We start from the raw sequence: 288,358 nt of genomic DNA, 5'->3' as shown, positions 1-288,358 counted from the left end.
TGCAATTTATTATTATTATTTATCAGGGCATTAAGCACATAAGTAGGCAATGCAGTATTTAAATACTTATCTGTATATCCCAGTTCTTCATTGATGAGTTTATTAGAGCATCGTTTCATAAGTTTGTGGTGTGATGGAGAATTAATTTTATATTTAGAGTTTAAATGTGATTCTTTCTTAGGTTTTGTTGTAATTCATATTTTAACTCAGACATTTTGTTTATAAACTGTTGTCACACATGCCTGTGTCTGTGGATTATCCTCCGGGATCTTCTAAGGTGTGTACGTCCACCCCATGTTAAGAGCACTATCCTTATCCTCTGTTTCTTCCTTCACACTTCCGAGAAGACGCCCAATGAGGGCAACTTAATGCTGCCCCTTCTGGTTTCCCGGCAACATATCTCACAGTTCCCAGAAGGAGGCGTCACACATTACAAGAATACACCAAAGGGCGGAGCTCCATCCCACCATGACTTTACAAGGCTTGACAGCCAAGAGAAACGTCCTTCAACAAGACGCTGCTTTTATTAGTTTATTTAGCGGCATTGAGCTCAAGTTTTGTTGGACTCACACTTATTAATCGGGGTTGGTGCCCCGGGATTTTCTCTTGTGTGAACCTGAAATTCTTCCAACAACCAAACTGTGTTGGAGTTCAGAGGATTTGCCATGTAAATTATCTTGAAGTATCGGGCAGCATTTGCTGTTTGAATTACAGTGGGTATTACTAGGCATGCAATTATGTGGTCAACTCCCTTAGTGCAAAAAATACACTGCTGCTCCATGGGTAGAAATGTATTTGCAACAATTAAAAAGCTTTTGGAGTAATTTATTGTGGTGTGAGCTCATCTGGACTGATTATAAAAAAAGATCAGGGAAATGAGAATGCAATTTATTCAGACTAGCATTGGGAGTTCATTCATTTATTGAAGAAGGGTTCTATTGCTTTTGTAAACCATATGCAATTGCTCTTCACACAGATTGCACACATTGTTATCCACATTTAACTGAAGTTATTAGATTTACTATTAGTGCATAAAAGAATATTAGGATAAGTAAGTCAGAGAAGCACAAAGAGCTCATAATAAAACTATGTCAGTGGAAACTTACAGTCACTTTTTATTCAAGTGTGAAACAAGATTTACTTCTTTGACCAGGTTATTAGTGGCTGCTTTGTTTAGTCTATTTCTATTTTGACATTTCAGCTCAGGTTTATAGAAATGGAGCATGTTTTTCAGATGGTGATTTAGATTTGGGTAGGTTTGCAAATCACAGGGCCGTTTATAACTAGTTTCTCATTCCACAGCATTCCATCCACAATTAAGGGGTGATGCTAAAACAGTGGCATCAGTAATGACTCCCCTCTATATCTATCTGAGTCTTCTATTTATTTGTAACATTATGTTTGGAATTTGTTCCCTAAAAGAGCACCAGTATTCATTTGTTAGTTGTTTTGTTGGCTGAAAACTGAAAAAAAAAACTGAAACTGAAAAAATGTGAGAAATGGAAAATATTGAACAATAAAAACAAAATGGATGAGCAAATTAAACTGTTTAAAATGAGCACGGAGAGCTGCTTAATGATATAAACCAGCCAATTTTGATTCATCAACCGTGTTGCACGAAAGGAAAAAAAAAAACAAACTGACAGTCATGAATTCAATGAAACTAGAGACCAGATTGGAAGAATGCCAGTGTAATGTTCCTCAGACATTTTCTTTTGACACTCCCTTTCACATACCAGGATTGGAGAGTGGGAATTTTACCAGGTGGTATGAGGAAAGCTGTCCATATCACTTGTCATAGTTTCCTATTTGTGCCCATCTATAGCAAAGCTACTTAAGTTGGCATTCTTTATGTCTAAATGAAATTTCTTCTGTTTGAAAAACACTGTGTAATAGACAAAGTTATGCATATTCAGCCTCTAATAGTCACATTATAAAAGCAGCAATCTATTTCAATAAATATGTAAAATGAAGAGAGTTACTCTATATGAAGGTATTACAGTAAAATATGTACCCAAGTTTTGTTAAGCGGTCTGACATAATAATAAAACATTGTCCTCATTTTCACTGAGTTTCTAGACCATGTGATTTTAAACTTAGCAACAATTAAACAATTTCAATCAAAAACACCACTTAAGATTATGTTTTAATTCAACATTTCCAAAAAATTAAACATTCACATATTTTGATGGTATATAAAGTACGCACTATATGTCTTTTTATGATTACAAAATAAACTCGCATGGTAGCATGAGCCCTGGGTACAATTCTGGACTTAAGAACTGTACAACTAAGCTTGTGCATTCTCCCAGTCTGTGTGGATTTTCCTCCCACGTAATAAAAACATGCTGGTTGCATTAACTGATAACTCTCAAAGAAATGCTCCACAGTGTGTGTGTTAATGCCTGACACCCTATCTGGGGATGATTCCTGCCTTGAGCCCAATGCTGCTATGATTGTCTTGGGTCAGTGCAAACCTAAACAGGATTAAGTCAGTGTGTAAATGCATGACTGTGAACACGAGGGGATACTCTGGTAGAAGTACAATTTCCAGAATAATGCCAAAGAGGACAACAAGTTACAAAAAAAGAGTTCTAATAACAAATAAAGAATAGGAAATATTAAACAACTGTAAAAATAAAGACCGTATAATGCCTTCTTGAGTCTTGAGATGTTCTGCCATAACTATTAATGGGTGCGTATCTGGAAGCCCACATTCTATATATTGTACTTTAACGCTAACATGTCCCTTAACTTTCCTTTTATTATTTTTCTCTGGCTTTTCTTCCTCCTGCCAGTTGAATTCTTGCCACCAGCTTTCTTACTGACTTTACTTTCTATTGAGCCTTGGCCAGTGGACGCCCTTTTTTTTTTTTTTACTTTTTCCTGGGGTCACTTCTTGTCATGTCATTAAAGCAAAATCATAAAGCTTTCCAACATCCATCTATTACTCACTTTTATCCCTCTGTAGTTACTACAGCTCTACACATCTTCTTTATTCTTAAAAATCAGTACCAGCATACATCTCCTCTCCTCAGACATCCTCTCACTTTCCAAGATTGCATTAAACAATTTGGTTAAAAACTCCACTGCCATCTCTCCTAAACACATCCATGCTTCGACAGGTATGTCATCTGGACCAACAGCTTTTCCATTGTTCATCTTTTTCAAAGCTGTCCTTACTTCCTCCTTGCAAATAAGTTGCTTTCTGATTCACTATCACCAAACTTCTCTCTCTCTCATTCTCTTCATTCATCAGCCTCTCAAAGTACTCTTTCCATTTGCTCTATACACTCTTCTCGCTTGTGAGTACATTTCCAACTTTAACCTTTATCATCCTAACCTGCTGCACATCTTACCCAGCTCGGTCTTCTGTCTAGCCAATCGTTACAGGTCTTTTTCTCCCTCCTTAGTGTCCAACCTCTCATACAACTCATCATACACCTTTTCTTTAACCTTTGCCACCTCTCTCTTCACTTTGTGCATTATCTCCTTGTTCTTTCTAACTATCACACTTCTTCTTTGCCACCCTGTTCCTCTGTATACTCTCCTGTACTTCCCCATTCCACCACCACGTTTCCTTTTCCTCCTTCCTCTGTCCAGATGTCACACCAAGCACACTTTTTGCTGTCACCATTACTACTTCAATTGTTGTTGCTAAACTGTCTGGTAACTCTTCATTGCCACCCAGTGCCTGTCTTACCACCTCCCTGAACTCAACCTTGCATTCTTCCTTTTTCAACTTCCACCATTTGATCCTTGGCTCTGCTGTCACTCTCCTCCTCTTCTTGACCTCCAGCATCATCCTACAGACCAACATCCTATGCTGCCTAACTACACTTTCCCCTGCCACCACTTTGCAGTCTTCAATCTCCTTCAGATTGACTCTTCTGCATAGGATGTAATCTACTTGTGTGCATCTTCCTCCACTCTTGTACGTCACCTTATGTTCCTCCCTGTTCTTAAAATATATATTCACCACAGCCATGCCCATCCTTTTTGCAAAATCCACTACTATCTGACCTTCTGCATTCCTCTCCTTGACACCATACCTACCCATCACCTCCTAATCCCCTCTGTTCCCTCCACCAACATGTCCATTTAAATCTGCTCCAATCACCACTCTCTCTTCCTTGGGTACACTGTCCATCACTTCATCCAACTCACTCCAGAAATCTTCTTTCTCAACCATCACACACTCAAATTGCAGGACATATGTACTAACAACATTCATCATCACACATTCAGTTTGCAGCTTCATGGTCGTCACTCTGTCTGACACTCCTTTCACCTTCAAAATACTCTTGACATACTGTTCCTTCAGGATAACCCCTACCCCATTTCTCCTCCCATCTACACCATGATAGAACAATTTGAACCCACCTCTGATCCACTTGGCCTTACTCCTATTCCATCTGGTCTCTTGCACGCACAATATATCAGCCTCTCTTCTCTCCATCAAATTAGCTAACCTACCAGTCATACTGTCAACATTTAAAGTTCCTACCCTCACTTCTACTCTCTTTACATTCCTCCTCTCCTCCTGCATCTGAACATGCCTTCCCCCTCATCTTCTGTTGCTTCGGCCAACAGTAGCCCAATTTTCACCCAGGCCTCGATCAATCTGGCATGGAAATCTGTGTTGTTGTACGCATATTGGTCTGGAAAAATTTTACACCAGATCCCCTTCCTGACATTACCCACCCCATTTATCCGGGCTTGGCACTGGCACGAAGAAATGCACTGGTTTGTGCATCCCCTGTGGCTCCACTCTATAAATTGGAGGGTCTTCCTTAATTCCTGGCTGTTCATTTCAAACACGCTAGGAAGTCAAGTGTTACTGCTGCTTTACAGTGCCTTTTGCTTTTTGTAATTTCCTGGATTTTCTTAACCTGTTCTCTGATTTCATCTTTGCTTTAGGATTCTGTATTGGGACTATGTTTACTGTGGATTGCCTTACCTTCTCAGGCAATTCCTTTTGCACTTTTAGGAGCTTCTTAGATTACAGAGTTTTTTGTTAAAATAAACCTTTAATTCAAGAAAGATTTTCCTGTGTCTATTAGTTTCTAGCCAGGGTTTGGACAGTAATTCCTCACTAGATGGCAATTTTTGAAAGTATCTTGGGACTTCTGTGCTTTTGGGACTCCTGAGTCACAACACCTGGTATGGATTTGAATCCTGGTATCTAAATTTTAGTATATTTCTTTCCATATCATATGAATATATTTTTTTCCCGTTATTTATAGTGTCACACGTGCACATCAGTAGATCACCCTCCAAGTTTTTCCCAGGTATGTGATACCACCCCGGGCCAAGAGGGGGTGCTGCCACTAACTGTCTTCTCCTTTTCTTCCAAATCATCCAGTGAGGGCAACTGACCCCACCCCTTCTGGTTCCTAGGCTATAAGAACTCGACCTCCTGGAAAGAGGCGTCAATTCTACCCAGAACAACCAGGTCTAAAAACCTCAGCAAACAAGAAAGCCTGAATGATTCCAGCCATTTTATTCTCACTGCAGTAGTTTTGTTGCTTTTTATGCCACTGTGCATTTGTTTTTGCTTGGACTTAGAAGAAAATGGGGACAGCTGGGCTGGCACTCCGAAAATTCTCTTTCTATCAAGCCATACTATTCCCTCGGACGATGACAACAGATGCTTGTATTATAGACATGAAATAGTTAAAACTAAAATCTATGGAAAATATTTGGTCTGCATTATCTTGTGGTGAGAATGGATTTAAAGTTTGGAGCCATCAAATCTGAACAACTGCTTAGACAATATCACAAGAGGAGACAGCAGGGGAGTTCTGCCAGTATGTTTTATATTTTCATCTTGGCCGTTTATTTTCTTAACCTTAAACTTATGTGACTTAGCTCGTACTTCAAAATTAATGTACTGTAGGAGGGCAGGTTTTTATAAGGTCATTTTAGCTTAAAAAGTACATGTTAACACATTCAAATAAATTAGAAATTTTTTTAATCAAGTGCCAAAGGCAACAAACTGTTAAGTTTAATTATTCAGCAAGCTACACAGCAAAAAGTGAAATCTAAGCAAGTGAAAAGTACGTATATCATGACATTAAATCTTGTTTTGCTTATTGTAAGAATTATTGACTTATGTAAACATTTTTATTTGCAATTACTACTTTAAGAAATGTAGTCAAGTAGTTTTTGCTTACCCCATTGGCCAATTCTTTTGCTAAATAAAAGAAAAATAACTCCCATTTAAATTTTTTTTTTTTTGTCCAGTTTTTGCATATGCATTTGCAGTGAATGTGTAGCAGCATTAGGTTTAGCCCTTAACAATTTGACATACTGAACTAAAACTGTGGCATGGAGATAAATAATTTATTTTAACTGAATATAATAAATACTTATATTTTAGAACTGCAATACCCGTTTTTAAACAACACCAAATTGTTTCTGCAACTCATGAACTGTTTAAAAGGGAAGAATATGTTTATGTTATTACACATCATGTTAAGGCATTTCATGCATTAGTTGTATTTGGTGGCCCAGCTATACAGATGTTGGACACCTACATCTTAATTTTATTTGTCAAACATTTATAGAGCCCCCTGGAATTCTGATTGTAGCTACATATGTACCAAATATATTTGTTACGAGCAAAACCCAAAATCGGCCAAAGCGGGAAGTAGCCGGACAAATCGGGAAATGGCCAATGTCACTGTAAATTGACCGGCCAATGTCCGATCTTTTCCTCGATTTTGGGATTTGGCCAGCCAGGTTGCAAAATGGCACAGGGTGATCAGCCAAAGTCGAAAGAAAAAAGGTATGAGCAGCAATGTGTTGCGCACTTAGTAGTGCAATTGCATTAAATGTAGCCTTGGCGGCTCTTGTTCAGAAAGCGGACGCCACTTAGTTGTTTCACAATAATTAAGATTAGGTATATAAGTAGGTTTCACATTTCTGTTATCATTTTAGCCCTAAAATAGTGACTTAACATCAGGGACCTATTTTATTGACCTTAAGGTTACTGTTTGGGTGAGGGGAAGGCCATCTCAAGTGGTGTCCGCTTTCTGAACAAGACCCGCCTTGAGCATTTTCTCGTGCAGAATGGAAAACTCACTTCTGAATCTGCATCTGAAAGTTTTTAAGCATCTTCGCACCTTGAGCGGACATTCTTTCATCAGTGCATCAGATTTTGGCCAGGGAGTTCTCGCCACTTCGCGAAATGGCCGGCCAAAGTAGAATAAACGCTGGTCATTCGGACTTTGGCCACACCTCATGGCCAAAATGCGAAACGGCCGGCCAATTCAGGAACTGGCTGAACTTAATGAATATTCTGCCTGATCACAACACTTTAGTAAATGTTTGTATTAAACTAGAAATTGTACAAAAATGTGGAGATTTGAAATCGTTAAACCTTTGGGATGGTTATTGATATTTGTAGTGCAGATCCTAATCAGCAGGTCAACTAGTATAGTTACCATTTTGCAAAGTTTATAATCATTTTTCCTAATATTTATAATTTGCTACTGAATGTTTTATATTTTTTTTAAGATTGGTGTTTAAAAAAAAAAATATGTCTATCACATCCCACCATATAACACATAATTTTTGATTTGGGCTGTAGCAGAGGAATGATGGCCAGTGACTCCTAGTGTCCTGTATTCTTAACATGCCATACAATTAAATCTGTTTAAAAATAAGATGAAGATTTTGCCCATGTTTTGAATGTTCCTACAGGTCATTCAGAAGCTTAATAATGTAAATGTTTTGTCAGCTCTTTTTTTCTTTTTTACATGAAATCTTTATCAGTTTCCAAGATGCCCACACTCATTATTAATTGAACATTAGATACACAGTGTACTGTGAACACAAAAACAAGAGAAGTAAAGGTGCGTTTAGCTTTGCTAGAGTATCATAGAAATTAAAATGTAAATGTGGCAATTTCTGGGAAAGGCAAATCAAAGAGGAAGAGTCAAAACACAGTAATAAAGCTTCAATTAAAAACTCATCAAAAATAAGAAATGCTCAATGACTGAGAGAAGTGAAAATCACATTATGACTTGTATTTGACTTAAACAATTAGAATTAGTTATGTTAGTGCCATTACAACTATCACGAATCAAAAAGGACCCTCTCAGCTGAGGACACAGCACAGCATAAGTTAGCACAGCTATACATAAACAGTACTCAGATTTCCACTAGCCCAGGAAATCCAATGTAAATATAAATGTAAGCTAATTATATTGGTCCATGACCTTAACAATAAAGTTACTGGAAATCCATTCTGTATATTATATGCTGGTCCTCCCTGCGTGGAGTCTGCATGTTCTCCCCGTGTCTGCGTGGGTTTCCTCCGGGTACTACAGTTTCCTCCCATAGTCCAAAGACATGCAGGTTAGGTGCATTGGCAATCCTAAATTGTCCCTAGTTTGTGCTTGGTGTGGGTGTGTGTGCTTGCGCCCTGCGGTAGGCTGGCGCCCTGCCCGGGTTTTGTTTCCTGCCTTGCGCCCTGTGTTGGCTGGGATTGGCACCAGCAGACCCCTGTGGCCCTGTAGTTAGGATATAGTGGGTTAGATAATGGATGGATGGATATTATATGCTGACTTTTGTTTTCTAAAACTGCCACCATATGCATGATATTGTACAACAGCTTTCTGTTGATTTACAGTATATGGAGCTTGGAGCAGAGTCTAACATTTTTGGTTCAGGTTTTTGCTCAAATTTAAGATGTATGCTCTGTTTGACCTCCTGTAACACTGATATTTTGGTGAATTTGAAAATAGAAGAGCCTTAATTATAACTCTTCTGCCTTACTGGCTTTCATTTTAGTAAAGTTTAAAAAGTGGTTTTTTTAACAATTTTCTCAGCATTAAAAACAAACACCAACATTTTTGGAAAGCTCCAATGCAATGAAGAAGTTGTAATATAAGCATCTTCTCTCTGAGAATCTGAGTTGTTACTGTAATAAGAATTAAATCCTTGATGATCAGAATCACTGAAATATATATACTGTATATATATAAAGCTAACTCTGACCAGTGCCCCATAGACTATATTTTAAATTCCAAGAACATGCATGTGTCTTTTATATCCTGTATGAAAAATGCTTTGCTTAAGGACACAATTTTCTTGACAAATTAATGTAAAGTATACCATGACTGTGAAAAAGGTTTGACATGAAAAATACCGAATTTATCCTTTAATGTATCCTGTGATGCATGAAAGGGTGTACCCTAGTTCACCTTCATTTGTGGCTCCTACTTAATGCCTCTTGCTGCTAGGATGAGTGCTGATTTTGTGTCAGTACTCGCTGAATGAAACAGTTCAGAACGTTAAATGGACAGTCTGTTTTACAAAGGAAAAATAGAGCAAGTACTTGTAAAATGTTTGATCCAAAAATGACAGATGCCAATAAGCCGTTACTGTCTAACTAGTGTTGTATTTTTTTTATTTGCTAAGTAGGTGTTTTGGTAAAACTTTTGAAAACCAGACTATTTAAGATGTACCTTATATTTAAATCCATGGCAGCTGAAGTTCAGCTAGCTTAGCAATTACAGTAAAATGGTGGAGTGTGTAACTATAAAGAATGCTCTTTAGAACCGGCACTCCCAAAAGAATATAAAAGACACATTTTGTAAGAGTGATTTTTATATCCTGAAAGGATATAAAAGTAATATTTTGTAAGAGTTATTTGTGCCACCACACAATTTAGACCAACCAGCTTTGGCAGCATAATAACTCATCTTATATGCAGAGCTGGCTGCTATAAGCTACAAAGCACTCCCATCCCAAGTGATATGGCTATAGAGAGCAAAGAGAAGGCCAAATGCATCTGCACTGAGACTTCAGCCATTGTGGTCAAAAAGAATACTGTTGAATGCAATGTTCACACAGATGTTAAACTGAATGATTTATTAAATGCAATGATATTTTTCAGAAAGCTCAACCCTCTCCCCTCACCCACATTCCAGTGAAAGACAGATTCACAGTTCACAGGAGGCATGTAACAAATTCTTCTTGCAATTTCACACATCTGTGGGTCACGTGCAGGCTAACACATATAGAGAGAAAGATGAGCAAGAACAAAGAGAAAGACAAAGTGGTAAGATTTTCTGTGCTGATGAACCTACCTGCCTAACATGTATTGAAACATCTTACTCTGATGAGATTTGTTAGACTCGTCTACTAGTCCTATAATCTTACTACTCACTATTACTAATAACTGTTTAATGTCTCATTTGGATCATTATCCATCTACTATGATAGACAGATAAAATGATCTTCTTTTGCTTCCTTTCTGCTGTGGCCCAATCCTGAAGTGTCAATAAGGAACTTCATCTCTGACTGAGCTACATTTAAGATCTGGGGAGCGCATATTGTGGACAATTGGGCTACTATTTCATTTTCTAGAGCTGATTCAATTACAGAGAAAACAAACTTCCAGGCAGAAAATAAGTTTGAAGAAGCAGGATCAGCTGCAGGCTACTGAAGGTATGCACGATGTTATATATTGTGTATCTCACAGTAGCAGAGACCTTTAAAGCTCGGAGACTTATTTGTACATTCAGTGCACTACCTGACTGAGTTTTTCATCTTGCAGATCATTCACAGAGCACGTCAGTGCTGATGGAGACACCTGTGGATTTTTTTTTTATTTTCGATAAAAGACAGCTGGAGTCAAACAAGTGAAGACGTTTATCACGTTTGCAGTCTGCCTTTAGAAGACTCCAATAATGTTCTTTCACGTATTCTTTGTGCAAATCTGGACCTGAAATGTGACAACATATATAACTAAATTAATCTAATTTTAGGGGCATGAGAAAATACATACAGTACATACTGGGTGGCACACAAAATAGTAGTCCTCATATCATTGAGTACACAGTGATAGGATCTTCAAGACACACTCGACTTTTGAAATCTTCTTTCCATACAAACCAGCAGCAACCCTTGGGGGTACAGGTGGGCATGTTTCTTTGTTTTGGTGCATTGCACACAGAGCCAAAAGTGCGCCATGTTTTCACGAATTACTGAACTGCACATTTCACGAGACCACTCACAATGGGATTGTGCTCCACAGGCCCTCATTTGACAATCTGATGGAGTCTTAATGAACACACAGCACCACAATGAAGTTCCAATAAATATAACCTGTCACCTGCAAACAAAAGAAAACCAAAGGTGCATGAGAACTTCCAGCTAGTGTCACTTGACTATAGTTGCAGCTGCTAAAACTAGGTTAGGGCTTCCTACTAATAAATTTTTCTCCAATTACTAAATATTTCCATAACCAAAAGAAGTGTGTTTTATGTTCATTTCCTATTTTAAATTTGTGTATGTGTGCATGGGCCTCATAATAGTCTAGTGTCCTGTTCAGGGTTGGTTCCTGCTTTACACCCACTGCATCCAGGGTTGGCTTCAGTCCCAATGCCCCTAAATTGGACTAAATGAAGGGTGGCATTAGTGTGCAGTTACTAAGAAATAAATAAGTACAAATGATTTGCATGCTAAAAATAATAAAGATAGATAAACAAATAAAGCTGATGAACGTTATACAGCTGAAATGTTGTGCCACAAATATGTTTCTTCTTATTTTGTCAGTGTGGTAGTAAACTTAAAGTTTATACATAAAAATATATTGATATATATTCATTCATACTGTCATATTTTGGTCTGCTAGAGAGTTCAGCCTTGTACTCATTGTTGAGGAGTCCAGGTGTCTCAGAGCTCATCAACAGAAAGCAATGAAAATGCTGCCACCAGCACACATTCTGGGAAGTCACGCCACACCAGGGGGAGGACACAGAGCTGTAAAGTTGAGTTTCATGGTTTACTGTGTCTCCTAGCTGTCACTATATGTAAGTATATTCTGTGTGGGTGTATGTATTTATAATTGTTATTTACTGTATTCACTGTATATACACACCAATACAATACATGGCAGAGTGGTACAGTGGATAGGGCTGCTGTTTTACAGCTCCGGGTTCCTGGATTTTCTTCTTGGCTCAGTCACTGACTTACAGAGTTTGCACAATCAACTTTAGCTTTGAGGAATTTTCTTTGGGTACTCAGGATTTCCTCCCACATCCCAAACACTTATTCATTTTTCTAAAACTGGCCCAATGTAAATAAATGTGGGTGAGCGCATAAGTGTGTAGTGGGATGGACTGACATCAGTTCAGAGTTGATAACTGCACCATGTTCAATGTTACTGTGATATGCTCCAGATTTTAGCAACCTTGTATTGGGCCATGTGAGTTAAATGTATAAATTGATTTGCTTTTGATGTTATTTAAATTAAGCAAATTCTAGGAAGATAAATCAAAGCTCCCTCTTTTTCTTTACCATAATTTTGGCATGTTGGGATGTCTTACAAGCTCCAGATATCCCTCGGGCTATATTGTCTGAAACCTTGTGCTCATGGTATGTTTTTAAGTATGGAAAATTCATTCAAAGGGAGGGACTGGAAAATGAGTAATCCAAAATTAACTCTCATGAAGTCAAGAGAATGTGCCTTTGAATAGAAACCTTAGGATTCAACACAAAGAGTCACTAAGATGGAAATTAAACCCTATTCCCTTGAACATATTACTTTACCAGGTTAAATTGAAAAAATGTAATTTTCTTATGTACAGATATAATCTGTTACAGTGATCCCTCGCTATATCGCGCTTCGCCTTTCGCGGCTTCACTCCATCGTGGATTTTATATGTAAGCATATTTAAATATATATCGCGGATTTTTCGCTGCTTCGCGGGTTTCTGCGGACAATGGATCTTTTAATTTCTGGTACATGCTTCCTCAGTTGGTTTGCCCAGTTGATTTCATACAAGGGACGCTATTGGCAGATGGCTGAGAAGCTACCCAGCTTACTTTTCTCTCTCTCTCTCTTGCACTGACTTTTTCTGATCCTGACGTAGGGGGATTGAGCAGGGGGGCTGTTCGCACACCTAGACGATACGAACGCTCGTCTAAAAATGCTGAAAGATTATCTTCACGTTGCTACCTTCTGTGCAGCTGCTTCCTGAAACGACATGCTGCACGGTGCTTCGCATACTTAAAAGCTCGAAGGGCACGTATTGATTTGTGCTTCTTTGTTTTTCTCTGTCTCTCTAACTCTCTCTCTGCTCCTGACAGAGGGGGTGTGAGCTGCCGCCTTCAACAGCTTTGTACCAGCGGTGCTTCGCATACTTAAAAGCCCTATTGATTTTTTTTTTTGACTGCTTGCTTTGCACTCCTTTGAAAAGGAAGATATGTTTGCATTCTTTTAATTGTGAGACAGAACTGTCATCTCTGTCTTGTCATGGAGCACAGTTTAAACTTTTGAAAAAGAGACAAATGTTTGTTTGCAGTGTTTGAATAACGTTCCTGTCTCTCTACAACCTCCTGTGTTTCTGCGCAAATCTGTGACCCAAGCATGACATTCTAAAAATAACCATATAAACATATGGTTTCTACTTCGCGGATTTTCCTATTTCGCGGGTGGCTCTGGAACGCAACCCCCGCGATGGAGGAGGGATTACTGTAAACAGAAAATTGAATAATATATTCCTTTAGATAACAATTTAAAATAGGGGCTTTAAAGGAGAGGTGGTAAACTCAGATCATGGAGAGCTGTGGTAGCTGCAGGATTTTATTCCAGCTACTTTCTCCATGAGTATTCAGTTACTGCTGCTAACTGAACAGACTTCATTTGGTTAATTTTTTTATTGACTTGCATGTTAAGACTCAGACCTCTTAATTATTTGTTTAATATAAAGTGAGCCAACATATGAACAGCTAATATGGAGTCCTCAAAATCCAACAAATTTCTTAATCAGAAGCCAATTCTCACTGTAAGTGAAACCATGTATTTAATTTCATGGCTTGTTGGTGGTCATATTCTGCCATAGAAGACATTTTCAAAACTGTTCATTTTCTTTTTTACTGATGACACCATTGAAATGTGTGACCAAAACAGATTGATATTTCTCAAATTTTCACCTAATGGACTCGAAATTGCAAATCAAATTAGGTTAGTTTGTTCTGTTAACTCGCTTTCATATCATTATTGTTTGATTGCTGGTCAAGGAAAAAAAAATAGTTAAGAGATCTTCGTCCTAAAAAGCAAGTCAATTAAAATGAAGGAAAAAGAAGTGTATTTCATTATAATTAGTAATTAGTAATAAAACAGCCTATATTTTCTCCAACACTTCTTAATATTTGACTTTAAAGCATATTAATAACTGCAGAAATGTTAGTATTGCAATTTACAACTTTAGAGAATTAATGCCTGTATGATTTGCATGCTTTATTTCAATGAAGGAAAAAATACTTAGTTTCTATGATGCCTAATGTTAAATTGACAAATATGGACATAGAGTTTTATTTAAGGATTCCATACACCAATGGAAGGTATGATCGCAGAGTGCCTACTGTTGAGATGGATTAAAAAACACTTTGTCGAGTCAATATGACTGATGACAGGAGGATGAGAGCTGCTGCTGAAGTGAAGGCAGTTATTAATTTGCTTCAGGGCGGTCACGCAATGAGTGCCAATGTTTCGGCTAAGCACACCCCACAACACATGTGTTCAAACTATTTACGCCGCATTGATGCTCATCTCTGTTGGGTGCACTTATTTGACACGCTCCATTTCTGTCATATGCGTGGTTTTGGTGCCTGGCTATTTTCTTTTTTGTTGGTGGGTAACAGCAGATAAATCTAACTGACGCTTTTAAATGGCGGCTTTGGGGTGTTGCCAGAAGCAGTGAATATTGTATTTATACAACTAGGCACTCCAGTGAACAACTGAGCTTGTTGCTTTGAATTACTGTACTTTGTTTTGCCATTTTTGTCTAACTCTCTTCTTTAAAGAAAGTGAATGATAAATTTACTTATCCAAAAATTAAAAAAATGAACACTCTCCATTTTCTTCTTTAGCGGTATCCTGTCATCCATTAAATAATTATTCTTGACAGGTATACCTGGTCTCATTTTCTGGGGGAGAAATGTCTAAAAAACATACATGTCTACATAATATCAAAACCATAATTTTTCCAACCTTGACTCCAGAAAAATCTGGAACGCCATCTTCAGCGTGCTCCACTCAATCCACACGCCACTGGTTTTACACAGTGCTTAGTTAAATTGGCCACAACTGAAAGAAAGTCATCCAAAAACTAACTCTTCCTAATCCAGTTCTACTGTGGTGAGAATCTGGAGTCTATTCTGGCAAGCCCTGAATGAACCTTGATGGGGCAAAAGTCCACAATGGTACACACTTACCAACACTCTCAAATTGGCCCAGTTAGAGGTGTCTGTCAACCTATTCTACTTGTCTTTGTGGTGTGGGAGGAAACCAGGATGGAAGCTTACTAAAAATGAATCAAGGTTGCAACAGAAAAGCTAAGGTCGCATCATTCATAAGAAAAGTCACAGTATGTTCTTCATAATGTCTAGCAAGCTTTACTACTTTTGCCTTATGAATAGCTGGAATGTCATACATTTTAGATATTGAGCTCCAATGCAGTTGTGTACTACAAGTAAAACTGATGAGTGAAGCTGATTAGTTTTATAATAGCCGGGCCATGTAATTTGAAATATTACCATTTTTGCCTTTGCATCTGCCTTTGTTATATAATGTTTATTAATGCTTTTGGGTTTTAATTTCACAAGTGGTTGTTTTACTCCTCAACAACCACATAAACACTAACAAATCTTCCACAAAGTATTTTAAAGTAATTTTCCATATTCAAATGATTTTTTCTGTATTTATTATGGACTAGCCATTGTACCTGTTGATAGGTAATAGAATAACAAAGTAATATTTATGTTTGCCTTACGTGTAAATTCAGCACCCTTCCTCTGCATTTCCATGTGTGCACATGTTTTAACCAGTGCTCCCTCTCTCGAGCGTGTTCCTATAAAACCCGCTTCTCAGACTCTGTCATTATTTTTAAGGCATCTTTCTCATCTCCTGTCCGGTTTTATACTTGCAGTCTTTGAAGGTGATGCTCTCAGGATGATTCATACACTTTTACTCCTCCTTGTGTGTCTCACATTTGCACATTGTCTTTCGTTTAGTCACGAAAGCCAAACTGACCAATCAGATTGCTCAGAGGGACTAGACACACAGAACTTAGTATTTTATTATATAGTAGATTATTTCACCTTGTAACTTAACCAAGTTAGCGTGATTACTGTGCTATATGATCACTCATAGAGACTGGATTTCACATTGGTGGGCTTGAATGATATTTTTTAAGTACTTAGAAGTTGTAAAAGTAGCTATAGACAGCCTGTCTGTTGGTAATAGCCTTTAAAGAATATGTTTGGTATTTTTCAAGTCGAAGTTATTTCTTCACAATCATGGTATATATGCATTTAACACACATAATTGTGTTCTAAAGTTAAGCATTTTCTCTACATTTAAAAAAATATCTTGCCCTCACTAGCATTTTACAACAGAGATTAATGGGGCCTGGAGGACCACTGGAAAATAAAAGCCTAATAACTTACTATTGAAGTGGGAAACATTTCAATATAAGAAAAATGCCTTCTCTGTTTCCTATGTATGTTTGTGAAAACAAAAGGGATCTCGAAATAATTATTTTGTCATATATTCCTGGTAATATTTTTCCCATGGTAAGGATATACAGTATTTCCTATTCACTTGCGTGAGTTCTCATACATATACAGAAGTAAATCAAAACAAAACCAACCACATGGCCTTAAAAATTTACTGTGATTTGATCTTTCAAAAGGAAGTTACTCCCCGGGCAATGAAAGATTTTTGTGGAGGTAGACAAATACTGAGATGGTGTGCACAGCTGGTCTTCTTTTAAAATGGCTGACTCTCATAATACCACTGTTTTTATGTGCAAATATGAAATGTATAAACTAATTCACAAATGTGTGTGTAATAACAAGATGCAAATCAATAATTGACAACGATCTTGGGCGTATTAGGGAAGTTTCTATCTTTCAGTGATGTCCCCATGCCCCACTAACCTCCATTGTAAAGCGCCGGTGAGGGGAAAATATTTTAAAATTTACACAAAAGGCTTTACTTTAAAACACAACTTCACTTGGCAAATGTATATATACCATGTTTGTGAACAAAAAACTTCGACTTGGAAAAAAAAGAACTTATCCTTTAAGCTGGTTCAACTGCCATAAATGTAACAAAGAAGAACTGTGTTAATCTAGAGCCTGAATTGGTGCTTTACGCTAGATGGGAAGACTTTACAAGGAAGCTAACTTCATTTTTTATGCATATAAATGTAAATGAGTTGTCCTTTTTTTCTACTGTAGACATTTTGTAGCTTATAATATATAGTATTAGGCAGTCAGATCTAAAATATGTAAAGACAGATCTATCGTGAACAGATATACTTTCACCCTTTACTCCTGTCTTGTTTCAGGGATTGCCAACATCTGAGCACAGTATCACACTATTTTTGCTTAACTCGTATATTTTTGACAGTTTGTTTGCATTTTTTCACTGTAATTGTAACAAGTTAGCTGGCACTAAAACAGATGCAGTGCCACACGAACACCTTGGCATGTAATGTTTAATCCGCATTTTAGAAATAGAAATGTTTAATATATTTCTAAATTGTTATACTTTTGTTTGTTTTACACTTGTGAATGACTAATGATAGATGTAACACAACATTCTTACACTTGTTTTATACAGGGTGTATCCAGCTGCAACAGAACCCACCTTGTAAGGAACAGCAGTTCATCACAGGGTGCAGCCGTACTTGGGTTAATTTGTATTCACCAGTTAAACTAACACACACATCACTGGAATGTAGAAGAAAAGGTATGCAGACATGAGGAAAATGTGCAAACTCAGCAGAAACAGCATTCAAGTATGGAACCCAGGATTCAGCACAAACCACTGTGCCACTCTGAATCAATGTGTCTCTAAGTATTAAATGCAGCTTAATGAGTTTGCTTTAAATCCATTTTAACCACTACTTTGGCTTATTTAAGGCATCTCTCCCCATCATTACTATGATTAATTTGAGCAACTCTGCCAAAAACAGACTGGCAAGAAAAGCAGATATTTAGGGCTAATTAAAAGCAATGTACATTCAAGTGGCTGACTTACCCTTTTGGGAAGTCCAAAGTAGTATGCATGTTGAAGGAACGTCTAGAGCACCAGTCTAGTCTGGTCATAGTTCAAAGATGATTTCTACCTTCTTTTTTGTTTGAATCAGTAATTAAACAAATTAAGCGTTTTATTAAAAAATGGTTTGTTGTTTTACAAGATACAGTATATTAAATAGGGAAAATGCCAGGCTTAATATTTTAAATGTCAAACTGGTTTAGCAGCTAGAGTAAATAATTCTGTTTCTGTCGGTATGCTTTGAAAATTGTGGAATAGGCTTAATTACTATGTTGATTTGGCAAAAACTGAAGTCTAAATGACATTTTAAGTATATGCAGTAGGTGTTGTGAAAAGTGGTAATATTTTCCCCGACTGCCTTCTTTGCTCCTTTTGATTGTATCAGATGAACCCATCCAGCATTAAAGTAGAGTCTGAAATAAGTTTAATCTGGTTCTCCGCAGTCCCTAAAAGCCATGGTACTCGTCGTGAGATGTGACAGTTCCTTCCACTTATTTAAAAGTGTTCAAATGTCATTATAGGTGGGGGGGCAGATCTGAAACCTTTCCAACCTTACTTATATCCTCAGTCCAGATTTTGGCCCTTCCATCTTGCAAGCTGCTCCTCTGAGGCGGTAGTGATCAGCGTTACCAGCTAAGTATAAGAATATGTATTATTTCTGACATTATGTTCCTCAAAGTCTTTCGTATTGTCAGATGTTATAGATGTAAGGTAGCCTTCCGATCCTCTACTCTCTACCTGTGTCAAGTTTGCAGCTTGTCCAAAAGGTATTTTAAATGAGTCAGGCTTCTGAGCTTCTGATGACAGCAGCATATCTATGGAAGCTTTTTTTTAACTAAGATTTGGTCTCTGACTTGTTGCTATAAGTTACTATTTTTAATGGATTTTTAAATTGAGGATATGTTGCTTTTATTGCTGACCAGAGCTTCAGCTCATCTTATTTGCCTTGTGGATGAGCTGGGAACTTAGGAAACGTCATAGGTTGAGTACAGAGTATCTGAAGGCTACCTTACATTTACAATATCTCTGAATGTAAGAGAATTTTGAGCAATATAAAATGGGATATATTAAATATTCATGTACTCAGCTGGTAGCATTGAGATCACTACTGACAGAGGAGCTATCGCACACCAAATCGAAGGAACAGTTTGTCCAAGGATAGCAATGGCAAAGATCCGGAGCGAGGATAAACATAAGTTTGAAATGAGTCAAAACTAGCCAGCCTTGATTGCTTTTTAAGTTGAAAGAACATTCATATCTCATGGAGTGTTAGGTATTGTGGCATTTTGGGTATTGCAGAGAACCAGCTTAAACCTACTTCAGATGCTATTTAATGCTGGATGGGTTACATCTAATGTGATCAGACAGAATAGAAAAGGCAGAAGCTGGTCTGGAGTCGGGAGATTTGAATCAGATATACTTGAAAAACCAAAGACATTACTATTAAAGCTAGACTGTGTGATCCAGTCTTTAAAATGCAGTCTGAATTTGTTCACAATATCAACTAGGAGAGGGCCATATAACCTTTTTGATGCTTATTTTTAAACTCAGCAAATGATTCATTGCATTGTGAACATTCTAAAATTCATTCCATCAGGCAGCTTTGGATGGAACACACTCCTATACGGCATGTTTCTTTTGTGGACACTCTACTGTATTCACATATTAATGCATTTAAATCTATACCTGTGGTACATCTGGGCAAGTCTCGCCATCTCACCCCTGATGCAGTTGGACAGGTCTCACAAATGGAAAGAAATGTCAAAATATAAGGCTAGTATGAGTGAGTGGAACATTGTCCATCTTTCTGCCCTTCTGCATAAAATCACCTACAGCAGTCCACTGGTTCAGTCTCAGTTACCTGGTTGGCGGTTGGCACCTGGGCACAACTAGTTGAGGTGAAAAATGACGGTTATGCTGCAGTTGCCAAATGATTTTATTGTTGGTAAAGCAAGCAAAATAGAGACCAACTGAAAACTATTTTCAATTTCTCTTTGTAAGGTAAATCTGACTAACTTTTCATATTCAGCCTGGTATACTTTGGTAAAATAGTCACACAAACATTTTTGATTTGTCCTTAAGTCTTATTGCTTACATGGATAAATTAAAAGATCATTTCATTGTTAAAAATCTGTCAATATTTGCCATTTCTGAAAAGTGACTTCCAAGTAGAAGGGAGACAAGTGAAAGCAACTGGACCCTGGATGGACCTTCCGGTTTTTCCTACCTGCCTTCACATGGGAGGAATATGCTGGGTTCTGTAAAAAGAAAAGAAAACAAACTTGTTTTATGGATGTTTTATGAACTCTGTACAATCCACTTGTTATTGTCAGAAAACATAATGAAATGTGAACTTGCATATATATATTGAGCCAGTAATTAATTTAATTTACAAATGATGAAATTTTCCAATAATGTTTATTGACGTGTATTTCATCCCCGAATGGCATATTAGCGAGGCTTCTCTCCCAAGACCCAGTTCGTACACATTGTGCGTTGCGCCGTTGGTTGTAGTGAACGTGGACAGATAGCTTTACTCACCAAGAAAGTCAAAGCTGAGAATCAGTATACTTTAATGTAGGTTTCTGGCAAGAAGTCATATGAAGTATTAGGACTTGAAGGTAATTTCCTTAACCTAAAATACAATATGGCGTAAGGTAAAGCAATGACTAAAGCAGCGCGAGTAGCAAAAAGGGAGATAGGGACATACCAATATGTATTAAATTAAAAGGTGGGGGGGAGGGGTTAGGAATGTACCAAACAGTCTAATAAGAATATTAACACAGGCTGCTGTAGCAGCACAATGTGAGTTAAGTAATGATGGGTTCAGTTCGTGATTTCATTATCAGCATCATATTGTGCATTTATTTCATTGCTATGAAGCCACTGCGTTATGATTTCATTATGATTTAAATTTTTTCTATACTTTATACATTTTTTATGTGTGCTTCCCTTAATGTCAACTTATGTTTTAGAGGTCAAAGAATAAAGATGTCACATTTACGAGGTGTGATCAAAAAGTACGGTGAATGTTGATGCAGAGTACCATCCAAGAGCAACGCAAAACAATTCAATGCAGGTTCTGACATGTCCATCCTAGAGCCTAGTTTGTGACAAGTTTCAATTTGTATAATACTGTCAGTCGTTTGTGAGCCACTGTTGAATTCCAATGTGTTTTTCAAGTTTGTTGTTAATAATGGATATCAAGCAACGCATTAACATGAAATTTTGTTTCAAATCGCAAAATACTCAGAAAACTCATCAGATGTTAAAATCGGTTTATGGTGACACTGTAATATTCCAATAACCAGTTGGAATAGTTTCTCAGTTGTGGATTTATTATTTCAAACTTATTGGAAATGACTGGTGTTACATCAAGTCACTCCTACAACTCCTGAGTTGACTTAACAGCGCCGAACCTTTCTGCAACAAAACCACAAGGTCCCTTGCTACCTGGTCTGCCTGTTTAACTGCCTGATTAATAATCCAACACCTCCTCCCTTAAATTGATTCTAACCTCTCAATAATACTGAATTGAAGAAAATAATAATAATAATAATAATGAACAAGAACAATATCAATGATAATAATAATATGAATAATCATCATTTATCCACTTATGGTGCTCTATTTAGTGTACTGGTTTGCTAACCTCCTGTAGAAATAAAATAATCCTGTTCATGTTCAAAAGTAATCTTTCAAATAAGATGGTGTTTTCCTCAGTCGAACAGGATATCTTTGGAATGGTGGAACTGTCTCTGCCCTGTCTGTGTCCTCCAACTGTGGGCCATTGGACACATCTTCAGGTTCTGGCATAGTAAGGGGTTTAATTACTAAGCTGTCTTCTGCCTGTTCTGTTCTCTGACAATCATCTGCCAACGGAACCAAGAAGTCATCTTGTTGCACTGCCTGTAGTTCCCAGGGTTGGTTATAACTGGAATGGATGTGGTGTTGGTGTTGTTTGACCACCTGCCCATTCTCTGTCTCCACTCTCCAAGAAATAGGACCAGTCTGATTGACCACTGCCCCATGCATCCAATGTTTCCCTGATGTCTGGAAATTACGAATATAAACAGGCTGTCCCACTGAGAATGTCCTCTCCTTTGCATGACTGTCATGGCGACTCTTCATTTTTATTTGCTTCTCTGCCACTCTTTCCCCGAGTCTCGGACTAACTAAGTCCAAATGTGTCTGTAGTTGCCGCCTCATTAATAACTCACCAGGGGATATGCCTGGTCGTCTGTGGTGTTGTCCTATAGCGTAACAGGAACCGTGCTAGTCTAGTTTCAAGTGTCCCACTTGTTAACTTCCACAGGCCTTCTTTAACTGTCCGGACTGCTCTTTCTGCCAGACCATTTGATGCCGGGTGATAAAGGGCTGATGTTACATGTCTAATGCCATTCATTTAAAAAAAAGTTCATTTCAGCACTAACAAAACTGCTTCCATTGTCTGTTACTACAACTCTTGGTAAGCCATGCATGGCAAAAATGCTTCGTAACTTTTCCATAGTGGCCAACGATGTGATGGATTGCATTGGGTGGGCCTCTATCCATTTCGAATGTGCATCTACACAAATCAACAGCATCTTACCCATCACTGGTCCACAAAAATCCATATGAAGACGATCCCATGATTGTTCAGGCCACTCCCAAAGATAACTGCGAGCCAGTGCTTTCATATGATTGATGCCTGGGTGTGCTTCATGTAATTCTTTTATTAATGTCTTTCTACCCTGTGTAGGTATTACAACCCGGCTCCCCCACAGTATGCAGCCATCCACCACAGTCAGCTCTGCTTTCCTGTGAATATACGGTTGCCAAGTTAGCTCAACAGGTTTATTAGGCCAGTTCCCTTTGAGCACCCACTGATAAACCACTGACAATACATTGTCTCGTTGTGTCCAAGTCTTAATCTGGTACGCACCAACTGGAGTACTGTCCATATGCTCCAACAGCCTGATGACTTCCTCAGTTTGTGGGGTTTCTTCACTCTCTCCACCTTGTGGAGGGTGACTCAAAGCATCAGCATTAGCATGTCGTATTCCTTCTTTATACATTAAAGTATATTCATAAGAAGCTAGAGTCAATGCCCAGCACTGAATGTGTGCTGCTGCTAACTGTGGGACCCCCTTCTGTTCCCCAAACAGTCCTAACAAGGGCTTGTGATCTTTCACAATTATAAATGATTTGCCAAAAAGGTACTGATGGAACTTATTCAGGCCAAAGATTATGGCTAATGCTTCTTTTTCAAGTTGTGAATAACCCCTCTCAGCTTTAATCAGCGTATGGGACATTAAACCAATAGGTCTTTCTGTTCCATCTTCCTACCTGTGAGAGAGGACTGCTCCCACCCCATAAGGTGAAGCGTCACAAGGCAGGTACAGTTCCCTCCCCTCCTCAAAATAAACTAATAAATGGTCAGACTGTAATGCTTCTTTGGCTTTCTGAAAAGCCCTCTCTTCCATAGCTGTCCAACACTATTTAGTTTCCTTGTGCAACAGTCGATGTAAGGGTTCCAAGGTGGTAGCCATATTTGGTAGAAATCTATGATAATAATTAAGTAACCCCAAAAATGCTTTAAGCTGTGTCTGATTACTAGGTTGTGGTGCTCCCTTAATGGCTGCTACTTTATCTGATACGGAGTGTATGCCGTGGTGATCAACTTTATATCCCAGGTAAACAACTTCAGGTGCCATGAAAAAACATTTGTCTTTACGTACTCTTAGTCCTGCTGAAGCTAACTTTGCCAGTACTTCATCAAGGTGCTTAAGATGACATTTATTGTCCTTTCCCATAATCAAAATATCATCAATTTGTACTACCACCTGAGGGATGCCTTGCAGAATATTTTCTATAGTACGCTGAAATATCCCAGGACTGGATGACACTCCATATGGGAGTCGCATATACTGAAACAGTCCTTTGTGTGTATTAATTGTTGTGAACTTGCGGGACCCTGGTTCTAACACTGATTGTTGATAGACCTGGTCAGAGGTCTAATTTCGTAAACTTCTGACCATCTCCTAACTCTGCCAATAAGTCCTCTGTTTTGGGAATTGGATAATTATCCAGTCTGGAAACTCGGTTCACAGTGAGCTTGTAATCTCCACAGATGCAAATTGTTCTATCAGCCTTTACTACAGGTACTATCAGCGCAGCCCACTCTGAAAAACATACAGGTTCTATAACACCCTCACTCTGAAGTCTCTATAATTCTTTTTCCACTTTGTCTTTCAAACTGTACGGCAATGGACGGGCTTTGAAGAATCTAGGCTGAACCTCCCCATCCACATAAATCTTTGCCTCTGTTCCCACCAGTGTTCCTAGTCCCTCATTGAATACAATTCTGTGTCTTTCCAACACTGACTCCAAAGTCTCAGGGGCAGTATATACTCTGCATATTTCACCCCAGTTTAGCTTAATCTCTCTCAACCAGTCTCGGCCCATGAGATTTGCCCCATTGCCTCTCACAATCAACAGAGGCAATTCCTTCTGCTGTTCTTTGAATTTAACTTGAGCCCGTAGTCTGCGTAACACAGGAACCAAATCTCCAGTATATGTCCGTAATGACATATCAGCTTCCTGCAGTTCGACAGCTCCCAGCCATCTACCTGCCTCTTCACTCATTATGGTGACCGATGCACCTGAGTCAATTTCCATTTCAATGTTTTGCCCATTTATTTCTAGTGTGACTTTATATGGTGAAACTTTGTTGCTTGTTAGTTGGTACAGTGTGAATGCCTTTTCATCCACACTTTCCTTCTTTTCATCTTCCAGAAAATTAGCTGTATTATCCTTTCTGGTCAACTTATTTTCTAGTTTGTCATCGTGTTGCGCTCTAATTAAACATTTCCTCGATAAGTGCCCCCTCTTGTGACACCAATTGCATACTGCAGTTATGAAACGGCACTGAACACTAGTAACCGACGTTGCATTCGATCATCGTTTACCAGTCTCTCTTGTATCATGTCCTCCAGATTGCCACCAAACTCACAGAACTCAGATGCCTTTCGCAGTTCGGCTACAAAATCCGACACCGACTGGTCTGCGCTCCTCATTTTGGAATGAAAATTGGTATCTTCGAACAATCATGCTGGGTTTGGGGGCAAAATGATTCGTAAGTAAAGTGACAATTTGAGTAAAAATGAGCTTAGACGGTTTGGAGAGCTAACATAAGTTTCTCAAAAGTCCATACACTTTACCGCCACATGCACTTAGAAGTATTACTCTCCTTTTGCTGTTGGTGATGTCATTGGCCTCACTGTAATTTTCCAGTTATTCTGTATATTGTTGGCAGACATCCCTCTCTCAATCAAACTCTCAAACAAATTTTCCCATATGTCGCCATTACCCGCTGTAATACTATCTCCTAAGATTCAACCACTTCGTCACCAGTGTAATATTCCAATAACCAGGAATAGTTTCTCAGTTGTGAATTTATTTCAAACTTATAGGAAATAACAGGTGTTACATCAAGTCACTCCTACAACTCCTGAGTTGACTTAACAGCGCCGAACCTTTCTGCAACAAAACCACAAGGTCCCTTGCTGCCTGGTCTGCCTGTTTAACTGCCTGATTAATAATCCAACAGACACTACACCGACAATTAAGACTGTTTACAAGTGGTTTGATCAATTTCGTAATGGATCTGACTTGGTTGAAGACGAGAAAAGGTCGTCCTTCAACATCAATAACTGAAGAAAATGTTGAAACGGTTTCATTCTTCATCATGACAATGCTCCTTGTCACACATCCCTTCTAGTATGACAATTTCTGTCGAATAAAAACATTATGCTGTGTCCGCATCCACCTTATTTGTTGGATCTGTCACTGTGCAACTTCTGGCTGTTCCCTAAATTGAAAATGACCATGAAAGGCAAACGATTTCAATCCACTGAGGACATCCAAGCAGCCACGACAGCCCAACTAAAGACACTCTCGAAAGAAAATTTCCAGGACTGCTTCACAAAGTGGCAGGAGCGTTGGGATAAGTGCATTCGAAGTGGAGGAGAGCATTTTGAGGGTGACTCATAGTTGTAAATCTTTTACTGCAGTAAACTTTTCTTTTTTAAAACATTCACCGTATTTTTTGATCACACCTCATATTTTTGGACGTGAATATTTTTTCACAATACAGTAATCCCTCCTCCATCGCGGGGGTTGCGTTCCAGAGCCACCCGCGAAATAAGAAAATCCGCGAAGTAGAAACCATATGTTTATATGGTTATTTTTATATTGTCATGCTTGGGTCACAGATTTGCGCAGAAACACAGGAGGTTGTAGAGAGACAGGAACGTTATTCAAACACTGCAAACAAACATTTGTCTCTTTTTCAAAAGTTTAAACTGTGCTCCATGGCAAGATAGAGATGACAGTTCCGTCTCACAATTAAAAGAATGCAAACATATCTTCCTTTTCAAAGGAGTGCGTGTCAGGAGCACAGAATGTCACATAGATAGAGAAAACAATCTCTGGCAAACAAATCAATAGGGCTGTTTGGCTTAAGTATGCGAAGCACCGCGGCACAAAGCTGTTGAAGGCGGCAGCTCACACCCCCTCCGTCAGGAGCAGAGAGAGAGAGAGAGATAGAGAGAGACAGAGTTTGTTTTTCAAGCAAAAATCAATACGTGCCCTTTGAGCTTTTAAGTATGCGAAGCACCATGCAGCTGCACAAAAGATAGCAACGTGAAGATAATCTTTCAGCATTTTTAGACGAGCATCCGTATCGTCTAGGTGTGCGAACAGCCCCCCTGCTCAATCCCCCTACGTCAGGATCACAGAAAGTCAGCGCAAGAGAAAGAGAAAAGTAAGCTGGGTAGCTTCTCAGCCATCTGCCAATAGCGTCCCTTGTATGAAATCAACTGGGCAAACCAACTGAGGAAGCATGTACCAGAAATTAAAAGACCCATTGTCCGCAGAAACCCGCGAAGCAGCGAAAAATCCGCGATATATATTTAAATAGGCTTACGTATAAAATCCGCGATGGAGTGAAGCTGCGAAAGGCGAAGCGCGATATAGCGAGGGATTACTGTATTAACCTTTTTTTTTGTTATGGGGGATGCCACTTCGTGCTCTTTGTTGCAGGAATGTTACTAAATATGGTCAACAGGTATTGTGAGGTGCATAACATCGTGAGGCCATATGTATTGTTATGTATTACTTTTAAATAAATGTTCTGAAGTCACTTTACAAAGGGTTCAGTGTGCATATATTTATTTATTTATTCAATAGATCTATTGGAGAGTAGCAAGTAAACCTCCATTCTACTTTTGCCACCCTTACTATGCAAACACATTCCTAAGCGTATATAGACTTAGATAAGAAGAACAGCTAACAAATCGTCTTATTGACTGTGGAACGTTACTTGAAAATTTAGAAACTTAAAGTATACAGCTTATCACATGATTCAAGCTACACCATATTTTGGGTGAGGCTAGCAAAAAATCTTTGTTCTATAATAGCAATATGTAAAGTATATACATATATAAAACCAGTTATCGATGTGTGTGTGTGTAAAGATATTAAAAAATCAATAGAACAATTCATAAAAAATAAATTCCTTTAAAGTATAAATGTCAGCATTGGACACTTCCTGATTTGTCCAAGTTTGTGAATATTGTAAGAACTCTTTGTGATTGAATTTCTTACATTTTTTGGCTTATAAGTTTCAGTTCTGTTATTTGACTTGGCTTTTTTTTTTCCCAGAATCTTGTCTTCCATTCCGGTAGTAAACAAAACAGATATTGATGAGAATAGTCAATATCTGTCCAATTTGGCTTTTTCACTTCAAATTTTGAATTCAGCTTTATCTTCTTGGCGAGTAGACAGTTCATTATAAATGTTGTTCCTTTCCTAAATTGTTTGTAATCCTAATTCACCGTAACTAAGTGAATTTATTCAAAGTCGAAATTACAATTTCACATTTTCTATGTGAGATCTTATTTTTGATTCTTCTTTCAGTAGCTTGGTTAAACAAGAAATTTCATACATCCAGGTACAATCCGTCGTATTCAAGTGTGAGTAAGTACTGCTTTATAATATTTTAATGGAAAATATTGTTATTACTGCCCATTGTTGTTCCAAAATGGATTTACAATTGTAACTGAATGAGTCAACTATTAAAGTTTCAGTTATTTAAAAGAAAATCACACATTCTGCCATTTAAATGTAATATCTTTTTAGTTATCAGTTGATCAAGTGATGAGTCACTTCTTCAAGTAATTTAATAATCTTTTCATAATTCTTTCATTTACATAAATTCAGGAATACCCATTATGCTGAAAAGAAAGTGCAAGTTCACTGACAACATGAACAACAAATATCCTTGTTTTTAAAAGGGCAGAACAGATTCAATTAAGGAGCTAATGCTCACAAGATTCAATTTCAGTAGCATGCTATTTAAAAATTTATATTTATATTTATCCAAGAACCCAGATTTACTGAGAAACATAGCTTCAGTGGAAAAATATAAAAGAATGTAGATAGATGCAAGTAAACTAAATTGAAAAGAGTAATATTATTTCTATTTTACTAGAAGTGAATTTTCCATGTGTATCATTTTTTACAGGTTTACGACAGTTAAGCTATCCAAATAAGAATGGAAGGAATGAAGTCTGTAAATTTAAGAGGCTTGACATATTCAAAATATTTAATGGGTTATTAGTTTGCCAGTGACTGTGATTGTGGCCAACATATCCTAATTATAGTGATAAACTACTACTAAAGGTTTATATCATTTTAAAAAACCATAAGACAATATAAAGGTGTATTATGGCATCGTAGGCGTCCTCAAAAGTTCTCATTTTTCAATCAAAATGTCCTCATTTCCAGAGAAAGACAGTTGGCATCTGTGACGATGCGGGTTCAGCTCCATGCTCCCATCTTCTGTCCAGGAGCCCTTGAACCCTACACCGTCGGTAATGTTACCGATGAGCTAGATAGTGAGGCAACAACATAGCAAGGGGATGGTACAAAACAATAATAAGTGCAAAAGTGCTTTTATTTATAAACAGTCAAAACAAAAGAATGTTTAAATAAAGTACAGTGCATTCAATTTCTTCAAATAAATAATCCATAAAAGAAATATGGAGGTTTAAAAACCATACAAAAACAATCCTTTAAAACCAAGGTTAAAACAATGCTGGAAGCAGTCCTTTAAAATACAATTAAGAGCCCGATGTCTTCTATCCTATCGTCTCTCCTGCTTCACCCGTCTGGGCCCCGCAGCAGGCGAGACGCTCTCTCTGCAGCTGTCCTTCACCCCTTTTCAAACAGGTCTTGAGGCCTCCCGATCCTGGCTTCGGTCGCGCACTCATCCCAAACTCAAGACTTGGTATCCTTGATGACCAGGACGCTCACATCAAGGACTTCTCCACCAAGCCTCCTGACTCCCGCTGGCCAGTCACCCTTCACTGGTCACTCCCACTACTCGATCACTCAGCGGGAGCGACCACTACTACAACTCCCGGGTGTCGGCCTAACACCCAGGCTTCTGTACAGCTGCCTGAGAGCATTCACTCGCTTGCTCGCTCACTCGCACCGGCTCTCTCTCTCCTGCTCCGTGCTCTCCAGCAACCTTCGTCTTTCTTTCCTCTCTTGTTCTACCCTTTTTCCATCCCCGACTCCTGCTTCTATATACTGTGTGTCGAGAGTGCATAGCAGCTGTGACAAATTAGCAGCCCCAGGGACAATCACGGATGTGGGCAGCTACAGCCACAACCACCACACCCCCTCGCTAAGCCACGAGCGCGGTGATTATTTATTTAAAAACTGGCCTTTGCTGAGAGCTGTGGACCCGCTATACCACAGCATCCCTAAGTGAGAATGAAGTTGCTTTTGTTAACCGTAAGCTGTTACATTCTACTAATGTATAAGTTGTCTGTGATGCCAAGATGAAATTGCAAACGTCATGTCTTAGTGGCCTGGGTCAACCTGTCTTTCATTTATTTTTAAGCAACATAGTTTTGGCAGAGGATTTTCTGATAGTTCTGTAACAGCAGTCATGTCACTGCATGTGCCAGGATAGATGTTACTACCCTCTCAGACCCTGGCACCTTACCCCTTTCCCTAACCCCCAGAGCACAGAAGAGAAGTGTTACAATGCCATGCAGAGGGCACCACAAGACCCCTCAGATGCAGGTGCCGGTGTCTGGACATGTCAGGTGGGAGGCTGCTCTACCATCCAATGAAGGTCAGCAGCTTCGTGAGTGCATATGTATGAGGATAATTAGCATATTCCACATATGGTTGTTTCAGGGTGGCAACCAGACAGTGTTCAAAGTGCGTTTATGTAAGCACATTTACAAGATGATTGTGATTTATAAAGAGTAAACTGAGTACAAAGGCGCATACAACAGGTTTTATAAGTCAGGTATATTCTTTAAAGCATATACATTTTCCTATTTTTTGGCGTACGCATACTTTTATGCTTGAATCCATGCAAAGTTTTATAAAAGAGAACCCAGGGCCCTTTTCCATGTTTCTTTTGATATTTCTCCTTTACATCTGTCCCTTTTTTTATTTTTGCTCAGCACAATCACCCTTTGGATAGTCACAGCAGTACAATTATTTTGCTGGTAGTGTCATGCTGTAAGTAGTCACCAATTTGCAAAAATTACATGGGCGATAATTTCATTTCATAACATTGTGTTTTCCACACAAATAAACCTTCACCTATTTTCTTCTTTCCTGTTAAAAGTGTGTGTGAGACTAAATGAAAAATGGAGATCATTGAACACGCAAAGCTGTGAAAAAGTGGGGTGAGCAAAAAACGCAATATTTGTTTACAATGTACCACAAGATTCTTTTCTCATAAATCAAACAGCTCTTGGCAGCATATGAGGTAAAGACCAATTAAAAATACATTGACCACAATAAGCAAGTGTTACTTTTAGAATCTGTTGTTTGTTTATTTAAGACGTGCGTCATGAACACATTCAGTTTGATTATTGCTTAATCAAGGGAGTCAACCCACTTTTGTAGAAAAATCCAAGGAAACTAAACACCGTGGTGGATTAATCCATGGGCTTTAAAAGTTCATGTTACACCCCAGTGTGGAATGACAATGTCAAATAGCTTTAGAAGTAACATACAAGATGCTGAAAAATGAAAAACCTCACCTGGGTCACATAGTGACCTTCTTGGGATCTGCCTGCAGAAGAATATTTTGGGTTCTGTTTCCTTATCAAATTAATATAGAATTTATATAGTAGTAAAAACTTTAAATAAATACCTATGGCATTATTATATTGACATTTGGCAATGCAAGAGAAAAAGGCAACAATGGACCTTGAAGTAAATATTTATTAATCCTCCCTGTACAGGTAGGCTCGCTGTCTTCAGATTGCATAAGCCTCATGTTGCTGAACTGAACCAACTGCTCTGTAAAGCCATTAACAGCACTTCTCAAATAGATCATTTTGTGAGATATAACCCTGTGACAATTATCTTATAAAATCTATTATTAATGCCCTTAATAATTGTATTGGTAAAATAAAGAATAAATGTTCTTAATTCAGATTAGGAGGACAATGCAGTATTATATGGAATGAGGACTGGAACTTTGTAATAATATAACATTAACGTTCTAATGTTGTGTCTTGTGTGCATAGTACAAGAAAATTCTTACTTGCATGTTTCCCACAGTGGTACAATATCAACAGGAAAAAAATAAAAATTATCAGTGAATACAGCATCAAACATTGAAACAGACATATGAACAAGAAACATGAATGCCACTGTCATACGAGTGACTATTGAGTAGCTTCATGACCTGTGGATTAAAAACTGCCTAAAGATGTAAATGCTAAAGGTTCTGTATTATTTACTAGAATTTAGGAGGGACAAATGGGACTGCACAGAATGCCTAAAGTCTTTCATTGTTACTGTTATCCTTTGTAGGTGCAGTGATTTAAACAGTACTGTATGTCTTCAAAAGAAAGGAGCTGTGCAGCACTAATATTCTGTACCAAATTCACTACCATTCACCTATGACCTTAAACCTATCCATCCATTTATTTAACCCACTTAATCGAATTACAGAGTCTCAGGGAGCTTGAGTGACCTCAAAGCAACAACCAAAACTGGATTGGGAGGTAGCAGGATATAACGCACTAATGTAAACCAAAATAGTGTGTATTACAGTAAGATTAATATATCACAGAAAAAATGGCAACAGTTTGTTTATTTATGTCTTCTATTTTATTGATGTGAATAAAATAGCTATGTCAACTGCTCTCATCACATTATAATGATTAATGTTACAAAAACAAAGAAATGCTTAATCATGTCTGTAAACCATAAAACAAATGTGATTTGTCAGAAACACTAATCTTGCCAGAAAAAAGTAATTTCTGTCCACGATAATGCTGCCGCATTAAACATTCCTACACAAAATGCCTTGCAGTGTTTGCAGTAATTCAACACCCATCTTGACAATAGTATTCTTACCCCACTTTGAATATAAACATCTATGAACATGCCCTGAACAAAAAGAAAATTTGGAAACATGAGGCAGTGAGGGTGGGAGAAAGAAAACAACAGCTCTTTGCTTTAAGCTTTGAAATGCATCCGATTTAAAATGAAACGTCTTTCAAACTTTTTCATTTAAGTTGTTCAGAAAGCCTTCAGAAAAATGAACATGGACCACATTTAGAACTTTATTAGTCTCCAGGGGGAAATTTGGCTTTTTACAGAAGCTTGATAGATAGATAGATAGATAGATAGATAGATAGATAGATAGATAGATAGATAGATAGATAGATAGATAGATAGATAGATAGATAGATAGATAGATAGATAGATAGATAGATAGATAGATAGATAGATAGATAGATTTTATATGTATATGGTGACCACCAGGGGGTGTACAGCTCCCCATTTTATATGTATATGGTGACCACCAGGGGGTGTACAGCTCCCCAAACACCTGCCACAGACAGACACTAGCTCAAGTCTCTGCAACACACACATCTTTATTTACAGGAGAAATGTATTTATCTCATTCCCCACAGCAGCACATTACAATAAGCACAAGGCACCAATACACAATCTTTCCTCCTTCGTCCTCTTCTCTCTCTTTCTCTCTCTCTCTCTCTCATATATATATACACACACATTATGGTCGGAACAGACACCAGAATGACTAAAAAGAAAGTTGACTTCTGACTTGGCTGTCACAGTCACGGTGATGCATTAAACAGGTTTATTGCTATTGGTATAATGGAGCTTGACACATTTCTTGACACACTTCTGCTAAATAATTAATTAGCTGAAAGTCCTCAGTGTTAGTTTGTCAGAGAGAGGATGCATAGTATTGTTCATAATAGGAATCAGTTTTGTTTTAATTCTCTCCTTCACTACAACCTCCAGAAGGTCCAGAGTGTGTCCCACACTGAGTCTGTTCTTGTAATTAAATTGTTGATTTGGTGGGCTTCTCTTGAAGTAATGCTACAAGCCCAGAATGCTACAATACAGAAATTTGCACTGGCCCTTACAGAGTTGTAGAAGATCTGAAGGATTTCACTTCCTTAAGTAAAGGGGCTCAGACACCTAAGAAAAAAAGAGTCTACTTTGTACTTTCTTATATAGTTTCTGTGTGTTCTGGGACCAGTCTAACCTACCTGATGTGGACCCCCAAGTACTTATTGGAGCGGACCACCTCAACATTCACTCCCTGATTCGTGACCGGATATAAAGGCTGTTTCGCATACTGAAAGTCAATAACCAGTTCCTTGGTTTTGCTGATGTTGAGTTGCAGACAATTTTCTTTGCACCATGAAACAAAGTTCCCCACCTGACTCTTATTCTCTGTCTCATCCCCTTTATCAATACACCCCATAAGTGAAGACTCGCATGTGAATTTCTGTAAGTGACAAGACATGATGTTATATTTATATTCTGAGCTGTACAGAGTGAGGAGAAAAGGAAACAGAACTGTTCCTTGTGGTGTTACAGTGCAGCATTTAGCTTTTGCATTTTGTTGAATTTACTGCATTTAACAGTATGGCACAATGTTGAAATCACAGAAATATTAATGAAATGTGAAATTGTGTTTATTGTTAAAGAATCTGACATAGTTAGAAAAACATAAAAAGTTGAGGAACCATCCAGGTCCCCATTTATATTGTGGCAAAATGTATTGTTGTACTATTGACAGAGACTTAGCACATCCCTCCTTACAAAATACCATTCTTTCCTCAGGAGTGCATTGCCTACACTACAGTATTTCCCTGGGGATCAATGGGGGTTATTGAAGTGGTGTTCACAACTTGTCATATTAAAGAAAATGGAAAATATCAAGTTAAATCATACTGTATGAAAATGAGAGGGTTATGCCCCCTACTGGAGTGTCATTATGACCAGGCCAATAGCTGAAGTGGGAAATCACTCCAAGCCAACCTTCATCAAGAAGCTAAAAGAAGCACTATGCACAGTATGAAAACTAGACAAGAAACAGTACACTCTTTATATGACAATAACAAAACACAAGCCTCTTTTTGCATGTTGATCCTGGAGGGAACATTGGTGTATGAGAAGAAACTGGCCATAGAAAACTGGAAACATAAAATAAGAAAAGGTCTGCTTTTTTCTCTCTCCCAAAATAATAAATCTTTGTTCAGCAAATCACTCAAGAAAAGTATGATTTAGTCTTGTTAAACAAGCCATGTAGCATGTCAGCTATTAACATTTCAGATAAGTTACCTACCTGCCATGATTTTCAGCCTGTACCATAGTTAAAATGATTTCTGTTTAATCGGGCATATCAAAATCTTCAAATACAGCATTGTTATTGAGAAACATCCAGTTTCTCAAATGCATCTCGCTGCTTTAAAATCCAAAAAGTCTAACATCAAATATCTTAGAAAAATTGCATCATTTCTTTTTAAAAAATGGAAAAGACTGTCTTCTGATGTTTTACCAAAAATGTATTTCTTTAAAATTTCTACCCAAAAAAAAATTTGAAAAAAGTTTTCTAGAATTGTTTATTGTGAACTGATTACTTCCAAAAATAAGAAACGGTGAATTAATTTGAATGAATCCACCAGAATATATTATTGATTTTTTTCAGCAATTCACATGTAGTGCTTATGTCACTGCAGTTTTTTTTCCAGTGTGTCCTGACTCACCAGTACAAGAAAACCACCACTAATGATGTACCATTTGTCTTCTTTGTGTCCAGTTATTCAAGTGGGGTTCCCCCCGTTTTTGGCCATTTAGTCAAGAAAACTCTAATTTCTAGGCTTTTTTCACCATATTCCACCCTTATGATAAAGAGTAAACAAGTAGGTGTCATCAGGAAAAATAATCAGAAGGACTTGAAGTTCAGCATACCACATTAAGCAACCCCAGGGGTTTACCTTGTAATAGGATACGAGAGGTCAAAGTTACTTCCTTTTATATAACTTCAAAAAAATGGGTATTGATAATATACAGTCATATGAAAAACTTTGAGAACCCCTCTCAGCCTGCATAATAATTGACTCTATTTTCAACAAAAAAGGTAACAGTGCCAGTCTTTCATTTCTTAGGAACATCTGAGATTTTTAGTGAAGCAGTATTTAGTTGTATGAAATTAAATCAAATGTGAAAAACTGGCTGTGCAAAACTTTGGATACCTTTGTAATTTTGCCGATTTGAATGCATGTAACTGCGCAATACTGATTACTTGCAACACCAAATTGGTTGGATTAGCTCGTTAAGCCTTGAATGTCATAGACAGGTGTGTCCAATCATGAGAAAAGGTATTTAAGGTGGTCAATTGCAAGTTGTGCTTCCCTTTGACTCTCCTCTCAAGAGTGACAGCATGGGATCCTCAAAGCAACTCTCAAAAGATCTGAAAACAAAGATTGTTAAGTCTCAAGGTTTAGGGGAAGGCTACAAAAAGCTATCTCAGAGGTTTAAAATGTCAGTTTCAACTGTAAGGAATGTAATCAGGAAATGGAAGGCCACAGGCACAACTGCTGTTAAACCCAGCAGGTCTGGCAGGCCAAGAAAAATACAGGAGCGGCATATGTGCAGGATTGTGAGAATGGTTACAGACAACTCACAGATCACCTCCAAAGACCTGCAAGAACATCTTGCTGTAGATGGTGTATCTGTACATCGTTCTACAATTCAGTGAAATTTGCACAAAGAACATCTGTATGGCAGGGTGATGAGAAAGAAGCCCTTTCTGCACTCACGAAACAAACAGAGTCGCTTGTTGTATGCAAATGCATTTTGGAACAAAGTGCTTTGGACTGATGAGACAAAAATTGAGTTATTTGGTCATAACAAAAAGCGCTTTGCATGGTGGAAGAAGAACACCGCATTCCACGAAAAACACCTGCTACCTAATGTCAAATTTAGTGGAGGTTCCATCATGCTGTGGGGCTGTGTGGCTAGTTCAGGGACTGGGGCCCTTGTTAAAGTCGAGGGTTGGATGAATTCAACCCAATATCAACAAATTCTTCAAGATAATGTTCAAGTATCAGTCACAAAGTTGAAGTTACGCAGGGGTTGGATATTCCAACAAGACAATGACCCAAAACACAGTTCGAAATCTGCAAAGGTATTCATGCAGAGGGAGAAGTACAATGTTCTGGAATGGCTGTCACAGTCCTCTGAGTTGAATATCATCGAATAATTTTGTTATGATGCATATTGCATATTTTCTGTTAAGACTTAATGTCACTGCTGAAATACTACTGTTTCCATAAGGCATGTCATATATTAAAAGGAAGTTGCTACTCTAGAAGCTCGGCCAATGATAAACAAAAATCCAAAGGATTAAGAGGGGTTCCCAAACTTTTTCATATGACTGTAAGTATGTGGAGTGTTGTTTTATGCTGTTTCAATGTTGCTGATCTCAAATATGATGTTTTAGATATTTAATTCTTTACTGGTGGTCCTGATGGTTTCAAATATATGCATGTGAGGTATGAGACAATTTCAAGATCAGTGATTACAAATATATTATTTTTGATCCTTTACTAGGAGGGAGAAAAATAACAATGTTTATTACAGTTGAGAATAATTTGACTTTAAATATTTAAAATGAAGCAAACATTTTAATATATCAAATATCTGACCAACTATTCTTGTTTATTTTGAACGTCTACCTCATGAAGTAAATCATTACATTTTAATTATGAATTACGCCAACTTAGGCTAATTCAGAATTTTTGTTATTTAAAGCATGTGCTGAATATGCATTAAAGTCACAAAGGTTTCCATTGTCACAAGGAGTTGGATTGAGATAGATGTGTTTTCAGGTTTTTACAAAAAAGAATGCATATATATTGTCAAATTTATAAAAATGCTATAATCAATCAAAGTAGCAAAGAAAATTTGTGAAACATTCCATAACTTACTCCAGTTGATGAATCGTTTTGGTTCATTTGTTCAAGAAGCTAAAACACTTTACCAAATATACTTCTATCCTTTAGTCTCTTTCATGCATATATAGTGACATGGTTCATATCTCCAGTTCACCTGTGACATAACATACAGTACTTTAAAATATTTACAATTATTTGCTTGGCAGACACTTTTATCCAAAGTGACTTAGAACAGAGGTAAACATAATCGAGTAACGTTAGGCTAGGGCCTGTTTGTTCAGCAAGTGTAATAGGACAGATTACAAAGTTGATTGAAGTGAAGAGATGTAATAACTAATAGCGCAGAGAACGATTTGTAAAACACAAGTACAATCGCTTAAAGAAACCCAAACCTGAAAACACTTAAGTTTCCCAAAACAGACATCTAGGAACCCAGAAGTTACTCACCAGTAGAAGATTGCTGAAATTGTGATTTTATTTTTCTTCTGTGGATTTTTAAATTGTTATTACACTTATCATTTCAAACTGAATTCAACTAATTTTAGAACCTGCCTGGATAAATGCAAGGTATCTGAAAACCTGAAGCATGCCTGACATTTTTTAAATGTACAGTACTGTAAATATTATTTACGTTACTATTGTAACACCACCGTTGCCAGTTTGTGTACATTCTGAAGTTAATTAAAACGACATCTCCTGTGTACAGCAAGCCAAAATTATAAAAAACATTCTTCTCTAAGAATAAAGCTGTCCACTTTACTCAAGTTGGCTTTAAGAGTATTTTGATCACAGCTCCAAGGTGAATGGCCCAGATAGACCCATCAGTAGTTTGTCACTAGTATGACTGATGACTGGGCCATATATTGTGATAAACCTCATAATGTTTATCTCACCAGACCACCACTCTACTTACAGTTACTAAGGAGTTTGTTTCTATTTGACCCCAAGGGATGTGAACTAGATGCTTACTTAGAACCAAAAAATGTACCTCTCCTAAAACTTAATGGGCAGAATATGGACATTGTTCACAGATAAGTTACCACAGCCTTTTCTTTCTGATATTTTGCACTCTTGTCAACTGCTACACCACACCCTAAAATGTAACAAGCGCCTGCAAAGGTGGTAAAGAGAAAAGCAAAAAATAAAACAAAATAAAGTCACACTTGTAGCTTTTACTGTAGGGAAGGATTAATTATAGCATAGTTGTTGCTAGATATATTGGGCCTTTAATTCTAATTTCAGTACTGGCACTGCGTAGAATAGCACTGCTGCAGACTTGTAAAACAATGTCAGTTTTTATATGAAGAGACACAGTGGCGACAGAAAATGCTTAGCTCTTGTGTGTAAATAGTAAAAATAACAAAACTGAAATACCCCATTGACACAAGTATTCAGAACTTGGTTTAAGCACCTTTGGTAGTGATTACAGCCCTGAGTCTTCTTGGGTCTGAAATGACAAGCTTCACACACCTGCATTTGGATATTTTTCTGCCATTCTTCTCTGCAGATCCTCTCAAGCTCTATCAGTTTGGATGGAGACTGTAGGTAAACAACAATTTTCAGATCTTTCCAAGGATGTTTAATTGGGATCTGGCTAGGCCACACAAGAACAGCCATAGAGCTGGCAGTAAGACACTCCTGTGTTGTCTTTGTTTTGTGCTTAGAGTCCTGTTGGAAGGTGAACCTTTGGCTCAGTCTGAGGTCCAACATTAACAACATTTATTTCTTTAGCACATTTTCATGCACAATATGTAGCTGAAAGTGCTTTACAAAATGTCAAAGAAAGAGTTACAAGGAAAAAAAAATCTAATTAAATTATGTAACATAATAATGAATAAGTAACAAAAATAAATGAATGAGACTTATGACATAGATATATAATGTGCAGAGAAGTAGAGTCCTTATTTATAATATTGTATTGTAAGCCTATGAATATGAGTCTGATATACTCAGCTGGCCGGGAGGATAGAAAAACAAATTCCAGATACACTGAAAAAAAAAACTAAATCTGTAGGGGTTCCAAGGCCAAAAGACAACCCAGCCCATGAATTCTACATAAAATATATGTACTTTAGTTGCTCCTTATTGTTCCAATGCTTTGTTCCAGAGGATCCGATGCAGTGGGGCTCATGTACAGCTAGATCACCCACCTTCATTCAAGCATCCCAGATGGCTGTGCAGTGCCTTGACCAGGGGGGGTGGAGCATAAGATCCAGTGCACTCAGGAGCAGCCCCTGCTGCTTAAAAACATCCCCACCACCATGCTTCACTGTTGGAATGATATTGTGCATGTGATGAGCAGTGCCTGGTTTCCTCCAGACATGGCACTAATCTTGGTTTCATCAGACCAATATATCTTGTTTCACACAGTCTAAGAGGCCTTCAGGTGCCAAGGGAGCTTCCATGTGTTTTTTACTTCCATCTAGCCACTTTGTGAAAAAGCCAAGATCAGTGGAGTGTTACAGTGATGGTTATCATTCTGGAAGTTTCCCTATCTCGACAAAGGTTCTCTGGAGCTCAGTCAGAATAACTATGAGGTTCTTGATCACCCCCTACCATGGCCCTTATCCATCAACAACAAGCCAGCTCTTGGATGAGTTGTGGTTGTTCCAAACTTCTATTATTCATGAATTATCAATGAAGATATACTCATGGGGATCTTCAATGATACAGGAATTTTGTGTACCCTTCCCCAGATCTGTGCCTGAGTACAATCCTTTCTTATATCTTGGTTTTTATTCTGATACACACTGTCAGCTGTGTGACCTTACTGTATATGGAGAGATGTGTGCCTTTCTAAACTATGTCCAATCAATTGAATTAACCACAAGGGGATTTCAAGAAAGTTCTAGACACATCTCAAGGGTAAATAAAGAAAGCAGGTTGCAACTTGCTCACAATTTGGTGTGCCTCAATAAAGGCTCTGAACACTTATCTGAATGAGATTTCAGTTTTCAATTTTTAATAAATATGCAAACTTGTCTGAAAATATGTTTTCACATTGTTGTAATGGATTGTTTAGTGTAGATTAAATGGCAAAATTATCATATTAAACTTTTTTTCACTGAAGAAATAAAAGGGAGGTGTCAGAACAAAGAGTTGGGGTTTTTCCTATGCTAACCCTGTTTAATTGAAAACAAAAACATCACACGAGAGTGCAAAACAACAGCATCTTCTGTGAGCAAAAGATCATCTCAGTCATGGGTCCATATTGACCACCTTTATAGCACTCTTTCCTGAAGGGATGGGACTTTGATGAAGGATGCAGATGCAAGGTCATCATCCAGCTGGCATCACTTGGAACTGCAGGTGTACAAGGAGATGGTGTTGACAAGAGCACCTCCTGTTGACTCATGGTGGTATTGCTTACCTTGCCTGTAGATGTTTTTGAAGCATGCATGCTTGAGACTACAACATCGATAAAGTGTGTAGAAAGTGAAGGGATCTAAGTACTTTCTGAATCAACTTTGTAAGGTAGAATTACAGTAATAAAACCAAGGAATTAAACTGGAAGTGGTGATCTAAATGATATAAAAATGTTTATTTACATACAGGCCCTTCCCCAACTAAAATGAAACCATCCCAAAAATTGTCAACGAAATGAAGAAATTCATTTTTTTTATGCTCAGTAACAAAACACATAAAAGGGTACAGAAATTAAATAAATCATTTGTTTTATACTCATAGGCTGGCTTTATTAAAACAGAAGAGCACTCAGCTTTTTCACCCTTCCATTTCCCTTAAAATTCTTTCTTTATTAAAGGACCTGCTAGTATAATATGCAGTATATAGTAACCCACAAGAAAGAGTAATCAAAACATGCATCTTTATCAATAATAATTTTATTAAAACTAAATCAAGACCAAAATGTGTAAACAGATGGACAAAACAAAACTCAACAGAGAGGTGTTGAGTCCCAGTCGGCTTAGTGTGGTGGCTGACAAATTTACCTAGTAACCAAAATATAGTGCCACATTCACCTTAGCAACTGTCCGTTTCACTACCCAAACTCTATTTCTCCTTTTCTTCCTCATCATTCTGGACACACTACTTCCTTCCAAATCAGGACTTTGCCAGTAAGAGGGGTAATATTCTTCAGATCCTCTACTGGTGCTACAAACAACCCCAAAAAGTCATGTGGTCCTCCCCCAGAGCTCCATCTTGTAGCCCCAGGTTCCAGGTTAGTGTCCTATTTATTGTAAGTCTGTTTCCAACACTTTTTTAACCCTAATCCGCCAGGTTGATGCTCTGTGACTATAGATATACATATATAGAGAGAAATGTAGATAGATACCAGATTGAGACGGATACATTATGGATTATTATATATACAATTTAAATGAAAAAAGTATTCAGAGCCCTTCACTTTTTTCACATTTTGCTCTGTTGCAGCCATGTGTTAAAATCATTAAAATTCATTTTTACCCACATCAAAAACCATATATATATATATATATATATATATATTGTGGAACATGACCCAGACACAGACTCGTTGAAATCACCCCACACACGTTTATTTACAAAGTGCATATTTACAGCTAAGTGCTCACAAGTTCCCAAGTCCCCAAAGTCCTGGCCACAACACAATGCCTTCACTCTTCAGGCCACCTCCTCGTCTCTTCCCAGACCTTGTCTCTCGACCTCCCGACTCAAGCCAACAAACGGAGGGAGGCGGCCCCTTTTATAATCACCCAAATGTGCTCCAGGTGCTTCCCGGCAATCTTCCACCGGCACTCCCCAGTGTGGCAGAAGTGCTGGCTGCGTACCCGGAAGCACTCCGGATGTCCCCAATCCTCTTCCCCCCTGCACTTCCTGGTGTGGCAGAAGTGCTGAGGTCCAGGGTTCCCAAGGCATTCGGGCGCCCCCTGGCGGTGACCGCCACTGCAGTTGCCCCCACATGGTCTGGGGAAGGTGTAAGCCCTCTTCCCATCCTCCGGGGCGTCCTAGTCAGGTCGCCCCCCCAGTCACCAGCGACATATATATATATATATATATATATATATCTAGCCCGGCCACAGACAGACACGACAACGCAGTGTCCACAACACACACGTTTATTCATACAAATATCTACAATTATTATTTAAAGTGAACAGTCTTTGGCTCCTTTGGCCGGCTCCACTCCTGTCCCGCAAGTTCTGTCCTTCTTCCACCCAAATCTGGCTCCTTGATTGGAGTAAGGCGGCCCCTTTAATCCCGTCCCGGATGTGCCCCAGGTGCCTGGCGATGAACTTCTGCCAGCACTCCCCAGTGTGGCGGAAGTGCTGCCCTTGCACCCGGAAGTACTCCGGGCATAAACCATCCCAGAAGTGTCCCAGAAGTGCTGTCCCCCAGGGATCAAGGACCGGCCGGGTACCCAGGGAAAAGAAGTGCCACTCTCCCGGTTCCTCCTTCCTCCAGACATCCCGGTGGGGCAGGGTTCCTGGCCGTCTATCACAATATATACCACCATGGGGAGCAGAGCTTTCAGCCGTTCTGCTCCCAAGCTCTGGAATTCATTACCTGCGGATCTCCGAAATATCAAATCATATTCATCCTTCAAATGTAAACTTAAAACACATCTGTTTAAAATGTTTTTTTCTTTTTCCTTCTAAGTATAGTGGATTTGTTTGGTTTTAATTTTTAGATTTTTATCTAAGCTGTTTATAATTGTGTCTTTTATTTATTGTTTGTTCGGTGTCCTTGAGTTCTCTGAAAGGTGCCTTGTATAAATAAAATGTATTATTATTATTATTATTATATATATTTACAGTGCATCCGGAAAGTATTCACAGCGCATCACTTTTTCCACATTTTGTTATGTTACAGCCTTATTCCAGAATGGATTAAATTCATTTTTTTCCTCAGAATTCTACACACAACACCCCATAATGACAACGTGAAAAAAGTTTACTTGAGGTTTTTGCAAATTTATTAAAAGTTAAAAAACTGAGAAATCACATGTACGTAAGTATTCACAGCCTTTGCTCAATACTTTGTCGATGCACCTTTGGCAGCAATTACAGCCTCAGGTCTTTTTGAATATGATGCCACAAGCTTGGCACACCTATCCTTGGCCAGTTTCGCCCATTCCTCTTTGCAGCACCTCTCAAGCTCCATCAGGTTGGATGGGAAGCGTCGGTGCACAGCCATTTTAAGATCTCTCCAGAGATGTTCAATCGGATTCAAGTCTGGGCTCTTGCTGGGCCACTCAAGGACATTCACAGAGTTGTCCTGAAGCCACTCCTTTGATATCTTGGCTGTGTGCTTAGGGTCGTTGTCCTGCTGAAAGATGAACCGTCGCCCCATTCTGAGGTCAAGTGCGCTCTGAAGCAGGTTTTCATCCAGGATGTCTCTGTACATTGCTGCAGTCATCTTTCCCTTTATCCTGACCAGTCCCTGCCGCTGAAAAACATCCCCACAGTATGATGCTGCCACCACCATGCTTCACTGTAGGGATGGTATTGGCCTGGTGATGAACGGTGCCTGGTTTCCTCCAAACGTGACGCCTGGCATTCACACCAAAGAGTTCAATCTTTGTCACATCAGACCAGAGAATTTTCTTTCTCATGGTCTGAGAGTCCTTCAGGTGCCTTTTGGCAAACTCCAGGCGGGCTGCCATGTGCCTTTTACTAAGAAGTGGCTTCCGTCTGGCCACTCTACCATATAGGCCTGATTGGTGGATTGCTGCAGAGATGGTTGTCCTTCTGGAAGGTTCTCCTCTCTCCACATAGGACCTCTGGAGCTCTGACAGAGTGGCCATCGGGTTCTTGGTCACCTCCCTGACTAAGGCCCTTCTCCCCCGATCGCTCAGTTTAGATGGCCAGCCAGCTCTAGAAAGAGTCCTGGTGGTTTCGAACTTCTTCCACTTACGGATGATGGAGGCCACTGTGCTCATTGGGACCTTCAAAGCAGCAGACATTTTTCTGTAACTTTCCCCAGATTTGTGCTTCGAGACAATCCTGTCTCGGAGGTCTACAGACAGTTCCTTTGACTTCATGCTTGGTTTGTGCTCTGACATGAACTGTCAACTGTGGGACCTTATATAGACAAGTGTGTGCCTTTCCAAATCATGTCCAATCAACTGAATTTACCACAGGTGGACTCCAATTAAGCTACAGAAACATCTCAAGGATGATCAGGGGAAACAGGATGCACCTGAGCTCAATTTTGAGCTTCATGGCAAAGGCTGTGAATACTTATGTACATGTGCTTTCTCAATTTTTTTATTTTTAATAAATTTGCAAAAACCTCAAGTAAACTTTTTTCACGTTGTCATTATGGGGTGTTGTGTGTAGAATTCTGAGGAAAAAATGAATTTAATCCATTTTGGAATAAGGCTGTAACATAACAAAATGTGGAAAAAGTGATGCACTATGAATACTTTCCGGATGCACTGTATATATATATATATATATATATATATATATATATATATATATATACAATCCAACGTCTGTATGTCTGTCCGCTTTTCACAAGAGAACTACATAATGGATTTAGATCAGGCTTTTTCTATAATTTGCTTGAACATTCCGGTTGATTTTGCACCTTCTCTCATTGCGCTATCATAGTTTACTTGCAGGAGCGATTTATTCACGCTAATCTGAGAGAGAAGCTGCAGGCTGAGGGGAGGGGGAAGCATGCAATTGAGAGACAGCTAAAGGGCATGAATAATAGTAGTTCCACGTCAGACCAGGGTGTGGCAAGGTTCACTAACTGTCTCTCTCAATGCTCTGCAGACCATCCACGGGAAATCCTGCACGGTTCCGGCCCCACTGATAAGGTCACTTCTGGTCCCTGTGCCACTGATGGTGTCACTTCTGGTTCTGGCCCCACTGATGACATCACTTCCTGTCACAGCTTTTAAAGCCACCATTTTGCAACCTTCTGTTTTGGACTCAGACCTGTGAACATCCATCCATCCATCCATCCATCCATTTTCCAACCCGCTGAATCCGAACACAGAGTCACGGGGGTCTGCTGGAGCCAATCCCAGCCAACACAGGGCACAAGGCAGGAACCAATCCTGGGCAGGGTGCCAACCCACCGCAGGACACACACAAACACACCCACACACCAAGCACACACTAGGGCCAATTTAGAATTGCCAATTCACCTAACCTGCATGTCTTTGGACTGTGGGAGGAAACTGGAGCGCCCGGAGGAAACCCACGCAGACACGGGGAGAACATGCAAACTCCACGCAGGGAGGACCCGGGAAGTGAACCCAGGTCCCCAGATCTCCCAACTGCGAGGCAGCAGCGCTACCCACTGCGCCAACGTGCTGCCCCTCTGTGAACATCTCACAATCTATTTACCCATTTTGCAGTCAGGGCACAATATATGGGTGGCTGCCCCAAACCTTTTTGATGTCTTTCGTCTATTCTAGTGACTATATATCAATACAGTTTATTTTACAGTTTATTTTTGTATAGCCGAAAATCACACAGGAAGTGCCGCAATGGGCTTTAACAGGCCCTGCCTCTTGACAGCCCCCCAGCCTTGACTCTCTAAGAAGACAAGGAAAAACTCCCAAAAAAACCTTGTAGGGAAAAAAATGGAAGAAACCTTGGGAAAGGCAGTTCAAAGAGAGACCCCTTTCCAGGTAGGTTGGGCGTGCAGTGGGTGTCAAAAGAAGGGGGTCAGTACAATACAATGCAGTACACAGAACAGAACAATTTCTCAATATAGTAAGAAATAAAAAATATAAATTTTAGAAATACAGAGCAGAATTTAACAGTAGATGATATACTGTATCCTATAATAAGATTTGGATTTGTGTAGAGTCCTGGAGACCTCATCCTTCAAGCTGCCTCCCCCATTTGGCCATTCCACGGCTGAAACAGTGCTGGGCCAGCCAATCCGATGAAAGGACCCCTCTTTCCCACGATTCCTGCGATCCTCCATCTGGGATGACTTTTTCTTAGGCAGGGAAAACAACTTGGCAGGTGGGCCGTGGCACCAAGTGCCACATTTGAGTACCGAGAAGAAAAACAGAATAAGTGAGGGTTATTATACAATTATAACTGTCATGTTACTTGTGTTTAAGTGCTAATGACTAACAACAGAGATGCAGTCTGTACAGTTAATCAGCAGCTCTAGTCAGGATATGCTAAACTGAAGTAGTGAGTCTTCAGCCGGGATTTAAAAGCTGAGACCGAAGGGGCATCTCTTATAGTAGCAGGCAGACCATTCCACAGTTTAGTGGCCCTGTAACTAAAAGCTCGACCTCCCACTGTTATTTTATTAATCCTTGGAATCATAAGCAGACCGGCATCTTGAGATCTTAATGTGCGCTCTGGTTTGTAAGTCATGATAAGTTCAGACAAGTAAGCCGGACCTCGACCATTTAATGCTTTATATGTTAAAAGAAGGATTTTGAAATCTGCCCTAAACTTAACCGGGAGCCAGTGTAAGGATTTAAGAACTGGAGTTATGTGTTCGTATTTTCTTGTTCTTGTAATAATTCTTGCAGCCGCATTTTGGATTAACTGGAGGCTGTATAAAGAACAGTTTGAACATCCAGTGAACACCGCATTGCAGAATCCTGTTTATTTAAAAAGCGCCTTAATTTCCTAACATTTTTAAGATGGAAGAAACATGTTTTGGACAACTTTGTAATATGCGCTTTAAATGACATGCTAGAGTCAAAGATAACTCCTAGATTGCGGGCTGATTCAGTAAAATTGACTGGGATTCCAACTGAGTTAAATGATGACAAAATATTGTTGTGATCAGTATCATTCCCTCCAACAATTAACATCTCTGTTTTATCTGTATTTAAAGACAAGTAGTTCTCATTCATCCACTCCTTTAATTTGCTAACACAACTAATTAAAGACAACATTGGAGAAACTTCATTTGATTTAAATGAAAGGTATAACTGGGTGTTATCTGCATACGAGTGAAAATTAACATTATGTTTCCTAATGAGAGATCCCAGTGGAAGCATGTACAGTGAAAACAGTAAAGGTCCCAGTACTGAGCCCTGCGGGACACCATATTGAACTTCTGTGTATAATGATGGAGTACTGTCAGCACATTTCTGTACATATTGGAATCGATTTGATAAGTAAGAACTAAACCAAGTGAGCACAGTGCCTGTAACCCCAACATCATTTTCTAGCCTGTGCAGTAAAATAGAATGGTCGATGGTGTCAAATGCTGCACTTAAGTCCAACAACATAATTACAGTGGAGTTTCCTTCATCAGAGGATTTCAGAATGTCATTTACAACCCGTGTTAGTGCCGTTTCTGTACTATGACCAGTGCGAAAACCAGACTGGAATTTCTCAAATAAATTGTAATGCGTAAGGTGTGTCTGAAGCTGACTGGCGACTACTTTTTCTAGTATTTTAGAGAGAAACGGTAAATTTGAAATAGGCCTATAATTATTTAGTATATGTGGGTCAAGGTCTGACTTTTTAAGTAATGGTTTAATGACTGACACTTTTAGTGTATCAGGTACTGTGCCATGCAATAATGAACTGTTGATAATGTTTAGGATAGGCGCTGCAAGAACATCCATTGCACTTTTTACTAGTTTTGTTGGCACTGGATCTAGGGAACAAGTAGTGGGCTTCATTTTAGAAATTAAACTTAAGACTTCCTGCTCAGTTACAGGATTAAAATTACTAAAGTGCTGAGTGCAATGTGAGACAGGGTCTGCTAAGCTAGTATTTGGTTTGTACTGTGATGCAGAGATCTGGGATCTTATATTTTTAATTTTCTCATTGAAGAAGTTCATAAAGTCTGTACTGCTAATGTCTGTTGGTATTTTGCACTCTTGATCTGAATTTCCATTTGTTAATTTAGCCACTGTTCTAAACAGTACCTGAGGATTTTTATTATTGCTATCTATTAATGTAGAATAATATTCTGACCGAGCTTTAAAGAGGGCTTTTTTATATTTATTAACACCCTCTGTCCATGCAATTTGAAAGACATGTAGCTTTGTTGTTCTCCATCTGCGCTCCAGTTTTTGACACTCTAATTTAAGAGCTCGAGTGTTTTCATTAAACCAGGGAGAGTTTCTATGTGCTTTGATCACTTTTGTTTTAAGGGGAGCCACTGTGTCCAGAGCATCTCTCAAGGTCACATTATAATGTGATGTTAGCTGATCTAAATTGTTTTCCGTGTTTACATTTGATGTTAACTGATCTAAATGGTTTTCCACAATTACACTCGACTTACTCAAAGTATCTATAAATTTTGAAGCAGAATTACAATCTAGATGTCGCACTGTCTTTGTTTTAATCTGGGAGTGTGTTGGCAAGGGCAGGACTAAATCAAATGTAATTAAGTAGTGATTGGAAATAACTTCATTTAATGGAGTAATAATTAAATTTTGAATTTCACCTTTGTAAGTTATAATTAAATCTAATGTGTGGGTATGATTATGAGTTGGACCTTTGACAATCTGACAAAATCCTACTGAATTTAACAAATAAGTAAAACATTTGCTAAAAGTGTCAGTTTCCACATCAATGTGTACATTAAAATCCCCCATCAGTACTACCTGATCATAATTTATAGCCAAGTCAGATAAAAGGTTGCTAAATTCAGACATGAACAATGAATATGGCCCTGGTGGTCTATAGACTAGCACTATAATTGTGTTGGAATCTGTTTTAATATTTAAAATGAATGCTTCAAAGGATGTAAAGTTGCCTAAATTTTTAGAAGTGATTTGCATTTTGTTACAATGAATTATTCCAAGGCCCCCTCCTCGACCTGAATCTCTAGACTTATGAAGGAACGAGTAGCCATCTGGTGACGCCTCAGCTAGGGGGACAGTGTCACATTTACTAAGCCAGGTTTTGGTGAGAAGACACAGATCAGATTTTGTACTTAATATAATATCATTTACCAAAACAGCTTTAGTGCCAAGAGAGCGAATGTTCAATAAGCAGCATTTAAAACTGTATGCTTCTTTCTGAATTGGTGATATACTTTTTGTTTTAATTTGTAGTAATTTTCTATTACAGATGCCCCTGGTGGAGGGTCTGGTTTTATCCCTTGGTCTAATTATACACCTTATTTTTTGGTTATCAATTAATTTAAGGTTTGTATCAAGACTAAATTTACTGGATGCCCCAAGACAAGGATTATGGGTAACAGTTTCAGGAAAGTAACTTACTGAGACAAAGTTAAAGGCAATACAAGTCAAGAGTATGGAAGGACCATCAGTACTCATGTGTCATTCCCAAGAGTCACTAACCTTCTCCACTTCCACACCTCCTCTGGTACATGGAATATATTAAAAAAAACAGAATTCATGGTTTCAGTTTAATCCAGAGAACTGAAAGAATCAATTCCTGATCACTGCACCAGCGCTGTTATGGATGGGTGAACTCCAAATAGAAAAAGGGCTTTGCAAAATATCCATAAAGCAGACTAGCGATTTACCTAGGGTGCCTAGAAATAGGCCTTACCCCAGCCAGTCTAAGCCCAAACTCTACTCCATGGTCTTAAAATGGGCAACAAGCTTTTAAAGTTCAAATTACTTTAAAACTCCCAATATACTGTATATTGAAATGCCTCTCAAGGTAAAGGAAAAATGTAAAAACATTTGGGTTTTGAATGCAGTCTTTACTTAAAAAGGATTTAATTTGAAAGTAATCAAAACAGCAAAAATAGCTAAAAAGCAGGAAAAGGAAAAAGGTTTTCCTGTTGAGAAGAAGTTGTAAACCTGAGGCAGGACAAGGGCAAATAGAAAAACGATACTTACAAAAATGAAATCTTCAAATAACAATCAATGAACTAATTAAGGATATGCTCCCCAGCGTCATTTACATAGGCTGAGGGTTCTCCTTCAGCAGTGATGTCAATGTAGTCTACCTATTGGGTTTCCATCTACAAGGCACGAGGAACATGAGAGCACAATAAAAAATACATAGAAGCTAAGTAATAAAGAAAGAGGACAATATTAACTAAAAATAACTAATGAAAATGCATAAAAATAATACATAAGAAATAAAAAAGGATAAAATAAATGAAAAAAGATCTTAACTAAGGGAGCACACCATGGCTGAAGCATGATGAGTACTAGCCAGTCTGGACACAACTTCAATTAATGGAACCCTATCCCTCTCTGTGTTTACCAAAATCAGATGGCAACACTGTTTTGACTTTGAAGACATTACATCCAAAATATGAAGACATATTGACTGTGACTGATGAGACAGAAGTCTAACATTGCTCTGCTGCCAGTTGTTCATCACAAAGGTGCCATCAGCATACCACTCCTGTTCATATTGGAAACATCAGCATGCCAGGATTCTGTGCCATTAGGATGATGCTTTGACAGAAAGTTGTTTTGCCAGTATTCATACATAGTTCAGCGAGGGAAATCAGTTTTAATTACAGAGAAGGGAGAAGGAGAAAGATTATTGCGTGCAGAGGCAGAGAAGGAGAAGGGCCGAGAGAGAATGACATGTGCAGCTGTGTCATTACGCTGCCTCTGCGGCACAGTCTCAGCCCAACAACAGAGAGCTACTTTAGTCTCTCTTCAGAGGAGTGACTCTGGCTGGCTAGTGGCCAGGATTCCAGCCCCTGCTGTCTGATTGGCTGAAATGTATTCTTCGTTGCTCTGCCCTCCTTCCTCTGCTGTCCCCTCCTCGCCCACACACTATCCCTCTCTCTCTCCCTTGCTCCTTCCCTCTTTTTCAAACTCCAAGTCATTGAGCTGTTCACACACCAGGCAAACGGCAGCCTACGCTGGGAAAGGAGAGAGAGAGAGAGAGAGAGAGAGAGAGAGAGAGAGAGAGAGAGAGAGAGAGAGAGAGAGAGAGAGAGAGGGAGGGAGGGATACAGCAGCCCTAAACATTTTTGCTACTTATGTAGGATCCCTCTCAGTGTGTTTCTGTAGTCTGAGGTTGTGTCAAACAAGTTTAATTGACAGTGTAAAAGTTTGCCAAAGTTTGTTTCCAGCTTTTTGCATTCCTCTCATATTTATAATTTCACCCCCCTCTCTCTAAAATAAACAGCTCAAGCTGCTATGTCGTCAACAGCTGGAGGGATTATATTTTTTTGTTTGTTTTAAAGCAAAGTATCTTTTCATTTTTTCAAAGTGTTTTTTTCCAGAATTCTGTAACTTTTTACTTGGAGTAGTTCCCAAAAAAGAAGAGTATTTTCAGTTTGGATTTTTTCAATTTTTCAGTCTTCATGTACTATACGTTGATGTGCTTATTATTTTTAAAGTTGTGGCTTTCTTGATCATTGCTGTTGTATTTTTTTTTTATTATTATTTTTTTTTTTTTTGCTCAGCTCTGGATTCAGTTTTACAGTTTTGCTTTCCATTTTTCAAGAATTCTAAACATCCTGTCAAGGTCCATACTCGCTTGCTATCAGGTAGGATGCTATCATGGTCTATATGACTGTTCATCTTGTTCTTCTCTGGATTTTCATCCAGAAACTTACCTTGGCAGCAGAACGTTCAGTCACCAGGGAAAGGTTTAAGGTGGTATTTGGTCCACTGATTTGTAAGAGGACATGCCTGAAAGGCCAGTGCCGGGACACTTGTGAGCAAGGCAATAACACCACCCTGATTGGGGAGAATGGACATTCTGGAGATACACTAACTGGACCGGGATTCAGAGTGGGTGAGTTTGGAATTATTTTTCTTTTTTCTTTGGGATCGAATTACAATTTCATTTTTGCCTTTTGTGACTGTTTGTTCTTTTTAAAGTAACTGTAAGTAACTGTCATCATACTGTAATTTTGTTTGGAAATGGCAGTTCATGCCAAAAGCATGACAAAAAAGATTCTGGTTTTGTAACTCCTACATTATTATGGGCAACAACTTAAGAAAACATGCTCGGTAAAGTTCAGGGACTGTAAGGACAGCCTCCTTTACTGTAATTAAAGTAAAAGCCTGGCAATTAGGCTTACCCCTGCATAACAGCCCCCCTTTAATTTGTCTTGTCTTTTAGACTTAATTTAGCTTTAATGTATCAGGTTAAATTTGCAAGTTTGGCGTCTCATTCTAGACCTCTAGCACTACCCCAACTTGGGTGTATTTTCCTTGTATAAAGTGCTACTGGAAATGCAGGTGCAGGCATTTATTGAAGAGCGTTTAATGTAAAAAAGTTACACTTCACAGACATTTCACACATTCCAAATCTAAACCAAGATATTGCAAAAATGTAATTGTTAGTGAAATAAAGAATGCACATGAAAAAAATGTGGCTGTTTATTAAAGCATTAGCAAAGCAGAATCTGAAGAAATTCTTATAAGTGAAATTAAAGAAGACCTTTATTAACAGTGAGAATAACGTAATTTACATAAATAAATACATTTAAACTCTTACATTTTCGAGATACAACACTATAACATGTTATATAATATAAAGGCTTATCAAGAGCCCAAGTCTATTTGGGCAACAGCAGCTGCAAACCAAGAACTAATCCAATACTGTCAGCCAGGTTATTATAGGATTTTGTCAATTAAAAGTAGCCAAGTAAACCACTCTGTATGAATTTTAGATTTGGGAGAAAAACCAGAACACCTGGAGAACAATCCTTGCAGACTGATGGAAACATGTAACCTGCACACAACAACCGGGGTGGGAGAATTCAAACTCAGACGAGGCTGAACTGTGAGGATGTAGTCTTTATTACTGTCATAAGACGGCATGACAGGAAGTGTCAACTGACAGTACAGTTGATACACATGTGTATTGGTGGTATGGGCTCCATCACACCTGATTACTCTGTTTGTTCTTGACTTTGAAGACATGTTGCCAGAATATAACTAGGCTAAAATATTACAATTGTGTGCAAAATCTATCAACTATGTTGTCAGCTTGTAATAATGTCATATAGGAATTTTGTTTGTATGTTTTGTTTCTCCTGAAGGCAGTGTGGGCTAATGTAATGCTTATACCATTGCAAAATGCAATGTGTATTCAGTATATTTACATTTAGGCAGTGTATCAGGCTGTCTGCATAGTTACTGTTGTCTGTTATAACCTGTTGAAGCACAAGTATTAACATCAGAGTCAATTACTCTGGATGAGGATGTCAAGGCTCTTATTCAGGCCTGAGGTTGTGCTGGCGTATTGACTTTGGTGCTTGTTTCTTTTTGCCCACATTTCCCTTTCAGCTGCAAAATATCATATCCAAGTCTTATTTGACACTATGAGTGAGTCTCTTCTGTGGTGTCAGTTCCTTATTCATCAGAAAATCCATCATCTAGTAACATACTTGTTGAAAGTTCAATTGCCAACATTGAATCGGATGTTACTCATTAGTTTTTACTAGCTTCTGATGAAATATTGGATTTGTATGAACATGCACTTAGTTCCTAGAAAGCTTTCACTGCTATGAATACCTGTAATTAGTTAATCAATTTTTAAAAGAAATAAAAATGAAGGATAAAGCATAATTTCCATTTAACCCCGTACTGCACAGAAGCTTTGGAAGAGTATAGAGGCTCAAAAAACTTTACTAAATAAAATTAGGGTCTTAAATGCAGTGATGCCACAAAGCTGAATATTATATTATATTATATTATCCATCCATCCAGTATCCAACCCGCTTTATCCCAACTACAGGGTCACGGGGGTCTGCTGGAGCCAATCCCAGCCAACACAGGGCACAAAGCAGGAAACAAACCCCGGGCAGGGCGCCAGCCCACCGCAGTATATTATATTATATTATATTATATTATATTATATTATATTATATTATATTATATAATATTATATTGACATTGTGCTTTGCAGTGTTGCCATACAGATCCAGGGTTTAAAGTATGGGTCCAGCTGCTTTATGTGTGGAGTGTTCTCTCTATGTATGCCTGGGTGCTTTAGTCTTCCTCTTACATCCCAACAGATGTGCATGTTGGGTGAATTGGCAACCCTAAGTTGTCAGAATGTGCATTTGAATGTGTGTGTGTAAATAGGATCTATTATGAACTGGTGTTGGTTCCTGTCTTGTGCAGTGCAGCCAGATCCTCCTTGACCTTGAATTGGCTTAATTTGAAAATTCATCCCAAGACTATGTAAACAAATCTGACACAAACACTGAAACAATACCAACAGTAGCCATGTCACCCTATTTTGTATTGAATTATCCATCCTGGGCGGCACAGTGGCGCAGTGGTAGCACTGCTGCCTCGCAGTTAGGAGACCCAGGTTCGCTTCTCGGGTCCTCCCTGCATGGAGTTTGCATGTTCTCCCCGTGTCTGCGTGGGTTTCCTCCGGGTGCTCCGGTTTCCTCCCACAGTCCAAAGACATGCAGGTTAGGTGGATTGGTGATTCTAAATTGGCCCTAGTGTGTGCTTGGTGAGTGGGTGTGTTTGTGTGTGTCCTGCGGTGGGTTGACACCCTGCCCAGGATTGGTTCCTGCCTTGTGCCCTGTGTTGGCTGGGATTGGCTCCAGCAGACCCCCGTGACCCTGTGTTCGGATTCAGCGGGTTGGAAAATGGATGGATGAATGGATGGATGGATTATCCATCCTTCTATCTTCTAAACACACTGTGTCCTGAGTAGTGTTCCGGGGAAGCCTGGAGTGTATCCCAACAAAAATAAGTCGTAATGCAGGAAAAATCCTTGGACAGGAAACCATTACAGGGCAATTTAGCATCAAGAAGAGCAACTGGAAGAAAACCCATACAGACACAGCTCCATGCAGAGAGAACCCGGGAGGTGCACCTCAGACTCCTTGTTGTGTGGCAGCAACTCTACCACCACATCACCACACATCTTATCTTATCTTGTCCTGCAAAAAAGTCTTCATCTTTTTTGGCCTGTACTAAGTTAGCTTCAATTGTTCTAAAAAACAAATAGAATTATTACCTTTTAGCTGGGTAGCCATGTTATACATTAGTTGTCAATGTGCAAATTTTGCTTTAGGCATGACTTTGAATTAATCTACAAAAATACTTTATGTGTTCCTATAAAGGACAGCCCAAAATAGGATATACTATTACGATTACAATAGAAATAACAAGTGAAAGACAGTAAAGTCTTATTATTTCTTTGTATACCAGTCAAATGGAATACATTGTAAAATGCTGGGCATTTTACTGACACAGACAAAGGAAACACGTTGTAACATCATAAAAGAAAGAATTTCAGAGAAACAGGAAAACCCACAAGAAAAAGATTTATCCAAACAAAACTACACCCTTGTAGACAGGCAATTCAGGAGCAAACTATGCCAGAACATTACGTAGGATATTTATCTTGGAATAAAATAGAGAAGAAATTTTAGATAATGTCTCACACCAGTTTCAGTGAGTGTTCACTTTGTGTATAAGTACATTATGTGCCCTACTAAGCCATTAAAAAGACCAACATAAAAATGGACTGAATATACATGTAAAGTTTTAAAGATTTTAAATGTGGTTAAGGGGAAATTGAGGTGAGATTATTGAATAATTGTTATAAATATACTAAAAACAAAAGGTTTTTTCCTAACACAGAATAGTTTAGTAACCAACAAATTGTTATCCTCATTTATTAAAAGCATGGAGGACATTTCCAGTTTTTATTTTTATTGAATACTTTATTAAGAAGGTTTGGGCTTGTGTAGAAAATCCATGGATAGGTGAATTGACTTTGCTAATTTGTCCTTTGTGTGTGTGTGTGACTGATAGCCTATCCAGGACTTGTTCCTGCCTTACACCCGATGACAGACTATAGATACCTGGATGTCATGGATGGGGTTGCATCCTGGCTGAGATGACAGATCTTCCCATACCCAGCCATGAGAATAAGGAATTGAAGTATGTCCAATGGAAGGGTTTCAATATTCTTTCTCACAGCTGGGAGATTTTTATGGAAGGACAAAATAATTGATGGATGGGCATTCCATCCAGGTTGCATAATGCCCCTTTCCTGGTCAGGTAGCCATATCAAAGGAGGCTCAACACCAGGGATGGATGGGTGTTCTCACCTAGATTAGCAACTGGGAGGCAGAAACAGCAGATGGTCAGGCTTTCTCCCAAAGACAGCTTTTTATCCCCTATACACTAGGTGACAGCTCTCTCTGGCTAGCTGTGTTTTGGATGCCAACAGGGCTGTTTGGCACCTCTGGTCCAGGAGGGCAGTCCTGTTAAGTTCCTTGGGTGCCACCAGAAGTCACTACCAGGAGAGGACTCCATTACTTTGTAGCAGTTCTACCTGATCTGGAACTGCTACCCGCATGCAATATTCTGGCACTGGATGCACTTCCAAGTCAGGGCCAAGAGGGGAGAACAATAATGCTTGCATGGAAAGGAGTGGATATTTGAAGGAAGGAGAAGATGAAGAAGCTATATATACAGTATATATAGCAAGAAGTATATACAGAGTAAGAACAGAGATCTGAGATTGTTAAAAGGTTGGGGTTCCAGAGTAGATGTCCCACTTGATTAAAGGTTGGTTCCTGCAAAAATAATAGCACAAAATCAAGAGTTGATTTTCAATTGATGGTCCAACATGTAAAGAGTACTTTGTAGACAAAAAATGCTTCCCTGCAGGAGGATCTGTTCCCTTCAGTAGCAGCATTTTCAAAAAGAATTCCAACTTCCAGTTGGTGGGCTTCTTAAGCAGCAGGAGGACTGGAAGGGATAAGACTTCTTGGCGCTTGATGAAAGTGATGTCAGTTTTCCTCCTCCATTCCACGGGAATTGAGGGAAAGACTCGAGTGTGTCATACTCACATCATTTTCTGTAATTCACACCTGATTAAAGCTGGGAAAACTCTCCCTGAGGCTTGCGTGTCTGACTGTAGTATCGTGGCTATCTGTTCCTTAGATAGATAGATAGATAGATAGATAGATAGATAGATAGATAGATAGATAGATAGATAGATAGATAGATAGATAGATAGATAGATAGATAGATAGATAGATAGATAGATAGATAGATAGATAGATACTTTATTAATCCCCAAGGGGAAATTCACATACTCCAGCAGCAGTATACTGATAAAAACAATATTAATTAAAGAGCAATGAAAACACTGTGCAAAAAAGGATTTATTGGAGTAGGTAAATGTCTTCAATTGATCCAATATCCAGTTTTGATACTCACGTGGCCTTTGAAACTGCTTATGACGGAGGACGAGGGTTGTCATAAGCACTCTGACTGGTCTGTGGCTACGCAGCCCCATAACACAGAATTGTTTGATGCACTGAGTTTCATGACACATTACTTCTATTACCATCATTATAATTATCTGCGAGTTGTGTAGATTATTTTGGCTCTCACATTGTTGAGTCTTGGCTGCCCTACAAATTGTTCATGGTTTTTGGCTTTACTCCACCTCAGACCACTGTTAGTAAGTACTTAGCACAATTGACTATGAGCACCTTGCTATTAAAGAAATGTCTTTATACCTGCCTGTATCTTCTACATTCAAAAGCTTGACCACAACTACCTAATGTAAGCTTACTAAGTAATACATCCATGACCTTGACTTGTGCAGTTGTTGCATGATAGCCAACACCATTTCCTTCATATGAGAGTGGTTAAAATATTTTGGCTCATCGGTATATATTTAGTATACCTAGTCACATTTTCCTTATTGTGTTTCTTTCATCCTTTCAAAGAACAATTCTCTGTATACAATTTTGAAACATAGAGCTGTACAATATAAAATGCTGCTCAAGTAGTTGTTTTCTGGATGGCACAGTGGTTGGTTTGCACTACTGCCTCACCATTCCAGAGCCCTGGAGACTTCCTGTGTGGAGTTTGCATGTTCTCCACATATGTGACTGGGTTTTTCTGCAACATCCCAATGATGTGCAAGTTAAGTTAATTGGCGACTCCAAGTTAACATGGTATGAGGGAGGGTATGTGTACCTATGTGTAAATGAAAACTGAGAAGGGTTGGCACCCCGTCTAAGGTCAGTTTCCTACCTTGTAGCCAGGACTGTCAGCCTAGGTTATGGTTCCTTACAACACTGAAGATTAGAAAATTGATCAATTGACAGTAATGTTATTCCAATTTTTTTTTGATTGGACTCATTATCTTTTTTCTATAGATTATCTAGTTTACTTCACATATTCCAAAGATGTTAGTATTAGGTCAGTTGTCCTCATGTGAATAGACAGGGGTTCTGTCCAGAGCTGGTTCAAACCTTGTTCCCAAGGCATGTCTAATGAGTTAAGAATCAGACAGAATTTCCATCATTTACAGTACATTCCTTTCATTTTCTATGTCCTGCTGTAAAAGTCAGAATGTGAATACCATATTCAGTTACCTGAGATAACAAGGATATAAAATTTCTCTTGAGGATGCCCAAGGGGTTCTGAAAGAACATCAAGTCATTTTGATGATTAGTTCAAAAATGATTTACTTCACTTTGCCAATAAACATGCCAACTGCTTTTACTACACATACTTTATGTTTTGGGACATTTCATTCAGTATTAATTGTAAAGCCTTGTATTATTAGAGACCAATGTCTAATCTGAAAACATTTTTTTATTTTTAATGTGAAGAATGAGAACATTCAAATCATTTCTTTTTAGAAATAAATGTGTGAAATACCCTAACATTCTGCTCCACCTGTTCTTAGAAAGAAAAGACTTAGGCTTTCATCCAAAAAACCTTCTTTGTGAAGTTCATAGTCAAATAACCAGAGCATAGTTTAGTGATCTATTTGTTGATACCTATTATATATTATGGATCAAATAAGAGTGGTCTGTCTGTAAATTTCTATCATCGTTTCACATTATTAGGACACATAGAGATTCTAGTCAAGAGTGGATATGTTTTACAGCTGTTGTCTTCACAAGAGTGGAATGAAGGTTCACTAGACAGTGGCTTTGCAGTACTAGATTTGTGACCCTAAATCTAACTGTGTGGAAATTATACATCCTCTCCAGATTGACCTGGGCACTTGTCAATGCTTTCCAAACATCTTACACAATTTCGTTTATTGGGTCATTCATTCATTATGCTAAACTACTTATTACAATACATGCTTATTGTGCCAAAGCATGTTTCAGAAGCATTAGATGCTGAGATGCTGGGTACACTTACCCACAATTTTACTCTCACTCATCCCAGGCCACTAATTTAGAGCACTAATCAATCTAACACATATTTATTATACTAAGCTGCTTATGCTAAAACAAAGTCATGTTAAGCCAGAGTCTATCCCAGCAATTCCATGTGCATGTCAAGAATTGATCCAGGGCAGTACTTTGGTCCATTGCAGGCTCTCACCCACATTTTCACACAAACCCATCCTTGAGCAGTTTATAATTGCCATTCAGTGTAACACACACATCATTGATATGTGGGAGAAAAACTAAATACCCACAATAAAACCCACACAAACATTTGTAGAATATGTAAACCTCACAGTGAAGAAGGTGGCACTGAACCCCAGACCTCTGTGAGATAGCAGCTATGTCAACTGTGCTGATACAAGTTGAACATCTTCACATGTTGCCACTAAATTGTCTAAGTATGAGTGACTGTCCAATTGTCAGTCAAAGGTTTGTTTAGTGCCTTCCAGTGAATGCTGGAATGGTGGGTGCTGGAACTTATCCCAGCTAGCACAGGTAAACCAGGCAGAAACAAATGCTGGACAGGATGTAAGTCTATCACAGGGTGAACATACATGCACACATCAGGGCCAATTTGGCATTGCCAATCCACCTAACTTGCATATCTTTGGACTGTGGGAGAAAACCGGAGTACCCGCAGGAAACCCACGCAGACACGGAGAACTATGCTAAACTCCAAGTAGGGAGTACCTGGAATGTGAAATTCCTTTTTCTCCTTACTGCAAGGCAACAGCATTACCACCGTGCAACCATGCCGCCCACATGGAATATCTAATAGTATTAATTTTAGCTTTTAATGTTTGTGAATTATTTTTCACTCTCATTGCTTTAAAGTAGCAAGATGCCAAGAGGAATCTAACTAATTTATAGAGGCAACAATGACTTCTGATGAAAATACACACAGAAATACACATTTCTAAAGTGAGGTCTTGAATTTTTAATCTTACTAGACTTAAGTTCTGGTTTCAAAGTGAAATAACCGTAAATTAGGTTTACTTTTAAATCTTAATATGGTGCTGTTTAACATATTTATTATTTTTTATTATTTTATGACTATTTTTATGTCTAAAATATATATTTTTTGTAGTTTTTAGAAGGTCACAGCAATCAAATTATGGGTTTTATTTTTGAATACTTGCACATCAGGAATTTGAAATGTGGACAATATCACTGATAAAGGCTCTCTCAGTTTACAAATTCTTGCACACCCGAACGCACACATTATTCCTCTGTACAAAACACATTCTTTGCCTGACATACTTGTAGGGGTATGTTGAACACTCCACTGTTCTCTGGCAAGTCCTAGAACTTTGTACCCTGTTGGCTCGCTCCACCCCAGATGTTTTAATGAATGAAAGAGAAGTTTTAGAGATGTTTTGAAATAAAGAATTGTGATAAAGGCATATAAATGCAATCTTATGCCGTCATCCCTCTATCATTTCTTTCAACCCAGACAACTGTAATGCTGCCTGATTCCCATGGGAGGCTCAAGTACTTTTGATTCTGAATAGTTTTTCTTCTGTCTTTTTTATTTTTTAGCGATGCCATTCTTGTTTGCCATTTATAGTATATCATGTCATATGTGTGGCATAATGTAAAATGTATATGTTGAAAGTAAATATCCCTGTTGATGGGTACCTGGTCTGCACCAAGACTGCAGAATGAAGTGGGAGCTTCTGATCAAATGGCAATAGAGGGATGACAAATAATTCAATAGAAGTCCTCAGAGTGTTAACAGACAGCAAGTGGGTCCTTTACAGGGTGTGTTCTACTGTATATATTTGGGAGCACAGGCTAACAGGGAGATGCCTAAGACACCTAGGGCTATTATTGAGGGTTGTAAGAGGATAACCTAAAGGATATTTCTTACCTCAGAAGTATTTAAGGAGTTACCCTGAAAGTGATCCTTTACTGAGGTTTGACAGTTTATTTAAGTCATTGCTCCTATGAGTTTATAGTTGTGAGGCAAGTGTTATGAAAAGGAACATATTTTTAATTCTGACCTTCTCCTGCATGTTTTTTGGGTTTAAGTAACTCCTTTAGGGGGTTTAGATGCATGTAGAATTTAATTTTGTTAGGTTAAAATATATTGGAATTTAAAAATATTTTACATTTTACTGTGAAACTATTCTTTTTTTTTATGGGTGCCGCCATTTCGTGGACCATTTAGTTTATTGTTACTATGGTTTTGTTACCTAAAATCATTGTGTGTGGTAGGTCGGCATAATGCACTTCCTCATCTGAAACTGGATTAAAGCCTTAGAGTGTGCTTCATTAGTTTAACTTTAGGGTACTTATCATTGGTAGCAACTTTTCAACTATGATTTTTGCTTGTCATTTTCACTTCAATAAAAGATAGGATAGAAATTCTGGTAACAAACCTTGGCTTGGTTAAACATAAAGTCTTTTAGGTGAGAGTTGAACTTTGGTTTGTTAAGCTTTATTTGATTGCATGGGTTGTTATTTACTTTTAATTAAAATAAATAAAAAAATGAAGTCTCACCTTCTGGTCCCCTCCATTAAAAATTCTAAAGCCTTCTACTGATACATAATTGTGAGTCTAGCCAAAAACATATCTGGCAAGAATGAGATTGTCCAGTTTAGGACAGTGTAAGTTGCAGGTGTTACAAGGAGTGCTTCGGAGATACTGAGTTGGATAGGCACTTCGATAGAGTGGGCTTTAACTGCCTAGTTTAACCTAGAAAAGCTCTAAGTATTTATTATTTTGCCTTCTTTTACCTTTACTCCTAGCTGTTTTTTCTCCCTCTTATTATTTTCCTTAAATCCACTTCTCCTTAATTTTCACTATTGTCCTCAAGTACTTGATTCTCTATTTAATTCAAAAATTAAGTATTTTAATAGTAGATTGTTGCAAGCAAAGCAATTTTTGAATTGCATCAGCTGGTTACTCCAATGTACTGGATTGTTTAGGGAAACAGAATGTAGGAATATCCGGACTTCATTCTATATAGACTTGTGGATACTGGCATGCATTGTCAAGTTTTAATCCATACCTTTACCTGAGCTCTTTATTTCTAGTTCCTTTTTTTTAATTCTGTTGAAACAGATACACCATGGCATAGGATACACTTGTTCTTTTGGTAGAATGTTTTTATGCATTCTAATTCTTTATTAGGAGAATAACATAACTTATTTAACATACATCACATATCATTTAATAAACTAGAGTGAATGATATGAAAGCACAAGGATAACAGGCAACAAAGAAGTAATTCTAAATTAGAAGTTTAGTATTACACTTAGTTCTAAGTCTTGACGATAAAGCAGAGACAGTAAGGAACAAAACAAGACCTACCTACGGTTCTTAGAGTTAGAACAGTCCCTAGAAGTCCAGAAGATAACAGAATGTTAGAAATAGTAAGTAGTCTTTTTTTTGACATAAAGCAATCCATCCATTTTCTAACCCACATATCTGGTTGAGGGGTGTGGAGGCTTAGTGCCTATGTTGGCAGTAGTAGATGATAAGCAAGAACCTATCCAGGTTCATTTCAGGCTTGGGGTAGAGCTAGTCTTCAAATGTTCTTGAATTATAGTGTTCAGAAGGTATTGTCCTTGTGCTATATGTTGTAAGCTTACTTTGATTTTTTGGTTTATGCATCTTTAACTTTGCTGGGATTTCTCTTAGAAGCTCAACTTTTTTTCCTCCTGCAAATCAAGCTGTCCATTTGTTTATTAATACTGTGTTGTTATGTTGTCTATAAATGTCACTGGTATTTGCTGTATTTTCTGATAATTTACTTGTACTGGTTGCTGTTTGGTTAGAGCAGATTATGGAATTGGGTGTATTGACTTCTTTTCTTATAGACACTGTACCTGTTTGTAAATATTTATCAGTTTTTTTCTACACTTGCATTTTGCATAAATCTAAAACTATTGTCAATTAGGGAGTTATGGTTGCAAAAAAAGAAGTAACTTTTGATCATGCTTTAGCGTATCACAGGACACACTCTTGTGCACAACCATTATAATACTATGAGGTGACAGTGGTTCAGGCACTAATAACATTCTGCCTTAATTTGCTGTCATATTCACATGTGAATTAAGATCATCAGGAAGTTTCTTTAAAATATATATGTAAAAGAATAATGACAAACATGGGCGGCACAGTGGCTCAGTGGCAATGCTGCTTCCTCGCAGTTAGGATACCGGGGTTTATGTTGTCCCTGTGTCTGTGTGGGTTTCCTCTGGGAGCTCCAGTTTCCTCCTGCAGTTCAAAGACATACTGGTTGGGTGAATTGCTGTCCCTAAGTGGCATGAGTGTGTGTGTGTGTGTTTGCTCTGAAATGGACTGGTGCCCTGTTCTGGGACTGGTCCTGCCTTGCTGCCAATGCTTGTTGGGATAGACCCTGCCCTGCAGCTCTGCTCTAGATAAATAGATTCAGAAGAAAGATGCATGGGTAAAAGATAAAAATACCCATCAAGGAAATGTTTCTGGATTGACAATGTAAGTGTAGAAAAAAGCAACAGTGACATGTTTAATTTAAGTTATGAGCTGGCTGGAATTAAAGAACTGTGCAGCTTCAGTGGTCCACAGTGACTGGAAAGAACTGATAAACAGGAAGAAATCAATGGGAACCATGTCAAAACTCCAAAATAAAACATTTCCATTTAGGAAGTGGAGTGTGGAAATTATATTTTTTGTTACTTTGGGTTTCCTGGTGTCAATGTTTTTTAAGTGACAACATGGCTTACAGTACTACAACAGTGAATGTTATCACCTGCTGTAGTGAACTTTTGATGTTGCGTTAAAAAAGTGATATTATTCAGATCAGAGTGTAAACAGTCTCAAGAAACTGTGCCATAGATGTGGACAACAGACCAAAATGAATATTTTATTACATTTTACTTTGATTCCAGCTTTTCACAAAAGCTCTTTAGTTTCAGAATAGATGACAGAGCCAAATATGTTTGACCGAAAGTCTAGCTGCCAAGTGCTTTTGCATACTATGTGGTGTAACTGGCCATTTACAGTTTACCAGAGACAGAACTTGGCCTCACTGACCCTGCAGGAAGCTGTTTTCTCATCCAAGAAAATCAACCATCGAATATAAAACAGATTGTGATTGGCATAGCTTGATGGGCCGAGCAATTGACAGGGAACGTTTAACGATTCTATGTGGCTTTTTAATACTCTGTAGAAAAAAAAAATCCAGGCTGTCATCATTACAAAATTATCTGTGAAGGTAAGTTGGAGGTCAGTATCTTCTTATATGATTTACAATAGCTCTGATGTTAGAGTTAACCAGATAAAGCATCAAAATACCTTACTGATGTTTGCTTTTTGGATACTTGCACTGTTTTCCATTTTGAAAATATGTAACAATCTAAAATGGAATTCCTTTAACCATTAGTTGACATATTACAAAGCTTGTATCTCTCTAGGTTCCCTAGTCTTCTTATACTATTAACAATTGCTTATGTACTTTTTTCTTTTTATAATCTGAGCTCAAGTATATTATATAACTTGCTTAATGTGACATAGTGAGTCAGAGGAAGAACTTAAGTCAGCAGCCATATGAGTTACTTACATGAACTTTAAAATAAAGTGTTGAGGGCATCAGCACTTAGTATAGACTGACAACTCTTTTCTGACACAAACACAGCAGCTCATGTAACTGCAGATTCACTTCTGTTTTTTGCAGTTGTAATCCATCATCTTGCTATGCTTGACTATAGCCTCCTGTCACTAACTGGCAATACACTAAACAATCAAGTCAAAACATATCAAAAATAGATATGATGTTGTTATAAAAAATAGCTTAAGTATAGCATAGTCGTTGTTTTATTCTCTTATATTTAATGTTGTCAAAATATTTTGCTCTGTCTACAGTTTGTCACTTTTTATTGACAGTGGGCTAAATTTGAATGCATATTATTATTATTTGAACCTTCAACACCAGAATTCAATGGATAGTGCAGCATTCTTCCTAATTTTCATCATGTGTAAATGTGGTGGCCACCAATGCCACTTAAAATACCAAAGAATTTGGCAGCTGCACTATACTGTTGGTCAAGCATATTGGAACATGTCAACATTGATTCCTAAAATAGGAATCACAGTAATATACAATAAAATATAATTACTGGTCTGCTGTACCGACCGCACTTAAATAAGGATAAGGAAAAGTCCTAGAGTTGCTATAGTCTTGTAAAGTGTATACACAGTGGTTCTTAATCTCAAACCTGGGCAGCAACCAAAGCTTTTAAAATAATTTCAAAAAAGTCTGAATTAGTGTAAGCCTCCCTTATTCAGAGTGTTCATTAGAAATGGAGTGATTTACTTCATAAGGTAAAAGTACATAATAAACAAGAGTAGTTGTGTCAAATATTTAAAATATTGAAATGTGTGATTCAATTTAAATATTAAATCTCTAAATATTCTCAATTGTAACAGAAATTTGTCATTTTCACCCTCTGTTAGAGATCTATAAAGGGCTAAATCCCAACTAAAGGGTAAAAAATCAAAATTAATTTCATTTTCAAAATCACTGACTTTGACAAATCGTCTAAAATGATAGCCCATGTGTTTATTTTTGAAAATTTTTTAGCCTTCTGTAGTGCCATTTAGAACATTAGAACCACCAATAAAGAATCAAAAATTTAAAATATTATCATATTTATGATCATTAACCTCGAAACAGTATAAAATGTCACTCCACGTCTATATTACCGATGTCCATTTTTCTGAAATTTTGTGAAAAGGAATAATTTTGACCCCCTTGCATCCTATTACGTTGTGAACTCTTGAGGTCTGTTGATGTAGCATGCACAACTTCAAGCCCTTCTGGTAATTTTTGCTCAAGACACCTATTGGTTTATGCTTTATTTCAGAGGGTTTTTCAGATCGAGAGGGAGAAAAATAGAAGGGACCCCCAAAATGCTTGATGTTTTGCATAACAAGACATCAAGATGAGTCAAATGATATATCATATGTGGGGGATCTCTCATACTGTTGAGTCATTAGGAGCCACACACACACATATATATATTGTGGCGGATGGCTGGGGCTCATGCCCATCAGGAATGCCCAGTGAGCAGAAGGACCAGGATAGGAACAGTATCTCCCCTGGAACACGAGAGGGCAGCCACCCTGGCGGGTGTTGGGGCCACAGGAACCCTGTGGGGGCCTGTGGCCACTGCCAGGGGGCGCCTGGACATTTGCTAAGCCCAGAACTGCAGCACTTCCGCCACGCCAGGAAGTGCTGCAGGAAGACCATCAACAAGCACCTGGAGCACATCTGGGTAAAATATAAAAGGGGCTGACTAACTCCATTCAAGGATCCAGAGTCGGGAGACAGAGGACGGAGTTTGTGAGGAGAGGAGTGGAGGCGGCAGAAGAGTAAGAAAAGGAGAAAGGAAAGGACTGAGCTGTATTTGTGGTGATTTGTGCACTGTGTGCTGTGCAGAGAACAAATAAAAAGATTTAACTTTTGTAAGTGTGCCTCTTGTGTCTGTCTGTGTATGGTAGGGTGGCTGGCACACCCCCATAGAGTTGTAACAATATAATATTGGGTGATTCCAATGGGCAGAGCCCTGAGTAATGATGTATTACTGTCTTAATAATAAAGCAATCCACCTATGGATTTCTTCCTTTGTGGAGCACTGAATGGAATAGTATACAAGAACAAGCATCGTACACTGGAACAATTACAGTGAAACATTGAACTGTAAATTTTTGCCATCACCCCTACAATGATTGTGGATACCATTGCCAATATGGAGCGCCGTGTCGATCTGTGTTTGCAAGCGGATGGCGACCATTTACAACACCGAATGTGATTGGATTGTTTACATACAGTATCTATCAAGGTATGCACTGCATTTATTTTGTTTCTATTGCTTCATTATTACAAGTAACACATCATAACTCAGTTCTCTGCCCATTAGAATCTCCATATATATATATACTACATATATATACTATATACTACACTGCATATATATATATTAAAATGAATAGGTGATCCCTGTATATTTGAAATTAATTACAAAAAAGAAAACATGCAGTAAATTCAAATTTTTGGCTCATACCTTTATCCAATGCATCTTACATCATTTATGATACAATTGGTTACATTTCTTGTTTTGGTTCTCCAATTGAAGCACAGACAGGTCAAGTGACCTGCTCAGGGTCACACAGTGTCAGTAGCAGGATTTGAACCCGCAATGTCAGGATTTGAAGTCCAAAGTCTTAATGGTGAATAATTGTTTTTATTTTTTTACTCATTTCAAAACTAGTGATAACAAAAATGAGCAGTCACATTATAATTAAATTTTATTTTTAAACATGTGTATCCATTTGTTACTATTACAACCTTCACCTTATGTCTCCTTGTCTTGTACAAAAATAAACAGCTCTGAATAAATGATGTACTTTTCCAGTTTGCTTCCTTACCTGTGGTTTCTTTTTGTTCAGACCTCATCACTCCTTTTCTCCACTCTGAGCCTGTTCCTTTCCTATAGCTTTAGACAGACTGTACAAAAGCTTGCCAAGCTGTTTAATTGATTCTTCTTTAAGATATGCTACATTGTCCATCACTGCTCTCTGAGTAATTCCACTACAGGTGTCTTTATTGTCACATCTACAGATTATACTGAAATTCTTACTTGAATACTTGAATATGCTGAATATCTGAAAAATCTTATTAGAACTACATGCAAACTGCAAACCTACTCTGTTATTACATGAATAACTTCTAAATACCCCAATGCATCTGTAAGTGGTGCAGGTTTATAAAGACAAAACACAGCTGAAATGAAAATAAAAATGCTTCATCCACCTTGGGCTTTACCAAGCTTTGCCTTTGTTTTTGTTCAGTCCTGACATTACATACCACATTTTGCACAAAATTGTAATGCTTTGTCTATTTTCTAAATCCTCATGGAGTACATTTACTGAGTGCATTATGTGCACACTTAATTCCTGACTATATTAGTATAATTTATACTGAAACACACCTAAAATAAAGCTAACTACCAAATTAAATGATTTTTATTTGAATTGTACGTCCGAATAACATAAATGATCTCAAAATGTCTTATTGTAAGAGCACTAAACAAAAGCAGTAAGATGAAATAGACTTACTTTTTTAAAAATACTTTTCAATTGTCTACATCCTGTGAATACAAAAGGGTTGTATCTGTGTTGATTTTGGTCCCCATATGCCAGCAATGGTTTTTACTTGTATACTGAGTTTCAGTAACTTTCTGTTATTGAGTCATTAATGCTAAACGGCAAGCATTTTTAAAACATATAACTATTGTGTGGTAACAGAACTGAATAATAAACCAGACACCAGTAAGCCTTACTACACTGTATGATCTGTCAATAGCAGTCGCTATGGTGTTTTTTTAAGTAATACAGTACTTGTTGACTTATAAAAGCTGACATATAAAAAGTCACTCTGGATAAATAATCCAAGAAACAAATATTTTCATTTATGTTATGGTCTGTGAGCAAGCTCAGTGTAGCATGTGCAATGAGGATGTGCAGTGCTGTGCTTTTTTATTTATGTTTTAAAAGCTTAAATAAATGACTTTTTTATTTCATGTGACTCTTTAGATGTGGTCACTCATGGAATAATTGCTTGGAAATCTTTGCAGGTGGCTGCTTAGTCTCAAGGAGAACATGTGCTTGCTTTCTTTCACAGTTCTGCTAATAATTTGGAAGGAAGATCACAGTTTATAGTTGCTGTAATTGCACGGGGCATAACGTAACTTCACTTTTGCTAATTAAATATTTTAAATTACAGTCTACATTTTACAACTCTGCAATAAGAGACTCAAAGTGCCTTCTTGTGATTTTCTATTGGTTTTCATCATAATCCCAAATATTAAGTTAACTGGTAACTTTAAACTGTCCCAGTATGTAAGTGTAAGCATGTCTCATGATAGACTGGTGCCAAGTCCAGAGCTATTCTTGTCTTGTGCAGTTCCCTTGGGATAGGGACGAGCCCTCTGATGCCCTGAGTCTGAGCAAGCACGTGTAGAAAATGAACAAACAGATAGATTAATACTGTACTGTTTATTAGATTTTGATTGAATGTAATTCTTCTATTCAATTGCTCTTAACAACTTAAACTAAAAGAGGTGCTCACAGGTACAGAAAACAAAAACTTCAGTACAGCAACTATAGCCTTCGGGAGCTGTCAAATGGCTCTCTTAAGTTGGTCGGTTCGTGTCAGAGTTCCATTCTGCGGTGCGTTCAGTTTATAAGTAGGCCCCACCTTCCAGGGACACCCGGGCTTTATAGTGGCTGAGTCAATTGCCCTCAAAGTAAAGGGGAGGGATCGGGCTTTTGTTTTAGCTGCTCCTCATCAATTTAATGGCTCGCCTTTCTATTTTAGGTCTGTCCCATCATTTTTAAATCATCATTAAAGACTCTTCTCACTGGCATTTGACCCTGCAAAAGGTTTGCACATGTTGGATCATGTACATTCAGGATTATAAATATGCATGCATGGGTATGGGTATTTTCTCTTTTATTATATTATACTGTATATTAGATAGATAGATAGATAGATAGATAGATAGATAGATAGATAGATAGATAGATAGATAGATAGATAGATAGATAGATAGATAGATAGATAGATAGATAGATAGATAGATAGATAGATAGATAGATACTTTATTAATCCCAAGGGGAAATTCACATACTCCAGCAGCAAAAAAATATTAAATTAAAGAGTAATAAAAAATGCAGGTAAAAAACAGACAATAACTTGAATAATGTTCAACGTTTACCCCCTCTGGTGGAATTGAAGAGTCGCATAGTTTGGGGGAGGAATGATCTTCTCAGTCTGTCAGTGGAGCAGGACAGTGACAGCAGTCTGTCGCTGAAACTGCTCCTCTGTCTGGAGATGACACTGTTTAATGGATGTAGTAATGTATATATATATATATATATATATATACTGTATATAAAGCAGACTGTAACAATCTTGCAGTCTTGTATGTATGTTATCATCCAATTCATGCTTAGTAAGCACAAGGGGGCACCTGAGAGCCCCAGACACAGTAATACAGTCCATAATATAAGAATATAAATACAATAAACAGTTTTTATTTCACAAAGCACCTTTCAATGAACACATCTCCAACAATTAGTCACAATCTTACATATAAAGCAGACTGTAACAATAATCTTTCGGTCTCGTATGTATGTTATCATCCAGTTGACGCTCCGAACGTTTCTAGTGTGCTTCGTAAAAGCAACTGACCGTTTTATCACGAAAAATCCGTAGTATTATTTGTTTGTCGTTTAATATTTGTTTTTGTTAACTATATTTTCATCTTGTATTATTCTTATTGTAACAATGTTGTAGTGGTAATAGAATTAAATCAACCTAATAATAATATTAATTTAATTGACGTTTTTTTTGTCGTCAAAAATGATGCATGTAAAATCTTATTACTACACTACAAAACAAAAATTAATCTATCAAGTTGTGTTTTTTTTAATTATATATTTCTCAAACAATTTAAAAAAGGTATTTCAGCTAGTGTATATATATATACTAGCAAAATACCCGCGCTTCGCAGCAGAGAAGTAGTGTGTTAAAGAGGTTATGTAAACATATATATACATATACAAATATACATATATATACATATCTACATATACACATATCAACATATATATACACATACATATACACACATACATAGACACACATATATACATATACACATACATACATACACATACATATATATATATATATATATATATATATATACACACACATACATACATACATACACACATATATATATATACACATACAGACACATATATATACATATACATATTTACATATCTACATATATATAAACATATCTACATATATACACACACATATATACATATCTACATATATATATATACACATATATATATACATATCTACATATATATATATATATATATATACTAGCAAAATACCCGCGCTTCGCAGCGGAGAAGTAGTGTGTTAAAGAGGTTATGTAAACATATATATACATATACATATATACACATATCTACATATACACATATCTACATATACATATATACACATTTATATATATATATATATATATATATATATATATATATATATATATATACATATACACTTCCACATATATATACATATATATACACATACATATACACACATACATAAACACACACATATACATATATACATACATACATAGTGTGTTGTAACACGGGCTGTGATTGTTACATGGGAGGGAGACGACAAATCACAGCTTCCCGCTTTCTAATCGGGCCTGTGATTGGTGCTTTGACTGATGCCTAGATCCCACAGTATGTCCCCTTAGGAGAGGCGTTAGGCGAGTGTAATTGAATAGCGGTGCTGCAAGTTTAGCTTTACACCTGTTTTTAAGGCTTATTGACTGAAAGGGGCTTTCATGAAAAAACTTAGGGCTTTGCTACAGGATACACCCTCCACAAGTTAAGGAAGTAAAAATAAAGGTATATATTTCTGTTTTATTTAAACCTTTTAAGTTTGTATGCGGGCGGCATGGTGGCGTAGTGAAAGGTGCCAGTTAGGAGACCCGGGTTCGCTTCCCTGCGTGGAGTTTGAATGATCTCCCCGTGTCTGTCTGGGTTTCCTCCGGGTACTCCGGTTTCCTTCCACAGTCCAAAGACATGCAGGTTAGGTGAATTGGTGATTCTAAATTGTCCCCGGTGTGTGGGTGTGTTTTATAAGTATACATGTGTTTAAAGCGTGTGGGATGGGTATTTTAAGGCTTAAACTATAAAAATGTTTATTGTTTGCAGTTGAGATGTTCTTTCCTGATTTATACTTGTTTTCTCGTTAATATTTGTTTCGCTGGTATTAGTGTTCTGATTAGAGGTTACTGGTCCTTTGATGTCTCAACGGTTTCTTCTTAGAACAGCTCCTATTACGCAATTCCGTCACATACTGGTCTATTGTTTCGCCGCTTTTCTGGAAACATGTAAAAAACTTGTGACGCTCAAACTTCACATTGCGCTTTGGGTTGCAATACGCTTCGAATTTTTCAACTATTTTGTTCAATTTCATATTGTCTTCATCTTCTTCAAACTGAAAATTGTTATACACCTCTAGCGCCTCTTCGCCAATTACATGTAGAAGCATAGACGCTTTCATTTTTTCACTTTTCCTATCTGCTTCAATCGCAGCAAGATACAACTCGAATCTCTGTTTAAATCTTTTCCAATTTTCAGCTACATTTCCCTTTAACTGGAGATTTGGTGGGGGCTGTAATCCTTCCATATTTTTTTTTTCTCTTTTGCTAGAACGTCTTAGCGCTTTCTGACCACGTTTTCGGGTTACTCACAGACACGAGACTCGTTCAAAAGCTGAACCTCTTCTTCACATTCCTCTTCCAATCCGCCACTTCTGACACCATGTATTGATCTTGTTAGGTTCGTAGTTTAATCAATACACAGGATTGAAAGATATAATAACTTTTTAATAGACAGACTTTAGAGACATTTACTGTACATGTTACTACTCGTTCTTTAGTTCACGCCCATTCTCCTTCTTGCATCGGCATTCACAGGCATTACTAATCATTCTGTAAGTTTCCCTTAATAGACCTTACTAATCAACTATCATTACAAAATCCAACGTGGTTTGTGCCCTTCAGAATGAAAACAGTTTGCATTTACTTTTTTAATAAAAGGCGAGCTTTTAAGCCTGAGAAATCACCCCATAAATGCACACGTTTAATTGCACATGTGTTAATATGTATGCTTACACAGTATTAAACCCACCAAGACATGGAATCGTTTAAATCAAGGCGCTGTGCTACCTTCTTCCAGATCGGCCCCAAGGCGTTTCACGTGATTACGTAGGAGGCGTGATGACGCGATACGCGACTCTGCCCCCGTCCATTACAGTATATGGACAAAAAATAGGTTCCAGTTATGACCGTTACGCTTTGAATTTCGAAATGAAACCTGCCTAACTTTTGAAAGTAAGCTGTAAGGAATGAGCCTGCCAAATTTCAGCCTTCCACCTACACGGGAAGTTGGAGAATTAGTGATGAGTGAGTCAGTCAGTCAGTCAGTGAGTCAGTAAGGGCTTTGCCTTTTATTAGTATAGATATATATTTTATATATATATATATATATATATATATATATATATATATATATATATATATAATTGCTTCTTTTACCCTTTCTTGTACAGCACTTTGGTTCAGTTTTGTGCTTTAAAAATAAATAAAGTTTGACTAGATTTGACTTGACCTGACTCACTAAGGGTTTTCTCAGCACCGTGGAGGGAAGGGAAGATGACACGGTTTGTGACAGCACCCTCTTTCATCCCAGAGTGGTGTTACCATACCTCTGACAATGATCCTCTGACATGCATGAACGACAACTGTCATTTGTCATTTGTAAAATTTCTATCTCCTACATATTGGGTGTTCTATTGTTGTTGTTTTCTATTTATTTATGTATTTATTTTTTATTTTTGTCTTAATGCTGAATGTGCTTCCCCTCCTAGGTCTCTATATTTGGCTAGTACATTTTGGTTCTTTCCTTGCATCTAGTGGTATTGGGACAGACTCTGGCCTGTCTGTGACCCTGAATTGGAATAAGTGGGTCTGAAAAATGAATGAAAGAATGCTGGTGAATGAGTTTTATATTCATTTTAACAAATACACAGATTCTTTTTGAAGTTCAGTAAAATGTATAATCTGGTGACAACAGATAGCTTGAATTATTTGTTGTATTTGATTACTGATAAGCTTCACTTGGCGCCTTGCTTCTGTGGATTCTGAACAATACATGTGAATTATAGAGAGAGAGAGTTACAATTTTGTGCCAAATGTTGTGTGCTGGATTATGATATTTAAAGATGTTATTTCCTCTAAAGACAATATTTCTACACTGCTTGGAAATAATGATAATCATATAAAATGCCAACACTATTATAAATGGTTTTATAAAGGACATATATATATATTTCCAACCTTTTTTGCCTCTGAAAGCTATTGTCACTTTGCAAAACTGCCCCTACAAAAATAAATATATAATCCTAAATCATAATCCAGAAAAAGCACACTCCCACAGAGAAATTACTGTCAAAACACATGGAAACTTATGAATAACGTCTATTTTTTTATTATCATACTGATTATTGATAAACTGGCTGTGCTACCCATCTAAGACGGATTGAAATGTGAGTAATCAAGGTAGGCCTCAGTATTAACATTTTTAGTGTACAATGCAATGATGGGATGTGATTCGTAAAAGCAGAGTTAATGTTTGTGATGTGCCATCTATTGGAATGACATAGCAACTGGACGGACACATAGACAATTATACTTTTATTAAGGTAAAAAATACAAACTGGAGATGAATTCCATCTGTCAGTTTTATATTAACTGCAATACTAACTTGTTTGGTGTACAAAGGTTGCCCCCGTATTGGTGGTAGCATATACAGTACATCACTCTCATGCATATTGTCATTAACTTACCCAAAGATTTTCACTCTTGTTAGCTTGCCAAACAGAATGAAAACCTCTGGGATTTTAAGGTTTGAATGTCACAGCTGCAGTTGGAAACAGGTTAACCTAAAGCAGGGCAATTTCACAGAAATGGAATGTGACACTGATTTACAGATTCACCCTGAGTGGTCACCTTATTAGGTTCCCCTGTCTGCCATTGTTCCTGGAGAGAATAGGCTACCATATTCTCAGAAACGGTTTCAATTTCCTACTGGGGAAACAAGAGATATAATCTCTCTAAGATGCCCTGGATTTGCTCAAAGGTCTTTTTCCATCCAGTTGTGCCTGATAACATTCTCTGGGAAAGGTATGCATATACTGTAGACATAGAAAATACCTGTTGTTGATTCTGTTATCTCCCTTCCCCATTCAACCATCTTTAACTATGATTCAGTTCTTTACTTGCATCAGCATCTTTTGTTGCTTACTGCAGATTTGCTTCAGTATTTGAAAGTCTCTAATCAATGTTATCTCAATTTAGACACTGACGTATACCGTAAGAGTTGACTTACTCAAATGCATATATTAATTCTAAGGTCAGTACTGCTGCCTCACTGTAAGGAGACCAGAGTTCTAGTCCTGGGTCCTCCCTACATCTTCTCACTGTGTCTGTGTGGATTTCATCCGGATGCTATGGTTTCCTCCTTCTGTCCAAAGACATGCAGATTAAGTAAATTAGTGATGAAATGTTGGCCCTAGTGTGTGTGTGTATTGGTCCTGTGATGGACTGGCACCTGGGCCAGAGTTTGTTCCTGCCCTCGCCATATAAGATAAACTCCAGCACTTCCCACAACCCTATTGTAGATTAAGTGGGTTTGAAAATGACATGACATATTACTTCTGGGGCTGCACGGTGGCGCAGTGGTAGTGCTGCTGCCTCGCAGTTAGGAGACCCAGATTCGCTTCCCGGGTCCTCCCTGCGTGGAGTTTGCATGTTCTCTCCGTGTCTACGTGGGTTTCCTCCGGCCACTCTGGTTTCATCCCACAGTCCAAAGACATGCCGTTTAAGTGGATTGGCGATTCTAAATTGACCCTGGTGTGTGTTTGTGTGTGTCCTGCGGTGGGTTGGCACCCTGCCCAGGATTGGTTCCTGCCTTGTGCCCTGGGATTGGCTCCAGCAGACCCCCGTGACCCTGTGTTCGGATTCAGTGCATTGGAAAATAGATGGATGGATGGATATTACTTCAGGGAACAGACTTTTTTTCTTGGGTTAATTTTAATCTTATCCATGAAAAATGGCCTCCTGTCCAATCTGTCAAATTCGGATTCCCTTTTCAGTTGGCTCCAGCCTTTCAATTGGAGGAGACAGCCAGCACATGACTTCATAAAGTCTAATTGCCTTCTGACAGGAGTGTTTAAAAATGGATTTACTGTTTAAATGAAGGAAAAGTTTAAAATGATCTTATGTAATCACAAGCTAAAAACAGGGTTCAACTCTTAGCTTGTATTCAGTGTACCTTATATTGTTTATTGACTCTCTTCCAAGTTTGATTCAATTACTTATAACCATTGAGATTACTGTTGATTTTCACAGACCCACACAAAATGACTCTCTGTAACTTTTCTTTTAGTGTAATGGCTGTTGTAGTATAGTAGTTAAAACTTTCGACTTCAGACCCTGAGGTTGTAGGTTCAAATCCCACTACTGACAATGTGTGGCTATGAGCAAGTCACTTGACCTGCCTGTGCTCCAGTTGGAAAACCAAAAGAAAAAAATTTAACCAATTGCATTATAAATTGGATAAAGGCGTCAGTCAAACAAGTAAATGTACAATACTAAAGCTATGCAATTTGAAATTCTGTAACCTTTGGTCAATAATGAAAACAGCTTTGACTTTTCTCCACCTTATAGACTGCTAACTTGCAGTTCTTGGAAATGGCTAAAAGTTAACTAGAAGGTGAGAAGACACAGGGAAAGGCTCATGTGAAGACATGTACTGTGCAACTTTGTTTCTGTCAGCTCTAATTATAGCTGTTACCTAAAGGGGTGGAGCAGGCATTAAGTATAACTATAGCTTGTTAGTTTTACACCTTTAAGGTAATATTAAGTGGACATATCATTCTTTTAAAGTGCTGAATCCTTGTCTGGGGCAGCATAGAGGTTCCTGGTGTTAAATCCTGCTGTAGCTGCTTTATTAATCAGAATGCATTTTATTTTATGAAAGCCCCAATCATGTCCTTGATACCATGCATTTACTAGACTCTTCATCACCGAGTTACTTTTTCTTTGCACACAATCATATTATCATGGTTAGCTTTTAAGAACAATACTCCATATTTTTAATTTGCTTTCTCTGCTTTTTGTCAATTGTTTTCCATGAAACTATGGTTCATGTGACTAGAAAACATTTGGAGTTTATAAAGTTAAGGCAATCTAAGAAAAGATGAGTGTGTGGATGCTGTGATGAAGCCTGCATTCCTAGGATCTCATATGATTCTTCTTGAATACTGAGTTTAAGTATGAAAGATGTTCCAGTGAGAATGCTGGTCACCTTCTTTGCTGCATAAACATTTAATGGACAGTCTGTTCTAAAAATGGTTCCAGTGTTTGGAATATTTTAGCCTAGTGTGCCATTTATTTGTTTAAGGATTAATCCTTTGGAATGAGAAATAAGTGTTATGCCTGAGCAATGCAGTCTGTTTGTGGACCTTCTCTGTGACTTAAAAAGAAAAAGAAAGCTCCCTTGAATTATACTAACTATTATCTGAAGGGAGAGATAAATGAGTACCTGGCCATCAGACATAACAACATATGGCAGAAATTGGACATGGTTACTAATGCTGTCCAGGCTGTGATCTAAGATTCTGCTTAATGCCTCGTTCTGGCTAAATTTCTAATTGCTGTCAATGAAAAAAGGTACTTAACTCCAAAAACAGATCTGGTTTTGCTAGGATTGAAGCAACTATTGTTTAATTTATTATCTATTTATTTGATACCTTATCCATGCTTATTATTGTTATTGTTATTTCCTTCATTTTGTAAATTAACAACACCCATTTTTGAATACATTCTCCTACATGGTGTTCATTCTGGATTCTAGGGCATCTCAAGAGCAGCCTTATCTTGTCCACAATATAAATACAGTACATTTATTGTCTCAAGGATGGAAAGTAGGAAGTTACAACAGCACATTGGGAAATGAGTTAATAGTACATCTGCACTGCCATCTGAGATGGATCACAGGTTTCCAAATCAAGCAAACTACTGCACGAGAGGGAAGTGTCCCTCTCCAAAGTCCTGCCAAAGTCCCAACACAAGCACTAAGGTTCCAAATACCCTTCAATGAAGTGGCATCCAGCCAATACTTGATTCCTGTCCTGAGTCAGATGTTACCTACTGATGGCTACCAGTGGCTTGTTCTCGTCATAGCATTTTCATCTCACATGTTAAAAGCAATTTACAGCTGTAAGCCCATGCCACAATTAAACAATAAAACACACCCTGTTTTAAACTGCAGGTAGCATCACTTTAATATCATATTTTGTATGTTTCTATTGTTTTATGAATTGTAATATTTAAGTTTATTGATTTCTCAAATCATAAGTACAACTGTTTTCTTTGGTGGCATTTGGGGTCACTAAATCCAAACAGTGCCAAAACTTTTAACATTATCTAAAAATGAGCAGAAGGTGAAAACACAACACCCAGAATTAGTAGATGATACTTGAAGAATCCATGAAATAAAGGATAATAAAGACTAATTGCTGAAGTAAGTATACAAAACAAAACAAGCAAACTGAGCCAAGCTGAGCTATTACAGAATCATGAAACATAATGACTGTCTAATCTGACCCAATTCATATCCAGTGACTCTTCTTCATGTGACTGCTACCTAAAGAGCCTTGCATAGCAGTAGAGAAAGGAACGGCAGAGGCAAATGATTTATAAAGGAAGGGCTAGAGGCCCACCCCTGCCAAATCCAGACACGAAGGATCCAAGCCCAAGTCCAATACAGACTATAGTTACAAACCAATCACAAGTTAGTTAATGCTAAAATAAAGAGCTGTAATACACAACTGTGCAGTACATTTATTTTTGAATGATCTAAGTTTGACACTTAACTTTGCGTCACTGTTCTAGGTTTGAATCCCGCCTATGTAGATGTTTGTCTCGTGTTCTTCTCTTGCCTGTATGTGTTGTTCTCCAGTTACTCTGGTCTTCCCTCTATATCCCAACATTCTCCTTTTAGGTTAATTTGACCATAAATTGGCCCTGTCTGAGTGGCTACAAACATAAATGTGAGTGTTATGTGATAGACTGGCAACCTTTCCAGGTTTGGTCCTTGACCTTGTTGGTCATTTTTATAGGATTGGTCTTCCTGCTTTAAAAATGAAATTACATGGGTTTGAAAGTGGCTGAATTGAACTTATGCAACGGAAAGAAAATGTGTGTAATCTCTTATTTTACTTCTGGGTATTTCAGTACTTTTAATGCTTTGTAACTGTATTATAGTTTGTGTTTCATTCAGTTGATCATCAGTATTTGTGAAAATTAAGTTACATATCTTCTGTATAAAGGTATTTGGTTGAAGGTGTTGTGTACAATTACTGCATCAAGTGTGCAACCAAATAACCTTGTCAAACATTTGGTTTGTTGTATTTTGATGTTTTACCAAACATTTTCAGTCACTTTTTGTTTTTGGAGTTCGATATCCCATCTCAGTTTCTTCTGCAGTTGACATCTATTCTTTTATTCACTTGTCTAGCACTAAATTTCTACTTATTTGCCCTGGAAAACCCCCTGACTTTGGGCTTCTTGTCATTTGCTTCTTGCACACTGAATCTTTGTCCAATGAGTCTCCTGTCATCAATTCTGTGTTATATGTAGATAAACCATTCTCTAAAGATCAAACTGTCATAAATCTGATCTGTCTTGCCTGTTTGAGATACATGGTATGTGTATTTTCTTTTGTGGGCTTTAAAATTTTGAGGTTGGATTAGATACTTTTTGTGACAATTTTTTTGGGGTTTTCCTATTGACTTTGTTTATTTTCCCATCATCGCCTGTAGTTATTTTACTCAACTGACACATTCATTCCCTTTCACAATGTCCATTTGTGGTTCCTTTCTTTTTCAAGATAGTCCAAATGTTTGATATGAAACTGCTAATTTACCACATGTTTGTTACCAAAACTGATTTTTTTTTATACATACTCTTCCTCCTTCATGAAGACTGTGGTATTTCTATCCTTATTCTTTGTCCATCTGTCTTTAGAAGGAAAAGAATATTTGCTACATGTACTGTATATACACTTTTTAGGCAGCTGATACTCTTATTTTTGAAGTATAGTTACAGTTACCTATTGGCTCAATTAGCCCAGAAAGCACTTACAGGATTGTCAGATGCTGTGACCAGAGGTTTTAATCTGAGGGTAGAGTTTATTTCTGTCTTAATTTGATGTGGTGGCTGTACTAATAGATGAAGGCATAACCTAAAAACTGATATATGAGTCTTGATGGGCTGAAGGGATTGTTTTCCCTCTCCCTCTCTCTTTCTTAAACATTCCTTAGTTTTATATACTCCTGTCAAAATTGAATATTGTGGTTTTATCAGGTGCACTTTAAATGTTTTGATTGTAATGTAGGAATTAAGACTATAAAGAATATTACCAGTAAATGCTTTACTAATGGCATGAACTTCTTCCTTAAAAGCAAACTCTTTCATTCAACATCTCTATTTCATAAAAATTAATTTGACATAATAATGTTTTATTAAGCAGTTAAAGTAAATGAACTATGCACAAATTATTATTATGGTAGGTTTAATAATTAAAGCCTTATGTTGTTTCAGATGTTCTTTATCAGCACATGTATTTCTTATTTTCTCAGATGTAATATCTTAGGGCAAGTCCAAGTATTATTTATCTATAAATATTCTTGCTCCGAGAGGAATGACTTCCTTTGCAGTATCGCCTCGTTCCTTGTCTTCATTGTCACTGGAACAGAACCTGATGCCCCACAACCCTGAAATGGAAAAACCAGGTTAAGATAATGGAAAGATAATTTCATACTTTATCAAATGAAATGAATTTACATATTTTTTACTATCATACCTTAATTAAAGTACTAATTGATTTATTGTATAGTAAAATATATACATTTTTATATCCCATCCCAGCCGGGTTATTCCTCTTCTCATGTTCCCTTTCTGTTATGACTTTCTAGCTGGGCAAGGGTCCACCATAGCACTTGTAATGTATATATATATATATATATATATATATATATATATATATATATATATATATATATATATATATATATATATATATATATATATGCTTTTTTTCTTTTTAAATGTGATTTTGTATTAGCCATTAACAATCACTGTAAATTTGTCAGCTATTTTTTCTCAACTTTCGCGCATACACATGTTTTATACAAGATTATAGAACATTGTGCATTAACATGAGTAAAAGCTACTCTTCTGTACTTTTACATAAGAGTTAGGGGAAGCTGATGATAAAATTTAACATTTTATAGGAAAATAAAGTCTGCTGGCTTATCATCCTTGGTGCTAACTCTGAGTGTGATTCAGGCTCAGAATCCCATTTACTTATGGTTAAGCCCGAGTCAGGATTGGGGTGACATGTAATTAATCGCATTACAGTTTTTAGGACTGAATAACTCTCAGGATAGTATTCTGCTCCCTTCTAGTATATAAAATAATGTTATGCTACAGAAATGTCAGGAATTTTTTTATTTGCTTTGCCAATCTAAAGTAACCCATCAATATTCCTAAGTGGAGCAAAGCCTTCAACCAAAACACAATAGTGTGTAAATGAGAAGCTGTAAAGGCAGTTTTAGAACAAACTGAAAATGAACCATTACTTGAAACAAGCAATGGTGGTGAAAGTGTGAATTGGTCATCGGACATTGACACGAATAATGAAACTGATACATATAGCACTGTATAACAGAAAAGCCGTGATATGCCTTGTCAATTTGGTCATCTGAAGGTTCACAATGGTGCAAGTAGGTTGTGGCAAAAAGGCAAAATGAATGTGGTTAATTAGAAAGACAAGAAGGGCATTAGCACCCTAAGCACTCTTCACAATGAAGCAACTGCCAATGTTCATTTCATGGGAAATGTGGAAGTCACTAAGCCTTGCGCTGTGGTAGCCTATAATAACAAATGGGCATGTCAATCGTGCATATCTGGTATTGCCATTCTATCATCTCATGGGCATGCAACAGACAGAAATATTATATGAAAAGTGTACAAAGAAACACGTTATTGCTGTCGCAATTCTGACATCAAGTTGTGCTTTGGTGACTGTTTGAAAACATGTCACACCAAGGACGTGTACTAAATCTCTATCAGTACAGCAGTGGACACTAGACATACCCTTCCCACTGTATTTATGTGAAAATTTTGATATAAAAAAATCAACTCTTTTGAATATTTTTTTCAGGGGTAAACATAATGCTAAGGAGGCTACAGAATATTGTATGCTTTCATCAACATGCAGCATGGAGGAGCAGCACTCCAACAGTTGTCAAACTATGAAAGGGTGTCAGGTCATTGGCACGCATGACGGTGATATCTTTGAAGTGATGTGGAGTGAATCAAATGTTATGCCTTCACTGGGCATTAAGTGGTCCTAATGAGTTGATAAAGGGATACACATACTTGCTGACCCTTGGACACAACCATCAAATAGGATGACGGCCAAAGATAAATGACATCTGGGACATTGTTTCTGAAGTACCTTTCTACAAGAGAGAAATGGGAATACAAAAGTAGTAAAAGTGTCCCACTCTCTTTGCTTCCCGAGTGTGCTAACTACAGTACAGTATAGTTGGTAGTTCATCCTATGACTGGTACTTACAGCAGGTGAAGTGTGAAGCTACCTTGTATCGGTAAAGTTTAACTTTACAAATGTACGACACACTTCTCCTAAGCCATCTATAAAGTTCAAGCCAGAGATACACGGCCTGTCCATGCATCAATAAGCGTAAGGCCCTGGTCCATCACTAAACACGTTCATGCATAAAACCATACTACACCAGGAGAATATAATGTTGTTTAAAATCTCTTCTATTCTTTCATAGAACTTCAAAGCATTCTGTGATGGATAGGGAACAGGGAGTAAAATATAAACAATTTGGCAGATATTAAAAAGAAATAAATCTTAGTCTGTGGGTCTGTGAGGAGAAACAAAGTTATCTCTAAGGGAGCTGCAATGGCCTGGAGTAAAATTCAATTGCTATATTTTACTAAATACATGGGATAATTTAACTAAAGTGGTATTACATCACTGAACAATTCACTGGGACCCTCTTGGGCAAAGTGAGTCATTAAAATAATATACCCGTTACTTGAGGGGCTCCATATGTTTTCTTTCTTTTTTTGTTTGTTTTTTTTTAAGTCCACATTTTATATGTCTGCTTTGTGTTGTGTATGTAAAATGCAAGTCCTACTGTTGAGCTGTACCGTAAGTAGTTTATAACAAACAAAGGGAAAATGGCTTTAAAGTTTCATTAAAAAAAATAGTAGCAGGAAATTAGAGAATACTGCAGAGCCAGGCTGGGGTGGGAAATGGGTGTGGGGTCAATGATGTCATTGTGGTATCTATCTCTGTCTGCTTTCAATCTGTCAAATGGGCTCCAGTGATATTTTTCATTTAATTACTTATAATAACACTGTTCTCTTTTTTTTTTTCATTTTCCCTCTTTGTTAAAATGTGACGCTGTGGTTTGCTCATAGAATGAGAGGGAAGACCACAAAGAGACTGGCTTGTGTTTATAGAGAATGCTTGGGCACAGGCCCATTGAATTGTGTTTAAAATACAAATTGGTTATATTGTCAACAGTGCTCTGAAAATTTGTTAGGGATCATGTTGACACAATATGTTGTATTCACATGTGAAATGTTTAACCGTGAAAGAAAAATTTAGTATCAGATGTTAAAGAATAGCCCATTGGGTAATGGACATCCTCTGGGTAAGCCTTAGGCCCTTGTAAGCTTGTATAATAAATCATTAATGTTACATTAGGTTAACCTGCAGGTTGTATGGACGCAAAATCTCCAGGCAGTGAAATGAGCAAGGAACCTGAACTTACGTTCACAATGGCATAGAAACAAAATATGCAAGCAATATCAAACAATTTGTACCTCAGCGAGAAACCCCATTTAACTTCCAAAAGGTGAGGCGTTTTTTGAAAGAATACAATAGATGAGAGCACTCTGCTATATTAAAGTTTTAGGTGGTCTAACAAGTGGTCTGTGCTGGTCTTTTATCTTAATTGACCAGAAGGGACAGAGTTAGTGATTGGCCAGAAGTGATTTCATTATTCCTGACTGGTTGTTTTCTCTGCCACACTACAAAAGTCCAATGACATTCTGTTTAAGGCTGGGTCCTTTTTCTCCCTATGCTTCCTTGGTGCACAAAGAAATAAGATTCACTTCTCCCGTGAAATCTTTTAGTCTCAATTGCATAATTTCTCATGTATAGATTCTGCTTGTCTAATTGTGCTTTGTTTTCTGTGTACAGATGACAGTCCACTACTTTCATGCTAAGCTAAAGAAATAGTCCCTTGTACTAAATGGCAGCATTCAACTTGTTGTTAGGTTACCTGTTGAATGCAGCCTTATGTAAAGAGCCTGAGCCACCCACACAATAGGCATGTTGAATTTAATGACCTATTTGATCATATTAATGTATATGACTGCACATATTGCTAATTACAGGCAAAACCAAATTCACTGTGCTTTGGGGGCAAGCTAAGGGAATGATTAAGAACACAGCACACAACTGTTCACTATGAGAGGTGCATTCTGAGGTGTCTTCCTCCCTACCATTTCAAGGTGAGCATTCAGCCATTGAAAAACATGAAAAGGAAAATTAAACACTGCATTTCTCTGGTGGCTAACTGGAACTTAAAGATGAAAGGACCATGAACAAGGACTGCACTAGCAATGAGTGAAGAATCTAGCCATGAAAGTCAATATACCAAGGATTGCTCTTAGAGGATCTTTGTGTGGTCAAGTGTACAAACAGTTATTGCTGTATTTTGTGCAGTGAATCAGCAGACTTCAGTTTTTGTAAAGTATTTTGTTTCACTACTCCTTCTAAGTTCCTCTCTGTGTACATTCTGTAGGATGTCACGCACAAGAAAAATAAATATTCCCTCAGGTGAGAACAACTATCTGGAAGTGGTTTCTTTGGAGTTGGCAGAGGTACTGGAACTGCTGTGAATGTCAGTTAATTTTTGGGGTCATATTGGCTTGTTAGATCAATAGAAGGTCTGGCAAAAGGCATTATTATACTTTTACTGAATTCTTAGTTGTTATGTAATCATGATGATTAGACTCCGACAGTTGATGCATAGTATACTTATGGGAGAAATGTCTACGTAAAGTGGTTTTAAAATGCATCTTGTTTGCCTTGTGATTAGTCATCGGATGAAGGGGATTGATGGTGGCACAAAGCACATTAATCATGAAAGGGAGAGTTCTGGGCTTTCTGGCATCCGCAGCTCAAGAATGACAGGTATGCAGCAATCAGGAAGTGATCCTGGAAGGACTGCCAACGGCATTAAAAAGCATCTGTGAAAGAAATAAAAAAAAATTAAAAAATGCAACACCACAGTAAGGCACAGAGACATTTTCTTTTATTCTGAAATGCTTTCTGTCAGTATAGTTCTACAGAACACAAAACAACAGAGTAAGTTACAAAGTTCTGAAATGCAGTCCTCTGCTATATATATAGTACATATCATATGCAATTTGTGACTAAATCCTGTCTCCAGTTGCAGTACATACAAATCTCACTACAGAGGTTCTCTTCATTGTAAGAGAAATTAAAAAAAAAACAGTAAGGGCTTTGATTCATCTGTCAGTTAATTTTAATAATTTAGTCACTAATAAACTGCTTTTATCAGTTAGGTGACCCTAGCGACAAGCTGCTCTTGCAAAGAACAGTTGCTTTTTGTATTAGATTGTCTTTCACTAAAGTAATAAGATTTCTTCACAGATCTCTCAAGAGATATATGGTATGCTATGGTACGGTATGGTCTTCTGTGTGCTGTGCTTCCCACAAGCTTGTGGAAAGTTCTCATAACTCCCACAGTCTAAAACATGTCACTTCCACCGGTATCTCTAAACCATCCAGATGAAAGTGAGTGCATATGGCCATCCTACTCTGAGACTTAAGCTGCAACCCAATGTTTTTTCTTCTACACTGGATTTCTCTACCTTCTGGGTTATAACAAAGGAACTAACAATTTTTATAAGAAGTCAAACATAAAATAGGTATCCCAAACTGATAGGCCCACATTAGGCTGATGACCTCCATGTCATAGAAATCCTCCTGTTTCTGCATAGTCAGCATAATGTTTTCCAATTTCAAAAGTAGGACTATGTAAATGAAGCAAGAAATAATAATGAATGAGAGCATTATGGTGGCACAATGCTGGGGCTGCTGCTATGCATTAAGGCAACCTGAGTTATTGTGTGAATGTTCACTGTATGGGGCTGGCATGTTCTTGCGGTGTCCATGTGGGTTTCCTCTGGGTGCTCCAGTTTTTTCCTACAGTTGAAAGACACTCAAAGTTAGTTGAATTGGCATTGCTAAAATGGCCCTAGTTGGGTGAGTGAGTGTATGAGTGTGTGTGTTAGCCCTCTGATGGACTGGCACCATAACCAGGTGGTGTTCCTGCCTTACACCCTATGATTGCTGGGACAGGCCCCAGGTGTCCCATGCCCCTGCTCTGGATAAGTAGGTTTGGAAGATGAATGGATTAATGGATATCAAATCAAAGTCATCTTCCTACTGTGATTTTGATTGTGGTAACTGAGACTCTCTTGTAATTTTTTCTACTAGGGTATGTACTACACTTGTTGACCCATTTTTAATATTATTAGTCTTTCCTTTTTATCTTTCTTCATGTGCTGGCTCTCTACAAACTTGTAATAATAACAAAGTGTTAGACAATAAAATACAGAGGTAGCAAGGAAAAAGGATAAAGAGGCAGGACCGACAACAGGACAGGCCAAACCCATCTCAGAAAAAAACCCATGCTAGTAATAGAAAAGTTATTTCATAAATAGCCTGCAGCCATACCATATGCATTTCAGAAGAGGTCACCCACCTGAAGCTAACTAAGCATATTTGGGCCCAGCCAGTACTTGGATGGAAGTAATGTTTATATATATAGCGTCACATCTCATGAGGTAATTAATATGAAAAATATGGTCACATGAAGCAGCTTATCGCATCATGAAAAAAAGAAGAAGAAAAAATAAAGTAAAACATTGTTGCGTATGGCTAGGGGCGCTGCTCAGCTGGGACACCACTTAGATGGAAGGACCGGGCGAGTGAGCAGGCTCAGGGAATGATCTCCCCAAGGATGCTAGAAGGCAGTCCCCCTGGGAGCTGTGATACCATGGACTCCCACAGGTCATGCTGAGAGTTGGAGTTTGCTGCAGCCACGTTGGGTTCTGTGGGGGCCACCATGGGGGGAGCTACAGAGACGACAGAGCCCTACAAAGGTGGGCTTTCACCACACCTGGGAGTGATTCCAGACCATGCTAACAAGCCACCTGGAGCATTCCCAAGTGCAGCTTAAAAGGATCCAGAGTCAGGAGGGAGTGAGACGAAGCTGGCCAGAGGAGGAGTGGAGGTGAAGGACAAAAGAGAGAGAGAGAAAAGAAGAAGAGACAAAGAGAAAGCACTGTGTTCAAGTGCTTTATTGTATTGTGCTGCTGAGGGAAACGATATAGAAGTATTTCTCCTCAAGAATAAATGTGTGGTATGCTGAAACTTGTGCCTGGTGTCTGTCGGTGTCGGGTTTGGGTAACTGGTGCACCCCTTGCAGGCCACAACATTCACAAATCATATCAAAATAATCGAGGTGAGTTGAGGTTGGGAGCATGCGCTGATAGTGCGTTGCCATACACACCACAAACTACATGGGTTGGGATCCGAATGCAGCAGGTGACACCTCAGCACCACAATGGAACGGTATCAGTTTTTTTACAGTGGCTGGGGAGCCAATCCTGCCACCAACCCCCATGTTTTCCCTGCAAGTTGGAGGACTGAACAACCTCAAAAACAGATTCACCAGGTAAAAACATAAAATAAGCCAAAACACACATATAAAATGTACAGTGCAGACTACCGTCTCAATACAAAAGAAACCCCAGAGGACAAGAAAAACAGCAGATATTAGAGGTAAGGTCCCAAGTAGAAAGGCCTAGAAAAATTTTCCTGTAAACACCAGATGGCTACACAGGATGCTTCCTTTGGACAAGTGCAGTCCTGTTTATTGATACATGGAACAGGCAAGGCCAGGATCACTATGGGTGCCTTGCACTTCACATAGGTATTGATGCTCAGAGACACAAGGACACCTAGAGATGCCATAGAACTTTGGTTCTGAATTATCGCCTGAGGATAAGGTATAGAACTGCCTCAGCCATATTAATAGGATGAACATAAACATGGGAGGTGAGCTGGGGCAAAAGCTAAATTTAGCAGGAATGTCAGAAGAGAGAACGGGCATTTTTTATATTGAGCAGGTGTGTCGCTGGTGCTTTTGATACAGTGATGGTAAACACTGGGACAGTGGGCTAGCTAACCCACTATACAGACAGGAACCTCAAATCTTTATCAACAGCATGCACCTTCCCAAAGTGTTGCATAAGGCTGAGGTATTAATACTTTAAGAAATACAGTCATGAGTGTTTGTGAATTTCAGCAAACTCAGCAAAATGCACTTAAGTCAAAGAGGAAGGAGAAATGGAACTAGTTTTGAGTGGATTATTAAGGTGTAATGGCCTTTTAAGTGTCCCTGATGTCTTAAGGAAGCATCTGCCTATATTGAACCAATTACTGTGGCCAATATTGTTACCTGAGCGGTGAGGCAGCAGTGCTAACCACTTGTGCTACCAGTTGTCCCTGAGATAAAATTCTACAATGTGTCCACAATACTCTGAGTCCTTTATCTCTTTCTTTGTCTTCTGGACTCCTGTCTTTTTAATAAACTTAAACAAACAGAGCCTGTGAAGCAAGGATCATATATGTACAGGCACTCTCCCTGTCACTGCCTGGTCCATGCTATAAAACAAACAACATCACTGGTGAACCCAGCAAATTCACAGTAAGAACCAGTATCAGCACTAATCAAATATAATGATTGAACAGCAAAAAATAAATAAATAAAAACAAGAAAAGAAGCACTCTAAAAGTTAGGAGAATATGAAAGCTTGTCTTTGAAATTAAATAAAAGCAAATGAACTGGGAAATGAATGTGATTTTCATGGGTCAAACAAAAGAATAGTAGAAACTCAGAGGCTTACCACAGGAAGTAGCTCGTGGGCCTAACTTCAATATCAAACTGTGAGAGAAAAATTTGTGGTTGAGTAAACCAAAAAAAAAATCCTGGCTGTCTATAGATCCTTTCACTAAATAACAATTAACACCAACAAGGAAATAAGATGATATGATTTTGATCCTAAAACTTGGATCTTGTTAATAGCATACCACCATCTTAAATAGGGTTTAAGTAATAATGTCACACACATGACGTAACTGAGATGTGTGACCAGCAACAGCACCATCATCAAGAAGTAACGTTATTATAATGGTGATGTGATGATGATGTTAAAAAAATAAAAGTAACATTCAAAATTAAATAAAAATATTCTAGATGATAGAAAATTTCATTCAATAGCAGAGCCCCTCTTCGATGGTGTGAGCTGTGAATGGGCCCATCCAGGTTAATAGGAATATATAAATGAATTGCTTTAATAGCTGAGAAGTATAACTATCACTAGCAGGCACCCAAGAACAATCCTCTGGTCCATAAACTTTCTTCAGTGAACCAAATTTTCTGTAACTGAAATTCCTGTTTTCTATCAATTACTGAAAGGGAAGATGTCTAATGAAAAATACTCTGAAAGTCCAGTTTCAACCAAACATACTGTATGAAATATTCAATGAATCTGAAAATGACCAGGACTTCCATAAGAATCGTTTTTAATTAGCGTAACATCCTGAGGACTAGTTTCTGAAATGGAACCCTCAGTATTGAACCACACTTTTTCATTTCTTTACATTCTAGAAGTAATCTCTGCTTTTGATTAGCATTGTTTTTGGCAAAGTTTCCCTCTGTCAACAGGTATTCTCAAGCTAGAACCCACTTTCTTTGAAGCTGCACAAGATATTCAGCCAGAAACTAAATGGAGAGAATGTACCCTGGCAGATACTTAAAAGGCCTTGAAGGTATTTCTGATACATTTTAAACATTAAGTATCTAAAGGAGTTCTATACAGTAAATTGAGAATAGCTATGTTGTGAAATTCCAGAAAATGCAAAAATAGTTTCTAAAAGAGGATAGACAAAGTAACATTAAATAGCAGAACAGTGCAGATTAAATACGAATGCAGTATAAAATATAAATGATCAAAGTAAATTGAAAAAATTTGGGTGCAGCTTTCAAAGCTAATAGACCAGGCTAATACTGCATTGTGAGACAGCAGCGAGTGTGAAAGACACAACACAAGTCTTTGAGAAAATTGGTATCTTAGGTAGGAGAAGTGAAGAAGAATTGTGTTGGGTCAGTGGTGAGTAAGAATCTGCTGTCAGGGTCTGTTTTACAGGATATTATCTCCTATAGTTTGCCTTTAAATCAATTCATGAGACGAATGATATGGTTGTTTTACTGCTGTAATTTGAAGGTCGAATCCTGTTTTTTTGCATTATCATACATCATTTACTGCCCTAGTCATATCCTTGTCCTTTGTTTCCTTCCATTTTGTCCATGTAAATACAACACTGTGGTCATACCGTTTTCAGAGGACACCCTCATTGAGAGGTACAGGCTGTGGCAGTTTGTTCACTAAAGGACAATTGAAAACTGAGATAGAACAGGTGGGTCACTCTGGATTTGAATGGGTGATACAACCCATGAGGTTATTAATAGGATTTTGGGGCAGTAAAAATGCCAGTGTTAAGCATTTGAACTGTAATATAGGCTTAAAAACTATGAGCATTGTAGAGAGATATTCTGGAATGTTGAATACAATTTGATATTTGACTTGAAGCTAGTTGTTCATTATTTAATTGATGGGGATGTTGTCATACCATTTGATTTTGGGAACGACTCTAGCAGCAGCAGCTACCTGCTCAATCAGTTGTCACCTAATGATGGTTCTCACAGGAAAACCAGTAAAACATATTGTAGAATTTGAAGCAGAAATTTGCCAAAACACGTTAGCATCTTATTTATTGAGGTACTGTCAGACTCTGGCAGAGTTTCATGGATGATTCAAAGTTTCAGACTGCTGTGAAGTATGACTCCCAGGGTGCAGCATGTTTAGAAGATATTATGGTCACATAGTCCCATGATTTTTTAAAGCAATCCCCTCACAATTCCAACCACAACCTAGTAGTGGCCACCTTCCGCATCATGTCACTGCCCACTGAACCTTAACCAAATGGAACTTCACATTCTCTTTGCAGTCATGGTTAACCAACTTTTTAAAGTGGAGACATTTTCAGACAGTAAGGCACTGACAGCTTCCTCTAAGGGATCAAATTGTTTAGACTGCTATTTAGAGGACAAGAAGACATGATCAAAGTCAATTGGTAAAAAGATATAAGAAATCATGAGGAGCAACCATATGTAAACTCACTAAAGTTATCAAAATAAAATGTAGAAATACTAAGACTGAAAAGAGGCACTGAAGTTAATGCCATGAGAGGCTCAACAACTGAGCCAAGAATAAAGGTCAGGAATCTGTTTAAATACGCAGGCACAGGGGACTGCCAAATAAGTGCAGTTGCCATACAACTAAATGAGGGAGATGTAGCCAGAGGCAAGCTGCACCTGGCGCTATGAGTTTTTCATTTTTAGAATTCATTTCTTTGAGTATTTGCACTTTTACTACCTTCATGAACTTGTTTTTTAAATTTTATTTTTATTTTGGTGGCTTTATCACATTGTATTTTCAGATGGTTATGGCCCTGTTGACCCCTTTACTATCATGTGAGTCTCAGTGTTGTGGCATATGATCTCATCATGGTAATGCTACTTAGGAAAGAATTGTGATACTCTTGGCATTCAAGATTTGGTAGTTGTGGCGAAAAACATGTTGTGCCTTTTAGTTAGCAAAAAAAGCACTTTAAGGAAAGGATTTTGCGTGTTTGCTTAGCATTTTGATATCTTTGGTTGGATTGATATTTTGTCTTGATTCCAGTTTGTTGTTTGACTTTTGATTGCCTCTCATCTCCTGGCCTTCCCATCTTTTGGTTTAATTTTCTTAAATTCCCCCAGGCAAAGCACTTATGTGGTGTCATAAATGACATGTATATGAGTAGGATGTGACGTTTTGCCACTTGAAGGACATTTTCACTTAGAAAATAAATTAATAATAGTCATAAAAGCAGCCTGGTTATTTATATTCCCAGTATTTTGTAGATGTTTGAAATGTAAGACATTAAACTTCTATTCCTTACAGAGAGTGGTATTAACCTTAGAGGTGGAGGCCCTCTTGAGAATTTTGTAGGTAAAATCATGTGAAACTATGCAGATCAAGGTGTGGCTTTGACAGGTATATTGATGTAAAAGTGGAAACAGCTGTCCATGTTATAGAGTAAATCTGCACTATGGCGTTCATAAATTTCCTGAGATGTGTTGTTGCAGGTCATGGAGTTTTCATCCCAGTTGTAAACTATGATGGAATATCAAGGATTTAATGAAGTAATTAACAGAAAGTGCGGCATGGTGGCGCAGTGGTAGCGCTGCTGCCTCGCAGTTAGGAGACCCGGGTTCGCTTCCCGGGTCCTCCCTGCATGGAGTTTGCATGTTCTCCCTGTGTCTGCGTGGGTTTCCTCCGGGTGCTCCGGTTTCCTCCCACAGTCCAAAGACATGCAGGTTAGGTGGATTGACGATTCTAAATTGGCCCTAGTGTGTGCTTGGTGTGTGGGTGTGTTTGTGTGTGTCCTGCAGTGGGTTGGCACCCTGCCTGGGATTGCTTCCTGCCTTGTGCCCTGTGTTGGCTGGGATTGGCTCCAGCAGACCCCCGTGACCCTGTGTTCGGATTCAGCGGGTTGGATAATGGATGGATGGATGGATTAACAGAAAGGGTACAACATATAAATAGTGTACATATTGAAACTCTTTATCCAGCAGTAGGGACAAGGTGAGAGCAACAACCCTTGATGGCCCACAACAGAGCATGAAAATGTACAATATATGGTTAAAGTGTAAAGGATCCACAATCTAATCCGATATTTAATCATTCCTCCAGTGACACAATCATTTTCAAGAAAGTTTGTCATGCATTTCTGTGGTGACTTAGACACAATGCAATAGACTGGCAGACAGCCAGACCTTGAAGAGTTGTACTTATGTAATTATAAGTGCTGACAAAGAAAAGATGCAACTGCTACTATCACTTTTCATACTGAAAATAGATCTTTTTCTTAAGCATTGTACTCAAGAGGATGCAAAGTACTGTAAATCTGACAGACTTTCCAGTGTTATTTAAAGATGACAGCAACCCACATGATGAATTGTAAATATGTCATAGACCAAAGAAGAAGTTAGTGTCTCTCTTGACGAGTGTAACTGACTCATTTTGAAATGTTGAGGTAGTGATAAAGATGATCCTCTAAGACAAAAATGACCAGAGCAAATTTATGCCAACACCACCGGCCTTCTAATTAGTTTCATCCATTCATTTTTAAACCATTTACCAGTTCATGGTAACAGGAAACCGTTGATGAACATAAGGTGGGGACCATCTAGTCTACTGCTGGACACACTTAAGCACACTCCCACACTAGTCCAATTTAGAACCACTAATTAACTTAACATGTACTGTATATCTTTTGATGTGGGAGGAAAAAAAAACTGAATACACAAAAGACATAGTGTCCTGGAGTGTAAAATTTATGAAACTGCTTATATTAAGTTTTAATCTTTTGCTCAGATGAATCAGGAATTGAATTTATGGGACTTATGAATTTATGGGACAGGTCACACCTCAATAAGAAGAACAAGTATGGCAGAAGTAAGACATTATTTGGTTAGTGTGGCATAAAACCTAAAAAGTGCTGAATTTTTTTGTATTGCAAGGACATCCATATATTTGTTAGTGCTGGTGACAGTAAGCCCTTATTTTGAGTACTAAAAGTGACAGGCATTTGGCATCACTCTTATATATACTTATGTGAAGAGAGTCCTATGTGGAATATTGTGGGGTGATTGGCAATTAGGTACCACTCAAGTCATTGTCTGGCTAGGATCTCAGTGTGTATCTCTGTGTGTGTTAATCTTAAGGTGCAAGAGTAGACCAACCTTTTAAACAGACTTGATAATTCTATAGAAGTTAATACAGATGTTTTTGGTGATAGATTGGCTGTCTTCAGTCTCCTCAAAATAAAGGATACAGCTGAAAATTCCTAACAAGATAGTTGCCCTATGAGCAAATTAGATGGTATGAACCCCAAGTTATTCTTACTATCCAAAGCAACCCCATTAATGTCTTTAATGACTTCATCAAAGTCTTGTGAATCCACTTTTAGGTGACATTAAGAATCAGACAGCTTATCTTCACTGCACCATTCAGTGTGCATTTTTAATACTGTAAGTGATAAATTCCAGACATGAGGATTATTAAGTAGCTAGCCTGTGAGCCACTTCTAGCCATCACATGATTACAATAACCATTATTGATCAATTTCAACAACAGATTATTTATTGCTTCAAATATTGCATTATTTCAACTATTAGCCAAATTTGGTTACAGCTGAATGAGGGGGAATAAGTTATTTAGCTTAGCCTGAACAGATCAGTTTTAATCTCATTTATGGAAAAACAGCAATGCTAAAGCAACATGAACTGAAATAGTAACATTTTAGAAACAGCTTATATTAATTACGTAGCATTTGAAAAGATAGCATATGACCTAACTCTGTTAGACACAAGTAATGAGAAGATATCTAAATGCATGAGGCCTCCACTCCTTTGAAGCTACAGTAGTCATCTGCTTCAGCACATATTACTGAGGGGACTGATCAAGTTGCAGAGTGTTTTTTTAAAGAACAAAAGTCCTTTCATGTACGCCAAATTTACATAAGCTTTTGATGTCAACATGCAGGAGGAAGGTTTGTGTTTCAATAAGTAAATATAATAAACTGATAAAGAACTCACTCTAAGTTGCTGTTGTTGTCTTAATGTTGCTCTAAAAGTGTTAACGGGTCTTTGGAGGATTAGTTCTAGTCACTTACTGCCAGTCTCATAAAATCCGATACCAAGTACTGGGTTGGAATAGACTCATGTGATGCAACAGAGTGCAGCTCAGTTTTCTTTGTTGATATTTTTAAGGGCAAACCTTTTTGAAAGGAGCTGGTTTTAACCCATCGTTTTACTTGAACAAATTATTTGCAGTCGTTTATATTAATTAAAGATAATCTGAGTAAATAAAATTTTTCAGAAGGAAGTGTCTGGATTGCCAAGAAATACAGGAAAGAGGGATTGAAAAGTGCAAACTGTGAGTGCCACCTGCAACTGACTGTCCAAATTTTGCTCCTTGTCTTTGTGCCCAATAGTGCCATGATAGACAGCGAACCTGAAATGGGTTAAATGGGTCCAGAAAATGAGTGGATATTTCAGATGTTGTAAAAATGATCTCTTTGGTTTCTGTGATTGATATACCAGGTTTTTTTTAGCTATTACTAGGGGACTTTGCTCGCCAACCCCTGCCCCCCCACCCAGCCTGCGCTACGCGCCAGCCACTTCACATCTATGACGCTCGCGTATGTGGCTTTCACTTTCACCAAACAACAAATCTTTTCATTCTCACGGATACGCCTTTTCATTGGGATGAAACACTAGTTTTCCCTGATGGCAACAATATATTCAATCTCTCTTTCACTGTTCCGTTATTTCACCGAGTAATATTTCCCACTTGTTTGCGCTAATGTGATCTTTACTATCATTTTTTTTGAGACTTTTGAATTTTAGTGCTTTCATTATCTCTAACCTGCTCTGCATGTATAACTCACCGACATTTTTTAATTCTTTACAACGTTTTACTTTGTCATCTACTCTTTGTCTTTTATTTCCAGCCCCGGGCGTGGTAAAATTTCTAGGCACAAAGTCTCATCTCGCAGGATATAAAAGTATTTCTCTGAAAAGGTCACGTTTTTTCCCAGGCTAAAAAGTCTCATCTCGTGCCAGGATTTTTTTATTATAATAGAGAGAAATGTTCTAACTAGCACACTGAGACTATCTGCGTTTTCTTGCTATTCCATTATTTAATTGGTGCAAAAGTTTGTGCGATGATTAAGGAAACTGAGATGTCAGCTTTACTGTACAGGGTTCAACCTTTATGAACAACATGCCATCATCTCACAAGATCTTTGTTCTTCACAATTAAATGATTATGTCAAACTTGGAATTTTACACTGTGTGTGTGTGTGTATACTGCCAGAATGAAATCTGCCATTTTTTATTTAAAAAAGATATATCACTAGTTTCTTGAGGAAAAAGCAGTGCTTTGCAATCTTAGCAATCTTAGCAAAGCTAAGCAAAGCTGTTGTAGTCAGTAGCGGGAGCTCTTATACTGACCCCAAAACCAAAATAAAGCCAAGAAGGCCCAAGTACGTATATCACAAAAGATGTAATCTTCATCTTGCCTGAAGAAGGGGCCTGAGTTGCCTCGAAAGCTTGCATATTGTAATCTTTTTAGTTAGCCAATAAAAGGGTCATTTTGCTTGGCTTTTCTCTACATTCATAATGGCTAACACGGTACAACACCCTAGTACTATAAGTTTTACTTTAAATTCATTTTCACACAAGTCATTTCACTCATCATTGTTTATGACAATAGAGTAACATCAATTATAAATGTAAGTATTGATTCAAAGATTGTGATGAAATGTGCCAAATGTATAGAAAATTGGGGTTGCTCTAGTCTTCTGTAGCAACATATTAGGAACAAATAAAGTTCTATCTATCTATCTATTGTGGACTATGGCTGGCCGTTCATCCCGGCCAATACCCCACGCCGCTAAATGGAGCACTTCCGGCAGCATGGAGGTGCCCCAAATTCCAGCAGAGCATCATGGATATTGGAGTTTTCCTTCACAGCCCTGCTGGATACCATGGGGGCCGCAAGGGGACGCTGCAGGCAGAGACTTGTATTTGCCCTATAACCCGAAAGTACGTCCTGGTCACAGGGACAGAGGCAATGACGTGCTTCCAGGATGAAAAGAAGAGCTTTTGATCTGATCCTGAAGTGCTAGGAAGTCACATGGACTGAGGGTTCAGCAGCACTTCCGGGTCAAGGACTATAAAGGACTCTGGGAAATCCCAGACAAACGAGCTGAGCTGGATGGAATGGTGGCAACGCGTCTGGGAGAGTGGAGGATTGTGTATTGTTTAGTATTGGTGATTTATATGAGTATTGTGGAGAGGAGGGTGCTTTGTGCACATTTATTATTATAATAAATTCATTCTTGGACTTTTACCTGGTGTCTGACGTATTGTCCGAGGGTTCAAGGGAGCGAGAGCGCCCCCTATCTATCTATCTATCTATCTATCTATCTATCTATCTATCTATCTATCTATCTATCTATCTATCTATCTATCTAAATAGTTATGGAAAATGGATGGATGGATAAGCCAGAGAAATTAAGGTTCCTTTGCTGTTATAATGGCAAATATATCATTTTTTATGTTATTTTAAAAATAAGCTTATATGCACATTCTACATAAAACTTTTCTTAATCACATTACAGTTCATATGTTGGCTGACTAAATGTTGTTTAAATTAATATTTCATGTGGTTTTATGGTAATATGGCTTTGACTGTTGGCAAAGACAAAATTCACATCATTGTGTTACTTTTCATTACTAATGCTTTCTGATTGCTTATCAATTTATTTTCTAACAAAAGTAAAAATGATCTAACAACTTCTCATGTAGCACTCATATAATATCAGGGCATTACCAAGATAATTAAACATTGCAGCTACCCAAACAACAACACACTGAGTGGAATGTGGAAGTGAGTCAGACAGCAGTGAGACCTCGGTGCAATGTGTTATCCATTAAGGGTTGGGTAAAAGATTAGCATGTGAAAGATTAGTATGCTAAGTATACAATATTGTTCCATCCAGACACTTGTTTTCAATGTGAATGTTTGCTTTACTTTTCTGTGGTTTAACATACAGTAAAATGTAATTTATTTCAGAGATTTTAGCAGCAAATCTAACACAGACAGCAATTCCCTGCACAAGAAGAAAAAAGCATTTTCAAAGTGACGATGATTTCATCCAGCTCTACAGCGCCAGAATATGTTCTTTTTTTATTCCTAAATGGTTTATAAGGACAGCAGTATGAGAAATTCAATTTTGCAAAATATAACATGTACTAACCAATACAATTTTTCCTGACACTCTTTCTTGTCACATTCAATTTGTGATAGTGATCAACTACCTCTCTACAGAGTTGCTTTCTGGATATATTTTCCTTACTATTAAACAAAGAAAAAAAACTGAAAAATCTGATGCCATGTCTGCAACTATAGAAAGAATAAAAATGTGAATACCCAGCAGCTCCATCAGAGTATCCTATCTGCCTTTAGGGAGATATACAGATTTCTGAACATGGCAATAATTTCTAAAAGGTACACTGATTAGACTTATTTTATCTACTGTACCTTTTTTGTGAATGCTTAAACTGAATAATGGCCATAATATCAAACCAGTAAACCTTTACTTGCTGGTATAGTGTGTTTGGGGGTGTTAAAGTTTGCCTGGGGTAATGATACTACCAGGCAAGCACAAGACAGGAGAATAAGTCTCCTGGGGAAGGAACTTGAGCTCAAAAGGAGCACAATGCCCAAACAAACCTATCAGGAAGGTGTTGTGGAAAAGATGATGATTGCAAAACTGGGTGCCATCATGAAAAACACTTTGGAACACTTTTAGCCACAGGGTCATTCCACTATGGTGTACTATGATGCACCTCTGGGGGTCTTTTCTGCCCACTGCTGTCATGCAATTCAGTGCTTCCTTCTGACATATTCTTTAAGTACATTTTGAAATTTCTAGAACAATACACATTGATTGATTGATTGATTGATTGATTGATTGATTGATTGATTGATTGATTATATTATTTGTCCTCTAAGTCTGTATCTTTGTTTTTATGTTTTTGCATATGCATTTTCCCTTGGGATTAATAAAGTTTATCTAATCTAATCTAGTCTAATCTAAGAGCCTGTTGGAAGTCAGGAAGTTAAGACAGTTCTAGCAACATGGGTGACATATTCGTGACAGCATGGGTCCTCAGGGGCTTCTATAGGATTGTGAATCCTACAAATCTGCTGTTTGCCCTGGAAGAACAATAGGAAGGGCCATCAGCCTGAGATACAGGGACATGCAGGCTGGGCAGAAGCAGGCAGTCCACCTCCAGAATGCTACAGTGTAAGCAGCACAACACCTGGCAGACATGGCTGGCCATCTGACCAAAGAGAGAACTTGGCCAAAGCTGTAATTCAATAAGTGTGAACCCTCTGAGCTGGTAAGGAATCCAGGATTTACCTGGACGTGAACCCTGAGTTAGGTCTTATTACCAGGAAGTGAGTTGAGGAAAAGACTGAACTCTTGTTAGGAAGAGAGACCAGACTAAATACTGGTATGCCTTGCCCCAAAAAGAGCAGAGTGAGGAATGGTGATGATAATGAGATGAAACTTCAAAACAAGAGATCTATTGTTCATCGCTACCAAAACAATAAAGAGACAATGCAAAGAACCAGAAACCAGGGAATCTAAAGCACAAGAAATAAACAGTCACACACTTAAGATTGTTTTTTAAGGATATTTGCAATCTTGAATAATGATGTGTCCGAAGGCTGCTATTTATATTGAAGCAGTATTTGCATTAATTATGGTATTTCCTGAGATGTGCTCCATAGAAACCGATACTGCATCGTAACGATGGCAAAAAAACAAAACAGCATCAGAAATATAGCAATTACTTTTGATAATAACTAACAATAACAATAGAACTATATAAAAGTACACTGAATCATAAAAGATACAGAGAGAGAGAGAAAAGTACTATTTAGTTTTTGAATGTAGAATGTGGGTGAAACACCCTTTCTGGTAGCAAGAGTCTGAAACCTATAAGGTTAGGCCCAGAAAGGCAACCAGTTTTGTTGTATTATTTTGGTTGATTTTATACTTTGTGTTCTTAACTTATTTCTTTTTACTTAAAACATTCTGTTTTTTATATTTTGTTATCCTTGATATTACAGGTCTTATGAATAATAGGGCTGCCACAATAGAAGCCCCTTTTCGTGACAAGGAATGAAATCGATGAGCTTAATTAATTGAGAAACAAATTTAGTATTCTTTTGAACAATATTACCATGGTGAATAAAAGTTATTTGTTATAATCAAACTATTCATTCGTATACAGAAACCATTCAATCCTGTTTTGAGATTGTGGTGAGCAGAAGTCTATCCCAGTAACGTATGCAAAAGGCAGAGAAGAGTGTTGAACAGCATGCCCGTCCAATTCACTCATGCCACTTACTGTAATTTACAGTTGTTGTCTAACCTAACAAGCATGTCATGTGAGACGAAAACCCGAGCAGATTAAAGAAATCCACAATGAAACAAACTGAATATGCAAACTGCTCACAGACAAAATCGAGTTGAGACCTGAACACATTGTATAGGAACTGTAAGGAAGAGCATCACATGTTCTTTTTATTATTAAGACTTGTAGCTACCTGCCAAAAATTATGAGGAAAAATAAAATAAAGCAAAATTAAAAGTTATTTTTTGGGGGCTTTTACTTGATGAAGCTGGAGCTAGTTTTTCATGTGCTGTAGTAACATCTTTGAATGACTGACTAACTGGTTGTGACAGATAAGGTGCCCTTGTTCTTTCAGCATCTTATAAATGTCCAATTCTTCTAACTCTTCCAACATTCTTAATGTTTTATTTCTGTGTTTCACTTGCTCATCTTAGCAGGCACATTGCTATCATTATCTTCTCTCATAAGGGAAAAAAATTAGAATTACCAGATAAACTAAAAAGTACGTTTAGGATGAAGGAGTAAAACTGAAGTACCTGAAGAAAAGCAGCCAGACACAAAGATAATGGGCAGGCATTGGCTTTAAACCCAGGACACTGTTGGCATGTAACGATAGTGTGATTCACTGTGCCACTGTACTGCCTCTAATAACAGGAACTGAGCCCTGAAAAATAATGTAATTGAACTGGAAAATGGCAGAAACAGGTTATACTTACACAAAATATAGATGGAGTAAAATGTATGTTTTTATTTTCCACATGTAGTTTTCTTTTTTTTAACAAAGAGATATTAATATTATGACTTTCTAATGTTTTAAGGATGTATTCAATAACAGAAGTAAAATAAGTTTAATTGTGAACTCTTCTTTAAATAAATGTTATTTCAGTACAGAAATTAAAAGATATTTTCTTCCCTTTGGCAAACCCAGATTGTCATTAATTATATTACAGAATCTTCATTAAAAACCGAAGCTGTAAAAATGTGTTATACTTAATAGGAAAACACATGGAAAGCAGTAAAACACCACTTTACAAACTTCAGGGTTGCAGGGATTATGCAAACATGGGAAATTCTAGTTATTTCTTGAACTACAACTCATAAAAATGAACAACATCTCTTACGAATTTAGGATGAAGGTCTGCTAAATGAATTACAATGTATGTCACAAAGTATACTCTTTCGCAGATGAGCGAGTAAGTCACTGTTTCCAGAGTAGCAAGGAGCAGCCAACATCATTGTGACGTGAATCCTGTTTGGCAGCTGTGTGAAGGTACAGTAAGACATCAATCCTCTAAGTAACTGCCAGTGTTACTCCAGACCAATATTTATACACCACATGGAAATAGCTGTGATTTGGATGCATTCCTATTACCCTTTTCCAAAAAACAGCTGGTTGTTAAACCATTCCTAGACCCATTCTTTCCTATTAACTTTGTGTGTTTCATGCTAGTTTACACATCCTGTAGTCAACTTTGGTACTTCAACGTATTTACAATGTCTGAAATATTACATGAATACTTACTGCTATCTGTTTTTGTCTTCATTCATATCTTTACTGTCGTCATTTTTTGTGAGCAGCAGTTAGTGTGTGAAATGTGCTATATACATAGCAAAGAAAAAAAAGAAAGAGTTAACACACATTTCATTAAAGTTCAGGTTTACATGTAGAATGACAAAGTGATTCATCTATGAAATTACCAGAAAAATAGTGATGAATAACCAATAATCATTCAATAATGTGTTAGTTGGGTTGGAAAGACTAATTGTCCTACTTATGTATATGTAAGTATGGCTATTGTGAACAAGCTTTGATACCGGGGTAGCACCAGCCATGATGGACGTTTTTCTTGAATTACTTCAAGGCTGCTGGTAATAGAGATCTTTGCAGTATTTAGATCAGGGGTTCCCACACTTTTTCAGCTTGCGAGCTACTTTTAAAATGACCAGGTTGAAATGATCTACCTACATTAAAAATTATATATATATATATATATATATATATATATATATATATATATATATATATATATATATATATATATATAGTGAGACTTGCCCGGACACCACCAGTCGGAAATGGCATCTTTATAAAAAGCACACGTTTATTTCTCCCAAATAAACACAGGTTTTCAGTCCCGATCACCACACAATGCACTCAGCAAATAAATCACCACAATAAAGTCCTTACTCTCAGTCCTTGGCCACCTGTCTCCTCCTGGGAGCTTCATCCTGCTCCCACTCCTGACTCTAGCTCCCAGACTGTAGGAAGGTGGTGCCTTTTATTCCCGCCCGGATGTGCTCCAGGTGGCTGGTGATGACCTTCCTGCAATACTTCCTGGTGTGGCGGAAGTGCTGCCCTTTGCACCGGAAGCACTCCGGGCGTCCCTGGCAGGTTCATCCGCAATCTTGCTTGCTGTGGCGGAAGTGACAGTTCTCCAGGCCCTATGAGGCTTACATCGCTCCCTGGCGGTGGCCATGGGTCCCAACAAGTTGGAAAGTCTCTCCGCCTCTCCCGTGGTCCTTTCCTAGTCCAGGGCAGTTGCCCCCTCATCACCCGGAAGACATAAAGGTCACCTTCCGGTTCCTTTAGGCGTCCTGGCCTGGTCAGAACCCCAGCAGTCTGTGACAATATACATATACAGTAATCCCTCGCTATATCGCGCTTCGCCTTTCGCGGCTTCACTCTATCGCGGATTTTATATGTAAGCATATTTAAATATATATCGCGGATTTTTTGCTGGTTCGCGGATTTCTGCGGACAATGGGTCTTTTAATTTCTGGTACATGCTTCCTCAGTTGGTTTGCCCAGTTGATTTCATACAAGGGACGCTATTGGCAGATGGCTGAGAAGCTACCCAACGTACTTTTCTCTCTCTCTCTCTTGCGCTGACATTCTCTGATCCTGACGTAGGGTGATTGAGCAGGGGGGCTGTTCGCACACCTAGACGATACGGACGCTCGTCTAAAAATGCTGAAAGATTATCTTCATGTTGCTCCCTTCTGTGCAGCTGCTTCGTGAAGCGACATGCTGCACGGTGCTTCGCATATTTAAAAGCTCGAAGGGCACGTATTGATTTTTGATTGTTTGTTTTTGTCTGTCTCTCTCTCTCTCTCTCTCTCTCTTTCTCTGCTCCTGACGGAGGGTGTGTGAGCTGCCGCCTTCAACAGCTTTGTGCCGCGCGGTGCTTCGCATACTTAAAAGCCAAACAGCCCTATTGATTTGTTTGCTTTTCTCTCTCTTTCTGACATTCTGTGCTCCTGACGTGCACTCCTTTGAAGAGGAAGATATGTTTGCATTCTTTTAATTGTGAGACAGAACTGTCATCTCTGTCTTGTCATGGAGCACAGTTTAAACTTTTGAAAAAGAGACAAATGTTTGTTTGCAGTGTTTGAATAAAGTTCCTGTCTCTCTACAACCTCCTGTGTTTCTGTGCAAATCTGTGACCCAAGCATGACAATATAAAAATAACCATATAAACATATGGTTTCTACTTCGCAGATTTTCGCCTTTCCGGGGGGTTCTGGAACGCAACCCCCGCGATGGAGGAGGGATTACTGTATATATACTGTATATATATATATATATATATATATATATATATATATATATATATATATATATATATATATATATATATATATATATATATATATATATATATGTATTCATGGCATTCGTAGTCTGAATCACAATCTGATTGTATGGGTGGTTACCTATCAGGTAACGCTTGTGGTTGGTCAGCAAGTCGGCTAACATCCGCCACGGTGCCCTCTTTCAGTTGCGAGAAGCAGATCATAGAATGGTTGAAAATTGTTTTACTGTCAAATAATGCAAAGAGTACGAGACACGTGTTTCGCCCTAATTCTGGGCTCATCAGGCGTACACACTCACTGCACTCCCTCTCAGGAATCGAACCTCGGACGTCAGCGCTAGAGGCGAAGCCCCTAACGTTGTACCATGGCGTGTGGTTCGTTCATTTGACAGCATGTAGATCAGGGTAATTACATTCATGGCATTCATAGTCTGAATCACAATCTGATTGTATGGGTGGTTAAATACCAGGTATGTATATACAGTGCAATCTGGAAAATATTCACAGTGCATCACTTTTTCCACATTTTGTTATGTTACAGCCTTATTCCAAAATGGATTAAATTCATTTTTTTCCTCAGAATTTTACACACAACACCCCATAATGACAACGTGAAAAAAGTTTACTTGAGATATTTGCAAATTTATTAAAAATAAAAAAGTTGAGAAAGCACATGTACATAAGTATTCACAGCCTTTGCTCAATACTTTGTTGATGCACCTGTGGCAGCAATTACAGCCTCAAGACTTTTTAAATATGATGCCACAAGCTTGATACACCTATCCTTGGCCAGTTTCGCCCATTCCTCTTTGCAGCACCACTCAAGCTCCATCAGGTTGGATGGGAAGCATCAGTGCACAGCCATTTTAAGATCTCTCCAGAGATGTTCAATCGGATTCAAGTCTGAGCTCTGGCTGGGCCACTCAAGGACATTCACAGAGTTGTCCTGAAGCCACTCCTTTGATATCTTGGCTGTGTGCTTAGGGTTGTTATCCTGCTGAAAGATGAACCGTCGCCCCAGTCTGAGGTCAAGAGCGCTCTGGAGCAGGTTTTCATCCAGGATGTCTCTGTACATTGCTGCAGTCATCTTTCCCTTTATCCTGACTAGTCTCCAAGTCCCTGCCGCTGAAAAACATCCCCACAGCATGATGCTGCCACCACCATGCTTCACTGTAGGGATGGTATTGGCCTGGTGATGAGCGGTGCCTGGTTTCTTCCAAACATGACACCTGGCATTCACAACGAAGAGTTCAATCTTTGTCTCATCAAACCAGAGAATTTTGTTTCTCATGGTCTGAGAGTCCTTCAGGTGCCTTTTGGAAAACTCCAGGCGGGCTGCCATGTGCCTTTTACTAAGGAGTGGCTTCCGTCTGGCCACTTTACCATACAGGCCTGATTGGTGGATTGCTGCAGAGATGGTTGTCCTTCTGGAAGATTCTCCTCTCTCCACAGAGGACCTCTGACAAAGTGACCATCAGGTTCTTGGTCACCTCCCCGATCGCTCAGTTTAGATGGCCGGCCAGCTCTAGGAAGAGTCCTGGTGGTTTCGAACTTCTTCCACTTACGGATGATGGAGGCCACTGTGCTCATTGGGACTTTCAAAGCAGCAGAAATTTTTCTGTAACCTTCCCCAGATTTGTGCCTCGACCCAATCCTGTCTCGGAGGTCTACAGACAATTCCTTTGACTTCATGCTTGTTTTGTGCTCTGACATGAACTGTCAACTGTGGGACCTTATATAGACAGGTGTGTGCCTTTCTAAATCATGTCCAACCAACTGAATTTACCACAGGTGGACTCCAATTAAGCTGCAGAAACATCTCAAGGATGATCAGGGGAAACAGGATGCACCTGAGCTCAATTTTGAGCTTCATGGCAAAGGCTGTGAATACTTATGTACATGTGCTTTCTCAATTTTTTTATTTTTAATAAATTTGTAAAAATCTCAAGTAAACTTTTTTCACGTTGTCATTATGGGGTGTTGTGTGTAGAATTCTGAGGAAAAAAATGAATTTAATCCATTTTGGAATAAGGCTGTAACATAACAAAATGTGGAAAAAGTGATGCGCTGTGAATACTTTCCGGATGTACTGTATATATATATATATATACATATACTGTATATATATATATATATATATATATATATATATATATATATATATATATATATATATACTGAGTATACTTTATACATAAAATATATGTTGTCATACCTTGCATAACTGAATTTCCTTTATAGTACAATAACAATTCAATACATTTATGGTCACTACAGTATTTGGATTTAATAATCTTCATGTGGGAAAAGGCTGACTCGCATAAATGAGTAGAGCCGAATAATGCAGTCAAGGAGGCAGCACATTTCCTCATGTTTGGGTACTTTTCCTCTGTGAGTAAGTTCCAAAACTGTCCAAGAGCCCCATACTTGAGCTGAATGTCATCCTGTAGTGTCAAAATCTCATCCTTCACTGTAGAGGAGTTTTAGATGTGCAGTGCAGTGTTGCAATTTTTGATGCGGGTGAATCACCCTCAACATCTTCCCTAAATGGATAGCACTTAAATGTAACGATTGGCTCAAGTAAAGCTGAGTCTTGAAACCGTGTGACAGACAATTTTCAATCTGCTCTGTGTACCATATGCTGCCAAGTTGCGCACATCTCTCCGACGCGAGATTTTGGATGTTCCCCAAATCAAGGCACTGCAGCTTTGAGGACAAATGTTGCATTTTTCTTTTGAAAGCATTAACTGAGCTAATCATATTGACCATGGTTTTCTCTTTTCCTTACAGCTGTAAATTACGCTCATTCAACATATAGGTCAGATCGGGAAAAAAATGCCAAGTCTAGCGGCCATTGATCGTTATTAAGTTGCTTGTATTCTGCATGTTTCATGACAAGGAGAAAGTCCTTTTTCTCCAGCCAGGGGTCTTGAAATCTCAGCAGGAATTTCTCCTAGCCGTCTGTCTCCATGAAGGCCTCTTTTATCATCTCTCCATCTTGGAAGGACTTTTTATGCTTAATGATCAAGTGACTCACCCGGAACGATGGTTCGGTGTGTCTGCCTTTGCTTTTGAATTCAGCCAAGTGAAAAATGACGGCTATCCGATTAACTGTGATTTTAGTTCCCTCTCCTTTCTCTTTCTCAGATTGCTTTTCGGAAGGAAGTCAGTTTCGTAGTTTTTATGAACAGTTCAAAAGTGCCTTTCCACATTTTCCTTCTTTGGAATAGCAATGATAGATTGACAGATCAGATAAACGCACTTCGATTGTGAAATTGGGAGAAAAAAAATCTTCATCCAATTCCACATCCAGCCCATTCCCTCCCAAAACAATTTTTTTTTAAATCCCTTATTTAGTCGATATAAATTGGAAGGCTAACTAGACCACACCTGGAGTTTTGCAGTATCTCGCGCGTTTGATCGTGCGTACGGGATGACCAGTGTGTTAGAAGAAAAGAGATCTCAGACTGGCCCTGTATGTCAATCAAGTGGCAAATGCCATAGGGAGGATATATACTGTAGACTAACGTTTAAAAAATTTTTTTTTGAATGCAACACAATCTACCTGCAATACCTTTCCGATCTACCGGTCGATCGCGATCGACGTATTGGGCACCCCTGATTTAGACAAATAAGAGGCAAATACTCAAACCAGCCTGTCTGGCTCCAACAATCACACCACCATCAAACTCACTGAGATTGCATTTTATACTCAATCTGATGTTTGAGGCGAACATTAACTGAAGCTCCTCACCAGTATCTGTACAATTTTTTGCCTTGTGCTGCTTCCATGATTGGCTTATTAGATAATTGCTTTGATAAGCAGGCATACAGGTGTTCCTAATTATTTTATGTATTCATTCTGCTTGTAGTAGAAACAAACATATTAATTAAAGCCAGTCATTATATAAGCGATTGGCACAATTGTAGGTAAAAGTCAGCCTTGAAATAGAATGGCATCCTGTCCACATCTGTTGCATGGATAGGCTTTAGTATGGTGCAACCTTGAATAGGGCTGAATAGGTTTAAGAATGTCATGTTTCTGTGCATTTCCCACTGAGAACAGTAGCTTCCTTCAACATATACAAATCAACCCGACTGGTTAATGGATACTGTAAATCCTGTATGATTGAAAGAAATTTCTACTTGACTGTGATTGTATTTTGCATATCTAACTGCAGTGCTTACTGTAAATTAAATGTATGTTATTTTAATAAAGATACTGAAACAGTGTAAGGATGGTTATATGTAGTTGTATATATTGAAATGATCAATAATTACAATGCTGGTCAGAATGTTGACAAAATAGTTAGCAGTGCAACCTCACAGCTCCAGAGTTCAGAGTTCAAATTCTCAAGTTTGTTTCTGGGTCTGCAGAGGTTTACATCCCAAAGATTTATGGAGAAGCTTAACTACTAGCTTGTGGTATCCGTGTATGTGATTGTGAGTGTGCTCTGCAATGGATTAGTACACAATAGAGGTTGGTTCTTGACTTTCACTGAATGCTGCCAGGATAGGCTTCTTCCCAGTGACCTCAAATGGTTTAAGCAGGTTAAAAAATGAATGGATGCATCCCATTATTTGGTGAGTGAGTCTGTGATCAAGTGACAGCTCAAACTGTTTGTAATGGTTTCATAATTTCAGAGCATTCATTGATCTCTTCATTAATCATCTGTAGCAACTTTTAACCAACTGAGAGTTTAAATGGTAAGACAACATTGACAGCATGGCAGGAATCAGTGCTGGAGGTGCCAGTCCACTGCAGGTCACTCTCATGTCCACATCCATGTGTATTCATAATGAGCAAATTAGACAAATATGCACAACTTTGGAATTTGAGAAGTAAAGCTGGAGTTCCCAAAGAAAAGCTTGTGTAGCCATGAATAACACAAAGACAAATTTGTATGTGAAAATTGATCCTTTTAAAAATTATTATATAAACATTACTTCCATATACCATGAAGTTGCTTCAAAAAAAATTCAAAAGGAAAAAAATACAGTTTCCAAATGTTTAAGGTTGGCTGAGATCCTAAAAGGAATATATAAACTTTCAGATAAAGCTGTTCATCCCAACTACTCGTAAATATTTATGGAGTCAGTTTATTTATTATTATCTGTTTCCAATTTCACATTATGGAGTTTTTAAGAGGGAAAAAGATTCCAATTAAATCTGTCAAAAATTCTATATAGTAGCAAAGATTGTGAAAAAGCTAATGTGGGTGAATACTTTTGATAGACACTGTCAAGTAAAAAGAGTGGAAATAAAACAGCAATTTAATGACCATTCTAAGTGACAGATGGCTTTATTCAATACTAGGTTTAAAAACAATGTAAATAAATTAATTTAAGGGAAACAATACAATTTTACAAAAGGGTGTACCTTCAGTTTTTATAAAATTGAAATAAATGCTTTTATATAGATATAAAGAGGGAGCAAGGTGCTGCAGCACTGAATTATCATTCTCCAAGTGTAGCGCTTATCCTCAAGACCAGCTAGGAACTGCCTTGGCCATTGCACAGATTTATAAGAGCAAATCCGTGCCAACACGTACTCTCTGTGTTTATTTTCAGAGTATTTGAAATGAGTGACAGGGTCTTGAAATAGACAAGTAGTATATGTAGTCATGATTGCTGCATGTAAAATTTTCCAGCCGAGTCAGTAATCTTATACTCTTGTACAGTCATAGCTTGATCCTTCATATTTATTTTTACTCTAAATCCTGCTGCATTGTATTCATATCTAGTGTAAGAACAAATCATTCCACTACACATGGAAAAATTCTTGATGCACTTTGGGGGGGTATACGGCGGTGATCTGGATAGCAGTACTGGCTAAAGGGCTGTTTTCAGTTTTTAGCCCAGTCTGTATGGTGTATGCATGTTCTCCCAAAGCCATATAGGTCCTCCATTGTTCATCCCAGCACATTAAAGCTGTGCTAACCTGTAGCTATAAACTGGCCCAGTTTGAGTGATTGCTGAGATGTTAATTGCAACAAATACTCCGTTCTGGAGTTTTCTGTAACAAACAAAGAATTACAGTAAAAGTGCAATACTGTGTGTGTGTGTGTGTGTGTGTGTGTGTGTATGTATATGTGTGCATGCAAAGCCATCAGATTTGCTTTGGATTGATGTGAATAAAAGATGACAAAAGTGTTCACCCTGTCACTTTGTAACTGCTGTGAATACTTTCAAGACATGTTATGTATCCATATATCCTCACGGCTCTTATATTTAGGAACTATATAAGAAATATCAGAGAAGGCACTTTTTCCTTAGGAGACTGAGTTCCTTTGATATGGGAAGTGACATCCTTCACAACTTCTATAATTTTGTGTTGGCCAGCGCAATTTTCTACGCTATGGTGGGCTGAGCTGGTAATATCACTTCAAGAGAGGACCACTGAATCAACAACATAATTAAACGGGCAATCTCAGTTATAGGATGTGCTCTGGACCATTAAAATAAAACACAATTCAGTGATAGAACACTATTGTCTGTCTATGGATTTGGCAAAAAAATAGAAGTTTGAATATACATATGGTGAAAAACACTAAAAGAAATGCTTCAGTTAGTAACATAAAATGAAAATCATAAGCATCCAATAAGTAAAAAAGAACATATAATCCAAATTCTCATTTTTTCCTACTGATTACCCATTTCAGTTCAAAAGAATACAGTTTCCTATAAAATCTAGTAATTCAATATAATCCTGTCAATTTATCCTTCCATTTCATAAGCAATCTTTATTTTATGGTTAATAATAATAATAATAATAATAATAATAATAATAATAATAATAATAATGCTTTGCATTTATATAGGGCTTTTCTCACTACTCACAGCGCTCAGCAATTGCAAGTTAAGGGCCTTGCTCAAGGGCCCAACAGAGCAGAGTCTCTTTTGGCATTTACGGGATTTGAACCAGCAACCTTCCGATTGCCAGTGCAGATCCCTAGCCTCAGAGCCACCACTCCGCCTTTGTTGAAGATTAAAAGACAGACAAAGCTACAGTACACTATCAAATGTACAAGTACAATAAAAACAATCCAACAAATTCTAGTCCGTACTTCCAAAACGCAGCACTGAAGGACAGAGATCAAGTGGTTCTGATTAATTTTAAACAGCAAGTACCAATCCAACTTTATAAATCTAGCACCAGTGATAGAAAACAACAAAGGAGAGTCCACTCCAATACTGTTTGGTAAAGTAAAAGCATAAATAAAATGAATGGGAATGTACAGTCACATCAGTGAGTGAAGATGTGAACCTTTGTAAATAAGGAAAGCAGGCGACTCAAAAAGATTTGGGGGATGGCCACCCCGTATACTGAAAAAGTCGAAAAATAAACACGAGTTTACAATCAAGCTCAAAACAGAACTGAATACAGCAGGTAGAACAGAGGCTTTTATATGCTGGAGACAGTACGGGGATGGTCCAGAGTGGCTGGAAGAGGAAATGACGTTTTTGGTAGGTGGGTTCTGAAGGGAAGTTGTCATCAGGAAAAGCTGGAAGTGACGTCATCAGAGGGTGGGTTTACAGCAACATCCCTGTTTGGTTGATTCTTCGGCTTGTCTGCAGAGAGACAAAAGGAGCGATGGTTAGGTGACAGTGCAAACCCTTGGTCTGGCCGAGCAATACCCCATTATTTGAGCCTATCAACCTTCTCCCAAGAGCACATGTGTGACACCTTGTAAATGAAGAGAAGACATTTTCCATTCTTAAACAAACTTACATTTTAATTGACGGCATCAGCATGAAATGAATTACTTGCCATCTTTGAAGAAGAAAAATGCTTATCTGTTTGTTGCCAGGATTTCTCTGCAAGACACTGAGTTGTTTTTGACACCTGAATCATACTTTTTACTTTTCCTTGCTTGCAGGCAAGTACTCAGCAAACATAACCTCTGTCTGGAAAAAACCTTAAATTCTTGAAATTCATTCAGATGAACATGAAATATCAATCCAATTCTAAGCAACTTTTCATTGAGCACACATTCATAATAGAAATTGCCTATAGAAAGCAGTCACCCCTTTGAAGTTTTCATGTATTATTATTATAGAACAGGGGTCCTCAATCACGGTCCTGGAGGGCTGCAGTGGCTGCAGGTTTTTGTGCCAACCCAGTTGCTTAATAAGAAGCACTTATTGCTCAAGTAACACTTCTGCTTCACTTTAGTTGTCTTGCTCGTTAAGATTTTGAACCCTCATTGCTTATTTTAGTCTTAAACAGCTGTATTCTTGGTTTTTAATTGGTTTTTAATAGCTCCTAATTAGCAATAACATGCAAATGACAAAAAAACTAGCATTTATCCATTTAGCTTGTTATCATTTATACCTGTGTGTATTTATCATGCACTATTGGGTTTAATTAAATACTTGGAAGGAAAGTGAAGAGAATAAAGTGAAGGACTGAGAATTACTCATCCATTTTAGGCTTCATATCCTTTGGATGATATCCTTAGAAAAGGGAAGAAAATCTAGGATATGAGAATGACATAGCAGAGTTAAAGCACTAACGTGCCATTAAATTAAATTATTGGCAAGAATTGCTTTCTAATTAAGAACAAAAACCTGCAGCCACTGTGGCCCTCCAGGACTGTGATTGAGGACCCCTGTTATAGAACATTGAATCATAGTGGGTTTAATTTGGCTTTTTTGACATTGATCAACTGAAAAGATTCTTGAACGTCAAAGTGAAAACAGATATCTGCAAAGGGATCTGAATTAATTACAAATCAAAAACAAAAATAAATGATTGCATTAGTATTCACTCCTAAATCCTAACTGCTGAAGCCAATTTATTTAAGACGTCACATTGTTAGTTCAATGGAGATCACTTGTCTGGAATTACAATTGATTGTGGTATAAACATAATAAAGACAAAAGAACACTTAAAACAACTCGGTGAAATGGTGATTGAAAAGCTCAAGTCAGGGGATGGAGACAAGGGAATATCCAGGTCACTGAATATCCCTTGGAGTCCAGTTGTTGAGACATGGAAAGAGAATGGCACAGATGCAAATCTGAATAGAGTAGACTGTCCACAAAAACTGACAGATCATGCAAGTAGATAGCTAGTGAGGGAGGCCATCAGAAGACCTATGAAAACCCTAAAGGAGATACAAGCTAAAGTGGCTCAGATTGGATAGACTGTTCATATACAGTAACTGTTCACCACTTGCAACTTTATGGGAGAGTGGTAAAAAGAAAAAACATTCATGACATCTCGGCCAGAGTTTGCCAGAAGACACTAGGGTCAGTTGGAAGAAGGTTCTATGGCAGGGGTGGGCAAAGTCATTCCTGGAGGGCCACAGTGGCTACAGGTTTTTGTTCAAACCCAGCTGCTTAATCAAAAAAACAATCCTTGTCAATTATTCAATTTCATAGCTTGTTAGTGCTTTAACTCTGCCATGTCAGGTCATTCTCATATCCTACATTTGTTTTCCTTTCTAAGGATATCATCCAAATGATTTGAAGTCTAAAACAGATGAGTAATTTTCAGTGTTTCACTTTTGTCTTTTCACTTTCCTTCCAAGTATTTAATTAAACCAAACAGTGCACAATAAATACACACAGGTGTAAATGAAAACACGTTAAATGGAGAAATGCTGGTTTCTTTTGTCATTAGCATCTTATTGCTAATAAGGAGCAATTAAAAACCAAGAATACAGCTGTTTAAGACTAAAATAAGCAATGAGGGTTCAAAATCTTAACGAGCAAGACAACTAAAGTGAAGCAGAAGTGTTACTTGAGAAATAAGTGCTTCTTATTAAGCAATTGGGTTGGAACAAAAAGCTGCAGCCACTGTGGCCCTCCAGGAATGACTTTGCCCACCCCTGTTCTATGGTCTAATGACACCACAATTTAACATGTTTGGCATAAGTCAAGCACTGCACATCATCAAAAACAATACTACATTATGCTGTTGGGATGCTTCTTCAGAGCAGATCCTAGAAGGCTTGTGAGGAGAGAGGATAAAATGAATGCAGCAAAATACAGTGAAATCCTGGAGGAAAACATTATATTGTCTGCAAAGAATCTGCACTTTGGGAGATTTGTGTTCCAGTGAGACAATGCAAAGCTGCATGGGAATGCCTTAAAAATAACAATGTTAATGTCTTGGGGTGACCAAGTCAGAATACAAATCTTTCAGTGACTTTGTAGCTTGATTTGAGAAAGGTTGCATGGGAATCATGAGTGAACAGCCTAACAGAGCTTGAACAGTTTGGCGTAGAAGAATGGGAAAAACCTGCAGTGTACAGATGTGCAAAGCTAATAGAAACCTGTGCACACAGACCTGAGGCTCTCATGGCTGCCAAATGGGCATCAATTAAATTCTGACTTATGCTATCAATTATTTTGTTTTATATTTGTAATTAATTCAGACCACTTTGCAGAGATCTGTTTTCACTTTGACATTAAAGAGTGTTTTGCTGTTGATCAGTATCAAAAAAGCCAAACTATGAACACTTCCAAAGAGTGTAAATATGTTTTTTATAGGAGCTAAAGTTTATTACTTGGCGATTCTAAATTGACCCTAGTGTGTGTTTGGTGTGTGGGTGTGTTTGTGTGTGTCCTGCGGTGGGTTGGCACCCTGCTCAGGATTGGTTCCTGCCTTGTGCCCTGTGTTGGCTGGGATTGGCTCCAGCAGACCCCCGTGACCCTGTGTTCGGATTCAGCGGGTTGGAAAATGGATGGATGGATAGATAAAATCAGTGCATCCACCCAAACAATTGCTTTCCCTTTCTTCCTCTGGCTGTCTCTGTCCAGTTCACGACACAGTATAGGACTGCTGTGAATCACCCACACTCATTCCTTTCATCCTTCTTCTGTAATTAGACACGGCCTTCCTTGTGCCAGACCTGAGCTCACCCACATAGCTCTGGGCAATCATTGTAAAACTGCACCCCCCCCAAGTAAGACAGGAATGTTTTTTGTCCGTGTTATCTTTGAGTAACATGTAGGGAGGCATACCAAATGCACATGATGGCATGTAACGTCAGGGAAGAAAAATGGAAAGCTCTTGTAATAAAATCTGATCCTGTCAGCAATTCATAGCTCATTTTAAATGACATAAGGAGTAAGGGTAACAGAAACATAAAGGGTTTTCCAGTCACAAAAATTCTCAAAAAATAACAAGCATAAACATAACACTATTTTCTGTTCAATTAAGGCAAATGTTTAGAAGTAGGTTTTATTTTATATTCTTTGACAGCACTGCAACAAATATTTTAACAGAACAGGTAAAATAGATTAGAAGATTCAAACTTGTATGTTTGAAAGAATTGATAGAAATAAAATTCAACTTGTACAATTATTAATGAAAAATTATAATTTGATTTTAACTTTGTAATAAACTACATAGTCTCCATAGTGATCTAGTTGTATAAAAATTAGGCAACTACATTAATCCATCCATCCATCCATTATCCACCCGCTATATCCTAACACAGGGTCACGGGGGTCTGCTGGAGCCAATCCCAGCCAACACAGGGCGCAAGGCAAGAACAAATCCCCAAGCAGGGTGCCAGCCCACCGCAGGGCGTGCACACACACACACACACACACACACACATACCCCAAGCAAACACTAGGGACAATTTAGGATCGCCAATGCACCTAACCTGCATGTCTTTGGACTGTGGGAGGAAACCCACGCAGACACGGGGAGAACATGTAAACTCCACACAGGGAGGACCTGGGAAGCAAACCCAGGTCTCCTTACTGAGAGGCAGCAGCGCTACCACTGCGCCACCATGCTGACCACATGAATCAATGCAACAAATGAACTATATACAAAATTTCAAACTTATGATGCTATGAAGATGCAGATAATGAGCTTTGGTTATTGTGGTGCACTGGTAATGTCCAAGGTTAGTTTTTGCTTTCAACCTGCTGTTGCAGTAGAAGGCTACTTCCTTTGAGATTAAGGTTTGTATGGCTTAGAACCAAGTTGGTTTAAAATCAGAACTAGCTGGTATAAAAATGAAAAGATATCATCCCTGTAAGGTGTCTGAAATGCACTGAACATAATTAAAACCAAAAATCATTATCTTTGGTGATTTTGAAAAGATTAGCGAATATATTTGTAGCCTAAAAGGAACATCCATGGCAAAACCATGTCAGACAGAAAATTAGAGTGAAATAACTGACATGAATAAACCATAAACTGTATAATTTCAATACCAGCTTCTGTTACTAGATAGATAGATAGAACTTTTTTTGTCTCCAGTGTAAATTTGGCTTTTTACAGAAGCTATTTAAATAAATAAATACATATATGCATAAAAGGTAGATAAGTAAGTAAATAAATAAAAACACAAACACTTTTGTCTGAATGCACACCAGAATGATTCTAAAGCAAGAAAACTAAAAAGAAGGATGAGTTCTGACTTGGCTGTCAGTCACAGTGAGGCATTATTCAGGTGTATTGCTGTTGGGATAAAGGAGCCACAGTAGTGTTTCCTGACACTCTTCTGCTGAATAATATGCTGGCTGAAAGTCCTCAAGTGTGTCAGAAAGAGGATGTGCAGCAGTGTTCATAATGGCACTCCATTTTATTTTAATTCTCTCCTTTGCTATGACCTCAAGGGGGTCCAGAGTGGGGTCCCATAACTGAGCTTGCCCTTTTAATTAGCTTGTTGTATCAATGGTCCTCTCTTGAAGTGCTGTTACCAGCCCAGCACACCACAGCATAGAAAATCACACTGACAATAACAGGATTATAGAAGATGTGAAGGATGTCACATCCCACATTATAGGAACACAGTCACCTAAGGAAAAAAGAGCCTGCTGTACCCTTTCTTATATATGTTCCTTTGTGTTCCAAGACCAATCCAACAGGTCATTAACATGGATCCCCAATTACTTGTAGTAGTAGATCACCTCTACATCCACTCTGGTGCGGCAAGAGTCAATAATCAGTTCCTTGGTATTGTTGATATTAAAAAAGCAGACAATTCTCTTTGCACCAAGAAACAAACTCTTCCACCTGACTCCTCTCCTCTGTCTCATCCCTTTATCAATACACACCATAAGTGCAGAGTCATCTGAGAATTTTGCTAAGTGACATGACCTGGTGTTTGTAATCGGAGGTGTACAAAGTGAAGAGAAAATGAGACTGATGACGTTCTCCAGTGTTGCTCACATCCGTATCAGAAACATAGTCCTTGAACCTCACAGACCGCGGTCTTCCTGACAGATAGTCCATTATCTAGGATACCATAAGCTCATCCACCTGCATATCTCTAACTTTACCCCTTAACAGGGATGGCTGGATGGTATTGAAGGTGCTGGAGAAATCATTAAAACATAATCCTCACAATGCTGCCAGCTGCTACTATAGATATCCTGTAATGCTATAGACTGCTTATCCATGTTAGTATATTCACCGTTTAAAAAACATTAGTATCAATAGAATAATCAAGCAGAAATATTTACTCTACTTTGTGTCACCTGTAAAAATGTGATTTTATCCTTTAAATCAAATTGTAAATTGAATTTCCTTGAAAGTCACATTGTTGTCACATCCTAATTAATATTGATGAGTGTTTTAAAAAGCCAAACAGTGGAACTGCTCTCAAAATGAGATATTTTTTTAAAATATGTGACCGAGGATAGAAATATTCCTGAAATACTGCAGCATCACATTTGATTTAGAATAGTTCTGAAGTGAAAATATTGCATTGAGTTTACTGTGGGTTTAAATGTCTTCCTTCTTTATTATCAAATACACATTGAATGCTTATAAGGAAGAATGTTCTAAAATAACATTCTAAAGTGGCCACTGTTAAGTGCTGTCATTATCTCTCCACACTGCATTTTGGAAGGACCTCAATGTCAGTTTTACACACAGTCACTGCTCTTTATACAGGGAAGGAAATTAAACCTCAGAAAGATCTTGTGAGTGCTTGTAATTTACCGAGTCTTTAATTTATCCTCATTAAACATTTGTTAAGCTTTCAGCAAAGACGTTTCCACAAAATAATGAATACATTTATTTGGATGTTTGAGTTAAAGTGTCTTCTTTGACAGACTACAATATATTGTATTTCCTTAACTATGGAGTATATTAGTACAGAGTTTTAATGGGAAGGAGGCATTCTAAAATGTACCATAAAGCACAACATGGACACTGTGTCATGATTTGTTAAAAGAATAATAATAATGATATGTTTACTTTTCTTCACTTTTTAATGATGTCTGCTATAATTAAAATGATTTTTTGTGTATGTGTAGTTCCCTGTTCAAAGTTGCATACAATTTTACCATATTACTTTAAAATACATTTTTTACACTACTTGAAAATATATACATGAATAGAAATAACAGAGGCAAAATAAATGACCCTGATTGCTGACAGAAATTACCTTGAAGAAAATTCTTGCAGAAACATACAGACTGGGTGAAGACTGACATTTAAACAATAGGTTAAGGGTGGCATTTCAACATGTACATAAAAGTTATGTATTTTTTCTATAATACAAAAATCCTGGAATAAACGTAGTTTTAACTCATCTCCAAAGGCACTTGTTTTGAACAATGACTATAATGGATTTTGTAAGTTAATCGGCAATAGGTAGAGTGGTCATTTGATTTATTTATTGCTTTGAGTTTTATGGGAAGTCTTGCTTTATGTATTTTAGCAGTACACAATGTGTTTTTATTTGGTCAGAATTGCTAATGTGTTCTTTTATAAAGTGCTAGCTTAAATAAAGTATTTAAGAAATAGATTCAAATGCTCACTGCCCTCCACCACCCTCCACTGAGTACCTGTATATTAATCTATACCAAAAAGAAAAATTTCTCTTAAATACTTACTAGTAGCTGTTCTACTAGGCTTTAAAAATGACAAAATAAACATTACATAAGTAAAATTCATAAAAAGCAGATCTGACATCCTCCTCGTGGCAAAAAGACATGTATTTTTTAGCATTTTTAGCACACAGATTATGCCCAGGTTGTAATTTAAATTGAGGACAACAACAACAACAATGTATTTCTTGTATGGCCCAAAATTCACACAAGGAATGCTTCAATGGTCTTTAACAGGCCCTGTTTTTGAAAGTCCCTTCTCCCCCACAGCCTTGACTCTCTAAGAAAAAATTCCCCCAAAAAATACTTGTAGAGTAAAAAGAAATGGAAGAAATCTTGGGAAGGGCAATTAAGAGATGGACTCCCTTCCAGGTAGGTTGGGCATACAATGGGTGTCAAAAATAGGGTAAATACAACACACAAAACAGAATACACGTAATTTTCTTCACAGAGCTAGATGGGCAATCTCTCATTGCCACCTCAGAAATACAACAGTACAAACTACTTTGTTCTTGCACAGTGTTGCTCACCAAGTTCAGGAGCAGAGCGATGTGACAACTCTCAAAATAGAAGAATTGATTATGCCACTCATTAAACATAGAAGGATACAGATTTCTTCAAATACATCAAAAATAAAATGAAAAACAACAACATCTGTCCATCAGCCAATTGTAGAACCACAGCCAGATTGTAGACAAACCAGACACAGTCAGAGTCTTGGAGAACTCAGCCAAAAAGCTGGGGTCTTGTTGAAGACTCTACAGTGGAGAAGCAGCAGCATGGACCACTGCACTATGGTGGGTGCCAACGCTTTTCTTTTTGGCTTTCTCTCTCTCTTTCCCTTTGGTCAATCTAGGACGAAGCAAGAGATTTTTGAAAGCAGTGATTAAAAATAAGATAATCCAATTCATTTTCTTTATCTGTTTTTAATGGGTATGGTCCTCAGTCCTCATGGTGACATTTTTCCAAAACTAATAGTAGTGTAGCTGTGGTATCTTTCATTCTTGTGTATTATTTAATTGGACTGTGTATCTTCTGGTAATAAATTGAAAACAGTCTAAGATGACTTTACTCCATTCAATTAACGTTCACCTCAAGTAAACTGTTTATTATGCCTACAATGCTTTTCCCAGATGATGTAAATATACTTGCATGTATTTTACTGATACCAATACTGATGCTCTGTGTAAGAGAGGACAGAGCCGACTGTACTTCCTTAGAAGGCTGGCGTCTTTCAACATCTGCAATTAGATGCAGCAGATGTTCTATCAAACAGTTGTGGCGAGCGCCCTCTTCTACGCGATGAGTGCTGGGGAGGCAGCATAAAGAAGAGGGATGCCTCACGCCTGGACAAATTGGTGAGGAAGGCAGGCCACTGACAGACTGAGGAGATTGTTCCTCCCCCACATTATGCGACTTATATCGCACTCTCCACCTTGCACTTTTTAACTTGCACTGTGTTTTCATCACTCTTTAATAAAATATCTATCTATCTATCTATCTATCTATCTATCTATCTATCTATCTATCTATCTATCTATCTATCTATCTATCTATCTATCTATCTATCTATCTTTACAATAGATGTATAATTCCAATAATCTTCTTCTTTCGGCTGTTCTATAATGCCAATAATGCTACCTTTATATGACATTGGAAATTTAGGAGCTTCCCTGCGGGACAATGTACTTTGTTACCGAAATTTGCCAAGGTACGATATACAGTACCCCTGAATTCTAACTTTATTTGATTATAAAAAAAATACAAAAATAACAAGTAGGTCAACAGGAAATGGGATTTTATGTTCATATTGTACAGTTCTTTATACTTTGCTTTAATTTTCACTACAACATTTAAAGGTTGGGAGCATGCGCTGATAGCGAGTTCATTCATCCACCACAAGGTAATCTTTAATTACCCTTTGTGCAAATTATGCACCAAATCGACATCTGACTCAAATTTCTCCCAAAATGGCAACCAGAAATGCATATGAGCAGTACAAAGTCAAAAGGTGTCATATCACAAATGTTAACTTTGAAAATTCCCATTGATGCAAATGTAGCATAAGATCTATGTGCACTGGAAACTTTAAATGGTAAATCTGCTTTGACACTGGTGTGTTGACTCTCTACACAGCAAGCATCATTTATAGGAGCTACAGTAAAGTTAGAGTAATGCCCAATATTACCTGAACAAACTCAACAAACAGTATCTGTCATGTCAATTAAAAATGATATCTTTAATATAATGAGACTATCTGTTAACTGGATGTTCCAGATAATAAAATAAAAAAGCTGGCCCGTAGCATGTGGGTTTGTGCACAATCATGTCTGCTGAATTATAATAGCAGAACGTACAGTACTGTGGCTCTCACTGGTACAGTGTAAACTTTAGATATGAATTAAATTTTGCACATTACTTACTAACCATGTTTATTTCAAGATAATGGAGTTAGTGCAATGCATTTTCCTGATATGCAGCATAAAACACATTGACTAGATGGTTCTTCTTTCTGACAGAATCTCCTTAAGAGTCAATTTTATTAAAGGCAAGCTGCTAAGCAAATGCTGTATAAATGCATGACTAGTTCATCTTTATCTGAATGTTACATAATTGAAATACTTGCAATTTTCAATGCCGGCAGAACCAGAAATTTGGTAACCATAGAAAAATGAAAACAAGGCCAAGCATCTGTAAAACAAATCTACAGCTACTGTAAATAAAGCCAGTTTACTCTACATGTGTGGAAAATACTACTTGTGGTTGAGCAGCTAGACATCAGTAATGATGTCTGTTTTCTCTTCAATGAGAACTGTCACCAATGGAGTGAGATCCGGGCCACAGTAGCATAAATCAGTCAAATTGAAGACACATGGGTTCCTTCCACATTTAGGGTGTAATACCAGCTGCTGAATGGAGAGATCCAAATAAAACGGATAATTAAATGTAAGAGTCAATGAAAATTTTTATTATTGTTATTTTTAACTATTGTTTCTAAAAATGGTTCCTTTGTTCTTCATTTGACTGGTTTGGTTACAAGATTTCACTAAAGGAAATAAAAAAAGGCTTGACATTATCTTTATTTCAGAAATTACATCAAAAAAAGCTGAATCTAATGAAAATGCACAGGCATCTAATATCCATTGGAGCAGGAATGCTTATAGTAAAACTAATACCAGTGTAGCCAAAAATTTACAAAAATACAGTATTTGTTAAATAACTAAATAACTACACACAAGGAGGGACTAGGAGAACATAAAGTAGCAAACTGCACAGGACAGACAACAGTTTATCCTGTAAACTCATAGAAACTATCCATCCATCCATCCATTTTCCAACCCGCTATATTCCTAACTACAGGGTCACGGGGGTCTGCTGGAGCCAATCCCAGCCAACACAGGGCACAAGGCAGGAACCAATCCCGGGCAGGGTGCCAACCCACCGCAGTCATAGAAACTATTTAAAATATATTAATCCCTGTATGCCTTGTACAATGGCACATTTACTTTGCTAATAGTAGTACAAAAGCACATCCAGATGTCTCTTCCCAAACTGTCTGACTCTCCTTTTCTCTCTGTCTCACCTGACTTTTCTGCTTCTCCTTACCAGCTGAATCCTTGCTCCTGACTCATCTCTCAACTCCAAGTTCATTGAGTCTATGGTGCTAGGTGGATTTAACACCTTTCCCAGGATCATTTCTATCCATGCCTCAAGCTTTCAGTTTAAGATACACCAGGCTAGGTGCCACTGCCTTTAGCCATTCACGGGCATCCCGTACACATAAATGGGATACCAAACCCTGTTGTTGCCCTTCCTTTTTGCACTGGCATGATGAAATAGATAATTTCTGAAAGCACATGCTTTCCCTTCCATTTTGGAGTATTCCTGGGCCTTGCTCTTTGCCCAACTTGCCATTATCTTGTCAACTAGGACTACCAATCGCAATATATATATATATATATATATATATATATATATATACTAAGGGTCTTTGCCTCCTACTCGTTTCGCTCACCCACCCCCAACCCCTCTCTCCAGGGGCACGCTTCACGTTCGCAACTTCGCGTCTCTGGCACTCGCGTTGTGAAGGGGGAGGGGCTGAACGCACACTAAGGACATGCGGACGAATCAGCTGCTGCTACTGAGCTGCATGATCTGCATGTTGCGCTGCACAACGATCATTTAAAAACCTGTACAGCAGCTGTCCTTTTGTCTCACTTCTTTGTCTCCGGTAAAGTGTCTCTGAGAAATTGTTTGTAAGTAGGGCATGACGTGCAAGTAGTCTCGCGGGACTTCAAAGTGTCTCCCCAAGATGATCACGTCTCGACCCAAAATTTTTTTATATAATAGATATATATACAGTATATTAGTGTAATGCCTGTATTTATATCAGAACTTGCTAAGAAAGGAATCTGAAATCTTTTTAAAGGGGTATAAGCAAACTACTTTTTCCCTTTTGCTTTTGTATTAATTTTAATTATTTGATTTGAACTTGTTTGACTTATTTCCCTTTTCAATTTTTAAAATATAACTTTTATCAAAAGAAGTGAACATTAACACCTAAAAACAGCACGTTTGGTTGAATGTCATTATTCATTTATTATGACCATTTTCTGCTTGAGCTCCTCCATACCATCAAGAGATATACCTGTCTACACTGTTGAACTCACGCATGTCCCTGTGTTGTTGATTGAAGCTTTCCATTTACTGTACCAGCTTGAAAGTGATTGAGGTGCACTTCCATTTAGAAATTCGTCTGTCTCTTACATACAAGAAAAAAGCAAAATGTTCATAGTTTCTGTAATTTCTGATGGTGCTAAATTATACACAGACAGTGTATAATTTCTAGGTGCAAGAAATGAACAGATAGCAGTCAGTCAGGCAGAGGCAACAGCCTGAATTTGAAGGCCTCAAAGCCAATGAACAGCGTGACATCTTTAAACTTCATTGACAACAAGGCAAATCAGTTGAAGATGGACTTGGCACTAAATGTAATTTGTGTTTACTCTATAACTTTTAAGGACACGTTTACATGTTGTTTGCTCTGTAATATACCTAGCTTGTACTGCTAGCATTAAAGATACCTTTATTACTTGCCAAAAACCACAGTTAACCTATAGTTGGAAAATTATGTGCTTTGGAGGACTGCAATAGACGCCAGACAGACACACGCTGAAACCTGGATTGACTCAGTTTGTTTAGGTAATTTGGTCATTTCTGATTCAGCTTCAGTCTCTGAAAAATGGTTAATCGTTAACAAAATGCACCATCTGATCTTTGCTTACTAAAACCTGGTTAAGTAAATCTGTCACAATTCCTTTAATCAAGACAGCACTGAATGGTTTTAAATACCTTCATAAATCAAGAAATACTGCTAAGTATATAAGTATCTGGCCATTGAATAAATTAATGTTATGACCTGCATATCGCTTTTTGTGTACTGTTTAGACCAGTTACAAAGTTAACTCTGAATTTACATACAAAATTACAAACATTATAAATATTATCCTCATCATTTTTATTTTTTTTATCATAAAATTAATAAGTATCATGTCAACTGTTGTTCTCACTGTCCACACCGCCTTAGTAATTTTAACTTTGCTAAAGAACATAACTTTAATGATGTCTTCCATCTTTCCTTAAGATTTAGTCTAATTAAAGCTAGTTAGAATTTCAATCACTGTTCTCATTGTACTCATTCTTAACATTATCAATAAATCATTATTTACAAGTGCAGTTCTTAGTGTCACTAAAGGTTAGACCAATTACAGATAAAATCAGATTTAGGCCCAGATATATCTTGTCTCACTCTGGTATCTACACTGGTTACAGTACAAAAACAGCATAAATTCATAGTGTTCATTACATATTAATGTTCTTTTAAAGATGAAAACTTTATAGTAGTTGTATTGTTTGATTTACAGTACAGTACAGCTACATTACATTGACACAAAATTATATTGGGCTCCCAGGCACTATTCTTGTGTGGTTTAGTTCATACTTATTGACTCAATTTCAGCAGGCACTTATACAGACCTCACAACAGTACTTTGTCATTTTATGAAGTTAGATAGGGAGGATCCATTAGTCTTAATTTCTAGAACTGTTATTGTTAACATTTTATGTGCTGCCCGAAGAATGCATCATTAAAAAACATAATATTCATCTTCAGTTGGATGTAAATTATACTCACCAATAAAGATAGATAGATAGATAGATAGATAGATAGATAGATAGATAGATAGATAGATAGATAGATAGATAGATAGATAGATAGATAGATAGATAGATAGATAGATAGATCTTTATTTGTCCCAACAGGGAAATTTGGCTTTTTACAGAAGTTTTTAAAATTAATAAATAGGTAGAAAAGTTAGTAAATAAATAAATATACACACACACATTTGGTCTGAACACACAATAGAATAACTATAAAGCAAGAAAATTAAAAGGAAAGAAAACTTCTGACTTGGCAATCCCAGTCACAGTGAGGCATTATGCAGACATATTACTGTTGGTATAAAGGAGCCCCAGTAACATTTCTTGACACACTTCTGCTGAAGAATTTGTTGGCTGAAAGTCCTCAGTATTAGTGTGTCAGAGAAAGGATATGCAGCATTGTTCATAATGGCATGCAGTTTTGTTTAAATTCTCTTCTTTGCTACTACCTCCAGGGGGTCCAGAATGTGTCCTCTAACTGAGCTTGCCCTTTTAATTAGCTTCCTCCATTACAAATAATATTTCGCATAATTTGTGAATAGATTTGAAAATTGCTTGAGCAATAATTACTCTCTTTGAACAATGAACAAGTTAGAAAATGTACACATGGCATAGTATTCAGTTGCATTTGGAGACTTAGTTTTACCATTTTGAAATCTGGTAAATGAATACAAAAAAGTCTGACCAACTTACTGGAAAATGAAAAAGAAAACATTGAAGCAAAACCCAAATAATAAACATTTTGCAAATCTACCAAACCTTGATGTCAACTACTGATTAGCTGTTAATATTGCAAGTATGTTTGTCATTACAACAAAATTACAATTTTCACCATCATTATGATCTCTTATTGACCCTTGTTTGTGGGATGGAGACGATGGCACTGACCAGAAAGCAGGAGACAGAGCTGGAGGTGGCAGAGTTAAAGATGCTAAGATTTGCATTGGGTGTGACGAGGACAAGATTAGAAATGAGTACATTAGAGGGTACATTAGAGGATCAGAGAGGCGAGACTGCATTGGTTTGGACATGTGCAGAGGAGAGATGCTGGGTATATTGGGAGAAAGATGCTAAGGATAGAGCTGCCAGGTAAAAGGAAAAGAGGAAGGCCTAAGAGAAGGTTTATGGATGTGGTGAGAGAGGACATGCAGGTGATGGGTGTGACAGAGCAAGATGCAGAGGACAGGAAGGAGCAGCCAAAAGAAGAAGAAGATTGACCCTTGTCCATTCTGTTTCCCTTCTCAGTATTCTACTGTAGCACTGATATATTGCCAGACTTCTACCCCTGAAATTGAGAAGTGACACTGGCAATATTAGAATATTGGCATGACAGCATATAATCTTATTAGACTGCCCAGCTTGTCCTTATAATATTGAGAATGACCAATAGAGTGTATACAGCCAGCTGGCCTAAGTCACGAGAACTTGACTTTATATGACATTGACTGTTATACCCAACCATAGGCTGTTAAGTTGAGTTTTTGTTATCCTCTCTTCTGTTGTCTATTCTGTTCTTAGTTCTCAGATATTATGTAAATGATCTTATTTTGTCATTACTTTATATTGATTAAATAGATGTAATTTAATTAATTTAATAAATGTTATTTTATTGTTTGTTGACCCTGATTTAATTGTTCGTGTGCAAAAATAATGTTTGATATAATCATTTCTGGTATTGATTTATAGCTCTAAACATGTGAAAGCACTTCAAGCCTGTGCTCAGGGAAGACTGTGATACAAAATACTTGAATTGAACTGAATTACTTTCAGACCCCTGCTATGCTGTCAAAATACTAACTAACAGGGATACAATCTGACTAGCTAGCCGGGGATCTGTAATGTCACAAACCATATTAACACAAAAAAGTTTCTATCTTGCCAGCATACAGGCAAAGCTGAGAGTCTTTACATTCACAGACATTTGGAATTAGAATACTGGTAATCATTGACTTTCAGAGCTACATTCACTAGATGTAAGTTCCATGACAAGCACTTATTTTTGTGAATTCAGTTAATTCTTATTTGATGGGAGTAGTAAAACATGATTGTATGAAGCTCAAGAGTGACCTATTATGCATTCTTACTGTTATTTCTTCAAACAAGGGGCATCATCTTTGCAGCACAGAAAACTGTTAATGCTGACACTCTTCATTGGATCCACTTGTGCTACTTTGGAGTAATAGTGATATTTTTATAGTGAGTCCATTCTTTTACACCCCTTTAGTTGTAGCACCTCCTTTTCCTCAGGCTACAGTTACACTTTCTTTTTCTTTCAAAACCAGGTCAAGCAGAAAACCAATTGCCATGCTTCGAAGCTTTGTTGGAGCTACCCCAATGATTAAATTGTACAGTATTTATAATCATGCAGATAAAAAAGTGACTGTTCTTTCAAGATGTGACAATGTTTCCGAAGATAAAAGTTGAATGATTCAAAGCCACAGACACTAATAAAGTGACTCACTTCTTCAGTTATTCCTTTTCTTCTGTAATAGCTGTGGTAGTGTGTCGTCATACTATCTCAGCAGTGGTCTGAGGTGGAGAGTGGGAGGAAAGAAATTTGGCGGCCTGGTGGTAATGGTGGGGGTTAATTCAGCGCCTAGGAGGCAAACATTTTAAAAACCACTGGGAGCAGCCTTTTGGCCAGATACAGACTTGGTTTGGCAGGAGACAAGAGACAGATTCGTTGCTTGCATGACATTCAGAGTGTGTGTTTTCTCAGAAAACATTAGCTTTTGTAGACTGTCCTCAGAAAGAAAGCAGGGGAGAACAAAACAGATTGTTTAGGATAGAAGAAATTTTCATTTTTGTACAGATATTTAGTTATTGAGCTACCTTTTTCAAGTCTGGTTGTCTGCCTTAAGCTCCTTTGCCTTGTATGCCTTTTTTACATTTAAGTGTACCTAGCTATTATTCTGCCTATATTTTGAAAATGAAGTAGCATTGTATTTACTATGCAAAAAAGTAAAGGAGTGAAAAGCTGAAACTGAAACACCATAGGATAGATTTGATATGCTGAAGAATACAAGAATTCAGAATATAGAAAAACAAAGAAAACTTAGTGATTTTCTACATTCTAACAACCTTAAAAAGGCAATACAACTAGTTGTGAAGACCACAGTATTAAATGTTCAAATATCACCCACTCTTCATATGTTACTTTTACCAAGTGATTTAATGTGCTTGTATTGTAATAGACATGGTAAAACATTTCGTCTTTCCCAGATGTTCCATATTGACATAAATGTAAACCAGAAGTTGATTTGTTTCTCATATTTCTGAAAACTGAATTTACCTCCACTTCCCTCTGTGTCTTGCTACCCCTAGACCATAGCCATCCTGAATGTACTAAATGGATAATGTGTTAAAAGAGCACATTCATTTACACAGTTTTCATTAATCTCCTTTATATAAAGGATATTCCAGATCTGGGACTGGGTCACTCAAATCCAACCATCGATAATCCCTTTCACACCAATAAATGGAGACACCCATCAAGAAGTTGAAATCCTGTCTAGATGTGTTATTCTGTGTTAATCATAGGAAGAGGTAATTGAACCATTAGGACTTTATGGCTAAACTAAACCTGCTAAATTTAATTTTAGGAAAACATCTTTGGGGTTAGGGTGGCACGGTGGTGCAGTGGTAGTGCTGCTGCCTTGCAGTTAGGAAACCTGGGTTCGCTTCCTGGGTCCTCCCTGCATGGAGTTTGCATGTTCTCCCCGTGTCTGTGTGGGTTTCCTCCAGGTGATCCTGTTTACTCCAACAGTCCAAAGACATGCAGGTTAGGTGCATTGGCGATCCTAAATTGTCCCTAGTGTGTAATTGGTGTGTAGGTGTGTGTGTCCTGCGGTGGGCTGGCGCCTTGCCAGGGGTTTGTTCCTGCCTTGTGCAGTGTGCTGGGATTGGCTCCAGCAGACCCCTGTGTTAGGATATAGCGGGTTGGAAAATGACTGTCTGACTGACTGAACTTTGGGGTTCATGCTGTCAAATCAAACTGGGACGTACTTATAAGTATGGAGATGGTTGAGGAATGTTAGAGTAGATTTAAGAGCATATTACTTACAATGCAGGTCAGGTTCATCCTGGAATTTTGAAATATTAGGAAACTAAGAAGTCTGAGATGGATGAATAAGGAACAATGAAAAAATTGCAAAAGAAAAAGCAGCTGTATAACACATGTTAGACAACTTAAGTCCAGCATTAATCACAGGGTTTATGAGAAAAGAAGGCAATGGTTAAAATGAATAGTAGGAAATCTGAAAGAAAATTCCACAGGAAAAACACTAAAGTAATAAAAGTATAGTAAAACAGAGGTGAAATGTTTTAGGAACTGTAAAGATGAAATCAAATATATTGACTCTGTAATAGCAAATCTATAGAGTTACCATAGTATTCTCCCCATAGCTACATGGACTGTTAAGGGGCTAAACAGTGATTTGGAGAAAATAGAAATTAGAGCTACGAGGACAAAAACACTGAAATCAAATAAATCAGCAGGGGTCTCATTTATAAAAGTCTGCATAGATTCAAGAGTGAAAATATGCATACACCAAAAATAGGAAAGTGCATGAGGCAAAAAAAAATCTGATTTATAAAACTATAGGCGTATGCATATTTCTATGCAATTTACCTTTATAAACGCATAATCATCTTGCAAATGTAAATGTTCATACAGTACATGAATTTACCTTGCCCGGTTGCCACATTTAAACAAATATATTTTTAGTATGATAAACCTCTTAAATATGAATCATGATGCTGCAGACCCATCCCCTCACCTAATGCATCCAAACACAGGCAGTAGTGGTGCGCTCCGCAGGGCACTGAAGCACCTCTCCTCTTTACTCTTCATATATGTCCATTTACTCATAGTCTTCAAGCAATGCCAAACAAGCCATGTTGTGTCAATTAGGCTATAAATAGGCTGGAAGGATTGAATTTGATAGCTTTCTGTATGCAGGGTAGTACTAGGGTGTTGTACCGTGTTAGTCATTATGGATGTAGTGAGAAATCAAGCAAAATGACACCTTTTATTGGCTAACTAAAAAGATTAGCCAATAATGCAAGATTCTGAGGCAACTCAGGCCCCTTCTTCAGGCAAAATGTAATGCAGGGTAAGAATTACGCCTGTGTGTTTACTGTAGTTCGGTAATAATAATAATAATAATTCTTTGCATTTATATAGCGCTTTTCTCACTACTCAAAGCGCTCAGCAATTGCAGGTTAAGGACCTTGCTGAAGGGCCCAACAGAGCAGAGTCCCTATTGGCATTTACGGGATTCGAACCGGCAACCTTCCGATTGCTAGTGCAGATCCCTAGCCTCAGAGCCACCACTACTGTAGTTCGGTGTCTAATCCTGAGAAGTAACAAAAGATGGGCTACAGTATATAAATTAAAGACAAAACAGAAAACTTTTGCTCCCCAAATATTCAGCATTGGACCATCTTAAAAGGGAAAAAATATAAGAGTCTATACATCACATTTATTTGTAAATACTGTTGTGATTCTGACCTGTGAAGAAACATACGTTAAGAATCTGCAAGGGATTCATTGCCATGTGTGTTGGAGCAGAATGAAAACATCAGCCATAAACAGTTTAGGGAGGAAAAGAAATGAGAAGATGGGTAGAATGATGACGTGAGTTAAAGAAGATGTCAATTCAGCTGAGGAGTTTAAGTACCTCACCTGGTGTCTCTCTAGGCTGACAGTAGGAGTTAGCCAAGAGCTAACAATGGCCAAGGGCTATTAACTGCTGCTGTTGCCTCTGTGTCAGTTCTTCTTTCACTCTGTCTCAATTTATTCTGAAACATTACATCTATTAAGGAAGATGAATGTTGGACAAAATCAAAGATACAATCATGTTAAGTTTTGTTTGAGCAGATGTTATTAATAGCACAATGAAATATCAATTAAACAAATAATTTGATATTATTATCTCTTAATTTGATTGTGATTACAGCATCCGTTTGAACTGAAAGTGGAAGTTTCACTTGGATTGTTCTCATGGTTCAATTTCAACTGAAATGTCACTGCCCCTCTCAGAATTTCACACATCCTCCTAGAATTGTTTTACCCTGCCCAAAGCCATCTTCCAGTTCATTTTTTTCAGTAATCTCAAAATTATTCAGAGTCTATAAATTTTAAGTATCTAAACTGACAGATACATGGCAAAGAGACTGAAAGGGGCAGGTCCTGATTACATGTTAACAAAGTATGCAAGAAATTAAGAAATGAATTATTTCACTCCACTTTAAATGCTTCAATATCAGTTCACAAGAAGATAATTAATTAATAATTAGAGGCAGTCACTACTTGATTAGTAAGCACATTGGGGGGAGGGGGGGTCAAGTGTGAGGGTTCCCCTTCAAAAGCAAGATGCCCAAGTAATTCGAAGGTAGCTTGCTATTCCACCACATCTGTATTGTTTGTCAATTCTTCAGTGGTTAGGAATGTATGCACTGCCTGACTAACACCCAGATTTAGATATTGTCTGCTAAAACATGGCAAATGACAGACATACTTGTTTTTCATATTTAAGGACTTAATTCATTGATTCATTATTAACAACCTCTGAAACAACATCTGCAATGCACTCTTTTAATACCTCTGCATTCATGTAGTTTGGTGGGAAGGGCTTGTTTCTTGCTCTTGCTGAATCAGTGAACAGTTGAATATTGTCCTGCTATGATTGCTGCTTGATTTCAATACCTTGATTTTCCTGTACCTCCCCTTCAGACTGTGATGGATAAGGTTTATTGAAAGTGCCATTTTTGTGATGATAGTAGTGCCCCACGTTGAACTGTTTTATGACTGGGACTGTTAAATTGCAGGTCAGACAGGTTACTAAGTATTTCAGACATACTTTCACCATTGAAATGACAATCTCTGGTATTAACATTCTTCTTAAGACATTTTGGCAGAGACATTTTTGCTAGTTAATTTGCTTTGATGCCTAACTTACAATGTAAACGTTGAATGTTAGTTCCTTACTGATCAATAAAAGGTACATGATTAGGTACAACCACTGAGGATTTTCAAGAGATAAAAAAGAATTTAAATGAATGAATGAATTCAGTACAGGATAAACTTGATGACCCTTGCACAGATATACATTTAAATACCCTTAATGTACATGTGGATGTGAATGAATGAGTGATAGGATAAGGGTGTCAGGAATGAATGAAGGAGGGTGTCTGTTAAAGTATGTGAAGTGTTTATGAGACCTCATCTAGACTATTATTCACAGTTTTGGTCTCTATTATAATAAAGATATAACAACACTATAAAAACCCACGGAAGAGCAATTAGACTGATTCCAGAACTATATAAGTTATGAAGAGTGATTGAAAGAGCTAGTTCTTTTCTGTTTAAGTAAACAGAGTGATGAAGGTGAAGAGGTAACATTGAAGAAGTATTCAGTGTTTCCAGGGTTCCTGTCCCAATTTTCATCATTGTCACTTTCAGTGTGGAGTATGCATAGCCAGAAAATCTGGTTTCCTCCCAGACCCCAAACATATTATGGTTAGGTTCATTGTTGAAATTAAACTTGTCTAGTAAAGTAAATGTGGGCATGTGAGTTAATATGTTCTGTGATGGACTGGCAGTGCATACTGGGATAGTTCCTAAATTGCATTTGATTCTACCAGGATGCACTATGGCCCAATGCAAATAATGACAGAAATCCACACTTTTCTAAATCTTGATTTGTCTGTTTCATTTGGTTGTGACTTTGGTGGTCCACAGTTCAAAGTGATTGCTTTTGGGAAACCATAAAATGTTATATATTAATTTATGCAGAAGGCTGATGGTAACATTTTTCAATGGAATAAAATGTGCACTTTTAGAAAATCTGTTTACAATTAATAATATAGTGGAAGTTCCCAGAGAACATACAACATCTGTTATAAAATCTAAAAATATTTCTTTTCCAGGTATATTGGGAAGACTGATTGGCTGTAACAAACCAATAGGATAGAGGATTTGTTTCTATTACATGTTTCACAATTGCAATGTATTCCTTAATATCCTTGGTCACTGCTGACCACCTAAAATATAATTTAATCCGTTCTTTTGTGCATGACCTGCAATACATTAATCATAATACCAATTAAAAGCATTACTATGAAATCAATCAGAACGGACAATAAGTTTCCTTGGGTCAAGTTGAATTAACAAAGACTGGACTCAATAAGTTTGATTATATAATGGATCCTGGATCAATGTTATACTTGCTATCCTCCTCAGATTGTCTTAAAAGAGCATCCAACATAAATTCTTGCCTCCAGTTCTGAATGGGATTAAATCATTAATTCTACTAAAACAAAGCTCAATTGGCTTGTCTTGAATTTAACCTTTTAATGATCTTTAATTACATAAGGTTTTTTATATCCATAAATATTGTAAGTGGATGCCGTGCTCCCTTTTATATCTATAAATATCATAAGTGGATACTATGCGCCCTCAAAGCCATGCCACTGATCTTCTAATTCTAGTTTAATTGCCCAAATCTCTCTATTACTGTTCTACCTGAGTTTATTATTTTTAGAAATAAACACAGGGACGTCACTTTCCAATAAAAGGGAGAAACTGTTATAGTCTAAAAAAGACTAATATCTGGGTGTCTCAACTGAGGGGCTGTGTGAATGTGTCTTTTTATGTATTAAAAGCTTCCTTAGCTTCAACAGTCCAGGAAAGTTTATTGCTAGTGTTGTGTTTATTACCATCTCAAGTGAGAATTAGGTTATAAAAACTTCTTAGATCTCAAAACGGTGTAAGGAGTGTGGAACCTGTGTATTAATCTATTAATGATAAAATCAAGGGGAGTGGGTAACTGCTCTTAACTGTGATTTATTTAATTCTGTTTTTTTTATTTATTGTAGTCTATGCATAGCTTTAAGAGTCCATTATGCATTAATATGAACTACAGGATTATCAAATAAAGCCATTTCGCATATTATCATTTATATTACTCCTCCATGGCTTTTGCCTCTGGAACGTTATAGAACTTTATTTGTCACCAGGGGAAATTTGGACGTGACAGATCATATATTTTTCATTTAGGTGAAGAAGTCCCTGCACTTAAGTCAATAGCAGTGTTATTTGACCTGTGTGTCTTAAGTTTCAGTCTGGGTTACATTCCTGGCTCAAGTATGTTTTTTATCTATGTAATCTTTTTGTTTTTTGAATATTACTTTGGATATTTTGTTATTAACTGTTTTTGTTCAATCTATGCATTTATTTAACATTGTGCTGTTGCAATGCAAGTATTATTTTCCTTTATTGTCTGCCCTGTCCCCTTTATTTAGAGCCTAAGGGGACAGGCCACCTGATGATACAGCTTTGGGATTGCACTCAGCAGTATAAGTAGCAGTATAAGCTGCATCATCTCCTGTCAATATTTCAGATATATTCTTATATACATTAAGTTTTTGACTCCTACAATATGTATTGTTTTCAAATTATTCTTGATTTTTGGATTTCCTTGATTTTGACATTCTTTCAAGGCACTGTTTTTAATCTTATAATTTGTTCAATTTGCATGCTTTTAGGTGCTGATTTTGTTCTGCTTTCCTTTTCCGTTGCTTCATTTTTTTTTGATATTTCTAAATACATTTTTAAGTATAAATACAATTTGTATTGTTGGTTGTGGATCCGAATTTTCCAGTTGTTTCCTCTCCAGATGTGTACTTCAAAAGCCATTGCCCATCTTTGGGCCCATGCAGACTAGTCGTCTGCCCTTTGAGTTATGGCTAGGCAGTCACAGGAGAGACTTGCTCATTTGGTCCAGACCCGTGAAAAGGTAGGTCGGACCTTTGTTGTTTTTTGTGGCTTGCATCCCCTTTTATGATATTCTGGACTAAATATACTTTTTTTTTAGTTATGTTAAGATTTTTTCAAGATTTGTCATAGATGTTAGATTTACCTAAACATGTAGAAGCTGGGATATACGTGACATAATATAGCTGTTCTGTCACATGCCTGGAAAAGGGCATGGTAACTACAAACAAGATGGCAACAGGCATCAAGAAAAAATGGCAAAATAGCAGCACATTTCCTGAAATCAAATAGTAACAAACGGTAAAAATAACTAGACACACTCATTACGAAAATGGTAATGCACTTAAAGAGAATGCTACTCAAATCTGGAATGCCAGTAAACATAATATTGTTATGTAATGGGGAATCTCACAGAGTGTCAGATAATAGAGCTAGCTTGTTGATTTTCCGCCAGATATTGTTGATTTTAACTTGAAATAACTTCCTGACCTGGGGACATACTTGAAATCTTTTCCTGTGAAAAATGATTTCCAAATTAGACTTCATGTTTATTTTTCAATTCCTTTAAAGCGACAGGAAGTTGTTTTAAGATATGTCAAAATGCAGTTAATAATTTGTGATGCTATCATGAAACTTACTTATGATTGTCCTACAATGGCTTCCTTCTTATTCTGCAATAACTTAAATTATTTAAATATATATTATACAAGTACAGTGCAATCTATTCATGCATCTGTTTTCTAACCCGATTATGCAGTTCAGGATGACTAATTGTAAAATACTGTAGCACAAAATATTTTCTTGTCTGTTTTAACATACATGAAACCTCAAATTATCTTAACTATTTGGAAGAACACTGAGGAACACTGTAGCATCTTTGCTATTATTTGCGTAACAGAGTGTCTGGGAATTAGTGGTTATTTGTTTCCCTTAGGTTTAATTGATTTTCCAGGTAAAAGCAATGTGCTAATTTCATATTCTGAAAAGTGTGATTCCTGTAAATGGTCACCGTTATTGAAAATTAGTCCAGTAAAACTGACCCTGTATTCTACAAAATTTAGAGGAAACCAACCCATTTCAACTATATAGTTCAAACACAGGTATTCACAGAACATATTTGCTATTTATTGGGGTTTCTTGGGTCTTTCCAGTACATTTTTTTGTAAAAGTAAGTACATTTTTGTAAAAGTAAGTTTTATTTACACATTACAAAATACACCATATAACAAAAATAGTTTTGTTGAGGAACAGTCATTTTCCTATTTACATCTCTTAAGTTCTGGTTTACCAGCTGGAAAGTCATCACCAAGGGTATGAGTTTCCATAGCATACAGCTTGAGGTCAAATTGCAGTTTAGGACAAGATTTTGCAAATAAAGTAGAATTTTAGGGATGTGTATGAAAGACTAAAGTCTTAAAACACATATTATTGAACTAGAGAATTTAATCCACTTATATTATAGTCTAAGACAATTTCTTATGTTGAATAGATTTATTGTACTGTAAGCATCTTGGGAATTCTGGAGAATAGAAGATTGCCAGACTTGCAGAACCATGATAAATTATTCAGATTGTTTGGTGAAAGAACTGAAACACACACTTGGGCTAAGATATTTATTTTACTGAGAATATTGGGAACTGAGACCACAGAAAGGTGCTGTAGCTATGCAACTAGTCCAAATATACATTGTGTACAGATATTTTATATACTGTACATGACATTGGCCTCAAACACTAATGGGAATGGGTACATTTGTGTAAGTACAAAAAGGTAGTAATTTTATTTTATCTCAACATCTGGGGCAATTTCAGCTTGTATCTATTTGCGGCAAGATTTAACAATTCATGCACTAAATACCAAACATTTATCAGGAGAGAAAAAAAATCTACACAGCAAACTATTACCATTGTGTGGTTTTTTAGAAGAACTGTATTGTCACAGATTCCAAAACAGAAGAAGAAGCAGAAGAATGGTGCAAAAGTACCAATGTCACTGTCCACACACATTCATCATAAAATACACCATATTATAGTTTTTGCCAAGTTAAACGATCTGGGGCCTCATATATAATGCAGTGCATAGAATTCACAGTAAAACATGTTGTACGGACAAAAATGGAACTGTGCATACACACAAAAAAAATCCAGATGCATAAATCTGTGTGTAAGCCAAGTTCCACCCACTTCCCCTTTACAAATCCCAATGAACGTAAAATGTAATGCACCAGCTTACAGCCCCACCCCTACTCCTTTCAGAATTTTGCATATTTTAATATACAAATCAATAAAAATATCACCTTCTGTTCAGTGTTTGGTTAAAAAACAATGGAAAAGGCACATGAAAAACAAGAATTTCAGCAAATGCGAAGTGGAGGCAAGGAAAAATGTACTATTTGTTTACTTATGCATTGGTATAAGCAACAAGTGTGGTGGACTCTCGAAAGTTCAAGTTCAGAAAGTCACACAGTGCCCAAAAGAAAAAAGAAGTGATCAGATATCACAGTCCACATGAAAAGGCGAATCGCAGCCCACCATCTTTTTATTCTGTTTCAGACAATATTTCAAAAGCTGACCCCTGTGCAATGGAAGGCCATCTGGCTGCGTGCTGACGGACTGTTCAGGAGTCACAAAATGTAATAGTGGATACTATAAGAGATGTGGCCAATGAACTAAGGAATATAAGGGCTGTACTATGTGATATTGAACACAAATTAAATGAATTGGTTAAAAAATGAATGCTGCATCTGATTACCTATTTTACATTCTGCTAATTACATTCAAACGAAGTTGTAACACTGATTATTATTTGATGGATCAGGATCAGGTTCATCATAACGCATCTCTTCAGGTACATGCTTGCACACTGCGAAACACTTTCTGTGCACTATAGAGCAGCACATTAATAGAGTGGAAATGCTTTCTATTTAGACAAGCAAATTAATTCTCTGAAGGTGCCTTTATCTGCTTTTAACTTTCAGGTGACTGGCTAATGCTTGTCTTTTGCCACACTAGTTGTAAAAATCACCTGCCGTTTTTAAAGGTTCTCCAGCTATATATGATGTAATACCAGCTCATTCTTTTGGTGATTCATCTCTGTCTGATATAACTTGTCCAGTGCCATTGCAATAGCAATATGCGTGCAGCTGACCACTCCGATTATATCTGAAAAATTGGACGTTGCTGCAAATTGCACTTTCATGTTTTGCAGTTCAATGATTGTGTAAGGAATTCTTATCTGTCTGGATGACAAGTGAATAATACTATCCTATATAGCTGGCATTTTTCGATCCGGTGATGTTTGTGAAATACCCGATCAGCAAGTTTGAGTTGAAAAGCTCCTGTGACTAAAAACCCGAGAGTGGACGGAACTTTCAAAAGAGCAGGTACAGCACAATACCTCAAATTCTGCCTTTGTAAATCCGCCACCAGTTCAGCACACAGCTCTAAAAGGAAAGCTGTTGGAAATCGAAATCGAGTTATAAGGCAGTCATCATCATCAGGAAATACTCATTCTCTTCTAATTGTTCCATTTGTGATGTCTTCTAACAATGCTAAAATAGCTATGGCAGTTGGAATAGTTTGGCCATTCCATGCACCATTATACTGTTACAGAATGATTACAATCAAGTGAATTAAATTTGTAAATGATATGCAATTAAATTTGGTGTATTTGATAAATCATGTATCATTGATGCAAATATGAAAAAGAAAGGTAAATGACACAAAAACAGTAGCACTGCTTTGATGCTGGAATTGCAAAACTGAGCATATACGTGTGTACGCAAGGTGGGGGCTACCATGACAATGTACATGGCTTTACACCAAGTTTAGTTTTTATACATCTCAAAATGTATGAGGAAACTGGCGTAGACAACTTTTTTGTGTGTACGCACCATTTATACATGAGGCCCCTGGACTTGGGAAGGGGTCGACATGGAGGCAGATCTGAGGTTCTCAATCTGGATTGTTAACTTCTTGGCTAAAGAGGAAAATACTGTATATCTCCAAAATGTTTCTCCTGTAAACGTCTGCAGAATTTTGAAAATATTTGCAGACAATATTAAGCTGTTACATATAACTAGGGCCTTGAATGGCAGGGCTATAGTTGCTACATCAAGTTCTAGTCATTTCTGAAACATGCTGTCTTCTGCTGTGGTGATCATCCACAAATGGGAAAATGAAGGTTAGTAAAGCTAACCTCATTGTGTACAATTGATGAAAAACTTTGTGTTAAAACCTGATTTTTATTTTGGGCAATCATGACTGACATAAAAATCTAACATTTCACAAACAAACAAGACCTGATATCTCCATCATTCCCCGCAGTTGTAGAGTACCATATACAGTGAACCCTCATTTATCACGGTTAATCTGTTCCAGACTCTACTGCGATAAATGAATTTTCGCGAAGTAGGATTCTTTATTTATAAATTGAATATTTTCACAGTTAGAGTATAGAAAACCTGTTTACGACCTTCTAAATACGTTTTTTAACATTGTTAGAGCACTCTAGACATGAAATAACACCCTTTTGTCACCATTACACTCGTATTACCAAATATATTAGATAAAATAAGAGAAAATAAGACATATTAGACGTTACTAATATCATATTATTATTATTGTACTGTACATTTAATTACACACACACACAGGTCTTACACACAACCACTAACCTATGAAGGCACGAGCTCAGTAGGAGAGTCTTCAGGTTGTAAGCTGGAGTGCTGATCGCACCCGCAGATGACACAGACGCCCCTGGGAAAACCCCTGAAACAGCTGATAGTCTACCTTCACATTGCTCCTTACCCTTTTTACTTGCGCTATAACGCACGATAAACCTCTCACGCGGTACTCCGCTTACTTAAAAGTATTGTGCAGTGCCTCTCAGCTTTGGAATTGGTTGTTTTCTCTTTCTCTCTCTCTCTCTCTCTCTCTCAGACATTCTCTGCTCCTGGCGGAACTGTCATCTCTGACTTGTCATGGAGCACATTTAAACTTTTGAAAAGGAACAAATATTTGTTTGCAGTGCTTTGAATAAAGTTCTTTTTTTTCTACAACCTCCTGTGTCTCTGTGCAAATCTGTGACCCAAGCGTGACAAGGTGGTGCAGTATCTTCAGCAGGTGCGTCGTTGTCTTCTTCCACTGAAGGAGTACTAGGAGTAGGCAGTGGGTGTCTGGGTGTGTGGCTGAAGAACATCTTGATAGGCAGTTGCTGGCGCTGTCTTTTCATATGCGTGAGGAGGCTTTTGTAGGGTATTGCCATCTTTGATCATATCCAAGAGTTTCACCCTCTCCTGGATGGTAAGCATCTTCCTCCGGCGCTTAGTTTCATTGTCAGAAGGCTTAGAAAAAGCAACATATTTAGGAGCCATCGTGGGGCTTAGATAAAAGTTCTCAGAAAGCGCATGCGTAGTGACGTAAGCGTGTATGAGAAAAATCGCGATAGAGTGAAACCGCGAAAGTCGAAGCGTGATATAGCGAGGGATCACTGTATACTCACGTATAAGTCAACTCTTGAAATCTGAAAAAACGATCATAAAATCAGACCCCAACTTATATGCCTATTCAAAAATGTGTCACTTAATTTTTTTTTTAACATCTTCTTGCCTCCTCCAATCTCGCATCAGTTTCTCAGATGCATCGAATTTTGTTGCAGCAGCGCAGCTACTAATTTCTTTCGCTACTTCAATGACGTTTATTTTAAAACCAGCTTCATATTTTCTTCTGATCGAACGTTCCATCGTAGATAAGGGATGCTCTTATAAAAAAGGTGTATGAGGTTGTGAGATACAAAAAATACAAATCAGTGCAAATGTTGCTTCTGAATAGTTCGGGTATTACCGTGTGGTCACGTAGGCATGAGAGGGAGAGAGAGAGAGAGAGAGAGGTTAGGAGCACACGCTGATACAACGCATTGCCACACCCACATAGAAAAAAAAGGCAGTGTGCTCCATGGTTACTACCTCAGGTGGGCATTAGCATATCATAATCCCTTGTACCAATAGCGTGAATTTTCCACATTCAACTTATACAACCAACATTATAAAATACCAGAAATTATACTGCAAAATCAAGTCACGACTTATTCGCGGGAGAACTTATCCGTGAGTATATACGGTAGGCACATACTATACATGTAAGCAGACGGCAAAGCCTTTCTTTGTGTGACCCAAGGCCACATTCAGGCGACCTTCTCTTACCCCTATATAAAATCAGAAGACACAGTTCAGAGTTTGTGAGTGTACTCGCACCGCCATTGTTTCTCTTTAATGGGATAGCTTAGTAAAAGTACCCTACAATACACCCACTGTCAAGAAGTTGGTTCCTGAGCCATTGCTTTGTGTAAAGATGATTCTTGTGATATTTGGGTTATACAGTTCAGTTATTCCCAGTAGAAGAATAATAAAGAACACTGAAAGAGTCAGTTTCCATTGTTAAGGTGTAGTCTGTATGGACCCACCCCATACCTGCTTGATACCAAATTGGCATTACATCTGACAGTAGATATTTCCCTTTGAGGTGGTGACCCTACATGGCAGCTCAATGCTTTTTCAACAGCCATGGTGCAAGTATTACCTGCCTTTTGAAATTGTCTATAGTATCCGTTGATCCCTTTTACGGTTTATGTGAACAGTATATTTACTTTACCAATGATAATTGTGACTTTGGGGTTGTCATTCAACACATAGAGGGGGTACATTAAGAGGGCTGGTGATGCTAAATTGTAATGGTGGAGGTGGGTGTGGGAGCAAGTGAGTCCATACCTGAAAAAGTGAGTTCATAAAATTGTGCATCAATGGAGTTTATTATTATTAATGTACTTTACAAATGACTTCTAAATGACATGAGATGGTCAGGTAATTGCACTCAAGGTATAAGGCATTTCTACATTTCTTGTGAAAGATCTTAAAATGTACATGGATTGTGGTGTAGTGGTTAAGGCTTTGGACTTCAAACCCTGAGGTTGTGGATTTAGACCCTGCTACTGATGTTTTGTGACAATGAGCTAGTCACTTGACCTGCTTGCTCCAGTTGGAAAACAAAAGAAATCTAACCAGTTGTATCATAAATGTTGTAAGTTGCCTTGGATAAGTAAGTAAATGACATAGCTCAAAATGAACTACAGATGTTTTTAAAAACACATGGAACTGTTGGTCAATATTTATAAATTAATTTCAGATATCTACAACTATGGCTTGCATTTTGATTCCCATACCTTTAGACTGTAAGCATAATAGACTATGTTAAAACAATGCAGCTTAACACATTTAGCCCAAGTACCCAGAAGTATGACCATTTATTGAAGTTGGCAGAGAGGGATTCCCCATCTTTAGGAGTTTATATAGTGCATTGTGACCACAGAGGCTAAAACAGAGGCTCTGCCACTGCAGAAGCTTAGTGTGCATTCTGATGGCAAGCTGTGGACTGCAGAGCTCGTCAGAAAGGTCCTTACAGCACATGAGTTAGTGGGTGGGAAATAAAAACAATCGAGGAGAACAGCATTTTAATTCTTTGCAACATGCCTTGAGTCATCTGAAGCTTTATTTTCAGCTTTACTATTGTGATTTATTTCAGATGTAGTCATATTCTTTAAAACCTTACTGATTTATTATCTTGTTGTTTTCTGAAATTGCATAATCTATTTCAGTAATTGAGTGAATTTTATAAACCACAACCATCTGATTTTTTTTATATACATTCATCCTGAATAAATGAAACATTGCAGTTTTCTGTACCCTTGTTTTCCTTTTCTTTAATTTGCCCTGCCCTTTCTGACTGCCAGTGTCAGTGTGTCTCAACCACAGCGTTCTCTAATAAATGTAAATGCAGTGAGTTTGGTGCCTTCATTAAAGTGAGTAATCTACAGTAAGCCAAGCAATTGGGATTGCACAACCCAGGCACATCTAGTAAAAACATATCATCACAGCAATCATCATTCCGCCTTTTATAATTATATGATGGTAACTACATGGTGCTTAGATTAGGGAAGGAAGAAGTTTCCCTGAAAACCAAACCTCATGGTGGTACTTATTTAAACATGTGTGTGCCTGTAAGTGTATGGCAACACACTTCATAAGCCTCCATACAACAAAGTAGGCATTGGTGTCAACTTACATTTTTCCATTTTTGTTTTCTAAAAATTTTTTTTTCTGTGAAAAAAATCCCATGAACCAGCTGTGTTACTAACATTAGAAAAACTGTGGTTGCATATAGAAAGATTATAAGCCATTCATAGAAAGGATCACAGCAGTGCATAATACAGACTACAGCTTGTTGATTTTAGTGTGTAATAATCCTTTAGTATATTATGCAAGTTGCACAGTATAAACATTTTTTGTCTCTTTTAAAAACTATACCAGCCTAATCCAAGGGTTCATGCCAAGCCACCTTAGAGGTACTCTGTTATTTTTGTTCTTTCCAAAAATGTTTCATTAATATTTTATAAAGACAAGAAAGAAAAAAATATATTTTTAAAAAGGTTTGTTTATCATGTGTTGAGGTAGTGTAAACCCAAGCATTTTTTTCATTCTTGAATGTACATTTTTAGATGTAAAATGCCATAAAGGGCTTTAGTTATATAGGTTGATGACTGGCAGTTAGAAGTATGATAACCTATAGTTAAAAATGGCAGAGTTATTACAAATGTATTATGGGGATCTAAACTTTAAAAATAAATAAAAAGTGGCAGAGTATGTCTTCAAAGTAATGCCATAGGGGAACCATTTCTGGTTCACTAAAGACCAATCCATCATAAAGGTTCCAGGAAGAACTTGTATTTATTTAGATTCATAACAGGCTCCATACAGTAAATAACCATGAACAAATGGTAACAGATTTGTGACATAGCAATGGCTGATGATTTTAAACAGACTCTTGCTGCATGCATACAGTAACTCAGGCTAAGTTCAGGTTTTCTTAACCTGTTAGCGTCCTTCTAGGTAGCCTATCTACCTTATCTATAAGTAAGTTTTTCAAACTCTAAAAAACAGGAACCACACAACACAGTAAAGAACCATAAAATGACATTAAGCAAGCATTATCTTAAAGAGTGTAGTTCAGTCCCTGAAATGCAAGTTTTGCCTGTCTTCTCTTGGTGTACTTATTTCCAATTCACGATCACTGAGTAAAAAAATGGATGAGCTCCATTAACTCATTCACAAAGATCTAAAAGTAATCTGTTATTATTCTACTATTTACACAGAATCTTAGCCAAATCACATAATCTGAGATTAGATTTTTAACATTTCTGGGCAGAAAATCTGAAGAACCAGAAAGCAGATGTATTCTTTTCTTATATCAGTAAGGTGTGGTTTAATAGTCTTGTAGTGTTGGAAACAATGTTCTTGTTTGATCTAGAATTTCTGATAATTATCTGGAAATCATTCTGCTTATTTTACTTGCAGAAGGAAAATTCTTGTCTTATTCTGGCTGGTGTTTATATCCTAGATTCAGAAAAAAATGACTGTTGGCAGAAAATGGTGCATCTTACCAGGGAGTAATTATGTAATTTCTAGAGTCGTCATCATGATTGACTTTAACTAAACTGCCTTGATTTAGAAGTTCCCCCAATAACACAGACATTCATTTACAGTACCCAGCCAACTATTCTTAGGTAACTCACTCACTCTGTGATTTCATGAATTGTAAGTGACAACAAAAATGAGAACTAAAATAGCGTGTAAATGGACATGTGAGGATGCAGAAAAAGTGCAGCAAAGCCACATTGCATCACATTTACATTAACTCATGAGGTGGAATAAATAAGGAAACCCTAACACTTTGCTCATTTAGCTGTGCTTTTCCTAACATTATTTCTGGACTCCTTTGTAGTAATCATGCTTTAATATGTTTGGGTAGCCATCGGTCAGCGTCTGTGGGTGGCAGTAGTCTGTTACTGTTTATTTGACACGTTTTATCAACGGCAATGCTTATCAATGATCCAGCTATTGAACTGATGAAGTTTTTTCCACTGATTCACTGTTGATAATTCTGATTAGAAAAGCCATTTTTTAAGGGAAGGAGAGCAGCTGTTGACATACCAGTTCCTTAAGCTTCTAGACCTCATTGCTCTAAAATGGTCAAAATGGTTGCATCATTTTTAATGACACTTTAGTCCCTTTAAATAACATGGAGTAACTCACATTCTTGGCATTATTGATTCTCACTGTTATCAACATTATAAAGTTCAACAGTAAATAGTGTTTTTTCCATGAAGTCCATGCTGACCCAATTTTATAACATCATTATTCTAAGCACTCCTAAAATCCAATAGTTATATTTAGTTTGGCAATGTATACGTGCAATGAAAAAACAGCAATATTGCTTAGATGGTAGAAAATACTGAAAACTTAAACAGCATTCTAATTTGCACTATTATCATTAAGTATTTGCATGTGACGGATTACTGAAAAAAGGCATCCACCTACTTTACTGGTCCTTTTATAAATAAAATTACCCTCACAAATCAAATGGTCTGATATGTCTCTGTCTCCCCAACAGTTTCATAATCTTATCCTCAAAATTGCATTCAATTAGTATTTAATGCATGGTGCATGAGTGTTATTATTCAGTTATAACAATGGTCATGCTGATATTATGTATTTATTAGAGTATTTAATTAGATAGATAGATAGATAGATTAGTTGTAAATTATGTATTGTGCTGTATCTAATGTATAGTAAACTACTTACTGTATATTGAAGACAATTTCCTAAAAACAGTGCTGAATGGCAACTAAGCTTTCATATATTAGATAACATTCTCAAATGCGATTAATTCAAGTCAAGGTTGTGGGAAATAGGAACCAGCCTAGTCTGGCACAGGACCACCTCACTCACACACCCATAGTCAGGGACTTCAAAAATCACCAGTTACACTAACACACATGTCTCTGGGGATGTAGGAGGAAAACCAAAGTACCCAGAGAAATAAAACTTGCAGTCTGATTCAAATTACATCTTGTTCAAGATCTATCATTAAGGGAATACTCTTTCTGAATCTTACCACGTGTTCTACAGTGTAAAAGGTGTGGCCATTCCTACCTAATCTTAGCTACTCTTTGGAAACTTTCTGTATAACTGATTTAAGTAGATTGCAAAGATTTTCTTAAGTTCAACCTGATTGTATGTAATGTTATCTTCTTCATTGTGTAATTTAGATTGATCGTATGGAATGTTATTTTCAAATAAATAAATAAATTACAAAGCCTACTATATGCCAATAACTTGTAATACTCTTTTAGGGTGGCTTCTAATCTTTTACTCTGTAAATTACAACAAAGTAGACATTACTGTTATAATACTTCCAAACAATACAAACAGCTTGAAAAAGCCCCAGTTCCAAACTGGGCACTGTGAGGAAAACAGTACTTGGCCTGCTACTTCAGCTGCCTTAGATGAATCTACTGATATACATTACAGTAAATGAAATGTGGTTTGCTTAGTCTGTGCAAATCTACAAATTAACAATAACTATAATAAATGCTTTTAAAATATTTATTTTAGTGTGACCTGAAACTGTATTTTCAAATTAAGTTCCAGGATGTAAATTATTTGTAATGGAGAATATACAACTATGTTTACAAAAAGTAGATGATTTAAGTGTTCAAGAAATGGCATAGGAATTTTCTGTTTCTCCTGTTGTATCTTTGAACTGTTTATTTGGAAAATTTTATGATGTGCTAATTACTAGATTTACATGTGTTTTTAATGTTGTTGGCAGAAAGAGGGCAGCTGCTAACATTGCTGACTACAGCAACAGGTAATGCATTCCCACTTTTCCATAAAGATACAGCAATGGTGTGCCCAGATAAAAAAAGTAGAGGATAGAATATCATATTCACATGAGGAGGACGACTCAAAGTATACTTGTGCAGCTTAAAGTCCTAATTTTTTTGTCTTAAAGTGTTATGTTAAATCATGAGAGTTACATTTTTATCTGAAAAAGAATATTAGTTCATCTGTTGGAAGTGAACAGTTTGTTTAAGATGAATGAAAAATCCTTTTTGTAAAGTTTAATTATATGACTTTTCATATCAGTATAATCAGTTTAGTCAGTATGACTTTGAATAATAAACCTGTTTTGTAGCTAAAAATTTGCAATTTGAGCACTGGTTAGCACAGCGGAACAGCAGTCAGACATGTTCCTTCACTGCTGCAGCAGACTGACTTTAAATTGTCTCCTAGGGCGAAATATATAAAACATACAGTATGTTGAGAGATAACCATGAGTGAATCTGGCTTAAAAGTGGGTGGGAACAATTATACAGTTTACTCAGTTTCATATCTGAAAACCAATCAAATGCCTCGTGAAGGCGGAGCTCAGAGTAGGGGCAGGGATTTAAACAGCAAAGAGCAATGGTGCGCTTGTTAACTTGGCCCCCAAGGCTGAAACGTCTCCTAAAAAGACCTCTGTTAAACATATAAATGTGTGCCATGTGTGAGAAGAACACTTCACAAATGTTAAAAATAAACATAATCTTTTGCAAAGAAAACGTTTCAAAAACCAGATTATATTTTGGCAATCAAAAATATCAAAAGACAAAGAGGCTCACCGAATTATCGGGATAATTAAAAGGGTTTTAAAGCTCAGTTATAGGACACATTCTTGTTGTAACAAAGTAGAGAATAGAAACAAAACTTCCATTAAAAGTTCCATTACAAATAATGCTGCACATATTCTCTCTGTCCCACTAACACTGAATACTTTCAACCAATGAATAATTCAGCAGAAATGTGTCAAGAAACACTACTGGGGCTCCTTTATACCAACAGCAATACGCCTGCATTATGCCTCATGGGGAGTGTGACAGCCAAGTCAGAAATTTTCTTTCTTTTTATTTTTTCTTGCTTTATAGTAATTCCAGTTTGTGTTCTAATTCCAGTTTGTGTTCAGACCAAAGTGTGTGTGAATATTTATATATTTACTTACTTATCTATTTATGTGTTTATTTATTTAAAGAGCCTCCGTAGAAAGCCAAATTTCTACCTGGGACAAATAAAGTTCTATCAATCTACTTCTACATCATTGAGTTAGTGGTAAAAGTAAACTGTCATTAGCTGTATGTGGTGTCTGTTGTTCTTATTTTTGATGATACTGCCACAGTCAATGTAAAGTTGAAGAGAATGGTAGCTATGTCAGCATACCAGATGAATAATAAAATATGTCTCACCAAGTTAAAAGGAGGTGAAAAGAACTGCCATTAAGTGAGTTGTTAAAGAAGAGTCCACAGGAGATTTAATTTCAGTCCTCAGTGCACCCGAAACAATAAATGTGCCAAATGACACAGAAACCACTCAGGCAAAACCACAGGTAAAGCTGCACAGTACCCAACATGTCAGTTAAATAAATGACTAAAGTAAGTTAACATTACTGTCTAACTGAAAATGCCAAACACGCCATACCTGAATATGGCTGCAAGATATGTAAATTAATCATTAAGCTGGAAGTACTGAGTCTTTGAATTGATAACAACAGTTTTACCTTTTGTTAAGTCTTCTGTTCGTTTTCTTTTGCTTTCTCTGTCTTTTCATAGTTATTTTATTCATTTGCCTAATGCATGAGTAGAAATATGACACTCTAACCCTGAATGTTTAAAATGCATGAACTAGAGAAAAGTGACAATAAGGTTTTAGGAAGCTATTACCACTATTCAATACAAATGTTTAATGAAACTTGCAGACATGTGTTTTCATGAGTGAATTACATCTGGCTTCACTAAACTAGGTTTTGAAATATCACTGGTCCACTGTTTACACACTCTCCTTATGTCTGCATGGATCATCTTCTTGGCATTTTTGTATTCCTCCTTTATTTCAAAGGTGTGCAGGTTCAGTTAACTGGCAACTCTAAACTGGACTGGTATTATTAAGTTTGCATGTGTGTTTGTGTGAGTGTGCACTGTGACTGGCACATGAGGTTCATCTTGTGCCTGATGCTGCCAAGGATTAAACCCTCAGTAACCCTGAACTGCTTTAAGTGGATTTGAAAATAAATCAGTGTACACATAGATACGTAATTTTTGGCTGGACTTTCAAATACTGCATGGACTACTTCAGGTGTTGGTATCTTCATTGTCTAGTTTACATGCTTTATTTGTTAGCCATCACAGGTATATAATCTTGTCTATTATGAACTCAAAACAGCTTAAATACATTATAGCCCTTTTTCTTTTTAATGTCTGTAAAGTTAACCTAATATGATGTTAAGATTCCAGTCACTGGGACCAGATCATATCTCAGCTGCATTAGGAACATGGAAGTAACTAACCACTTACTTACATTTGCATAATAAAATTCAGAGTTGCTGAAGCCTATCCTGACAGCATTAGAAGCAAGGAGGGACCAGCCTTGCACAGGACACCAGTCCACCACAGTGCCCACTCACACACAATTAAAGATTAAAGACACTGAAAATGGACGTCATTTTATAAGTGAGTGCAAAAACAGGGTACCTAGAGGAAAACACCTTGCAGACACAAAGATATCAATGCCGTCATCAAAAAAAGCAATATGCAACACATATGACTGGCTGAAGTATAGCACACAATTAAAATAGTATATTAGTTGAATTATTATCTAAAATAGTACCACTCAGATAAGAACAAAGCCCACCTTAAAGAGAAACGGAAAACAATCTGCATTGCCTATGGTGCAGCCCCTCGCTCTTTTGTCACTTGAGCTGCTATATTAAATTAAGACTTTCATTCTTGACAACTCTTGATTACCCTGGTAAGCATTGCTGCAATACATGTATTATATGTTAATGTATAAGTTTGTCTTCTTTTTTTAGTGGAAATATATAATAAAGTGCTTATCTCATGTAAGCAGTCTTATTCAAGCTATCTGTTTTAGTGGAAATACACTGAATGTAGAAAAAATATAAATCTACTCTATAGATATAAAATCCTAAGCCTAAAAGTGCAACAATTTTATGTGACTTTTTATGTCACATTTTTTGTCACACTTTAAATCGGGCTTATTTTAAAACCTACATATATTTGTTTGGTATCATTCTTTTCAGTATTTATCGAACTTTAATTTAACCACGCCTGGGGCAGGAAGTAAAAGACGAAGAGTAGGATAGCTGCTGTACAGGCTTTTAAATGTTCGAATCCCGTGGCATGGCAGCAGCAACAAGCCAATAGCTGATCGAGCAAAGAGGAGGTTAAAAAAAAAACTGCATTTGTTTCCTATTGTATCACCGTTTAAGAGAGGGTTTCGGAGGAGCAACTGTGTCTCCTTGGGGTGCGTTCAGCCCCCCTCTTCACAACACAAGTGACAGAGACGCAAAGTGTCTGGTGCGTAGCACAGGCCACAGGGGTTGGCGAGAGAAGCAAGCAGGGGGTAACCCCCTAGTATAAAAATGAATATCAAAATTGATATTAGCAGATATGATACAGAAGAAAAGGATTAAGGGTATTGGTAAGATTTTTATATTAGTGCATTCTACTAATATAGCTTCTTTGACAGAAATAACTTCATGCATGAATTTCTTATAACTGTGTATCAGTCAACTGGGTCAAATAACAACAAAAACAATAATAATAATAATACATTTTATTTATAATCTTTGACCTCTCCTAGTCCTACTAGTTCAGCTTATGTTCGAGGGTCTTTTTACATGAACAGCCTTCTTCAGATTGCACAGCAGCATACTCTATACATAGAATTTAATTCTCAGCTTTAATTCGGCCAATACTCTCCATTTATTAGTTTTAAACCATTCTTTTGTGAATGTTTGGGTCAGTTGTAGTTTACCAGAGATAGTAGTGTACAGGCTGTGGATCAAGGCCAAACTATATAGTACGGTACTAAGATCTTCAGGTCTAAGCGCTTTTACAGTGAACAGTGGAGCACAATCAGGAGCAAGTGTAACTAATACTCAGTTAATCTTGTTTTGGCCTTGTGTTTCTCCTTGGCTTGCTGAGCTGTTCGACTGATTGCCCATTAAAGATGGCACTCAGATAATTAACATCTCACCCTCTCTCAGGTAATGACTTGCAGCTATACATTCATCTTGATTTAAAGCAGGGGTGTCCCACTCTGGTGCTGGTGGGCTGAAGTGGCTGCAGGTTTTCATTCTAACCATCTTCTTAATTCGTGAGCTATTTTTGCTGCTGATTAACTTATTTTGCCTTACTTTTAATTGATGTGACTCAGATCCCTTAGTTGTTTCTTTTTCAATAATGAACAGCCAAACAATAATGAGACACAAAGCAAGCCACCACATGACCAGCTAACCTGAAAATAAAGAAAGGTGAAGGTCTTGGTCATGTTGGTCTGCTCAGGCCACCAAAACATCTTGACAGTGGTCTTAGAAAAAATCAGAAAATTAACAATCTGCTGAGACAGAATGAAAGCAGCAACAAGAAGTGACATTCAATAACAGCTTTAGTTATCAGCAAGAATTGGCTTCTCATTAAGAAACTGGTTGGAATGAAATTGGCTGGAGATCAACGTTCCAATTTAGCTGGTCGTCTGTTTGCTCGTTTCACATCTCCTTTCTGTTTGGCTACCATTTAATGAAGAGATGACTGGCTCCTTAAAAACAGGGCTATTAAAATGAATTGAAAAGGAGTTAATTGGCAGTGAAATCTGCTTGCTGATTAGGAAAAGGGTTAGAATGAAAACCTTCAGCCACTGTGGCTCACCAGGACCAGAGCTGGAGACCCCTAATTTAAAGGGACAGCAGATAGGAATAATTATATTCTCATCTAAACTTTTCAAAATAATTGCAAGTAATAAGCTACATTAAAACAAACTGAGTGTTACTGTCAGTATTGTAAATGTTATACATAATAATACATGTACAGTACATGGCTACTGGTACATTATATCACTTACACTCGATCTAATGTTACTGGCCGGTTTAAATTTTTGAGGGAGACCTACCCCCTCTTCATTTTATTGTTATACGTGATGTTCATAGAGTGTAAGTATATGTGTGTGACACCCCGGTGCCTGTGAGGGTCTTGATCTATTTATGCTGCATCTCAATCATGTAGATTGTACAGAAGAGCTGATATGTGTCAGTCGTTCATTATGCACCCACCCTTTCCTAATAACTGAATTAATCCAACAGTCACCAGACCATATAAAATATCCAGTGAGAAGCATTACAATATTTGTAAAGAATGACTCTTTGCAGCACAAATTTCATAGTAGAACACATGCTCTGTATAATACATATTGTGAGAGTTTTGAAGGACACCTGCAAAGTTACTTCAAAGGAATACAGCTTGCAAAAAACTACCAACATCTTTCAATGCACACTTTTCACACTATTTCTTAAATTACTCAATATAAATATTTTGATGCACTGCTGATCTTTTTCTGTGGTATTGAGTGACATATATTTGGTTCAGTATTACTGTATACTTCATATAAAATATGAAATGCGGTTTCCATATTCTTTATGGTATATGTGTCCGTTTGCATGTCTAGAACAGTCCGTCTGATGCATTCAGAATTAACCTACCATATTAAAAAAACTTTCCTCTTATTCAAATAAATCATTCACAGAGACCAAATGAAATTGCAGAATGATTTTTTATTTGCACATACTGTAGATATGTACAAATGTCTCAGTCCATCGAGTGACCAATCAATAAAAAAATTAATTCCCTTTTACACTTTTCTATTACCATTACCTTACCTAATGCATCACATCATCTGACTCTTAATATGCAGAATTCTATCATCTTAGCTAATCGACTACAGCTACCAGTAACTTTGTATACATGTCAATTCTTCCATTATTCAAAACAACGCTTCGTTAATAGGGTTGTCCTTCAGGTTCCCATCGATCTTATCACCGCTTCATAATAGGGGTGTTTGGGCTTTCTCATTAGCTTGTTCTCGCTTTTTAAGGGGGTGTTCATCACTTATCTACTTCATTTTAACCTTAGCAACTGTCTTGGTGGCTCCTCTAGATGAGGCAAAAGCCTCAAGTGCCCAAGCTTTAAGCCACGTTTAACGTAATCCTTTAGTTACCTTCAGTTGTTTTCCTTATGCTTTTAATAATCCATTGTAGCAACATCATTTAAGTATATGCTTGTATTAAATTGTAAAAATGATCATGAATTGATTAAAAATATTTGATCAAAATTCTATACTCATGAGGAGGTCTAAGTTAGTACACAACTTTGTTCTACTACTTTGACTCAAAGAAGCACACTGTTAGTACACTTTATCCTAGTCTTTTTACACTATACTATTTACATGTTGGTTGTCAGCAGCTCTGAGGCACACTGCAGCAGCGCTAACATGAAAGTTAGTCTTGTTACCGTAAATACGTACTAAGACGAGATCAACAACACTCCAACTAACCATTTGTGTTTTGTCCTCTTGCAATGTCATTTTTTTCAGCTTTATCTTTCTACCCATAGTCTCATTTTCCGTATTCTGTATTTTTGAGTAAGTAGTTTTCTAGTGCATTGTGAATTAATTTTTGTCTCAAAGACAACAAACTACTCCAAGCCATAATATTCTCAATACCGTATAGGCAGTATAAGCTTAGTCATTGAAAAACAATTTTTGACTTAAACGAAATACACCACTACTGTACATGAAAACAAATTCAACTTTGACTGTCTTTCCATAGTTCCAGAAGGTTTTTTGAAATTATAACAACAGAAAAATGCTACAAATATGCTGCTAAAGTGCTGTTTGCATGGTCCAGTTACTGAAACATGGCCACATGGTTTTAATGGCAAAGCCATATTTCACTTCTTTCTTATTCCATTACAAAGACTGTCTTTATTTTCTTGGTATAGCATTTCTGCAAGTGCACAATGCTCACTCTTTATTTGCCCCTCTTTACAGCCACAGTGAGGCCATTTAGTATTGCATGTCATAAAAATGTGAAGAAATAAACAAATGAAAACTTTGTATGAAACCTTAAAGTGTTACATAGTTCCTTGGTTTTCCAACTCACCACTTTCTTAGTATTGCTGTTAAATTTTAGCACTGGGAGATAACTGGAATCAATACCATTTACCTGCAATAATTATTAAAACATGATGCAGAGTTTTACCTGCTATGTGAAAAAGTGTATTTCATGTGATAAAGCAGTTGGTGCCTTGATAAAGTTTACACTGTTAGATACCTAAAGAAGAACAAAATCTGCCTGATTTTAAATGCACATCAGTTAATTTATTTTCTAAGCCACCAAAGCACCCTTAGATGCATGGAAATGAAATGAGCAAATTACCCGGTCACCTTCACTTGAGAGACTGGAGGGCTATGGTTTTTGATTAACTGATGATTGAAGTGCTAAGGTTCAGCACACTAACCATTTACACTAGTTTAGCTTTTAGAATACAATTTACTTTTTGTTTTATTCATTCACTTCATTTTTTAAAGTTGATTTGTGCAACCAGGAATTCTTGTCACCAGACATTGTATGTTTATATAAACGAATCCATAAGAATTCATGATTAACAAAATATTCATATGTATATATACAATTCAAGTAATACACAGAAATAAAACATCCATCACACTTTACAGTGTTTGTTTATTTAGGTTCAATGTCACCCACTTAACGTGCAAACGTTTTCTGAAAGAAAGATATAAAAATAGAATCAATTTTGAATTCAAAAGGAGCAAAATACGAGCAGCTGAAGGACATAACTGTGTTGCTGAAGCATTAGCTGCTATTTCAGTGCATCAGGGGCATCACTAAGTAATACGCTCACCACTAAGATCTGCTAAAAATGGTGTCTTAACCAGTTTCTCTGAACATGACCTTTTCTATCTATCTATCTATCTATCTATCTATCTATCTATCTATCTATCTATCTATCTATCTATCTATCTATCTATCTATCTATCTATCTATCTATCTATCTATCTATCTATCTATCTATCTATCTATCTATCTATCTAAGAACTTATGTATCATATGGTATATCTGTATGAAATAATCTACAAGGTGGAGTTTGCATGTTCTCCCCATGTCTGCATGGGTTTCCTCCGGGTACTCCGGTTTCCTCCCACAGTCCAAAGACATGCAGGTTAGGTGCATTGGCGATCCTAAGTCCGTCCCTAGTGTGTGCTTGGTGTGTGGGTGTGTGTGTGTGCCCTGTGGTGGGCTGGCACCCTGCCCAGGGTTTGTTTCCTGCCTTGCACTCTGTGTTGGCTGGAATTGGCTCCAGCAGACCCTGTAGTTAGGATACAGTGGGTTGGATAATGGATGGATGGAAATAATCTACATTTTTACATTTTTATTAAAATGTGATTTTTTTTTTTTATTCCTAAACTCATCTAACCTAATTCATTAGATTATTGTTGTATGGTGTCTGCAGTGCAATGCACAACGGCTTTTAAAAGGAGCCATTGAGAACATTGCTTGTGTGTGTCAATGATGATGGATCAGACAAAGTCATTCACAACTGTGTGCAACTTCAGATTCTGATACACCCAGCGTCTCATTTTCTGCTGACTTCTTTTACCAGCAGTGCATTGCACCTCAGTGTCTTTCCTGTCTCATAGTCAAGTGTCTACTGAAATACAGAAGTGTTCCTGTCAATGTTCAGACCTAAAAACAAAGGCTTGAAATTTTCACTTCACCACCAGTCACTCATCATTTTGTCAGTGTCAGCAGGTTCGTAAAAGAAGAGTGCAAATATTTGATATCCTGCAGTGTAAAGATGGCAGAGATGTTTCCACAAAGACATGACTATGAGTGCTAATGTAGGAGATTTGACTGAGTATTGACAGAGACAGTCTACATAGTTTAGTATCTTATTTTGTTTAATGCTCACCCCTGCTAATGTTTAAATTAATTAACCTATGCAGTTTTTAAATTTACACATGATTTGCTTATGGCAACAAAATAATCAGCTTACACATTTTTAGAGCACAAGAATATCATATTCGAAATGTGATTATTTTTTATTATTTATGGGGAGTACTTTTGAGCGTCAACATTTATATTCAGCAGTATAATGACACCGGTTCCGCATTAGTTTTCAGGTTCATAGCCAGCTAGATGCCATTCTCATTCCTATTATGACAAAGTGGAAAACTGAATGTTCAGGAGAATTTGGCAATCTCCAGTAGCTGCTCATGCCATGAATTCTGTTTAAGTCTCAAGTGACAGGTATGCATAAATCCAAATACATTTCATTGTTAATTGCCAGGAGAGTAAGTAAATATACAGTACCTCATCTGGCAAAAGAAATATGGTTATTAGTACCTCACTGTAAAGGAATGTGAAAGCAATCCTGAGGTTTGATGAAAGGATGGAAATTTCCTTAATCCTTTTTGAGTGGAGTGATTCTCAGATTTTTTTGTCATTGTTATTAACATTATATCATCTATTCCCTGACAAACTAATGAATCTGAACCCCTGGGAAAGTTTTCTGAGCTTGTTCTTCTGTCCAATTGGAGGCTATGTTTCTAAAAATGGACTGAGTCATTGTGCTAACCCCCCACATAATTAACACAGCCATGGACCATCCCCAGGGAATCAAAACAGCAAGAAGTTCAGTGAGTCCCTTAATTTCATAGAAAAATGTTATCACAGCCTACATAAATATAGTTTAGGTAACAAATGTCCTCTTTTTGTCTTGATTACCTAATTAGTAATTTTACATTTAGGGTCCTCCATACGATGCAGAAGAAACTGTTGTTAACAGAAACTATGCAATCGTTGCATAAACACATTTGTATTAATAGATTTATTTTTTTCAGGAACATATTTTCTAAATGTTATGATACACTCAGGATATATTTGTTTAATATGAGATGTAGCAGGTCAACTATTTAACGTTATTACTGGAATACTCTCGACTGGAACCTTTTGTAAATAAGAACATAACACTCGACTGTATAACAAAAAGCCATTCAGACCATGAAAGCTCATTCATTTACTAAAGAGCTGTTTATTTTCTTAACACTGATAAAACCAGGGCAGTTTCTACTTATGTCTTGAAAGATCTCAGTGTTCAGCTCTTAGTTTATGCCTCCACCATGCTGATTAAAAAATTAAACACTTTTTAGCTTTTCGTTTTTTTCCTGACTTTTGCTCAAATGCCATTTGTTCCTCTTTTGAGCCTCACAGTTTATTCTGGTTGGAAGCTGAAGCCAGTATTATCTTTCTAAACTCTTTCTAAGCCACCAGTGTAATGATTTCAGTGTATATACTGTATATCACAGAGACAATAACACAAACTGCATGACAGCAAGTCATTCCAGAAAAGTTAAAAGCACAGAAAGAAAAAAAATTCTGATTAATTCAATTCAGTTCAATATCCATACAAAGGATTTCCTAATCCACTTTGACAAAGAACAACAATGTATGGCAATAATCAAAAGTCTGTGTTTCCTTCTTTTTTGCATATCATGTTTAGAATTAACTTACAATATTGGATGAAAATGGGAACTTAATTAATACAACAGTCAACATGATGGATATCCAATATTATTGTTTTTCAGAGGCCGTGTACTTCAATATGCTGCTAGACTATTGCTTCTGCAATGTTACATTTTTGTCTTATGCCTTTCTAAAAATATAACCCTGTCAAAATGGAATGGCATTAATATCTGAAATGTGCATCAGCATGTCTAACAGTATTTTTTTTACCAAATAATTCACAATTTCTTTTTACAGGATTAATGTTATTTGTCCATTGGAAGTTTGCATGTCTTCTGCATGGCAGTAGAACCCACTGAATAAATCCTGATGCTATTGAATTCATGTTGTGATAGCAGTGCTTCATAGTTAACACCTGCCATAGGAAAAATGTCAAACTTCAAAAATATTGAAAGAACGGAAAAATGAAAGAAGTTCCTAAATTGATTAAAAACGTTTTCCTACTGTAAAGGATTTGGGGATCAGTCGGTTCCCAAGCTAATTCAAAGAACTGAAAGTTTAACAGAAGTAGACATCTCATATCCTGTGTGCTTTCCATCCTGAACTAAAGGTCTTCTCTGCCATGGAATTGTATTTGCTCAATGTGCATGGTCCTAATGGGCACTGACTTCTGATACTTTTGCTGTTTAAGTAGCTTGCAGGGTGGAAGAGGTGGGAAATCCAGGGTTATACTGGAAGTGATGTCACAGGCCCATCCCAGAACTCGCCCTCTGGTCTGCGAGGAAGAGGAAATAGGTCATTAGTGATCGCTTTCAGCGTGACACTGCGGGTGGTTTGTCTTGCCTCATTAGAGCCGTTCAGACGCTTTCCAAGCATTCGTATGCAACACTACATAATGATTGTGATGCTCACTCTTTGCTAACTTGCAGGCTTTCCTCCGGTACATAGAGAAGAATAATACATGACAGTCGAAAAAGTTAGTCAAATGTTGTGCAGCTTCTTAATGCAGTCTGACTGCTTATAAATGGAGAAATAAGGCCGCACCATTTTTTTCTCATAAAAATTAGAGTATATCCTAAACTCCTGTTACTTGTGCAGATCTTTTTATGGGACTGTTGTAACATACCACCAAGTAATCTCTATGTTACATGCTGCAAGCATCAAGACATTCATAGGTTTGTGAGGTTATTACTGTCAAATGTATAAAGTATAGAAAATTCTTACTTGCATGTGCAAATCAACAGGCAACACATTGCCATGAATAGTGTGATTTGCTCAACATGGTTTATAAAGTAGGCCCTATATATTTCATTTTCACTTGAATTCATATCTTGTTATTTTTCTCTGGAATTTGAGAAACCAGTAGTCTTCACGTAAAGATTCATGGGATTTGGAAATAAATGCCTGAATCATGTAGTGGAAGAAGTAACCTTGACAACTCTTAAATATTTGTTAGGTCTGATATTTTGATACCTTATCTTTCAGCTAAGCAATCAAGCTTTCAGGACTGATTAGTCTTAGTCTTAGTTTATGTTCTTATGTTCTACAGTCCAGACGCAGTAGATGGCTCATCTGTGAGATAAATGGTGCATGATTCTGATCTATCAAACATGACAATAAATGACAGTAGCAGCATGTGGTTAGCATGGGCATGATACCATGAGCTGTTGGTAAAGGGCAGCATAGGATGGCAATTTGCTGTTTGGACCTCTTTGTTTACCTATTCATGGTTTCTCCATCCTAGTGGTGTGTTCTCCCAGCCCTTTGGCTATGTAATCTGGAAAGTGATGCTTGGCTGCTCCTTGTTGTGAAGCTGTCAGCTGCTGGTAAAGGGCTGGAGTTATTTTTGCGTTATTGTCAACTAGCCAACCCGCGGCGTACCATACGCCGCATTATCAGGCCGCTTTTTTAATGATTTTTAAGCACAGGGAGAAAATTAACATTTGAAAAATCGGTAATGTAATAAATCACCAAGAAAAGTAACATTTCATGTGCCCACCCCCAACTCGTCACCTGAGTCGTTTTCCTCTTTGCACAGTCCACATGCACGTATGAGTCACGTCGACTTTTCATTGTTGTTTGCGGTTTTGGCTGCTTTTCTATATATAATCCACCAAGTCACCCGACCATGGTATTACCGAGGGGAGGGGGGGGGGGGGGGGGCATGGGGTGTGTACAAAGGGCAGGGACGTAATCAGTGCGAGCGTATGACCCACTAGCCATGTTTTTGAAAGTTTGGCCCTGTGCCTTATAAATTGTCATCGCAAAGGCAAATCTAACAGGAAATTGTCTTCGTGTTAAAGGAAAAGGCAAATTATCCGCGACAAACAAACTGTTTTACACAGTGCATACCAACCCGCAGCGTAGTATACGGCGTATAATCACGCCGCTTTTTTAATGTTTTTTAAGCAGAGGGAAAAAAATGAACATTTGCAAAATCCGTAATGCTGCTTTCAGTAAGTACAATGCACACGCGTTTAATTTGTCGGCCACTTTTTGCCAGCCGTCTTTTCTGGTTTGGGCTGCTTTTACAGTGTTACCGGTTGTGCATATTAAATCTTGAAATCCTTCGAGTAACTAATTAACTAACTAACACCCACCCACCCAGCTTGTGTGAAAAAAATGCGCCCGTTCTTTCATCATTTTGTTGCAGCCTATCAAAGACTTGCTGATCATGTTTTTTAGACTCAATATACATTGGCTTTTCACTCAGCGCGAGGGCGCGCATTCATTTCGAATTATTACATCCAGCTAGTCTGCTAGACTAATCTGCTACACGGCTGCGTTTGAAAAACCGACTTATCCCGGATGAGTTTCACCGGCATTAATGATTAGGAATCTGGCTGGAACAAAACCCTGCATCCACAGGGGTTCACCAGGACCGAGTTTGGGAAACACTGCTGAACACAGACAAAACCGACTCGGGTGAGGAGTGGGGGCGGACAAAGTGGTTGCAGCTATTGATTATTCAGTGTTGTTTGCCTGGGTGTCTGATCTGCTCGACAGGATCATAAATAAAAGGAAAACAATGTGAAGGCAATGTCACAGGTGATCCTGTGGTACAGTGGGTCCACAGCTCCCCTTCAAAAGGCCATTTTTAAATAAATAATCATCGCACTCGCAGCGTAGCGAGGGACGTGGAAGTGTGGCTGAAACGGTTTCCGGGTAGAGTCGTGCTGCGGGCATTTCTCCTCTGTGCAGTGTGCGAGCGAGTGAGGAGAGAGAGAAAGCCGGTACGTTAGAGTGAGCGAGAGCAGGCTCGAAGGCAATGTGTTCCTGTGGTATAGCGGGTCCATAGCTCCCTTTCAAAAGGCCATTTTTAATCAGGCGACTGACAGTAGTGGAGTCAGGCACAGAGAAGATCAGCTGGTGAGAGAGCGTCTCGACTGTTGCAGAGCCTGCATCGGTGAAGCAGGTGAGACGCTAATGAAAAAGAGGCACAGGGCTTATTGGTTTTTAAAGACTGCTTCCTTCATTGTGTTTTAACCTCAATTTTAAAGGATTGCGCGGCTCTCTCTCTCGCGCTGCCTGTGTGTGTGCCTCTGTCTCTCTGTGGCGCTGCCTGTGTGTGTGCGCGGCTCTCTCTCTTGGGCTGCCTGTGTGTGCCTCTGTCTCTCTCTGGTGCTGCCTGTGTGTGTGCGCGGCTCTCTCTCTCGCGCTGCCTGTGTGTGTGCCTCTGTCTCTCACTGACGATGTCTGTGTGTGTGCGCGGCTGTCTCTCTCGCGCTGCCTGTGTGTGCCTCTGTCTCTCTCTGGCGCTGCCTCTGTGTGAACCAAGGTTCCACTGAGATTGACTAATGAAAAGTCAACGTGGCTCAGAGCTGCATGTGGACTGTGGCACAGACAAACAGAAATGACAGCATGTTTTCCGAGGCGTCGCATCCGAGTTGGTGGGCGTGGCTCTGCGAGTTTTCGTCATATCCAATGGTCTAAGAGTTGGTGGGCGTGGCTCCTTCCTGCGTGCGCCATTGGTGTCTTACTTGTCGGGGGTTTAGTGAATCCACGCCCCTTCCGGCGAGCTTTCCATGGGTGGCTACTTGGCAGCGGCTTAGTGAATTATATATATAGATTTAGATGGTGCAACCAATAGAAAATAGGTTGACATCAGTAAAACTCTTTGCACACTCTTTTAACCTTGGCTCTTTTTCTGTGATGCTGGTGCACCCAGATGATGTAAAGAAATCCTGACTCATCCTAGGATTGGTCTCTTTATCTGTATGCCTCCTTCATAACTGCAAAAGCTGTGTCTATGTTAAATACAGTATATTGTTCTGACACATCTAATTCTGAATCATTCTGACTCCACAAAATTGCAATTTATAAATCATTGATTCTCACTCTTCACCATATCATCCAGCAGTATAGCTTGATATTTGCATGAGATCAGTGGAAATAGGAAAAAGAAAACAAGAATTCTGATTAAACAAAGAGCTCAACAGGAGATGCAATTTTAGAACAAAAAGTCTGCAGCATAAAGTCTGGAGTACGACTGAAGATGCAGGCCTACGCATTGTACAGATTTGTTATGTGAAGTATATAAACAAATATAAAAAAGGTAAATATTATTGCAGATGTTCTGTTTCCTAATATTTTCCATTCATGATGTGATAGTAAAATAACTTTACTATGGCAGGGGGGCTATATAAAGTTTCAGTGTGGAAAAATTAATGAGCACATGAATTTACAAACTTCAGATTGTACATTATTTTTCTAATACTGGTTCCTTTACATAACTTCTACAACATAAAAACACAGTGGGTATAAAAACCTATATTTAATACAAAAACAATTAAGATCTCTCCTGAAGTATAAATATATAGCCACTTTAATGATCCATTACAAGTTGAATGTTGGTATTTGTGTCTCTATCCCTTTGTATATCATTTTATGACTCATACTTTATTGATATCAATGAAATGATTTTGTGATAATGTAATTATATGACTTTATATGTCATTTCACCATTTGTGGCAAAAAAAATTGTTCAAGGATTTAATTTCTTGTATGCATTAAAAATACCAAACTATTTAGATAAATGGCTCTATAACATGAAAAGTATGAGTGGGCAGCAGGAAGCTGTATTGTTAGCCAAATCTGAGCATCTTATTGCAATTTTTTCTTAGTAAATGTATTTAAGCCCTTGACTTGAACACCTATGACATTCTATGAGGTGGAATTATATTATTATTTTTAGACATGTAAATGTTTTAAATGTTTCTAATTTCAAACAATTTGACAAAACTGGAAGAAGAGGATTGTAATAAATGGATTATAATATCATGTTACTACTGAGAAAATTAATTCAAAAAACGAAAGTCACAGCACAATATTTGAGGAAAGTAGATAGCACAGGTAGGGCCAAAGAAAATGGTGACGGCTCCAAGTTACTAAATTACCTACTTCAGGATACTGCTAAGGAAGCAGGCTTGAAAAGATGAAAGTGACTATGAGTAGTGTAATGGCTGAGTTTAGAGTGCACATAAAGTAATATAACATTTGGAAATGTAATTAATTCAGATTTGGTTGGCAGGCCAATTCCAGCAGTATCAGGTAGAAGGCATAAACCATCCATGGAATATGTGCCACCCATCACTGGGCCTACTCACATGCACATCTTTTGGAGGTTTGGAAGGAAAAGAAGAGTTCCTGTGCAAATGTACTTGCAGACATGATGAAGGCATTTCATTTTTACATTGACAACAACTAGGCATGGAGTGATAAGGCTACAGGCTAACCAATCCACCACAATGCTTCCTATGAACAGCATAGTGCTGTGAATCTCTACATTAGATCTTTACATGAATCTCAGTATCAATAGCTCAGACAAGCTCAGTCGTGGATAACCATATAACAAAGATTCAAAGTCGACCTTAGTGTATACTTTACATATTGACTTTCAATTTCCCATTTGTCCTTATTATGAACCTTCTTAAAAAGTTCAGGGTCATTCAAAGCCAAGCATGAACCAGTTGTGGATAGGGCACTCATTCAATGTGGCAAAGTGGTTAATACTTTGGACTTCATACCCCGAGGTTGTGGGATGAAATCCTGCTACTGACACATTCGTGACAATGATCAAGTCACTTCACCTGCCTTTACTACAACTGCAAAAACAAAAGAAATATAACCAATTGTATCTCAAATGTTGTCACCTTTGACAACAGACAAAATTACCTTGCATACACCTTTCAGGCAGTGGTATGCATCCCTTCTATCAAGAGAAGCAATTAATTCCAAATCCACCTCACAGGTATTGCTAAAGTACTTTCCTTTTACTTTCTCTTTCTTTTTATTTCTCACCGCCCTGGACTCTCTTCCTCCTTCAGTCAGTGCTGGGTACCATACTAATAAACGACTCAAGAGAAACATGCATAGTGACAGCTTGAGAAATGCACCATTTATGGGTCTTCTGCTACTCCTCCAGGGTCTCTCATTGTTTTTCAGTTAAGTATCCTTTGTCTGTAGCTCTCAGTCTCCATGTTTATAATGTATTTCAGAAGTAAGAGAACAGTCAAAGAAGAAGTGAGATATATTAAGGATAGCAAAGTGAGAATAATGGACATGTTTAAATAAATAGTAAATACCCTCAAGTTCTTATTTTTAAGCTTTCCCATGTTAAGAAGTTGGATATTTTCCTGAAACTAAAGCGAATATTCATTAAGTAAAAATGATTTTGATACTACACATAGACAGGTATTACTACTCTTAAAAAATGAAATCAAATAATTTGCTAAAGACCAGGTAAAAACTACATGTGAGTGCTCAGTGAAGCTGCTGATTATACTGTTTATAGAAACCCTTAACATGGTTTGGAGAAATCCCTAAAGAATGAACACTAACAAACATTGTCCCATTATATATTAAAGAAGATCCTAATAATTGTAGGATGATTAGCTTAACCTGTCTTACAGGTAAATTAATGGAACTATTCACTAAAAACAATACTCAGCAATCCCGACCAAGTCCAGGTATAATAGTGAGATTAGTCAGTGGAGTTTGGACGGGGCAGACAGTATTTCACAAACAAGCTGGAATTCTGTAAACAAACCAAAAAAATTGGTTACATGAGAATACATGATTAGATTTATCTTGAGTTTCAGAAATGTTTCCGTTTGAAGCCACGTGCAAAGCTAGTTATTAAATTAAAAGAAGTGCGGCCTCAAGGTGAAATGCACAGATGGGTACAAAACTGATTTAAACACAGGAAGCAAGGAACTTTTTACAATTATGCTGTGCTCTTGTACTATGGGAATTACCTCACAGTTCCATTTCATTGTGTGAATGTGAATTTTTGGTCAGCATTTTGGGAGAGACGCAAGATCTCTGTTGATTTGCTATTTACTTCACACAAAAAGCAACTGGAGAAAAGCTGTCATTTTTGACAATGAAAAAGCATATGTAATTCTACTTCTAATATAATTTCACTACAATAATTCCATTTATGGCTAACCTGGCTATTATTTTTTATTTTATTCTAATGAATAAAGCGAAAGGTCGACATTATATGTCACAACTCAGCTAAATTGGGTAGCATTATTTTTTGTGCATTGTCCCCCTGAGAGCTACAGCTTCAAAAATTATTCACTTAGCAACGGGTTTATTGTTTGTTTTTAAATTATTTTAGAGTCCTTGGAGTCACGAATGGCAGAATATAATGGACAGTTCACAAGATAAATTTCACAAAATGCAAACTAAAGTGGCAATTTTAGCTTATAATGTATCACTATTACATATCTATGTGATTTTGGGGGTTCACCTTCAGCACCCCACTTCGTACACCAATGATAGTATAGCTATTGTGATCATTAATGACTTCTTACTCTCACATTTAAACAATATAATACAGTGGTGCCACCAGCTGTGGGTCAGGGTTTAGTGTTTAGTGGAGGAAAGTGAAATGCAAAGCACATTTAAAAAATATTTGTCCTCTATGGTACAGAAAAAAACGGAGGATCAACTGCCTGCTCCTTCTTTCCACCGATTACATTCCACACCCTCAGTACCTACCTTCATCAGCTGTGGAAGCAATGTAGCACTCTCCCCACCATCCCTCATTGCCACAGTGAGTATGACAGTGTCTGATTATCTTTCAAATGCTGGTTTCTGTTTACATCTAAAGTTGCTGGAAGAAAAAGGTTTTTGATAATGAACAATAGATGAATGTAAAGTATGGACATAGCTTGCATTTAAGACTATTATTGCATTTAAAGTAAAAAAAAAATACTTTTATCTTAATTCACTATAAACGTAAATCTTGGAAATCAAGAAATCAATAGGTGAGAGACACCAAAACTACACCTTGTAATTGAGGCCAGGAAAACAGACTCATGTAGACAGGCAAAAAAGGCCGGGGTACCACCTTGGTAACCCCTTTTAATACTATAAAAGAAAAAAGACAGCTAGCAAAGAGCTCAAAAGAAAACTAAGCGATAAACAGTGTGACAATAAATTATCTGGAGTTATGTCCTCCTCGGGTATCACTTTGACATCTGACACCACCTTTCAGCAGCGGGCCAGCTTTATTGGGCTGGTACTTGAAGGGATGGAGCCTACTCTGGATGTCGGGGCGGGGTTAGGAATCTTCTTTCGGTGTCTGTTGCTGGCTGTGGAGGAGCAGTGAGAAGATAAAGTTAGCGTGAGCGCCCCCTCTCATCCCAAGGTGAACTGCTTACTTCACAAGAGGCAGGAAGGTGGTCCCCAAGTGTGCATGTGTGGCAATCTACTTCTGGAACTTCTGGGCTAGATTCAGCCTTACATCTTATGCTGTCATCATAGACTCCAAATCCTAAATCTAATCTGGATTATGAAGGTTTAGGAAATGGATATCTTAATTTCACTTAAAGTAAATAAGTCAAGAGAAGAAGTTGCAGGTTTGAGCTTAAGTGTATGTTGAAGGGCTCATTAGTAACACTTTTAATATTATTGACATTCCAATGTTTTTAACAGTCTTATGCTGCAGAAAAGACAAAATGCAAACCTTTGAAAGTCCAACCACAGCCTTTAATGATCCTTCCCTCACTTATAAATAGGAAGCAGAGGTTGCCAAGATCTGCAAATAATCCAGGGCTGCTTCAACACGAAAGTTTAAAGGTAAAATGGAAAGAATCTGATTTCGTTTTCAAAGTCTAACTTTTCTCATGCAGTTTTTTGGCACTATGTTTCTTATTTTTAATTAAGTCACAACCGTCTGGATTCTAGAAGTCCAGAAGAACTGCACTCCCTATAGAAATAGAAGGGAAGTAACTACATGCCGCGATGGATTTTCCTAAATGGAAAGCCTCAGACATTCAGGAGCCAAGAGCATAGAACAATTCCAAGTCACTGGGAAATCCCACAAGAAATCATTTGTTTTTGCAAAGTTTGTGAAACAGAAGACTTTATTGTTTTTTTTAATTTTAGTACTATTATATATATTTAATTGCCAGCCCCACTTTAACAACAGTCGCTGCTCACATTCTCTGGAGAATTATAAACTGTGGGTTTCCAGATAGCAGGTGTCAATGGGGTCTCTGTCTACCCCAATTCCCTCAAGCATTTTAAACACCAGCTGAAGCTAAGCAGTTTTAAATAAAATAGGCACCTTACCCAGGGAGACAAATTAATGGATATATTCATCATTAAAGCAGTTGAGTTGGTATTTTGGAATGCCACAGTCTATGTCCCTAAGGCAGCAATGGGAAGCCTGGATGTGCCATGATGGCAGAGAATTGTATGTTCTGCATAAAACACTGTAATTACGGCTTCTTAGACACTTGTGGAGTGTTTTGTCTAGACTGTACTCTTTCAGATGAGGCTGCATACTTTAGCACATTTCCTATTTGCCTACAGCATAACGTTTTCCTAAGAAGGACACTATAAGTTATACTTTATCATATACAGCATAGTGCATATTTAAGCCATATTTATAAATGACAGATATCCTGAAATATGGTTTGCATATTCCACGATTGTGTTACATGTTTGGTGAAAACAAAAGTATAAATCTTTTCTATGATCAATGTAGTTTAGCATAATTCAAATACAGGTACATGTAAAGTAGGTGATTGAGGAGTTATTCAGTAGGTAGATTTTAATAAACAGGACACTTCATTTGTCATTTCTAATTTTGCATTAATAGCCTGCACCTTGTACGTGGAATTATTCATCAAGGTTCTTATTAAAAATTTTCCATCTAACCATTTACTGGGAAAAATTTTCAATTATAGAGTTGTAGGGAGCTGGAGATAATTCAGCCATTACTGAGCACAAAGCAACAACAAATCCAGGATGAGATGCCCATTCATCACTTGCAATTCAGAAGAGGTCATCCACCTGAAGCTAAGCATGTTCAGGCCCGTCCAGTACTTGGATAGAAGACCATCTAGAAAATCCTTGGGTTGCTTCTGGAAGAGGTGTTGGTGAAGCCAACAGGGGGCGCTTACCCTGTGGTTTGAATGTGGACCCCAATGCCCCAATACAGTGATTGGGACACGGTGCTGTAAACATAACAGCCTCCTTCAGATGAGACGTAAAACCAAGGTCCTGAATCTCTGTGGTCATAAAAGATCCCTGGGCCTCTTTCATAAACAGTAGGGTGTATCCTGATGTCCTGGCTAAATTGCCCACCATGGCCTAGTCATTCTGGCCCCCTAATCATCCCCTGTCTCTAATTCTCTCTCTCTCTCTCTCGCACCACTTTACCACCTCATTGCGCAATGACGCAAAATGGCTGGCGTCACAACATCCAGGTGGATGTTGCACATTAGTGGTGGTTGAAGTAGCTTCCCACTCACTATGAAAAGCACTTTGAGTAGTGAGAAAATCTCTATATAAATGTAAAGAATTATTAGTTATTATTATTGTAATGTTCACACAACTTCTAACTCTGGGGGTAATTTAGATTTTACATATATAAAAACACATTCTCAAACCCATTTTATTCAATACGGCGCTATGAGAGGCAAAATGATGAAAACAGATCTTTCAGCCTACAACAACATCCATACTGTATTTGATTTTAACTGTTGTACCCAAAATGGTACTGGCACTGGCATTCGATGGGCCTCAATCACATTGCTTTTGTAGCATATTTACTGTAAAGTAATCTGCAGAAATACATTAGAACATTTGTGTGAAATCCACTCTTAGCCAGGTTACAACTGTGCCCCTGACTCCCTGATGATTAACTTATTTTAAATAAACTTCTGGCATCAGCTTTACTTACAGTAGCTCTCCCATTACTATAAATGCTATTGTTTCAGTTCTTTGTATTCACTGTCTGTTTAAGCTAAAAGCATTCACTTCCTTCAGGCTTTCCACATAATTGGGACACTTACAGTTTTGTTGCATACCAAGCCACATGTATTTTGATAGAAATGTATCTAAAAAAGTAAAGAGAAAAAATAAAATAAAGATGTCAGAAATTATGATGAATTTACCTTAATCCATTTTTAGAAAAAAGATGATGGTAAGTTTAACCAAAATGTATAAAACAGTAAGCAGGTTGTAAATTTCTTAGGTCCTTCCAAGTGGTGAAACTACACAAAGATCACTACAGAATATGTTTCAAAATGTCAATTGAATAGTCTTAGTCAATTTTACACATCCTAGCACCCTGGATTAAAAAAAAAAGACTGTGAACCTGTTATGGAGAACCCAATGGCCTTTAGAAATAACTGTTTGGTGTAATGATTAAGGATTTGGACTTCAATCCCTGAGGTCGTGGGTACAAATCCCATTACTGACACAGTGTGACCATGAGCAGGTCACTTCACCCACCTGTTCCCCCACCGGAAAAACAAAAGAAGCAATTGTATCTCAAATGTTGTAAGTGGCCTTGGAGAAAGGCATCAGCCAAATAAGTAATAATAATAATTAATGTGTTGCTCAGTCCATAAAACAAAGATCAGTTCTAGCAGCAGCATCTGAATTTCACAATTACACTCCTGCTCTGTTTCCCCTGTATGTGGAAGGATATAAAATAAGTAAAACTTTTGGTAAGAAAAGTGATTCTAAATTAAATACATGTTCATTGCATTTGAGTTGGGCCTAAAAAATTGATGGGATAGTTCTAGTATTCCTCAGAATCATTTAGCCACCTGAATACACTATAAAGCTCACAGAAGGCTAGACAAAAGTATGTGTGTCTTCAATTTTTTTTCTATTTTTCCATTTTTTTAAAGTTCATCTTTTAAGTTACTGTATTTGAACACAATACAATGAGATTCTTACTTGCATGCCTCCCACAGGCTAGTGACAGAAATATAACACAAACAACAGGCAGCAAACACAAGACATCATTCATTAAAGACAACATCCGGAAATCCACACAAGAAACAGACATCAGGTACACTCATGCAGTTGTCTGTCTGATCGGCTTACGACCTGAACTTTAAATCTGTCGTTGAATTTGATGGTGTGGCAGAGACCAGTTAGCAGAGTAAAGCTCATGTGCGCACAATCAGCTAGCATGTAAAGCTCATATTCCCTTTTTACAAATTTTGTTCATTTGTACTCAAATACAGTACACTGCATACAATACACTAATATACTATACTAGCTGTCTAATCTACGTATTCAAATTAGACCTCAGTGTTAGCATTTTTAAATGTACCATCTATTGAAATGTATTTTGTAAAGCATGTAGTAATAAAATGTATTGCATTTGTCATTCTAACAGATGGCACATTACAAACACTTGTAGTAATATTGGAATGATAAATGCAATGCCTGTGTCCCTATTATATGCCTTTTGGTATAGGAATTTTAAAAGGAATGTTAATGTTTGTGACAAGCCATCTGTTGGAATGACAGAGAAATAGCAATAAGATGGACAAACAGAAACTCAAACACAGTGGCACTTGCCCTTTTAATAAGGTGGTTATTTATAAAAAAACACTAATATACTGAGAACGTGATATATTGAATATGTTATATAATAAAATGCATGAATGTAATAGTTTTAAATGTACAAAAAGCATAAACCCCTCCTTTTTCTTACTGAGGGCAATTTCCACGCCATACAAAATGATTTGTCGTCAGGGAGGTTATGATTAAGCTACTACATATAATGCATTAGTTAGGCCTCATATGGAGCACTGTGTGCAGTTTTGGTCTCCATCTTAGAATAAAGATTTAGCAGCACTAGAGAAAGTCCAGAGAAGAGCAAATAGACTGATTCTGGGACTACAAGGTTTGTGGTACAGTATATGGAAAGATCAAGTTGAATCTTTTCACTTTATGCAAAGGGTGACTAAGAGGTGACACGTCTGAAGTGCATGCACTTATGAAGGAAATTAGTACGGTGGTTAAAAGCTGTTATTTTAAAATGAGTTCTTCATTAAAAACACAGTGACACAGATGGAATATTCTGAACAGTAATTTCACACATACATTAGAAAATTGTTCTTTACACAGACAACCATAGATCCGTGAATTAAGTTGCCAAGTAGTGTGGCACACAGTAGTATTTTGTGGACCTTCAAAACTCAGCTTGATTTAAGTAGGGATTAAATGGTGACATGATCAAAGGGCTTAAAATTAGTATGGAGGATTCCAACTGTTCTTTTAAATAAATTCTGCAACAACAGAGAGACAAGGTTTGAAACTTATTATGAACAAAGTTCACACATATGTTACAAAATATTTCTTCACACAAAAAACCATAGAGGCACAAGTAGTGAGGTGAAGAGTTGGACTTCCTTGTTCTTCTTTTAATGTTTCTTCTTATATGCCTTCATTGACCCAAAGGGTGGAAACCACAGCTTTCCACTTACCCTTATCATCTGCTTTTCTTCTAACATCCTCCGTTCTTTGGATGCTGACTGTGTTTTATATCATCATCCCATGTTCTTCTTTGTCTTCCATTGTTTTTGATTGCATCTATTCTCCCATCTATCACCAGTTCTGCCATTTTCCCAATTGAACTCCTCAATATATGTCCTGTGAATCACATCTTTCTTTTCATCGTGAATCTAACTTTCTATATCTATTCCCTAGATCATATCTTCATTTGTCACTTTCTCTGTCCATCTGATTTTCATTATCCTTCTGTAGCACAAAATCTGAAAGCTTTTCAGACTCCTAACAGTTGCTTTACCATATGTCCTTGTATTGCTACCAACACTTAACACTTTTTAAGGTCAATGCTCAGATTTCTTCTCAGGAATTTGTTGCAGTCCCAGAAGTTCTCCTTTGCTTTACCCATTCTTCTTTTTAAACCCATTCAGCAATCCCCTTACTTTGTATTCCAGCTTTCAAGGTATTTAGATTCCATCAGCTGCACTAATTGCTGAATTTCCACTTTTATATTTATCTATGATAGTTTTCTTGTTAGTCACTATTAAGTTAGTCTTCCTTGTATTCATTTCTATTCTACTCTTCTTACACTGTGTGTACTTTAGGTCCAACTTGATGTTATTTTGGGTAATGTAGGTGAATAGGATGTACAGACTTGATAGGCTGAATGGCCTGTTCTTGTCACAATTGGTCTAATCACCTTTTTTTCCAAATGGATAATTGCATACAGTGTCTAGTATTCACTAGAGGACACTCACAGAACATGATGCTGAAAGGCTAAGAGTATACAAAAAATATAACATACAAAATATACATAATAAACAACACAGAGGGATAAGCAAAGGGAGTTGATCAAAGTACTCATTAACTATTCATTTCAGAAATACATTTAATATATCTCCCTATTATATAAAAAAAAGATTTTTTCAAGTCCCACAAGACAAGACTTTTGACATAAGATTGTTTCAAGTCACGCCCTCCTCTTAACCATATTCAAACACGCACACGGTCCACTCACATCTCATTTGTGTGAATGCTTTTGACAGACACATTTCCTGCTCTCTCAACTCTTATAAATTTTTATGTTTTCCTCACATTAAGTTCCCTTTAAAAGGAGACGTATTATGTCCAAATCTTATTGATGAATTTCATTCCGAACGGATATCAATATAAGAAATGAGTACATGGGCAATCCTAGCACGAGAAACGATGAAGTCAAATGAATTAACGTGAAAATTGTCGATTGGTTACATGGCAAAATGGTTAAATGCGTATCAATAGACTATGCTGAAACAGTTGGTGGTAATCGTGCGGAAGATGAAAACATCAACTTACAATATTCCGAAGAATAACTACAACCGTTAACACCGTCCGGTCTTCCACTGCCCGAATTACTGTTGAAAGAAGGATGTATCCAAGAAAGGTAATGTAGTACATCTTTCCCAGATAACATTAGACAATAAATGAGATCTTGATATGCCATTCGTATTAAAATGTTAACTGTTTCCCGTTAGAATAACTCTTGCAAAGACAATTAACAAATCACAGAGACAAACATTCAAAAAAGTCGGTTTAGTTATTAGAGAGAAAGAAACTAAATTCTCTCACGGGCAGTTATATGTTGCGTTGTCACGATATACTGTAAGTCCAAACACAGAATCAAAATTCAATGCGATATTGATGAAAATTTAATTCAAAAAATAGTTTTTACTGAAGTTTTACAGTAAAATTGCAAGTTTAAAAAATATTTGCTTGTTAATTTCAAAGCCAAACAGAACAAAATCGTATAGCGCAAAGAAAAACATAATATACTTTCACATTATTACGTTTTACTATTTTTTAATATGGTTAATTACTCGCTGTAATGTAAAATAGTTAGTTCTATTATGCATATGTAACAATTCCCATGAAAATAACAATCTGTTTAAGTTGTACATCCGCATTCCCATATGCCAGCGGCAGAACCACAAAGTGGCTTACATGTAGCTCCGGCCTGGGAGTTGGCAAGCAAAGCGAGCAGGGGGCAAAGCCCCCTAGTTATTATATAACTATACTTGTTTTTGTCAATGTAAATATTATTCAAACACTAAAAATAATGCACCAAAAGCACCAATAATGCATCTTTTTAGTTACACTAAATCATTTGCTTTAAACCTTGCCAAGACAAAATAGTCTGCTCTGCAGAGTCTGCTAGACTTTGTAGGGGCTATAGGGAAGACAATTAACCTGACTCTCCATCCACATGTTGTTCCATTGCCCTTTTAACATGGTAGATGTAAACCTCGCAGTTATGCAGCCTAGCTTAATGGTCAGTGGACGGTGCTAGACTTGAGAAAGTGTATTTCAAAAATGAATGGATGGAAGTGTAACTCAACGATTAGCACAATTTACATGATTTATATTTCAGTGATAACTTAGACTACATAAACTTCACTGACCTCTGAGTTAAGCAAATACAGCACCAAATTTATTGCTGTCCATGTTGAATAAATGGAAAAAACAGAATAGAAACAAATTAAGTGTATCTGTTATATTATTTTCAGAATGACTGAGTCTTTGCTATTGTGACTCCCCCTTATGTCTCCATTTGTTCCCTTGGGAAGAGCTGATGCAGTAGACAGCCTTCATCTGAAACATACACTATGCATGTGTGGTCTGTCTAGTAGCAGCATGAAAAATACCAGAATCCGTACAACTGAAAAATATGACTAATCATTTCAGTGACTGAGTAATAAGAAAGCTAAGTCTCGTCATCTCAGATTCATGCAGTGTATCTTTAAGTGCAGTCTGAGGTCTAGCAATGGAAATTGTACCTTTATGTGCTGGCAAATGTTTTATTTATTTTTGGGATGTCATAAAGTTATGGGTGTGTGCATTTGAATGGAAAAAAAACACATTTTATGAGAATTGCTTTCCTGTTGTGTTGTCCTTTGATCTCTTGGCAGTATTCTAAAATCTTAAACCGACTATTTGACTTAAATGAGTAACACAGTGTTTCTGATTAGTTGACAGCAAACCTAAAAGTGTAATCATTTTACCATATTTATGTAAGAAATAGGAAATGCCACACATTTGTGAAAGAATTAATAGTTTAATGGAGCAAAGTTTAGAGGAATCAGTTGCACTTATGATTGTTAATGCTAACTGCTCCCTACAGTGGACATGCAGAAGTCAGTGTAGTATTCAAAAACAGAATGAGACCCTTGTTACAAATTAAGAATCTGGTTAAACACCACTGCTCCATTTTCTGGTTCCTGCACCCTTCTTTTTAAATCATTGAATTTATATGATTGAAATAAACACTTCTGATGAGCAAGGCAAAATTGAAATCATGAATGTTTGTCAATACACCAGTAAAAAACAAAATATGGTTGGCTCAAAGGCTAGATTTAGAAATGTGGCATGAGGCAAGGTATTTCAAAGATTTGTAATTATACTTGGGATTGGCATGGTAAAACAGTAGGTATACAGTATATTCTGTTTCATAGATTCATCATCCCAAGTTGGATTCCCACACTTAGTCAATGTCCATGAAGCATCTGAAGCTTCTCCCTGTGACTGTACAGGTTTTCTTCTGTTTTTTCCTACTTTTTTCAAAGAAATGAAGGTTAAGTTACTCAACACTTAAATGATCCCATTTGAGTGTGGGTGTGCGTGAGCAACTCCTGCAATGGACTTTGTCGATGACTGTTTCATGTCTTTTACCCAGGTCCTGCCTAGATACTCTCTACAGCCCAGAACTGTATTAAGCAGAGTTGAGAATGCTAAATTCAATTTACATTCAGGAATGCTAGAAGCTGAGCAGAATATGTAAGGATCAGAATCAAGAAATTAGAAGTCATATGCAAGGCAGAATTGGTAGGCAAGAAGCATATCTGGGAGTCCCTGCTCCTGACACAGACAAACCTTGTATTGGATGATGTGGGGTCCCTGGACACAACTATCAGACCTCTTTCAAATGTTCCTGTAAAATAAATAGAAAAGGTTAGGAGCATTTAAGTCTTCTACTAGGCCAAATATTTTATTCTACAGTGAGAAAAATGAAACCTGTTTTAAATCCTGATGAAGAATTCATCAAACAGTCCAATTTAAATTGCTTAATGCTGCCAAATTGATGTTGTGCAGCTTTCTACAGCCTATCATGCCCTTTTAAAATTATCTGGTATTCTTTCACTTCTCCAAGGTTCAACAAGCATGTCCTTCGCATCATCAGTAGGCTGAAGTTTTTTAGACCACTTTACTGTAGTGTTAAAAGAATGAATTAATACTTGCTGTGGCACATTAATCTTAATAGAAAATTATTCTTTGCACCTCTGTTACAGTTTTTCCTGTGGAGTGAATGTATGTGACAGCAACAAACATGCGGTGAGGCACAGACCAGTACATGACCACTGAAACTGCATTTAGCATAAAACACTGCCACCATGCTGCCTCACCCTGAAAATCATCCCATTCTAGTGCCTCGCCAGTCCTTTCCTTTTCAATATTTCAAAAGCTTGTCTGTATCACTCCATCTCTATCTACTCCTTTCTCATTAATTTCATTGCTTGTCAGCCATCTCAGTTTGACTGTTTTACAGGTTGCTGTTGTGGGGAATATAAATTATATTTTTGTACCATAGAAATGAAAGCTATCTGTGAGGCAAGAATGGTATTTTTTATGGGCTACATCACAGATTGCATGCTACTGCAATAACCAGTACACTAAATAGAGGGCAGTAAGTCATTTGCCACAGAATTCACACTTGGATGAACTTGGCTAATTTTATTACACAGTTGTTTTGTCTTGGTAGAGTAATATAATACTCTAGTTTCCCCTTTTGTATTATTAATTTGTAGCCTTTGTCAGAATGCCTCAAATCTCACAGACTTACCACTGTTTATAAGGTATTGTACTTTATAACTTCTCCCCACCTTCCCTTCTACATTTATAACCTCAGGCAATTAGGCGTAGTAAAAGACAAGCAGGAGTTAAGTTACACTTTAAATAATGTATTATTGATAATATTCATAAATAATAACAATATGCAAAGTACATTTGAATATTGGCAACCATACAATCTGATAAATGTTGATGTATAGTTTCAGGCGGCACACAAACTTGTTAGTTACTTAAAATGTCTCGAGTTAAGGCATCATTTTGTGGTCAGCTTTCTTCAGAACAGGCCACATGCCTGTCTCAATATGGCTGCCAAGCTGTGCTCTTCATTGTGTTGTCCTTTTCAGTTCATGGTGTGTGATGGTCTTTCATCAGTTTGGTAAGAGAGAGAGGGTGAGGTAAAGCAAGCAAATTTATAGGTTTTCTGTCTAACCCCTAGAGCCAATAGGGTGTCATGGTACTTAAAGGCTTCTGATACAAGCCCGTTCCAAACAGCCATACTTCAGACCAATGGGGGATAGAACACCTTCACACCTGCCCCCAAAACCATATGTTAAGGTAAAGCTTGGCAGTTATGCAGCCTGGCTTTCCTGTGGGGGGTTGACTGGGAGTCCTGCAGAGAAATATTAGCCAAACTTGTTTGAGGCACTTCCCCCAACCCTGTCTTAAAATTACAAAGAGACTCAGTCCTAAAAGGGGGGAAGGGGTTCTTAAACCATCAAACCATTGTTGTTATTATCAATAATGTAACACTAATATTACATTGCTTTGTCTAAGTTACAAATAAAAACATACAAAATATTTAACAACTTGTATGCAAAATTTCACATCACAACAACAGTCATGAGGCGACCAATCACAAGCATTTCTGCAACTCGGCCTATAGTTTAAGAAACGCTGATCTACAGCATCAGAGATGGAAAAGCCTGATCAAGGGAAAATTCCTTCACTCTACATTATAAATACAGGGCCAAACGTCTGATATTATGAATACACTGGCATTCTTGATTTTCTGTCTTTTTTTTAAATACATTTTTCTCTGAATCTCTAGACAATGGTTTACAGATGTCTCCGTTTCATTGCTGTAAAAATGGTCCATAAATATGGCATCACGTTAGTTAAGATCAAAAGAAGCTTTTGTTAGATTTCCTGTTACATAACAATATATAAGTAATAGAGGCCTTTTTGAAATACCTAAACTAATGTGTTACCGCTATTCCTTCCTTAAATGGTTGAGGGTGGCCCTTTTACGCTACTGTACTACAAAAATACCAGGATAAAGCTCCCTCTAGTGGCCCCCTGAATCTTGCATTGTCATGATCGAGCAGGGTGTCTCTTTCTATCTGCTCTCAGTATGACATGCATATTCCCTATGGTCATTCTGCATGAGATTTACTTTTGATCCCGTATCCCTCTCACTCTTGCAGCTTTTTTAGATCTTTGCAGTGATGTAAACTAACTCTGAATGCGCTATGTTTATAGTAATTATTGGTATGTTGCCCAGCAGTATTCCACCAATCAAGTTGCAGCCTGACTCACTGAAGTGCACATCTTTACATGCCAGAAGCCAATTTTTCTTCATTTGGAATCAAGCTGCCTAGTTTAAAAATGCTTCATAGCACAAATATTTGGCTGATGTTTTAAATTTTTTCTAACATTTAAAGTTCATTTAATCATCCTGTTTGCCTTTTCAATGCCCACATGTTTTCCCCATATTTTCATTTTTCCTTTACTATTCTGTGTTCATCTGATTTCTTTTCGACTTTGAACTAAATATTGTTTTCTAAAATATTCTGTGGATGATCAATAAACAATATAAATATAAAATAAAAAGTCTTTGGTGTGGAAATTGTTTCTTCCGGGGTGTAAACAGATGATTTGTGTTAACAGAAATGATATTTACAGTTTAAAAAATAGATTTGTATTTTGAAAGATAACATTAATGTTAAAATAACAGTTTCAAAAGAGAAAGCATTTAACTGTTCTCCAAACTCCTCTATTCCAATGCAGAGTCTAGGGAATGCTTGTGCTTATCTCTAGATGATTGGGCTTAAACTAAAATCCAGTATTAGATGGGACCTCAGTCAGTCACAGGTCACACTCCCACAGGGCCAGTTTAGAATTAACAGTCATGTTAACATCAAGAAATAGTAAGAAAACAGGACACCAAAGTGAAAAGGACTTTAAAGTGGTTTGGGGCACACAAAGAGTGACCACAATGGGCTCTGAACCCTGATTTGTTAGAGTGTAAGTAGACTGCACAATGGGTAAATACTATTATATATGTATTTTATACACCCTGTTACTTGTAATGTATTTTCCAAAGCATTTGTTTAAATATATTTAGTCTATGATTGCTATTATTTAAAACAGCAAATTTCCATAATTGATCCTTCAATCAGCTTAATGCATTCATTTATAGAATGAATTGGAGTGAGTCATGTACATAATTAGGTTGCTTTAAAATACCCTGTCATGTATGGCCATGTTTACCCCTTGCTTTTGGCTCCACTCAGGCTTGACTTCACTTAAAGAAATAAACATAGCAATTATATCAGAAAGAATTAATATTATACGATGGTCAGAAGCAGTATAGTGACAAGGGCTGCCAAGGTATGTAACTGAATACATGTCCAGTTTGTTTTAATGAATATTTATAGCAAGCTGTGATAAAAATAAAGCCATGAATTTCTGTCAGCCAATAAATACACAGGCGACTTTCAAGAAGAAGGGAGTGGAAAGTCCAGAGAAGGAGAGAAAAGAATGAGGAAATCCCAGACAGTAACCAGATCAATGAAGCAGTAAACTAAAAGCCATGTTTAAAGGTCTAGGAGCCTTATATCTAAAGTTATATAATGGCTGTGGGTGAAAGGGGGGTTACTCTCCAGATGACCCAAAATCCACAAAATGCCAAAAAGAAATGCATAAGAATGTGATACCACCTGCCAATTTTAAGTTTTTATAGTCAGGATCTTTTAGAATTTTTCACGTTATAATTCTGCATGTTTTTTGCTCCATTTACCTTCTAGTCACAGTCCTGAATCATACAGACTTCATGCTTGCTCTTCAAATATGTTTTTGATTTGTTTTCCTAAATGTGATTATTTTTCAATGTCATTTGCAACTTTGCTTGTTTTCTTTATGGACGTCGCCATTTGTTGGGCTTGTCGCTGTGGTAATTAGCTCAGTCAGCGTGATGCATTTTGTCAGTGATGCAACAGCGTCATTTCAGGATTCTTTATCTGTGATTGGATTAAAAATAATAAAAAAAAATCTGTTCAGTTGGTGTGTGCTTCATGGTGAATTCTGATTATTTACAACCTTTGCAATAGTTATTTTAATGATAATTTTGAGGTTCTGATTTTTGTTCTGATGAAAGATAGGAAGAAGTTTTGATTACTGAATTACACTTGACATTCTGGGACACATCCTTCTCAGCAGAGTGCATCAATTATTTTGTCATTTTAATATTGTCTTTAAAAATCTTTAAAAAAAAGCTAAACTAAATAATGTTCATTATATTGCACCAAGTTGTGATTGCACCCACAAACACTCAAAACTGGTGTCACCAAGCACATTGATACACCACCTGACATTACTGACCTTATTTGGTGACCCCACCTTCAATGGGTCTTGACCCTAAGGTCGAGAACTAAGGGCCTAATGGGTCACCCCATATGACCAGAACTGCATAATTGCATCCTGCCAGTTGTTGGAATTTAGGCATGCAGAACCATACTTTTACTAAAAAGTTAATCAACTCATACTCTGTTGATGGAAAGTTCCATTTAAAACATAGCAGGATCACTACTTATATGGAGACTAAAAACACATGGTGTGTTGTATTTGGTGGGCGGGTTTGGTGACATGAAAGTGCTACGTGCAGGGTCACCATAACTGAAGCAAATGATGTGTGGTCATCAGGGAAATGTGTAATATTCTTACGGGTTCTGCAGCGCTTAAAACCTTTGCCAGACCCTCTGCCAAAAAAAAGATATAGGCTTTCAAGAATTACAGAAAAACTCAGGGGTTAAAAATCTCCAGGCATACTAAAAGTAGTTGCAGTGTGGTGTACCTAGAGTAAATGGAATGCCATCCTTACCCCAGAATAGATTTTGGAACATGACTAGAATCCACTAACATCCCCTCACACACACACACACGCACACACACACACACACACACTAAATGGGATTTACACCCACCTGATTAGGGGAACAAATGTTCAGCTGATAGCAGCCAGATTTTGTAGAGAGACTGGGAGAGACAAAGATTGGAAACAAGGATAGAACTGCTTTGTGTGGTACTTTGGTGGTTAAGTGAGCCCACTGAAAGAGAAGGACTTAAGACCTGCACTAGGCAGTATGGTCTGTGACTTGTTCCTTTTCTTCTTATTTGTACTTTGCTTACTCTCCATGTCCATCACCCCCTTGTGTTATTATTATTTAATAACTACTCTGGCTGAGAGCACACTGAATGGCATACCTCCTGCTCTCCTGATAACACTTGCAACAAGAAGAGAAGCGTCCAGCCATCTGTGTGAAGGTCACCAATGCAGCAGGTTAATCATGCAACATGAGAGTTTAAACAGTTTGCAAAAATCCTTTTTTGTCCAAGCCATATATTCATTTGTAATTAACAAAAAAAAATATATACCACAATTAATGAGCAAAATCACCTAGGTATTATAAACCAGGTCAGTATTTATATATTATCTCAATTTTATAAAAAATTAATAGTTGCTAACAAAACCCATTACTGAATAAATATGTACAGTTGGGGGGAGAGTTGTCCAAATTTACTCTAAATATATAAAATCCTATGCCTAAAAGTGTGTTTTTATGTCATGTTTTATGTGACGCTTTAAATCTGGCTTATTTTAAAACCTACATATACCAACATAGTTTATTGTGATGTTTTTAGATTTTTTAGATTCTTATTCCGTTTTTAAGTTATAAACTAAAAAATATCAAGAACTCACGTCTCGCAAAATGCGACTTTGTGCCAAAAGATTTAACCACGCCCAGGGCCGGAAATAAAAGACAAACAGTAGGATGGCTGCTGTACAGGCTTTTAAATGTTCGAAGCGCCATGCGAGATGCAGATCATGCGGCATGGCAGCAGCAGCAAGCCATCAGCTCCTCGAGCAAAGAGGAGGTTAAAAAAAACTATTTGTTTCATATTGTATCACCGTTTGAGAGGGGGTTTCGGAAGAGCGACCACATCTCCTTGGGGTGCGTTCAGCTCCCCTCCTCAAAACACGAGTGGCAGAGACGTGAAGTGGCTGGTGAGCCAAGCGAGCAGAGGGGAACCCCCTAATTATTAATTTAATATTCTTTTTTGGATAGTCATCCGTGAAAAAAACTATCCAGAAACTAAAAAAAATGAAAGTAAAAAGTGGCTGAGATCTCAGCAGGGATGAACCACACATCACATACTTCTACCCACCAGCCAAATGTCTGTTTTGTACAGCAGGTGAAATTTAGTATAAGGGGAAATTGAGCATTGACTAACAGTCTGCAGAATACAATCATGGATGCTGACACTACAGGCTGAACTGGAGAGTCAAAAGTACAATAAATATGATGTTAAATAAGACAAGATATTTACTGCACTTATTTGGTATTACTAAATCACTTCTATTTAGTTTCCACTCCAAATAGTCATGTGTGTGACTAGTGTGGTCGAAATTTAACATCTTATTAAAAAAAGAAACATCCTCTAATAGGACAATTCAGTAATCAGGCAGGAGAAAAGCAGTTCTTTGTATCTTTTAACGACTCCTCTGCAAAATGCCTTGGAGGGAGCATTCTTTAAAAGCAGTCTGTTACAGAATGGTCAGAGAAACAAATAATAGAGGTTCATTTTATAAACTGTTGAATTTACATACAGTGTCAATCAATGCATACATTTTACTCTGGTTGGTTTGTTGGTTTACACCCAAATATTTATATAGAATAAAAGTCTATTATATTATATTCTGGTTCTTCTTATACCTTTTGAGATGAGCTACCACCCTTGAAATTTCTGTGCATATAACAACTGTCCAATCTAGTTTACAGGACATCTGCTGATTTCTTAGTCATCTCTTAGTCATCCTTCAGTACATTTTGTAAATTACATCAACCTTTCTTCTAGAACATTCTTTATTTACTTGACCATCTCAGTATTTTTCCTAAACCAAACCTTATATTTCAGTTTACATTTGTTGTTCACTTGACCTTTATTTGGTTTCCCACATTTATTAACCCTTTATGCTATTTTTTAAGATGACTGCTATGTTATCCTAAAATTATTCTTCCACACTGGGTCTTAGTTATTCATTTAAGGTGCAGCAATGTCATAATACCTCATATACCCATCTTATACTCAACAGAAATGCCTGTATACGTCTCCTCTAAAGATTCCAGTTTTCTCATACAGTTCCCATATGTGTAGCCGGGATGATTATTTATTCTTAACTTTACCCATCTTTGTGAGTATCCACCATGTTACAGTATATATTCTCCAACATGATGCATAAGTTCCCACCTTGTACACTTTGATGCCAAGGTAGGCAAAGTCTTAGGCAAATAAGTTTAGAGTTTCCAAATAGCATTAAATATATTTCTTTGGGATATTGAAAATATTCCAATTAAAATATGGACGATAATCTAAGGTACAAAGAACTGAATTAAACATACTCATCACTCTTCAGTTCATGTGGATTGTTTATTAAATACTCAAATTTCCACACACATCTTTAAAATGTTCAGCTTAGGTTCATCTAAATTGTCCTAACATGAATGATATTGGGTGTGTGTGGTTCTGTGTACCACAATCGATTGCTTTCTGCCTTTTGCTGAATCTTACATTGGTATAAAATGGCTTGTAAAAATTGAAGAAAGAATGAAAAAAATACATAATTATATGCATTCGTCAATGTTAGTCTTTTCTACAAACAGGCTATTGTTATTTTGTCCATACTGTAATTCACAACCTGTAAAATAAAAATTCTTTTCTATCACATTTACTGCTAAATCAGTGCAACATGTAGTAGACCAGATGGCTTTTGTTTCACCAGTGAATCAGCGTTCTTGCTTTCCTTAGTAGTACATCTTTGAAGAGGAATGCTTACATCTCATGGCTCTTCTATCAATCAGTCTTAAACCACCAACAGATGGGAAGACAATTATCACAGCTACTCAACTTCAGATTACATATTACAAACAATTGGCAGTTTCATTTGCCATTGTGTTCTTGAAATTTTCACTATATTAAACCAAACTTGGTTAATAATCACTTTGAAAGACAAAGGCATTTACACTGTACATAATGAGATGACCATCCCTTTGTATTTTGTTTCAGGCACAAAAAATAATTTATCTCTGTTTAACAGGCAACAGAAGGGCAAAACACTCAAAGATGAGAAAAAATATCACTTAGTTTCACATGCTGATTGAATTTAAACAAATTGGCTCTTATTACTCTAAAGCAGCGCATCATCAGGAAGAGTCCCTAGTCCAAAAGTGAAAACAGGAACACTGGCAGTTTTCTTGTCTCTTGCCATGTTTTTGGTAATTTAGTTGTTTCTTGGTGTCTTGGTTCTAAGAAAGAATGAAAAGGTTGGATGACTTGATGAATTTCAACAAGACAGCATTGAAATGATAAACCATGTGACACCCTAATGTGGTTGCTGCTATTTTTATTATAGTTTTCAAATATTTTTTATACTAATAAATGATTTGACTATGTTATATGATCAGTATTCTACCTGCTTTTTTTTGTTGCAAGAACATTTTTGTAAATTTGTGGTTATACAGTATAGCCCATCTAGTCCTTCAACTTTTTCTTGTGTTGCTGTTTACCATACATTTAAAAAGGGGCCTTCTCTTACAGCTTTCCTTTGAGTTTTAGTAATAGCCTTCACTTATATAATCTTAAGAAAATCACAACAGATAGTGTATAACCTCAGAGGGTGGCTGTAACCATCAGTTATGTACTGTAATACCGACAGCAACTTAATCATAGTGCTCTTAAAAGACCCTACCACTCTCTGTAACAATAGAATCAAACTAGTTTGACTGTCTTGTAGCAAATCACAAGTTGTACGGATGGGCTCTTTTATCTGCAAGTTATCGGCCAATGAACACTCAGCCGCAGGTAAATGCACAAGATGCCTCGAAACAGTAAAGAACAATGGCAGGGGAAGGCAAATCAAAGAAGGAAAATGAGTGTTTTTGACTGTGTAACTCTAGTACAGTATATTGACTACTTCTGGGCACTGCACCATGTGGCAGCCTTAACAAATGCTCTCCTTTTTTCCATTAAGAATTACTAATGTTTTTAAGAATTTTTAATGTTTTAATGTAATTAATTGATGTTATTAATTAGTAATGTTAAGGTTTGGCCCATGGATTGTCACCATACATTTTCAAATGAAATTTTAAACTAAACTGAAGAGATGCTGTTTTCAATGTAGACCCATGCACGACCTGCATTAACTGCCAGTCAGACAAGCTGCAAACTTGAGAAATGTTATGTAGTGAGTGTAAAAGATCTGATGGTTGCCTATATCTTTAACATCCGAGAATATGAGAGACTATGAAGAATGTAAAGTAAGATCTACCAAACATTCCTGTATTCGACTGGTAGCACTGTGATCAACGCCTTCTAAAGAGCCCTATCACACCCTATCAGAAGAGCTGCTTGTCCGAAAATTAAAAAAGTGAATATGCAGAGCAAGGATAAAAGTTACAAGTTTGTCTAGAAATGGAAGAGGTGACGATCTGGTGCAAGGACCTGGCCTGATTCCTTATAATGAGAAATGTTCTATTGCTTTCATTGAAGTTGTTTGAACTGTTACATCTAAAGTGATTTATGTCAAGTTCAGGTACTGTGACATTTTGGAGAACTGGCTTACATCTTGTGGACAGTCAGCTCTGGCACATACTGATACCAACTTACAAGTCCTGAAAGCACACACTTTTAATTTGTTCTTCTTTTTAAGGCTTTATAGCACCACACAAATCAGCACAACTGTTCACAGTCATTTCCTTTTCTCTCTTTCTTCTTTTTCTCTATTCTTCTGCCACCTCCTCTCCTCTCTTCTCCTCTCCTCTGCTCTGCTCTCCTCACAAGCTCTATCCTCCGCCTCCCGACTCCGGCTCCCCAAATGGAGTGAGGCATTCCATTTTATAATGCACCCGGATGTGCTCCAGGTGCACCCCGATGATTTTACTGCAGCACTTCCTGGTGTGGCGGAATTGCTGCATGGGTACCCAGAAGCACTCCAGGTGCACCCGGATTTTTTTCCGGCAGCACTTCCTGGTATGGTGGAAGTGCTGCCGTCCAGTGTTCTGGATGATCCAGGTGCCCCCTTGCGGTGCCCCCGGCCCCCAACAGAGTTGTGCCTCCAAGTTCTAGTCCCGTGGCCCCGATGGAAACCAAGGAGGCTGCCCTCTCGTGTTATGGGGAATGTATTGTCTCTCACCAAGACCTACCCTCCTCCAGGCATCCTGACTGGGCCAGAACCCCAGTTGTTCATCACAATCTCATATATCAGATGCAATTTTAATGCTGAGTGGAAAAAGCAGGAGAGACTGGAGATTTTTGTGAATGTGCAATGGGGAAATAGGGAGAACAGTACAAGTAAAACTAAAATGTGTGATCAAGACATTGAAATGCAGACTAAAATTGATCCATGTCACTTCCCAGGAAAATAAATTTCATTATCCTGGCTGATTCAACAACAAAAATGAATTACTCTGTTCCAATATCTTAATGATGAATCATTCTGAATGCTGGTGGCTTCGAAGAAGTGTTTATTAGTCTATATTTTCCATGTGAGGACACTACTGGCTGCTCTCTCATATCATTAATGAATTTAAATATAAACATGTGGTAAGATCTGAGCAGGTCTGACCTCATCTTACTGCTACTTACATGCCTGTTTATTGAGAGCAACTTTGTTATGTGTGTTTGGGGATTTCTTGCTTTTATTTATTTATTTATGAGCTTCTTTGTGGACAAAAAAAGTATAATCATATCTAATCTAATCTAGTAGATACTCATCAACTTTTCAATGTTCAATGTTTAATGTTTATTGTACCACAGGAAAGCAAAGCCTGAAACTAAGGTGTTGACTACTTGTGTTTCTCCATGTTCTTTTTTTTTTCTTTTGTACAGCTCTGCTTCTTGTTCTGGTGTGCTCCACATTGATTAGTGGCTAAAATGACCTTGCAAAACACCATGAACAAAAACTGAGAGGGAACTGTGCCATAAGTCACAAAATGCAATTTTGAAATCTTACAATTTAACACATTCAGAGGCAACAATATCCAGCAACTAATTTGTCACATTTAACATACTCTCCAACTACAAGTCGTATCAAGTCCTGTAGTATGACGCAGGTCTTAAAGATCATCATCTTCAATGTTCCTTAGTAAAAGCTGAATGCTAGTGTGCAGAAATTCTAAATTTATGTGAAAATATTTAAATATAGCCAAGAGGACAGCATGATGTCTGTGCAGTCACATAAAGCATAAATCACAGCGATGTACTGATTATTTATTACTGCACACTACACTCTCCAGTTACTTTATATGGACTCTTAAAGGAGTCTTTGCCCACTCTAGCTTTACTTAGCCTTCCTCTTTGGCTCCACATGTATTTCCTGTTGGCTTTACAAACCTGAAACCTGTTTGCTCCTAATCAGTCCTGATTGTCAAGGTGTCTTTGAAAAATGGCAGATTACATAATTAATAAAGGACCCTGGCACACGCATTCAATCTGCAAGGCGCCACAAGACAGCATTGGCTGCTTCCTGTGGCTTAACATTCATGCTGGAATTAATATCATGAGGTTAGGAAATGAAAAATATGTTGCAACAGCTGTACCATAAATTATAATATTGAATTGCATGATCGGTCAGACTCACTTTTAATGAATTTTACAGATTTAAGAGATTTCAAACCTTTCTAAAACTGCTTAGGTATGTTATAAGTTAATAATGTTTTTTGTACATTTAGTGCTGATGCGGTTTTTTTTTTTTTTTTTTTTTTCAAAAATGTAAAATTCTGAATTTCTACTTTTTGTGACCAAAAATATATCATTCTTTATGCTGTAAATTAACAAACTGATATGCATAGTTGATAGCTCTTTGCTCTTATTACTGCATTCTGTTGTGTTGATAACCTCACAATCTACACCGATTGCCAATGCCATACAATTATAGCATGTCATGCAATAATGCTTTTCAATTCAGAGTTCTGTTCAATGAAAGGGGAGGGGAATGATTCTTTCTTCATTTGTGCCAATTCTGCGATTACATCTTTTGATCTCTGGTGTGTGTACAGTACACCTGACATGATGGTTCATTTAAATTCCCACCTACTCTGTAACATTAGTGATCATTGAAAGATAAACTGAATCTTGACTTTCACCGAAGGCTGCCGGGATAAAGACAGCACCTAGAGACCCAGAGGTGAATTAAAAGGGTTTGACTGATAATGGATACAAGGTTTTTTGAGTGAGATTTGTATCAATACAAACAATAATAATAATAACAACTTCTATATTCATATGTGTTCTTGAGAGTATATAAACCTTTTCCACACTCTTAATTCTCTCTTTGTCTCTCTTTTTCTGTCCCCAGTGGTTTGTCCTTTACCGTGCATGAATGGTGGCCAGTGTACATCTCGCAGCCACTGCCTTTGTCCACCAGAATTCACTGGACGGTATTGCCAGCATCCATTAGGACGTCAAAGCCAAAGCTCCAGGTCTCAGACGCAGTCCACAGGGGAACAAACGGCAAGTAAGCACTCTGTTTACCCTTTAAAATGGAGACTTGACAGGCCAGATACAGGCAGGCAGATTCAGTCTTCTGGGGATTTTGTAGACCTCTGCAGAGGGAATAACCATCTCCCCTTGCCTTGGTGTTTCCTAGACAGAGAAATACACATACATCCCTCCATAAGATTTGGCTGACTTTGTGAATGGCATATGTTATCAGTGGTGTGACATAAATATCAATAACAGCAAGAATTTCTCAAATCCAAATTTCCATGTTGATGCTTTGAGTAAGTTAGGAAAGTGCTATATAAATGTAATTGATTCATTCATTAACTAATTTTAATTTTGAGCAAATACATTACAGTCTAAGTGATTCAATTTTTATTGTAACTCTAAACTATTTCCTAGCATGTTGTACAATTTCTTGTTTTTCATTTTGCTCAATAAAAATTATGTATTTAATTTTAGTTGTTTGTATGAATATTTCTCAATATAGTCTCCTCCATTCTCAATGCATTTGATTCCTGGATTCCAGCAGAATAAAAGTTTTTGTTTTGTCCTCGCAACCACTTGTACACCCGAGTTATTGTCGAACACTACATGCCGAGGAGTACTACAGTCACTAGTGCAAGTTGCTGTGATTTGCTGGAGACCAATGTGAATCCTATTATTCGATCAAAACGGGCGGGGACTGCTGTCTCAAGGAGTCCTTTTGCTGTAAGACAATGCCTGCCCACACACTGCTAAGAACACCAAGGCTTATGTGGAGAAACTGAAGTTTGAGGTATTGCCACATCCTCCTTATTTGTCAGATTTGGCACCATGTGATTTCCACCTTTTTGGACCGCTAAAAAACATTTCGATGGTCGTTGATTCAAGATAGATGATGACATGAAGAAAGTAGTGCACGAGTGGTTGCGAGGACAAGATAAAACCTTTTATTCTGCTGGAATCCAGGGACTTCCAAGCAGGTGCTGCAAGTGCACTGAGAATGGTGGAGATTACATTGAGAAATTACATTATCAGTTTTGTTAAAGGTTCATTCCATTTTGTAATAAATCCCATTTTCTAACTTTAGCTTGACTCCCCCTCGTATAAATTAAACATGGTGGCCACCACGGGGCCTCGAGCTCCCCAAAAACCCAACACAAAGGCTTGAACACAAGTGTAAAAGAGTTTTATTGGGGGAAACTCTTCCCTTGGAAGCATTTCCCACCACCAACACAAGTTCAGAAATAAACAGCTGATGTTTTTTGTGTGTATATATATATATGGGTGGTGCAGTGGGTAGCACTGCTGCCTCGCAGTTAGGAGACCCGGGTTCGCTTCCGGGGTCCTCCCTGCGTGGAGTTTGCATGTTCTCCCCGTGTCTGCGTGGGTTTCCTCCGGGTACTCTGGTTTCCTCCCACAGTCCAAAGACATGCTGGTTAGGTGCATTGGCGATTCTAAATTGTCCCTAGTGTGTGCTTAGTGTGTGTGTGTGTGTGTGTGTTTGTTTCCTGCCTTGCACACTGTGTTGGCTGGGATTGGCTCCAGCAGACCCCTGTGACCCTGTAGTTAGGATATAGTGGGTTGGATAATGGATGGATGGAAATATGAATTATATATATATATACAGTATATAGTTTAAATGCCCTTTGTTATCAAACTGCTAGATTGTATTGTCATATCTGTGTCATTTTTCTTTTATTGTTCTTGTTTATTTTCTTCTGACTGACCTTTTTATTATAATGTGTTACTAAATCTGACTCCTACCTCTTTCCCATCTTTGTTCTTTTTATCCTTTATCCATGTCTCTCACCTCCAGTACAGCCCCAGCCATCCATGATGAACATACGTGTTATGCATTACCCAGAGTCTTCAATCCGCCATATTGAGGATCTTGAAGCTGGAAAAGGCAAAAACCAAAAGCTCCACCTGCAGACCCACAAACCACATCCCTCTGGCCAACCACACTTACCTCCGCAGACACAGAAACCAAGAGGACGATGTTTCCAAGAGACAGTACCTAAGCAAGCTGTAAGTGTCCACAAATATGTGTAATACCATACTACATGCCTAGGGTTACCACTTTTAATACAAAAAAATAAGGGACGCATACGTATTGATTCAAAACGGGATGCGCAATTTCATTCTCAAATACGGGACAATTCCGTATTTTAAAGGACGGGTGGCAACCCAGTACATGCCTAACTTTATGATTTAACTCAATCCATTTACTAATAAATTATTAAAAATAACTTAAAGGAAATTTGTACTCCTCGATCATGAAGAGTATGGAACAACCTTACAGCTCCAGCCTTTCTTTCAACCTTCATATGTTGTGTTTTGCAACCATCGTTGCTAGCCTTTTATCCAGCATTTCAACTTTTCTTTCACATTTCTTTTTCACAATTCAATGGAAATGCATTTGATGCCCAACATCACTAAATGTAACTATCCATTTTATAGGACAGTAGCACATTGGTTAAAGCTGCTGCTTCATATCTCCAGATAGCTGCTTTCAGATCCCAGTCTGGCCACAGTCTGTGTGGGATTATCATGATTTTCACATTTATGTGGGTTATTCAAATAAATATACAAGTTAGGTTGATTTGTGAGTCTAAATTGGCTTGATGTGAGTGAATATGGGTAGTGTATGAGTGTGCCCTGTGATAGAATGGTGGCTGTATGCTGTGTGCCTCCTTTGCCCATTGGTGCTGGTACTTATGGCTTTGAATTGGCTTAAGTAAAAATGGATTAATGGTATACCTAAGGTATCACTATGTGGTGGATGCCAGTCACCATTATTCTGGACTTCATATTGTATAGGAATAAACAACTGCTTAAAACTGACCAGTGTGCTTACCTAACTCCACCTTTTCTATTATAGTGCAGTAGCAATCCTTTGCCAGTACTGACCAATCAGGAAGACTGTTGTGGGAGTGTGGGCAATTCCTGGGGACAAAGCAAATGCCACAAGTGTCCACCACTGCACTGTAAGTACTTATATAGTCAGTAGACTATACTTTATTATTTATTCATAGAAATGCAGTGATTCTCCTACCAGGTTCTTTAATATAGCATAACAGATACATAATCAAAATTTCTATCTATACAGTATGTTTAAAAAATATTTACCATAAAAATCAGTAAGGTATTTTAAATAATGTGAAATCTAACAATTTTAAATATGTAAAATAGATTTCTGATAATATATACTGTAGGTATAATTGAACAGTACACCATATAGTTGCCAGATCAACATTGGCCAGTTTTGACTCACAAAACAGGCCAGTACTGTCTTTTGGGAATTATTTATCATGTCTTCATCTTTGTGCGCTGACATACATATATGCTAAAAGTTGAAACTCTGAGATACTCATTGAAAATTAGTTTTTGCATGAAATCATTTTACATGCAATATCTTTAGATGATAGTCATAATCATCCATACATATAATTATTATACCCATCCACCATCTCAAAAAAATCTTTTCAGTAGAGGTTCAAGCCGAATTTGACCTTCACATGAGTTCGAACAGGGCAGCATCCACCCTGGACCAAATACCAGGCTGTTACACACCATGCCAAACACACCCACATACTGGGACAATTTTTAAGTCATTAATCACAAAGCTAGGTGTATATCATTTTTATAGATAGATAGAGAAACTCTTTTAAATAAATAAATACATATCACACACACTATGCTCTGAACACAAACCATGACTAAAAAGAAAGATAAATGTTTTACTTGGCTTTCACAATCATAGTGAGGCATTACAAAGGTGAAATGCTGTTGATGTAAAGGAGCCCCGGTAGTGTTTCTTTCTTCATTGTCTGAAAGTCCTCAGTGTTAGTGTGTCAGAGAGATGTTCAGTCAGCATTGTTCATAAAGGTACTCAGTTTTGTTTTAATTCTCTCCATTGATATGACCTCCAGGGGGTCCAGAGTGTGCCATAAATGAGCCTTTTTACCTTGTTGATTTGGTAAGCCTGCCTTGAAGTTGTGTTCCCAGCCCAGCACACCACAGTGTGGAAAATCGCACTGGCCATCACAGAGTTGTAGAAGGATGTCACTAAACACTTTAAAGGGACACAGTCTCCGAAGAAAAAAAAAAAAGAAAAAAAAGCCTGCTCTGCCCCTTCTTATGTAGTTCCTCTGTGTTAAAAGACCAGTCCACCTTTCATTGATGTGGACCACCAAGTACATGTAGGAGTGCACCACCTCTACATTCACTCCATGAATAGTGACTGGACATTGAGACTGTTTGGTGTGGCGATAAGTCAATAACCAGTGCTTTGGTTTTGCTGATATTAAGATGCAGACAATTCTCTTTGCACCAAGGTGTACATTTTTCAATTGACTCCTATACTCTTTCTCATCCCCTTTATCAATAAACCCTAGAAGTGCAGAATCATCTGAGAATTTCTGCAAGTGACATGATCTGGTGTTATATTTATTGTCAGAGGTGTACAAAGTGAAGAGAAAAGGAGACAGGACTATTCATTGTGCTCCAGTGTTGCTTACATTTGTATCAGAAACACATGTTTGATGAGATTAGCATGAAGTCACACTGTAGTTTGACAAAACAAAATTATATTAACAATTTTAAAGTAGATTGTGAACAAGTCATCTAAAAGTCGTCTAGATATTTATGGAAAACACTTCTAATAGTTTATTCTAATTTTGCAAGCATTGATAATAAAGAAAGCAAAGCAGTTGTGGCCTGCAGAGTGCGCTCCTGTCGCCCAAACCCGACAGAGACAGCACAGGACACAAGTGCAAGCACATGCTTTTATTTTATTTTCCTTTTTCCTGTAGGAAACGCCTTCCCTCATTTCCCACATGTACAGAACAGTCACAGCACAAGTACAGTCCAGCACAAAACATTCTTCCTTCTCTCTTTTCTTCTCTCTCTTCATCTCCACTCCTCCTAGCAAGCTTCATCCTCTTCCACCCGATTCTGGCTCCTGGAGTAGTGGCAGCTGGCTCCTTTTATAAGGCACCTGGGTGTGACAAAAGTGTTGCAACCAAGGGCTCAGCAGCAGCTGCATCAACCCCTGGCTGCGCCCACAGAACCCAACAGGACTGCATCTTTTTCTCAATTCCTTTTACTGTAGTCAGTCAGTAGTGTATAGCGTGATTGATTTTATTGGTTGTTTTGCATTACAGATTATGTAGCAGTCACTCATTCACAATTGCAAGGGAATTATTAGAAAAGTCAGACAAAGTTTTACTTACTTCACAATAAACTATGTTCTACTTGGTGCCAAAACAAAAAGCCAGCAGCTACTTAGATAAATGTACTGTATCAGCAGAACCTTTGAAACAGGAGGCCCATGGGGCAGCACGCAAAGGGCAGTCCATGTCTCCTGCCCTGCTAATTTGTTGTAGTTAACTGACACTTCTGCAATACGTAACTCTAGAATCAGCACACATTTTAAATGGTGAGGGTATAACTAGTCTAGTGTACTTTTGTAGAACCACTGTCTGGCTGTGCTAGAAGTTGCCCACCTTATTGTGTGTGTGTTTAAATATATACATTTTAAATCTGGACTAATTTTAAGATTGTTTCACTATCTTATAACGTGTTGCACGCCTGATGCTTCAGTTTAAGATTGTATATCTCAGGTATCTTAAATGGGATGATCAATTTGCTCTTCATATACTTGGAGATATTTGAAATGTGAAACACAAATATTTACAAGTTACACAAAAATAACTTATGTATGGCTCTGAAATTTGACCTAAGTTTTCGGTTTCTGGTTGTCATGAGAATAGGTGTTCAATGATTCCATAATCTCTTTTAACATCACTCAGAAATATAAATGACAGATTTATAAATTATTGAAATTGTACTTGTAATCAGAGGCCTACTTAACCAATTGTTTTCATTTTTGTTTTCTGAAACAAAAAATGCATATAGAGGTTGCTTTGAAGAAATAATAAACTTTAATATAGGGTTTTGGCTCAGGCTCTAATACAAGTCAAAGCAAGGCACACTGAGGCAAAACAAACCACCGATGGGAGTAATTCCTGTAATATTAATGGGTGTTGACAATATAAAATACCTGTAAACACCTGAGGGCCAACTCTGGCAGCATACAATCCAAAACTGGGAGAAATTAGATTGAACAGTTATTGGTGGTTAAAATAGGTTCATGCCAGAGAAATACTTTAACTTGTAGTCGAGAAGGGAGTTTGTGGCTAAAGCTGACTGGTGGAATGGGGAGGCCAGAGTCATAAGAGAGATGGCAACAGACAGACAGATATAGAGAAAGATAAGGAGATAAAAAAGATGTTTGGTGGGCTTTGAGACATGGGCAATCCAACTAACCTGGAAGAATAGGGTTGAGTCAGCAGTGTAGGAAGATACTGTGGGGCTGTAGAGGTTGGTTTACTTTTGATTATTAATACATTGTGCTGTCAATTATTTATCCATCCCTTCAAACTGAAAATAACAGCTTATAAGCACGAAATTTTGATTTCTCTTGAAATAGAGAAAAGCCAAGCAAAATGACACCTTTTATTGGCTAACTAGAAAGATTACAATATGCAAGCTTTCGAGGCAACTCAGGCCCCATACTCTTGAAATAGCATAAGGCTGCCCCATCTTTTTACTATTTATATACATGCTAGTGAAAAAATAAAGACGTCATATAAAAATAAAGGTAAAGATAAATTTTTGTGATCCATTTACCATGAACACACAACCACAGGTCACTTTGTTGTCCTTTATTTATGTTTAATAATGTTAGATGTTGGATGATAAATAAACCCAACAATTATTATTATTATGATTATGAATTGTGAACACATATGTGCCATGTCCTGGGGATTATGAATAGATGGGTTTGTGGGAACTGTTCTTTTACTACAGTAACTTTTCTGGCCACCAGTAAAGTGGCCAATATGTTTCCGCGATCTAAACTTTTTTGAATTTCCAGAAAATATCAGGCTATTTTCAGGATTACTTCTTGCTTGTCTACGTGGTTCAACATCTTTTTTTTTTCTTCTCATTATTCAAATCATAATTGCATTCTGCAGTGTGATTGACAATCAGCAGATGACACTGCTGTTCTTTTTCTTTCTGGCATCATGATGGTTATCACTTAGATTCTCAATCATTTAACCATAAACACACTACTACAGCTCATGGTCATCAGGTTGCCACTATCTAAATTTCCAGAAATATCAGGACATAAACTTTCAATTAAGACAAAGATCATGGATCTAACCACATGTGTTCACGACTAATTGTGTCACAGATGGACGGACATTAGCATTTTATTTATACAGATAATACATATGTGTGTATCTTTCTTAATTTACTCCTGCTCTTAATGGAGAGAGATTTAATATTCATATCTTGTCACAAGAACGACCATGAGACATCAAGAAGGTTTGGGGCAGCCACCCATTTAATCGATTACGGCTGCAAAATAGGTCAAAACTGGTATACATGTTCATTCAACTGAGTCCAAAACAGAACTGACTTCTTCAGACAGTATGGCGGCTTTTAAAGGCCAGATAAGGAAGTGACGTCATCAGCCCCGGAACCGGAAGGAACGTCATTGGCTGCCCCAGAGCCGGGCGGGATTTCCCTAGAATGGTCTGCAACAGATTGAGAGGGAAAATTAGTACACTCCGCCACCCCCTGGCCTGGCATGGAATTACCTGTATTTAAGCCCTTTGGATGTCTCCTAAACAACTATTTAAAAATGTTTCCTTCCTAGGTATGTACAATTACACATTTGAAATGTGTATGCACCAAAATCTATCTAAATTAGTGAGAGAAGAAGTTTGATTTTACCTAAAACTTTGAACTCTATGATGGACTGGTACCTGTCCTAGAGATGCTTCCTGCATGGTACATATTGGCGATACTAGATCATCCTCCTCGGGTGGGCATTTGGATATGTAGGGAGAGCAACTAAATACAAAAAAAAGCACACACTTTATTTTTACAGATTTTTTGACTCAATGCCCATTCCCACCTTTATATATCCAACCCCCTGTTTGCACCTGATTCTGTCAGGACAGGCTTTGGCAGCCTTGAGAATTTTATGTTATCTTAAATTTTCTTTTACCTGCATGTTTCAGGTAATATTACATCTTAAACACCTTTACAGTATAGGCAATCATTAACTAACATGACATGAAGGAAAATTAAAAAGGTAGGGTTTTTTTGATACTTTACCATGAATTACCAGAATAAACCATTAAATGGAACTTATGTACAGTACATGTATTGGTTTTGATATAAATCATTTTGTAAGCCATTTCCCTCAGAACATTTAATTTATTAATTGACTTAAGGTTTGTCTAATATATTGCAAAAGTAGTTTCAGAATCATTGCTTTATAGTTTTGCTTACTTGCTCATTTTCCTGCATTTCACATTACTTCTTTCTTACACAATGGAAGCATTGTCGGAAAATTACTGGAAGATATCAGATCTCATTCTGGAAGAGGAAGCATGCTCTGCTGTTTGAACATTTTAACTCTGCAAAGCTTGGCTCTTTTCTGGTGTCTTTTGGCAATACTGGAGCTTTTGTGGGCTGTTGACAAGGTGGTGTTACCCAATCACTTGCTGAAGAATTTCTCAGGACTAATGACGCATCAAATTTTTGCTGGTTTGCTGTTTATCACAGTGAGATAATACTTTCCAGCTTTTTTATTGACATCACTGACCTTCCTTAAAATACACAGCCAGTATGTTTGTGAGGAAAAAGTGAAGGTCACATTCAAATAAAATCTTTATGTGAAAAACAAAAATATACACAACAGAATACTTCAAACTGAAATTAACATAAATGCTGTTTTACCTATCCAATTGTGCATTTTTGTTTAAATTATCATTGGAACCATGAATATGCTTTAAAATAGAAAATGGGAATGGCCTTTTCTGACCCAACTCTTCTGAGAATGATGAATCACACAAATAAAACATTTACTTGTAACAGATGACATACAAGTCTGGTAAATGTTACAAATGAGTGAAATACATTAGAGGCCATGTACTTTGAAACCCCATTATGGCTTGCTGCAGGTTCCTTTTATTTTGAACTCCAGAAGAGCGGCCAGATTAAAGACTGTGAATCTTTGTTATACTACTTCTTACAGTCTTCCAAGCAAGGTCACACATGGATGTCTTTGTTACAAACAGTTTTTTTTTGGAAATAAAACGTCAAAGGACATCTGTGCTAGTACTGTAGGATGTGACTTGCTGCAATAAGCATAGAACAGGGGCACCTCCACCAGTAATGCATATACAGTCTATATATATATTATATATATCAGTTTGTATAGGTCCGTTCTGATATACTACCATATTTACCCGTGTACCACGCGCACATTTTTTCCCGAAAATTAGCATTAGAAAATCAGGTGCGCGTCATGCACGAGGAATTTTTTTTCTGTAATGTTTACTTCTTCTGCTTGGGCTCTCTCACTCGCTCTCTCTCTCATTCATTCACTTGCGCTCTCTCTCTCTCCCTCGCTCGTGCACGCTCTCTCTCTTTCTCTCTCTCTCTCTCTCGCTCGTGCGCCCTCTATGTCTCTCTTGCTCGTTCGCTCACACGCACTCTCTCCCTCTCTCACTCGCTCTCTCTCTTTCATTCATTCACTTGCCCTCTCTCTCTCTCTCCCTCGCTCGTGCGCACTCTCTCTCTTTCTCTCTCTCTCTTGTTTGCTCGCTCGCGCTCTCTCTCTCTCTCTCGCTCATTCGCTCGCTCTCTCTCTCTCGCTCACTTGCTCGTGCGCCCTCTATGTCTCTCTTGCTCGTTTGCTCACATGCACTCTCTCCCTCTCTCACTCGCTCTTTCATCATGCAACAAAGACAGAAGGGCATTTCGCGGAATACGTGCCCTAAACTCTTCCTATACAATCACAACGCGCATTGTACACTGGGAAAATTTTTTTCGTGATTTTCTTTGTAAAAATTAGGGTGCGCATCTTACATGAGGGCACGTGGTACACAAGTAAATACGGTATATACTGTATACATTGGTTGAGATATATATATTCAGATATACATATATTGTTTTAAATAGATTTGTTTAGATATATACAGTATATCTGTTCAGATATATCTATTCAGACATGTATATATTGATTGAGACATATACATTGGTTTGAACAGAACATTTGGTATTTACAGGCACCTTGTGGCCACCTAAGTTTATGGTCTCAGTTTCGCTTCATGATCGCTTCAACATTGTTGTCATTATTGTACATATTTGATATGTCAGGAGCGTTTTATTACTCAAGCCACTTTCATTGAGGGTCCTCGAGTCCAAGTCACTTTTCTTTTCTTTCATTATTTAAAACACTCATAGAGATCCCATTCTCCTTGCCCCAGTCTGTCCCGCCCCAGCTTGATTTGTGTTAATAATCGTACCTCGTACTTGATACTCAGCAGACAATGCTGCAGCATGGCATTTACAATGTGCATCACAGAATTACGTAGGGCTGCATCTCTGTGACTTTCACTGTATTGTGGAGGAATATCAGTAGCCGGTGTGTCTCATCATGATCAATGCTGATCGTGTTGTTTTTGTGGTCAAATGTTGTGTATGATTTTGTTTTGTGAATTTAGTGTATATTTGCTCACTTACCTGTCATTGATTGTCGCACCTGCATTCTGTGTTCCTGAAGACACATATCATTGCTGTGTATGATGTGCTGGTTGCCCACAGCTTTCATAACATCCTTGAACCTGGGACATTGATGGAAGTAAATCGAGGATGGATTGGGCAATGAGAACACACATACACAGCAAGAGATGGTGCAAAGTGCATAGTGATGTTTAGTTTAAAGCAGAGTTCAAATATATTCTCCAAAACAAACTGCAGTGCAGTTTTTCAAATAAATAAATAATCCAATAAACACCAAAGTTCTGTAGAGGTTAAAATCCACTAAATAAATATTCCCATAAATGGCTTAAAAAGCTAAGGTTAAAACAAAAGCCAGGACCTGTCTATAAAAACCATCATGAGCCATGGTGCATCCATTGAAACTGACGTCACTTCTGCTTACCCTTAAGGTCTGCTCAGCAAGGGGGAAACATCCACTGGCAGCTGCAGTCATCTTTTAATCTGGATTGAGTTTCTGCCACCATCCCTAAGCATTCAGGGAACCTTCTCTCCCTTGGAATTGAGCAGGAGTTATTCAGAGCGGTTAGACACCTCTTGTACCTTGGACACTCAGCAGGAGCAATCCTGCCCCATGATCATTGTCCGGGGCCACTTTTTTTAAAAATTTTTTTAAACATTTTATTGATTTTATTAAAATCAAACAACATTCCATACAAGCTTGTCAAGTTTAACAAAACTAGATTTGAAACAAATCAATCCCCACCCATGAGAAAGAGAGCTAGGCCAACAGAGTAAAACTTTAAACTAGTAAAAATAAGTAAATAGATAAATTAATAAATTAATAAAAATAAATTGAATAAAAAAGAGGGGAGATAATCTGCTTCCTCAATTTAAATGCTTATTCTAAAATGCTATTGATTAGATCCTGCAAAGTTTTGAAAAAGTTTTGTACAGATCCTCTAAGTGAGAATTTGATTTTTTCCAGTTTCAGATAATATATAACATTAGTTATCCACTGACTTAAAAGAGGAGAGTTAGGATTCTTCCAGTTTAGCAAGATAAGTCTGCGTGCCAATAGTGAAGTAAAGGCAATCACAGTTTGTTTGTCCTTCTACACTTTAAGCCCATCTGGAAGTACACCAAACACAGCTGTTAATGGGTTAGGAGGGATTGTGACACCAAGGCTGTCTGATAGGCATTCAATAGAATTTGGTCCCGAATGATGTTAATTTGGTACAGGCCCAAAGCATGTGGCTCAATGAGGCTGGAGCTCAATTGCAACGTTTGCAGGTTAGATCTTTCCCTGGAAACATTTTGGACAATTTTAAATGAGACAGATGTGCTCGATATATTATTTTAAGTTGAATAAGTATATGCATTGCGCATATGGAGTTCGAGTGCATTCTGTGCATTGTTGCCTTCCACTCCTTTTCTGAGATGTTGAGTGTGAGATCCTTTTCCCACTGTACTCTGGGCTCTTTGAAAGGGAGGGACTGTAAAATGTTTTTATATATTATGGAGATGCTCAAAACTGATCAATATTTTTTCCAGAATAGAGGGTGGTGAGGGGTAAAGAAAATTGGTCAGGTTTTGTTTAACAAAGTTTCTAATTTGAAGATAGTGAAAGAAATGTATTGCTGAAAAGTTAAATTTGGAGTATAATTGTTCATAGGATGCAAAGACGTAGTCTATGTACAGATCTCTAAGTGATTTAATCCTGAATGTTTTCCAGACATTAAAAACTGCATACGTTTGAGAGGGTGGAAAAAGGTGGTTCTCGTGCAGAGGTGCCACAGATAAAAGCTTCTCTATCTTAAAATACTTCCTACATTGGTTCCACATTCTGATTGAGTGGGCCACTTCCTGACTGCTTGCCTCCCAACTACAGCACCTGCTCCTCCACAATCCTGCCTCTACTTTCCTGTTTCTTTCTTTTCGGTTAAACGTGCAGACTTCTTTTCTTTCTTTCTATCTCTTTCTATCCTGATCTTTCTGCCCAAGCCCTTTGTATACCTGAGCTGGTGTAGGTACTTTAATTCTAATGCCCAAAGCACTAATGAGGAAACTGGCTGAGCTGCGCATGTCAGCATGTTCATGCATGTCCAGCCAATCTCCTCATCAAAATCCCAGGGTTACTTAGTCACACTACTGGGCATACCCACAGCCACCCCTGAGCTTGAGCACACTATTTTTTACTAAAAATACACACACACTGCCACAGACATCTAAAAATGTGTTTTACCACAACCTGTGGAAAGTGCTTTGGCTGTCAGCGGCTTTTGCAGGTGTACTTCTTTCAGTTTAACAGTGTGTATCACTCTGTTTTCCAATGAAGTACGCACATTGAACCTATCACCATGACACTCCCGAAGCAGCAGGGACAATGTGTTTCACAAATTTGTTTGTGGCTGTGTCACTGTGCCCATCTTATTGATGTCACCAGGGTTTCTGTTCCTGTCAGCAATGATGCAAGCATGATAACATCAAATAAATAAAAAAGTATAAACATAATTATTTTGAAAATGCCTACAAATCTTTCTGTTTCTTCCACTAGACAGGATATGTAAAGAAGGAGGCAATAGGGGAACTTAATAATTTGTTATCTTCCATAAAATGGGCAGGAACACTAACTGGTTACTTGGTACTCTGGAAGGAGGTTTGGGAATGTGAGAGGACAAACCAATGCCAAGTCAGTTATGACTTAACAATAATAGAAATATAACTAAAACAAAACAAATCAAGCATAGCTGTGTTAAAGGTTAAACATCTGCTTTTACAACCTCTAATCAGCGGGATTCTTTGTTTTAATCATACTTTTTTAGGACACTTGTATCAGGGTAGAGTATGTCCTTGGCCAGTTTACTTATTTTTTTGTATTAGAGCTAGAAAGAATAAATCACTTTGACTTTTACTTTAACTGACAATAGCCAGTTCTTCAGGGCCTGGACCTATAAGCATTACTGAATGCTTGGAATAAATCTTCAAAGGAGGGATTGGTTTTGAAATATTGAGGTATAGGCTGAAGTTCAGCTGGATGCACTGTTAATCTATTATAAGTTACATTATGATTTTTAGGTCTTGCCTTTTTCATGGCATCAATCCAAAACAGATAAACTTTGAACTGACACATAACAAACACGTTCACATAAGCAAAATTTATTGATATTTTGAACCACAAAGCATTGGGACAGAGCAACGAAATTTATCTTCCAGTCAGAATTTGAGCTTGGAGTAACTTGAGCTATAACAGACTTATTTTGTATCAGTAATGTGTGGAAGTCATGCCTTCTGTTACAGAATTAAAAAAAGAAATGATTAATGCAGTTAATACATTGATTATCCATTGTTGTGATGTGAGATTTTGCATATAACTTGATAAATATTTTGTATGTCTTTATTTGTAATTTAGGCAAAGTAATGTAATTTAGTGTTACTTTGGTGAGAGGCATTCGTGTTTGCCCCCCTTTATGACTGAGTTTCTTTGAATTTTACAACAGAGTTGGTGGGGGGGGGGGTGCTTTAAACCAGTTTAGTGAGTTTTTCTCTGCTAAAGTCTTTCAACCCCCCACAAGGAAGCCAGGTTACTTTGACATATGGTCTTGGGGGGGGGGTGGCAGGTTTTAAGATGTTGTATTCCCCCATTGGTCTGAAGTATGGCTGTTTGGAATTGGCTTGGATCAGATGCTTTTAAGTACCATGATGTCCTATTGGCTGTAGGGGTTGGACAGAGAATCTATAAATCTGCTTGCTCAACCACATTCTCTCTCTTACTAACCAACATATGATGAAGAAGTATCTCTCTTACCAAACTGATGAAGACCATCACACCATGAACTGAAAGGTCAACACAATGGAGACCACAGCTTAGCAGCCATATTGGAACAGGCATACGGCCTGTTCTGAGGAAAGCTGAGCACCAATGATGCCTTAACTAGAGACACTTTAAATAACTACAAGTCTGTGTGCCGCCTGAAACTACACATCACCATTTAATCAGGTTGTATGGTTGCCAATATTCAAATGTACTTTGCATATTGTTATTATTTATGAAAATTACCAATAACACATTGTTTTATGTGTAACTTAATTCCTGCTTGTCTTTTTACTACACCTAATTGCCTATAGATATAGAAGGGAAGGTGGGGATAAGTTATATACTATAATACCTTATAAACAATGGTAAGTCTGTGAGATTAGGCATTCTGACAAAGGCTACATATTAATAATACAATAGGGGAAAGCAGAGCACTATATATTACTCTACCAAGACAAAACATCCATTAAGACATCTGAGCAATGCAAAATTTAGTATACTCTTTAAGTATGTTAATATTATCATAACAAAATTAGTTGCATGGAATTAAATTTGGAGAGTCTGAAACATCAATGCTGCAACCTACTTCCCTCTCATAAAAGTAACAAATTGAGAGTTCTTCCATTGGGAAGCTATAGGGGGCTTAACTGTTATTGCTGCTAATGAAATAATGTGCTGCTGAAGGAGGGAACCCTAAAAGAAGTAGAAGAATAAGACTGTAAGGAAAAGGAATAGATAAGATAGAGGAGAGTGCTGAAGGCCCAAAAAACAGCAACGGAGGGGCATTCCTAAAACATGTGGAGAAAGGTGCCCTTTATATTAATGGATCAGGAGCTAAAACAATCAGGTAACACCTTCTAGTGAAATGGTAAACTCTATGGACAATTTTATATTGGATGTGTTGATGATTAGAATTTCTAGTGGAATTTTATTATGTTTTTGAAAATTGTGTTCCAATACAATGAATTAGGTCAGTGCTCCATTCCTGAGAGACTAGCACAGGTGTAGCTATGGCGTCATAAAGGTGGGCATACAAAAGGGACATATTTTTAGTGGTAAATGAGGATGAGAAAAAGTAAGCTCTGGGGTATGGTGGGTGCCGTCAAGGTTTTTTTTCCCCAAATTTATATATGAAAGTTTTTTCCTTTGCTCTGTTATTTTTTGTCTGAATTTTGAAATCCAATAAAACATTGATCACAAAAAATACAGAAACATACAGTATACAGACAACAGTAGTCATTGTTCCTCAAAGGCACACAAACAATCAGATTAATACAAAAACACTTAGACATTTTCATCAAATTTCAGCACAAGACTCTTAAGGTCAAGATGTTAAATTATAAATGTACCTGGTACTCCTGGCCTTGATCGATCCAAGCTGTTCCTACCTAGCTGTTCAATGTTATTATGAAAGGACGTATTCTTAATCTACTGACTTGACATTTTTACATACTGTATATTTAATTTACTCAAAATGTAAAGGAAATATAAATTCTAGCAAAGCTGCCTCCTAACCAGTTGTAAATGCAAACATAAACCAGATGTAGGAATTTGAAAAAAGTGATAGTTGGTTACAATATGGCAGTTAGTGCTGCAAGTACATTATGTTAATATTTGAATATTTTCTTTTTTTTTTTATTTTGATATGCTTTGCTAATCCCTGAAGGAAAATGTCTTTTTGCATGACCTTTGGGGGTCAGAGTGGGGGAGTCAGCCATTGTTCAGGGCCCCTAGAGCAATTTTCAGGTTAAGGGCTTTGCTCAAGAGCTCAATAAAGTAGGATCCCTTCTGGTGATAATGGGATTTGAACTAACAACCTTCCAGATACCAGTGCAGTTTCTTAGCCACCACTCTGCCACTCCGCTTATAGTATAAATATACTGAACATTAGGAGTCATCAAGATATACTGACGGATAACAGAAAAAAATTGCTAATACATTTACCCAGGATTTGAAAATGTTGTCCATTGTTACTGAGAATAGTGAGGAAGAGTAATCAACATTTGGAAAAGAACTGTACTGTATGGGTTGCTATTGTTCTTAGCGTCTACAACTGCCATAATAGTCAAAGTAAAAAAAGAGTAAGAGCCAATCTCTTTCGACATCCAAATTCTTAACACAAAAACTCATATTTTAAAATGCTGTCTACCTGTTTGAATTAAAATGGGTGTTTTTGACATCATGCTAGGCTACAATGTACGAATCCCATACTCCCTATTTATGCTCAAATCTATCCTTCACATTTTTCCATCTGCTATTGTATTTTTATAATGTAACATACTGTATTTCATTTAACAAAGCATAATATAAATGGTCGTTTTGCTTTATTTCTTTCTCTTATGCTTTGCTTTTTGATTTCATGCTCATCTGTTTTTCTTCTCTCTGTGAATTTAGACCCATCTCTTTTTACGAGACAGAAATATCAAATCTTCTGGCACTTCTACTATTCCATTTTTACCAAAGTATTCTTTTTTTTTTTTTTGCAAATCTGGGTTCTGCTTTTTCCAATGAATTAAATTAATGAAATTATGCAATATGTCCAATATATCATTTTCTATAATTTTAAAGCAGAGGTGTCAAATTCAGTTTCATTGGGAGCCAAAAATAACCCTTTTTAAACCAAGCTCAGGCTAGAATAAATTGTATCAGAATGTAAGAGATGAAGGAATGGATGTATTATTCTGCAGAAAACTGAAAAGAACCATTAGTTTCTTCAGCACTTCTACCCACTACCAGCTTACTCTGATGCTCTTCCTCACTGCACCGGTCTTTTGTGGCTCCATTCCCTCCTGAGTGCTTTGTCTGAGTACCTGCACATTAACACTGCTGGACTCCTCTTACCCTGGCCTGCTCACCCGAGGTCAGAGGCAACCCATATACCACACTCCCCCCCTAGCTTCATGAGCTGACCCAAGACCAGGGTTCACATCCAAGGCTAGCTGGGGGCCAGGCACTCATGTCAGTGTGCTTTAACAGCAGGAAAACACATAAAAATTGCTCCTTAACAGCTGTACCTGCATCCCCCCATCCACAATTACAGGAGCTGTTTTCATGGCCAGTTTCTCCAGGTATTTCCGCCTCCTCTGTTGGTTCTTGGTCACTCTCAGGTCTGGACCCCAGGTGCTACAACACCCTCTTCTCAAAAAGCCCTCATCTATAAAAGTAACACAAAGTCCATCTATTGGGGTATTTGAGGGTGAGAGGCAATCTGGTCTGCTCAGCCTGAAGAGAACCCTTGTGAGTGTGGCCAAAAAATCGACCAATGTTAGTCTTAAACCAGTCCTCTGTTTCATGTCTTTAGTCAGTTAATCCCACACCACTGCCTCCAATGTAATGACCCAGGCTTTGAGAGATGGAGAAATTGATTTAGCACTTTGCAGAAAGCTGGTAGTACTTAGTCCTGAAATGAACTGTTGTTTTTTTTAGTGACCATACCCACTGCCAATTTTCTCAGCTGCTCCTCCACTACACTTAGGTCTTCTGCACTCTACTTGCCACATCTCCTTCATTCCAGTGTGTATGCATACATGCCATCTGCCTCGCCTTACTCTGATCACCCATTGTCACAGCAGTTTGTGGAAAATAGTAGTTAGTCCTGAAAAGGACCATTAACTTCTACAGTGTCCCAAACGACTACCACCTTCCTAAGCCACTCAGTTGGACTGTCCTTGGAAAGTATGGACCACTATCTCTTGGCTCTGTGAGGCAACCCAAAGCCAGGGTCCACATCCAAGGCTCACTGGCAGCCAGGCATTCCGGCCAATGGGAGACATTGTCAAATTGCTCTTTAAATGCTGTGTCAATGTCCCCCCATCCACGTTTTCAGGAGATGCTTATAGAGCTGTGTTTTCTAGGTACCCTCACCCACTCTGATGGTTCTCAGTCACCTAAGAAACATGTCCCTCTCAGGTCTTGACCTAAGGTGCTATAATATGAACAAGAATGTTTTTTACAAAAAAGGCAAACAGGTGCCGCTCTCATCACAATTGAACTGGTTCACAGAGAATGAAGAGGTGCTTCTTTCCACAGTCCATCCACATCCTAAGCAAGGACAGTGCCTAGAGTGCATGATGCTCTATTGTTAATTCTACTGTATTATTTATTTCTGATATATTTATTGATAATTATACAGTTAACTTTATTGTCTTTTTATATTCTTCTATTGTACAGTCTTAAAGTTCAGCAGCTAACCATTTCACTTAATATTATGTATAATTTGTACATGACAAATATAATTTGTTTTGATTTGAAACTGTCCTCTGTCTTTATCAGCTTTTCTTTTCAAGGACATTACAGCAGGTTATGAAAGTTTCCAGCAGCAATGGGACCAAAATCAACACTGAGTGTAGAACAAAGTCAAGAAATAGCAGCAGTTAGGAGACTTACGAGAATTTGCAGCTAAAGAAAAGTACATGAATGTGCGTCACAATCGAATCACACTTGAGCACTTTAAAAAAAAAAAAGATGGATCACACAGACGACAGTCAGAGTTTGCCAGAAATGGACTGCAATTACATTTAACATGAGTGGAAATTCAAATGCCTTTTTATCCACATTGAACAAAGACGTCAGCAGAAAACACAAAAGAATTATGTTGGATGGTGGTAGCAATCAGATAAGCTGCAGAATGTTGGGCAGCTACGTGCAGCCTTAATAAGTAAGCACTGCGGTGTGTGGTGTGTGAAGTTGAACTTGCACCTCCTTTAGTAGACTGTCGTCACATGTTTGGCATCATGCTAAAAAACTAAACGCCTTTACAGTAGAGTGGAATGTCTCATTTTCATTTTTTTCTTGTTTGGTCATTTCACTTAGCCAGATTCTATTCCAACAAAAGATTACACATGAACAGACACTGGAGATATTATTTAAATGCCATCCAGCTAATTTATACAGACCCATTCTACATATGAAACATATTTTAAAGGGTGTTATCACAGGACATATGTAATGTTTTTCATGAAGTGAGCCACTTTATAAAGGCTCAAGGTTAAGGCTTAAACCTTGAGGGAATCTTGACTTTGACACCCCTGTTTTAAATGTATGGTTCTCCACCTGCATTCACTGAGAAAAATAGCTTATAGAAATTAAAAAATGCACATTAATTGGTTAATAAAATTCACATATCTTCTTCAACTAAAGATTAAATATTTCTTTTAAAGGTGTAATATATGGTGTAACTCATCTCAGCTTGCCAATCTGAAGACTGGCAACCCTGTCTGGGGTTATAATTTCTGACTTTTCCCAAATGTTATACAGATAGCCTCCTGAACCCTGAATTGTTTTTATAATTTAAGCTATTTAAATCATTATAAAAGTACCTGGGGCCTCATGTATAAATGGTGTGTATGCACAAAAATGTTGTGTACTCCCGTTTCTATGCTCACTTCGAGATGTACAAAAACTAAAATTGGTGTAAAGCCATACACATTTTCACAGCAGGGTACCCCCTTACGTATGCACATTTCTGCTCGGTTTTGCAAACTAACAGCACCCAGTATTAAAACAGTGCTACTGTTTCTGTGGTCTACTTTTCTTTTTTAGATTCACATCTATGATGTGGGTTTTATCAAATACACTGAAACTAATTGCATATTGCTTACAAATTTAATTTACTTGTTTGTAATCATTCTGTAACAATATAATGGTGCACAGAATGGCCAAACTATTCCAACTACTAGAACTGCTTTAGCGTTGCTAGAAGATATTGCAAATGGAAGAATTAGAAGAGAGCACATATTTAAAGATGATGATGACTGGTTTCTAAGTCGATTTGTTTCCAAGAGCTATCCTCTGTGCTGAACTGGTGCTGGCTTTACAAAGGCAGACTTTGAGGAAATGTGCTCTACCTGCAAGTTTTGTCCACTCTCGGGTTTTTAGCCACAGGAGCTTTTCAACATGAACTTGCTGACCGATTGGGTATTTCCCAATCATCACTGAGTTGTGCCATGTTAGATGTATAGGATGAAATTATCCAGATAGATAAGATTTCTTTACACTGTGGTTGAACTGGAAAACATGAAAGAGTAATTCAAATGTAATCGGAGCTGTCAACTGCACGCAGTTTTGGGATGAAGCACCAAAAGAATGAGCTGACATTACATCATCTAGTAGCTGAAGAACCTATAAAAATAGCAGCTCTGCAGAGTTGCAGTTGCTTTTTACAACTAGTGCGGCAAAAGGCAAGCAGTCCTTTTAAGGATAGCGAGTCACCTCAAAGTAAAGAACAGAGAATCGATCCCTTGCGGCCCTCGGCACCAATGCTATACCATAAAGGCACTTTCAGAGAATTAATTTGTTTATGAATATAGATAGCATTTCCACTCTATTAATGTGTTGCGTTATAGTGCACAGGAAGAGTGTCACATTGTGCAAGCATGTTATGTGCTGTGTATATAATGTGGCACACAATCATGGCTTGCCTTTAGCTGAAGAGATGCGCTATGATGAACTGGACCCTGACCCACCAAATAATCAGCCAAATCGGACAGTGTTACAACTTTGTTTGAATGTAATTAGCAGAATGTAAAAACAGGTAATCAGATGCAGCATTTATTTTTTAACCAATTCATTTAATTTGTGGTCAGTATCACATAGTACAACCCTTATTTCCTTAGTTCATTGGCCGCATCTCTTACAGCATCCACTATTGCATTTTGTGACTGCAGAAAAGTCCATCAGCACACAGCCAGCGGTTTCCAAGGCTGCGTGCAGCCAGCACCTGAAGATGTGCTCGGCCTAGCAGCACCATCATGTCATCGGCACGGTGTCAGCATTTGTAATATTCTCTGAAGAAGAATAAATAGGCTGTGACTCACTAGGACTGTAATATCTGACCACTTCTTTTTTATTTCGGGCACTGTGCGACTTTCTGAATTTGAACTTTCAAGTGTCTTCGCCACGCTTTTGTTGCTTGTACCACTACATAAGCCAACAGATAGTATGTTTTCCTTGCCTCCACTTTGAATTCGCTGAAATTCTTCTTTATTCATGTGCCTTTTCCATTGTCTTTTAACCAAACACTGAACAGAAGGTGGTATTAATATTGATTTACATATTAAATTATGCAAAATTCTGGTAGGAGACGGGGTGTGTCTGTAGACACATACACATGCAATAAATTTCGCATTCATTGGGATTTGTAAAGGGGAAGTTAATAGGACTTGGTGTACGCACAAATTTATGCATGTGGACTTTTTTGTGTGTACGAACATTTCCACTTTTGTCTCTACATCATGTCTGAATGTGAATTCTATACACGGCATTATACATGAGACCCATGGTCCTTAGTTTAAACCCAGGTGAGGGCAAATTCTTTGTTAAGTATCCATATTTATGTTTTATGCATGTATGTCTTCTGTGTGATCATATTTATCGTCTTTATACTACTGTAGCTGTTTGTTTGTCTGTCCAGGATTTTAAATTACCTGTAGCTCGCAAACCTTTTGACCTATTGGCCTGAAATTTGGTACACATATGCTATGTGACGTCTACTATCCACTTTCGGGGTGATAATTGACTTCCAAGGTTATTCCTCTTTTATTTTATTTTATTGTAGAAGCAACTCTCAGCAACGGGCAGCAGGGCAGCCGTGCAGCACAAGTGTACAGGTGCCGTTCTCATCCCTACCACCTTCGCCGTCACTTTCCCCTACCTCTTCACATCTTAAATCATTCTTGAGGCAGATTGAAGACTTTAGTGCCAGCTTAAGTGAAAAATTAAGGAAAACGTACTAAGTAATTGCAACACAAACACTGACTTAAACAGTTTTAACACAAAAAATGCCAACCAAAGAAGAGAAGAAGCGGGCTGCTAGGGTGGAGAAAAGAAGAGCTGCTCAGGAAGCAGCAAGCGCATCAACCTCTGAGCAAACGAATGCTAAATGTACAGAGAGAGAGGATGAAAACTATGAATGCTCAAGTCAAGTAACGTGCAGTGCGCCGTTACTGGTATTATATAAAATATAATTTTCATCCTGGTGTGTCTGCTTGTGTTTCCACACAGTAGTGTTGGGTGGTAACATTGATTAGGAAGGGAAATAGAAAAATAAAGCTAACTGCAGATAGCCCGTCAAATAATGTTTTATCATATGAAGAACAGTTTAACACATTTCAGTTATTAGAGATTCAACCACAAAATTATCGAACTAAAACTGTTGGAGATTTGAATTCCAATCAGTTCTTGCTGGTCTTCCTATAAATTAAACATTTACTTTAATTAGATATCTACTGTATATTAGTACTATTGTCAGCCTCAGAAATTCTAATAGCATACATTTTACTCATCTAGAAAAGCAGTAAATTGAGCTGGGTTTTACATATTTTTTGGTTGTTTTAACTTTGCTTCCTTGTTAAAATGTATTGCTTTCTTTTTTCTTGTCACTTAGCATTTGACAAAGAAGTGTAAATTACAAGGTATCCAAGAGTACTATCTTGATATAAAAAGATTAGCATTTATCCCTGTAATTAAATGAAAACTGAGATTTACACTTGTCAGTACAAAATTTTACTTTAATCTACAGCACCATCTAAAATTGAAGACATTGAGAGTTCAAATAGCTGATTTGTACTTTTATAGCTGTCCTCATGAAAGCTTTTTGATTACAACACTCTGACAGATAACAAATGCTAAATCTCTGGGTTGCAAACGATTTTCTGGCATCTTTAGTGAATATCACATACTGTAATGTGTGTTGTTGTGGAGAACAGACCTGAAAGCGCAGATAGGTGAACAAGCCTTGGTGATCAGTAAGAGCAAAGTCAATCTCAGTTACTGTATGTTAACACTACTACTAGTAAACTTCTCCCTTCTATAAAAAAACAAAGAAAGAATGGTAATTGTGCTGCTATGAGCTCCTAACATTCCTGAAGAATCCACAACTAGGCAGCTACATATTATGGTATTTGTGAATGCTGCAAAACTTTAAAAAAGTATTTGCAAAGCTCACATGCAATTTATACTTTGATAAGTTTGCTCATAATCAACGACCCCCCTCCCAATAAGTCTACACCATTAGGTTCCCCTATTCCGCATTGTACATGGCACACTGTATGCTTACTAGTTAATACACATCTACCTCAAAGCACCTTTCAAGTTTGGCCTCTTTTCCTGTTGAAATTTCAGTGGTAATGGTTGATACATACAGTAATTGGCAAAAGACATTATCAACAATCACCTTGTTGTACACTCCTCTGGCCCCATCCATTAACGAACACCCAATCATGCTTCCCTTTTTGCTGACCCGTTCCCCTAGGTAATCTTTCTGAATCCCAAATGGCACCTTACAGTAAACCTACCTTAACCCAAGTGCCTACATGAGTCTACTCTTAGAACATATATAAAGACATAAAACAGAGGTAATGGAATATTTGCATAATGAATACAAAAACTACAAGCAAAGTCAAGGCAGAAAACTTCTTGAGAAAGTTTTACATTATTGCTTCCAAAGTACAGTCCTGGGGACTCACTATGGCTGCAGAGTTTTTCTTCCAACCAGTTTCACAATAAGTGAGTTACTGTACTGCTAACTGATTAGTTTTCTCTTCTGTCATTATGCATTCTGAAAAGCACAGTAGTGTGTGATTTACATATATAAGAAGTTTAGAGATGTTTCTATTTTCACCATAGCTTCAAACTCTTAATTCTCTTTTGTCATTTCCCTTTGAATTCATCTCTTTCCCATGGAGTTTGCTTCCTTAATTGAATCCTAATAGTGACCTTTAATGACAAGTGGAAGAGACACCAGAACAAATGCCAGTGAATTCTGAAGGGCTGAAGCTATTTCAGCGTCACTAATGGCTTAAATACCCAGAACACCTGGAACGGCAGATTAAATATCATGATGAAGATATCATGATGAGCAAACGTTTAAAATCAATATTATAAAAACACTAAATTAACCTAATGTGACACATATAAATGTTTGATACATTCCAATTTAGAAGTTAGCCAAACCAGTTAGTAATTTCTGGATTGATACTAAAACATATATACTGTGAAATTATAGCTTACTTACTTAAGGCAGGAGTCCAGTTATAAGCAGAAGTTAGAACATTTGAACAATAAAGCAATTGTGATGAGAACAGGCCATTCAACTCAACAAGATCATCCATCCTATTCACTTATCTTACACCAACATTTGAGCCATGTGTTAAGCCTTCTAATCTCCCCAGTCTTACTTTGCCTTGCTCATAGCACAGGCAGAAACTTAGAGAAGACCACCCTATCAATTTTTAGTCTCATCTTAGTACTTAGCTCTTTAGATTGGACACCAGAACTGACAGCCTGCCGTTACATAAATCACTTATTCCAAAATGGACAGTAACATGCACCAATGGACTGCATCCACCCCTGCTCTAGCCAGGAACCATTCTATGGAGGTCTCCTACCTGTTCACTCAGAAGGCAACACACTGTATGAGAATCCCTGTCTCTGGGGCAAACCTTTTTTTCAATCCTCCTGATGACTGAGTCTTTTATTATCACTGCCTCTTTCTTTCTGTGGACTGGATGGGCATCCTCATCTCTACCTGTCATTGCAGAATCACTGTCTGCAAGGTCTTGAAAACAGTTTGAAACCCCAAACTTTGGGCTTGATATCCCATGGACTGTGCGAATCTCTTAGCTTGCACTTACATCCAACTGTGACTTGCCTATTTTACCTCTCTGATCTGGAGTCTCCCCCATGCCACTTTGGTAATACACAATACCTCCCTTAAGGACACTTGAGCAATATCCACTAATTCTTTTCTACAATGCATGCTAGCCACCTCCTCCTCAAGTTCAATGACCTGAGCTTGACTTGCTGGATTAGCTGTAATCTCCTATAGATGTAAGAACCCTGTGACCAGACTTTGTTGAAGACAGATTTCAACATCATACAAGACTTGCATTGTACTGGCCTCATAATTAATATTTGCATCTCCCTGTCCCTAGTGTGTGCTTGGTGTGTGTGTGTATGCACCCTGCGGTGGGCTGGCGCCCTGCCCGGGTTTGTTTGTTATATCCTGTAGACAGCCATCACAATAATCAGTAACAGAATTATTCAGGAAATTTGCCTTTCAACTCATCACCCCAGTCCCAAATATGGGTGCCCATCATCTTCATCTACTGTCTTTTAAATGTAATATTTACATGTGTCTTTGCCTAAGAGAGAAAAGAAACCACCCAGTGTACAAAAAATGTCCCCCTCTGACATCCATCCATCCATCCATTTTCCAACCCACTTAATCCGAACGCCATAGTTAAAATAAAAATTTCAAAAGGATATTAAAGTATTGTGTAGGCTAGCTATAAAGGAAAAAAGCATTGAAATTTTTTTCTTGCTTTTGCAAAATGTACTTCATATCCTCATAAAATAAAAGATTAAATTTACTGTAGCCTTTTGTATTTTTTATGTTATCATTTTAAAATGCATTATTCTTGTATATAACATTTCCTTAATTTTCTTCGGCCCATAAGTTAAAAACTACAAGGCATAGGAAAGTTTTACTCATAACAGTGACTTTGACATATGAGATAACTCAGTACAGCAATTTTAATCACAATCTGAGATACAGATGTTACATTTTTTTAAAAAAGTGTGGTGATATATGGTGGAAGAACCCCATTAAAGAAGATAACAGTTGCTACCCAGGCCTCATTGCTGGTTGTGAAGGGGCACCATAACAGTTTCAGGGCTCCAAAAATGTAGGTCTGCCACTGCTGCTGCTTATAGCAGACACTAACTCACCTTCACTCACAATCTGCCCTTGATCAAAAGTAGTCCAAAAAAAAAACAGCAAAGAAAATGTGAAGGGGGAGAAACTGTAAAAAATACTATGAGTAAATGCTGTATTTTAATCAAGTTTCACATACAGACAACATGCAACACCAAATTCTCAGTACAATTCACCAAGAAGGATGACATCAGCATGCAGTACACACTCTGCTGGATGGAAAGAAAACCTGTGGCCTCAAGGGTCCCCAGGACTGAATTTGAGAACCACTGTTTTACAGTACAATATAGACAAAATAGTGCATTTAGAAGTTATTACTCAATAATCAAATAAGAAAAAGTACACCATTAGTGTGGACTAGATTGTGGAAGCTTCAAAGAAAGGTATTCAGCAATTTAGAAAGAAACTGCCAGATTTTTAAAATCACCAAGGTTCAGTAAATGGCAATTCATCTTTAATTTTAAGAATTTAACATCATTGAGTCTTGACATTAACATCTGTCAGGGGATTTCTAAAAGAAATTTGATTTAAGATTTCTATTATTTTTTGTGTGTATTATTCATTGAAAAAGTAACAGCTTATCCAGGGTTCATTTGACCATGCTAGATATACAGTATAGGAGATACGATAGCAATAATAAAGCTCCTTAAGGACATCAGCCACATTGATTTTAAAATTAGAGTTGGGCCAGGGTCTATTAGACATTTCAAAGAAGAAGGTAATCTTTGGAAAAGCCAAAAAAACAAGACTAAAAAAATGAATACTTCCATCCAGGAATCATTCGTATGTAATTTCATGTCTGTTTTTCTTTTGAAATACTGTTTTCCATCTCATGTAGCTTAGCTATGAAAATGGAGCCAGATTTTAAGCTTGGGCTGTGTTCCCAACTCAGCAGGCTAGATGAGTAAATATGGCTCTTTATTTTAGACAAGCAGCAATAAATGCACTTTATATTTCATTTCTTTTTTCTTTTGATGAACAATTTTTAAAGGTCTGGAGATAATAAAATGCTTTTCAGTCCTGCATTATAATTTTAGAAAACATGTGTCTTAATGTCAGCATTTCATTTACTAAATGGAAAAACTACACTGTCTGTGTTGTATTTTATGAATGTTTCTCCATTGTCTGCACTATTTTTATATCTATTACTCATTACTATTCTATACAAAATGCATAGACGTGTGAAGACATGTTATATAGTAAAACTGTGTGAAAATCATTTGACATAAATAACCATTTGCTCTTTTCTTATGTTTCAGATATTGGAGTTCAAAAGACTGGAATCTTTATCAGTGAGACGGGCGCCAACTGCCCCCAGGGATACAAAAGGCTCAACTCTACACACTGCCAAGGTACAGTAACAGAGGGTTCAGACGTCTCATTTTATCTTATCAAGCTCTAATCATTTTGCTTCATAATAAATAGAATGCAGATCTCCTACTGCACATTTTATTTGAAACTTAGCCAGCCATATCTTTTACTAAAAGCAGTCTGGAATTACACATTTTTAGTTAATGGTTTTATTATACTGTATACAATAATTTCTAAAAGCATTTCGCAGTTTTTCATTTAATCAATATGAGAATTACCTCTTATTAAATTATTTCTCTTTCATTATTTAATTTAAAAAGTACCACATAAGAAATACTGTAGATATCTATTCATTCTGATTTGTATGCCAATGGAAGTTGCCCTATTTATTTAAAAATTGAAGAGGATATTGTTGTGAGTTTGACTATCAAATTTGGTATCATCATTGATGCAACATGGCCATTTTTCAAGAGGAATACAAAAATAGCATAATTATAGTTTAGGAAAAAATTTAAAGTTTCATAAAATGTCATCCCAAGACACAGGACCTGTGAAAAGAGTCACAGCGTCATGACGACCATTAAACGCAATGCTCCTTTTTGTGTTTCATTTGGATTTAATAACATGGTAAAATCACCAGGATCAGATTAGAAAAAAAGATTCATATATGAACCCATTTTACTGTGGACAGATGCAAACACTACTCAATAGGCACGCCATAATCTTTATTATATAAAAACAGTGACAATTTCTAATGCATTGCAGTTTTTTTTGTTGTATTCACTACAAGCTCCATAAATGAAACAACACAGTTTACCCACAGTGATAAGAAAAGTTTGCTATAAAATTAAATAAAATGTAATTGAGTAAGTATGTAGATGTCATTAAGAGTGTGTTCACAATGAATATTGCCATTGAATAATGGTAACTGTAATCGTAACTATCAGTTGGTTCTCAGTTGCTAATTGCATTTTTTAATTTATGATCTTAATTAAAACATCACTTCTTCATCATGCTATTATTACACTCCTGTTCATATGCAACTGCTGTTAGTATTATAAATGCCTAACATGCTCAAATCCAATGTGTTTTCTGTTAACACTATTTTTACTTTTTGGAAATGAGAAATAAGAAATAAAAAATAACAAAAAAAAATTGTTGCTACTTGATCTTACTCTGTTAGTGAAAAGCAATGATAAATAATGGAAGGTCACTCTTGAGATCTGCTTGTAAAATTTCTAAAGCTGTATTGTATCCTGGAGTTTAAAAAAAGATGTATATGACCAGAAACCATTTCACACAAGGCCTACTTTATTAAAATGTCTTTTATTAATATTAACTTGTCAATTCTTGAACTAATTCTCACAACTTCGGAATGTTTTCAGTTTAAGGCGATGTCACATTACAGGACTTTGAGTTGTGGAGTATGTTTTAGTTGCTGAGCACACTTGCTGATCTCGTCACCAGACCATGTCAATTTAACACTATTGACATTAGGTGACTTTTCCAGCGATATTCAGTCACAGCCTTCATTTAAATAATCTTAGTGAGTTGGAGGTGGTTGAAGTCAGTCGCCTAATTCCCAGTAACTCATTCCAACTTGCCCTCAATTCGCTCCGAGAAAATCAATCTTTAGTCATAGGGGTGGGCTCTATGTGTATGAGAGCTGACAACCAATGAATGCTCATCTGGAACTGCACTGCATAGAATGTGGAGAACAGGAACAATGAACACTTGTATTGAAAACTTTGCAAACAGTTGAGGGGCCTGTCTGTCTGATGTCTTGCATTTTACAGACTTAAAATGGAATGGAAAAAAGAAAGAAAGAATAGAGACTGGGGGCTGAACTTACCGTACCTGTTAACGCTTCATACAGTGCCAACTCTGTCAGGCAGTATGCTGTTGGCTTTCACAAAAAGTGGTGAGCAACACAGTGCTGGAAGGATGATACTCAATTTGAGATGTGACATGGGCAGAGATTTTCAATCAGTTTGCTTGGTCTGGCGACAAGATTGTCTATTGCAATCAGAAAATCTGATGTACCTCACGACTTGAAGTCATGTAATGTGACATCGGCTTAATATGACTTAGTCTTTAGTAGAATTTGTATATCAATGGAGTGTCATCATTTACAATGCAATAATATATTACACTGATTTTCTGGGGCATTTTTAATATTGCTAAATTTGATTTTCCAAACAGACATCAATGAGTGCACAATGCAGGGAGTATGTCAGAATGGAGAATGCCTGAACACCCAAGGAAGCTTTCGCTGTGCTTGCAAACAAGGCTATATTTTGGAGCACACACGGTGTATAGGTGAGTGCTGAAGCTTACTTTTTAAAACATCTATTTTTCTACTGTATCTATTTTTTATGCCCCCTTTAACCGGTGTAGAATTTTGGAAGTTGAAATGCATTCAGACATAATTAAACACAGGGCTACAACCACCCCTGAAAGACATAGCTGTCCCATAACAAAGCCTACACAATGGGCCAAGTTACTGTCACTAGTTCAACTTTATGGCATGTCTATGTGTGCAGATTCCCAGCACTGTCAAAAAATGTAATTCTAGGATTTGTTTGATTCTGATAATTTTCTTGGATTATGTTTTATCCCTTGATAAAATAAAAGTTTATGCTATGAGCTGAATCATGTATTTCTTATAGCAATACTGCATGATTTCTTCAGAACTATAGAGTTTTACCATCAGCTTAAAGAGTTTCACAAAACACATTAGCCAGCAGTTTAAACAGGATTGTTGGCGCTCACCACAAATCAAAGAATGCACATCTGGTAAATTCCAAAAGAGGACTTTCAGGTCGGCAGAATTTAATGTTTTAAATTGCTAAATAAAATTGTTTAATGATGTTACTCTACAAATGCCATAGAATATATCCAAGGTGCCAGATACAGAGGGTCCTGAGAGTCTGGGACTACCTTATTAACCCTATGAACCCTCTTATAGCCATCTCCATTATTGGCAAAGCACACCTCATGCAGACATACTATGAGACTGTGTAACAGGGGGCAGTCAAGTAGGGCTAGGTGTGGAGAATAGGGATGGTATGGCATCTCCTCTAATAAAAAGCTTCACAGAGTGTGTGTGGGAATTGTTGTGAAACAGAAAGGTGATGGTCAACAGCTTTCCTTGCCAACTTTCCCTCACTGCTTCAAAAGGAAAAACAAATCAGCATAAGTTTGACCAATTATGTGGACCACTGGAGTAATCAACATGGACACCATCAACATCCTTAACAAATATTCACATAATCTATTAAGCACTGGCTTGGACTTTTCTTTTCTGTTACAGAATGATAATGCTTTGATCATAATTTGGAGTTTTGACACATCTACATTTATTTTTTACACATTATTCTTCCTTTTAATTTCATATGCTGAATATTTATTGTTATATCAATTATGTCATTGGGCTCCATTTTGTGCCAGAATTTTGCCTTGTGGATATTGCCATTTGGTGCTTTACTGATGTGGTGGTAACAATATTGTTTAGAGAAAGTACAGTGTTGCTATCACATGAACAGTAGTGTTGCTACATGTGACATCATTTGGTCGCCTTATTTAAGATGGGCCAAGCGGATCACTACTCTCCATGGGACATCAGGTTCAGATTTGATGTTTCAAACTGTTTTCAAGACCTTGCAGAGATGGATGGTGACTCTGAAATGATAGGTAGGATGTGTTTGTTATCATAGTTTTAGGATAAAGCACTGTGTGTTTTGCATTTGGTTTCAAGAAGAAGTTTGTTAGGGCCCATTTGTCTATTTTGGTTTTTGATCTGTACTAGAAATTTTGATAACAAAAGTTTACATTTGTTTTGAAGTGTGACAACAAATAGTTGTTCTTAAAATCACACCATCTTCTTTTATTATGATTATTGTTCAATATTTCCAATTTTCAGCTTAATCTTGCTTAATTGTCCACAAGGAATGAATCCAGGTGACCCATAACTGATCATTTTAGTGTCTGCTTATCTCATGCAATATCATTATGCTGTTCTCCAATATAATTTACTCCATGGTGGCAATATTTTCTTCTATCATTATTGCCAAAGGCATAACACCCCTAGATTCAGTTCTGAAAGATGCTCAACCTTGACAGAATGCAGCTGCCCAGCTCAGTCTTTACTGTAGTTATATGAATGGGACTATTCCAAATACATGCTGAGTAGGTTAAATCAATTTCTCAGGGTGTATTTTACTGTAGCCTTCAAAATTCTATGTTAATGTGATACTTTCATCATCTAGTTTGAATTGGCTCTGAAATAAGATATATACACCATAATTCATAAAATGCTAAAAATTTGTAATTCACAAATTTTGGTACAAAGGAGTTCATCATGGTCACTTACAAAATCCAAACCCTCAGGCATCTCTTTCAGATTTAGGCTTAAAACTTTCTCATCCCTTCTCGTAAATAAAGATGATTTGTTATTGAAAATAAAAGGTGCTTCATCTAATTCAAATGCACATTTAAACCAACACCGTTCTTGTCTTACACTGTCTACATCACCGTCAAGTCTACTTAATCAGAAACGTCTACTTGTATTACAAGAAGCTTTCAGCTCCAGAGCTTGTCAGTCCAGGCCTTGTCCTGCAAAGATATAATAAAAAAATCAGCCTTGTATTACCAGCATCTGTTTTTTAGGCTTCAGTGCAGTATTGGGGAATACAAGACTATTTTTTTCTTCTTTTTTAATTTTTATTTAAAGTAAAAGTTAGTATGTCTTTTGAGCTGCATGTTATACACTTAATATGCATAGACAATAGCAAAAACTAGAAGGTAAATAAAGAAATTTAAAAAACATAATAGTTTACTGTATATAATGAGAAAAAACAACTAATTAATATCTAATTCAGTATCAAGCTGAATGGAACAAAGCTGTGATTACACTGCACAGAGCAGTCCCAGCTATACTTTTCTCTAGTTGTCTAACATTTATAACACATAGCTCAGTGTTGCATCAATGCCTTGAAAAACAGCTTTACAATACACATTAGAACACAGTTGATTGCATAATCAAAATGTCATTGTTTATTCAGAATATATACAGCATTGCCACTATTTTTTCTTTTACAGAATATTCACACAATATACTCTATAGTCTTCTCCCCCTTTACAAGCATAATGCATTCCTGAAAAATCCTCGTAAAGCAAACTCTCATAATTCAAAAATTTATCATCATTAATTTCAGTAGGAAAAATGTTATGCATTCTTGTCTCACAAAATTAACCCCATTTTTACTAAAATAATATCAAACTGGCTCACACTGAGCACTTTTGTAGCTACTGTATAAAGCATAATAAACTTACATTGGCATGCAATGCAAACATAAGATACTCATTGACTTTATGCGCAGTGTTTCTTTAAATAAATAATAACAACACCAATAGCTACACTGTAAAGACAAGAAACAAATGCCAATAATGTCACTGAAAAAATTGAGAATGAAAAGAGGCAGGGTTGTGTTGGCAGCATCATTATTGTAGGCTAGTTGGGGATTGTAACCATGAGTGAAAGAGTGATGAAGAAGGAGAAGATTAAGATGAAGAAGCACTGCATTCCTCATATTCCACTTCGGGATCATCCATGCTTTCCTGCTCATTTACAACTTGAAGGCAAGTGCCCAGATGTGGCAGTCGCAAGAGCAGCTGCAGGGAAGACTGATAAGATGCTGGTGTGTTCAGCTTCTCCTGCATTTCTTTTCTACAGCTGTCTAACACACGCCATAGAAAATACCACAATGACTCTCGTAACTATGAAGAAGAAGAAGAAGAATAGAATAATCTTGGAATTCAGAACCCCATATCTAACACCCTTTGAATAGCCAATGTAGATACATACTGTAATGACATAATTGTGCTTGTGGCCTGATCAATAGTAAAACTTGCCATTTTATTTTTAACTTTACAGCAGAACCTCCAGAAGAGAAGGGTCCCTGCTATCGTGTTGTAAGTCCAGAAGGAGAATGTGACCATGCCCTTTCTGGTGAACTGACCAAGAAGATCTGCTGCTGCAGTGTTGGCAAAGCCTGGGGACATAATTGTGACCGGTGCCCATCAGAAGGTACAGGTAAGTTTGCTGCAATATGGTATTCTAACTAAAAACTACATTCAAATGTCAAAGTTAATGATATTTCATAAATTGTTCTCTGCAATTTGATTTAATCTGCTCAAAGAACGTGACAATGACAAATGCATAGCTAGCATTATTATTAGCACTGCAATTAGTATTGTAAGCCTACACACAAGATTTAAGTTAATGAAATATTACATATAGTAAGTTGCTTTGCATTCTACAGGTAATTACTTTACAAGTAAATAAATGAACTTGAAATATGAGTGAACTGTTTTTTATTTTTCATCTTAGATGCCTTCAAAGAGATCTGCCCAGCAGGAAAAGGGTATCTGTTTCATAAAAACATTGAAATCCTAACCAATGAAAGACCTCATATGCCCCATCCATGTAAGTTAACACTCTGGCAAGGGTTTATGAAGAAAACTGCACACATTCCCTTAGACAAGCAACCACATATGGCTAATACCTAATGAAGTGTTTATAATTAACATTGGACTTTGTTACTGAACACTTTTTGAAAATGCTTTGTAATGTAAAGATGCTTCTGTTTAAATATATTTATTATCTTGTAAAAATGACCTCAATGGCAGAATGAAAACACAGTGAATATCATTGATGCCTCCTGGGTTCACAATCCCAGGTTTGAATTCCATTTTCAGTCACTGTCCCTGTTGAGTTTGTATGTTCTTCACAGGTCTGCTTGAGTTTTCCAGCACTTGTTGCAGGTTAGGTAACTGGCAACTCCAAAACTGTCAAAGTGTGAGTGTCAGTGTACACGAGTGGACCCTCAGAAGGACTGCTGGCCGGTCCAGAGAGTTTCTGGTCTTTACTTGCCTGTGCTCCTGGGATAGGCTCTGCCTCCTCACGATTCTGAACTGTATTGCGTAGAAGTTACGGTGTTATGTAATGTTAATAGTTAAGTGAATATTAAGAAAAGCCAGTTGTTGGGTCATAGTAGCTATATTCTTATGGCAATAAATATATTTACTCCAGAAATTGAACTGAAATACATGCATAAACATTTGTATATTATTAATTACAGTACAGTACAATTACAGTAGTTTTCAGATATTTTATAAAATGTATCACTGATATAGTTTACAGGGTAGTATGTATATAGTATGTGTGTGTATATACAGAATAGACAGTATACCCCATAACATGTATATGTGGATGTATATAAAAGTATGACTATTTTGCAGTTACAGCACCACTGCCACCTTGTGGAAACCAAAACAATAATGACTTACTTGTTAACTTTCCACAGTTTAACACTTTTCAAATTAGATTTACAATTGAGAAATAAAACTGACCACAGTAGACATAAATGTTTCAAAGTTAAATTCACTTCACGTCACATTTACTAAAGTAAATGGACTTTAAATAGCCTGCTTTTCCATAGGTTTTATTAGAGTGAATGCTTACTAACCAGTGAATGCTTACTATAAATGTACATTTCAATACTATATTACTATGTTTCACTAATTTTAACGAACAAAACTATTATTCAATAAAAATTATTCACAAATGCCACTAAAAGATGACTTTATATACAATAGTTAATCATGTACCATACACGTTGCACATATATTCTCTGTTTATATGTATTTGCAAAATTTTTACTTATTTGATCTGTTACTTATTGTGTTTTGTCATTGATTAGTGGTTTAATATTTGCAGCTTACAAATATGTATACTTAACATTTGACTTTTTGTCTTTGTTTTACAGTTCCACCTAAGCAGGTAAGCTGTTCACACTTTTTTCCAGTTTCCTTTCCTTTCCAAGGAAAGCAGCTAACCTCAGTTATGTAACTAATTGTTTTCATACCCCGACTGCCATTTATTTTGTTACTAGACCATAAAAAGCATAGGATGATTTTCTCTGCTTATGGAACAATAGATAATTCAGGAATTTGTGAGTTTGTAAAATCTGAAAAAAAATCACTCCCTTATATTTTTTATTAGTATCCTGAAGGGGAAGACACGTCAGAAGAAGAGAAGCCTACTAAACATTCAACTACCACAACCGTGGGCCCTCGTTACCCAGGTAGAATAGAGTAAAAATATGGAACCTCTACTACCATAGTAAATGGTCCATGACATACAGTAGTGTATATTATTTCCAGAATGCTAAATCTGCCATTTTATCAGTTCTCCTACTAAGTAAAAAAAAAAAAAAAAACATAAAGATTATCTCTGTTCTCCAATCACAGGCTCAACTACACCAATTGGCAGTCAAAGGAAAAATCATTGTCCTTAAAAAAGAACAATTTATTTTCTAATTAGTATGAGCAATTCTGAGTAGAGTAATAGCCTAAGCATAAGAGATTGGACACTATCATAAAGTAACCAAATTCCTCTGTTGGATTTTAGAACTGATTCCAAGGCCCACCACTCCTGTAGTGATTAGGTTGCCTCCAGAACATCATACAAAAAGTCCTCAGGAGATACCACCAACAAAAGGCTCAGGTAAGCTTACAACCTAAAATTACCAAATTACTCCATTATATACTTAAAGTTAGAAATGTGTGGCTCTGACTGTGAGATATTTTACATACTTTTGAAAATATGCAGATTTTTCAAACATTCTGTGCTAAAGCCAGTTTTCCTACTAAATTCATGCAAGCTTATAGTAACCAAGAAAAAAAACTGGTAATAATCTGTAAATAATTAAATGTATTTTAAGATTTTTGACATGACAGCTGGAGTTCAAGGCCCTTTTCAGCTCCTAAAGGAGAAGGAACTCAAGGTGCTATATTTTCAAACAAATGGAAATATCCAGAAATGTATTTTCCATATTCTTCAATTTCAATTTCAAAATAGCTTAATTTTCTTTTTTAGATGCAATCAAGTAACATTTTCTGTATTTCAAAGTTTCTCCAACAAAATTAATCTGTCTTTTAAAATGTCTTAGAATACAAACTAACTTTCATTATAAAGTCATGGATGTTCATATTATATACTATTAATATATTTTTACATGAATAAATCAATTACAGAAGTTACGTATAACAGTAACAGACAGGCATGAGTTGTAACTTGAATTATGATGTTTGCATACAACGGACAGACCTATCTATACACATGTCTAAATGAGTCTTGAAATGACAAGAGACACCACTAATTGTAGCAGCCCTTGATTTAATTGAATCAGAAAGAGTCTCCAACTCTTCATTCTTTATTAACGTTATACTGTCAAGAGCACCATGGAAACTATAAACAAAAAATATAAACATACATTTTTTTACATTTTACAAAGAAACAGAATAAATGAATAAAATAAACAACATATAATCAATTGCGTATCTCGCTCCACTTACCAAGGGTGCAACAGTTTTAAAGATTACCCTTTTAGAGATCAGCGTTTACCTTCCGTTATTTTCTTACAATTTCCACACTTCTGGTATTCTACAGTACATCATTACATCCTCTATGTGTGGAATGATTTTTCAGTCATTTACACTAATACCACAGAGCCAACAGTTGACATATTTGTATTTGCAATTCCTGTGGAACAGAATACAAACAAACCCTTCAAGTGTAGCAATATGGAATATTTTTTTAACTGGACATAAGTGGACATCTGATGATTGTGGAGTGTCAATGCCATCAAGTTCAACAGAACATCACTCTGAAAATAAAATGCAGAAAGTATGCAAGAGAATAATTGGATTTCGGATTACAAGTGATGTAAATGATGAAGAAAGACATCTCTGTGTTATTTGTTTAAAAATTTTAGCAGCTGATAGCATGAAACCGAATAAACTTAAAAGACATTTGGAAACACTTTACAGTGGAACCTCGGTTCACGAACGTCTCGGTACACGTACAAATTGGTTTACAACCAAAAAGTTTGCCAAACTTTAACTTCGGTTCACAACCACACACTCGGTATATGAACAAGCCAGTTTCCCTTTCGGTTTGTACATGTTCAGTCTCTCCCTGTGCATTTCCTATACAGCGAGCAAGAGAGAGAGAGAGTGAGAGAGCGCGACAGACACACGAGAGAGAGACACACACACACACAGACAGCGTGAGAGAGAGAGACGCACACACACAGGCAGTGTGAGAGAGAGAGAGACGCATTCACAGGCAGCGCGAGAGAGACGCACACACACAGGCAGTGCGAGAGAGAGAGCTGAGCGCATAAGGTAGGAAGGCAGTTAAAGAATGCACTGGGTTTGATTTTGTTTTCACTTCTGTTTACAGCGATCGGTTCGTAGCGTGCATTGTTGCAATGTTACTTTTCTTGGTGGTTTATTAAATTACGGATTTTTTCAAATGTTCAGTTTTTTCCCTGTGCTTAAATCTCATTTTAAAAAAGTGTTTTTAACCAGCGGTTGGTAGCGCTATAGAGCCAACTATTGCAGTGTTAGTTTTCTCTGTTATTCAATGTTTTCACATTTAGTTTACTATTACGCTGTGCATTCTATGGTTTAATTAACTATGTTTGTGCTTAATAACTTTACAAAAATATATATTCACATACAGTATGGTATGGTACAATATGGTCTGGAACGGATTAATTGTATTTACATACAATCCTATGGGGGAAATTGCTTCGGTTCATGACCAAATCGGTTTACGACCAGAGTTTTGGAATGAATTATGGTCGTGAACCGAGGTTCCACTGTACAAAGAATATGTTAACAAACCTCATGAGTTTTTTGCTACCAAACTTAAATCTCTTGAAAAACAAAAATCTATTTTTAAAAATGTTCTGTCTGTAAATGAAAAAGCTTTAGTAGCTTCTCACAAAGTTCCATATAAAACAGCTAGGTGCAAAAAACCTCACACCATTGGAGAAGACCTAATTTTACCAGCTAAAATTGATGTTGTGGAAACAATGTTTGGTGAAAGTTATGCCAAACAACTTCAGTGCATACCTCTATCAAATGATACCGTTGCTTGGCGAATTTATGATATATCTAAAGATATACAGCAAACACTTTTGTCGAAGCTTTCTGACAAATTGTTCTCAATTCAGCTTGATGAGGCAACATATAGCAACAAGGATTGTCATCTAATTGCTAATGTTCAATTTTGTGATGGATCATTAGTAGCTGAAGAGCTATTGTTTAGTAAACCAATAGAAAAAAGAGTCACAGCACCTGAACTGTGCTATAATTATATATGCAAGGCAAACATAAAATGGAAAAACTGTGTTGGACTTTGCACTGATGGTGCTCGAACAATGTCTGGAAGATTCAAAAGTTTACAAAACCTTGTGAAAGAAAAATCTCCACAATTTATTTGGACGCATTGCATAATTAATAGAGAAGTTCTTGATGCAAAGGAAATGAGTCCTGGTCTTAACCTTGTATTAACAACAGTTATAACTGTGGTGAAGTAGATAAAAATGAGACCTTTAAAATCAAGATTATTTTCTGAACTTTGCAAAGATATGGGAGCGGAACATTCTGCGCTATTTTTTTACTGTGACACTACATGGTTATCACGGGGCAAATTTTTACAACGTGTTTACGAACTGAGAGACGAAATAGCGATCTTCTTGAAGGAGAAAAACGCAAAAAAGCAGAGAAACTTCAAGACCACTTATTTGTAATGAAATCGAGTTACTTGGTAGACATTTTTGTAAAGCTAAATATATTAAACCTGGAGCTTCAGGAAAAAAATACAAGTCAAAAAAAATACATATGAAAGTTTTATTTGCAGCTATTGAAAATCATTTAACAATGTTGTCGAAGAATTTCAGAAAGTATTTTTTAATGAATGACAACAAAGTAGCAAAATACGAGTTTGTTAGAGACCGATTTCAACATACCCCAGAAGGTCTCTCCATTGAAGAAGAGGAACAATTTATAGACTTCAAGCGGCAAAACTAAAAGACAGTTTGCATTAAAATCACTGTTTTAATTTTGGGCTGATGCTGACAATGAATTCTTCACTGAAGTCATGAGCCTTTCAGGTACTTTTGCCTTTTTCAACAACACACCTTTGCAAAATAGGGTTTTCTGCAGTGGCTGCTTTAAAAACAAAATATAGATCACAGCTAAACATAGAAAAAGATTTACATGTGATAAATTTGAACATATCACCATCCTATGAAAAGCGTTGTTTCGCAAGACAAGGTCAAGGAAGCCATTAAATTTTAGGTTTATAATTTTATATATAACATATGTATGCTGTTTGTTTAAATAAATTGATGTATGCATTGTGTAATTAGTTCAAATGGAATATATATTTGTTTAAATTGAAATATTTACTGTTTAGAATACATTTTATGTTTCTGTGTGGTTTTTCTACCATAAATAGTTGCAGTAAACGATTTTGTTTCAATATAAAACTTCTACTTCCATTTCTATTTTTATTTGCAACCCCCTTGTAGTTATCTTAGCACACCCTATAGGTTGAGATACACTGGGCTAGAACCTTGATCTTATTCAAAATCAAAAGCATTTCACCTATGCTCTGGAAATCCAGAAAATGTAAGGTAGTGGCAATCTGGTAGACACTTTACTGGTAGATAGAAAGGTTTATTGTAATTAAAGCATGGTCCCTACAAGCCCATCTACTGATACAAAATATACATGTGTGAATATATTTTTTTAAGAATTCATAATCAAGTTCTTACATTTGTAAACAACAGACAGAGAATTTACTATTGTTTATATCTAACCTTTTGTAGCATTTTATTTTAGGACCGTAGGTCCATATGTTTCTGATTGTTAGATAAAAACAAATTCAGGAAAAATTCAAAGGTGAAATAGAATATTGATAAAAATTTAGGTGTTTAGGTGTTTTTCATAGCTGATATAATCATTATCAAAAATACTTTAAAAAATCATCTCAGAAGAAAAAAATCCAATCTTCCAAAATAGTTAATTTTTTGGTCACATCAGATGAGTTCAAATGGCTTAAAATGCCACCACAAGAAGATTAAGAGGTAATTTTAAAGGCCTAGACATAGTCCTAGCCTTTCACTCAGACATCACTTGACAATAAACTTGAAGTTGAACTACAACAGATTTTAACACATATGATAATTAACTACTTATTAGATGTTCTGCAAATTAGAGAAGATGGAGATGTTTTAGGAAAAAATGAAAGACAGAGAGATGGGAGATGAAAGAGACAAAAAGAGCAGTCAAAAAAGTGGACTTTTGAGGTCAGAACCAGAAAGTCTAAATATACTATATAACAATACAATTTATTGCACTCAGTAACTAAAATAAAAGAGCAGAAGTTGAAATTCTAAATTTCTTCAGCTAAATCTCACATGAGTGCATGAGAAGTCTTTTGTATCTGGTCAGGGATAAAGTGTTTTTCAAGATGGTAACCTTTATATGGTTGTGCTGTTGATGTCGTCATCATGTGCAACCCACATGGCCATGTCTTCCAGCAGTAGTTTACTTAATGCTGCCACAAAGTGGTGACACCTACAAAAAAACAAAATGGCGCCTGAGAAAATTTTAGAAAGTGAAATAAACGTAGTGAAAAACAAGTCATATCAAGAAACGCTTATTTTAATATTCTAGAAATTTCAGAGCCCCAAGTAAAAATATTTTCAACACAAGAAAAGTGTACTTAATTAAATAAAAAAAATAGTAATGTTCTTGTCTTAATTAAGGACCAAAGATAGGAAGCAGCCCTAAAAAGTGGCAACAGTCCATCCCAGGACCTACTTACACACACACCCACCCATACCAGTTGACCTAATCAGCAAGAATCAACCAACCAAGACCTAACCCACAAGAGAATGTTGCATCTGGGGATGCAAGAACACCAGTTAAGGATTTTGTTTTGTGCTCCACTGAAAAAAAATTGACATGATGAACATGTAGTGTTCTTGCATGTCTATAGAACTGATAGAACATAGGACAAAAATTGTAAAGAAATACATTATATAGTGAAAAATGATATAAAAGGAATAAATAAAAAGATATCATTTGAAATTGCGCCCTATCTATAATTGGTTTTATTCAAACTCTATAACATAAAAATGAATTTATCAGTTCCACATGTTCTTACCAGAATATTGATTTTTCTTTTTCAGATACAGATGAATGCCGACTAAACAGAAATATCTGTGGCCATGGTGAATGTATCAATGGACAGGGGGGATACTACTGCCATTGTAACACAGGCTACCATCCCCACAGTCAAAGGAAATACTGTGTGGGTAAGAAAAGATAGCAGAATCTGAATAAAAAATAATAAATATGTGTTCATTTAAAATCATTGAGAGATACGACACAGTTGTGTGAAACGAGGGTGGAGTCCATCTGATTATCTTTACAAGTCTCTCTTAAAATGGTCCTGATATAGACTGTAGCTAAACACCAGTTTTTAAATTAAATTTATCTTGTAGCTCCTTACTTGTCTGGATAGTGAAACATTAGTATGTGAACAAGCAGCTGCACATTGCTTTGATGATCTCTCTTCAAATCAAAGCCATCATCTGAATGTGTATTTCACCTGCATATATTGCGTCCACAGAAATTACAATGCAAGTTTTCAGTTGTCTTGTCAATGTTAACTACAGTAATATTTCAAATAAAGCCTTGAGATATACAGGTAGTTTTGTACTCAAGTATTTGCTGTAAAAATATTACAGGATTGGTGAATAAAAGGAGTCTTTTGAGGGAAATAATTATTAACTAGTCAACCACTTCAACTGTTGTAGTCTGTGACCACCCAGAAGAGTACACTAAGGGCTTCCAAGCATGAACCTACACATATAGACACATACCTAAACTAAAACGCTGCAAGTTAAATCTGTCCACAGACATCCTGTAAAAAATTTTGAACTTCCACTTGCTGAGAAAGTATATTTGCAAAATTCTAGGAATGGAGACCCATGTCCATGAGTAGGACATCTTTTTTCATTTCCAAGTTGTTGTTCTACTTAGACGTCAACCTGTATTGCTGAGGCCCCCACTGTATCACCGACAGTGAACCCTGCAACCCTGTGCAGGAACCTCATTCAGCTGCTTGTTCTTTCAGTTCCATACCCAGAGATCATGAACAGAGGGGATGATGGGGATGTGGACTGACCTGTAAATCAGAAGAAGAATTAGTTCCTGCTTTGCCTCCATAGTCTGGCGCAATGTTTGCAAAACTGCTGCCCCTGCAAACCATAATGTCTATTGTGTAATGTTAAATCACCTTTTTAAACATGTATCAAATTATGCTGGATTGCTTACCATACTGTAGGATAAACTCACTGGAGCTATTTTATTTCAAATTTCAGATGCTTTTACGGGAAGTTTTAGGAATGAATAGCCTACTGTTAATTTTATTTAAAGGAACTTGTGTCAGCTTTAATTTAATCTTAGCAAAACTTTGATTCATCTGTTCCTGCTTCATTCATTCCCACCTACAGCCTTCTCTGCTTCACTGTAACAGCATTTTCCTCAGAAACGAATTTCACGTTGTTGCCACATTTTTCCTTCCTCCAGATTTCACATCTGATTTGATTGTAATCTTATCTATTTTTGGCTAAGTGGTTTATTGGATTTTATGTTTTCCATTTCAACAAATTAGAAGTTGAGCAGATTGTAAATATAAAGGCTAATTGTGTCACTTTTATTTGTTTTCAGATATAAATGAATGTGATGCAGATCCTTGTGGCAGTGGCAGGGGTCTTTGCATGAACACAGGTGGCTCCTATACATGCCACTGCAACAGTGGGTATCAACTCCAGACAATTAATGGAGCTCCCACATGTGTTGGTAAGTGGAAACAGAGGTTAGGTTTTTGCTGCTAGGCGTGTTTGTTTTCTCATCAACTGTTCCATGTTGCATTATGTTAACATTTCCCTTCCCTTCCTTTCCTAAATATATTTTCTTTTTAGTAATGTCTTATGCCAGCTGCTACATTCATCATATGATTTTGGCAGGTTATGCAGGGTATTTTAGTGGTGGCTTTTATTCAGTTTTTTTTTTTGCCACAATGTGATTATCATGAAAGCAAACTGAAAATAAAAATGCACATCATATTTGCTGATTAGTTACTTGGCACACTAAGACTCTTTGGTTCTCAGTTGTTGTAAGTGGTAGCCTGTAACAGAAGGTACACAATAATTTTTACATCTATGAAGCTAGCATATTCTCCCAATGTTTTCATGAGCTACATCTGATTGATTGCTGCTGTCCCACGAGGTTCCTTAAGGTCCCAGATGTTAAATTGCACCACATTATTATAAACATGATTTAATGGTTTGTGTTGCTCATATAGTACCAGATGTGCCTCATGTCAATAAAACATAAATATCAGTGCAGTTTAGAATAATAGACCATTAATTAGGCTACACATAACTTATTTTTTCTGTTTTGCAGACATTAATGAATGTGACAAGCATAAAATGTGTGGTGAGGGTGGCCATTGTGTTAATCTTCCTGGCTACTACAAGTGTGAGTGCTACTCTGGCTACAAGAGCAAGTCCCACCGACAAAATGTTTGTGAAGGCAAGTCCACTGGATTTAACTGAGTTTGGATTTTCTCACTAACTAAGCTGTGCTTTAACAAAGCATTTTTGGTCCATTCTTAATTTAACATGCCAAAATTTATTCATTTTAAAAAATGTGTTGTAAATAAAAGAGATAATGCTTTTCACATAAACTTCAAAATGGCATGCACTATTTATGTAATGAGACATGATATATTGATAGTCTGTACTAGAGTTTGATTCATTGGATTATAGAACAAATTGATAATGGTTCATTCATCTCCATTGACTGTGTGACCCTAAGCAAATCTCTTAATCTAATTACAAAAAAAGTACAGTATGTTGACAGTTGGGCCATATGACTGGGACAGAGGTAAGCCCTCTGCCTTCCTGGGTTTGAATGCTAGCATGGTCACTGTCTCTGTGATGTATGCACTTCATTTCATTGTCTACATGGGCTTTCTGTGGGTAATCTGGCTCACTGTTAGACTACGAATGTATGGCTTAATATGAGTCAGTTAGGAGTGAATGTCCGGAGCTATGTGACCCATTTGAGCTTGGTTGTTGCCTTACACTTAGCCAAGGGCCTGACTTTTAACCATTCTGTTTATGAAATAAGTGAACTCATACAATGAATAGGTGGATGGTTAGATATCCTACTATAGCTTTTTTAAATTGTAAAAAAGTCTGAATTAACCTCATTCATTTGGAACTCAAAACACCCACGTATCCGAAGAGCGACCCTACAAAGACCTCAGGCAGAAGGAGGCATGGCTTTACCTAATTTTCAGTTTTATTACTGGGCAGCAAACATACAAGCCATAAAAACCTGGACACAAAAAAATGAACATACACAGGCTTGGTTCGCAATAGAAGTAAAATCCTGTAGTACTTCTTTATACTCCCTGCTCTGCGCTCCAATAAATGCAAGTTATCGCAAATATACTAATAACCCAATAGTCCTTTACTCACTTAGAATATGGAACCAACTTAGAAAGCATTTTAAGATGGAAAATCTTTTATCCATGGCACCTCTGCAAGAGAATCACCTCTTTCAACTCTCGCAAACATATCCAGTTTTTAATATCTGGAAAAGTTTTGGGATTAAAATGCTCAGAGATCTTTATATAGACAACATATTTGCATCTTTTGAACAATTACGTTCCAAATTCAACCTCCCAGCTACACATTTCTTTCACTATCTTCAATTTAGAAATTTTGTTAAACAGAAATTGCCCGATTTCCCCCACCTCGCACCCTCCACCATGCTGGAAAAAATACTGCTCAATTTCGAGGAATTAAACACCATTTCCGCATTATATAAAATCTTATTAGAGTCTCTACCTTTCAAAGACCCAAGAGGATATTGGGAAGAAAATCTCTTAATCAATATATCAGAAAAGGAGTGGAAGGTAGCAAAGCAGAGAATTCACTCGAGCTCCATATGCGCAAAGCATAGAATTATTCAACTAAAAATTATATATCGAGCTCATCAGCTGTGTTCGGTGTTCTTCCAGACGGACTTGAAGTGGAGAAGGACAAGCAAACGGTGATTGCATTCACTACACTTCTGTCACGTAGACTTATTTTGTTAAACTGGAAGAATCCTAACTCTCCTCTGATAAGTCAGTGGGAAACCGATGTTTTATATTATTTGAAATTGGAAAAAATTAAATTCTCAGTTAGAGGATCTCTACAGAATTTTTGTAAACCTGGCAGGATCTAATCAATATTATTTTAGAATAAGAGAAATAACTATTACCGCATTTAATTCCCTTCTCCTTTTTTTATTTACCTATACAGTAATCCCTCCTCCATCGCGGGGGTTGCGTTCCAGAGCCACCCGCGAAATAAGAAAATCCGCGAAGTAGAAACCATATGTTTATATAGTTATTTTTATATTGTCATGCTTGGGTCACAGATTTGCGCAGAAACACAGGAGGTTGTAGAGAGACAGGAACATTATTCAAACACTGCAAACAAACATTTGTCTCTTTTTCAAAAGTTTAAACTGTGCTCCATGACAAGACAGAGATGACAGTTCCGTCTCACAATTAAAAGAATGCAAACATATCTTCCTCTTCAAAGGAGTGCGTGTCAGGAGCACAGGCTGTCACAGAGATAGAGAGAAAAGCAAACAAATCAATAGGGCTGCTTTTAAGTATGCGAAGCACCGCCGGTACAAAGCTGTTGAAGGCGGCAGCTCACACCCCCTCCATCAGGAGCAGACAAAGAGAGAGAGAGAGACAGGGTTTGTTTTTCAATCAAAAATCAATACGTGCCCTTCGAGCTTTTAAGTATGCAAAGCACCGTGCAGCTTGTGTTTCAGGAAGCAGCTGCACAAAAGATAGCAACGTGAAGATAATCTTTCAGCATTTTTAGACGAGCGTCCGTATCGTCTAGGTGTGCGAACAGCCCCCCTGCTCACACCCCCTACGTCAGGATCAGAGAAAGTCAGTGCAAGAGAGACAGAGAAAAGTAAGCTGGGTAGCTTCTCAGCCATCTGCCAATAGCGTCCCTTGTATGAAATCAACTGGGCAAACCAACTGAGGAAGTATGTACCAGAAATTAAAAGACGTATTGTCCGCAGAAATCTGCGAACCAGCAAAAAATCCACGATATATATTTAAATATGCTTACATATAAAATCCGCGATGGAGTGAAGCCGCGAAAGGCGAAGCGCGATATAGCGAGGGATTACTGTATATATTTCTTCCTTTCTTTTGTTTATTGTTGCCTTATTAAAAAGCCCTAAGCAATTCTCCTTTGGCTAAGCTCTCCTTCTCAGGGGTGGGGTTTGATTTGTCTTTAATTTTTTTTTGTGATAAATTGATCTATTTGTATGGAATGATTACAATAAAATTAATAAATAAAATAATAAAAAAAAAGTCTAAATTAGGGTAAGTTGACCTAATTTTGGATGTTCATAAGAAATGCACCGAATACTTCATGAAGTACATAACAAACAAAAATAGTGCATCAAATATTTGAAATATTAAAAAGTATACAACAAACAAAAATAGTGTATCAAATATTTAAAATATTAAAAATTCATGCTTCAATGTAAATGTTTAAGGTCAATACATACTCAATTGTAATATAAATTTGTCCTTTTTAAACCACTGATATGAGGGCTAGATCCCTAGTAAACGATCAAAAATCAAAATTAAATTCATGTTCATAGTCATTGACCTTGAAATAGTCTAAAACAATACCCAACACACTTATGTTTGAAACTTGTCAGTATTAACCTTCTGGGAGTGGCTCTTAGTAGGCTAGGACCACCAGTAACTATTTAAATATCATAATTAATATATTGATGGTCACAAACCTAAACTAAACAATTAACATGCCTTTTTTATTGATTCCCATTTTTGATGTTTTGTGAAAAGATGCAACTCTGACTCCTCATGTCCAATTAGGGGGTGAACCTCTGGGGTCAGTTGATGTAGCATGCCCAACTTCAAGTCTGTCTAATCATTTTTACTGAAGACACCCATTGGTTTACTGCTTACCATTTATGTGCTATTCCCTGCACAAAATATGGTACAGGAATGGCCTAAAAATTAGGGGTTTTCAGATCTACATGGCCAAATACGGGGGGGGGGGGGGGGGGGGGGGTTAAGGGGGGGGACCCCAAAAGCACAACGTCTTACATAACTAGAAATCAAAACGTGGCCTTTCTCATACCCATAAGTCAAGAGGCACCAGAAAAAAATACAATAATGATTTCAAAACATTCATAAGTAATTCTGATGAGCACAATAAATGGTAGCATCAGATATTTTTTATTTATTTTGTTTTTGAATGTAACTTCTTCTTGATGGTTCATAATAAGGTCCATGTCCCTGAACACGATAAATTTTGGTAATACACATTTCAGTGTTTAAATTGCAAAATGAAATTAACGAGACATTAAAAGTACAAAAAAATTCAGAAATTTTTAGCAAACCAGAGCAAGTCATTAAACTTACCTGTTCTATAAATACAAAATAATACATGTGTAAAGATCCTTAATATTAATCTTGTGAATCTTTATGGAAAAAGCCACCTGCCTAATATATTCAAGTATAAAGTTCCTATTTTCCATTGCTGCATCGGTTATGCTGACTGTTCCACCAGTACACACTCTCTATCAACATTTTCTCAAATACAATCTGTTAATAAGGCACTATTCCTAGCAAGACTCATCCCAAGGAACTTTACAGAGCAAATAGTAAGAGTGCAAACAATATACTATTTCAAACACTGTGGATGTGGTGTAATGCAACATCTTCCAAGAATCGGATCAGTTTTGTGCCTCTTGCTTAGTTCTCTCATAATGCCCTTTTAGTATTTCCAACAATCTGTCAAAATTAATATGCTGACAAATTGAAAGCCAAATTCTGTCTATTATTTTGTACTTGTCACCAGACCTATTCACAACCGGTAGTGGTCCTTTCTCTCCGGTCATTGATTAGCTTCAACTACCTCTAGCTTTACTTTATTACTTTACAAATATAACACACACATTCCCCAACATCACACATTCTCACTCTATAGTATATAAGAAGGGTAGGATGACCTTGTGGTGTAGTGTAAAATATTGCTCCCTCACAGCTTCCGTAACCTTTGTTAAATTTCTGTCGTGGTTAATGTCTTTGTGGAATTGTCTACACAGATTTCCTCTTAGTACTCGATTTCCTCCCAATACTAAAATTTTAATTAGCAGTTCTAAAGTGGCCTGGCATTGATGCTGCCTGCTTTCTGCTTGATGATGCAGGGATAATTATAGGTTCCCACAAATTCATGTTTAGCATTCAGCATTACTGATGTTCATATTTCTCTAGATATTGATGAGTGCCTGAACCCTAACATCTGCCCAAATGAACGATGTGAGAACAGACCTGGTTCTTATGAATGCATTCCATGTCCACCAGGATATCATGGACAGGGAGGAATTTGCTATGGTAAGAGATCACTCATTATGTTCCTAGTACAGTATAGCTCACAGACAACCAAAAGCACCACAAGGTTGTTCTAACTGTATCGATTTTATTATTATATTATTTTAAACTGTGTTAATATGGAAAGCTAGAAGCTTAATTTTGTTTAGTAATTGAAATATTTATAGTTTACTATCATGGTTTTGAGAGTGTTGTGTTAACATTTTGTGCAACCTCAGTTGGGGTATCTGACAGTCACTTTTTTGAATATTATTTCAATAATTGTGATAATTGGATAATATTGGCAACTTTATATTGAGCTGCCACTTAAATTATATTTTAACACAGGTTGCATTTGCTTACATTTTAACCTGTTTTATTTCATATTATGGATATTATTTTTGAATTTTTGAACTGAAAGTAGAAATGGAGAACTGAAGTGGTACATTTAATTCAAATGTTACAGTATTATAAACATTTATCTAGACCTACGGTGACCTGAAATAATCTCTATTCTGACAGTAGAGCTTCAAATATATTCTATAATTTTCACACCTGGTACAGTTTCCTACAACAAACAAACTTAGTGTGTCTCAATAATATTAAGTTTGTAAACTATTTTTTTTGTAAACAGGCACCAAAGAAAATGATATAATATGCCATCCCACAAGTTCATGTATGCATAGATAAGACATACTGTATTCTGTACTGTGTCTGGGCTGCAAAGGCAGAAGAGACCTGGCCAGTGGTCTATACATGGCAAATGCTTTGCTAGCTCAGTCAAAAGCAAGGTCAGAAGCAAGGCTCTCTAAAATATAGAGTACTTGTTAATAGATGGAGTTGAAGGATTTTATACTTAATTTGGGAGTGAATATGAAGGAGACAAAGGAAGAAATGAATTGCTTGGGTAAATGTTCCACTCAAAAAATGGAAAGAAGTCAAGAATAAAATGAATAAAAGCAGTAAAGCAATACCCTCCTTAACAAATAGTAATGCATTCTAACATCCCGTGTTAAACAAATAGAACAGACTGTGACTGGAACAGACAACAGATTCACTGTCTTAGAAAGTAAATGTAAAATTGTTCAGTACAAGTTAACAGACTCAGAAAACAGAGCAAAGTGAAAAAGTTTCAGATTTTTTGTCTGTTTTAAATACAGGATCAAGTTTAATGTTTATATTAGTAATTGAGAGTACTTTGGTTTATTTCTAGCTAACACCACAAACTTAGTTTTAGCATTACTTGTTAAATATTATTCAAGATATTTAATTTTTTAGGAGTATCTGTGATAATTAGCAACTATTGATATTATATTAATGTATTGGCATAATGCTTTTGAGAGAGTTTGTGTGTTTTGGGCATACTGTATCTTGTTACATGTCAGAGTACAGGGAATCTGAAGCATTCTCTCTTAGTTTCTTAAGTATATAAGAAGAAATTTTAGAAAGTAGTTGCAGAAATTAATTATTTTGCTGGAGCTAAAGTTCCTTAACACATACAAATAAGTAACACATTTAATAATATAAGATTTTATACATAGCAAGTGTGAGATGTTCAGCCCGGACACAACCAAACGGACCCCGACAGTTCATAAAACACACGCTCTTTATTAAACAAGTGTCCCCAAACACAAGTCCTGCACACACACAGTGCTCCTGCACCACAACACCTTTCCTCGGGCCTTTTAACGTCCATGGGCCGCCTTTCTTCCTCTCATCACTGGAGCTTCGTCCACCTCCAGCTCCCGACTCTAGCTCCTCGACTGTAGGAAGGCAGCCCCTTTTATATTCACCCGGAAGTGCCCCAGGTGCTTGCTGATGACCTTCCGGCAGCACTTCCTGGTGTGGAGGATGTGCTGCACTAGCACCCGGAAGCACTCTGGGCATCCCTGGAAGGTTCTTCCTCCACCTGCCCAGGTGTGGCGGAAGTGCAGGTTTCCCGGGATCCACAACGCTCGGGGCACCCCCTGGCGGTGGCCACAAGCCCCAATGGGTTTGAGCCTCTTTGCTCCGTCCCCATGGTCCCCTCATCATTCAGGGCGGCTGCCCCCTCGTGGCCCGGGGAACATATAGACTGCCTCCTGGTTCTTCCAGACGTCCCGGCTGGGTCTGGCCCCCAGCCTCCTGCCACACAAGACGTAATGACAGTGAGGATCATGCCAAAGATTTTTTCATTAAAATAGAAATCCCATAGCTTGAAGCATTGTGCAAAAATGAACTAGGAGAACTGCTTCTTCAAAATCCTGATGTTTTCAGTTCCCTGCAGAGTGGAAAAGCTGCAGGAAAATCCAGTGAAATCTTAAAAGTGCTATCTGCTAAATTACTTCTTTTAATGGGAGCAATGTTTAAAGAAGATACAGAAGATAAAATAATAATAAGATAATACTGCTAAAACAAAACTCTTCTGGTAGAGTTAAATGGTTATATTTATTTACTGCACTATTCAAATTTGGCTTTGAACCCATTTTATGTGCACACTTTAAAACATATTATTCCAATGCAGAAGTCTCTGTTCGTAAATAATATAAAATTTCACTGTTTTATTTTGGAATGCAGAAATAGACAGGGCTGCCCTTTATCGCCAATGTTATTTGTTATTGTTATTGAACCCCTTACTCACAAACATCCTGCCATTAAGTGGATTATAAGAAAAATACTTAAACAAAACATATCTCTTAATTTCATAGATAGATAAAACTTACAGTAATTTGTCCCCAGGTGGAAATGTGGCTTTTTACAAGAGCTCATTAAAAATACACACACACATATATATATATATATATATATATATATATATATATATATATATGTTTACGCGCAATATGGTATGTACACACACCATAATAAGAAAATTAGAAAAGAAAGAAAAAAGGGGAAAAAACTCCTGACCTGGTATTCAAAGTGAGGCATTATGGATGTGTATTTCCATTGGTATATGCCCTTCTGCTGTAAATTCATCAGCTGAAAGTATTTTGTTAGTGTGTCAGAAAGGAAGTGCACCATTGTTCATAATAGCACTCAGTTTTGTTTTCATTCTGTCTTTTGCTACTATGTCCAGGGCTTGCAGAGTACATTCCATAACAGAGCCAGCCCTTTTAATTAGCTTGTTCATACAGTGAGCCTCTCTTGAAGTGATGTTTCTAGTGTAGCACACCACAGTGTTAGAAAATTGCACTGGTCATCACAGAGTTGTAGAATATGTGAAGGATGTCACTACTTACATTAAAGGAATACAGTCTTCTTTACACTTTCTTATGTAGTTCCTCTGTGTTATGAGACCAGTCCAGCCTGCCACTGATTTGGACCCCAAGTACTTGTAGCAGGGCACCACCTCCAAATCCACTCCCTCTATAGTAACCTGGTTTACAGGTTCTTTGATGCTGTGAAAGTCAATAACCAGTTTGACTTAGTTTTACTTATATAGTGTTTTACTATATATTACTGGTCCACATTCATCACTGCCCATTTATTGAGAATCACCCTCAAAAGAGCTGTTGTTCACCGAGTTAAAAGGAGAGTAAAAGTCCAAAAACAGACTATACCAAAAGGGGCAGGCAAATCTATTTCCAAATAAACAGCCAAGGTCAAGATACCAAAAAAGCAAAATTTACCAACACCTGAGCCAAGACAAAAACACAAAACTGGACATTATCTGGGATAATCAATATTGTTAAAATCCAAAGTTTAGCCCTGGAAAGATAATTCTGCTCAAATTCTTCTCATTACACTTTACTTTGTTCTCCTGCCAGTTCTAAGTATCACCAGTATGGCAACAATCTGGAGGTACATCATTAATTAAAATGTGATTCCAATGTAGGAGACACTGTAAAACTGAGGAGCTACTTTCTGTCACCCCAGTCCTCAATACCTGACCTGTGTAAGATAATGTGCAACCATCTTTTAAACAATATTGCCTCAAATATAATTTTCTATTGACATACTGTTATTTACTATGTGAAATATTTTACTTTTGTTAAAAGAAACTTGATAATCTTTTTAATATCTATGATTAAAGTTCTACTACCTAGTAATAGTGAAGGTGTAGACAGCAACTGCAAACCAAGTTATTTCAGAGTGCACCCAGATGATCTGAGGCAGTATTGGACACTTTTAATTACGATTTAAGATAATGGAGTTTAGACAAATTGACAAGTGTGACAGGCGGCCACGGCCATTACCTGGCCGGGATGCCAATGTAATGGATGGACCAGGGTAGAGAGGATAGCTGAGGCAATACCTTCCTTGGGATGCTAGAAGGCAGCCCTCATGGGTGGCTGTGGCACCACAGATTTCTGCAGGGTACGCTGGGAGCTGGAGTTTGGTGTAGCCTGATGCATTATGTGGGGGCTGCCGGAGGGAGCTGTAGAGCATTATCATAAACTTCCACCATACCTGGGAGCGATTCCAGGTAATCCAGATGAACCACCTGGAGCAATCCCAGGTGCTGAATAAAAGGAGCCCCCTCATTCCACGCTGGGAGCCAGAGTCGGGAAGTGGAGGACAAAGCTTGGTGGGAGAGGAGTGAAAGCAGCAAAGAAAGAAGAAAAAGAAAGAAGGGACTGAGCATTACTGGTGGTGCTTTTTTACTGTGCTCTGTAGAGGGGAGTGGGGAAAAGCACTGCCCCACAAGAAATAAACTTGTGTTGCCTTGGACTTGTGTCTCTGTGCCTGTCTGTGTCCGGGTTTGGGGAGCTGTACTCCCCCACTATTCCACACAAGATACACCATAAAAACCGAGTACAATGTCATCAAGTGCCTGCTTTGCAAGATCACAGGGACCTGCACACAGGTGGCTCAAGCCCCTTCCCTTTCCTCTAATTGGACCAAGTAACCTTTTTGCGCATTAGGACCTGATCAATAGCTTTTGAGTAGAAGTATACACTTCCTTTTTGTTATAAGAAATAAAGAAAAATCAGCAATACATAATGTGCCCTGTTAAAGCTAGTTAGGCTGCTGTTTACCATCCTGTATTACTTTAAAGCCAGCTTTTCAAGGCTTGTGATGGTTATCAGCCTCTCTCCACTTTCAAAAACTGTTAGTGATTTATAAAATAACTATTATTACAGCACACACTATTTTCTCAATTGTTTTACTAATTGTCAATATTTATTTCTTTTTTCAGTTATAAACCACACCATGTATTGTATGCTTAAGCCAAATATGCAATTAACCATTTTAGATAAAATGCCATTAATTTTTTGATTTTCTAAAAGTCACTAGTCTGGGTGGCCCCCAAGGTGCGCCACTGAGCCCCAAACCCCAGACACAATTGCACAGACCAGTCCCAGGTTCATAATTCATGTTTTTTTTTTTTTTTAACAAAGTACCTTTTTAGAAGCTTCTTTTTCAGTTTCTCCAGTTTTGTTCTCCTCCTACTCTACTCTTTACTCCTCCACACCTCCCAGATGAGTGTTGCCCTGCTTTGCTACCCACTATGGCTAGCCGGGACAAGTGGAGGGCTCTCTCTTTTAACTCCTGACCCATGAGTACTTCCAGTGCTCAATCTATTATCGGGGTCTGTCAGAGCGATGCCACCACCCAGCGTATGGGGAAATTATCTGCCCATAGCAAGCAGTCTCCCACTGTCCCCATATTTCTGGTCTTCCAACAGGGGAAAGGGACTGCTAACGACCCCAGTCAGGCTGCTTTCCCAGCCAACACATTCATCTGTGGCTCTTAGGATGCCAGCTCTGGTGCAACTGATGCTGCCGAGTCCTTCGATGTCCAGCTCTTGGCACAGAGGGCGAAGACTGAAGCTCCTTTCCTGACCATCCCTTATTTTGGCTTCAAGTCCAAGTAAGGGAGCAGGGTCATCCCTGACCAGGATAGTGGCTGGTCCACCACATCTATTATAAAATTGGATTTGGTACACATGTCTTTTAGCCTTCAGGACAGTATAATATGGGGACACAGTTTGCAACTGGTCAAGGGTAGATTTTGCAAAAATATTAGAAGGTTTTCCTTCATACAGATAATTATAGGTGCATGGAACAAGTTATCAAGTAAGTAGGTAGACGGTAGTGCTTGAGCTTATTTGGTGAAAAAATTTAGTTAACAGGACTGGTGAGCTTGACATGCTAAATGGCCTGTTCTCATCAAAATTGTTCTAATGTTCATACCTTAACATCTCTTAACATTTTTGATAAAATTTATACAACTGTATTCCTCTTAAAACCTTTGCTGCTTTGACCTTTTAATACCAGAGAAAGTATAGTCACTCCTAATAAAACTAAATATTCTCATTGTTATAAAGCAGCTTTCTTTACGGTAAGTATATTCCTCAAACATACTGCTGGTTAGTGAAAAAATAATTCAATGTTGCACATATGACCTGTTCAGTTGTGACACTTCTGCAATGAGGTCATATTACCCTGCCAAGCTACTTTATGATTATGTAGGCTTTAGGGAGAAAGACACTGCAGATATTGCTTGATCAGTGCAGTTATTAAGGTGAAACTTCTGTACCTTTCTGTTTTTTTTTCTAATGGGCATCACAATGGTTTTCTCTACATTTCTTGTCTTTATGTCCCATTTAACAAGAGTTTGGTTAATTCATGTTAATTTTGTGGCTTCAGTTAATTTAATTAATTTCACTTAATTTTTTAGCATGTGTTTCATCTCATGTTCCTTTTCCTTCAGTGAAAAAGAAGATGTTGCAACTGATGTGTTGTGTGATCAGTTGGATGGATATACATTATACATATGTATTATTTCATTGATTAATTCTGGATTTTTGTTTCCAAGGTGATATTTCCATTTGTGCATTCTATTGCCTTATAATCTTTTGAATTAACTTCCTGATTCATATTTGCAGCAGCTCACAGTATTGTGATCAGGAGCACTGTCCCGGAGGCTCCAGGCATGTACCAACCTACTTTGCCCAACTCCCTACCATCTCCCCATCACCTCCCCAATACCCTGCTTGCCACGCGCTTGCTGTGTCCTCCCCACTCCCCTGGCACTGGGGCTCTAGGCAGTAACACATGTAGAGAAGATGTGACATGTGCTGCAAAGGCAACATTGTATGTTACAACTGAGATCTGTCTCTTCTATCTATCTGTCTTTCTATCTGAACATATCTGAACATTCCAATTCCATTTTTTATTATTATAATTGTGTATGGAGTATGCACATTCTCCCTATTTCTGCAGGGTTTTTTTTCTGCAGCTTATCCAGTTTTAATCCCACATCTATAAAAATATGCATGTTAGGTTGACTGGTGTGCATAAGTAGGCCCTGTGATAGATGGCACCAATTGTTACTCATTCAAGAATGCTTCTTGGGTCCTTGATCATTTAATGACTGTATAATCCAGGTAAGATCTGCGAGCTAGTTTAGTATCCCCCTAACACATGCATGTTTAGGATATGGGAGCAACCCAGAGGAAAGTCCCATACACATAAGAAGAGTGTGCAGACTCCACAAAGACAATGATCAAGTAGCTATTTGAACCTGGGTATAATGGGGCAGGAGGGCCAACTACATCACCATGATGCCACCCTTTGAGTATCTTAAAATGAATGTGGCATCTTGTGCTGTGTTTAATATGGCAAATTGAGCCACAGGAGTGACCAAAATATTACATTTCTATCTTTCTTTCTTTCTTTACAAAAAGAGATGATTAAAAAGGAAGTGTATGCATATTAGCTGTTTTTATTACCTTTTTGTTTATTTCAAAACAAACATTTGTGGTGTATTACCTGGCATTGTTAACATCAAAGTCCAATATATAATAAGTAGTGTATTCAATTTGCGCATTGTGCTTCGCAAGCTAACATCACAGTTTGTTTTTCACTCTGAAAAGTGAAAACAAGGAGACTGCTTGATGCATTAGAAAAATGCCCTGCTTGAGAAGATGTGGGGTGCTTTTATCAAGACCTGGGTTACCAATTTATTGCAGCTTCTGGGATTTCTAACAAATGCTTTTCTTTTAACGACAAGGTGGCTGGAAACTGTTTTATTATAAAAATTGTTTACCCAGACAAAGAGATACAGAACACTTGCTGACACCCAAACATTTCTTTATTGCATTTATTCCTCAAATAGGTGTAATATTACATTAAGATTACATTTGCCATTCATTTTTGCTGTTCTGAGGATGTGTATAGGTCTAGATCATTTAAACATGAAGGGAAATTTAGACAAAATCATATATACTGTAGAAGATGCCACTTTCTTCCATTTATTTTATTATCTTTCAGCTTTTTTCTGCATGTTATGTCTGTTACAAACATTTCTGCCAAATTTCAGTGTATTAATTGTATTTATATAATAAGCTACACACTACACAACTAATAGGTTTTATCACTGGTAATTCCTTTGTAAGATACATAAGAATTGAGGTCGATATATTTTAAATTTCAATTTTCTGTCTTTATGGGAAAAATAATTTTGTGAGATATTCTACCTTTGGGGTGTCTAGAAAGCTCATAAATGATGAAACAAAAAAAAATATTACTATTATTATACAACTAGAAGAAGAGCCTGATGAAACGGGCACAAGTTTGTGTCAGCAGTGTATGAAGAACAAATGATAAGTAACGAAGAAGTTGTTTTGTAATGATTGTAGTCCGCTTTATTCATTACTGTACAGGCTTGTACTGTTAGATGATGAATTTTCCAGGCCTATAGTATAATATTGAATGATGAATGTTCCAGTACAATATGGAATAGTAATAAGTGTAAGCACCACAAACCTGATATAGGTGTATTGAATGAATGCGTAATTGAATCAGAATGCGTAATTAGGCCTCGAGCTGTAGTCGAAATCGCCTTTCAGGCCTTTAGAGCTTTAATCGAAGTCCCCTTTCTCTTTGAATTTTTGCGGCCATAAATCCGCCGCCTGCCGCAATGTTGGGGTTGGATGTCGGTCTCGTAAGGTTTTTCGGGCAGCTGCGCAGAAGGCGATTGCGCATTCGGCTTCGGACGTGCGCAGAAGGCAACTGCGGATTCGGCTTCAGACGGACGTGAGTGAGTGAGTGAGGAGGCAGGCGAATTATGTATTAAGATAGCTGCCACATACTTCAGTCTTCTTGAGGAAATAAAACTGAAAGTGGTGCGCACAGTTTGGAAGCATCCATTTTCACTTCTGTGTTTTGCGGACTATATGCCAGTCTCTTCAGTCTGCGCTAATAGTAGCACGCTTGGTTCCAATTGCTGCAAACGTACCTGTTCTTTACAGAAATGGCTAAATATATATGTACTTATAATAGGATGTCAGGGCCGAAAGGATTAATAATACTAAGAAAGCTGGGGTTAAATATGCCAACAAAAAGAGAACATAGATATAGGCAAAAATTATTTTCATCAAAGCTGCTGAGGATATAAAAACCTGCTCATTATTTAAGAAACTGTTTTTTTCCAATTTTAACTATTTTTACTCATTAAAGAAGTTTCAAGACTGAATAGGATGTAAGATTTGCAGTTAATACAGGAGAAGTTAATGTGATTTTACTAATAAACATTACCCAGCAAACAGATTAAACTGGAGAGTGATTTTTAGATAATTATTTTATTAGACACTTCACAATTCCTTACGTCTAATTCCAAAATTCAAAAATCTGGAGAAAAGAAATGCCACATAGCAAAATCTTTGGGATTAGCACCCAACCATGAAAGCATAGAGTGCAAATACTTGAAAGCACAGCAGAGATGCTTCTTTATTAGACTGGGTGTGTGTCAAGTAGTGAGTCTCCAGTGAATTTTTATTTGAATATATTGTACTGTAGAGAGTGTGGCATCCGCAGTAATGTGGGCTCTGCATCGGTCTGTCTTGGTGAAAAAGGAGCTGAGCCGCAAGGCTCAGCTCTCAATTTACCAGTCGATCTATGTTCCTACCCTCACCTATGGTCATAAGCTATGGGTAGTGACCGAAAGAACGAGATTGCGAATACAAGCGGCTGAAATGAGTTTCCTCCACAGGGTGTCTGGGCTTTCCCTTAAAGATAGGGTGAGAAGCTCAGTCATCCGGGAGGGGCTCAGAGTAGAGCCGCTGCTCCTCCGCATCGAGAGGAGTCAGATGAGGTGTCTCGGGCATCTGATCAGGATGCCTCCTGGACACCTCCCTGGAGAGGTGTTCCGGGCACGTCTAACCGGGAGGAGGCCCCCGGGGAAGACCCAGGACACGCTGGAGGGGACTATGTCTCTCGGCTGGCCTGGGAACGCCTTGGGATTCTCCCGGAAAGAGCTAGAAGAAGTGGCCAGGGAGAGGGAAGTCTGGGGATCTCTGCTCAAGCTGCTGCCCCCATGACCCGACCTCGGATAAGCGGAAGAGGATGGATGGATGGATGGATGGATGTACTGTAGAGAGCACTGAGATGGAAGAAGTGAGGTACACACTGAATAACTGTTGATCTCAAAAATAAGGTTTGTTTATTGAACATTAACTAACATCCACACCATACTCTTAAAGCCTAGCAAGATTGTTAATTCACTTTCCCTAGCCTCACAGTGTCGGCAGTAGTCGTCACACTCTTCTACATCTCTAAGGCCAAGACAAGTGCCAGTGTCTCCATGGAGATTTTTTTTCTTTGAAAGTCTCTGCCCTTGTTCTCAAATCCTCCTTAAGATTCTCAAAAATGTGATGATTGCCGGCTGATGGAAAAAATCGAAAATGAGCTTTGCTATACAAACTAGGCCACAATATTGCAGAATTGACCTAGATGTAAAATCAGCCTGGTTCTAAATTAAAAATAAGGCTTTCAGCCTAGACAAGCCCAACAGATAATATCATTTAATATTATTGGTATTTAAAGTATTATTTTTTTCAATATATGTTTCTTCATAACCACATACTCTCAGTTTTTACTGCATATTCTTTTCAGTTTGCATCTGTGAAATCTAAAAGGAACAGAAGGAAGGGTTATGTCGTAATTGTCATCATGAAGTCTTCTCATTTTAAATTTAACAAGAAATACCACAAACTTAATTTCTAATACAGTTTTATAATATTGTTACTGTAAATAACTACAAGGTTCTTTTATAGCATTACAGGAAGTGCTTTGTATGGTTTTTGCACCTTGATTTGTTTACTGACCATGTAGACAGCAGGGGGTGTTCAAAAGACTGGAATCTCAAAAAGCAAAAGGCCAAAATAATCAAAAATAAAAGTTTTTTATCAGGTTAAATATTAACTTATTGGTCTGTGAAGATGCTGTTATTAGGATCAAATCCACAAAAGAATTGACATGGAATGGGTGAGGTGTAAACTTTTTACTTTAGTGTGTCTGCACAGTATAATTCCAGAACATTACAGCAGGATTTAACACAATCCAACCAAAATTTATCTTAACCAAAATAAACACTTAAAGCAATAAAATCTTGCACAAACATTACATTTGGATTACTTAACTTCCCTTATCATTATTTAGTTACTTTATGAAATGTATGCCTATGCAGTACATAGTAAAGCTTAAAAAAAATTACCAAAATGTGAATCGCCACTGTATTCTCTCGTTTACACTATACTGTAATTCCTGTTCTATGGCTGTGTCAGCGGATGTTCAGATCTTTGTCTGTGTGCTTCTTTACCCATTATCTAACATTAAACATATTGAATATTTCAGATACTGATGAGTGCCAGAATCGTGGGCTATGTCCAAATGGACGCTGTGAGAATCTCCTGGGTTCCTACCGATGTCTTTGTAATGAGGGATTTGTACCAGAATCAAACAGCAAAATCTGCACAGGTACTAGTTATTTACTTTAGGCATATTTTTAAGGAATCCATATTCAAATACCCAAATCTTACACAATTTAGTTTTAAGAAGTGGACACACAATTAAAAAAACTGTAAATACTCCCTCTTAAAACATACTATATATTATTCCATTCTTGTTCTACTTTGATCCAGTTTATTCCTTGAGTTAAATCTAATTGATCTCTAATAGGCATTAACCGTTTAAACCATACTCATGGCTGTGACATTTTTCTCTGATCTAAACTTAGAGTAATAGTTCAAAAGAGAAGGAATTTAAAGTCCATGAAAATACCTGTATGAACACAAACAGAACTATGGATGTTTATGTGAAACAGCCATACTAGTTTGTAGCCTATCATATAATGAGCAGCAGGCATGATGACATTTTATTGTTTTTGTTTAATATCTAGTTATTTTTAGACAACTTGTCAATAAAGTTTATTTATTGATTTGGTTGAGTGATATGTCACTATGATATGTTGCTATTTGCTGCTAATTAGTGAAAATTCTGAAAGGGTGTTTCAGTTACTGCTGCAGAGTTATAAATGTATTGAATGTTTAGCATTATCTGCAGTATGAACAATAAGGGGATCTTTGATCACATTTTTACCTTGGTCGAGACTTTTTAAACCTTTTTCATTTCCTCATTTGCTTTCTTTTGAAAAATAGAAAAACATAGATTTTAACTTGCAATTTAAAGCTAGGGACCTGCAACACTGAACTGAGTCTGACATCCAGGAATGTTATAGTGCATGGTCTTTTATTTTGCCTTGTTTATTTTGGCATACTGTATGGATACCATTTTTGCTTGTTATTATTATTTTTAGTTTGAAAACTATTACTGTTTTATGTAACTTTACATTTTTGATCCCTATATGAGTTTTGGTTTGTAGATACTGTATAGTCTTCATATGCTGCAGTCACTTACTGATCAAGCAACCTAAAAGAAAATTCTTCTTTTATGTTTTAGTTTTTTGCCACACTCTAGATTCTGGCTATTATAAGCACACTTGGTTTATTGTGGGTAACAATAACTAGAAGATGTTAACTACAAAAAGAACGTAGAATGAAAGGCAAAGCCTTCAGACTCAAGTTTAAAAGGGAAACCAAAAAAAATAGACTTGCAAAAATAGTAAAACTGATTAATCAAAGATAAGGCCAACTACTTGAAAATTTCTGACTAAACTACTGTGAAACTGCGAGAAAGGTTTTCTTTTCCAGTAAGGGATCATTCTCTGTGTTGCCACTGCCATACTTATGCTTAATCAAACATTAAGTTATTGGCCCAAAAATTGTGGTCATGTGACATCTAGATGGTGCTGCATAAATACAACACAAATAAATTATATAAAAGCTTATAATAATGACACACTAAAAACAAAATAAAGTAACACTGAAATTCCCCATAAAAAACATGTAAGGGGTTAAATATAAGCCATATGTAAATGACCAGGAAAACCAAAAATAATATTTGAAAGCACACTATCATAAAAGTAATGTTGTTGTTGTATATTCTTATCATGTTCAATTACCCTTTCATTACATAAAGTAAACAGATATTACGAAATGTCATATTAAAAAATATTTCTCTCTGTATTTATAAGAAAAGAGGGCTGAACCCTTTGGCATACTAATGCATTACAGTGGGTCTTATTCAGCAGCAGGGTTTCTGAGTTCCTACAATTATACAGTCCTTCAGATCAACAGATTGCTTCATTCATTCTAAACAAATTATATTGCTCAAGGGGTCTACCAGTTGTAATTTTGGCTTCAGTGAGACATGAATTTTCACTTGTTTTTGGTTTTTATATGTAAACTTTTCATTTTCAACATTACTTTCACAAATGGTTTTCTTAATTTACATGTTCATTTTTATTACTGTCAGATTTTATTTAGGCTACACTACTTTAAGTTCTATCATATAAACACAGTCGTCGCACATGGATTGATGTTGTGACAATCATGTATTACTTTATTTCCCACTAGATATAAAATCTTTGTGAAGTTTAGTAGTAGTTAGCTTCTTATTCAAATAGGCCCTAGTGGTGGTGTTGATACTTTGACTTCATTTCTGGATTTGATGTTTGCTTTTGTTTTGTCTTTTGGCACCAGTCATTTGGTTCTGAATGTCTTCCTGGTTTTAAATCTTCGCTATTCCTTTTGACCACGTCTTTCACGTCCCCCTTCATTTCCAGGTCATAATAGTCCTTGGACATGGTACATGCCCTTTTACACCAGTATTGTGCCCACCACACAATGACTTTACTCTACACCATGTCCTTTGTTGATACAAGATTATCTAGTTCTGGAACATCTATGCCAAAATCATTTGCTTTTACACTATTGGAACATCTTTGTTAATTGGAATCCTGTTTGTGAAGTGTTCAGAGAGATCTCTGGAACCAAAAAGCTTTATAAGCATGGTGAGCACACTTTGTGTCAAAGAAGGTTGTTATCAGAGCATTGTAGTCACAAAGATGAGCTGCTTTATTAAAGATAAATAGATATCTACATTGGAGTTTGTGAAACAGAAATTATGTTTATGAGTCATATACAAAGTATGCAAGTGTACAATCTTATAAGCAATGTCACTCAGACAAATGCTTACAGTGGGGAACTGTCAGCTATTCTAAAATTGACCACATAAGTCAAATGCTAAAAATTTCAGGGCAGACTTCTGGACACTTTGCAGTGCCTGTAAAACCTCCACAAATTTATTCTTTTTTTTTTGACAATTCTGATTGCAACTTACAATCTTTTCCTATTGTATTATATTTAGTTTATACTAATCCACACCTTTTAACAGATCTGAATGAATGTGAAGATGATCGACTGTGTGCAAATGGCCGCTGCAGAAACACAGAGGGCTCTTTTCATTGTCAGTGTTTCACAGGCTACCAACCAACACATGAAGGAAGTCATTGTGAAGGTAGGCAATGCATGATAAAGACAAAAGTATATATTATAAAAGAATGTTATTCAAGAGTACAGGTTTTAGACTACAAAGGGAAATTGTGAATTTCCTAACTTCATAGGACTATATATTTTCAATTCTTGAACAGAGCAAAATAAAAAAAAATAAAAGCAGTCCTCTTTATTTTCTTTAATTTGTCTGAAATATATTAAGAATGAAGTAATCATATTTATGAAATGAGTGGTCTAGTGTTTTTACACACTGATATTACAGAAGATTCTCTCCAAAGACATCATCTGCATTTTTTTTTCTGCAAACGTTTCTTTTTATCCTGGGACCATATAATTATTTTATTTCTGGAAATTTCTTAATTACCTTTCTTATAAGTTTATTTTTCTCAGAACTGAATGTGATGGCGAATATGTCCAGTCTCAAATACTGTATGTTGTTTTGTGTCAAGGTTTTGATAGAATGTTGTCGCCATGAGACATTTCAAATCTGATGTACAGCATACTGCAGTTACAGAAAAAATGAAAATAATCTACGTTGCCATCAGGGGTAATGACATGCGGAATTCAAGTTGTTTTAATAAATAATAGAACCAAAGAACAAAATAATGCTGTTCAAATATCATTGAATTCAGTTCATAAAAATAAGGCTAAATGCTTTTTGTTGATTGCCCTGGGTTTCAGACTGTGCTGTTTGTCTTTCTTATTCAAGATACGGATGAATGTGCCGATCCCTCAAACTGTATTGAAGGGACCTGCATCAACACAATGAGCTCTTACATGTGTAAATGTGTTGAAGGCTTCCAGCTAGTTAATGGACGGAGATGCCAAGGTAACTGTCAAGTTCTTCAGCCATGTGACGGCATCTTTCTCATTGTTTAGTGCATTTTTATGTTAATTATTTTGTGTTGTTTGCTATCAATCTCCTACTGTTTCCATACACCAAAGATGGCCACCACACTATGATACCATATTTCTGGGTGGTTACATTGTTAACACGTGACATCATTAGGTATGGTTATTTGGTCTTGGCGGTGACTTAGGGACAGGCTTCGAAGCATGGTTAGGTCATTAAATCTTTTTATCCGTATTCATTTTTTTATTAAAAGATTTCAGATTTTAAGACACTTTTTCTCTCTATGTGCTTTACTTTTTTCTGTGTGTTTTTAATCACTTTTACTTTTCAGCATATTTTTGTTGTGTGTTTTGTTAGTTTTTTGTATTTTTCTTTTTCAGCATTGTGGTATTTATCCCATAGTGCTGGTTAGTTTAAAGAGGCCAGTGCTTATTAAGTGTGTTGTTTGACTTTTTTCAGGCTAGTATTAGGGCTTAGTTGGGCTTTTTGCATTATGCATAGTTTTTTGCATTTTGTTTCCCTGTTACTGCATTTTCATTTTTTCATTCCTGCTGGTTGAAGAAGTCAGGGCTTTCTTGAATTAATAAATGTGTGGATTCAGATTGAAAACTATTGTAGCTATTGTAACTATTGTAGAAGAGAATATAATCATAGGTGTGACTGATTACAAGAAAAATGGAGACTTGTAATGAGTGATTTAAAAGTGACCACTGATGGCTTCATGATTAGCCTGAAACTCTCTTACTGTGATACTTAGAGTAGTATTTGAATTCAACCTAACATGCAGAAACATCCTCATATATTTCACATTTGGTTGGGTGGAGTCAAAAGCAGCATCACGCACACACCCATATTAGACCAATTTAGAGCTACCGATTAACTGCATACATATGTTTGGAATGTGGGTGCAAAACAAGAGTACTCCAAAAAAACCAAAACAGACCATTACTGGTTTCACATACTGGTTTCACATACATTTCATTAGGCTACTACCCACTGCTCCACTGTGCTGCTCTAATCCAATCCAGTACTTACAGTATCTCACAAAAGTGAGCACACCCCTCACATTTTTGTAAATATTTTAGTATATCTTTTCATGGGACAGCACTGAAGATATGACACTTTGATACAATGTAAAGTAGTCAGTGTACAGCTTGTATAACAGTGTAAATTTGCTGTCCCCTCAAAATAACTCAACACACAGCCATTAATCTCTAAACCGTTGGCAACAAAAGAGTACACCCCTAAGTGAAAAATGTCCAAATTGTGCCCAATTAGCCATTTTCCCTCCCTGGTGTCATGTGACTCATTAGTGTTACATGGTCTCAGGTGTGAATGAGGAGCAGGTGTGTTAAATTTGGTATTATCGCTCTCACACTCTCTCATACTGGTCACTGGAAGTTGAACATGGCACCTCATGGCAAAGAACTCTCTAAGGATCTGAAAAAAAGACTTGCTGCTCTACATAAAGATGGCCTAGGCCAGCGTTTCTCAACCTTTAAGTATTTGTGACCCGAGTTTTCATACCAGTTTTAATCGCGCCCCCCTAACGTTTTTTTGAAAGGAGCCCACTAATACCAATTTGTTCTTTTTTAATTAATGATATATCATAGATGTATATTTTATTATACCTACTTAACTTTTATCGACATTTATCTAACTCTATATTTATTTTTCTAGTATCAGAATGTAGTTTAAGTTCATTTGTTTTGGTTTCAATAGATTTAGTTTTCATATTTTCGATTCTTGTTTTCTTTTTTTCACATCTTCACGCCGGGGGGCACATCCCACAGTTTGAGAACTGCTGGCCTAGGCTATAAGAAGATTGCCAACACCCTGAAACTGAGCTGCAGCACAGTGGCCAAGACCATACAGCGGTTTAACATGACAGGTTTCACTCAGAAAAGGCCTCGCTATGGTCGACCAAAGAAGTTGAGTGCATGTGCTCAGCGTCATATCCAGAGGTTGTCTTTTGAAAATAGACGTATGAGTGCTGCCAGGATTGCTGCAGAGGTTGAAGGGGTGGGGGGTCAGCTTGTCAGTGCTCAGACCATATGCCGCACACTGCATCAAATTGGTCTGCATGGCTGTCGTCCCAGAAGGAAGCCTCTTCTAAAGATGATGCACAAGAAAGCCCGCAAACAGTTTGCTGAAGACAAGCAGACTAAGGACATGGATTACTGGAACCATGTCCTGTGGTCTGATGAGACCAAGATAAACTTATTTGGTTCAGATGGTGTCAAGCGTGTGTGGCGGCAACCAGGTGAGGAGTACAAAGACAAGTGTGTCTTGCCTACAGTCAAGCATAGTGGTGGGAGTGTCATGGTTTTGGGCTGCGTGAGTGCTGCCGGCACTGGGGAGCTACAGTTCATTGAGGGAACCATAAATGCCAACATGTACTGTGACATACTGAAGCAGAGCATGATCCCCTCCCTTCGGAGACTGGGCCGCAGGGCAGTATTCCAACATGATAACGACCGCAAACACACCTCCAAGACAACCTCTGCCTTGCTAAAGCAACTGAGGGTAAAACGTGCTGGACTGGCCAAGCATGTCTCCAGACCTAAACCCTATTGAGCATCTGTGGGGCATCCTGAAATGGAAGGTGGAGGAGAGCATGGTCTCTAACATCCAACAGCTCCGCAATGTCGTCATGGAGGAGTGGAAGAGGATTCCAGTGGCAACCTGTGAAGCTCTAGTGAACTTCATGCCCAAGAGAGTTAAGGCAGTGCTGGAAAATAATGGTGGCCACACAAAATATTGACACTTTGGGCACAATTTGGACATTTTTCACTTAGGGGTGTACTCACTTTTGTTGCCAGTGGTTTAGACATTAATGGCTGTGTGTTGAGTTATTTTGAGGGGACAGCAGATTTACACTGTTGTACAAGCTGTACACTGACTACTTTACATTGTGTCAAAGTGTCATATCTTCAGTGTTGTCCCATGAAAAGATATAATAAAATATTTACAAAAATGTGAGGGGTGTACTCACTTTTGTGAGATACTGTATAACAAACCAAAGCACACAAACAATAATATCATTGTGAGTTCCAAGACTACCAAGACATGTAGTAGAAGTAGAAAGCATGACAAAGTTTTAATAAAATTTGGATGAGATTTTGAGACAGCTTAGCTATTAGTTATTTTCAAATTCTTATGTTCTTATGTAACTATAGAAAGGATCATTAGAGTTTATAAGACTAGTGTGGAAGAAGTTTGGGATTGTAATGCTGCTCTGGAAATTGCATGATTGTGATGAAATGTGTACGGTAAACAATTCCTTTTCACTTCCAAACAGCAACATCACAAGTTTTTTTTTTGTACAAAGAGGTAAAGGCTAAGCAGCTGGACATAAGGCCACAATGATAATCATGCAAAGAACTGCTAAACAATGAGGTGTTTATCAAGTCAAATGTATTTCCTGTGTTATAATTAAAAACAGAAGTCATCTATGCAAGTACAGCAATGCTGTATTTTTCTTTAAAATAATGTTTGAATAGTTTTTACCTTGAATGTAGTTTACAAAATAAGCAATTTTATTGTATTTATTGCAGATTTAGTCATTCAGTCATCACTTTGTATTATATGGCATCCATCTTTGATTATTTATCAAAAGTTAAAAAGCACAAAAATGTTATGACTAATATGACTAGTAAATAGAAATAGCAATAATAAAATAACATGTCTATTTATCATTATGTTCTTATTTTTTTTTCTGAATTCCTCACATACTATATCTCTACTGTAGATATTGATGAATGTGCTCAAGACCACAGCCTTTGCCATCCCAATGGAGTATGTGAGAATATCGATGGCTCATATATCTGTTTGTGCTACGAAGGCTATGCCATCTCTGAAGATAAACACAGCTGTGAAGGTACAGTACAGATATCATTTAGATAAATGCTTTCTATTGTTAACCTTTAAATAAAAGCTGATAATTCATTTATAAACTCACAAACTACAGATCACAAATTGTTCCCGTAATTTCCTTGTTATTCCATTGCTGTAATTTCTTCCTTGGTCGTCTTCTTCATCTAAGAGATCACAACACACACCGAGAATGTACAGTCTTCACAGATAGTGACCAGGCCAGGATTTCAACTGAAGATAATGGTGTACTGTGACAGTAGTGCTTACCACTGCCCCACCATGCCACACTTCTATAAAATCCTTTTACATAGTTTTTTTAAATCAGTAAAAATTATTTAAACATTTAAAAAAAAACAATTTGTAGTTTACTCTCTTGTTATCCATGTGGCATGGTGGTGCAATGTCTTTATTTCTGGCCACTGTTCGTAGAGATGAAGAAACCTCACTGAATTGGTTTCGCCCGGAGTTCAGCAAAATTGCGGAAATGTTCAAAAGCTTCGCTGAACTTCATGAAATGCACTGAAGTTAATGGAGAAGTGTACACTGAAATACATTTCAGAGGATCATAATCATGCAATGGTCTTTTAATTGCTCCTGATGGTTAAGGGAACATCTGCCATCTTTGCTGGGATGATTATTGTGACAAAAAATGTGACCTGAGCTAAAAGGCAGCACTCCTAAGCACAATACCACCAAGTCTCCCTGAGATAACATTAAAAGAATTAAATATCAGAACAGTAAAATTTCTTGCAGACAGAAAGGCTTGCCTCCGACAGATTTTATAGCAGGTACTCTTGAGCTGAAAAGTACAATTTGTTGTGTTTTTGCGTGGCGCTTTTACTCACTCACTGCTACTACTGCCAAAGAAGCATAACACTGAAGCTCCTTCTTGTCTGAATCAACTGCACAGCTCTCTGGATAATCCTGGGGTAAGTTAACATATTACACACAGGTCACATAAATGTCCATACAAAAATGCATAACCTTTAAGACTCAAATACACTGTCACACTTCCAGTTTCCTTCTAAATGCATGCTTTGTCTTTAAATGTATTTGCAACATTTCTACTAAATTTTGCCACTACTGGAATCAGCATGATATACTGGATGGGGGTTGTTGCACCATTAAACATTGGCTGCTACAGCTCTGTGATGTCATGCTGCCCTCACAAAGCATCATGGAACACTGGAGAAAGAATATATGTCTAAGCTGGTTGCACGTCAAATTTTCAAGAAAGTATCTGTCAGACTAGGTTACTGGCAAACACAGCATATTTGTTACAAAAAACACTTTGGCAAATTTTTTCACTCAGCACTAATGGGGAGACAACACATTTTTCTTATGTCTACATGAGATTTTTCTCTACATCCTCTGGTTTTTCCCATATCATAAATGGATGCATGTCTGGTTTATTGAATATTCTGAATTGGCATGGAAAGATGCCAATGGCTTCTGCAACTCTATAATATAAAAAATCAGTTTTATTATGGAATTACTGTAATCTTCTGAAAAGTCCTCTTCCAAGCTAAAGTGCAGAAGAAAAGGAGAACTGTTATGTAATAGAATAATTTAAATATAAATAGTAAGTGGTTCATATTAACTTGCTTTACGAAGTAAACAGCATGTAGCATCAAATTTCAAAAATGGCAATTGTATTTAGTGCCTATCAATGTGAAAAAATAGTGAATTAAAAATAAACTAGAAAAGAAAAACAACTCAAGGCAACAGTTGGGACTTTTTAAAGAAATAATTTTGTCTAGTATTATTTAGGACCTTCACAAAAGAGGTCTACTATGAGTGTCCTTCAAGTATGAGCCAGAGAAATCATCAAATCAGCTAAAAGGGAATAAAAGGGAGGCGGCACGGTGGTGCAGTGGTAGCGCTGCTGCCTTGCAGTTAGGAGACGCGGGTTCGCTTCCCGGGTCCTCCCTGTGTGGAGTTTGCATGTTCTCCCCGTGTCTGCATGGGTTTCCTCCGGGCGCTCCGGTTTCCTCCCACAGTCCAAAGACATGCAGGTTAGGTGGACTGGCAATTCTAAATTGGCCCTAGTGTGTGCTTGGTGTGTGGGTGTGTTTGTGTGTGTTCTGAGGTGGGTTGGCACCCTGCCTGGGATTGGTTCCTGCCTTGTGCCCTGTGTTGGCTGGGATTGGCTCCAGCAGACCCCCGTGACCCGGTGTTTGGATTCAGCGGGTTGGAAAATGGATGGATGGGAATAAAAGGGAACAAGACGAGGCATTGGAAAAAAAGCCACTTTAGAGATGTCTATAGGGTTTAGTTACAGAATATTCTTACATACATGGCAGGAATTTGCTTGTTTGGTCTGTAGTAGTGCTTGCTGAAATTTGGCATCAGTATCTTTGTGTGACCAATACAGGGTAATTTCTTACAGTTTTCCGATATCCAGAATAATTAAAATAATTCAACTTTATATCAGCACTGGTAGGGGGTAAACACAGGAAGAAAATTAAAGTACAAATGAACAGGTGGAAAGCAAAATCATTGTATTTTGTAGGAACTGCACCAATACCTGTGTGCTGTGGCGGCTCCCACAGTTTTCATCCATGTAATTTCAAAACAAGGACTTGGATCATACTTAACGTCATTCTCCTTTTTTCCTCCCACTACTTGAGTGCCTATCCTCTCCGGCTTCCCAAATCATCACCAGTTATTTGCATCTTGTAATGAGGTGGTGATGGAGACAGTTCTGTGCATTTGTAATGTCTTTGGACCACCAGGCCACAGTCCCATCTGGCATTCTCTTCAGTTCCCCATTAGAAAACTGCTAGTCTTGATAATCTATATTGGCTTTCTAATATTCTCAAACATATGTGCTCAGTTCCTTGCAATTTAACAGAAACTTCTCAAATATTTAAATGATGAGATATTACCAGAAAAGCTCAGCAGGGTTCAGCTTAGCATCAAGACGTTTTGTGGGAATTTATGCCAACAGTCAAACATTTCCATGTGTGGGTATAAAAAGTCATCCCTGGCATTAATCCAGGGGTTACTTGGAGCCGAGTGTGAGCAAAGGTTCACTATAGTACAAAAAACTAGATGAAATCTGTGGACAGAGCAGCACAAGTGAGAAATTACATCTTAGAAAGGTCTAAAGTGAGGCCACAATCCTTACACAGAGAATAGAAAATGTACTCAACCTGTCCGTGGCCTTCAAGCAAAAATTCATTTATCCGTCTATTTCCAAACATGCCTTACCAGCCCAGAGTCTCAGGAAGGCTGACAGTTATACTTGCAGCACTAAGAGCAAGCCACAAATCAAGTCTGGATGTGGTGTAAGTCCATTGCAGAGCACACATACAGATATTTATATGGGACCAATTTAAAGTTGTGTTAGCCTACCCTTTACCATTACAAAAAATGTGTAAAATAAAAAAATAAACACACAAAAACAGGGAGAACATGGACATCAACACAGACTATAGTGTTCTCCCTCTCTTTATTATATATGGGGGAAAGCTCTCGGGAGTCCCATCCCCGGAAGAGTCAAAACCGTCAGAAAGCCAATAGGGTCAGGCCTGTCTGGAATCAGAACTGGTGGTGGATGTGACAATGTGCTGTACCAGTGCATGCTCCCCAACCTGACCTGATATACAGTATATATTAGACATATATAAACAAAAGACCTATGTCTAGATGGCACACACATGCACTTTTAAATCTTTTTGGCACTCACATGCATGTCAGTTCTCACTACAAAAGACCTGTGTACAGTAAATGCCTTTAGCACAATGACATTGTATTAATGATACAGATGAAAAGACAACGTCAAAACAAAGCATATGCTGTAGCTCAGAAACATGAAAGTGAAACACCTCAGCAACTTAGGGCAAGGCTTGAAGTTTTCACTAAAAACATTGTTTATCTGGAAGTGTTTTCTTGCAACAAAGATTAATAGGACTCATATGCCAGCAATACGGCTAAGATATGGTATCGCCAGTGTCTTCTTATGAAAGCCAGTGGGGCAAGCAAGCACAGGCGGGTCCACCTCCTCTGTCCTGGGTAATTATTAAGAGTTAGCTGACACCTGTCCAAGTTCATAAATATAGTAAAATTGCTAGGGAGTTTTTGTCCCGAAGACCTCATGTATATATGAATATATATATGAATGGGCAAAAACTCCACTTAAAAAACTATAACAATTAGCTTCTCTAGTTCCCAAACAATTAAGAAGTGTAATTAAAAGAATGTAACCCAGTGGTAAACTTGCCTCTGTCCCAACTTTTTTGGAGTGTGTTGCAGGCATCGATTTCTCAATGTGTTTATGTTTACCAAATAGAATTAAGTTTGTAGGTGAAAACACAGAAAATCTTTTCTTTGTCCCTTTGCCTGTTAAACAAAGGTTCAAGTAAATTACCAAATTACATACTTTAGTTTTTATTGCATTTTTAGAAAGTGTCCCAACTTTTTTGGAAATGGGGTTTGCTTTGTCATCACAAACATTTGAAGTAATGCATTTAACTACAACTAATGTTTATAGTGTGCCATCTGTTGGAATGACAAATGCAATGCATTTTATTACTGCATGCATTACAAAATACATTACAATACAAGGTGCACTGCAAACATTAACACTGAGGCCTACGTCGATTATTTAGATTTCCAACTGCCTTAGATGGGTATATATATATATATATATATATATATATATATATACTGTATTATTATTGATAAGAATTCTCTGTACATATTGTTGCTGGGTGTGTATATCTCTGCATATCCAGTTTGTTTGTTTTTCAAGCTGCTATGGCAAGGCAAATGCTACCTGAAAGTAATTAAAGATACATACACCAGCTTTAATTAGAAAAAATCCTTCAAAACAAAATTACATGAACCTTCTTATTTCTGCCTATTGCTTTTCAGAAATTGAGACTGACACTGATGACAAGAAGGAGTGTTACTTAAATCTTGATGACACCATTTTCTGTGACAGTGTGCTGGCCACTAATATTACTAAGCAGGAGTGCTGCTGCTCTATTGGAGCAGGCTGGGGTGATCATTGTGAGATTTACCCATGCCCGGTCTACAACTCAGGTAAGATAGCACAATCCCTTTAAAAATGGTGCTGATATTATCAATATTATTATTAAATGATATATTTGATAGCTTATATTTCTTAGAATATCTGCCTATTTAACTTATATTACATCAATTATATGCAGACTTTACTTAAGCACCTGTAACTTCACAAGAGTTTAAAGGCCCATCCATTATCATGGCATAAATGATGTATTTGTTAGGGACTATGAAAGCTAATTACAAACAGTTGAAATGATTAAGAAACAATAAAAGAAACAAAAAAATATGATTTTAATGAGTTAAAGGGAAAATTATCATAATCCAGAAGACAGATACTGTATTGGTGAGCAATGGTTCCACTCCTTGTATGAAACTACTTACTACTCGTTTTTCATTTCCTGTAGCTGAGTTTCATTCTCTATGCCCGACTGGGAGAGGCTTTTATGATGAGATGATCACTGGCTATGGTATACCAGCACATAGAGGTACCTTTCTTTCTTTCTTTCTTTCTTTCTTTCTTTCTTTCTTTCTTTCTTTCTTTCTTTCTTTCTTTCTTTCTTAAGGGTTTCTCTTTGTTTCTTAGATATCGATGAATGTGAATTATTCAGTGAGGAGATTTGCAAGGATGGACGTTGTATGAACACACAGCCAGGATATGAGTGCTACTGTCAGCAGGGCTTTTACTATGACAGTAATCTTCTAAGGTGCATAGGTATGACAACTCTTTCATTCTAAATGTCTTCTTTATAATTAGAAACAGTGTGTAGCCATTTTGGAAAGGAACATGTTTGTTGTATCGAATGAGGCTCTTTTTTCATTGCCTCGCCATTCTAGGAGATCACTGTATAGTGTATACACAATCAGATGGGGCTGTTTTGAAATGGATATGCAAGATTAGTTCATTTTGCCCCGTAGTGATGTACTTCAGTCAGCAGTTATAAAGAAATTGGATGTTTTTCTCCATTTAAGAAAAAGCATTGTTTTTTTGTCCATGAGTTGTGCCAGAGTGTGAGGGTGTGGGTGCCCCTTGAAGATAGAGCAATGTAATATACTCCATCAGGCAACACATTCTCTGAATCCTTTTTTAACATTCATTTGTTTAATACATTTTTCCTCTGGCTTTTATCAAAGGCATGTGGATATCACAGGTGAAAGCAACTGGAGCGTGTAATGCAGCCAAACATTATCTACCCTCTAAATTCAGTTCAGGGTCACAGGGAAAGAACTGCACACAAGGCCGAAATCAGCAATGAACAAGGTGCCAATTAGATGAGATACCTAGAGGGAAAATCCCACCTGCACATAGGGAGAATGTTAAAATTCCTCAAAAACAGTGACCAAACTGACTTACTAATATTTTTTCTTCAATGCCTTGGATTTGGTCATAAAAAATGCCACTTATCTAACAATACTGTATGTACCTAGATGGTTTGCTCTCTTGTAACATTCTAGGGGGCTGAAACCTGAAAATCACACAGGCTGTTAGTCCAGTCAGGGAGAAGAGAGTCATGCCAACCATCTGCTTATGATTTGTCAGCCCTTCATTGAACATATAGTGTTTAAAATGGTTACTCATGCTGTTCTATTTTAAGATTTTTAAATACATAGGCTGGTCCTATGAGGAATGACAATTCATTGGAATAAAAGTGGGGGCACCAACTCAGTTGCCCCTGTTTACTTCAAAGTCCTTAATTAACAAACACAAACATTGAAGGTGTTTGATGGTGTGGTTTATAAACATAAAGTAAAAGGCAATGTCTCTGGGGATGTCAAAATCAACTTGGTTCCTTAGCTTTTTAACTGGCTAGGGATCTCCGTCTCATGGGTCTCTCTGTCAGCAAAAGATGTCTCCTTCCGGTCAGTTTGGGATTTATGGGCCTGTGACTGGAAGGGGCAGAATTAGCTACCCACTCTGGGCACTGTGGGGGGAAAGGGAGAGCACATGATTAGTGCCATGGGTGCCATTCATCCCAGTGGGGTATCACAGACATCAAACAAGCCCTGAAGGAGATCCTCTGTCGCACATGTGTGACAATAGTTTGATGCTTTTGTATCTGTTAGTTTACAAACAGCTCACTTTATCAAAGTTCAAAGAAACTGTTTCCCTTTATATGATGAGAATATTATTGAAAATTGTTGGTGAACTAGTAAAATGGTAATTAACAACATTACCCTTTTAATGGAAAGCACATGCTGCCAAGAAATTATGCAAAACTTTAAAGATTATAATTCCTAATTTATATTTACTTATACAGAAAAACTTCATATTTTAAAAAGTAATAATAAAATCAAAATAAAACTAACAATGTATACAATTTTAATATGAGTCATGCTTTGCCATAGTGCATACTATTAAAAAATTATTAAATTTTAGATTGCACATTTACTTATCTAAATACAAATTCAAGTAACCCAGATATATTTCCTCCTCCTCTTCCAATGTCAAGGTGGCTTCTAACTAAATTTACAATTAATTAATGCATTAAAAGCAGTTAAAGAGTTATTTGTTGATTCATAAACAGTCTGCTAACTTTAAAAAGCATACATGTCAGACATTCTTAAGTAACCAAAACATTCAATTTCATAACATTTTTACTTTTCGCATGTCTTATATTTGGACCCAACTCAATCAATAAAGCTCAGTATGTTTGCACTTAAAACAGGATTAGGAAAGAGTAGAGGACATAAAAAAAACACCATTTAAGGCACTTAAATTGTCTTTCTTTATTTTTTTCTTATTTAGTGTGGAACACACTCCGGACACAGACAGGTAGACATGTTATTTTTGCACCACCACACGTTTATTTACACTACTACTATTTACAATGTCTCTAAGTGCACCACAAACCCCAATCTCCCACAAAGTTCAGGCCAACCACACTTTGCCTTCTTCGGACCACCTCCTTCTCTCTTTCTCTGACCTCGTCCAGCTTCCACCCGACTCCAGCCTCGAATGAAGGGAGGCAGCCCCTTTTATCCATACCCGGATGTGCTCCAGGTGTGCACCGGCAATCTTCCACCCAACACGCCCCAGTGTGGCGGAAGTGCCGGCTGTCTCCCCGGAAGCACTCCCGGTGTTCCCTCTCTTCTTCACCCCAGCACTTCCTGGTGTGGCGGAAGTACTGGGGTCCAGGGTCCATCAGGCACCGGGACGCCCCCTGGCGGTGACCACGGGCCCCTACAGGGTTGAGCTTCTAAGCCCTGTACCTGTGGCCCCCAATACAACCAGGGCGGTTGCCCCCTCGTGGTCTGGAGGAGGCATGAGCCCTCCTCCTGTCTCCCCGGGCATCCCGGCCGGGCAGGAATCCCAGCTGGGTGCCACATTAGTCAGTTTTTGAAGTAATATTGGCAGAGCCATTTTTAGTTGTCTTGTGTTAGTAAACATATGTTTTGGTATGTGATAAAAGAGTTTAATTTCCTGAAACTGCTGCAAACAAAGTGGCTTGCAACTTTTAACTTTTGTTTGAATGTTGATCGTATACTTTTAAGCATTAGTCTTAAATGTTTCTTTCTGTCTTTATTTTTCAAAATCAACCTTATAACACATTGTATTGTGAATCTTCTTAGATGTGGATGAGTGTAATGATGAGTCTAGCTGTCAGAATGGGAGATGTGTTAACACTCCAGGATCCTTCTACTGTATTTGTAATCTGCCATGGACTGCTGATTCTAGCAAGAAAAAATGCATCATTCCACTCACAGTGGGTATGTATATCCGGAAATAAAAGCTCTGTAGCAGAAAGTGAGTGGTTAAAACAATTCTATTACACACATATCCTACAGTATACCTTAACCTTATGAACACTGTTTTTTTAAGCTACAGTAATTGGGGAAATATACTAATTGCCTTTTATCCTTTTCATGACTTACATGAACAATAAATAAAAATATCAGAAAATCAGTTGAGTGGCTTAGGCATTTTTTTATATGCTATTAAGTTCTTACACTCCAATGAATAGAATATGTTTGTGATAAAAAATGTATCCATTTTATAGCACATTAATCCTATTCAGGCTTTAAGCACAACTCAGGTAGCAAAACTGGATGAGACATTGATATCTTAGCATTTAAAAATAAAGATAATAACTACTTTTTAATGATATTCTCTATTTTGCGCTTATTACTGTGCACACGTCTTTTTTGTCTGTTATTTCAATCTACCTTTTAATATCTGGGTGTTTTTTTTTTGACAAAATTCAGACATAATGAAGTTAAAAAGCAATATCATTTTATGAAAAATTCTGTCAGGTTTTTGTGTAACTTTTGATTGTCGTGTTAATATACAATGAGGTGAAACAATGAGAAATGGCGATACTTCACAAGAGTCCAATCACACGAACAATTCAGGAGTTCTCTTCTATTTAAAGCAGGTTTGCTGGCAGTGAGACTCTCGAGTCACTGCAGCCCTGAAAGGACACACCAGAACGACCTTCATCATCATCATTGTTTTTCATCCTTCATTTTAGATGTGGATGAGTGTCAGGACCCTTCTAATTGTAAAAATGGCCACTGTAACAACACTCCAGGATCCTACTACTGTACTTGCACTTTGCCCTGGACACTAGCTACAGACAGGAATAGCTGCATCCCACCAGAGGAACAAGGAGGTAGGTACTTTTAAGTATTAAGTGGGCAAGTCACTTCCATGTGCCTAACTGCCATGTTGGAAAATAATTAAATAAAAATAATAGTCAATGTCAAGCTTATTTTGATTAATATTATATTGTAGTGTGGCATAGTGATTAAGGCTTTGGATCTAGGACTTTAAAGCCTGAGGCTGTGGGTTCAAATCCCACTACTGACACTGTGTGACCATGAGCAAGTCACTTCACCTGTCTGTGCCCCAATTAGAAAAGCCAAAGAAATGTAACCAATTGTATCTCAAATTTTGTAAGTTGCCTTGGATGAAGGTGTTAGCCAAATACGTAAATAATAAGTATAATCTATTTAAATTAAAAGATGACAATAACTTTTCAAAAAAGAGAATATGCATAAAACTTCAAGAATGCATTTATTTATTAAACCTTTACAATAAACATAACCTACATGTTATAATGACAAATAAAAGACTTAATATAAAAATATACTGTAATGAGGTACAAAACTACTTTGCTTATTAACAATGTGGTCAGAATATTTTCTTGTTTAGTTTAGGTTTTGCAATGTTTTTTTACTATAATGTTATCTTTTTCAATTTCATAATATGTTTTTCTTACTTTATTTATTAATAATGGTTATATCATCTTGTATATTTTTTTGCCTGTTTGGCTTCATAAATGCAATTAGAATTAAAATACTTTGTGAGGTATGTTCGTATTTTCATATTAATCGTGCCTGCATTTTGCTTCTTTTGCTTTCAGTGTATTATAAAGAGCCGCAGTCCCTAGCGTTGTTACCCTTTGCCATTTATTCTTTGTGTATTTAATACTGGAATGTTGTCCCAAGTCTGCTTTTTCTTTTGATTTTCTTTGTATTTGTACTGCAACTCTTAACTGCTGTTCAAATTTTAGCAGTCTTTGCATGCCATTTTTAGTTAAAAGAGGGATGAATTAATGCTCTGAAATGTGAATGATAACTGAAAAAGCTCCTTTAATTTCTGTAGCAGACTTTTGTTTTTACCATCTTAGGGTTGTAGGGAGCCAGAGCAGCAAGCCAGGACTCCCACCCAAGATGGGACACTGGTTCTTTATGAAAGCACAGACTCACAGGCACACATTTATTTAGACCAGTTTAAATATTAAATCACCAGAGAATCTAATGGGCACACATTTAGAGACCTGAAGAAAACCTGCATAGCTAAAGAGATAATGTGCAAAATCCACAAGGATAGTGAGCAAGAATAGAACCCAGATCTGTGGAGCCATGAGGGAGCTGTGCTAATCATTTCAACATTGTGGCAGCTTGAACAAATGTATAAATTAATACATAAATTAATGAACAAATAAATAAGTTATCAGTAAACTAACTGATTGATCAACTGACAGCACAGTAGTTTCTGTGGTTCAGGATGGTATTAATAATAGCCTTTTTATCTGAGCCAAAATATCAACTATTTTGTTAAAATAATTATTTAGATAATAAGGAACATGCATACTTTTCTATTGCCATGATTAAATAAAAAAAATTAACAACGACATTCAAATTTTGCTTCAGTATATAAGCAATTTAAGTAATCTGTGTATTGTATGATAAAAGTCAAAAGTATCGTAAGTTCATTTGTAATGTGTTTTATTGCACTTTAAGGAGGTCTCTACATTGAACATTTGAAGTTAGTCTGTTGCAGAGTTACAGATGTTATTCAATATGAGGTGGTATAAAAATGGATTCAGTTATTAAAGCAACTCATAAATCATTACATGTAATAAATATTATAGCCCATTTATATAGCCAGTTCCCCTTTCCTGGTGTTGAGAAAGTAACACTCTAAGATCATTAGGACCTGTTTCTTCTGAAACTTTTTCTGCTCCTCCTGAGTAATTCTCAAATATTACTTGGACAGCTGACAGCTATAATTCCTTCAATCTGAGAAGGTTGTGTCCCTGGGTCTAACTCAGTAAGAGAGGCCCAGGGAGTATTTCCTAATTAATGGCCAAACTGCTTGAACTGCCTTCTTGCTAGATAAACACTGGTTCTACTGCAGTACATCTGAGGTCTTTCCTCTGCCACAAAATGTCAATCAGATACCCTGAGCAGAAGCCTCATTTTGGCCATTTTTTCTCAAAATCTCTTTATTTTGCTTTCTAAACAGACCTTATGACTATACATGAGAATCAACATGTAGACTGGTCAGTAAATCAAAAGCTTTTTTCAGAGACCTATTCTCTTTTTTATCACCACACTCCTAAACAACCTCTACAAAACTACCACCATTGTCCAATTAATTGTTTGATCTTACAATCACCTTTGACCTTACTCATGATGAACACCATGTTTTAATTCTACATGTACAATATGTCAGCAATCAAAATAATGCTATGTTGAAAAATAGCCTGACAGGATAAAGTAGTCAAAAAACATCCATTTTCTAAAGCTTCTTTTATGTTACATGGCCTATTCTAGGAGCATTTGATTAGACAACAAGAGTTAACATTGAATAAGAAAACACACCATTGTGGGGCATCCTCACGTATATCTGGTATGACTCACTCTGGGCCAATTTAGAGGAACCAGTGGTTGGTGTGCCCAATGAAAGCACATTGATACAAACTCCACAAAGTGGCCCACCTGAAAGATCAGCTGAGGCCCTTAGATCAATAAAGAATACGTGCCTTATTAGAGTGTAATTTTTAACTTTTCTTTGTCTTCTCACTAACTGCAGTGCGATGGGCAACTCCCCAATGTGCTCAAAACATAAGACAGTATCCCCATATACATTAACAAATTCTTTTTTTAAGAAACTAAACTCAATTATAATTTCATTTATTTGGAATTCGAAACATCCACAAATCCAAAGGGTGACTCTACAACAACCTAAAGCAGAAAGGGGCTTGGCACTACCCAACTTTCAATTTTATTACTAGGCGGCAAATTTACAAGCTATAAAGACCTGGGGCCTCATGTATAACGCCGTGCGTAGAATTCACACTATAATATGGCGTACGGAGAAAAGCAGAAATGTTAGTATGCACAAAAAAATCCAGATGCATAAATCTGTGCGAATGCTAACTACTACTTTCTTCCTCTACATAAATCCCGGTCAGCGTGAAAAGTAACGCACGTGCACACACCTGCTGTCCCGCCCCAACTCCTCCTAGAATTACGCCTCTTTGAATATGCAAATCAATATAAATAGCCCTTAAACTCAGCCTTCTGTGAAAAGGCAATGGCAAAAGCATGGGGGAAAATAGAAGAATTTCAGTGAATACCAAGTGGAGGTAAGGAAAAACTTACTATTTGTTGGTTTAAACAGTGATATAATCAACAAAAGGAAGTTGATCAAGTGACAGTGTCGGAGAAACTCGAAAGCTCAAGTTCACAAAGTTGCACAGTGCCCGAAATAAAAAAGAAGTTGTCAGATATCGAAGTTGCCATGAAAAGGCGAGTCGTAGCCCACTGTCTGAGTGTCATATGAAAGCTTATTACGGTACAGAGAAAAAAAAATAGGCACACAGTGTTAAAAAAGCATGAAATGACAACTTTAATCTCTAAATTTCGACTTTAATCACATTGTATATTTTGTCATTAAAGTAGAACATCATAAACTTCATCTTAAAATCGTTTAATTTACTAGTTTCTCAAATCCCATCGTAACTAAAGTAGCACGTTACATGCTTTGTTTTGTATTTGATCTTCTATGTGCTCTATGTGTGTGAATCACTACATGTTTCTTAAATGGGCTTTCTCTTCCTCCGACAGGACACAGAATCCATTACATTCGTAATATTATAGCTCTCTGAATAATTTAAATACTGAGATGTATACTTGATATCATTTTCATGATGATAGGAGTTAAAGCATGTTATTAAACATGGGAACACGGTGGCGCAGTGATTGTTCCTGCCTCACGCAAGGTACTTGCTGCGCCGTGCGCGACCTTTGATGAAATAATTTATTGCAGCAGTCTCTTTCAAACGTAATAACCCCCAATTCCTGTCCTTACTTTTCTTTCTCCAAATACCAAATCACCACACAATCAGCTCTGTAATAGACGTTAAGCCATCTGTAAGCTTAGAACTAATTCTTCAAAATTTTTAAGGAACATCAAGATATCTTCATAGTACATGTTTAATTATTCTATCCATCTATCCTTCCAGTGTCGCGCCAGCCCCAGCAAGAATACAGCGCAAGGCAGGAACAATCCGTGAACGGAGCGTCAGCTCCTTCCTGCAGCACTAAGTCCTCACATGTTTAATTATCAACAATATAAATTATTTAAATGATGTTAACATTTTATCTGTATAATATAATAAACATATTTTCTTGCATTCGATTTTAAAAATGATATCATCATCATATGTAAATACACACTTTATAAAGTGACTCAGGTTGTGCAATATTATAACTGTACCACAAGTTTAAAGTGAGGTAATTGTACCTATAAGTACAAAGCGTTCTACAAGGACCACTCGATGGACTGATTGAGTGCGTTTTTAGTTCTTGGGATGAAACTGTTTCTGAACCGTGAGGTCCGTACAGGAAAGGCTCTGAAGTGTTTGCCATATGAGAGCAGTTCAACAGACAGCATAGCTGAGGTAGTGTGTGCTTGATGCTGTATACCGATAATCTCTTTCCAATCATCTGCTGTAGAGCTGTGATTCCCCACTCAGATACAGTGATATAAATATTCCGAATGGTGCAGTGAGAGTAATATGGAAAAAGATGATCCACTGTGGCAACTCCTAACGGGAGCAGCTGAAAGAAGAAGAAGAAGAAGGTGCAGTGAGAGTAACAACGCTAAAGCAGCTATGGTATTTAGAATAGTTTGACCATTCTGTGGACCATTATATTGTTACAGGTTAATTACAATCAGATGCATTAAACTAATAAACAATATGCGGTTAATTTCAGTGTATTTATAAAGCCGCGTCAGGGATGTGGATCTAAAAAAGAAAGGGAAACCACACTGGAACAGTAGCACTGCTTTGATGCTGGGTGCCGCCAGTTTGCAAAACCGAGCAGAGAACTTGCATATGCCAGGGTTTGAGCTACCGTAAAAATGTGCTTGGCTTTAAGCCAAGTTTAGGTTTTATACATCACGATTTGAGAGTGGAAATGGGCTTACGCAACATTTTTGTGCATACGCACCGTTTATACATGAGGCCCCTGGACATCAACAAAAATTGATGAATATCCACAAGCCTGGTCTGCAATAGAAATAAAATCTTGCAGTACTTCTTTATATTCCCTGATCTGTGCCGCAGTTACAAACTATCGTCATTACACTTAAAATCCAATTACCCTTCATTCTCTCAGAATATGGAACCAATGATGAAGCATTTTAAGACAGAAAAGCTTTTATCTGTTGTAACTCTACATAACAACCACCTTTTTCCACCCTCTCAAACATATACTATTCAGTGTCTGGAAAATGTCCGGGATTAAAACACTTAAGAGACTTGTACATAGATTCTTTGCATCCTACGAACAATTATGCTTCAAATACGACTTGTCATTAATACAATTCCTTCACTACTTTCAAGCTAGAAATTTTGCTCAACAGAACCTGTCCAGTTTTCCTCACCTTCCACCTTGTTATATTCCAGAATAATTATTGATCATTCTTGAAGACTCAGATATCATCTGTACAATTTATAAAAATATATTTTAAAGTCTCTTCCTTTCAAAGAGTTCCTTCCTTTCAGAGTAAATTGGGGAAAGGATCTGTCACTCCATATTTCATAAAAGGAGTAGATAGTAGCCATGCATTGAATACTCCCGAGGTGTAAAGCATTCAGTCATTCAAGTTAAGATCTTTTATCGAGCACATTTATCTCATTTAAAATCATCTAAAATGTTTCTAGGGCAAGATCCAACATGTGAACATCGCCATTTAGCTCCAGGCATGCACTAAATTAACAACATTTTGGACAAAAGTCTTTGTATGCCTATCAGACGGCCTTGGTGTCACAATCCCTCCTAATCCACTAACAGCGGTCTTTGGTGAACTCCCAGATGGCCTTAAAGTGGAGAAGGACAAACAAACTAATTTTCTTTACTACATTACTAGCACATAGACTTATCTTGCTCAACTGAAAAATTCCACCCCTCCACTCTTAAGTCAGTGGGAAACTGATTTTCTATATTACTTGAAATTGTAAAAAATGAAATTCTCACTTAGAGGATCTGTTCCAAACTTTTTTAAAAAATATGTCAGGATCTAATTAATAACATTTTAGAATAAGCTTCCATTTCAGGGAAAAGGATACCCTTCTTTTCTTGCTCCTTTTATAGAGTAGCTTTGGTTGCTGGCTCCACTCTCTTTTTCTTGGGTGGGGGTCAAATTTTGCTTTGATTTGTTAAATTTGTCTTGGCTTTATGGAATGTTATCTGTTTCTAATTAAAATCAATTTAAAAAAAATACCAGACAGCATAATTCTAAAGACTACTGAGACATACTTATGCTTAATCCACTCCATCATGGTCACAGCCCTAGTAGAGGTGATTGAAACTGTTCTTATTAGAATGACACTATTCCAATTAGTTTGTAACCTCTGTGGTAATGATTAAGGCCTGAAATTAATTTCTATATGCATATGCAGCAGGGTTCAACTGGAATGAGTTGAGTTGCAAAGAAGAGACACCTTCACAGTTGGAAAGATTTAGACAAGAACTAGCCATTCATCCCAACAAAGCTTGGCAGTCCTATTCATTTAACTCCTCCAAAATAACATTGTCAAGTTTTAAAGTCCTGCTGTCTACCACACAGCTTGCAACTTATTCCATGTGTCTGTGGTTCTATGTGTGAAGAAAAAGTTTCTAATGTTATTATGAATTTTACCCTTAACAAATTTCCAACTGTGTCTCATGTGAACTCATTTTAAAGTAACAGTCTCTATTTACTATACTAATTTATTTCATAATTTTAAACATGTCAATCATGTCTCCTCTTAATCTCTTTTACTTAAACTGAAAAGGCTCAGCTCTTTCAATCTCTCCTCATAATTCATTCTCTGTAGCCTCTTCTCTGGACTTTTTCTAGCACTTCTATATGTTTTTTGTAGCCTGGAGAGCAAATCTGCACACAGTACTCTAAGTGAGGCCTTACTAGTATAAAACCTGAGCATAACCTCCTTTGACTTGCACTCTACACATCATGCTATATAACCATTCTGTTAGCCTTCTTAATGGCTTCTGAACATTGTCTAGAAGTTGATAGTCCACTACGACTCCTAAATCCTTATCTTAAGTTGTGTTTTCCATTTTCAGACCTCCCTTTGTGTATTCAATAAAATTTTTACTTACTACATGTAACACTTTATATTTACTGACATTAAATTAAGATTGTATGTTATCCAAGTCCCTCTGTAACGATTCAGTGGATTCAAGATTTTCCGCCAGCCCACCTAACTTAGCATTATCTGCAGACTTAACCAGCTTGTTATCTATATTCCTATACAAATCATTAATATATATTAAAAATGGCAGAGGCCCAAGCACTGACCTTTGAGGGACACCACTCTAAACGTCACCCAATTCTAATAAGTTTCCTCACACCATAACAATCTCCTTCCTGTGTTTTAGCCAATTCTGTACCCATCCACACACTAAACCGGAACTCTAACGTCTTTTAGTTTGATGCCCAATCTTTCATGTGGCACCTTATCAAATGCTTTCTGAAAGTCAAGATACTTTAATATAATACACACCACTTTGACTGTATCATTTTCTTGCCTCCTCATAGAATTCCATAATGTTAGTAAAACATGGCCTCCCCTGTCTGTTCAGTAAAACTCCTGTTCTTGCCATGTGTTGCTCAATCTTTTCCTTAATAATGACTTCTATTAATATTCCTTCTATTATTATTATTATTTACCTGTGATACATGTTAAGCTTACTGGCCTATAGTTACATGGATCTGCCCGATTACCATTTTTATATAATGGGAAAATATTTGCCATTTTCCAATCCTGTGTAATTTCCCTAATGTGTAGTGACTTCCTAAAAATGTGTACCAAGTGTTTATATATGTACTCACAAAATTCCTTAAGAACTTAATGATACATTTTCTGCTTTTGGTAATTTGTTTTATTTTAGCCTATTTGATCTGAGCAGTACTTTTCCCTCTACAATTTCCAAATCACTCAGTACCTCCTTAATAGTCCCTGTTACCATTGGGAGGTTCTTCACTTCCTCACATGTGAAGACCTCAGAAAAACGCAAGGTTAGAGAATTTGCTCTTTCATTGTCTATATATTTTAATTCCCCATTAAGTCACTTCAGCTGATGGAAGTCCTTCTATGGCTTGGCTACTTATGACAGTTTCTATGGGCTGTGGTCCTGAGTTCCTGTCCTGAGAAGCCAGTGGTGGTAACCTGTGTTGACCATGCTGCACAAACAAAGGCAATCTGTTTACAGATGATTGTTGCAAATGTTGTCACAATGGTTAGCATTGCTGCCTCACAGCTCTAGAAAACTGGGCTCAAACCCTGATTGATGTCTACATGGAACTTACATGTTCTGTCTTTTCTGTGAAGGTTTTCTCAGTATATTTAGGTATATCTCCCACATCCCACAAACATGTGTTTATTTATGATGCTAAAACAGGCTCATATGAATTATTGTGAATATGTGCATTAATGTGCCTAGTGATGGACTGGCACCCCATCCAGGTCTAATTCTACATTATGTACAATGCTGGCTGCCCACGATCCTGTGTTTAGTAGATGGAGATGTTTGGATATAAAAATAGTTATTTCAACATTAAATAGGATCAATGCGTCGCACTAATATTTAATAAAATAGTAGATAACTTAATGTAAATTATATAACATGGCAAATGGTCATTTTATTTGAAGTTGAAGTTCAAATTTATTGTCATTTAATTTTGGATTTTGATTGTGTCAAGTTACACACTACTTAATTTCTGTATTTTTGATTTTCCTTTTTTTCCCTCAAGTTAGGAGGCCAAAAATTTTGCCCCAGCTGCTAAAAATGACACCAGTGCATTTCCTTTGCTCGAGAGGGCATGTGTAACTCAGGCTAGAGAAGGTAACAGTTCTCCTTCTCCTTACAGATGTGGATGAGTGTCAGGACCTGGCATACTGTAAAAATGGGTTGTGCGTCAACACACCCGGCTCCTTCCACTGCACCTGTAACCAGCCTTATACCTTCAGTGCGGCGCTCAAGCAGTGTGTCTATGATGGTGGGTACCAGAACTAGCAGATCAGAAAAAAAAGAAAAGCTTTTTTTTCTTCTTCTTCTTTCTCTTATTGCCTTTACTGGACATAAATGATCTGCTCTGGTCAGAACTCCACTCATAAGAATCTATGTCCTTTAAATCAATTTATGGTATTAAGGTACAGGATCACAATGCCATTTAGTTAGTAGAAGTGAAGGATTTAACAGACTTATTATTAGAGAAAATAATTAAAAAATACTACAAGTTTAGACATATCACAACTGTGATGCAATTTACAGATGGGTTCAAATTCAGTAATATCAGTACTGTAGGTAACTCATTTATGTATTTTTTAATGTAAAAGGAATGCAAAAGATGTCACAATAAAAATTTTAAATATTTCAGTAACATAAATTGATTCAATAAAAATAAAGCTACATCTAGCCTGCTTGTGCATTATTTTAAGAAGCATGATTATATGAACTATGGAATAGCTATTTTAATACCTTAGATATTCCTTAACATTGCAGATAAAAGGCATTTAAAGCCTAAACATAATTATTTCAATTGTTTTATTGAAATCCTTTGTTTCATCTGTCACATCTGTGTAGTTGGGTACATTAAAATAGCTATGCATAGATGGCTTTTTGCATGTGGTTGCTGGTTCGCTGTTTTGTTTCTTTTAACACAGGCTAGCCTGCTTTTGATGAGTATGTAACATGTATGCAAACTTTGTAAAGAGCTTAAAAAGTAAGTAGGTTACAAAAGGGCAGACAAATTTGTAATCTGACAATTGACAATTTGAAGGCTAAAAATAATTGAATATCTGTAGAAGGTAAGTTGTGCAGAACTAAGCAATTACCACAGAAGAGTGCGTTTTCTGTGTTATAAATTACTACTTTTAATGTGCTTTTAATTCTAAACATTCTTGTTATATCAATTTATGCTTTTTGTTTTGTCTTTAGCATATTCATTGCCACGTAATTTTAAATAGGACTCCGAGAATTAAGAATAATATTAAAAGGATTACAGAATAATTATTCCAGATTTGAAATTGTAATAGAATCATTATTAATAAAATGTAACTTAAAAATGTGATTCTTAAAGTACTTTTAGAACTACGTAAAATTTAATGCAAATCCCATCAGGGGGTAAGTTGCACATAATGCGTCACTGTTAAATGGCACAACCAGTGTATGGAAATCCACTTTATCCATTTCATGGTTGCAGGATCCAAATCCTGTAACAGCAGCACTGGACAGAAGGTTAAATGTTCCCTGGATGCCTGCCCATCACAAGGAATGCACACATCAATTCTGGGACCAATTTAAGGTCACCAGTTAACCTAACTTACATTTCTTAGGGGATGTGAGCAGAAAAATGGAGTAAAACCATGTAGACCTGAGGAAATCGGGCAGTATCGAGGGACAGTGACCAGTTACTTCAAGTCCATACTACTGGATCCATGTGGCAGCAGCGCTAACCACTATGCTACAATGCTGGCTATCAGTAGACTTTGACTTGGTAAAAGCCCAATTGTCCTGGCATTCTTAGTTTATTTAAATTGTTACATAACATGTCTTCAGCAATCGCTTTGCAAAACATAGCAATTGTATGATCTTTTTCATGTAATCTATAAATATGATGTCAATTTAAGGCAAACTAATAAGTCAAAATTTTAAACTAGCAACCTAAGTCTGTCTAGAGCAAATTTAAAAATTAATACTAGGAAAGACTTTTATTAATTTCAGACAAAATAAGTACAAGTTTAAGGTGTACCATTTAATAAAGACACATTAATAATAAAGACTATTAGCTCCTAGATCACTTTACTGTGTGCACATTTGACCTTTTGAAAATTTATTTCATCCACTCCATAGCTTATATACCAATTCTGGACGCTAGAGGGAACCTTCTAACAAGATTTAATTCCATGAGTTGTCTAGTACTTCTGAAATAAGTCGGGATGTATTTAATTATTTACTTCACAGTTAACAGCATCAACGGTATGTAAAATGCCCTAGCCTCACCATGCCTGGATTTCTTTTTGTATGCACATTTAGTGTTTTTTCCTCTTGGCAAATAAGATTTACCACAGCTTTGCACAATGAAAGAATTGAATTTGGGTTAAGTTAAGTCTGTAAATATAGAGGGAAGTTTCGGTCAGTAGCTTAGGTAGGTTAATTGTTGGTTCAACACCAACCAATGGCTCTCTGTTTTACGCTGCAAAGGTCTGTAAGACCCTGTAAGACATGTATGTAATCAGTTATACTGGAACTTTGAGGAGGGTGTCAAAGAGAGAAACACATTTCCGTTTGTCCATAAATGGCCCATTACAGGAAAAGAACCAGTCTTTCTTTATGTAGGTTCCTGACCCCAGAATCATTTGTCTGATTGAACTGATGTAGCACAGTATTTTAGGAACAATTTTTAAACCTGATTCAATTGTCAAAATAATGAAACTATAATAATTGAAACTTAATTCTGGGCCTTGAATATTCACTAGGTATACTTTCGACACAGGTTTAGATCCTGTTTTGTTTCTATTAGTTTTTACTGACAGATTCCTGAAACCAGACATGTGAAAGATCACAGCTTGTTTGCTTCCTGCTGTTAACCCCATGCTGACATCGAAACAACAGAGCAGGGTCATAGTAATGTCACAATCATTGATTGTAATCCACGGGAGCCACCATGCTGATGAAAACCTTGTACTCAAAATATTAATGACTTGCACATAGGTTTTAAACACTCCCTTTTGTTTGTTTTAGTTTTGTTGTATGATAGCATAGGTCATGGGCAGTCGCTTACTGACAGCATTCAACAAGGATTTAAAATTTAAATCCATAGCAAAACACTCATAGTGTAATATCAGATTCTGACAGAAATGGGAATCACAGGGTAGAAGATGCGGAGCAACAAAAAATTAAACTCAAGCAAGTAGTTAAGAAAGATGCTAAAGTAACAATTATATCCATATTCGTTATATGTGTAATGATAATGTGAATGTCCATCACTTGCACTTCATATAATAGCCTCTTCTTTATGCATTTCTTGATTTTTTTAATTGTACACAATGCAAAGAGATAACACTTGTGAAAAGGAACAGACTCGACACATATAAAAAGGTTTGGGGCTGCCACCCGTATAATATTCCTGGCAGCAAAATGGCTTTTCGAATGATACTGAGCTGTTGACAGTACTGAGTCCAAGATTGAACTGACGAGGGTTGGGAAAGACGGCGGCTTTAAGGGATCAGACTGGAAGTGATGTAGGGTAACTGGAAGTGATGTCCTTCTGACATCACTCTGTGCACCGGAACCGGAAGTGACATTCTTCTGGGCGCCAGAGCCGGAAGTGACATTCTTCTGGGCGCCAGAGCCGGAAGTGACATTCTTCTGGGCGCTGGGAGCGGAAGTGTCATCACTGACTCAGATAGGTTTTCCCGCGGCTGGTCTGTAGAGATAACAGGAGAAGGTTTAGTGGACCCCGCCCTTCCCTGGCCTGGCGTGGAATTACCTTTACTTGGTCCACACAACGTCCCCCTATTAGCACGTGTGTGACACACTGTTTACAGTGGTGAATATCAGAAAAATTACTTTACATTATGGGTGTTTTGCTTTACAAAGGAGCGACAAACATTTAACTTATGCAAAAAATATACATTTTATATTTGACCAAATTCATTATTAAAAAATGTCCAAAAATGCAAGTAATCAGACAAGGTTTAAATATGTTTCCTGAGTACTTTATGAAATCAAAATAAAAGCAGAATATTTGCTGTACCATAAAATCTAATCCTTTATATTAGAGAAAGAGCTGGATGATGAATATTAATAATTTATCCTAAATTTATTTGCAGAATGGTGTTGTTTTGCCATTGTGTTAAATTTCAATATGCTTCCTTTGCATAATTTTTTCTGGAAGTTAAGCATATTTTTGTGAAACTATTACAGTTAAGGGATTCTGATGTGCCAAATCACTTCTTTGTTTCTACTTAAAAAAAGTGCAGGGTCAGTTAAAATCTAAAAAACTCCTAACCCTTGCTCTACTGCTAATTGGTGATTTGGAAATGACTGGGGGGCATGATGGTGGTAAATTAAACCAATGTGCAAAGCACAGTATAGAATAATTCAGATACTGTATATTGTCTTTACTGTTAGTCAGTTAGTCATTCTCAGTTCCATGTGTTATCCAATTCTCCAAGTTTCAAAGTGTGCCAGAGCATATCTCCCCAACTTTTGATGCAAGGAAGAGTGCCAATCCATTACAGGTTCCTTCACTATAACTAGAATTTGAAACTGATTCTTCACATTTTCACTTTTCAGATTTGATAAAGCCTTAAATTTGACACCAGAAATATTCACAGGCTTCCTCCAGACAGCATTCAGACTGTGGAACTGTGACACAGTAGCACAAACCAGTGTGCCTCCCAATGGTTCACATTTTTATATTAGAACAAAACTTGACTTCAATTGTGCAGATAGCTGGATATATATAAATGTGGATTCTACATGTGTAAAACCATGTATAACAATTTAATAGTATGTCTTTTATTCCATAACATTATAAAATATTCTGCTGCCTCAAAAACGTGAATCTGCATTGATAGAAATGTGAATGCCAGTTGTGTTATATGTTAAATTTTCTTATCTCTTTCCTTATTTACATTTAACATGATTTAAAAATTACATTCATTCAATTTATTTATTTTTTCTGCAATGATGGCTAAATATCAGGTTTAGTTATAGACCTAGGCATAAGCACATACATGAGAATAAGATGGGAATTTGATGTTTAAATTTTACAAAATTTTATTGGAAGAAAATATAAATTAATTTTTACGAACAAGGTCATGGAAAGATGTATATTTCATCGGAAAGTATCTATTCACACAGCATGGACTCTTAATACTTTTTAGTAACAACTTGTGATGTATGCTTGTTAAAATTTCTCTGAATTATTGTTAGCCTTCATCTAACAATGCTTTCCTGCAATCACTGTAATTCACTTACAGACCGCACAGCTGCCCATCGAGACATATGCTTCCGATATGTGGGAGAAGACCACATGTGCAACACGCCTCGCAACAGTCAGGCTTTAACATACTCAGAATGCTGCTGTCACTATGGCATGGGCTGGGGACCAGAATGCCGCACCTGTCCTCCACGCAACTCAGGTGAGAATATCTGACTAAAGTCTTAAATCTTTCCATCATTTTACATCTTTAAAATTGATTTCTAATTGTTTAAAACTAGCTGCTTTATACAATTGTTAAAAGGTGAATTTGTTAAATAATTTGAAAAGAGAGGTACCAGAAAAAAAAATGAAGAGTTTCCTTCTTAGACAATAGTTTTAAGCATTTTCTTGAAGCATCTGTTCTTGCTTTATTGAATCTACTTTCCTTTCCTTAATACTTTACTATTATTTATAGTGATCATAATGACATGACTTTGTTTTAAGTTATCAATAAATGTTTAAATCCTGAATTATTTCCTTGGTACTTACAGTACTGTATACCATTTCTTAATAGCTGACTTTGATCTGTATAATATTTTTGTTTTGGAGGGGTTTTGCTGGCATTTAACATTTCTATCTTTACTGTATTTTCATTTTCCCTTCTCTTTTAATGTATTGATAACATATGGATCCCCTTATTTAATTATTCTGGGTTTTATCATAATCTCACTACATGGTAATTATTAATTTTGAGGAATTTAAACATGTTTCTCATTGCTATTCAGCTATTCACACTTTCTTCATCCTTTTCACATTATACTTACATTGGTCAACACAAAAAAGTGTAATTCAAAGTGAAAACTAAATTTTAGGGTTCATTATAATGATGAATCATGAAGGAAACAGTTCATTCCTTTAGTTTTCACACTGTTTGCTATGATTTACCTAAATAAGCTGTGTTCCAACCAATTATTTTCAGAAGTCACATAATTAAAGTGCTATTGTGAAAAGGTTGCCTGACCCTGTACCAGCCATTTAGCCTAAAAGAGAGGTCACGGTTAAAGCTAACAAATAGAAGGTCACCACTATCCCAGGAAATTATTGTAGGGCTTGGCTGGAAGTGACAGTATGCCTTTAGTTATCTATCTATCTATCTATCTATCTATCTATCTATCTATCTATCTATCTATCTATCTATCTATCTATCTATCTATCTATCTATCTATCTATCTATCTATCTATCTATCTATCTATCTATTTTTGTTAAGTAATTTTTTCTTGCTTTATTTCAGAAATGTTTAATCGATTATGTGATCTTTACCTGGATACGGATTCTTATGGGGAAACAGAGTCTTTGTCATTTGCAGACTACAATAATGGTAAAACAGTTCTTTTGCTCATGTTTTCTGTGGTGTAATTCAGTACTCTAGTCCAGTTTTTATTATTAATCCCTGTTTGTGTTGACTAATTCTCTTTTGTTCTGTGACTTCATATTCAACCTCTGCATTAAATCTAGGCTACTTGGTTGGCTTCAATGCATAAACTTTTTACCTGGTTTGTCTCTTTGTTTTTTGTAAATAACCTTTAACCAGCAACTAGTTTGCTTTTAACATGCTCATCTGTAACCTAAGCCTTACATTTCTGATTTTGGATAGAGTGTATCCTAATGGCTTTAAAACTCAAGGCTGCTGGTTCGCTCATCTCTGACTCACTGAATAATACTGTTTGTTCCTGAACTTTTTTCCATTCTGTTTTATGGAAGTATTAAAACAATTGTAATAAAAAATTGTGGCAGAAGAATGCAATATAAAATACATTTTTTGCATATTTGAAATAGTGGTAATTAGAATTGCGCAACCATGAAGAGCCATTTCAGACAAAGGTCTCTAAGTATGAAAGTCAAAGATTCAAAAAGTTCTGTTCAGTTAAGTTCATAAAATGAGCACAGGGTTAAATTTTTTTTTTAATTATAGGATAGCATAGAATGGTATGAACAATGGCTCTAATAATAAGTTTATTAGCAGGCACATAAAAATCTGTGTTTTTTTCTGGGTTATGAATAAAGTAATAGCTTAGATCTTGGTTCTTGACATTTTCTGAAAAGTATGATTTTAGCCTGTTCAGGCTTCTGTCACTGCTATTTCAGGACTTTCAGGTTGTCTTGCAGCACCATTATTGTGATGGACAGCTACTGAGTCATATTGGCATGGAAAAGTAGTTCAAAAAAGGTGTTCAAATGAGACAGTCATTATATCTGAGCAAAGTAACAATTGACTTGTTTGGATACATTAATGCAGTACATACTTTCTTATATATTTGTTATATATTTATTATTCAGAACGGCACAGTTCTGAATAAATTGTCTTGCTTTTAAGACCCTAGCTAACAGCTCTAAAAACTCCACCACAGAGTACTCTCTCCGATGTTGTGTGAATTTTGGCAAATTTTACTTTTGATCCATTCCTTTCTGCTCCATTCCTAGTCACTTTCAGTGATCACCCCTTCTTCAACACTATTTTTAAATCTGAAATTTCTCCATCTGCCCAGCACTGTCTTTTAAATGGCGGTCTCCTAATTCCAATGTGGCCCATGACACATCAGTGCTGTTAGGCTGCCTGCCATTACACTATTGTCAAGACTAAAGGGTTTCCATTGCTTATGGTCCTGGCAATGAGACACTTGTTGAATTAATCCAGGACGTTTGTGCATTCAGCAGCAGGTTGAACAGTTCCAGCCAAACCTCCTTACCTCAGGACAACATCTCACACCTTTAATGTTGTTTTTTTTAATTTGATGGTATTTCAGTTAGTCCTTGAAATATGTTGTCCAGTGCTTGATGCTGGTTTAGACCTAGAAATTTTTAGATGTTTCCTGTTCACTGTGAGATTTAGTAATGTCCAAGTGTCCCAGAAAGAGTGAAAATGTACGAGTGTATTCAGTAGTCACTGATGTGTTTGCTCCTATTTTAGTGGACTGTAAGTAGCTCTTGAGCCTGTTGGTGGTCTTGCCAGTGTTGTTAAGGTCACTTATTACTCAATTGAACATAATCTCCTCCTGATAGTGTGACGTCCACTCTTACACTATTTTGTATTCCTACATAGTACACAAAGTCATTGGCCTTTATTGGTTTTAATTGTCTTATTTATTTTCTTCCTCAGTTTGTAATGCTGGTATTACTGATTGCCTTTTAACCAACCATTGTAAGACTAATAAGATTTGTAAAATCCATTGAGTTAGTCATATTGTTTTCTTTATCTTTTTGGCTAAATGTTCCATTTTAGCCCATGGTGTCAATACTGACATGCTTTTTAGCCATACAGAAAATCCAACGTTTTCTATAGCCAACAATTCTGAATCAGATATGAAGTTTAGAAAATGGGTAGGTAGATTGAGCTGTGCTGTTTTTATCTTCTGAGAAATTAATTTTCTGTAATCTTTTTTTCTAGGCATAAATGTGACTATCTCACCTACTGTTTAGAGTGGTGTACTTTAGATTGTTAGCTTATCAAAGCAACATCTGACAGACTAGCCTCTATTTCAATATTCCAGTGTGCATTTCAACAGACATAAGGTGATATTAACCGGTAACAAACATATTATATAAAAAGATAAAGCTATTTTTAATAAATAAATCCTGGTTTATTATATTATACATGTAAAATAGTTGTCTTCAACTTAATTCCCCTTTTCTCTTGTTTTTTCTCATCAGAAGGAGACAGCTCAGAAGAAGATTCTGATGAATGCAACTGTCAACATGGCCAGTGTGTTCGATCCTACTTGGGAATCACCTGTGAATGTTTCACGGGATTTCGACCCGACCATACCCGGACACGTTGCATCGGTATGCTTAACCTTGACAAATCTCTTCATTTTGCTTCTGTAGCATCATTGCTTTAAATTCTAAAGGACAGCCTTCACAGAGCCAGGGTCTTAAATGACATCTATGCTAATGTGCATTTTGCATGTAGTTTTGCAATTAATGGACACCAAGACTGATTTTCTTTATGATCTGAGACAAAATGAATCAGTTTTCTGCTAATGAAAAAATAAGGCAAACTCAGGACTTCAAAATGCAGACAGCCAAGCTACTACATGTAGGTGCTCAAACTAAGGATAAAGCAAATCCACACACAGCACCTACTTCCTCTCCTGAGGATGTGTTCCTTGTACTGTAATTAACTGTAATGATTCTTTCAGGAGATTCTCTAGACCTAACAAATGCTGAGAAAATTCTCTTAATCATGCAGAAATGAGCAAAACCTTGTAATCTCCAAATTCAGACTCCAACAGACTTGATCCTTTCTGATGCACATATTTCTGATTTTTTCTCAGACTTCCAGTAGACCTTTCTGTTTTTGTCTTGTAAGAACTTGTACAACAAAAATAATATTCTAGAGATTAATATTGTGATGCCAAATAACTCATATAAAAGGCTAAGAGCTTTCTGCAATGTTATAGTTTTTTAACAGTTAGTGAACCATTAATAGAAAATTATATCTGCACAGTGATAAAAGGGTTTGTTTGTGGCAGTCTTCCATATCCAAAGTAACACCAAGGAGTTAAGCAGGTAAATGAAAAAGGCACATCTATTAATAAAATAATAAAAACAGAGAGAGATGCAAAAAGTAAACAGCAAAACAAGAACACCTGCTACCTCGCTGGGCCTTCCTAAATATGTCACAAGCCCCTGCTTTATGGGTTCAGTGATTGGTCCTCTTACACACCTACTTCGTACAATCATACATTGCCTTTCTTAGCTTTGTCATGATTTAAGCATTGTGACTTATTTGGATTTTGTCTTGGTTTTATTTTTTACATTTTTGGTTATTTATTAGTATTTAGTTATAATTTTTGTTTATAATTCAATGCAAAGTTTGTGATATTTTGACATGCATCACCATCATTTTTCAATGGTGTGAATTGCCGTGATTGCTTTGTTGTTGGTTACAATGCCCAGTTACCCCAAAATGACCATGGTGCATCCAGTACATGGCATCATCACTGTACCCCTTCTTTAAGATGGCAATGCAGTAACTTCAGTTTTCAAGATTGTGAATTTAAACCCCAATCAATCTGCCGTGTTAATGGTTGTGATTAAGAAAGTACATTAATGACTTTGGACAAGGTTTATTGACAAAGATACCTGGTTAGCATTTTAATGATGGAGTCAAAGTAGTTTAGTTTTCCTGGCTCTTGACCCCTGCTGTGTTTCTGGTATCTATTTCTCTTCCATGTCCTGGTTCAATTTCTTACATAAATTCTTTGGCTAAACTCCCCCTAGATTTCTCTTTCTTTCAGCCCAGATGCCTTTTTACATCCCACTTGTTGAGCCAGCACCCAATCTCTCCTCCAGATTGCAAATTTGTTAAACCCTTGGCTATAAGGCAGCTTTAAACACCAGTCTGGTGTCATGTCCGGTCATCACCATAATCAATTCTAAAGGGTCCAAAGTTTCTGAAATCCTTCTAGCCAATCCTTGAGTGCCTGTATCCACAAGCCCTTAGTTTATTATTAACTCAGTTTGGAATTACTTTTTGTGTTATAATTGATTTCTTTAAAAGTTTATTAATTGGTTGTAATTTGAATTGTTATTTTTTTACTTTTTTCATGATGCCACTTTGATTTCCATTTCTTTGAAAGTTATCAATACTTTGTGGTCTTTGTAATTGGTAATGACAGCTGTTGCTGATCATATTGTTCATCATTAACACTGTGTACTTCATCACGTTCAGACTGTTTAAGAAGGTGGCACATAGCAGAGTCCAAGCTTTTGAATTTAATTAAAAGAAACAAGTAAAAAATCTTGAATATGACAATTTAGTTAGGGAAAGAATGATTAGTTATTGCTATGGCCCTTTTGCAAAGTTATTTCAAATACAAGTTTTTGATATTTGTGGGTTTTTTTGTTGTTAGCATTGTTTACAATCTCTTTGTTTACTCCCTTAAGTAAAATTACTTAAGGACCTTAAGGACCTAAAATCTCCTGGTCTTTGATTTCATTTCAGTTTGTCATTTGGACAGGCTAGAATTTCCACTTTGGTCACAATATAGTTGTCTTTAAAGTGCTTGGCCTCCATGGCAGTTTCACATCAGCTTCCTGTGTTAACAGAGACAGCATCATTCCATACAATCCCTTCTGGTACAGTGTCTCTTTTAGCAGCCTGGAGGATGTGCCACTAAGACATGTTATTACTTTGAGTTGTTTTCATGGGTTTAGCCTGCCCAACACCTCAAATTTCGTAAGTCGTACATGAATGACAGATCCAAAAAAAAAGTGGGGGGAGTGGGATTGGTTCCAGACCAGGTACTTGTATATCAAAATGAAGAGTGGGGGAGGGATCCCTTATGGGGTTCATATGAGTGAAACATGGATGTCATATCAAAGAGCTGGGAGGGCATCTCAAAGACTGGTGTTGGACATGAGAGATTGGGGGTATAAGCTCCTAAAGCCCTGCCATAATGATGCCACTGGTACCACCTCTTGCTTTCCCTCTCCAGCCTCACTCTCTCTCTATTCGGGCAGATGGTGGGTCGTCCTTGTTATATGCACTTCACCTGTCCTGAGGTAACAACATCCTTCTACCTAAGTCATGTTTTTCACTCATGTTGGTATCAGTGCTAAATGCATTTCAGGGGCACCTAGCATGCTAACCACTTCAGTCATCCCACATTGGCATACACAAGGCATTTTCCTGTTTGCTGAAAATTGCTCTTTCTTGGGACATACTTACCCTGTCTAACCTTGTTAATACAGTTACTGTTTCTTTAATCATGTACTCTTATAAAATCTTTATGAAATTAGTAGAAAATGTGTTTAAAGTTTGGTAGGTATTTCTACATCACAATTTCAGAAACCATGCACTGCCTATACTGAGTTGGCATGTTCTGCTGTCTTACATTGTGCCTAAGTACAGTGGAACCTCGGTTCACGACCATAATTCGTTCCAAAAATCCGGTCGTAAACCGATTTAGTCGTGAACCGAAGCAATTTCCCCCATAGGATTGTATGTAAATACAATTAATCCGTTCCAGACCATACGAACTGTATGTATATATATATTTATAAGTTTTAAGCACAAATATAGTTAATTAAACCATAGAATGCACAGCATAATAGTAAACTAAATGTAAAAACATTGAATAACACTGAGAAAACCTTGAACAACAGAGACAACTAACACTGCAATAGTTTGTACTATAGTGCTACCAACCGCTGGCTAAAAACACTTTTTTTTAATGAGTTTTAAGCACAGGGAAAAAAATTAACATTAGAAAAAATCCGTAATTTAATAAACCACCAAGAAAAGTAACATTGCAACAATGCAAGCTACGAACCGATCGCTGTAAACAGAAGTGAAAACAAAATCAAGCCCAGTGCATTCTTTAACTACCTTCCTATCTTATGCGTCCAGCCCCCTCTCTCTCACACTGCCTGTGTGTGCGTGTCTGTCTCTCTCTCCCGCTGCCTGTGTGTGTGTGTGTGTGTGTCGCGCTCTCTCTCTCTTGCTCGCTGCACAGGGAGAGACTGAACATGTACAAACCGAAAGGGAACCTGGCTTGTTCGTGTACCGAGTGTGTGGTTGTGAACCGAGATAAAAGTTTGGCGAACTTTTTGGTTGTCAACCGATTTGTACGTGTACCGAGACGTTTGTGAACCAAGGTTCCACTGTACTCCAGTTTTGATGTGTATGTATATCCCTGGAAGCCAGTAACAGATAAAATAGGTTAAAAATGGATGGATACATGTACAAATGTGGTGGTTACAATTTTAATGTTTTGTAAAATTGACAGATTATTAAAATTATACTGATAAAAATTTTAACTTTTTCTTTTTTATTTAGATATCGATGAGTGTGCAGAACAGAGCCAAAGAGCATCCTTATGTAAAAATGCTCATTGCATAAACACCATTGGTTCCTACAAGTGCCTCTGCAAACCTGGTTATGTCAAATTACGATGGCCACCTGTATGCAGTCGCTCCAGGACACAGTAGTCATCCTCAGCACAGACGTTTAACTAATATGCTTCCCTTTTCTGACAACCCATGAACAAAGGCAACATTAAAAAATCTGCTCTCTATACTTTGGCTACCAGTAAGCATACAACATCACCAGTAAAAGTATTGAAAAATAAGGGTTGTATAGGATGAACTGCAAAGATAATACAATCAGACCATATGTTACATATATATTTTTTGTAAAAAAAGAAAAAGGAAAAAGACACAAAAGGGCATTTTGATTGTTTAACTGTATTTGTTTTTTATTTGCACTTTTATTCTTTTTTGCAATTAAATTATGTTGAGTTAGAATGCTGCATTGTCTAGTATTCTTTATGTGACTGTGTCTATTTCTTTGTGGCCTTAACAGTTCATATTTTTGTCTGCAACCTTGTCTACTCTTCCTCCAAGACTTCAATCTGTAAATTCTGCCCTGAAGTATACAAAGAATGCGCTAGTTGTGTTGTGCCATTGCTCTGTACATACCTGTAAATACTATCACCCTGTTTGCATAACACTGAGATATTGTTAAGGGATTAGTCCTCTTTTAAGTAATAGAGTGGCTGTTTTTCTTATAAGCTTGTGATGTAAATACTGTAACATCCTGAGAGAGATACATTTATCAGGTGGCTGCACACTGCAAAATGAGGCAGGGCTACCTGGAGAAACCGACCAGAAAATCAGCTTCTGAGAGCAAGGAAGAGAGGTTTGCAGACAGA

At 37.2% G+C, this 288,358-nt stretch overlaps 1 protein-coding gene and 1 pseudogene across 1 annotated transcript; one reads left to right on the top strand and one right to left on the bottom strand.

Annotated features, from left to right (window-relative positions):
• Positions 1-21,413: 21,413 nt before the first annotated feature.
• LOC114645570 (uncharacterized protein K02A2.6-like) lies at positions 21,414-25,146 on the bottom strand (annotated as a pseudogene).
• Positions 25,147-51,063: 25,917 nt separating this feature from the next.
• Positions 51,064-287,951, top strand: ltbp3 (latent transforming growth factor beta binding protein 3). Its single transcript, XM_028802072.2, has 29 exons — positions 51,064-51,995; positions 187,530-187,688; positions 189,474-189,685; positions 190,539-190,644; positions 215,034-215,126; positions 217,288-217,404; positions 221,021-221,179; positions 221,477-221,572; positions 222,915-222,928; positions 223,151-223,232; positions 223,559-223,654; positions 229,203-229,328; positions 230,749-230,880; positions 231,487-231,615; positions 236,426-236,545; positions 248,086-248,208; positions 251,026-251,148; positions 251,854-251,973; positions 255,749-255,877; positions 260,752-260,922; positions 261,312-261,392; positions 261,491-261,619; positions 264,475-264,612; positions 265,374-265,514; positions 274,580-274,708; positions 279,702-279,863; positions 280,936-281,022; positions 283,353-283,484; positions 287,485-287,951. Exons 1-29 carry the CDS (start codon positions 51,758-51,760, stop codon positions 287,634-287,636), a joined length of 3,696 nt encoding a protein of 1,231 aa, XP_028657905.1. The 5' UTR covers positions 51,064-51,757; the 3' UTR covers positions 287,637-287,951.
• Positions 287,952-288,358: the final 407 nt, after the last annotated feature.

This window comes from Erpetoichthys calabaricus, chromosome 1 (genome assembly GCF_900747795.2).
Source record: "Erpetoichthys calabaricus chromosome 1, fErpCal1.3, whole genome shotgun sequence".
In the NCBI taxonomy this organism is placed as follows: domain Eukaryota; kingdom Metazoa; phylum Chordata; class Cladistia; order Polypteriformes; family Polypteridae; genus Erpetoichthys; species Erpetoichthys calabaricus.
Note: the sequence above shows the minus strand (reverse complement) of the source record. Positions and strands in the feature narration are given on the sequence as shown.

Excerpts from the sequence above, each read along its gene's own strand:
- ltbp3 (XM_028802072.2), top strand. The coding sequence starts at position 51,758 with ATGGTCTATATGACTGTTCATCTTGTTCTTCTCTGGATTTTCATCCAG. Across the intron at positions 229,329-230,748 it reads TCAAAGGAAATACTGTGTGG|ATATAAATGAATGTGATGCA; the intron begins GTAAGAAAAGAT and ends ATTTGTTTTCAG. Across the intron at positions 255,878-260,751 it reads AGATAAACACAGCTGTGAAG|AAATTGAGACTGACACTGAT; the intron begins GTACAGTACAGA and ends ATTGCTTTTCAG.